The sequence below is a fragment of the Numenius arquata genome, chromosome 9, assembly GCF_964106895.1.
Source record: "Numenius arquata chromosome 9, bNumArq3.hap1.1, whole genome shotgun sequence".
NCBI lineage: Eukaryota > Metazoa > Chordata > Aves > Charadriiformes > Scolopacidae > Numenius > Numenius arquata.
In genome coordinates, this window is record NC_133584.1 from 42,758,313 (window position 1) to 43,046,670 (window position 288,358).

The window sequence follows — 288,358 nt, forward strand, 5'->3', positions numbered from 1 at the left end:
TTCTAATGGTCATATTGTTGGTGACAACATAAACTTGCAAACGCTATTGCAATTGTAGTCTGCAAAAGACTGAATACATGTCTTAAAGTTACGTATTTCATTAACGTACCCAGATGCAATGTCAATTTGCAAGCTGACTGAAAGTATATCTTCACAGACGTGTACATCGATATCCTGAATGAGGCATCTGAAGAGAAGGGAAGAGCAGCTGGAGGAAAGAACTGAGCTGCTGTCCAGCTCAAAGCGCACAGACTCACCACAAAGTTCTGAAAGCCTTCTTGTGGAGGTAATGTTCACAGGGCTTCTGAACGATCAGGACGTTTTCCAAGTAGAACAGTTTTCTTCCTTCCAGAAGTGAAAGAGTAAAGGGTGATTCGGTGGGCAGCAACCTCCTTTGGTACCTCTGACGCCTTAGCAACCTGTGTTCCACTGATCCTGGAAAACCTCAGGTTGCTGAAGGAGAGGAGTATCTGGAAAGTTTTGTCATAAATGTCCCTTTGCCCTCCAGAACAAGGAATTTGCTAGATCTCTAAGGCAAGCTATGGGTGAGCTAAAACGCTGGTGGGGGAACAAGAGGTAGGTTTTGGTTTGTGAAGTACTGAAAGGTCTATCATGATAGAGGGAGTTTTATGCTTCAGCTGACCCCATCTGTGTAAAATCTCACTCTCCAAAGTAATAAACAGAATTAGGTAGCCAGGAAGGCTTTTCATTCAATAGAATAATTATGGCACAAACACTGTTATGTAAGCTAGTCTCACAACAACATAAATCCAATTGCGCTGAACCTTTCAAAGAACATACTTTTAAAAAAAATTAAAAAGTGCCTATCAGTGAATACTATACCCTAAGTATACTATTACCTAAGTAACTGGTAGAGGAATTGAAGGTATCTATATACAGACGAAAAAACAGTACTGGAAATATTACTGAAACCAGTGTCATGGATCACAGTACTCAGACACTGAAACTGAAGTTCACCAGCAACATGGTACGTCACTGTGTCTACATCATCTTTCCAACAGACAATTTAGACTTTGGGGACTCTGACTCACAACACCAAAGATAGGATACTGGAGGGCATCCACTCCACTCTTTCCAAATAGTAAGTATCACCAGAAAACAGGCAAGATTTTCCTTTAATAGCTGTCCATGATGTGCAAGAGATGGAAAAAGTATTTGGAAATTGGAAAACATCTGGTACTTTTATATTTTTAAGAGTAGACAATGTGGTACACCAAACACTAAAGAATATAGTAAGAACTTTTAAAAGAGTCAGCTTCCCAAAACTCTAAGCAGCTATCACCATAACTGTATTTTGAAAGCACAGAAGTATTAGAGAGGTATTAATAAAAACTGGAAACAAATTACACATACATTACTAGATGCCCCAATATGAGTGACGAAACATAAAAGTCACTTATATACAAATAAAGAGAGAAAAGAAAAAATAATGACAGTGCAATTTATTACTTTTTTAAAGATTCAGAAATTTCCCAAATCTTATTAATTATTGATAAATCTTTTGAAAAAACAGATCATTTCTACATGATTACAAAAATGCAAATTTGATTCCATGGTTAGGAGATTTTTAAAAAGTAATGAAAAAAAAAAGAGGTGTTGATAAGGATTTAGAGTCTAAGTAACCTGATACGGCTTCTAAGATATCTAAATAGATCATTCAAAAATAGATACTATCAACAAAGAAATAGATGTTAAAAAAATAAAACCATTTCAGTCAACAAGTTCCATGGTAACTAGATCTTGTCAAATGAAATACTAGCCTTTTTCAATAGAGTATTTGTATTTTAAAAAAAATAATCTGACTTAGCACTATGTGATATCTTGATTTTAAAATCTGACCATTTTAAAAATGGCAGTATATGGAAGTAGCAACATCCACTAAAGGTATTAAAAATTACTTTACCAGCATATCTGAAAATAAAGTGACTGGGAAAAAAATAATGAATTGGGCAACCAAACAGTGAGGTTCCTCAAAGATCATTTTTGGTCTAATTCTCATCAATATATTTAATTGATAATCTGAGAATATTTTTTATGAATGAAAATAGAAAATCTTAGGCGGTTAAGTGTTGTAGTTGACAAAGATTCATGGAGCAGTGAGTAATCTGTGAGGGATTACTGTATTATCTGTAACCAGCACTGAGGGAGCTGGTTACTGCTACAAACAGTCTGAATCACTTGGATAAGTGGTCACAACACAGGACAATGCTTTAAATAGATCCTAACACCAAAAAAACTCAACAAACCACCTCTGTGAAAAACAGCACAGGTTACACCTACCAGACAGGATTTTCTCAGTTTGCTACTTTTGCTGAGAAGAAAACAGAGAGGATCTGTTTTTATAGGGTGTTTTTTTCCTCATTTTAAAAAAACAAGCTGCCTGTAAAGAGTTTACATTTAGACAGAGAAGGACAAAACAACCTTCAGTGACTTAAATCTGAAGGGAGAGGAAGATAACTTAATAGTCCCTGTTTTACAATGCAGTTGCATGAGCTTCCTACTTTCTTGAGTCTGACGATGTTCTGGGTATTAAGCCTTTTTTTCGAAGGGGCCTGAAGGGGGATTCCCCACCTTGGAGCCTTCCACTAAAACACAGGTTACGTATTCCCATATTTATGGCAACTGCAGAAGAACCAGGAGCTCTTTGGCTGAGAACGCAGCTCTGCACAGACTTGCTGTTCAACGACACACGTTCTAACTGGCTGGTCTCCAGCCTGAGACGGGAGTTCACAGCGGTTCACGCGTGAGCGCAAAAAGAGCCGAGCACCTCTAAAAGCACAGCACGGCGAGGACAGGATGGGGCACGTATGGAGGCCAAACACAAAAGCTCAATGTCAACCCTCAGCGCACTAGGCCCAGGTGCCTGTAGCACCAAGTGGTCGGGAAACGGAATGCTTAATATATTAACTTTGCTGCATTGTCTAGTTAATTGTAAAGACACAAAGTAATCATCCTGTGTATGCCAGCATCAGTACTGTTCTTATAACTACACCTGAAAACCAGAGAAGAAATTTAACCATGTTGAGATACTTAAGAAACTGGCTTCCTACACATTTTAGTGAGAAATTCCCATTCTAAGTCACTTTTCAAGGTCTCATCATCTCCCAAGACTTTTCCAGAAAAACATAAAAGCAGTTTCAACTGCAATAATATTTACCAACTTTTGTAAGCTGTCTCAACAGCTTGGAGACCTTCAAATGAGAAAGAAATAGACAGAAACCATATGGCAAGTTCACCAATAAAATTACTGGGAGGCGTGTCTGCAATGGGGGTGGATAGGGCTCAACCAACCGAGCAAGTGCCTGACCACACTTCACTCACTTCTCTGTTCAGCGCAGCACCACGCAGGTGAACTAACCCCAGTCCAAAAGCGTTCGTGCAGGACTTCACTGGAGCTAATAAACCCGCTCCGGCAGAGCTCAGTAGCTCAGGTGCAGAGCCACGCTGACGTGCCTGTTCCACTTCCATTTCTGGTACTAACTCAGACGTTGTTACCCTGGGCATCTCTGCACCGCAAGAGATTTATTGACTTGACCAAGAGGTGCCGTGACTTACAGGATTAAGCGCCGGCTGCCAAGCAGAAGGATGTGCTTCTAGCCCTCAGCCTGAAACCTAAATCTGCTTTCTGGTCCTTTCGTGAGCATTGCAGGAAAAAGCAGAGCTGCGTTACACCCACAACCCACTGGGGAACAGAATGTATGCACTGCTGGAAACCGCCATCGTTAGCTGAGCCTGAAGCATTCTCCTTTTGATTTAATGACAATATCCAATTTAATTCCTATATTTAAGTATTTCTTCATCCGCCTCAAAAAAAACCCAAACCAAACCAAAAAATCAGCGCAGATGTGAGAAGGTGGAGGAAATGTGGAAAATTCTAGTAATTCGTTCATTAAAAAGAACAGAATTTGCCAAATAGTTATGTTATACTACAAATTTCTCTACTCTGGATGAGAATCTGGATGAGAAATGTCATTGAGCCGGTGGAAGCTTTCTCCACGAACAACAGTGGGACCAAGGCTTAAATCAAAATGTCTGTTAATCACATGGACAGAGTAAGATTTATCACATCTTTAATTTCTCACTTTTTAAGACTTTGGGATTAGTTGTTGAGGAAGACACTCAATTGAGGGAAGACTGTTACTTAGCAACCATAATCGGTTTTAAAACAAAGCTTTATCCTGTTCTTTTTTTCAGGGAGGAAATAATAGATCCCTGTCCTTAAGTGTTTTAACCAAATTAATAGCTAGAGCAAATGTCTAGACTGAACATCAATGGAAAGCCGTAAGCAAGCTGCTTGTCAAACCAGCATCCTTACATAGTTTGACCCTTTCCTTGTTTTTGCATTCATGGCAAACAAAGTCTCAATTATTACAAAAAAATGGTATTTTTAAAAAACATTTCCTCCGGACACTAGCTGTGGGCTGATATAGAGCAGTCACATCCATGGATGTGAAAAGCGGTGCTTTTGTAAACAAATGAGAAAAATAAATACCTGGTGGGTTCCATTCTCTGCAATGAAAGTGCACAAGATAGCAAGAAAAATTAGGGAATATGGAGCAGTTCACTCTCAAAAATCAAATATCAGAGCAGAAAAGCTTTCTTGCTATGCCCATCTAAGATTCAAGCACAGACTCCACAGAGCTGCCAATTACACTGAAGCTAAGCTGGCCCCAATCGTGTGCTCTGAAAGATTTTGGTGCTCCTAATCATTGTACGTAACATGCTGAGCTACCCAAAGGTTTCAAGAAAAGGACAAGGCAACAACATATGGCCTAAACAGACTGTTCATGTCTTTCCCTAAACAAGGCACAGCTTCACCTTAGAGTGACCTTGCAATTACAGGCTACTGGGAGCAGTTATGCACTTGAAAACAGTCAGCACAACAAATGGCAGGGACAGGAAAAGACTCAGAAATACTGAAAGCAGAGAGCCCTCAATAGGCAAGCTACGTATCCTGGCCACACTGTCTGAGACAAACCTGCTCTGCTCAGGCCATTTGCTGTCTGCATCTTAAAATGCAACGTGGAAGCAGAAGAATCCTTTACACTATCACTTCCTATACAGAAGAAACAAAAGCTCCTCCAGAGCTGCGCTTTTAGCACTTTGAGGCCAACATTCTGAAAAAAATCCTCCCCAAAATAATAAATTTAAATACCTGCAAAGTAAGCAAAGTGGATTAACATGCCAGCTTCTTCCAGCAGCGAGAGCAGAATCTGAATAGTTTTTCCTGAGCAGGTAGGGAAGAATTGCAATGCCACCTCAAATAACTCATGCCTATATGACTCAGTTCAGGAATATTAATGAAATCCACATATCCAGAGCTTGTAGTCATTAGAGTTTAGGAGATACCAGATTCTGAGTAATAACCTACCAAATTTGCTGTAACTGTTCTGTACCTGGTATCATTTGTGTGCAGCAAAAATAGCTTGTCAATTCTTGACAAACCCCTAAATCTTAGAATTTTGCTGATTTTAACTGTGAAGTTGTTTTGTCTTTCTTAACTACTCAAGTACAAAAGCTTAAGGATAAGAATGTCCTTGTATCACTCTTACACCATAAATTGCAGTTGATGTATGATTTCTTTTAAAAACACATACATTAACATACATGCATTTGATGTGTGTGAAAGATAAACATAATAAATATTTGCAAATATGTCAAAAGCCAGACTGATCTTGTAATTTAGTGGAGGAATTTTATATACACTGACCAACCTACAAGACTACAACTAGCAACAAGTATTACAGGTAATTTGCATTTCTTGTCAGACAAACACGTAATTTCTCTCTCATAACTTTTCGCCCCTCTAAATCAAAAGTAGCTTTATATCAAGTGTGCAATCTCAGATGTCAATGATTTCCTTCTGAGAGGGCTACAGTAGATGACAACATAAAAGAACAGATTTCAGGTTTATTAAAAAAAAAAGGGAACACTAGAGCTTAGAAGAGCTAAAATATATATTCTTCTGTTTTATCCTTCTGTTTCATTGTGAAAGGGTTTTTCTCCTATAGCACAGTAATAGCTGCTGGCTCTTTTTCCTCCGTGATTTCACATGACACATTTCTCACTGGAGCTCTCAGCAATTTATTCTTCATGCCTTGCTGCTTTGAGTAAGTTCAGTGTTGTATACATAAAAATTAGAAATGGGGAGGGGAAAAAAAGATCCCTTTAGTTCAACAGGTGGCATGAAATGCTTCTATGCCAGAAGATGCTAAAGCCATGGCTGGGTTCTGGGTGCAGGAAGGGTATTTATTTATTTCATTTTTAAAGGCACAACATGTGCTAGACGCAGGGCTCACGTGGAGACTACCGATTTTAAAACTGCCGTTCAGTTTCTGCCTCCATCAGATCAGGTCAAGAATCTTGGAGAATTAATCTCAATGAGCCAGGAAAGAGGTCACCTCATGGGGGAGAGAAAGGCCTTAAGAAAGATTGCTACCAACCACACCGCTGTGTCAGCGCATGCTGCTGCTAACAACAGAGGTCATTAGCCAGGGATTTCCTACATTTGTACTGCTAAAAAACAAGGGGATAAAATTCCATCACTGAGACAGCACCCCAATTTAACTTTCATGAGTCGCTAACTTTAAAAAAATCAAGTGTTAGGGTTTTTACATCCTAAAATTAAAATTATGTCAATGAATTACAGCTTCTACTTTGAGGACTCTCAGCTGTCACAGCCAAAAATGAGAAAGAAGCCCCCAGGAGGCCACCAAACCCTTACTTATTCATTCAGAACGTGAACACTAAATCTCATTGATCTTCTGATCACTACAAATTATTGGTAAGCTCTGCATTAAACCAGACTGCTGTAAATTGGAGTTGACAGTATTATCACTGAAAGAAATGCATGAGCTCTGTGTTTGCCAAAGTGTGACCTCCTGGACTAGTGGTGTAGGACGGCAGCACTGCAAGGACTGAGATTTCTAATCCAACTACCATTCTCCAGCAAATGATTTCAATCACAAAGAATTAACTTTGCTTAAGAACATTTCTTCACAGTAGACGTGCTCCGTCACTTAACAAACAAAAAACCCAAAAGGATCTCAGTGTAACATTCCCATCTCCAGGTGCAAGCTCACAAGACTCAGCTGCATCAGGATGTTAATACCCTTCCAACCACCCTCCTTCAGTGAAACCATCTTCAACAGACATTCTGACACTAGCTTGTATGCAAGCAGGATAAAAATTCAAAAGAATGATCCCAGAAATTAAATATGGGTGTTAAGACCACAGGAGGAACCCTACTAACAAGGTTAGTGACAAGCATTTTTATACTACAGAAAGCAAAGACATTACAGAATGTAAGTGGCAACTGATTTCGGAAGCTGGCATGATTGCTAGGTTTGCTAATTGACTGGAACACAGACCTTTCTCTGGTTTTGTCTTTTCTTTTTCCTTTGTATACTTGAAGATGGCACAAATACTGTTCCTCAATGAGGAGGAACACCTCAATGGCATCACCTCAATGGTAAATTACTACTGAAGGAAAGCAAGCAACAAAGGAGACAGAAGGAAAGAGTCACTTAATCCTCTGAATGTGATTTGTTGACATGGGCCAATGGTGACATTCAACGTGAGGCAAATTATATGGTTAAAATGATAAGGAAAACTGCTTTGACAACCAAAGCTTTTACGGAAATTTGGAAGCTGGCATACCATGTCTGAAAGGTAGGCAGATACCTGGGAAGAAACTGAGGACACCTAGAGGAGTTCCAGCTGAAGAAGTCTGCAATTTTTGTACATTATTTTCCACTTCAAGCATCTAATGGAAATGATGTAGCATACGTACATACAAACATGTTCACGTGATTAGTGACACGTTTATGTTGTATTATCATCAAAATAGTTCACTTGAGTTTGAAAAGCCAGCATAAATTCTCTTGACAAGAAGCCTCAAGAAATATTTACAGATGAACTGAAGAATATTGTCTTTGGTTCATTATTGGCTCTGTCCCTTAATTAACCCCTTGGGGATCTGAAAGACTGGCATTGCAGTCCCTAGTTATTTGAGGCAGCTGTGTTACAAAGTGGAGTCAGGAATCCTGTTCTGGGCACACCTCTGTCCTTTCCTAAGGGGTACCCTGAGCAGAGCCTACCTATCATCCCAAATGACACCCAGTGGCACCCGTGCAAAAATTATTCAGCTCTTTGGGCCACAAACAGAGCAGACAAAAATAGTGCATGACTCTGCAAACATGGGGTAAGAGGTGAGGTCCTAACTTTTGGCTCCTGCTGCTTTGGGTCAGATTAATAAACCAGGTGGGTTTTCAGTCTATTTCCTGCAAGGTCCAGTAGACTGTAATCAGAGGAAAATATAAGAAATGGGATGAGAATAAAGTGATCTTTCCTGGACATGCAGCGTTGATTGCCCCATGTTGGAAGGGAAAGGGCTTTCCAAGTCAAAGATTGTAATTGCAGCAACTTTTAACAGCCAAAGTACTCTTCATGAATTCTTCACAAATCCCATTATTTTGCCTCTCAGATCATACTATGGCACCAAGTTCCACAGTAACGTTTTTTAAAATTTGATTGCCTCTCAGTTCTTTCCAGTGTGAGTAGCATTTCCTCCCTTCTGTGTTTTTTGTAGGACCTTCCGGAGCGCAGGAGCAGCTCCTTAATGCCTGATCATTTCTGTTACCCATCTCTAGTTTGTGTAACATTTCTTTTGAAGAAGGGAGACCAAACCTGCATATGCAGCATCCCACATACAATGCACCACAGATTTATACAGTAGAATAATGAGGTTCTTTGTTTTGCTCCTCACTGCTAGCCTAATATTTCCTAGCATTTGATTTGTCTCTTTAACCTTTTCTGATCAGTAAGCTGGTGTTTTCAGAGGTGGGAGGGGAAGCCTAAAATCTTCTTTTTCTTTCCTGTGCTCTCTTTTCCACATATACCCTTTATGTTTAAAAAAGCAGTGCTAGAAAGGAGAAAAAAAATATTATTTTCTTCATCCTTAAGTTCAGAAACTCACTACTCAAATAATTTGCCCCTACAGGCAGGAAAGCAAATAATTCTGATAATTTCTCTTTGTCGAAGCAAGGAGCACTTTATAGTAATAGTCAGATATTTTCTGATAGAGCACTTTTCTGTAGTAAAATGAGAATTCAACACTCCGTTTCCTGAAGAAAAAACAAAAAGGGGGGAGGTGACCCAGCTTCCTACTTCTTCTGCAGCTCCTCTGCAGCCCATCCAGCAAAAGACCCAAGGACAAGGCAGAGGTTACACCAGGTTTCCAGTGACACCAGGCCAAAAAGCTTCAGAAAATAAACAGTTTAGATTCTTCCCAAGCTGATTTAAAAATAATAATTAAAAAAACCCTCCTCCTTCCCATTAAAATTTTGCACATCATTCTTTGGCTTTCGGTTACGAGAAGTTTTTAGAAATACGAAGATGAGAGGGAGCTTGACTGATCCCTTTACAGCACTACAGAGGAAAGACAAGCCCAGACTAGACTCATGCTTGCATCTACAGTCAGGAAGCCACCTGGAGTATAACAACAACTTGATTGAGTTGGCACGTTTCCGGACAATGCCACTTACTTATTCTCCCCTTACACGTCAGTAGATGGCACTCTCTATATTTACTATATACATATTTTGCACACTTGCCAAAAAAATGCTTCTTCTCATGGAACTATAGCAGTAGATCACAGGTCCTTAAACAGCTTCCCTTAGTGGGGAGCTCTGTACTTTACCTGCTCTTCAGTGCAGATTTCAGTTTTCCCCAGGCACACAGGCTGGTCAAGTATGTTGCTCGGGGCCCATAAACCCATGGAAACATGAACTGTACATATGATCTGTGCTTCATGCAGCTAATAGATAATCCACTCTCCCATCCACAGTGTAATGAGCCTTCAAAATTTTGGCAAAGGTCAAAAAAAGGTTCAGCATTAACAAAACATCTGCATTTGATAACAAAACCAGGTCTGTTAAAGCCCTCTTCATTTACCTGGTCAGCTCACTATCCATTTAGAGTCGTATTGGTTTCATCTAGTTGTTTGTCCTTTGTATTTGTATAGCCAGGAGAGTCATAGGAAGGCAGACCGAATGCCTCTTCTGTGCACATCAGGTACAGGAAGCCCCTTTGAATTAAAATTATTAGTTAAAGCTTTATTTGCAAGAAGAACAATAACTAGTTTGGGGTAAAAGTAACAGTTCCACATGACACTACAACCCAAAAATAGTTCAGAAGAGAAAGTGTTATCTAGGGCTGACTGCTTCCCAGGGCATTTGGGAAACGAATTCCTTGCACGCCACCACCCTGCCGTGCAGAGCACTATTTTTACAACATGGTCACGACTGCAAGTTTCACACCTTTGAAAGAGTCTCACATGGTCTCACTTGGTTTCTACCAAAGCCTGCTTCATATAGCAAGCTAAGAGTTACAAACACCGAGCAAGTCTAAACCCTTGTTTACCCTGACAGATCAGATGAGATCGGAAACAAAGATGAGAAGAAATTAGATGTTTCTTCTTTATTGTGCACTATTACAGTAAGCGCCACCCCATCAGCCCAATGGTATGAAGACATAACATTGGTATAGTCCTTTAATACTTCCTTTTTTGAAAAAAAAAAAAAATCAAAACTATAATAATATGTTAAATTTGATAAATACAATTACTACCAACATTTAATTGATTCTTGATTACAATCAATTATATTCCTGAAACAATCAAACATCCTACAATTAAAAATAATTGATTCATTAGCACACCCCTAGTAGACAATTACACAAATGCATTATTTATGTAATTAGATACATTTACAGTTCATTATTCCATTTTTTATTCTATTGTTGTAAAGCTATAGAAGTAGCGCCTTACTTTTTAGTCTTCCTTTGCCTTCTATTGACATAGAGATCACATTTAGTTTATTTACCCAATTTCAAATTAGAAATCAAAACCTGAAAGAGACTCAATCCCTACAAAAACAGTAATTAAAACTCATTTATTTGTCATATGGGTGAAAAGTAAGGGCAACAAACTATTTTTCAAGGGAAATTTGCTTACTGAGTTGAAAAAAGCAGCTGTAAGCAACAGATTTTTGGAGGTTTCAAAAATATAAATTAAAATATCTACATGCCAGGCTCTTGCTTAAATGAGAATTTAAGGCTGAGCATGAAAGAGAAAGTAGTGAAAAACTCTTGTGATCAGAGCAGTTTCCAAGCCCAAAAGTAACTAATGGCCATGTACTTGTTATTCTATTGTGGCATCAAAACCACTTAAGAATTCTTGACAGTCATGACAACAGATTAAGGATCTGATTTTCAGATGTTCTAGTCTTCCACATATTTTACCAACTTGACTTACAACTGTGAGTGTCCAACCACAAGTCTGCAAGCTTTTATGCTTAAGTTGCAGCAGCCCTTGTTTTTCAGCAGCATTACACTTCTCTTCCACTTACTTCATACAAATGTTTGTAATAATTATATCACTGGATGCAAATGCATCCATGCGTTTGCATTTTTTTAAAAATAGAAAGATTAAAAGGTGAGTTTATCTATCTGTTGCTGGTTTTACCTTTCTTAATGAAACCTAGGTAATAAAGCTCCCAGGGTAAATGTAGAAAAAGATACAAAAATTACTTTTTTGGTAGAGTTCCCAGGCAAAACCCTTCTCCAGTCCAGTCTTCCATGGCCCTGGTGCATTTCTCAAAGGAGCTCACTAAGCTTCCACTTCTCTTTGCTGAAGAAATGAGGGCAAAGCAGGAGGATAAGACATTCAGTAATTGCTCATTCTTGCACTCTTTAAAAATTAGATAACGGGAATGGCAGAGTGCCAGAAAATAAATGGTTGTTGCTCCATCCACAGATACAGTTAAAGATGCAGCTCCCTTGCAGTTCCTCAGATGCCATCACAAATGCTTCTTTCCAACTTATCTTAAGATACTTCGATGATGGTAAACCTTCACTCATTCCTGCAAGCCTCATCATCTAGACCTTGGGTTTCCTGTGTGTTTCTCATTTTGTGACACCAACCATCCAGCCAGAGTCAGAAGCAGACACTCAGAGAAAAAAGCAGCAGTAACTCGAGGTGGAGAGGAGAAAACTATGATGATAATTTATCTCATTGCTCTCCAGCAGCCTTGGTTTGGAAAGATATGCCCCTACTCAATTTGACAGCCAAGCATGAAAAGGATCACGCTAAAGAGAATGCCACCAGCTGTATTTTTCATAACAATAAAGGATGCCCTCTCAGATCCTATGAAATGGATAAGCCACCTGAAAACGATCAAGGACTGACCAGCTACACACAGCAGAATCTGTCCATACATTACACCCACATCAGGCACTGCAACTCCCAAACAGTCAAGGTCAGGAAGGCAATCAAGAATACCCTCAAGCAAAACAGAAGATTTCTTGGAGAATCAGCTGATGACATTACAACAGCAAAAAAACAAACCAGAAATACTTTAAAACGATCATGCATTCAGCTCTGAGTCTTCCGGATTGAATTTAACAGAAATGGACAGAAGTTATATTGAGTTTAGGTTTATAAGTGTTCAGCTTTTTTGATTGATTTGTCTCTTCACTTTCCATGCGTTAAAAGCTTCTCTTTTCATATGTTTATTTCTCTATGCTTATTAAAGACTATACAGCAGAGGATGAAGAGTGTCTACCTCACTGCAACCTTTCTTTACATTTGGTGTTTAGACTGAACAAGAATTTCTAAGCCTTGTTGAGGTTCAGAGTTACACAGCTCCAAAGAAACTAAAATATCCTGATCTACCTTACAGTCCAATGTTATTCCTCATTTTGTCTGGGTGTCACTTACAAAATACTTCAAACTTCATCTGCAAAGAAGCAGGGCTGCTTCACAGTCATTATGCCTTAAAAATCAGAGGAAAGTTCTTCCAAGTGTGTTTATTTAATCCAAAACATTAACATGCTGACAGCTGTTGAGCTGCTTCATTTAGCTGTCACAACAGACCATAAAGCACCATAGCAAAATGGACACTTCTGCATGTGACATCTGCCACTCTCCTATTAACTGCTGCTTCACCACAAACACTTTACCGAATAAATAATTTGGCTAGGCGTATACAACAGAGTATTTTTTTATGCATTAAAACATCTGGGTTTTCGCACTGCAAGGTCTTGCCTAATGTAATGTTCAAATAGAAGATTTTAAACTGCTGGTTTTGGCTACGACACAAGAAGGATTCCCGCAGAGAGATAACATGCCTCATCTACTCAGGAAGGCACACCTTCTCTAATGTAAGTTGAAAAGCCTTACTAAAAATATTAACATCGTAAGCTTTAATAGAAATGAAAATTCTCAGGAAAGCTTCATCTCTACAGGGCTGTTCTTGAATCCAAAGCATCTGCACCTCAGTGGGAAACACGGGTTATATGAAAGCAATTTATAATGGTGCTGCAGCAGAGGCAGAATAGGATAGCCTTAATATCAAGGAAAAGAAAAAAAAAAATCACAGTAGATGCCTTTGCAAAATGTAATCTTGAGAAATGTGGAGTACTCAGGACTCTCAGAAGAGTCTGTAAGAATGCCTGAGAATCAGCAGTTCTCAAAACCAGGCTGAAAGTCAGGAATTCTCTCTCCTACTATCAAAAAAATCTAGAGTCTGAGTTTGGAACTGACTAAAGCTCATATGACAAAGTCTCCTTGAATCGAACTTGCTGAAACTGCAAGCTAAATCATAGAATGCCACCAAGATACTCACAGTAGTACCTGCAAACCATCAGACTGCATAGCAAGAAACAAGCACCCTCTTTCACCTGGAGATGACAAACAACCGATTCCAGAATGTATATTTTCTCAGTTTTATATAAATTATATTTGTCTCCCCAGATTTAGCTGAGTATCTGAAACTACAGTGTTGCCTTTTAAAGACAAAAGTAAAATAGGCTGAAGGAATAAGTTGAAAATCTAAGTTCTCTGTTATTGCCATTGGTCTTACCCAATGGACACACCTGAAGTATTGCTTTTGGCTTTTTCCAAATGCCTGTCATTGGTCTCCAAGATAACTACCTGGAAACAGAAACTAAACAGAGAAAAATCTACAGCTCTGCTCTGTACCTTTATACATTTTACAGAGATGTTTAAATCCAAAATGAAATTTAAAAAGTAATGAAAAGCATTCTTTCCCAAGAAAGCTAAACATGCTTGGCTGGCAATGCCTTTGGAGGGCATGCCTCAAACACTGCTACGTCATACCCGAGGGAGCACCTGATTTGACTACTGGAATTGTATCCTTTGGGAGTTTGCAACCAGCTCAGAGGGTAATTCTAAAATGTAAACTCAACAGAAGCTGATTTACTGTCATAGGATGGAAATAAATAAAAAAGACAAGAAAAAATGAAGACTGGGATTGCTGGCTTCTACATCCCCCACACAACAACTTTTCTGGCTCATTTTGGAGATGTTCAGCACCCCATTAAACCTCAGCAATCTCATCTAACTTTGAAGTCAGTCCTGCTCTGGGGGAAGGAGGTTAGGCTAGATGACCTCTAGAGCTCCCTTCCAGGGAACGTATCACAACAGGTACCAAAGATGGTGGTCTCCAAACAAGAAAGTTATTCTAGTTACAATAATATCTAAGCCTTATCAAAGTGCTGCTTTTAGATCAAGTCACACATCCTTTTGAATCATTTGAGAGAAATATGCAAAGCAATACTGAGATCAGTGCACTCCTGCATATAGGCAGATGGGACTAATTTCTTGATTACTAAGAGCTTCCCCTTACAAAAAGATTCTTTTCACCCATTTTTAATAGGCTAAGATTATTGCCTGACTTTCCTCTAGTATCACTGGAGAGGAACACGTACTTTCACAGGGGAATTAACATCCTAAGATAGATGGGATGACTTGCTTTTTCCAGCTGTCCGCTGCTCTCCGATGACTACGGAAGGTAGAAATGCCTACTTCAGTCGAGAAGTATGGCTTTTAGACAGACCAAATTCAATGACAGAAACCCCATTGTAGTTACTGGCCAGTGAGGAACCAGTAACTCCACACTGGAATAACGTTCTCCATCCCTCCTGCTTACATAGCTCCGAAGGTGGCAGAGAAACATAAACCCCATCTAAGAGCCCTATCTCGCCTTTTCATTATTCAGAGGTAGAAGGAAGAAACAGGGCTGGTTTGGGTTTCATTCCTGAAGTGTTAACAATGAGTACGTTACATGGCCAAACTCTTCATAACTACAATATGCACACCTTCCTTGTGTGCCCTGAAAATAATGCTCAAAGTTAAATTCACCAATGATACAAGTAGAGGCAACCCTAAGTGCAGCCTTAAAAGTTTCCTATTAGTCCTTGCTATTACTTCATTTCGGTTTTCCTCAGCAGAATTACAGCAGGGATGTTTGGTGCTATGCTAATACATGTTCCACTATGTTACCACTGAAATGTTTTAATCTTAACAATTTAATGGAAAACTGAATTACAATGACTTAGAATGGACTTTGAAACGGTTCCTAAGCAATTTCTAGGATGAAGCTCCACAAAAAAAAAAAAAAAATAAAAAAAAAATAATCTTTTAGTTTGGCTTCTTTCTTGATTTACTTTGCTGCTTTTGAAAACTAATGAAGACAGTGTGAAGACCTTCTTATTTTGGTGTAGTTACACCCTCTGCTTTACTGTAGTCTTGCTACACTGGTTACTGCCACTCAGGGACAGACACAGCCCCAATTTAAAGGGATTGTGCCAGGCTGGCTGATGCTAATTGGACAGCTTAGCCTTCTTAGCTCTTCCCTTCCCCATAAATCCATGCCTGTTTAAATGAACAAAACCACTATTACACTTGCATTGATGAAAACTGTTCAACAGTCATCACAGAAGTAATTCTAGGTTTATGCCGGCAGACATTAGAGTAGAACCTGCTCCAACGTTTTTCAAAGACGACCGAGAGAGCTGAAGCTCTGCATTCATACATTTTCAAGGCTCTTGCTAGAGCGGGGGTTTTCAGCAGCTGCACAGCGCTGCAAGTTGGCATAAGTTCTTGTTATATTGCCACAGGCTAAATTCAAAATCCTAGTTTAACACTGGTGGCAAACTACAATTAGTACTGTTCCTACAGTAAAGAAAATAATCCATGAAATCCATCATTTTCATAGCCACACAAAAAATTATCATGAAAACATTCAGCTTTACTGACTTCTGTTCACTCTTGTTAATTTCTTTCTTTGATTTCATATGAACAGTTATCTTTTATGAAAGGAAAAAAAAAAAACAGCTGAAAAGCAAATTTGTGCAAAATTTTAGATTGGGACAAAACTTCTGTCTACACATTTTTGGAAATATCAGCCAAAATATGCAGACTGTCATTCCAGATGACAACCAAGGTTCATCTAATTAAATATTTTGTCTTGGATATCAGCTGCTATAAGACATTCAGATAAGGACACAAGATACCTATACATTCTAAGTATATTTTATCTTAAGCCAAATCAATAGTTGTTTGTGTCCTGACACGAGAAAAGGAATTTATCCAATGAGAATGTTCCCATTATTCCTACAGCAACATAATATGCTTTTGACCTCTGTTTCAATGTCTTCCTTCAATAAATTACACTGCTAATATAAACTATAAATATACTTTTTAAAAACATCACAGAAGTAGAATATTTTATCTTCTTTTTCCAAATTTGCCACAGATTATCTTGAATATTTTCTAAATCCGTGGTAATTTAAGAAATAAATTAAATAGTTAGAAATGGCTTCACATCACAACAGTGAAGCCAAACTGTTCTTAACAAGTAAAGAGTTTGCACAATAAAAGCTTTTTAAGCGTCATTTGAGTGTCCTGTAAAAGATAATTGAGGTAAAGTTCCTTATCACATAATCCAGTTCTAGGTCTAAATATGTTCTTCTATGCTTGGCAGTTCTCTTCCAAGATTATACATGAACATTCAGAATATAGTAGTCTAATTATGCACCATATTAAATAGGAGTCTTCTCTTTTATGTCCTTCTTCACTGATACAGTCAGATCTTATCTTTTATTCCAGATTCTTCCTTCTTGAAAACACAGACAGGTAGGGTTCAGTACAAGAGGACTGCGTGTTTGGAGGTGGAGAAGAGGGGAAATCCATTAGTTGGCAACTAACACTAACTTATTACTACTTTTCATAGTAATGTTTGTGCAATAAACAGAAGAAATTCCTGAGGAGATATAAAGAACAGCGGGTAAACGTTGTAATACACAGAAGACCAATGAGGACAAACCACCATAGGAGGACGTACCACCATAGCCATCTGTATGTTCTGTGTCCACCTGCAGCTGTGAGCCATGCCCAGATAGGATTCTGAATAGTCCACTCAGCCATACTCCTGAACTGTACCTGACAGAAGAGATACCTACGTTCCTGCTCCAGTGAAGGCTGGGAAGGAGATGTCTGATTCAAGGCTGCCTGCTGGTATAAACTTTTAGGAAGCAAGAAGGAGAGCTAAAGGATACGATACATAGGATACATCTGCGATCACAAGGATGCTAAAGGATAAAAAGGCCATTATCACAAACAACACGGACAGCTATACCAAATGTGAGCCAGTAGTCAAGAATAATCTGGCAATCGCACAGGGAAGAAGCTGGTTGCTAGTATCACCCGAAGGCCAGACAATGTTACAATCGGAAGCCATGAGATTAGGAGCAAGTACTCTACCCTGGAGGAAGTTGGAACTGAACCCTATGGACGTGTCTGACCTTTTGTCCTTCAAATTAGGCTTTACTGCTGTTTTCAGTGTATGAAAAAAAAAAAAGTGAAATAGAGTTGGCAGCATGGTAGAGAATTAATACTGAGGACACAAATTCTGCCCTTGTCAATGTAAAAGGACAGAAGTGTTGTAAGAGACCCTGCAAAATCATGACTTCTTCATTGACCTCAAGCACAGGAAAGAAGCTTACCAACTAGGTCAGATCACTTAAGAAGAGCATAAAAGAACAGCACAAGCAGCTGGAGCACAAGCAAAAAGGTCAAGACACAAAACATGACCACAAGAAACAAAGGAATCCTACGATCACAGTTGAGCAGAGAGCAGGTCAGGCACGCTTCTGAAGTGGATCTGACCACAACCTGCCCTTGAAGTGGATGCTCCAAAACACCAAAATGCTTGCAATCTCTAAACATGAAGTAGAACAATGTAATTTTTTAAATAGCAAAAAGTCTCAGACTGGTCAAATAAGATGTAAAAAGCTTTGAAAATGAAGCTTCTTTCTTCTTACCATGTCCTTATAGACTCAGTTTATCCTCTTGCCTTGTTCTAATCCAGCAGCCACTATGTCCTTTCCAGGTACAGAAATACTCCAGCCTCCTCCTGGCCCCAGTCTGTTACCTGCCTGTCTCATAAGTCTCTCACTCTCATAATTTGCTGTTTCAAAACCTAGCTGCCATGGTCTACCTTCCAGAAACATGTCTCTCCTAAGCATGCTCTTCAGAAAGGAGCAGTCTCCCTCTCCAGAGATTTCCATATGATTCCAAACACAGGCAGCCACAAGAAGGGAACCATACGAGCTATGAAACGCAACATAAAGCATCCATGTAGTAAGCTGCAAACAAGTAAATAAAGCACATACCGGCCTTTACAACCAGAAAGACGACACTAGCCAACTCTTCAGAGAGAATGTAGAGATGATGCAAAGAAAGCCAGAGGGTTCCATGACTTTTTACGTTAGTCTTCATGAAGGAGGTCTATTGGTGTCAAGCAGAATTAATAGCAACAGCAGTCAGAGCTCAACTGAGAACAGAGATTACTAGATTAATTACACTTTTCAAATTTAGTTGGCCTGACAAACACCAGCTACAATATATAAAACAGAAGAGTTGAACAGACATAAGAAACGACAGCAACTCTGTGACGTCTCATGGAAGACAGGCGAAAGGGTAGATGTATTGCTCATGCTTCACAGAATCACAGAATCTTCTTGGTTGGAAGGGACCTTTGAGATCATCAAGTCCAACCACAAAAAAAAAACCAAAACCAACCACCAAACACCAAAAACAAAAGCAAAAACCACACAAAACAAACACCCACAACCCCACACCACACCCACCCACAAACAGACACAAACCAACAATCTCAGGCACTAGAGCATGCCCTGAAGTGCCATGTCTACATGTTTCTTAAATACCTCCAGGGATGGCCACTCCACCACCTCCCTGGGCAGGCTGTTCCAGTGCCTGACCACTCTCTGAGTAAAGTAATTCTTCCTAATATCTAATCTATATTATAACGGCTTATAACGGGAAGAAAGAGGAGCTGGGAAACCACAGACATCTCAAGCTGAACTTCAGATTGGAGAACATTTCTGGATAAAAGCAAACCATTGTGTGCAGCTATATGATGACACAGACATAAGTAGCAATCAATATAGATTTGTTAAGAACAAACTGACAGAAAAATCCAGTTTCTTCCTGTGTGTGGCTAATAGGCCTTTTTAGTGGAAGAGGAGTAATTGTCATACATCTTGACTTCAGTAAGTCGTGATGAAATTTGGAAACAGAAATTAGATAACTGTAACCACGGAGGACCAACGTTTGAGTGTCAAATACAAAGATGTATTGCATGGGGCTTCAAAGGGTCTGTCCAGGGTCCAGTCCTTTTCAGTGTTTCTCTTGACAATCTAGGTGACAGGTAGAAGAAAACATCCCTGACAGCAAGAGGCACTGCAAGTAGGTTGGAGGACTGTAGAAAGATTCAAATAGATTTTGATAAGCTAAAAAACCAGTGATTGCTTCTATCACAAATATAAGATAAGGAACAGTTACTTCATAACAGTTCTGTTAAAAAAGGGAAAAAAAAAAAAAAAGAAGGTGGAGTGTCACCTGAAGGGTATTTCCAACCTATGAATCAAAAGCATGACGCTGCACAATGGTTTTGGATATTTGGATATTCAAGAAAGATGTGAACAAACAGAAGACATTAAAAAACAGAGCAACAAGAACTAGCAGAGCCAGAAAACCTGAGCCACAAAATACCAAAAGAGAAGAAAATCATCTGTTCTCCATACTAGTGGTAGACAGAACAAGTAGCAATGGGCTCAAATGCCAACCAGAAAGATCCAGGACAGACTTTAGGAAAACCGGTCCACTGAGAATAATAATGAAGCACTGGAACAGAGCATCAAGGGAACCTATGGGTTTTCCATCTCTGATGATCTACAAAATAGAAATGACAATCTGATCCTACTTGGGGCACAACGATGGCTTCTCCAAGTCTCTTCCGAGACAGTTTTCTAAGACAATAAACTACTGCCTCCTCTCTTAAGGGAATCCTGTCACATACGTACATTTCCTCTGCATAAACACAATCTGTTGTACAATGATGTTGATTCAACATTTTTCATTCTAAAATAGTGGGTTTATGGATGTGGTAGTCCCAAATACTGGCAAACACCGTTTGCATCTTTGAAAACAGAAATAGGAAAAAAAACCCACCCCAAAACACAAATACAGAGAAGAGAGAGACATTTCAGTTTTGCTCTTTTAGCAGAATCAATGCCCCATCCATTTTTCTCTTTCTAATAATGTGTTTTCTAGTAAGGGTTCAGTTCTAACTGCTAAGTGTGAATCTCCAACATGATTCAGAGTTTCCAGCTGTAAAATGGGAATCATTAATAGACTTTACCCCAGAATTTTCTCTGATGATGACCTGTTGCTATGGAAGTCAACCTCCAGAGCAAAACTGGAAGGAAGAAGTACTATACCATTAATCACATCATTAATACAGCCCTAATAAGCTGAGGTTCATAACCTCTGGATGCTGATGAATTGGAGTCAGTAAACCTGCTCTGCCCAATGTTTTCATCAACTGCAGTGTTTGCTGAAGGCTATGGTAGCATATCTTATAAATATATAGATGCTTTATTCATTTTACAAGTAAAAACACAAACTAAGAACAGAACAGACTCAACAGAGAAACTGTTAACTTCAATCCTTGAAATGTACGAAAGCCAAAGGATTTTGTAGACAAAGATAAGATGCTCCAGCAAAGCTTCCTTATTTCATTAAAATGGTTCTGAAATAATTTCCAAGTATCAGGGAGATACAATACCATTCCTTGTTAAGCCTCAAGACTTCTCTCCCCAAAAATTTGTGGTAGAGGTGCAATTAATTTAATTTGGTTGAGGTTTAGCACACTGTTCTGTATTGTGGCATCCATACTGAGTACATCAAAGCAAGAAATACCACGGCAGCTCAAAATAATGTGAGATAAGACTAGAAAGGAAGGGGAAAATGACTTACAGAAAAGACAAAGACAGGTGGAATCTAACCTCCAGACAGATATTCCCAAAATAATTTCACTCAATTATTCACCCATCACCAAAAGTGCCTGCAGAAGAGCATGAGAGTCCTAAGGTAAAAGAATTGTTGCTTGACATTTTCCTTATGTACGAGACTAGAACGTGCTCTGTCACAAATGTGCAGATATTTTCACACCAGTTTTTCCTCCCACCACTGGCCTGAATAGCAAGCTGCCTTCTGGAAACCATATCATTAGGCACCAAGTTTTTTGGTTTCTGTTTTGCTGGTGACAACTGCATTCTTTCTGGTTAGTCTCCATTTTAGTTTAAAACAGAAGACAACTGGGCTTTTGCATGTAGTCAAAGTTACAATTAAAAAAATCTCTTATTCAACTTACATTTAACTAGAAAAGTGGTTACATCCATCTGGTCCCAAAATTCTTTTCATTCACAGTAACTGTCAACTTCAGTGAATGTTACGGATTATTGACAATCCTGAAAACTCTTAAGATACAGTTTTGCTCCAGCAAGTAAGTACCAGAAAACCTTCAAAAAACCTTATCCAACAAGCCACGTTTTCCTACTGCAAGCTTGCTTTCTCAATTATCCGTAGCTCCACAAAGTAATCTGGAAGTCAGCCTCTGATACAGATGTGTTAATAACAAAGATAATGTGGTCACAGAGTGGTTTACAAACAGTTAACAAATGATCAGGAAACTATTTCTCCTGGTCATTTTCCAGAGTATAATTTTCATTTAACTGCTACCAGAATTGTAACGAAACAAAAGCACACACTAGAAAGAGTCCAGCTCTTTCCCAGAGCTATAGAAATCTGGCACAATTAAAAATGGCAAAAACCCCCACCCTATTCAGCTGAACAAGTGTAAGCCTAAGTATATAACAAACAAAGGAACAAGTCTAGAAACGGTGCTGTAGGAGGCCTTTTTGAACAAGAAGTGTACTCTAAAATGTTGAGTAATTCCAAAATGTAGCTATACAGCTTTCCCATAATAATTTTTCTTTATTAAGCATGCCTGTTTACAGAACTAGAGATTTTCTTTTAAATCACTGTCTCCTACTTAAATCTATTTTTGGACTTAAATGTTGTTAATTGTAATTCCTAATACTGAAATCAATGGAGGTCTCCTCTGAGACCAAGGAATGGATGTCTTTAAGTTCAGTAGATTTACTGGATTCTGATCATAGGACAGAGGGTAACCTCAGTTCCTCAAACATCCTATATCTGGTGAAAAACGTGGCCAAGAGGGAAAGATGTTCCATATTCACACTGGGATAACAGGAGAGGAGCCAGCTTGCAAATCTCTCCACATCTACTCCTTCTAATATCCCTGGCTGCATTTACGGTCAGAAGGCAGAAGCAAACTAAAGATGTCAAGTGATGTAGCTCTCACTCCCAAGCACCTGAGGAGAATTTTGCTGGGCTGAATACGCTCTCTCCAGGTCTCACAGCAATACTAAACTGATCAGACAGCACAAGCAACAATTCAACTTATTTTGTATTCAGTGTGTACTCTCCTAATTGTTTCCAATTACTGTGCTTTTTTTCCTGGAAACAGATAGTGCTTGTCTGTGCTTGGAACCTATTAACATTGCTGCCTCAGTCACTGGAAAGATAGCAGCGACATTTCTGTGCATGTATCTGTGGATGCAAAACCTGATTGCACTGAAAATGGGCTTGACTTGCCTGAAACTTGCATTTTCACTCTCCTCAATGAATGGACCTGGCTCATTTTTCCAAACAATGAAGAATCACCCTCTCTCATTTTCTGATAGCATCATGGAGCTTTTCTCAAAAGAAGCTGGTGGATGTTTTGAGTTTGCTAATCAGGCCTTTTATGTCTAGCCAGTTATTTTTATGACAGTGGCATCTAAGTGCATTTTCCAGATGTTACTTACAAATTCATCATTCTCCTAATCTGTATGTTAAAACATATCTGTGGAATAAGGAAAGTAACTTAAACGGACCCCAAATCAAAAGAATACTGGTTCAATCTTCAAACTCCTGTCTGTAATCTCACTCAGCATCACTAAACAACATTTAGAGTTGTGATTAGGAGATGTGATACTATGTTTATGTTATCTATTTCATATTTATACAGTACTATAACTTCTCTCCCTTTCTTAGTTGGATATATTTGAATGAACTTTTGAGTACATTGTGCTGCTGAGTAAGTGCAAGTTTCTTTATTCAGTTTAGAAGATAATCTGACTGACGCGTTAACATGGATATTAGAGAGACCTGGTTATAAAAAGTCTCCCTCTCATTTTGTTCATTTTCTCTTGGATAAAATCAGTCATTAAGCTTGTTCTTATAAACAATACAAATTTGCTAAGAAAAAAAAAGCCTGTACAATTTAGACAAGAGATAATGGGTTTATTTTTACTACACTTTAATTCTCACAATATATTATGTCCTTGAAAGAACACTATTCCGACTGACAATGAGCATTTCCTCACTGGTAATTTTTTATATATTTGCATAAACAGGAGACCACCAATAAAGGATAACCTTTCAGGAGGGATGAAATGACTTTACAGAGTGCTTTAAGAACGTCTGTGATGAAAAGTATCACTTATATGAAGGTAACTACTAACTTAAATACATACATAATTTTGTACATAAGTACATTTATCAAAACCTTTCCTCTACTGTAAAAAGAGGAATCTACTGAATTCTTTTCTGACAGATTTCCCAAGGCTACTGTAACACACCACAGATAATTTACGTAGGAAAAAAGGATAATATGAGACATTTAAAAATGGTGACCACCTTCAAAGCAGGAGACAGGTACTTCAAATATACTGTTTTATTAGTTGTGAATACCACACATTTCTGTAAGACACCAGTATAGAACTACTTGTGTACAAGTAACTAAAATCCCTTTTTTTCCAAGAAAGAGCATCACATCCAGAGGACTGTCTTATAACTAGTCAGGTAACTGAATCTGACTTTTGATTAATACTACTCACTGTTAGTACAAAACACTGAGCTGTACTATTTTGTTCTACTTCCTCTGATTAGTACATTTTAAGAAATGAAAAGTTCTCTTTTTTAGTGTCCTCTGATGAGCTACAAAAAAATGCTGCCTGTAAACCACAAGACACTTGGCTTGCCATGCGCCGTCAGACATGCCAGGTAGCTTTCACATGCATATACTGCAGCAAGGTTGAAAAATAGATTACAGTGACAGAGCGGTACAAATCACCACAGAGCAGCATAGCCATCAGGGCAGTAACAAACATGCAATTGCTTTCACTGTAACTTTGATGGCCTAGAGAGCAGAGGTTGGGGAAGGAAAAGGGCAACAGTCTCTGGTGTCTAGCTGAAGACAGCCTCAGCTTGCTAATCAAGGAAACGTTACTCCTTTGTCTTGCTTTGCCCAGTGTGGTACCTCAAGATATTATTACACCTTCACTGAAAAAACAAATGAAACCAGAGTGCCTGCTCAGACTACTAGCATCAAGGGACATCATTCTGAATTCCCACACTTTCTAACGTAAATTCAGTATCTACTCATTTACCACTGAGAATTACAGATTGACAAATAAGCGAGCAGTGCTCTGCAGCCTGAGTGCTGTCTAACAGCAGCACGTGCCAATAAGCCATACAATCCACTCTTTAGCACCAATGTTATTTTTCACTGTCTCTGGAAAACAGTTGCACTTTAGCAGGAGCTACTGCCTCACACAGAGACAAGACAGAGCTGCTCAGCAGATTTCCAAAAAAAAAAACCAAAAACCAGCAGCTCTCACCTCACATCCCTGCACCGGAGGAGCAGCCACCTCATACAGGCGTGAGCTGGAACATTGCTTTTGCATGAGAAACTAACTCCTAGATGTGACGCCAGAGCTCCTCCTTTTCCACCTCTTTGCCACCGGTTCCATCTTTATCATGTACATTTGTGACTTTTTCCGGAGCAAAACCTAGATACTGAACAGAATATGAAGTTCCCATTCCAGTGAGTATCTGTTTATAAGCTTTTATTATTTAAAACGCGTGCCTTCCTGCTCATCTGAGTCCAGTTCACAATGAAAACATCTGCGGTCATCCATGGGTGGCTACTCTCCAGATTCTTCTCAGAATTTCTTCTTTACTCCTTACCTCCTATTTTCACTGCTGGATTGTTCATATCATAGAATCATAGAATCACAGAATCATAGAATCATCTGGGCTGGAAGGGACCTTCAAAGGTCATCTAGTCCAACCCCCCCCGCAGTCAGCGGGGACACCCCCAACTAGACCAGGTTGCCCAGGGCCTCGTCGAGCCTCACCTTGAATATCTCAAGGGAAGGGGCCTCAACCACCTCCCTTGGCAACCTATTCCAGTGCTCCACCACCCTCATGGTAAAGAACTTATTCCTAATGTCTAATCTAAATCTGCTTTTTTCCAGTTTAAAGCCATTACCCCTTCTTCTGTCATTGCCGGCCTTTGTAAACAGACTGTCTCCAGCCTTCCTGTAGGCTCCCCTCAGGTACTGGAAGGCTGCTATTATGTCTCCCCGGAGCCTCCTCTTCTCCAGGCTGAACAACCCCAGCTCCCTCAGCCTGTCCTCGTAGCAGAGGTGCTCCAACCCCCTGATCATTTTGGTGGCCCTCCTCTGGACCCTCTTTGTCCTTCTTATATTGAGGGCTCCAGACCTGCACACAGTACTCCAGGTGAGGTCTCACCAGAGCAGAGTAAAGTGGCAGAATCACTTCTCTGGATCTACTGGCAACACATTTCTTGATGCAGCCCAGGATGCGATTGGCCTTCTGGGCTGCAAGTGCACATTGCCTGCTCATGTCCAGCTTTTCATCCATCAGCACCCCCAAGTCCCTTTCCTCAGGGCTGCTTTCTAATACCTCATCCCCCAGTCTGTATTGATAGCGAGGATTGTTCCGGCCCAGGTGCATAACTCTGCACTTGCTCTTGTTGAACCTCATGAGGTTTACTTGAGCCCACCTCTCCAGCCTGTCCAGGTCCCTCTGGATGACATCCCATCCCTCTGGTGTATCGACAAGACCACACAGCTTGGTGTCGTCCACAAACTTGCTGATGGTGGACTCCATCCCTCTGTCTATATCGTTGATAAAAATGTTGAACAGTACCGGTCCCAGCACAGACCCTTGAGGGATATCCCAGGAAAGATCTTAGAAAAGTCCTTCACTTAAATACCATAGTTCCCTGGTGTTACATATTAAATACTTCTTTAAACACAGAGGTACTGGCAGTTTAAGTGAGGCAGAGTTTTATTTCCAACACACGGCCAACAGCTTCTATATTCCAAAGCAGAGTTTATCATATTTAGGTAATATTCTGTCTCTCCTGGGTTAACTGTTAGTTTTTTGTTTAGTATATACAACTGAAAGAAAACAACAGCTATTCCTCATTGCATGCACGTAACACTGTTACTGTACAATGACTGTCACATAACTTTATCTTCCTGATGTAATGCCAGCTGGGGAAAAAAATTAAAGAATATTAAAATACAATGGTAACTTTATCTAATCAAAGTAAGAAAGTTTTTATGGGCATCCAAAGAATAAGGGATTCTACTGATACATACATATTTTACAACACAACCTGGATTCCACATTGAACCAACTATTAAAAATGCATCTTCTCTTGAAATACAAACCCACTATCTACAGCATAAGTACCCCCTGTCAATTCTCCCTCGGTCCACAAAGATGTTTTTGTGGGTTCCAAAGAAACCGGAAAACCAATGATAGTCCCTGGAACTGGGAATCATACAAGGAGAAATCCTAACAGAAAAATTCAACCTCTTGACATGAGGAATGCATACAGAAGACTATGTAAGCTCTTAAATGAAGGTTTTATTTTTTAGTGGAGGAACAATATGCAGAAAGATATAAATCAGATTGTTTTCATATATTGACATAATAGAAATTGACCTGTATTTTTTTAACAAATTTAATTTTGATTTCAATTTTGATTTTCAAATTTTAATGTTTGATTTCAAATCTTTTGTTCAACTTTTAAAGTTCTAAATTTTAGGTTTTACAGAAAACCCTAAAAATCAAAAGTCTTGCTTTCATTAACTAAATTTTTTTAGTTCAGCACAGTAGTATGGAAAAAATATCAGAATGAAGATATGGATCAGAATTTCTCACACACTCTTTTTGCAAAGTAAAGGCAAGACTGAAACAAACTTACAGAGATATAAAATTTAAGCAACCCTTTCTTAAAAGAAAACTTCCCTATACATTGTCTATACAAGCAAATTCACAACCAGTGAGCAAACCTCTCCTTTAAGCCTGACAGCTGTTGGCTTGGTATATCCCAGTTTGACCTAGACGATTTGGTCTTCAGCTCGTTTGCTAGGTATTGGAACCAAAGTTTACTCACATCATTAAAAGTTCAGGCATGCCTCGTTCTCAACAGCTATAGTCTAACTCCTGCGTAAGGTGGGACACGTCAGCTTGTTTTGTATTTCCATCCCTAGTTGGTGTCCTTTTGAACCAGTTAGGTTCAAAGTTGTATTACCTCAAAGTAGTATTCCCTGCTGTAGACTCCCACAGGAACACCTTCAGAGCTGGAGTGGGACCAAACTGATACTGCAAACGCAGGGCAGTGGGTACATGGATCAGGGCAAACCAAGAATCTGCAGAGCTCAGCAACATAGGAAGAACTGAATTTTGCCTCACAAGCCTGAAGTAGTGGTTATTGACAGCTCTTGCTGTGAGAAGAGGAGGGAAGAACAAAGAGCTAACTGAAAAGAGTATCAAAAGCCCTAAAGAGTCAGGCTTGATGCTCTGCTCCCCCATGGAAGCATGAGGGGTACAGGCCAAGGACTCTGCTTTGGGCAACATCGGCCTTCCTCTTCTTAGTGACAACAGCCTCACCTCAACCCATCTTCTGCTACCAACAGGAGATGTAGCAAGCCTGGCTTTCTGGGCCCTGGACTACACAGAGCTGTCAGCCCCCGCTAAGCTGGTTTGCAACCCTCAGCAAACATCTGCCCCAGCCATTGCCTCAACACCCAATGTGCCGAGAGCCGAGCCTCGGGTCAGGGCCTCAGGGAAGCACCAGAGTTCAGGCTTCAGCACTCTTCCAAGCATGCTGGAAGAGCAAACAAAAGGATAACATCCAAAAGGATTACATCCCAGAATAGTCAGCTACAGCCTCCACAAACTTTTAAAGCTGGAACTGGAAGAGAGTCTAATGTGAGCTTGTGCGAATCCTTCATCCCAGCTAGGGTATAATTATATCATTCTGCTTGACAATGTGACATAGAGGGGGCAATAAAATATCCATTTCACAGTGAGGCTGGTATGACATGGCTACTATGGATGGTTAGGCTACTTAATTTATGTTTCAGAACTCATCTGAATTCATTAAGCATTTCCTACTATATTCAGCCTTGCTACAGATAGCTGCTTATAAAGGTTATAAGAAATAAACACTTTAGGCATGGGCAATTTATTTCTTCCTTCAACCTGACAGTCCTTTGTGAAATTGCGTGCTATAGAGCAATAACTACAGTATCTATAGAAAGCACAAAAACCCAAGACTTCAAACTGTTGCAGAATGGTAGAGTTGCAAATATGCTAGAGGAAGAATGAAAACAAACAAACAAACAAACAAAAAGAACACACTTAAGGCACTGACGGTGTGCCAAACAGTGACGATTAATGTTTTACATTGTTTATATATTTTTGAAGAACGCTTTCAAGAAAGCCACTTACCACTTTCTGTGCTTTTTGCATTTGAAAAATAATTAACCGTGGGGTGGGATTTTTAAAGAAGACAACAAGGCAAACATCTCCTGAATTCTTACAAAGTGAGAAGGCAAACGTGAAGACTTGACTGGAATGAAATAGAATCCCTCAACTCTGAGTGCATTGTTTGCTGTCCTTTAAAACCAGGCTAACCCAGTGTGCAGTTCATTAGTATTCTAATTGTCAAGTAGTGCTCAGTGGTTGTCTCAGGCTGTCTGATTAAAAATTAAACAAAATTAATTTTTTTCCATTGCCAGATGCACTGAAGTCTTTTTTTTTTTTTTTTTAATTAAACTCCCCTCCCAACACTTAAGATCACACGCCATCATAATGGAGCAGTAACTGACCATACTTTGCAAGAGTAGGTCGCGAAAGACTATTTAATTCTTAATTACAGTGCAGAGGTTTTATCCTTATAATGCATCGCCATTCTGTTCATCTGAGCTCATCTTTCTGTTCTCCAAGGCTGAAACAAAAACTGATGGGACTGTGACCACAGAGCATGGCAAACAGCTCCATGACCTACAACCAGCTATGGAGCACAAGAGACAGCTTGTTTCCTTTGCTAAACAGACATTTTGCTTTGGTAAGGACCTGCTTGCAGACATGATCTTGGCCACTGAACTGATTCAGACATTTAAAAGTTAACTAATCATCTAACTACTTTCTTCCAATTATGTGTTTATCTAAGACAAAACTGTACCTACAGGTGTTTCCCTGAATCGTGATGCTATTAATAAATATCAACAGAATGTAATGTTTCTATAACGCTAAAACCAATAACCTGAGTTTCTGGACAGAATCTCAAGACCCTGGGGTACATTTTCAGATACATCCAGACACCTTCTGTTCGATTTATCTAAGCAAAACCCTTAACCACCTTGTGCCTTTGTTTCCAGTTATTACAATGGGGATCCCTCCTTCTCTTACAATTGTATATTATGCAAATAAAATTAATCATGTTATGTGTACAGACACTGTAGTTGCAGAAGACAAAATGGATTCTGTATTCAGGATACCAAGATTAACAGGACCCAGAGCATTCTCAAGATACATGAAAAATATACAGTTATCATCTTAACCTACGGCCAATGAGAATAACATGCCAATCAGTTTGATCAAGGACAAGAGAAGAGTCATGTTAGACTCGGGGTTTGTGGAAGATTAGACCATGCCCTCTTGTTTCATTGGTGTTAAGTCTGTTGTCGGTGACACTAACTATGGCATTTGTAAAACCATCTTAAAAGATAGCAGCAAAAGGAAAAATAGTGAATATGCTAAAAAGCTGTAGTGAACATGCTGAGGTTGGATTAACAAATGTATCAAAAACTTCAGAAAAAGTACTGAATGAACCTATTCCATTCTCTAGGAAGACAGAATTACTTTTTCTTTTGCAACCAGGCTCTCTTACACTGGGGACAATGTACAAAGGCAAATACAGACTATGCCAATAATGTGATTGAGTTAGTTCTTTTTACATTTTGGAATTGTCATGGTTAAAAATTATTGGCAGCAACAAACCAGAGCTGAAGAATCACAGAATTTTTTTAATACAAATCAATTTATGCTCTCCTCCAGAAATTTTTGACTTATCGAGTACTGGTATGATATTCAGCTTTCCGTGTGAAAATTTTTCCATGTGGCTTTTTCACTCTCTTAAGCAGGTCTGTGGTAATAAAAGTTTCTCCCATTTTAGACTAGGAAAAAAAAATAACACTAATAATGCTGTTGCTGCTTAGTAAAAAAAGCTTCTTCCCTCTTTCCCTGCTCCCACACCAAGTGTGAATAACCTTAGCTGAGCTGGCTTTGAATACAGAGTAATGGAATCTCATGGCTCTGCACCAAAACAAGAATTTCTATCCCCCATGCTGCAGAAGTTTTTGCTTTATACTAAAAAAAAAAAAAATTAAAAAATATTTTTAAAAAATTTAAAACCAAGTTCAGATTTTTTTTTTTTTTTAAAACTGAAGTCAACAAGGAAATTGAATACTGAGAAAGATTGCCTTTTGGTGTACAGGATATTTAAGAATAATTTTCTAAGTTTTGGTGAGACACAACGTTAAGATTTTTGTTACGAAACGTTAAACTACAGGAAAAAATTAGTGCGCTCTCTCTTGGTATTAATATTTGGCTAAATATTTTTTCTATTTAAACAGACAATGTTAATGATGATTCTCCAAAGACTTAAACACAAATCTACCGAGTTTCATGGATTCATTGCCTACAAGTACAAACCTCAGCTTGTACACCTTGATAGAAGGCATGTAACTATTTTACAAATACACTAACCAAACAACCGCTGCAGCCACAGCAAAGTTTTCATCATCATCAATGAGCTTTGTATCAGGCTCCCCTGGTGGTGCTTATATGGCCCCAGACAGGGCTATATAGGTTCATGATCCAAATACACACATGCCCACACATTTAATAAGCCTCTCAAAAATTATTATTTAAAATGTGGAAAAGAGCATAGCTCTAAATAAGGAAACGGTTATTTATGGAGGCCAGATTGCACTCCTAGGGAAGACAGAGAATCGCTGCACTACATCACATCAAAGACATCTAAACCCATACCCTACCCCCACAACAGACCAGTAGAAATAATTCAATAAGTATGCAAGAACGTGGCCAGTTCAGCAGTATCACCTGTTCGGTTCCCAACACTCCACGGTAAAGACCTTGGAGGCAAAAGCCGTGCAGGGTCTAGTTGCTACTATAGCCACCCTTGAAACTAGTGTCCATGAACATGCCTACGCCTTTTTAAAATTCCTTTCTTCCTTTTGTTTTCACTCCATCAGTGGTGAGTTCCACCAAAAAAATTACCTGCCATGAGAAAAAGCATTTTTTGTTTTAAACTTGCTACCTTGTATTTTCACTGGACGCACTGTGAGAAACAGAGAGACTCCTTATTGCTCATTTCATTCCTCAGCATTTACTGCTCTTAACATAATTCTATTTTATGAGCTGCATCTCAGAGTTGCAGAGATAGTTAACATACATCTGGGGATATTGCTACGGTTGAAAAAGTTTTCTGTATGTGTGTAGAGAGGATTAAAGTTTGTCTTAGCTGTTCTTCCATTTATTCTACCTTCTCCCAAACATTTCAGATCAAATTCTTCTCAAAAATTACAATAATTTGGAAGCAAGAATTTACAAACACCACCAATCTGCAACCTAAATGACAATTTTTAGCAATTAAAAAAGGCTGATTTAAATGCTCTGCCTCCTTTTGAAGAGTGGATGCCTCAGGTGAGCCGTGACAGGAATATAAACCATGAAGGGTTTAACAGAGCAGCTGTGGATCCAGAAGTGATCCAGTGACCATGGATGCTGGCGGATCAGGTGCTTACAAAACCTGATGGGTAAGTGCCCACACATTTTTAAAGACTGCCACCTGAGATCCTTCAGTAGAGTTTAAATAGATGATATATCGGGCTCGAAGTCAGTATAGTATTGAAAGGTAATTGAAAGGGATTTTATTATGGAACTACTAACGGCAATTCGCACAGGATATTTAGTGGCAGTTAATACTTGTACTCTTACAAAATGCCTTATATATGAATAGCTGTACCAAGCCAAATGTCTTAGTGTTCGGAATTAAACTTAGCTCTACAAGCTCTCATGTCTAAATGTAAAGTATCTACTATGACCAAAATATTGCAGGTTTAAAACTAAAAGCACTCTTTTCTGCAATGAAATAGTGCTGTCACCCTAAAATTTCAGCAGCTTTAAAATTCCCCAATGTCACCTACTATGCTTAAACATTCTATAATCAACAGCTGAGTAATCCAAAAAAGCAGAATCCAACCATGCCAAAACTTAAGCTTCACCCAGCTGTGACTTCATTCCCCAGGCTGTGACTTTGCAAAATTCTTTTTCAGGAAGTGAACCAAAGCGAACGGTGCTGGATTTGTAGTAAAGGGCACCTCTCTAGCATTACCATTTTTCACCAGAAACACCTACAGCTTCCCATTCCACCTATAAAGGAAACTGCCTACACTGCGGAGGAAGAACCAAGAAATATTGGCCTGCCCTGATGTTAAATCATTATGGCTATGACAGGCATTCCTACACATGATGCATGTGCAGCTGCAAATAAGGTCACCGTGTTGTTCTCCTTGGCAGTTAACACTATGTGCTGAACATCTCTGCTTCCAGTTTAAATTTACGCTAGCTTCACTCCCTTAAAAATTAGATGAAAAATCTGCAAAGTAATTAGATTTCTATGTCTAATTAGCGAAGACTTAATTCACTACTGATATATTTCACCTTTCTGTGAGCTACTTTAGCAATGACTTTCACATATTCAGAGCTTTCCATGCCACTGAGCTCCAAACTAATTTACAAACTTTGGATATCACTACAAACTGCAACAGTAAATAATAGAATCCCCAGATTTAGAGGTATGTTAGATCCAGGCTCCTCTTAAAATATCCACATTTTTAGATAAAAATCAGAGCTGCTGGGCTCACCACAGTCACAGTGTATGCACAAACCAGATCAACACCGTGTGTGCAGTCAGCCCGGTGTCTCTAACAGCACAGGGGCTTCATCAACAGCCTGGCACAGATAATGTCCAAGTGCTTCCTAACCATTATAATTACTGTGAAAGCACAGAACACCTGGCAGTGTATACACACACATTTCTGTCATCAGTTAAGAGTAAATCAGCATGGCACTGATAAAAGTCAATGGCAATGAGCTTATTTAAAACAGAAAGGGACCTGGTCTTGAAGAACCTACCTCTGCCAATTATCTGAATTCATTTTAGCAAAGCAGTGCTGTACTTTATAAAAGAGTGTCGTTAGTACTAGCTTAGCATTAGCTTGGCTACATTTAGAAAATTAGGATTCAATTCACTTGTTTATTGTAGTAGTATGGCCTAGCAAAGACAGGATTCACTAAGAACTACTACTGAAGACAGCCTAGTGAGAATGTGCTGATAAAAAAAATATTATTTAAATAATCTCACTACAAGACAGCATCTCTCTCATCATGGATGCTGGCCAAGTGCCTCCAATATTTTGTGAGTTAGTGCAGCCAGAGGCAAAAACAAACCCAAGAGTCACCAGGAGGATTTGTGGGGCTTCCCCTGGTAGCTTCCCATCCAAGTACGATGCATGCTTTGTGAGATCTGATACTAAATGTGGCAGGGCTGCTGCTAAGAGGGTCACCATGGGATTATTTTAATGTTCACTGAAATGGAAGCAATTTATTACATACTGCAGTAGTATCGCTTTCATTCAAATTATAAGAGGTTGCAAGTAGTCTTTGAAATCTGCTTTGCTTTTCCCTCTGGTACCAGCCTACCTTCAAGCTTCTTGGAAAGATGATGCTCTGAGAAGCAGGTTTCAGAGGTTATACTAAGAACAGAGCATTCAGTTGACCCTCCCAGAGCATGCAGGGTTAGAAACGTACATCTGCATGCGTAAACTGGGTTTCCCCAATGGTCTAAGAATGGGATGCATCTGCAGAACAAGTTTTGCACTTACTTGAATATTATCATAAAACATTTACATGATTTAATTAGATTATGTAAATGCTTTACTCCAATTTGAAGCTTTGAAAATCATAATGTCATGCTCTAAATTATGCAAGTATTGAAAATGCTTTTCACAGCAGTAGAAGCAAAAACACAAGTGAGATAGTCCTGCCACATGCCCTTCTGCTGTTTTCTACTCACCAAAGACCACACCAAACGCATTACTGTAATCCTGACTTTTTCTATTAACATTTTCTGCACAGAGTGTAGTTATTTTATGCCCTGATTTTATGCTAAGCCTCAAATCCAAATTTGATTTGGAAAACATTCTGTGGTTTATATCTACATCCCAACTAAGCAGCAGATTTTTCACAATGTCCCCCCCACCATTCTCTGACACAGCGTGCACCTCATGGCAAAGAGACCTCAGCAAGGAGATTCAGTAATAGTTATTATTCATGGAAGCATCTTCCTCACTGCTGAGCAGTAAAAAAGGGAAGTAGGTAAAACCTTAGCAAACAGTTTTCTCTTAACTTCTACCGTACTCCTGGATAGGATAGTGTTGCCACAATACTGAGCACATGCACCTAAGAGATCCTGCACCTGCATAGAACATTCTTTAAACTATACAAAACAGGCATTTATATAATATCTACAGAAATAAATTACAGCAGGCAGGGATGGTACCAAATTATGTGGAAACAAAAGGAACCATCATTAGAGACAAAAGAACCATCATGAATTAATTCCAGGAGTTAACATGTACTCACAGAAAAGTCGTCAAACTTGGGTAGCTGAATTTTAGCAGGACTTTGTTACTCAGAATATCACATACTTTCCAATAAAAAAAAACAAAACAATAGTGCTCCAGCTGCTTCTTCAATACATCCGCTCAATGTGCCTGACATACCTAAGTCTGATCTACCCCACTACGCAGATTACCTTAATGGACTCTAAAGGATGTACTACTTTACATTAGGGTCACAAATCTCTTTCTATGTAGTCAGAATACTTCATACCCAAATCCTACTGGTTCCCCCATATTCTGACACACCCTCCCACCCCAAACTGAAGATCATGGACAGAATTAAAAAAAAAAAAAGAAAATAAACTTCAAGTTCATGAAAAATCCTAAAATGTTTTGAGTTCCAAGGCAAGGGAACTTTGAGAATAACAGCTCAGAGAGAGATTTATTTCCTCCTGTGGAGGTGTAGGGCTATTCTTCACCACATGGCAAAAGGACCTACCCCACAGCTCTTCAGCCATGGGTGACTAGAGAATAGCTCATATGCAGGCCAGGTTATGTCATATGATCGTTGGTATATCCATGCTGATACAAACCATCTGGGGTGACACATATCTCTAGCAGCCTACATTCCTGGCTCACCACAGAATAAACCTGCCCATTTTTATCTTACACAGATTAGGACCCCTGGGAAAGCTGTTCTCTCGGCAACCCTTTGCCATCTATGGCACGCTGCCCAGCTTTGGTCACGAGTTCCGAGAAAGCTGACGAGTTGTGAGAAAAGGCTGTATGAAAGCCTATGGGGAAAAGCCACACACAATAAACAGAAAATTGCAGACAGAGGAAATACTGTTGCGGTGGGAAACTTTAGCAGCTCAAGGATTCAATAGGGAAAAGACACCAAAACGCAAAGGTATAAAATCCAAATGGGATAAATGGAGCCGGAAGATGGCAACTCTACAACTCTGTTCCAAGCAGCATAGAAGACAACCCTTCCTCAGTCCACTGACACCTTCCCGGCCAGCAAAAGTCACTTCAGGTGTCTTACCAGACATGGAGAATACACTAATGCTAGACCCAGTAGCCTGTTAAATTTTTGCCTGTATCCTGCTTGCAGAATCTCTCTGTGCATTTCAAAAGACACCTGAACTAACAGCGACAGACACAAGCCACTGCCTTTTCCCACATACCCTCCCCTGCTTGCAGCTCTCAGATTATTATAAACATCTTGTTCATGACAACAGGAAGATATTTGTCTGCAACACACTTGCTCTCTAGCTCCGCTTGCTAGATTTTCCCATTCTATACTGACCTCAGCCAGTCATCCTAACACTGTAATCTGCTCGCCTTCCTGCTTCACAGTGCCCTTTACAAACAGTACTCTTTCTAGGACAATCCACCCGAATTGTAATTCTTTTTCAGGTATGAGGGAAAGTTACAGCAGACAAGTAATAAACTCATAGGGACAAATTCATGTTTATAATTTTCATATAACACTCTTTAGGGATGCATGGGCACTCCTTTCGCTGTAAGGACAGAACTGATGCTGATCACCACTCCAGAAAAATGTTCAGAACCCAGAAGTGAAATATTCATAAAACTTGTCATCTGAAAATAATCTGCTACAAACAAATGTAAAGAACAATGCCCTCCGAACTGAACAGTACAGTGGTTTTCAAACACTAAATAGTAAAACTCTCATTATTCTTCCTAGCAGACATGATCCCACAATGCATAAACCAGAACTTACTCAGCCTCTATCATGGGCAATACCAGAAGAGCTCAAGGTACTTACTCTCCAGTTCTGATGGGTCTTAAGTCAGCTTATAAGGCTGTCATACAGGCCTGGCAGCAAAATTAAGTTGCTCATATTCCAGGTTCCACAATGTCTTTTCTGTGACAGGAATCCTTGAGATGAAGCTCCCAATCCAAAATTGCACCCTCCTGTGGTTATGAAAGAAAATAAATTGAGCACAGCTGACTGAAATTATTCTGATTCAATTACTTCATGAACACTTCAACTAACCACATTTATCAGCCTCCTAAACTCATAAATCATAGCAATCTCTGTTGGGAAATTCGAAATTGATGTGGCCCCGCCTGAATCAGAGAAAGCAGTAGGCATCTGACAGCCTTGAGGAGCAGCCTTGTGTGAGTTGATTGGAATTTCTAGCAGTATTAATCTTAATAACCTCAGGTAGCTTCCTCCCCGCAGCCTATGTCTTTCTGCACAAGCAGCGAGGGAGGGAGCACTCCAACAATTACTCCCTCGTTCTCTCCAGCTGACTCTGTTTTCTGATGAATATGAACATGTCAGTCATGCTCAGCCTTCATCCACAGCTCTTCTCAGCCCTCAGCGATGACCAGTCTGAAACCTGTGGAATTTCAAGTGTGATTTGAGCCTTGAGGTACAGGACACAAGAACAGACACCAGAATACCTCCCGATACAGCAGCACGAAGAGACTTAAAAACAAAAGCAGCTTTTCCCTCTGTCTTACGAGTGCATATGAACTGCAACAGAAAATTGTACAGCATTTAGCCAAGTCATTCAAACTATAGATTGAAGATATTTAAACAGCATTAACACTGAAAATAGATGATTAAAACACAGATCAAAAATATGCCTCTATCTAAGAAACTGAATCCAAGTAACTGTCACTCACATCTGACAGGATGGTCAGAACAGTTGTTGAAGCTCTCTGGTATTTGCTTTGCAAAGGATTAAACAGCTCCCATTGTGATGAAGCTTTCATTTGTGCTTTTCCTAACAGATTTGCCAATAATAACATATCTACCAGATTTCCCCCATTTTACCCAGACTGACTTATAGAAAAAAAGCAACAGCATCAAAGCATCTGTGGCTCCATCTACCTTCCAGCTGCTACCAGCAGACACGTACGCACCCGTGCACCCAAGCCTACCTCTCTTGTCATTGCAAATAAATGTGTTACACAGCTACTCTCTCAAGAATAAGGAAATGTTCTTAATTTTAAGGAGATGCTTTCCTGTTTGTGCTGGTATATCATGATCCTGACTAGCATAATTCTTTTTGGAAGCAGTTTTAGATAGAGAACTTCTGCTTAAAATACTGATATGTATATACTGAGACACGCCTGAAAGTACTCAAATGAGTGTTTTATGATATGAGGGTTCAGATTATAATTCTGGTTATTCTGTGTAATACAATGGATAACCCATACTTTATTGCATGGATGCGATCACATAATTTCTGATATTTGCTAGTATTTTGACTGGTGTTTATAAATAGAAATCTAAGTAAAAAACCCCAACAAATAAAACATTCATAATTTGGCTAAAATTTCCTCGCTCTGAAACATGTTTCCTTATCCAGCTCCATGCAATGTTGTTCCACATAGCTCCAAATATCAATACCATTTCTGCCGTTTTCTAGTCTTTCTTTTCTTCTCAGTCCTCTGCAAATTTTTAGAAACTGGCAATGGTTCAGAGAATTTGTCTGCCAAGTGTGTTACCACCCCAGGATTCAGCTCATCTAGACTTGCCGATTACTATGTGGTATCTTTGGGTTTTCCTAGGTTTCCCATCCTCTTCCAAATCCATTCTGTTTAAAAGCTTTTCCCCAGTTTCTCCTGCCAAAATCCTGAACTCAGGGCAGCATCAGAATAAACGGACAATTTGCTGAGAAGGTACATTAGAGGTCCTCCCTGCTCAGCCCAGCTGCTTGGCAGCTGTTGCTATAGCTCCAGGGCAACAGCAACCCACATATTTGCCATGCATCTCCTCACAGGGAGCTTGACTCCTGGATTTAGTAAGACTCATTCGTCTCTTTCTGCCCAAAGCTATCTTCTTGTGCTGGAGCACTAAAAACCCTTTATGAAGCTGGGGCTGCTGTAGCACCAAAAACTGTCTCATCAAAACAGGGAGGATTTTCTCAAGAACAGCTCAAAATTCTTTTGCTATAAGGTAAGTCAGTGTGGAAGGGAGGATATGCCTCAGATACTTTATTAATCACATCTAATATCTTGAGTTGTTCTCATAGGACACTTCCCTGAAGTTATAAACAGGGAGATAAATAGTGTCTGTCATAAGCAGATGCTTTTGCAGATCTAACTAGTGTGACTCGAGAAACAGCCCACTTGAGATGTTCTCCCTGCCTCCCAGGGTACTGCTCCCTTGGGTTGACCACAACTGCTCACACGTGCAGTTGCAACCTGACCTCTGAAAAGAATAATGACCAGCTGAAAATCCTAATCCCTTCAAACCTATGAGTTAGGACTAATAACTTCTGGATCAACAAGAACACGTTTCTTTACGCCACACTTGACAGCAACTATCCTGCATGAACCATCTCCAATATCCAAACTAAAATGCTGCAAGGTAAACCAGCAATTCCCTAGCATTTACATCCATTAACACAGAAAAAATAACATGGAAGATTTTAAGGACCTGTAATATCATAGCTAAAACAAGAAAGCAAAAATTCTTCTCCATTTTTTCCCTGCTTATCCCTGTACCTTTCTCTTTACTTCATCTACTGCCAATTTCTTCCATCTTTCCTATTTCTGTTTTCCAAACCAATCTTTCCCTGATCTTGTCCTTTTCAATTCGCTTTCCACTCTGTATTTGTCAGTCCTCCTTTTACTTCTTCTTCTCCTTTGTCTTTTTCTCCAAATCTCTATGTGTCATTTTCTTCTCACTTCACTAGTTCCTCACTGACCAAAGTGGCAGGTGGAATGAGCAGGAGCAATGTGCAAACTGTTCTGGAGAGTATCCACAGCTTCACACCCAGCAGCTCCCTTTATGGGAAGGCCAGGCTTCTCTGAAAACTGATTCGCACTTTTGTCTCAGTCACTTCACTTGCTATTCCAGAAATCACAGGCTTTCTGCAGCCTTAGAAAGGCATTCAGTACCACAGGCTCCACAATGAATTTTTAAGCGCTTTCTTCATATTCCCTAGAAAAGGCAAAAAAACCCCAAACCCTCAACATCCCCTGTGAAGCCAAACAGCAGCTCTATAGCATTATGAGACTGTATGTAAATACTGACCTTAACAGTTATCAATTACCACTTTTCATTGCTTCAGTTATGTCAAAGGCGCATCTACCTTATGGTGTCTTACCATGTCAGACTACAGTCAGACGATACTGTTGAAGGCTGTCTTTAACAAGCTGCAGAATTTCAGTCTCAAATACTGCAAGAGGCACCAGGCTGTAAGATTGGGGAATTACAAATGAAGAGGCAAATACAGAACTAATGCTTTCTGTTGTTAGTTGGAAAATATGATGGTCAGGCAGCTTGATTCTTTACAAAGCGCTGTTTTCAGCTAATTGTAGTGTTGAGCATAATCCTGATCATATGGCTTCTTCTCTCCACTCACCTTTAAACAAAAAAGTATGAGGTAAGGAGAACTGGTCTGGAGCAAACATCAAGTCTACCCATGCCATCCAATACACGATTTTTATTAGTTCTAAAGTTGAGAAGTAGTTCATTAACTTCATGGGCTTCAGTACAGGTCAGGGTAATTTTAGCGCTAACACCACAGGCAAAGTCCAGGTCAGTACTGAGGGGTTTTGCTCTTCCAGTGTTTTGTGGTGGTTACTTTTTTTTTTTTCATTTTGAAGTTAGCACCATTTTTAGTTCAAGTGAAACAGATTGTTATTTCAAGCTTCTCATTAAACGGCCAAGACTTGTATTGACTTTGGTCAGTTTCATTTAGATCATGCTCAAAACCTTTTTATAAAAATTATCAGTTCCTTTCTCCTTCAACAACTCACTTTCTGTTGAATAAAAATATCACATCTCAAGCATTTTTGTAATTTCATACCAGACACTTATATTACATTGGTGACAAAGAAAAGATTTTCAGCACCAAACCTGGAACAAAACAAGTTTTTATATGACAACATTGACAATCTGACTTTCTTAAGGAATACCATAATTCAGTTTTTCAAAACCAAAACCTATTAAGGCTTCTTACCTGGATGCAGTCTGCAAAGAAAGAAAAAAATCATTTAAGAGGTGTTTGTTTGAAAACACAACAATTATGTGCTCACCGATGCTGATATGTGACTGTATAAACAGCATTCTCTATGAGACACTGAGACAACCCAGTGCTGTGAGATCAGTTAGACCATGACTTGAATTTCCGAAGCGGTGACGGACTCCTTGCTGTACAGAAATCAGCTTGTCTCCACAGCCTTACTGCCAAGGAGTTCGTTTCCAGAAACAACACTGAGATTCTGTAAGAAATTCATCTGAGACACCAGTGTTTTCTGAAATCCCTAAACACAACTTACGACCAAAGTAAACAGTTGTGAGAGAAACATGCAGGAGCAACATGCTGTCTCAGCAGTAGAGACAAAGCTTTAGAGAATACGTTATTATTTTAAACTTCTATTTTCTACCTTTACCAGCAAATAGCACGTGCCCAGAGAGGTAAGTAAAGACTGGACAAGCACAAAGGGATTCTCTGCCAGTACTCTTTGTAGTGTCCATCAATTCATGGTTCAAAAGGATTTTCTAAACCAGAGACGCTTATGAGGGGTTTTTCTTGTTTGTTTCTTTAGGTATTTCGGTCTTTTTTTGTGGGGGAGGGAATGGGTTGTTAAAGCAGAGTGCCATAGCTCACCTTCACGCCTGTGGAGACCACCTGATTTTGTATGCCTTGAGCCACCACCTGCAAATTCCATTTAATAACCTCTAGTCCTGGTATCAGGAGAGACAGTGAACAATCGCTCCCTATTCATCCTCTCCCTCTGCCACTTGTGATTTTATGGACTTTTATCATTCCTTCTCAAACGTCTGCCTTTCAGTCTACTTAGTTATCCTCATACAGGTGTTGCATGGTATCCACCATTCCTGTCACCCTCCTCTAAAATCTTTTTCAGTTTTACTACATTTGGTTTGAGATGAAAGAAACCAGAACGACACACAGTATTCAAGATGCACATACACTACACTATTTATTATTTAATGTATTAGCAATGCTTTATTTTGTTCTCTATTTGCTTTATAGTAATTCCAAACATTTTAATTAGAATTTGAATCTCTATTAAGCTGACATTTTAAAAGATCTATGAAAACCCTAAGATCTTAGTTCCAAGCAGTGACAGGCATACACTGGTGGTCCCCAGGAGTTATGTAAAATGACTGTTTTCTCCCATATCCGTTACTTCACATTTCCTGCACTGAATTTCATCTACCATTTTATCATCCAGTCACTCCACAGGGTAAGGCCCTTCCATAATTCTTTAGTCAGTCATCTTTACTACTCTGAACATCATCTGCAAACTCTGCCATATTTCTATGCAGCCCGTTTTCCAAAAAGGTCACGAGTATACTGTAAAGCACAGGCCTAGGCACAGATCCTTGCAAGACGTCATCGCTAATTTCCTTTTGCCATGAAATGTGACGATTTAGTTCTGCTTCCTATTTCCTATCTTTTAATCAGTTATTTAACCATCTTTGAACCCTTCCTCTTACCCTACACAGCAGCTTGCTTTCTCTAACAGCCTGGGACGAAACCTTGTCAAAAGCCTTCCCTTTCTGAAGGTCATTTCCATATTGCTGCCAGTGCTGTACATGGAGCTCAGATCCTGCTTTACAGACGGCTGAAAGTGAATAAAACTTGACCCTTCCTGCTCTCATGATTCTACTGTAATGCATTTCATTCAAATTCGACCTGCTACTCCCTTCCCAGTGTTCATTCCCTCTCCAATTGAGTGAAATTATACACATTCAACAAAACTAAACCAAAATATTTCCTGATATTATTTGTTTACAGAGCTTTCCAGCTTGTATAAGCTTGGAAATTTTTATTAATTTATATTAAAGGAAAGCTTTTAAATTAAAGCTTTATATTGAAGGAAATACAGCCACATCAAAATTAGTCTGAAATCTGTCCCACATTTATTACATGTTAAAAATGAAATCAAATCCCACACACTGTTACGTAATTTCCCATCACCTTCACGCTGCAAGCCATATACATTAACAGACAATAAAGCTTCATCAGACCTTTATTGCTAACGTGAAGAAAGTTTTAAAGAGTTCTGCTGCATACTAAAGATATACTGCAGGGTAGTGGGTTTTTTTCCGGGGGGGTGGGAGGGGGAGAACCAACAAGGTTTTCTGTCTGAAGACTGAAAGCTCCATATACAAAGCTGCAGCCCAACCAAGGATTTTGATATTCAGAGAACTGAAGCACTACTGATTTGGAAACGTAATTTTTCTTACAGCATACAGGTGAATAGCTCATGCCTAATTACAGATTGAGACAATGTGAAATAGCACAAGTTTAAAATCTTAATGCAGAAAATCAGACCATCAGAATTTCCAATGAAGCATTCATTCTGGAGCACACAGGCAGCACCGTAACACAAACACAAACAATAGTACAGATGTTTTAATTAGATTACTTTGCTCCTATGAATTCTTCCAAACAAGCTCTTTAAGAAAGCCAGAAATAAAATGCAGCTTTCATCTTTTCCAGATGCTTTGGCCTGTGGCAGTCAGTCATGCTCTCAAAGCGTGTTCTCACAGAAGCAGCTGTGTATACACAACAAATCACATTTGGACATGTTTCGATCCGAGAGGGGGTAAGGACAAGCAGAGGTGAGCAGCAGGCTGGCCCTCCACACTAACACCAATGGTTGCCATAGCAACGGGAGGCATCACGGAAAGAGGCTGGTATCGATCTTTCCATCCCGTGTTCTTGCCATTTCTTCAGAGTGGCCTTACACAAAGCTACCACAACCAACACCATCGCACAGACCCAGGTTCTGAAGTTAATAGTGATGAAAACGTAACAGGGAATAATTACTGCTGTGGTTAGGCTGAGTACACAAAGAACAGGCAGCAGAATTTTCATCTTAACAGCAAGGCAAGGGGAAGGGGGGTGTCAGTCCGTACAGGCATGCTTCACCATGCCTTCCATTCACATCTCGAGTTTTCTGTGCATTCTCCTGCAGGGCAGCATCTGCCTGTTCTCAGAGTTTGTAACAAGAGAGTCACCGATGCCTGGGTCAGGTATTGCAAAGAGTAAGATACAGCAAAGGATGTTCCGTGCTTAGTTGAAAGCCTGCTACATCATGTCAGCGTACTGCAGGATGGCACAGAGCCAAGAGGATAAGAAAGAGAGACTACTTACAAATACTAAAGAGATTTTTCAGGTTAACAATGGCATAGCTCCAGAGTCTCTCAAAAGATACTACAGCACAACTGAGTTCTATAAACATGGGATAATACATTACATAAGAGTATAAGAGATTTTGGTAAAGCCAAATATTGTTTCCATATAACACCACATAGCTCAAAATTGCATTTAGTTTGCAAATTACAGGATGGTGCTTTGTTGATACTACCATAAGGCTTAAATGAAAATACATTTTGAAGGTTTCACCTTCACAATTAATAGTTTTTCTCCAATTTTGCATATCCTAAGAAGAAATGTTTAAAATATTAGACTGAATTAAGAAACCCTTTTAAGACTGTTCCCAACTGTATCTATAAACATTGAAGAATTATCAGAATAGTTAGAAGAACATGGCCCTAGCTAAGAAAAAAAGGTTGCTTATATCAGAAAGATAAAATATCATTATTGTAAATGAGTAGATCACTTGCTACACACATCCTACGTTGTCCCAGATTTATATCAGCATAACAACACATCTGTAATCCACTATATTTGCAATAAAGCTGAAGTAATAAAGCAATAGTATGGGAAGTACCCAATATCCCTAGAAATAATTCACAAAGTGTTTAGCCCCTCCAAAAAAAAAAAAAAAAAGTCTAACACAGTCTTCAGAAAATGCATCATAGTTTTCCAAGGCAAATACAAAAGACAAAATAAAAGTGTCTATATTAGTACAGATATTCTTAACAAAATTTTAACATTTTAACTTAATAAAAATAGATCCTGAAAAAAACCTGAACAACATCTACCAATTGTGTACATCAAGATAACAACTTCCCATAATCCAAACAAATTATAACAGTATGTGATATTTAAGAGCTCTGGGAACCCTGTTAATAACAAGTCTGCCATCATAACTTAAAGAGGCAAATAGCCACGGGTCTGCTGAGGACCATTCAACTGCATATACACTGTCTTCATGTTCTTCATAGGTAGCTATTACACTGTCCTGAAGGGGCTCTTTAATCCTAAAATTGAAGAAAAAAAAGAAAATAAAAAAAAAAAGAAAATAATAAGAATCTGTGAACACACTTGGTTTAAAAGGCAATATTAAGTGTCACATCTAGATATGCAACCTCCCATTTAAAGTATAAGAACGCAGTAGTAGGCTCTAAGGAAATATTTTATATTGGATATCTGCATGTACCTATGTTTTAGATTAACACAGCAGAGTCAAGTCAACGTTACAGATCCCATTTGCAGGGGCAAAGTATCTGTTATTCTCAACTTCAGAGCATTTCCAAGTCTTTCAGAATCTACGATAAGCATCTCTCTCTCTCTAAAGCAAGTTAAACTAAAAGGTATGACCTAAATGCATTTAAACACGCATTTTTATCAACAACTTTTCTCTCATCATGCTCCGCCCATTCCTTTCCCCCTTTGCTGATAACTGAACTCTTAAAATAATATATAATCTTATTAGAGACATGTAGGTAGGTGAGAAGTTTCACTGAATTTCACTGAATTTTTAGAGTTGGAAGGGACCATAAAGATCATCTAGTCCAACTCCCCTGCTGAAGCAGCGTTGCCCAGAGCATGTCAGAGCATGTTACTCAGGACTGCATCCAGGCGGGTCTTGAAAATCTCCAAAGGAGGGGACTCCACAACCTCCCTGAGCAGCCTGTTCCAGTGCTCTGTCACCCTCACTGTGAAGAAGTTTTTTCTCATATTTTTCTCACAGTTGCAGTCCTTAACATCACAGTCTCTCCTGTGCTGCCATCTTGGACCCATTCTCTGCAGAGCAGTAGAAGAGAGATGGAGGCACCACTCCAAACACCTTAATTTTTTATCTCCCATTCCTGGAGTTATACTAACACCGGATTCTCATCTATTATTGTATACCTCACCTCTCACTGCAATACCCAAGGCTCCTGGTCACCTATGTCATGAGGGACAGACACATTCTCTTTTGCATTGCAAATATTCAAGAACAGATTCAGGCTACCAAAGTCCAAACCACTGAAGAGTCACCGATTGTTCTCTGCTAGCTGAGAATAGCCGTTCTTCCCTCTGCTCACAGACCCAAGCCCTCCTCTCACAGCAACACCACAGCACATTATTCTGTAGCTACAGGGTAGGTGAGTTTTCAGAAGATGATCTTAGAGCTCCTTCACCCACAGAGGATCACCTCTGTCTGACAGGAATCAGTCAGCCTTTCAGAAGCATCCCCCTGCCTCCCAGAAACAGCCTCGTGTTAAGGCGGCAATCCTCCTAACAGAAAGCAAAGCCAAAGAGCCTTGTGAATGTCACTCAATCATTTAAACAGACACCGCTGCTACAAAAATTAAGCGTTGTTATCGGCTGTCTTTGCCGCTGCTCTCTGAAAGCACGCGTCTCGACCATCACAAAGAGTACACGGTACCACATTTGAATAGCTTGCTCCACCTAGCCAGCCTAACCAGCTGTGAATCTAACGTCGCAGTTAAAACTCAATTGAATTTAATGAATAAACTAAAAGCAGTCTGATACTGCAAGAATAGCTTCAGGTATTTAGTCTCAAGGACTTTTATCATTTACTTATGCCACGTTTTAAGGTCAACTAACAAAAAAAGGTCATAGCACAAACACCACACAGCCCCTGGTTAATTGCAAAGAGCAAGCTTGTTTTGCAGTTCTCCTGAATATGTACTTTGATACAAACCATCTAACAGCAGAGAGCTAATAAACACACACAGAGACACTTCGTCTCCTGCAATGTGTTTTTCTAACTTCCTGCTAACCGACATGCCTGGTTAAGTGAAAGTTGGTCACATCCCCAGACAGCAATGTGCTTCACGCGGTGCTCACCCACTTACCCACAACTCTATTATTCTGAAGGTTTCAGATGTCTCTCCGGATAAGCAGGGGAGTAATGCACGGTGCACATGGCTGTCAGGGGACACGGCCGACTTTCAGTTAACCAGGAGTCTCAGTTAACCAAAGGTTCGATAAACAAGGACAAATAAGCTCCTAGATTATACTATTTTCTGTATGCTCAGAGTTGTTTCAGTGCTTCATTTAAATAACTCAGTTCATCTAATTTAATTTACAGAACTCATAGGGGAATGAGTGTTCAGGAAAGAAGCCTGCAGATGAACTTCTGTTTGGCATTTCCATTTATAACTACAATTTTTAACTGTCTTTTACTATTGTCTATACACTGAATTTCTTCTTAGGTATGAAAGTAATTTTGTGCCTTCCCAGAAAACGAAAGCATGATACTCCATGTGGTTCTTCAGGCCACAGGAGTTCAGTTTTCAGTAGGTTTTTGTGTTTGTTTTAAATGATCTATGATAATATTATGTATAGACTACTTGTGCATAAGAACGGCATAGCCTTGAGGCAGTTATTGAGAATCTGAGAAAATCCTTATGGAAGTGATCGCTTGGTATAAAACAGCTAGATACTACACAAGAAAATCAGGAAGGAAAAAAATCATCTCAGAATGACAATGTCTCAGGAACAATACAGAAGATCCAAAAGAAACTGTCCATGAGCATCCTTTACAAACACTATGAATGACAATAGGTTAGCCTTTAAATTATATAATGGGTAATAAGCCCAGAAGGATTCTGCCACTGGAATAAAGAGCAGAATTTATTTCATGTATGTGAAAGATGATTAAAAATAATTAACCAAAAAAAAGAAGGAGCAAGGTGGTTTGTGGTGGATTTTTTTTCCTCACAACAGGAACCTTTTGGAGACAGACCACCTTACCCCATGCTGAGAGACTTACAAGAAAACACCCCAGATTTGCCTGCAATTTGGCTATGTGCATGCTTTTTTGGTAATCCAAGAACAGGCTAAGGACAAAATTTGTGTGTCCTATATGAACATAGGATACTTAGAATCATTCAGTTTCCGAGTCCCTCAAAAAACTATTTACTCTCAATGAAATTTTACACAGCTTTTGCACATTTATTAAAGAATCAGCTCAGATTACATTAAATAATCTAGGGAGTTAGGAGAATTTGGTCAATGCAAGAAGTTATAGACTTAACAGCTATGACAACGACACATTTAAGCAAGATAACAAGTACCTTTTAAATATATATATATATATATATATATATATAAAAACAGAGTATACAGAAAAAGATTATTTTGGCCACAGCACATACTAGTGGAACATATACAAAACAACTTATATTTATCTTAAGATTTTTTTTGTCTATTTAGCTATTTTAACTATCCTTCTGTTTTTAACAGCTGCTACAATTTTAATTCTCCTTAACATACAGTACGTAATTTCAGAGCCTAACACCTCATATCACTGCCGAGTGTATTTTTTTTTCTAATACACTAGTCATAATGTAGCAATGAATAATATTGCTATACTTTCATGTGCATTATTCTTGTCTCAAACTTTCCATTTCACAGGTACCAGCTCCTGATGACAATGCCCAGGTCATTTGCTGCCTTAGGTTAGATGCGTAACACCGGACACAGAAGAGGAGAGCATGCAAAGTGGACTGGATACTGGGATGGTCAGCAGATCTTTGGCAGGTTTTGGAACAAGGAGGAGAGTTCAGGACCTTAAATTTCTTCCCAGTTAGAGAAGTTCAGAAAGAGGAAGAACACCTGTACAAAGGTGGATATGAAGGGAACTTTCTTCTATGCTACTTTAGTATGTACAATTCAGGTTGTTGCCAAAATACAGAGATTTCTAGTTTTACATAAAAGCTGCAGGTTACTGGTGTTGCTATGGTAGTTGCAACAAAAGGTTGCAAAAGGTAGTTGCTATGCTCTAGCTTGTTTAGTGTACCACAGGTGTAGGTGCTTAGCCTATTGAACCCTTCATAGAGCAGCCTGACTGGACTTTATTTGATAAGCACACCTGGTAATCACTTCTTATGCCTGGCAAGATTAGTAAATCTTCCTTGTCCTAAATCTCCCTGACCCTTAAAAAGTTCCTTTAGTTTCTCATTTTCCTGTACTATTTTAAAGACTTTTTCTGGCCAGACAAAAACACATTTTTCTCTCCTTACATATGTTCTTGCAATGCATCAACTGACAAGGCATAAACTCTGACGTCATCAAGAACTCATAGTAAGAAATGTAATCTCTACCTACATCCTGCATAAATTTAAGACCTGTGCCACACAGAGCTGAAACTGGACTACTTTCTCTTTGTAGTCTTATTCACACAGTACAACCCCTACCAGCTTCTGCTATGAAAGGAGAAGAGCTTTCATTTTACTAGATAACTTTGAGGTTAATTGTGTTACAGACTTGAGAGAGAAGCCTGTTAAGCCTTGGATAATTGTTTTCATGTAGAGAGCTGTTATTTCCAATTACTTCTCATGCTAACAACCACTTAAGTTTGCAGTGCTTGCGATTCTGTTTTGTCATCACGATGTTCAATAAAATATGCTTTTCAGAGTCACCAAAAAGCATTAATTCCTTATCACAGTCAAAATTAAATCCTCTTTAATCTAAAACTACTACGAAATAGATGTGATTCAATAGAGCAGCAACATGTACTGCAGTGTCCAAAATGAATCCTGAAATGCGTGCCAGTGGATTCCAGAATAAGCCCCGTCATTGCCCTTTCCCTTTAACTGCAGGAGAAAATGTAGCAACTCCAAGGTTTTGTTTCTGGTAAGCTTAGACAACACACTACTTCCCTTTTCACTCTCTTAAGGAAAACAGAATTCAAGAATGTTTATACTGGAACACAATTTTTATATATAATAACTGGCTATTCATACTATTGTAAGCACTATCTTCTTTTTTTTAACTCAAAAACATACGCGTTTAAAGCAAAATAGTCTAGGAATTGGAAAGTGCTGCTACACTAGATTTGGCTCAGCTTCTTATGCATCAACCAAGTCAAGTCCTGAATACTGGCATTCCCCAAAACAGAAGCTATTTAAGCCGTTTTAATTAATTGAGCCTCTTGGTTGATTCCATAGCATATCCCTATGATTTCTAGATTTTTCCAAGACATAAATACCACAAGAAAAATATAATCAAAGTTAACACTATTGGCAGCTGTGTGAAAAAACCCTGAAAGCCTGCCTTATCATGAAAGTTTAGAAAATACTTTCTAAAATACCAGCGCTGGCAATTCACTCTTCTGAAGTCATGATGTGTACACACAGGTATTATGTTAGATCACACTTTTTATGTATTATTGCAAAACCACATGATTTACTATTCAAAAGGCACCAAACCACATTTCTATCAGAAAAAACAGAAACCACCACCTCCTATAAATGGAATTTTGAATGAAATCTCTTTCTACAGAGAGGCCAGCCACTATTTTCTCTCTGGTCCATTCTGATTGCTGAAGATGTTCCTACACTTAAAATCTCATTAAAAGCTTCACTATCTCAATGAGATACTCTGTACTGGAAGGACCAATCCTTTCCATCTCTCAGCTTTAATTGCAAAATGGTAAGAAGTGCTTGATTTAGATCTTGTTCTGTTTCTAGACAGCATGGCTAAGATCTATGGTGAAGAAGATGGAAACATAAAGACTTCAGGGAAAAACACTAAAAAAAAAAAATTTATTTCCTAGTATGAATTTCTGGTAAAATCTTCAACAGATAACAAAGGTAAGAATAAGTTTAGAACATGTTGTCAAAAAATGCATCATAAGGGAGAAGGCAGCATAGTGACCTTAGTAGTCAGTTCTACCAGTGAAAACACAGCAGACAGCTTAAGTCTCTAAACGCCAAAGACACCGGGTAGCTCATTCTGCAAAATTAAAGTCTAACGATGGTTTCCTCTTCAGGACTGATCTATAAGCTCAAGATGCTATTGCCCATATAAATCTTTTCATTGTTATGGATACAGAAATGTGGGGTTTTTTTTCTTACAAACCAAGTAGCACATTATCAATTGAAAATTGTCATGACGTTCTGGCCATAGAAGTCACAAAGAATGAAAACACTGCTGTAGCTGCAGCATGTACCTTGCTGTTGGTACTCCCAAGATAGCGAATGGTGTTCTCATGCTGCGTATCATCGATATACCAGAGACCTACAGAGTTTAAAATTCAAGCCTATTCGGCAAATACATATATTGCAATAACTAAAGAAAAGGAATCCTGATTGGTGAATAACGATGGTCATGCTAAATCGCAAGAACCTAGTAGTTTTTGTTTATTGTTAGAAACAGCAATGTAGAATTAAATTGACAGACTAGTTTAACACAACCAAATGCAGACTCACTCAGTAACGTAAGGATTTTGGACGACCAAAGAACGAAGAAAGGATATAAGACAGTCACCACCCTGCTTGGAGGAAGACAGTTCTCAGTGCTCTGCAGATGTCTAAAAGGGAACTGACAGACACATTCAGGAGCTCTGGAATTAAGGCAAGTTCAATGTTGCAGGGAGGAAATCCTTGCAACACCAGAGTGCAAAGACATTAAAGCAGGAGAGGCCAAGGAGAAGCCTGCCTTAATCGGTTACATCCATAGATGTGGAATGACCACACTTTAAACATTTTTTTCAAACTGAGGCATCAAAAAGCACTCCCTATGTTCTTACCTAGGAACACTAGCTTTGGGGATAAAAGCTAAATGCACCCCAAATACTCACCTCATCTGTTCTATTTGCATTTGGTTTGTACACTTTTTTCCTACCTGTGGATCAAGGTGCTAAAAATTAAGCTAGGAGTAGAGCATTTCATTCCCCATTTCTCAGCTATTTTTTTTCCATATTTAAATTGTGTATTAAGTTATTAAGACTTGACCAGAACACACCACAGACCTCCTCTGTCCACATGCCTATACCTCCTCTCTGTGGACAGAGCTCAATCCTATTTAGACCACGTATTTACAACAGAGACTTTGGGCTTTCCAGGCAGAAAGCACTGAAGCCTTACCTTATTCAGTGCAACAAGACAAACGCAGTTGTTATATTTCTCCTAGGCACATTTCACAAAGGCAGTGCATGCACAGCTAGCGTGTTTTGGAACAAACAAAAACACAGTTAGTGAGGAGCGCTAAACTCAAGAATATGGCTGATGGCAAAAGAAAATCCTAAAGGGAAGAATCAGAAGTCCCCAAAGATGATTCAGAAGAGGCAGTAAAGGTACCTGAGCTGCAAATAGTCAGGGGCTAGGAGCATACCCAGAGGAAGTATCATCTCCTTTTCCTGTTTTTATAATATTTCCTCTTGGCCGGTATCAGAGACATGACACAGACTAGGGAGACCTTTGATATGATGCAGGGAGGCTCCTCTCACTTTTTCATGATTGATGAGAGAAACAACAACAACTCTAGCAGTTAAAAAGTAGGGAAGAGACACCAATCTAGTTGCTCTGATCTGAATCAGCAGTTAAGAGGAACCGAAGGTCACTCAATTACAACAAGAGACAGATCCTCATGCAATAGTTCTAGTTATATTGCTTATGCAAGCATGCTCTGGTCTCCAAGATGGGAGCATATAAAATCCCCAACTGTCAACACATATGTGGACAAACATCCAAAGGAGAAACCTCAAAGAATAATTTGTTAGTAAGAACAGAATACAGTAACTTTTGGTTTGTTGTGTATTCATTAGTCGGTGAACCTGTATTTTTTTCTTTAAAAAAAAAAACTTAACTCCCAATACTTATTTTTCTGTTGTGAAACTTAAAAACTAGGCAGTTATTACAGAAAATCTGGCAAGAATAAATGAGTGGGTAGACTCATGCATAGTTCTACGTGGTTGAACAATGACAGGTTAAGCTGATATATTACTTGTTTTTGTCTCCAGCCAAGAAATACAATAAAAATTAGAAAGTTTACTCCAAAATATATTAAAAATAAACATGAGTCCTAAAGACCTCAGAAGTCTTAGCTGTGTAGAACAGTATTACAAGTCAACATTTTTAAAATATGGAGATTTGCTAAGTAGAAAACTCTGAAAATATAACTGATACATACTCTTTATGTTTATATTTAATCCATTTTTTGCAAGGTATTTTATTCTGAACATGAAAAATAGGTATCCCATGAAGAAAAAAAACTTGCTATTTCAGCCTTCTTTTGAGAGAAGTTTAGTCTCTCAGTCTGAAGGTGACACACACCGGCTCTTCCTGGTGGATTTCGAGGAACACCCATAAAAGTAACTTTCTTTTCCAAGATTTGCAGCCTATTTAATAGCAAACCAGACGTCCTCCAAAACAGGATAAAAATGAACCCCATGAGAATATAACAGTTTCTTCAAAGTCTACAACATACCCAAGCAACAAAACAAACACACACACTCCCATCAAACCATACAATAAACCGCTGTGTTTTACAGAAGTGGCAGTATCCATGGAATGCTGCAACAGACTCTTCCAAGAGGTCTCCAGGAGGGAAAAGGGTACTAAAGCCTAAATATTTGGCACTAGTGGTTGACTAACAAGAGGTATTCCCAACAGATGTTATTCCCTGCTTCATTAGTGCACTCAGAACTAAACAGACATTCATCTGGCAACAGTTTAAGGTTGGTAAAGCACCTTGCAAATGTCCTTCCAGCCCAACTCACAATAAGGAAGGGGGAAAAAACAAAACAAAAAAAAAAAACCCAACCAAAACTCTCACAGTACCAAGCAAATATTAAAAAAAGCTAGTGTGCTTTCCCAGGTTCTATAGAAAACAGATTAGCAGCTAAAAAGCATATATTTAAAAAGCAAATGCAGTATTGATACCTTTGTAGCCTCTGGTAACAGGCAAGGGCTCTATATCGTTACTGTATAAGGCATTCATGATGTGGTTTACATCCATCACATCGCCAAAGGAAAAGATGTTTGTTTGTATTGCTTTGCATATTATTGGTTTCAAAAACTCCTATTCTAGAAACAATCATCTGTGTTTTAATGAGGCAAACTACACACTCTACAATCAACAGGAATTCAGAACTCCAGATAACCTACTATACAACATCTGTCAGAACACTAATTACTTATGAAGTTATTTCTATTTATATATTCTCACCATATTTAATAATAAAAAAAAAAGTGCAGTGTCTTTTTCACTTCCATTAATGTTATTTATCTTCTATCCACAATAGAACACATTGCAATCCCCAGCTAAAGCTTAGGAACCAAAAGGTACATCATATTTAAAATGCTGTAGTTTAGTTATGTTCTAGAAAGTAAGTATGCACTGTTGATGTGAGCAACTTTTTAGCAACTTAGTTTATACACCTTGATTTTCCAGGTACTTACATCCCCTATTTCTTCTAATCTTGTACATTTAAAATTAACGATTTCTATATATGGGGTAGCTTCCTTATTTAATATAAAGTCCTTTATGTGACGCCAAAATGTCAAAACTATTTGGACTAAAACTACATCTTTATCAATAAAATAAAGGTGCAAGAGCAACCTTAAAAACCCCCTAAACTTTATTTAGAATTGTAATTGAAACATCTAGCAAACAGCTGAGTAACTGGGGGATCTTTTTTTGTAATTTCCTTGTTTCTCATCCCATCTGACTCCTCTTCATTCTCCAGGAGGTAATCTGCCTATTTCATCGCAGACAGCTTTGCATATTAAAATAAATTAACAAAAGTACAAAAACAACTGCTCAGTGCAGACATGTAGAACATGGATATTCACAGTTGCAAGGAATAGAAAAATAGAGACTAAAGCCTGTTGGTCTCAAAATATTTTACATGAGTTTCAGTATCATTATCTTCAGCAAACTCTTCCTTTACAAAGTGAAGATCACCATGTAAGCTAGTTGAAAAATTAGAAAGCCTCAGCCCACACTAGATCTGCAAAACTCCCTATATACATACATATATATATTCATAAAGAAGTACATGGAGGAAAATAAGCATCATATATTACAAAATGAAAAAGTTGAAAGTGGACAAAAATGGAGAATGAAAAATGATTATTTCGGCATTTCCGTTAATTCTTTACTAAAAACCCCATCCCTCCAAAATTCACATGCAAAACACGTGCTTCCTCACACACCCAAGTGTATGGTGTTTACAAATGCTTGCAATAACATGCATCATTCTTGGTAGAGAGTGTCAAAACCAATTTTCTGTTTTGCTTGAAGTAGGTCTGATGAGTTATTGGTTTCTAGAGCAGTCAGCAATATTAACAGCAAACTTACAAAAATTACAGTATTTATACCTCCTTTCTTCTGCCTATGCAGAAACTCACCATTAGACTGGTAATGTTTCCTAAAGGTTAGAACATATACACAGAAAATGCAAAAAAAAGATTTTCAACTCCCGCTTAACCCAGATTATTGTATGTGCTTGACTTGATCCAGAGCTCCCTTGAAGTGAATCTTTTCCCTGATCCAGTCCACTTCAGGACTGGTCCTCAGCATCACCATCGACCCTTCCTACCAGTGAACATACAGTGACCGTGCTATTCAGATTTAAAGAGTGTATTCCTCCCAAGACTCTGAGTAAAGAAGAATGAAGCAGGAATTGGAACTACTTACCTGAAAGGTCTGTATACAAAAATCCTAGTCAGCAAAAACATAGCATGTTAACCATTACAATGAAAAGACAAACTATAAATATCTGCATAAAACTCAGGAAACTTCATACTTCTCTTCTTGATGCTGGTCCTCTTGGTCACTTAGTTCATCATCATCTACCATATGCCCAAATGGTTCAGAAGAAATTGATACCATATTAGACAGGATAACTCTGCTATCACTGCTTCCTGTAAGGATCAGCTGATCATGAGAATGATTGTATCTGACATTCCAGACCCTAAAAAATGAAATCAGAAAGAATAAGAGGCTATTCTTGGCAGGTAGTGCATCAACGTTAAATGATTATTTTTTTTTTAAACAGCACTAAAAATTTATCTTTGACTGAAATATTCTACGTACACATACTAGTGACATGCTTCATTTCAAAGACTGGTTTTTGCCATCTTCATTTGGCTTTTAAGCTGGCATGTCATCTGTTTCACATGAGGCATCTTTACAATTCAACAAATAAGTTTTTTAAAAAAATAAAAAAATCTAAAGAACAAAACACACTATTCAGTGGTATCATTCCTTGAGGGTACATGGCAATTAATTGGTTAGTAAATCAGATAAATATTTAAGTTCTAAATATAAAAATTTCCCCAAAGCAAAACATGGATTAGAAATAACCTTTTAAACAAAAATCTCACAACATTAAGTGAAGTTTAAAATAGACCCTGAAACAAAAGTAGGATTATATTTCTCTTCAATTTTTACATTTTACATATCAAGTTAATACCAAATGTCTTATGCTTCTTGTTTTATTCTTCTTCTTTTAATCTTCTGGAAAAAAGTACAAATGCTGCTTCTGTTAATTCACATCTTCATTCCCCTCAAAGTAGCTTCAGGGTCCAGATTTATTTTGCAAGAATTACTCCAACCCAAATTTTATAAAATATGAACCGCTCATCTTTTCTTAACCACTGAAGTCTGCAAACGTCAGACAAGATTCTTTCCTTGCTCCAGCCACGGGCCAGAGTGGTACTATACAAGCTCTAAATATTATCTCAGAGAATAAAATGACTCACTTGCATATTCTGGCTTAAGGGCTGTGAAGGGCATGAAAAAATTGGGGCTGAATTATTGAGCATTTCAACCATCCCACAAGAGCAGGATAGATCAGGTGCAGCCAATCAGGCTCTGTTTGGGAAGGCACACCTTGTCCCAGCTGGCCCCTATAAGCCATGTTCTGTGCCGTGCTTCTCAAAGGTGCACCCCTATCTCCCAACAATGTTAACAACAGTTTCTCGCCAATTAGACTAACAATGTCTAAACTCTTAATTTACAATCACACAAGTAATATTCACATGTTGAAACCTTTCCTCTGTGCAGAAAAATGATTATTCACAACAGCACAAACATAGTTAGTTTGCATTGTTCCTAAATAGTAAAATAATTAGCTGAATAAATTATATAAGCCATCCACCCGCAAAACAGCATGCAGATAATTTGTTCTACCAGTGGGAATGCTCCTCTAGTGTCTTCACTGGTTCAGTGACATTTCTTGTGTCCCAGAATTTCACCTTGCAGTCATCTCCACAGCTAGCCAGGTAGTACTGTTTATTGGGATTAAAGTCTAGGTCTCGTACCAGCTGTCCGTGTGCATTTTCTATGCAATATATCTGTCTGTAAAACACATTAAAAAAATTAAATGGTCTATAAAAAGCTAACTGCACTCCACTGACAGGAATCTGTTTCCCTGGAAACTTGCATAATCCCCTTAGCACCCGCAGACCTAGAGTTCCCACTGCTAGTGCACAGTTTAGGGAAATCCCAGCTGTTTACAACAGCGACTTGTATAGATTTCTCAGCTTGCTCTGAAGCTTTGCTCTTTCCTTGTTTGCATTAGGATCATCTGGAGCTAAAAGGAAACAGTAGCTCCAGATGATTCTAGCACAGCTCTCTAACAACTGTTACGAAATGTCTGTTACTAAACCACAATAGTTTCAGATAAGAGCTTCTCCACCCCTAAGCAGTTATACTAATTCTGTATTTATTACTTCTAGGTCTCCCTGTATGAAAAGCTGAGATGCAAGGCATGCAACAGATATGAACAAGTTTTTATTATTGCTCTATTTTTAACTTACCTTCTCGATCTCTGGCATTTATCATTAACTTACCTGTGGCCCTTAAACTACTCAGCCACGCGCATACTCATGCATCTGGACTACTTCAGAAAACATCTACAATACTGCTAACAACCTAGCATCCTTATTCAAAACATTGTGTTCCATCAGTTTGTCTCTCTACCTCACCTCTTAAACTTAGGTTTTGGGGATTTTATTTGTTTCCACTATTGCACTACCGCTTTTCTCAAAGCCACCATGTACCAAAGTTCTTCTTAGATTTGCTAGTCTCCTACAATCTTCACTAGAAACTGTCAACACTTTGTGAGCTTTTTTTCTTTCTTTAAATGAAAAATTTTTCTTTTTGGGAAACATAGACTTACTAAAACTTTGTATTTCTTGGACAGTACATATGATCTTCTGTCAAGACCAGAGAGAGAAGTCTCTTGCTGTTACTACCTGACTACTAATATAAAGCAAAGTAACTCCATAAGGAGAGATTCAAAGCATACCAGGCCCATACTAAGCCCTATCCTGACCGCTGTGGCAGTCTCTCAGGATAGTGACTCCACATGAAGTCCCGCAGCCCCGGAGTCCTCAACACAAAGACATGGACCTTTTGGAGTGGACCAGAGGAGGGCCACAAAAATGATCAGAGTGCTGGAGCACCTCTCCTTTGAAGACAGGCTGAGAGAGTTGGGGTGGTTGTTGTTGAAGAGAAGGCTCCAGGGAGACCTTACTGTGGCCTTTCACTATGTAAAGGGGGCCTACAAGAAACATGGGGACAAACCTTTTAGCAGGGCCTGTTGTGATAGGACAAGGGGCAATGGTTTTAAACTAAAAGACAGAAGATTTAGACTAGATATAAAGAATAATTTTTTTTATGATGAGGGTTGTGAAACACTGGAACAGGATGCCCAGAGAGGTGGTAGATGCCCCATCCCTGGAAACATTCCAAGTCGGTTTGGACAGGGCCCTGAGCAACCTGATCTAGTTGAAGATGTCCCTGCTCATTGCAGGGGGTTGGACTAGATGACCTCTAAAGGGCCATTCCAACCCAAACTATTCTATGATTCTATTCTATAGAGGATATTACTTAGATACCCAACATCAACGCTCTTCTCAGAGTTTGAGAGGTTAAGGATATCACTCGAGTATGCCCTTCTACCAGCTATTCTGAGAGCCGAATTTAACACTTCCTTTTAATTTCTTGAAACATCTTTATGGGAATTTTTTTAAATCTCAAGCATGCTTGCAGGAATAAAACACTTCTTTCTTCCTTTATTGCATCTTTCACTTCTTTCTTGTACTTCTTGCATTGCTCATGGAGATGTGTGTAAGGGCTTAAAAAGAAATACCACTGTCAACTGTATATTCAATAGTGCTTCCCATGAAAGCCTTTATTCCAACTTAACTATTATTCTGACCACGTGATCCCTTCCCAAATATGAATACTCTTTTCTTTCACTCTATCATCCTACCTACAGCAATAACACTTACACTGAATTTCCCACTTGCCTCATAAGACCACATGAACATTTTCTCAATCTACTGGATCCATCTTATCATATTCTCCTTCTTCCATATTTTTTAGAATTTATCCATAGTCTGAATTTTCCTGATACAATTCTCTCTCTAAATCCATTCAGCCTAGTGTCTGTCTCCTCTGCTTCACAAGCTCTTCTCTGATTAAGATTGCTTCCCAGTCTAGTCTAAGAGTTTTCCCACCAACCTCTTTTTTTCCTCCCTTTTGTTTGCTGTGTGAAAAATCATTTACCCCCCTCTATCTTATAGATATCATAATCGCACTCCACTGAAGTAGCTATTCCAGCTACTTCTTCAGTATCTCTCCTCTCCTATTGTTTGCTGGTATAGCAGTTTTCTGTCCTTGATTTTTTCCCTTCTCATTTTTTGCTTCTTACACTGCCACAGTTTATACTGCCCTGACTTGAAACTCCTTCTTCTAGCCTAACTAGTCATTATCAAATATTCACATCATTCTAGACATATTACAGTGTAATAGCAGATGAGACTTATTCTTGCACATATTTTTCAAGTACACTGCAAACAGCTCTTTGGCATAGCCTAGTACTCGTAAATTGGTTCAAGGACTATCTAACCTGAGCTTCACTTAAAGTAATTGGAATTGTGGGGTTTGCTTTTGTTAACCAAGCTACCCTTTCACTGAGGATCCTGTTAATATCTGGACTATCCTTCTTTCGTAAAAGTTACTCAGAGTATTCATTTAATGCAAGATAGAGAGGCTTTTTCTAATGAGACGGAGCATGAAATAGACTTCACAATATCTAACATTTCCTACTTAGAAACACAGGCTTTAATCTTAAGGTCTGCATGCTATACATTAAAAAAAGGTTTTTGCAAAAACAAAAAGGTTTTTTTACAAAAATATTTAAAAAAAGAACTTGAAACCCCACCCTTTTTTCTTTTACTGACCTTTCCTCTCCTGTACACTTCATTTAAAGGAGTCTTCATAAATGAAAAATATACAAATACATATCAAGTTAGATTTTTTTATATATCCTTTTACAAGGCAAAGAACCAGACTTTCAAACCTGATGACAAGCATACAGGAAGTGACTTTTAATTATTATATTTATATTTTCAGCTTTTGTTTCTTAAATTAAATAAACCTTTTTGGCAAAAACACATAAGGCTGGCAAACGGGATTTATTGCTACACCCCTGAGCTGGCAGGAACCATAGAACTAAATTTAAAGTCATCCCCCTTTAAGGCAACAAAAGTTATTACAAGACATCAGTCTTCTTGGTTTAGTGATAAATTACTATGTGCTAAGGGGATAAAGCGTATCTTAAAAAAGCTTGCACAGGCTTTAGTAGTCATGGCAACAGATGTGCACAACATCACTCCTTTGCTTACCAAAATCACAACTGAGGAGGGGGGTAAACACCTTATTAGGTATATTCAAAGCTTTAATTGATTTGGTTATGACTTTGACAGATTCAGTACTTTCATATAACTAGCATGCTACAATCTTTAATATAGTATAGTATGCTTTTTGTTAAAATCAGAAAAGATTGAACTTAAGCTGTGAATTACCTTCAGAGATTGAAGTTACCTTTAAATAGTATGCTATGAAGACAGTTCATAGCATAGTCAGGACTGCTGTTAAATCATTTTCAGGTTGAATTACAGAACACCTTCATTCAGGTAATACCTATGCATTGAGAAAATCATCTTGAGACTAGTACATACTTCAGTAAAGCCCAATATACAAGTTAGATTTGAAGGTGAAGGAGGAATAACAGAGAAAACCCTTTACTAACTTGTAAATGTATCAGCTATGCAAGCCCAAGCATTCCTTTTATAAGCGATAACTTTGCCACATTTCTAATCTTTAAAAAAAAAGAACAAAAAACCCAACAAACCAAAAAAAAAACCCCACACAAACGTTAGGAGCAATGAAAACAACAACAAAAAAAAACCAAACAAAAAAAAAAAAAAAATCATCTATCTCCAAAGGAGATTTGTCTCTTTTAGAGAACAAGACTGAAATTTCTCATTACCTCATGCTTCGTGTATCCCATCCTCGAACAGTGGTATCATTGGCTGTTGCAATCTGTGTGCAATTGTGATGTGGACTCCATCTTCCAGAAGTAAATTTTAATTGTCCTTTCCCTTCCAAGGCTGCAGAACTAGAGAGCTAAAATAACGAAACAAAGCTGGCAATGTTTCTAAATGTAATGCTAAAATGAAACTAATTCCACTGAAGACAAAATCTGCACAATAGCCTATTGTTCCAAGTGTAACAGACCACCAAAATCCTAGAATAAAAAATGGAAAAAATTAAAAGCTAGAGCTGATTTTGTATCTCACAAAGTAATTTTTTACAAAGGCTGATGCAATGTAATGTATTCACAAATATTAGAAGTACCGTACTACTTTATAAATGAAAATAAATAGTTTCAGATCATTTATTGAAACAGTAGATAAGCAATATGGGCACATTGCACAAATTGGTAGCTGCCTCAGACAAACACACACATTTAGTCTTATGAACAGTCTTACAAGACTGTTTTTCCATGTCAAAATGGCAAATTTTATCTGTAGAAACAGAATTAGAGTGTCAAAGACTCTTTGATAAATGTATAGCGGCTTTTAAAAATAAAAAATCTAGGCTCAGGTGCCCACGTTGTCACATACACGTCTATTAGAATAATAGTAGGTACTAGATCACAAATCTACAATCTGTGAGAATTAAGGACTTCAGTTCCAAAACCAGGTTTACCTGTCGTTGAGCAGCCACCTCTGCATCTCCACAGTTAATAAAAAGAAGGTACAAAGCAATCAACTTTCTCTTTGAAGTTGAACAGCAAGTTATACTCCAATTCCATGGGAACATGGGGAAAAAATGAAGCTGCAGACACTGCAAATTACTTTTACTTCTAATCACTTACCGAAACGGATTAATATCTAAAGGGGAGAAGAGGGGAAGGAAAACCAAAATACTTTCATTTTAGTCAGGTATAAAATTTATACGCATTTCAAGCGGCTAGGCAGACACCAGACTTATTTGGTCATCTTTCACACAATGGTCATATTTCAAAATGTTTCATTAAGATGTATTCCACAAAAGCAGATTACTGCACTGGATCTTGTTGGACCACTTCTCTCCTTTACCTAAATCCTAACACATCACCTAATATTCTATTAAACAGAAGATTTCTCAGCAGAAATATTACACTCTGATGGATGAAAAAGATGGAATCATATATAGTGCTTACATAAACTTTAGTGACATCAACAGAAAGATAGGCTGTCAATACAAGACTGCTTAAATCTGTTTGCATATGGTACCAATGTCCATTTCTGTATTTTGCTAACTTTTTACTGTTACAGTTTCACCAAGAATATCATATTTATTTAGCATTCAGATTAACAGTCTAGAAATTACAGCTCTTCTATCACTGAAGTCTATGCTACCTACGTGTGTTGTCTTCCAAAAATTTTTCAGATTTTTTCTTTAAAGAATGTAGAATTTCCAGCATGCAAGATCATATATGGCTCATGTGTTAATGAATGATATAACACTGTTTTAGATGTGGTGTTGGGGGATATGGTATAGGGGAGAACTTTGTAGAGTAGGGTAGATGGTTGGACTCGATGATCCCAAGGGTCTCTTCCAACCTAGACGATTCTATGATTCTGTGATAACACTGTGACCAAACCTACTCCCTTAGCACCATTCCTCAAGTACAAAAACTGTCTGAAAGCCTTTCTACCACTTGCAGGTTATTAACATATATAAAGAAAAATACTGCACAGGACACTGGATGCAGGATAATAAACTAAACTGCACTGTTTTTTCTGACACATACTAGATTCCAAGCAGAAGAGAATACCCAGAGCTTGAGTGGGTCATTTAAAAAATTAAACTGAGTTTCTTTAGTAATCAGTCTTGGCCGTACAAAGCTCAGAATTTCTCTAATAATTTTAGTTTCCTTACCCCTACAGCAGCAGCTGTTTTGTAAATGGAATAAATAAATAAATTTTAAAAAACAAAAACCCCACAAAAAAGCGAGCGCTAAGGAACTCTTACATCTTACCCAAGAGGTTGTAAGACTGATGGACATTCAAGTGCATTCTAGATAAGACCACTAAGTTATTATTCCATTTATGAAATATTCACAGGCTTATGTTGCACATGCTTATTTGATCTTGACTGCCTCCTCAGTGAAGACAGGGTAGTGAAGAAATCTTAATTAAGTCCATAAATATTTAGAATTTATAAAGAGTATCAACTGGAAGAAGTTAATTCCTGGTAGCGATTACTATACTCGTTGAGATAAATCAGACACGACGGTTTTTGGTTTTGTTTTTTTTTTTTTTTTTGCGCTGTTTAACCATATCCTCATCAACTGGAAATGGGTCACAATCCTGTTCATGCTGCAGACTGTGTGGAGATCTCAAGACAGCCTCAAGGAGACATCCTTGTAATAACCACAAAGTCATTGAAAGAGTAATTTGAGACCCACATTAAGAAGGGATGAGTGTTGTTCTGGCTTGCTATTGACAGAAATAGAAATATTGATGAGGACTTTAAATTCATTGAGTTAAACTCCTCCCACTGCAGGCAACCATGCCACATAGTCCTTTCATAACTGTTCTTGTCTCCTGAACCATCCCACAATCATTTGCCTTTTCAAATAGGCTCATCACACTGGCAGCTCAGAGTCATTCTCAGAATAGCTAACCAACAGAATCTACATGTTTTTAAGTGCAGAGTTTGTATGGCACAGCAAGAAAATATTTTTATTCCTAAAGACAAGTTTTTTGTTTTATACTACAAAAAATAAACTAAACATCAAGTTCATCATTCAAAATATATTTACTCCTATATACAGATCATGTGTTCCAAGTTTCTGTCATGAACAACTTTCATCATTTCACTCCTACTTCTATGCTCTCCTTAAGGAGACCATTAAACAAAACTGATAGCAACACCAAACTCTGCAAGAACTGGTCTTCTATTCTCTTTCTGACCCAGTAATTTCTCTTTCATTTTTCTTCAGACAGTTTTTTTGCCCTCCTATAATTAATATACGTCTATTCTAGTTGCAGTAATTACGGGGCACTCCACAAAGTTCTTCACTGAAGACCACAATGTATTTCCTGCCTTAAGAAACAGCAGCCATCTTGCCAAGAAAGCATCTCATGCTTATTCCTAACATCCTCCTACATTTGGATATGTTACTTTCCTCCACATAGACTGTGAAATCTTCACCACAAGATCTTCCATCTTGCCTGGAATGCCACTCTCAGATACTTTCTGTTGTTCTGAATTAAGATCACCTATAGGTTAAAAGCTACTAAAAAATCCAGAAGGGATAAGAACTCTAAAAGGAATCTAATTGATCATTTGGATAAAAATTATCAAAACCACACCTCTACTCTTCCCCTTTGTGAAAACATAAGGAAAACAGAAATATATCTATATTTTAACATCTCCAATTGCACTCATCTGCTGTTCCAAACCATATTGCATTTACCCAAGGAAGAGTTCTAGTGATTTGGTGACATCTGACCTAAAGACTGTATACAGAAACATTAACTGTCATCTTTTCAGTAGAATCTACCCAGACCTTGTGGATTGGTTGGGCTTCTCTTGGGTTCAGCTAATGATTATAAATGGCAAAGAATAGCTAATTTAATTGCAAAAGGTAATGATGCAGTGAGCATAAGATTAGTTTCACCGCAGAAGGTAATGTCCTCAAACAATAATAAAGGGAGTGATCAAAAGGAGAGGAGAAGTTTGTCTTAATGCAAATACAGGCAAATATTCCTGTATTAAGTACTGCAATGAAGAAACTAATTAGCAAAAAAACATTGAAAGGGGAAAAAGAAAAAACAAAAAACCAAACAAACCAACAAAAAACCCCCCAGAACTATATAGTAAGTTTAGAAAGATTTCAGAAATACACAGCAGTTAATTCTAGGCCTGAAAAAGCCTGTTACAGTGGGCTTCAGGTTGCCATCATTTTACTTACTAGAAAGTCTAAGGTAGGCATTTTAAATGATCAAGCTTTCCTCAGAGTCTTGTTCAGCTGGACTGTGGTTAACTCAGGTACCCAAAGACATGCTTGAGACAAATTTCTTACGGACAAAAATTCAACAGAAACGCAACAATACCAGTCATCTTAGAAGAGATTCACCTGGCTTAAGATTTAGATGCCTGGAGACATGTTTTCTGAGAATCAAGTTTTCATGGACTTTCGCTATTAATCTTGCCTTTAAAAGTGGTCACTGACTCAGTGATGAAGGAAGTACCATCTAAGGGCAACTCATAATTGCTAGAGCATAAGGTCTTAAAATTGCTAGAGCATAAGGTAAACAGTTATTTCCAGGCAAAATTTTAATTACAAGCAATACTAATTTACAGTGCACTCGCATGAGATACTAGATTATTTTAGATAGAAATCTAGAAAATCAGTCAAGTTCTGTATCAGGTCTCTTGAACGCCTGACTATAAAATCTAAATGACGCTCCTAACTTCTTCAAAGAAAGGTTTTTAACAGACCCTTCAAAATGCTCCTATCTGAAGATGTCAGTCAAGCATTGATATATATAATTTCATAGTCTTAGCTTCATTAGATGAAGCAGGTTGTTTGATGCAGAATTTCACTTTTGGTTTTTCTTGCTTCCTTTTATCAAATATAAGCATATAACAGATATCATGGATTAAATCCTCTTGGTTCCTTTATCGTTTTGCCTTCTGGAGTCCTTATTTTGCCATCAATATTTGATGCAGTATAGGCATATTTTAAAAGTAACAGAATAAAAGATACTCTAGGTAAGGAGTGCTAATTGAAATACTAAAGGGATCAGTAAGCTGAATATTGCTTTGAGGACAGAAATATTGATTTCCAAAATAATGCTGAAATTACAACGATTGGAGAGTCTAGTCCTCTCCAAAATTATGCAGATCCCAATTCTAGCAATGGAAGGAAAAGAAAATGGAAGTCATAATTAGACTCACAATTACTTGTGTGACAGAGCAAGGAGGTTAGTTTTGGGGAAAGGAATGGTAAAAGGAAGACACAACATGCAAAATTTTAGTAAATAATTCCCAAGCAAAATAAAATGAGGAAAAAAAAAAAAAGAATTGGGCATTCATTACAAGATTTCTACATGTACTTATAGAGAGACTAGTAACACACTAGAGAGCATCCTAAAGGAAATCACATTTCAGAGTATTAGGAAGCAATTTGAGGCAGTTATGAGAAAGTGGTTGGGACAATGAAAAAACTAATTAACATTCAAAAGAACTTTGGGCAGCTCTGTCCTCTCTTACTGAAGAGAGAAAGGAGGAGAAAGGGAAAGTGCTAAGTAGTCTAGCAGTCCCAGCACTTCAAAGAGACATGAAGAGCTGTAGCATGGAAGCAGCACCACTCCCAGAAATAGTTTTTCACCAGGTTTAAAGACGGCATTCCAAGAAGTCTGTGTGTTACGCAGGCATTAGAAAAGAAATACTGACTAATGCAGGAGCAATGCAAAATCAGTGGATACAATGCTACAGTCAAGCTCCTGGAGACCACCCTTCAGAAACTCTCAACATTAATTTGATAAAAAACAAACACTACTTTGAAGAAGCCTTGGAAAGTAACATAACACTGATTGAAGTTCCAGGTTGAAAAAAGCGCTAAAGTTTCCTCATCTAGTGAAGGAACCCAAAGGGCTTAATTATGAACATAAAAAATTAAACTATATTACATCACATTGACACTATGCAAAATCTAGCAAAATAGTAACAACTCAAGACTTCACACAGTCAGATGGTACAACAGGGAAGAGTTTATGGACACAATGTTTTGAGTCTTTAAGCAACTGCCAGTTAAAAAGTCTGGTTCTGCAGCACCCAAGAAAATAAATTAACCCTGTACAAGTCAAACTGGGGAATTAATTCAAGAAGTGACAACAGATCAGCTGAATAATAATATCCTTGGCATAATCAGTTTCCATTTTTAAGGACAGATACTGACCTAAATTACTCTATCTAGAAACATTCACATTTTTCTATACCCAATCTCTGTTGTTATACATAAAGAGGTAAGCTTTTTTGCTTGTCTATAAGAAGTGGCATAACAGAAATCTATGCTAATAACACCATCTTATATATGCTCCTGAATAAGAAGGTTTTAACAATGAGTGATATAACCTGAATAGACAGTATAGTACTAAATTAAATTAATACTAAGAATTCAAATCAATGCATAGTAAATAGAAAAACTTATATTATGCTTATACATACAACAAGGGTTGTAGAGGGCTGCATGGTATTAACCAACATGAGTTAATACACTGTTATCTGAATTCAATAACCTTTAGCATTATTGATCACCAATTTTTCCCTCATACACATTTATCAAATTAGCATTACTTTATTTTAGATTATTTACTGTAAAGTCAGTAGGAAAGTAAGGGAAACTCTAGAAAAAAGAAAATAATTAACCCCTAGCAACAAATACAAAATACTACCCTTAAACACTCACATTCAAGACACCTGATAGAGTACTCATTTCCCCCACACACATTAAAAGCAACAAAATATTTCTGAAGGTGTGAGTAAAAGATTAGCAAATTTTAGGCTAGTGAACATTGTTGTTTGTACTATGTTCAAGTATATCATGATTCGTTGAAAAAAAATTCTTACCACAGCTTTAGCTGAACTTTCCTGCAAATCCCACAATAATATGTTATTATCAGCCAGCGAAATAATCTTTTTACCGTCTCCCATTGGCTCCCACATAACACTGTAAAACAGAAAATGAAAAAAAAAAACAACCTAACATTAAAACCAATCAGAATTTGCACTAGAAAGGCATTTTAACTCTATGGATCTATCTATTCCAAAACATTTTAAACCAAACTCCTACGGTTTCTTTCAGCTGAAATCCATCCCATATTTTAAGTGCAAAATCTGCTCTTAACCAGCAATTTAGCAATTGTTTTTACACATAGTAGATGAACATTATTGCTGCATTAGTTACTTATTAGCCTAAACTTAGGCTTGCTTATGGAATATTTTAGTCAGTACTGGTGTACACATCCTTTTGTTTTACTTTTGATTGCCCTTGATATCCTGTCCAAATCTTTCAGAAAAAGGAATGCCATCCAACTTCCCTAGATACTAGCCTAACTAGTATCTAGGGATAGATACTCGATACTAACTAGCCTCACTAAAAGAGGGCTTCTTGAAATCCTTACTCCATTTGTCGTCCATTCTGCATATTGAATCATATAGCGATTGTGCAAAACAATGACTATGTCATTGTAACAGTCATTCTGCATACGTACACAGGAAAAAAAAAGAGACCTTGGTATACACTCACATTTAATTGCTTTAGATTGAAACCTCGGAGTTCTTCATATGTAACGTTGTGCAGCCTTTTTGAACACTCATCAAAAATCATAAGCCTCAGAACTTTGATGCAAACCTTTTCCATTTCAACAGCTGTCACCATGACTGAATCAACATATACTTCTTACCTGTGATTCACCAGTTTTGTGCTATATATGAAGGAATGAAAGAAATCAGTCCTCATCTCTAGTTCTGCCTATGAGAAGCAGTATATTCAAGCCAGTCAGTACTGGCATCACAGCGAAGTATATGCACTATAACCCTAATAAATTTGCTGGAGATAACAGTAAGGTTCAAGGAGTAATACTTGTCATTTTATGAGAATAGGCTTCCGTACACAAGACTTCTCAAAAAGTTGTGCAACCTCCCAATCCTCTTGTAGTGACACAATACAGCTGAAAGCAGAGATCACAACTTTAGTACCAATAGCTACATGGAGAAACATCTTTCCATCTCTAGAAAAAAACCCCTTAAGTTACTCAAGGGCATTTGATATGCTTTTCTCATCCTCAGTGCATATATGAAGGAGTATCTCTTGAAGTTTGTCAAGAGTCTGTCCCTAAACGTAAGTTTTCTAGTCTCTTTAGCTTTTTGCATGAATCAATTTAATATCTGGACTGAAGAGATGACAGAAGGTTGCATGAGTAGATGCAGCCTTGCGTCACTGGGCAAGTGAGCCCAACATTAGGCAGCCACGAGCTACTTTCCTAACTCGGTGCTGCATACAACGCATGGTCTTATTTTATCCCCAACTGTGCATTATACCTACCTCCCTAAGACAGTGGGTATGATCCAGCTGTCCCCAGATCTAAGTCAATGAACCGATCTAATCTTATGGTATAAAGCACAAGGACAAGAAAATAGGAAGTTGCAGGTAACAGAAAGAAATGACAGTGTCATTTTTTCACACCATAAGTGAAACACAACCTCAGTTATTCTCAGTTGATACCTTCCTCTCGCTTCTTCAATAAAGAGTTCCATTGCTTTTTATTCTACACTTTTAGTACAAGCATTAGCTATACAGACAGATGAGTGCACCTGTTTGCTTTTACAGAGAAGCCAGACTATGCAGAGAAAGGAAAACTATGCCAAAAAAAAAAAAAAAAAAAAAGAAAATTAACACTAAGTAGATGAAAAAGCTGGAACTATAACTAAAAGGGTGTGTTGGCTGACTCATCACCCACTGAACTTTTCTCTAAGGCAAGAGAGCAGATCAAAGGATGGACTAGCTTCTGCATTTATTTTCTCCTGGAACCATGACCTGCATCTTTATTATGTTGTCAAAATTAACTACTTATAAAAAGTTCATTTGTAATGAGGTCTCTTGTATTAGGAAAAAATCACTTCATTTAGCACATTAAGCTACCATCATGTTATTAAATGTGTTTTAACAAGGACTTGGAACTAGAATGATTCTACGATTTGCTTTAAATTGGGCTGGTTTATCTGTAGTATTGCCAATCTTATTTTCAAAAGTGTTTCTTGTTAAAGTTGCATGGCACAACTTGGAAAAAACTTATAAACAACTGAAAATGAGCGCTGATAATAAAGATGATGAAGCAGTTTCAATTAGACATTCAACTACCATTTTGCCCATGTTAATGAGAAGTAACCAACTAGCACTGGCATAGGTAATTCAGAATTTCATATAGTTCTGCTGCACAGATATACCAATTAAATCCTTCAAAGAGATGAAAAAATTTTATGAACACGTGTAACAGGATCAAAAAAAATTAACGTACTGTAACCTGCACATGATCACAGCTAACCTTCCACAAACCAGCTTTTTAAAGTGAAATTAAAAGACATCAGGATCATCACACCATTGAATAGGTAACTGAGAAATTTTCAAGTTGATTCTGATCGCATTTATTTAAGTCCATCATTTTTCTTACATACCGCTGAAAGTATAAGCGGCATTTTGCGTTAATATATGCAGATATATTTTTAATTACAGTCAACAAAATGTTTTGACCAATTAACTCTTTAAGAGTTCTTCCAGCCAGACATCAATATTCTTTATGCCTGTTGGTGTATTTGCACCTTTCCTGCACTGATCATTGAACTTTCAATTGTAAAGCCAGATTGGAAGCAGTTTCTTTGATGTTTTTGAAGGTAGGAAGAAATTTCCCATCTTTGAGTGTCACTGAGCTTCAAGGTAAAGAACTTTTTATAGCCAAACACTGTGTGCTAATTAGACCCAATTATAACCCAGGAGACATACCTTGGGATGAAAATGTCTCTCCACATTCACTCTGTCCTTGTGAGATACTCATTTTGCTTCTATTTAATTTGTCTTTTATGAAAGTTCATTGTTTCACGGGTGTGGGTTGTAGTGATCATTCAGACTTTACAGTCTAAGCAAACGCTACTCAAATCACTCTTTGTAACATGTTCAGCTGTATTCCGTAGTCATGCCTGAATGTGTCATGGTTTCGGCTGGGATGGAGTTAACTTTCTTGCTAGCAGCTGGTGTAGTGCTGTTATTTGGGATGAGAAACCATGTTGATAGAACACCAGTGGGTTTGGTTTGTTGCTAAGCTTTCTGCTCCTCACACGGCCCCACCAGTGACCAGGCTGGGAGGGCACAAGAAGTTGGGAGGGGACACAGCTGGGACAGCTGACCCCAGCTGACCAAAGGAATATTCCATACCATGTGACAACATCCTCAGTACATAAAGCTGGGGGAAGAAGGAAGCGGGGGGAACACATTTGGAGTGATGGTGTTTGCCTTCCCAAGTAACCATTATGCATGATGGAGTCCTGCTTTCCTGGAAGTGGCTTAACACCTGCCTGCCCATGGGAAACAGTGAATTAATTCCTTATTTTGCTTTGCTTGCGTGCGCAGCTTTTGCTCCACCTATTAAACTGTCTTTATCTCAACCCACAAGATTGTTTTCTTCCCCACTTTTACTCTTCTAATTCTCTCCCCCATTGCGAGTGAGTGGCAGTGTGGTCCTAGCTGCTGGCTGGGATTAAACAATGACAGAATATTAAACATGAAATACCATGGAGAAGGGAAAAAAAAAAAAAATACTGGTGACTGAAAAAAAAAACTGGCTTTCAAAGCAAGATACAAATTTTAGAAAAACTGAAGTTTTCATTTAGAACAATTTTCAGACACAGCAGAGGTGGTGATAATCTTTCAAAAGGAAAACAGATAAAACCAAGCAATACCATTTTCCTGAGCGTGCCAACAGTTGCTGATGCTTACAGTTTTCGGAAATGGACAAGATAATTGTCAAATTCACAGCTGCCACTCAGAAACTAAGTGTCAACTTCACGGCTGCTCTTTAGATAATCTATAAACAGCAGACAAGCAATTATATTTGTTGCCTTTTACCCTATTTTGTTATCATCTGACTCCTGATGCTTCAAATTAGCTTGTAGCTAGTAGTTTCTGGTTAAAAAATTAAATCCTACAGAGAACGTTTTCCTAGTAAAGTAAAAAGAGAATTTAAAATATTCGCTCAAATGCACACATGAAAGGACTCTATTATCTGTGTTTTATGCTGAAAAGATAGTTAACACCATCATTTATTAACGTACCGAGCTTTTACAAATGAACAATTCAAAGTTCTCCATTATAGACTAAAGAAGAATAAAGGAACATACAAACGCTTTCATAGATGTGAACTGCAGTCCAGCACAATGCAAGCATTAACTACTGCTTAACCATAATTATAGAAGTGACAACCATTTATTTCCCTAAGTGGAGAAATTTTGCTAGACTGAAAATTCTTATGCACTGCAAAAAGGAAAAATACACTCAAACATTTGGTAACTCAGCAGAACATCCTGCAGCCTCAACGCAGCCCATCAGAAAAATTCATGTGTTATGGACACAAATATCCTGCCTTCTTTGCCATACAATGATTCAAACTGAGAGGCGACTCTGCTAATCAGGTGATTAGAACATTATTCTAAGAGGAAGGAGATCAGACTGAGGATAACCTGGAACTCACAATTTACTCCTTACCCAAGTGCTCTGCAGAGCGGCCACATTTCTGAATGAAAACATCTCTAGCTAATTTGTAGTGTATTAAGTCCATGCTGCAGGAAGCACATGTAAGTTAAGCTTTGTCTCAAAGTTCTCAGAGATATATTTTGGTATCTTACTCCTCAAGACACAGTAAAACTAGAACCATAGCTTCCTAAGAAGAAACTTAAAGAAAAGGTGAATTTATTTTAGGTGCCTTTTTAGCGAAGAGGCTGCTGAGAAAAATGAAAAATGAAGTTAAAGATTATTTTGGACAAGAAGCCCAAAGGCAGCTGGGCTTTATTCTGGCTCTTAAATTATTTTTACATTCAGAAAGATAAAACTCCTGTACAAATGAATACAAAAGTATCCCAAAAAGAACGTGACACATAAAAAGCACTTGCCTCTAAATTTATGTTTTCCTTAAATTGTCATACTACAGCGTTGGCAACCCCATAAAGTCTTTTGGAAAAAAGAGACATAAAGCAGAAAGCAAAATCATAAAGGGTCATCCTTGATATTCACTGCATTTCCTTGTCTACTGCAGCTGCGATTAAACAAGTTTATAGTAAGAAAAATAATTATGATTCTTGCTTTATGGCCCAATTAATTTCAGCAGTGAAGAGGTATTTATGTACATGTAAACATAGTAACAACAGTCTGAATCCTAGGAGTTCACAATCTAATAGAAAGCATAGTAGTGAATTTGTTACAAGAAAGCAACATATAGGACTCATTGATTTTAAGTAGGAGCTCCTTACTTGTAGAAACATTAAACTCCTGTTGAGCTACTCATGATTTAAAGTAAAACCAACAGGTGACTACCTTCATAGTTCATTAACAGTCTCAGATTTCTGTCAGGTTGGCCATGGGTTTGCATACTAGTAACACTTAAAAGAGCAAAGCAAAATCATAAAAATTGATTATACCAGCTCTCCATGTGAGCTAAACTGACAAGTATTGTCACTGGTAACATTTGAAGTCATGAAACATTGGGATTGGAATTAACATCTCTAATCTGTAGTTCAACCAATTTACCTACATTCTGTAGATACCTGCAGCACAGTAAGAGCAAAGCATGAACAAGCTACACAGCCAAATGTGTGAAACAGCAAGACCTACATTATAGGAAGGAAGCCGTGACTAACCATTTTCCGACTTAAGACATCAGTCAACCATATTCTACTGCGTTTATTTTTGAAAAAATAAAATACACAAGTTCTATACACAGTTCTTGTAGAGTGTGTCATGACAGTTCTTACAAGTGTGACCTGCAGTTCTTCAGATTGCAGTAACCTAATAAATCCTAAATTCTTTCCCATTGACTTGTGGGTGAAGCCGACTCTTTCTTCTGTGTTCATATAAAAACTCCACACAGTAAGAAACCCATGAATAGCACTAATTGGAATCCATGCTACAAAGTAGTTTTGTAGCATGGTCTTATCAAGGTCATGAGGGTTCTCCATGTTTGTTTGGTATTGCAGACAAGTCCTTACAGTTGATTAACGATATCGTGAGGCTAATTTTGCCTGTTTGTTGTCACATGTATTTATTCCAGATAGATGATGAATATTCATTCAACCTTCCAGATTTTTTAGGACACTGCCTTCTCCTTTAAGGTCTGCCTTTTATTAGCATATCCAACCTAGATATCCTGGATTTTTGCTCTATTCCATGCTTGTTGGTATAGACTGCTCTTGACCTTGGAGGAGGTAGTCCTTGAATATTAAACAGCTTCCTTGGAACTCTCTTCCCTCTAGGGCCCTATCACATGGGACTTATTCAAGCAGATCCCTGAAGAGGCCAAAGTCTATTCTCCTGAAGTCAAGGGCTGTGAGCTTGGCTTTTGCCCTGCTCCCTCTTCTCAGGACCCTGAACTCCACCATTGCATGGTCACTGCAGCCAAGGCTGCCTTTGACCTTCTCATCCACAACCAGATCTTCCTTCTTTGAGGTCCAGCAGAGTATCTCTCCTCATTGGCTCCACTGTCACTCTGGTCAGGAAGTTATCACTGCTCTGCAGGAACATCCTGGATTGCTTCTGCCCTTCTGTGTTGTCCCACCAGCAGATTCTGGCATGGTTGAAGCCCCCCACGAGGACCAGGCCCTGTAAATATAAGGCTACTTATAGCTATCTGTAGAAGGCCTCATCTAATTGTTCTTCCTGATGAGGTAGCCTACAGCAGTCGCCCAGTAATGTGTCACCCGTAGACGTCTGCTCTCTAATCCTTACTCAGCAGCTCTCATTTGGCTCATAATCTTTGAGTTTGTTTTGTTTTTTAAATGAAACCTGTTTTATTCTCCTTATTCTCTTTTAGAGAAGAGAGAATAGCTGGGGGGGGGGGGGGAGGGGTTAATTAAAAAAGTTATGCATTGTTTCTGACATTCTATGAAATATCAAATACAGTCTAAAGAATACAATAGATTAAGAAAATATTTCCTCGAAGTCACTTATAATGGATTATTTACAGCAAGAATACCTAAATATTACAGCAGAAACGCTCACAAATAATATTCTAAGGCAAATATGCAAAACCCTTTTAACTTCATGGGAAGGCATGGATGAAACATAATATTGCTCGATTGCTAAATACATGTCTACATATACAACAGCTCTTCCAAAAGTTTTATTAAGGTTGTCACATTACCACAATTAATATTTTACAGTAGTATTTTAGTTATCCTACTGTTACCGATGGCTGAAATATTTGAGGATTCAATGGCTATTTTGAAACATTTTAGAAGTTCTTTTTTCTTTCTGCAAGTATTTTAGAAGTCCATGTGAGACACATGTGCTGAGACAGCAGAATGCGTTATAGCTGCAGGCTTTTTTTGGTGAGATATCTACAATAGCAAAAGGTCTAGAGTATACGCAGTTAAATTACTGTAGGAATGCAGTGTTTTGGCAGCATAGTTTATGGTACCTGTTGAAATCTATATCCCATGCCAGAAAAAGCACATTACTAAGCATAACGCTTGTATCTGCTTGGTGGATTTGCAGATATTATTACACAGACAAATCTTTTTAACAGTCTTAAGAACAACTCACTGAGGAGCTGAAACCTATTTATTAATATGAAAAAGAATCAATTGACAACATGCTTTGGACAAGAAACATGACCAAAGAGTCAAATAAGAACTGTCTGAAATAGTATGTACAGTTTAAAGATCTACATAAGTATTAAAAGTTGTTTTCACCTTCTTTCTTAACACCAATGGAAAGAAAGCTTTTAAATACGGAGCAACACATTTCACATAAGCAGACACGTATGATAAACTACTACCACCCAGAGTTAACCGCTATATACAATGAACAGCACATGTAGAAGAACCGAACCCCTCAGCACATATATGAGTTTCTTCATTTAAACTGGAGGGAGGTGGGGAAACTGCGTGTAAAACTAGGATTCGTTTCCAAAGCAGATGGACAGAAGTCACATAACCTCTATCATTCTACAACATACTGCTCGTGGAGCAGCTGCTGCCATGGACAGCATTTCCATTCTGTTGCTTGAACAGGGCTTAAAAAACCCCAAAGTGAGTATTATGGATATGTGACATGTCATGAAAGAAACATACAACCAACTCATCTGTCAAAGATCAGTAAGGTGGTCAACCTAGGAAAAAACTTTTTAGTAGTATGAATGTCTGGCAGGAAAGCACACAGGGAGCTGTCAGGTAAATGTCCTGCCCAGCCTCTGGACGTCACACTTCACTAATGTAAAGATTAAGAGCTGAAATAAGCTTATTTGCGGAAGAGCTGAAGTGGGCAAACCCAATCTCAGCAGACTCATTTTAGAGGAAACATGTATCTGCTTTTGGGGGGACAATTTGAGTATTTTCCTACGTGATTTTTCAAAAGATGGCAACATGGATAAAGCATATTCTTCCTAAACTATTGCTCTTTGAAACAAACAGGACATCTGCATGGTTGGATGGGGGGGAAAAAAGCCCCAACTTCACAGAGTATTCTTCAGAGTCCATTTCTCCAATGATTTGACACATGCCTAAGAAGAAAATTATGATTGCCCAGGATCTGCATTGACAGCTGAGGAAAATCACCACTCCTGTTCAAAAGAACAGCCAAACTAGGAAAAGTTTACACACACCTGGCACAGATGTACCCTTTAACACCCCTAATCCAGTAACTCTGGATACTGGGGGAATTTGAGGTGAATGGACTGCAAGAAGTGACTGGGACTCTAGCTAGTGTGGTCTCAATAAATAACCTCTCCATCACCGCTGCCTGAGACTGAACACTGGGCTGGATGGACTGTCTGAGGCTGCAGGGCACCCCTTCAGCCCTCACGTACATTTTACCAAATGGATGTACTTAATTACAAATGTAAAAAAAAAAAAATCCTTTTCTTCATCCAACAGACACCCAAAAGACATTTCAAAGCCCTGAATTTTTAACTACCGTGTAAGGAAGTGTCAGCAATATTACTTCATCTATAATCATTCCAGAATATTACACTAAGAAAGAATTCTACTCCAAGGAGAAAATACTCTAAATAGTAAATGCTTAATGGGGTTTTGGAGAGCAAACTGGAGTCTGAGACCAAGAAAACAGGGACACCTGTTCAAAGCTAGTTCCACATGAACATTTAAAATTTTCCTGCATAATTAATTTTTTCCTGTTCTGCAACATCTTTTTTTTTTTTAAGATTTCCCACAACCTTTTAAGCAATTCAATAAAAACTAAAAATAAAAACAGTTGGTATCTATTTAACCTGCAAAATCAGTTGAGGCAGACTGCAAGCCTCTTTTTCTTTAGTGCTAAGAATAGCTAAAGAGGCATTATAAACAGGAAAAAAAAACCAACCTTTTAAAAATAGCTCAGTTTCTTTCAGTGTGCAGAAATTACAATTAATTTGGCAGTAAAACTAGGGAATATGACAGCACAGTGAGAGTTAAAGCAAAAAACTACTTTCATGTTGGGAAGAAGTAGTGAAATAGTACCCTACAAACCCTTTGTTTTTTACTTGTAGGGTAACAATTTCTGTACTACTTTCTGTATTGTGATTTACAAATCCAAGGTAAACACAAACTGCAGACTTCAACAAAACTAATTTTCATTTGAAGCATATGAAATCTATTGGAATTATCAGAAGTGGTCATAAGTTAATATTGAATACATACAGCAAGTTCACATACATGAAATACAGCATATTTTTCCCTTATTATTTGCTTCAATGTCAGATTTTACTCTCATTAAGTTTCCCCTTGGCCATACAAGACTAGAGTCAAATTCTGATCAAAAATTAACACCATAAACTCAGCACATAACACAACATTTTATTATTTCACTATTCAATTATTGAATCAAAATTATTCCTTAGTATATGCAATTACATTGAATAGCCTGAAGTTTTAAACTCGCACAATACTAACCACTCAAAATTACCAAAAACATTCAAGGGAATGAAAAAGAGACATGAGTGTTATAAATTACTCCTCTGGTTCCGGACACATTTTAAAGGATAAAAAAAAGGGAGAAATGAGAGAGAAAACTTAAGAAAGAGATAACAAATGGTTGAAGATTTGGATTTAGATATAATACGTGGATTTATTTACAACACAGGATGATTTACTTACAATGAAGGATAATCTAAGATTCAAGACAGTGAAATCCTGTAAAGAATTCAGGACATCACACAGAATTAAGAAGGGAGAGAGAAGTAGAACATAAGATACAATTAAAATTTTTACCATTTTATAAAGGATCAGAATATAAAGGGGAGAGTGATAGTACTGCTAAGCAGCTGCAAGTTACACTCCCACTGAAAACGCTTGTCATACAGTAAGTTTTTCCAAAAAACTTTCTCTACACTTCATTTATGTAATATCAGAGATGGCTATTAATGCCAGTAAACAATTGAGGAAAACCAAAACCTCAGACACAAGACCAGGGAAAAGAATCACCCCTTGCATTCCCTAATACATGATACTAGAAATAGAAAAATCTGTGAGGTAATTTTTCAACTATCAGGCTTTACAACGGAAGAGAAAAAGAATGCAAAAAGATAAGTCCTAAAGAAAAGAAGTTAAGAAATACAGCAGAGCAGGGAAAACGAAGAAAAGTACAAGCAAATAAAGCTCTGAGACATGCAGTGGATGCCTGTGTACATAGCCAGTTGCATTTTCAAGATAGGTTTGCTTTTTTACCTTTAATTACAGTCAAATATCAGTTACTTATGATCTGCAACCCAGATCCATGAATATTGTGAAGCATCTATGCTCTAGATGCCAAGACACACAAAATACCTTCCCATGTGCCACTGTCTGGAACCACAGAAGTTCACACTAAGTGTGCCACAAAGGCTCACATCAATGTTACACCCTGCATCTCTCAACTGTACTGTCAATGCCAGCACTCTTCCCTGCCCAGCCTATGAAGATGTGATGGAAGCCTAGAATATGGGTTTTGTCTTGGTGGTTTTTTTTTTTGGCATGCATTCTGACTCATCATGTTAAAAATTAACTTTAAAAAAAATAAGCCTTTATCAAATCTGAGGTGTATGATTAAAAAGCTATCATGACTTAAAAAACTTTTCCACCCTTACCGAGGCTAGCGGTTGTGGTACATTGTTCTACTGCGCTCTGTGGATTATACAGCCTCCTTAAAGCATGTGTGATCATATCGAACCCCTGGGTTCAGTGTCCAGCCTGTATTTTGTAATAAGTATGAGATTATGCTCTAATTGCAAGGCAAATGACAGAGCCAGAGTAAGTGCCGCAACTATACGATGCCAGAGCACCACTGATCTCAAAGTGATTGCATAGGCTAGAATGTTGGTCTTACATTGAAGTTTGAAAAGTATTTACACTTTGCATTGTTTGATTTACACATTGCTTGTTTGATTTACAGTTGGTTCTAACAAAAATTGCACCATAAGTGTCTAAAGTAGATTCATATTTTTGAATCATCTGAAATGCGTAATGTAAAAAAATATCTGAGTTGCTATTTGGGGACATGGCCTGTTAAGTGATACACATTTGGCACAAAACATTTATTTCACTGAGTTATGTGAGCTGTTTCTGCTATGACTGAGGCAGGAATAGAAAAGCCTGCTCTAGAACAAGATCCTTTAACTCAGCTGTGCTTGCCTGAGATGATGTGAGGGGTACTAATGCCAAGTATTCCGCTTATACCTTTTATCTTTCTGTAACACAGGACATTTTCAAGTCTTTATGCATATATATATATACACACACATATAGATAAAAAGTATTAAATGGTAGCAGATATTTGTAAGTGCTAGTACTGAACAAAGTCAGACAACAAGAGACAGAAAATTGCACATGAACTTGCTACAAGCTATATTAGAGGAAAAACCTGATTTTTGGCATTCACATCCTGGTATGTTCCCTTATTCCTTGTCTGGTGATCACGCTACCACACAGAGTCCTGGCATCCCAGCATCAGATAGAAGCAGATTATAGAAGATTCAAAGACAAAAAGTACAGATCTTAAGGAGAAAAAGGTGAAGATTAAAAAAAAACAAAAAATAATATTCCCAACTATATGGAATCTAATTATCAAAAGGTTTTAACAATAAAACGGGAATTGTTTAATATAATCAAAGCATTATAAAGAGAAGTATTCATATGAAAATGAGTAGCAAAGAGTTAAAAGGTACTACCACAAAGAAATTTAACATTCAGGAAGCTGAGATTTTAGAAAAAAGCAGCTTAGACACTCTTTTGATTACACTGATATGTCCAGTGTTGTCCAAGAACCACGTAACAAATATTACCTGCTAGTTACCTTTTTCATTTCAGTTGAAATTTAACCTACAAGGCTCAAACTAGAAATCAGTAGCTAGAAATAGATGCTTAAAGCTTACAGTACAATGTATGATGTAATTAAAAATCAACTGAATTAACTATCACTTCTAAATTCCTTTTTTTTTTTACTAGTTAGTTAATGAATAGAAATTTTTATGCACCCAGATTTTTAAAAGGAACTGAGTCTGATTTTCAGTATTGTTCTCTTTTGATATAATCTAAAATCACTCCTACTAGAATATATTTAAGTATAATGACAGCATGATGGATACCTTACAGAGCAGCTATCTGAATACAGAAACCAAAGACACCCTTTCCACTCTCATGTAAGACACTCACAGCAATATCTGACATTGATGTTGCATTATCTTTATTCAGTTTCAGTTCAGGGTTGTCACATTTCATTTACAAAAACCTGCTGAGTTATTCCATGTTTTTTTCTTAAAATTCTTTGATAATTGTGAACTTGCACTTGGACTGTACAACTTGCATGATCACCTCCTACTCTGTATTCTTGCTGCCAGACAAGGTGTTCCTAGGACTATAGCAGACCATGTTCTTACGGTTTCAACCTTTTCTGCAAGTGGAAAGTGGTCAAGTGGTCCCCAAATTATCTCAAACAACATTGTAGTTGTTAAATATGGACTGAGTGTATTAACATTTCTTCACCCTGCATCTGTTCAGGAAGCACTGGGAACATTATATATATCCGTAAAGCAAAGAACTTTCAAATACACAACAGACAAATTTAACTCTTTTAAATAACTGAAAGGAAAAGGAAACAAACCTCTGTAATACCCTCTGCAGTATTGCAGCTCTCCTTGTCTTTTCTTAGGCAACAGTGAGGAGTAGTTAAACAGGCACCATATAATATAATGAATTCTTATCCTTAACAAACAATAAATTACTTGCACTTATGGCAAATCAGTCAAGTGAAGACTGAAAAACAAAGACCAAAGTGCAACATCAAATTTATATTCCATAAAAAGATTGAAATGCTAAGTATTATACCTTTGTGCAACAAAGGTTTTAGATGGGGGCAGGTGGGGAGAAACACATTAAAACAGTACACAGGCTGTTACTCCATATGTGTTTGCAGGACTATAATAAATGTTTTTAATCTATGAAACATCTGGGACTAAAAATCCAATTTGTACCTTTTTTTAAAAAAAAAAGATGGAATAGTTTTAAAGTGTATAGCATAGCTTCTACAATATAAATCTGCACAAAACTAACAGCACAGGTCTATCCTTTAGGCTTTTTCTAGGAATATAAAATATGCAGAATCCTACCAGGCCATATTGCCATGGACTGTGTTGTCAAGGTGACAGAGTAGCTCCAGGGTTTGAGTGTTGCTTGATGAATCATCAGGGGATTCATGACTGCCTGATTCCAATTCCTTCGGCATCCTCCAAACAGCAGCACATGTCATGACTTTACTGTCTGAAGCTAACCAACAGAGAATAATGTCAACAGATCATTGTATGGGAGACATATTTTGTATACAGTGCATCAACATTTACACAAATCTATAAGCAATGCACATCTGCTGTTTAAAATATTTAAAAATATTATACCAAGATGAATTCAAAGAATGCAAAATGCAGATACAGACACAGACCTCAAGTTAGCGGCCGAGTTGCTGCAAAACTCATAATTAGCACACATTCAATGCGCTTCTCCCTGTTTAAAGGCAACGGTCAGTGCTCGTGAAAACATAACTCTTTGGGAGGCAAGTTTTCCAAGCTTCATTCCTCATACTGATGTTAATGAAAACAACTCACAAGTTATATTGCTCAACTCCTTAACAGTAAGGATTTAGACATCATTTTAACATTTTCCTTTTGATAGCTATCTTCAGTTGAATCTATAGCATTGCATAGTACCCTTTACTACTGTTTATTACACAACCAAGTATTCCATGTAAGTACACTCCTCTAACAAATAAAAGCTGCTTCCAAAAGACAAACTGAACTTATACGCTTATAGCAAAATATTACAGTGTATGATGAACAAGCCAATGGCAGATTAAGGAGAAAATACCATATGGTCTACGCACATACGGCATTGCCCATCACCCAATATAGCAATTTTTAGCAGTGCAGAATGGGAGGAGACCAGAGCAGCATTGCATATGTTCACGGTGTTGCAGCCACTGGTCCAGGGTTCACAGAAGACAGATACGTCAGTATGATCCACTACAGCAGGAACAAAGAAACCAGCCACAGCGGTGTGAGGCGAAGGCAGGGGGAGCAGCTACCTGCTGGAGGATGTGTCAAATGAGAAGTCCAGAGGATAAGCAGCAACGAACGACATGTTTTCTGTTCTGAGGTCATTTCGCATGCCTCTTTCTTAACACTTCTGTCTCCAAGTACATTTTAGCTGATTCTAGTGCAGAGTGCCTGATTAGAGCCATGAGCAGACGTGACCAACTTACATGAGTGGAATGGAAAACAGGAACAATTCTAATGAGAGTGTTTTTATAGAGGAAGGATGGTAAATCTGAAAAAAGCCGTTTTTAGGCTAAAATGACACTAACGTGGGAAAAAGTCTGTTATAAAGGTTGTTAATCTAGATATTCTCTATGCAAAAATGCACTCAACAGAGAATTGGACAAAAATCAATTGATATGTAATGATATAAAGTAAATAAGCCCAAAATGCAAGAATGCAGACATGTTTTAAAAGTAGACATATGACATAAAAACCATAGGTAGTTAGGTCAAACCAGTAAGACCATTTGTTTGAGAAGGAAACAGGGGTAGGAGGAGGACTTCAAATTCAAGCACAGAATTCAGAACAGACAAGCACTGGGTATTTGATAGATTGTACTAAATATAGAATATATGTATGATGCATATAACTGTTCTATAGCAATCTGGTGTATACAAGTTGCATACGGTATCAGGAGACAGTACATCTAAAGATGATGGATAATCCCTTATTTATTAACACTTAATTTTACTGATTGTAGTGCATGCTAACTAAACAGCTATTTCCAAATCATGAGGCAAATCCTTTATTCTGAATCCACGTGCCACTGAACGAAGAGGAGGAAGCAGCAGCAGATGGCTACCTTTCTTTAGCAAAGGGCAAATCAACGCACAGCATGCATTGTACACCACACAAATAATAAATAACCTAAACTGAAAGTGCAATAGAGTTCAAGAAGTCGAGATTTATTGAATGTTTCACCTCAGTACTCAATGTGTGACAAAACATTAAAGAACATCACAAAGAAGTTTCTGATAGATTATAATTACTACAAGGTCTGTACCATGCATACAAAGCGTTAGCTTTTCCATCAAGATCTACGCAGAGAAACACAAAAGCAAATAATGGAAAAGAAACTACACGTTTCTCAAACCATCTTTCCTCTCAGCACAGCACCATGAATCTTAAGACAGCCTTAAAATGTCATTTTAACTTCTTAAAATGGGAACATTTTGCATTTGTGATGGTGTGCTCCTATCAATAACTCTTTAAGAAATATTTAGTTTCTTCTACAATCAGATTTCCAGATTGAAAACTCTAAGATAACTAAACAAGCACTGGCTTGAAGACTGAGGGAGGCTGAAGAAAATATATAAATATATTGAAAACTCCCTGGAACTTCTTGTGGGTCACAATTCCTCTTAATCAATAACCACAAGCAACAAACCTACAGGAACCCATAGCCACGAGATAATTCTCATTGCATAGTAATCCAAGTCCCACAACAAGCCTCTCATGGCTGTATGACAAGATCGTTAGCAGTATACAGTATTTGTGGAATTACCCATATAGCCTTATTTCCCAAGTGATCACATGAAAATTTAAAAACCCACTATTACTAAGTAATTTCACTACCACCTCTGTAGTGCTACTGCTTACCTAGAATCCCTCCAGGCAAAGAGAAACTCCAGATTTTCCCTTCTTTTACTATCTTCACATCACCCTACTGCACATATACATACAAAATGACAATGTTTTTATCTACCACCTCTGGTATTATTTCTTAAGAGACCAATATCAGTGTAATGTTTAAATGACAACGCCAGTTATTCTGTAAAAGAAAGACAGACAAGCAAAATACACAGTGTCTATTTAAGTCATGCTTCTACACCTTCCTCAAAGCTATTTACATAGTTGGAAACCACTTTTCCATCCCTACTTCACAATGAAACCAGAATTTTTATTTATGTCACAGCACCAACGCAGAAGACAATGGATAAGGTTAAGCTAGTTTCTGTTGTAGTCTTATTACTGAGTGTATTAAGAAAAATGTTGGTAGGTTTAGCTAAGCACTATTGAACCTGTCTTGTGAACCTGAACGTTACACTTTCATAGAAAACAAGTGAAAGGTTTGCAGAAGGGAGGCTCACTGTATTCCTAAAGCATTGTTTACATAAAAATGATCCAGAAATGAGACAATGAACTATTTAATCTTTGTCACATTTTTTACTCCTCATTCAAGAGAATTCACCTCTCTAATTCATCGTGCATCTTCATTCTACCTTTTGCTAGGCATAGGTAAGGATGGAGCTAGATGTACTGTTCCAACTGCAACAACCCCCCGTTTCCCCACATTCATTAATCCTATCTCCTGGGCAGAGGATACCATCTGCTCGAGTGACTATATAGACAGTTTCATCTACCTGCTTCTGTTGAAACAATCCAGGCTTACAAACAAGCAAACCAGAATTCAAGGAATAAGCAAATAATCCCACATTTTGACAGCACTGAGTTAGGAAACAACCATACATGATGCTGGCAGCAATGAGGTTGCAGTAACCAAGCACAGGAAACAAACTTTGGCAAGTTCAGCCAAAGCCTAAGAGAGATAACCACGGCTACAGAACACGAGGCCCTCTTTAGATGTCTACTTTACAAGTCGAGCAAGTGAGAAAACTCTCTGCATGCAGAGCGTGCAATTTGCAGAGGGTCACAACTTCGCCAAATCGATACCAATTTTCACTGCAGCACTCAAAAGGACTTCTCAATGAGGGCTATTTCCATGACAATTTTCAGCTTTCCACTACCAGCTGTTCCAACATAGAAAAAAAAAAATAGAAGTTGTAGACAGGTGAAGCATCCCGTTTATCTTCCTCCAAACACTGTTCCCCTTGGAGAGTTGCTCCAACTTATAGTAATAGCCTCTGAGAAAGAAATAAGCCTGGGAAAAAAGTCTGCCTGAAAGCTAAACATAACTGGAAGTTATTAATGAAAGTTTGAGAAAAAACCACGTATGTAACATTAACTAGAAGTACCTGTTACTCCTTTATAGAGTTATGTCACACACAACAGATAAAGTCACTGTGCTGTTGCTGCTGGAATACAATAGCCAACAAACATTCCTTAATAATTCAGTCATTTTGGAACTAGATGCAAAAAGAAAAATGTGGATATAAGAACACAGACTGCTGATTCCAGATGCAAGACATTTGCTCAGGACACTGAAAGTCATTCCTGCCTTTGTGGAAAATTATAGCTTTTAATGAATTTGCAGATTTTTAAGCTAGAAGGGCTTATCTATGCACTTCACACAACCCTTGATACTGCTTCAGCATTTCTCACAGTTAAAGACTTACATAATGAAAGAAGTGAGCTCTGTCGTGTCTCCAGATTCAGAGAGAAGAACCTAAAATTTTAAGTAATTCAGAATTATTATAAAGATTCCTTCAGAAAATGCCATGGACTCCAAATCTACAAAAAAATCAACTGAACATCAATTGCCATAAAAATCTGTTTATACACACTTCTTGAAAGATACAGTTTACTCTCTTTAATAAGTAACAACTCTAAAAAGGACATAACTCGCAACCCTAGTGACCATACTAAGAAACCAATTGATACCTGGACAACTGATGCAATAAGTCAGAATAGATGAACAAGAAAGATGCAGTCTAGTTTGTCACTGTAGAGAGTAAGTGTTCTCACTTAGACCTCTATTTGCTTTTATATTATTGAGAACAAAAAGCCATACTTATGTTGGAGCTGTAAGTAATTTTCCAATTGAAAACAACCCAGCAATTTCATTGTTTTCTCACAATGAATCCCTTTACTGAAATTCTCCCTCCATAAATATGGCGAGTTTTAACAAGAAAAACCCAAACCGAAAACCACAAACAAAAAACACAGCCCAAAACCAGAAAAAATTGCCACCTGAAACAATTTTGGAGATGCCTCCATCAGTCAAATATTACCAAAACAAATATGAAATAGAAAAACAAAAAGGAATATATGGAATACAAAAAACAAATCCTCAGAGGTGTGGACGCTAGTCAGTACTCTGCACTATCAGCAAAGAAGGGGTCTGTGTACATGGAGAAACCCACCAGCTCCATTTGCCTTCCTCTTTCAGGTGTCTCAGGGTTGAGGCACACCCAGAACTTGACAAAAGTCAGTAAGTGCTATTGCTTACCCATGTTCTGCCTGCCACCGGTTCACCCACCGGAATAGTTTTTCCAAAAGTGAAGTTAGTATCTTTTACAGGCAGTAAATAGAGACATTAGAAAAAATAAAATATAAACTTATTTTAAGAGTGATTAAAACCAATATCAATCTTTAGTATTTGATAACAAAGTTTAAAACAGGATTTTAAGAAGTTAACCCCCCTCTTAAGCAAAGTGTTAAGTAGGTGTTGACATAATATAAAGGGAAAAGTGTAAGAATAGATGTAAATGGGAACACAAAAAAATACTACCACCTGCCCTTCTCTCCCTTCCTCCCTCCCCCCATCCAACAGACTCAAGTGGATTTTGATCCAAATTATACAGGTCCATATCAGCCAACATTATAGTTCACTGCTGTTCAATAATCTACCTTTTATTCTTCTGGTGCCACATGCTGAATAAAACCTACCATGCCACTGAAGTATGTTCTGACATATATAACAACTGCAGTCTTGACCTGTCAGAAGCTTACAGCAATCACCCAAAGCAGACCAGATCCAGCTCTGCTCAGTCCTCCCTAATTATATCATTTTACAAGGCATTTTAATCTTTGTGTTCAATCACTCTTTATGGTCTTCCTTAACTAAACACATATCATAAATCACCCTTGATTGTTTTTTTCTCCCCAAATAATGTATTCAAGCCGGTTCTGCTAGTCTCCTGTTCTCTTTTTGAATCGTTTCAAAACACATTTTGTATGTCTGTTAGTAAGTCGGTATTTAGAAATTAATTCTATATGATCAATAGCTATACAAATCAGATGGTAATATCTACAGGAACGATGTTTTCATTTTACTTTCTGCTGTTATTCTACTTCATTCCCCTGTGTTTAACCTTGAAACCCAAATGACAATGCTTCCTACATCACTGCCTGCAAACATTCAGGCTGAAGCTGGAGGAGCTGAAGTATCAGTGCCTGACAGGGTTTGCTCTTTGATCAGCTCAGGTGGTGCAAAGCCAGCTGGTTGCAGTTATTCTGTTGCCCAGGGAACAACAACTGAAGTGTATACTTCCTAAATCCACACAGGAGGCCCTTCTGCAGCATTGCCACAGCCGCTCTTGCTGTGTGAGGCTGAAGTGGTGAAGCTGCTATAGCCACAGCCCAGCTGGTGCCCATTAATGCTCTCAGTATGACAGGAACAAGCAGCGAGTGTTCAGAAGCCTCCTTCTTAACATTGACAAACAGAGTTATCGCTCTTCCTTATTAATGAATGTAAACATCCTTCTCCTAGTTTAATAAAATGAAGAAATAAAAACCAAAATTATTCAAGCACACATCTCTTTTTAAAAGAATGACCTTGTAGCCTTTTTAGTCAATTCATAAAAAGATAAACCATATTCCATTTATTAGACAACGTGTCCTTCACAGGCAAAAGAAGAGGGGAAAAACAACATACAATTCTTTTTCTGGGTTAAGAATTTCATCTTTTATGCTAAAAGCCTGAGTAGTCTTTCATTTTACTTTTTTCTGAAACACATGGGGCGAGATATACGCAGGAATAACGAGTTGTAGGCAGTTTAATTTTTCTTTCCATCACGTAGATGCACTTTTTAGCTATCAAAAGACAGCCTTTGATTTTTGAAAAATATAAACACGGAAACAGAGCAGAAACAGAATCACAGAATTTTTTTGGTTGGAGGGGACCTTTGAGATCGAGTCCGAACAACAACAACAAAAAAACCCACCAAAAACAAAACAAAAAAAACAACCACACAAAATATCCCAGAACACCAAACACCAAACCAAAACAAACACCCACAACCACACCCCACCCACCCACAAACAGACACAAACCAACAATCTCGGGCACTAGAGCATGCCCTGAAGAGCCACGTCTACACGTTTCTTAAATACCTTCAGGGATGGCGACTCCACCACCTCCCTGGGCAGGCTGTTCCAGGGCCTGACACGTAACACAGCAGCTCACCGTATCCTAATACAAGTATGTTTTCAAGTGGAACTGAAAGTAGAAATCATTAGTAGAAAAACAGTAACACGCAATAGTCCAGACGTATTCATACCCAGGACATCTTCCATACTTAGCTGTTGTCTCATTACTCCAGCCTCTGGAAAGCACTGAGTAACAGCAGCCTTCTCATCAGCATGCAGCTCACAGGTGATCACAAATTCCCGTTTACTGCACACCAATACAACACAGATATGGCTTAGGCCTCTTAGACAGCAGACTGCCATGTTTGCATTGTATATACAGATGTCTGTCGAGGTTTTAAGAAACCTCACACGCTGGACAGTGTGTGAAGGCGTAGGGCATGACATGGAGAGACGGGCAAACCCATCGTGTCATACAAAAATGGGAGACAGAACCCACGGCAAGCAGGAGGTCAGGAGGCTAAAAAACTGGAGAAGCCACAAAATGCCCATTTTTTATAGTCTAATGCTTCTTACGCTATCTAGAGGTAATTTGAGACAATGTTGCAGCAACATACATTTTTTGGGGGAATATGCTCTGCAGATATACATCTATTTGAGGGAGCTCAAGGTTTACTGACTGCACTTCTGGAACTCTGCCATATGGGGACAGCCCAAGTGAAGAACTGCAACCATCGCTATGTTGATGAGCTGAACTTTGCTCTTCAGGCAGAATTTGGCTGCAACATCGTGAAAGCTGCTCAACAGCACAAATAGGCATGCTGTCTTTCTGACACTTCACGTGGCCAGATCTCATATGTCACAACGATGACTTACGGCTTGTTTGGCATCTCAGATATATCTCTCTAGGTATTTCAACAGAGTAGAAAAAAACCAGAGAAATTAGCACTAACTACATGCTTTTGTTTGAGATAATCTTCCTGCTGCTATTACCACCGGTACACCATAACTGCAACACTGGGAGCCCTACAAGAAGCAACGTATCAGCTGGCCATCCAAAAAGCATTGTGAGATTTAACCCTGTGCCGAAGAGAGCTGCACAATACACCAATAAAAGCCAATGAACCATATTTACATGTTGGCTTCCATCATCACTAAGGCTAGTGAAGCTGAACACCATTATCAACATTGATATTTTTACACACTCACAAAAAAGGGCAAAGAAGAAGCTTGAGTCTCATGGAGGCACTCACTTTCATCACCAGCAAAGCCACTGCAGCTGTCAGTGGAGCTAGATGACAGCGATGCACTAAGGTTCCCACTTGATGTTTCATGAAGTATTAAAACACTATACTCCTTAGAAAGTTGATGGGAACCGCAAACCACTTATCCCCATCGAACCAGGCACTTTACTAGATAGTTGCATAGTCAATGGTCTATCTAAATAACCTTTAGCATTCCCATTCTATTCCATAGGAGTTCCAAAGACAAATATAATTACTTGACAGTTCATGGAAATCTATTTCAAACAGGACAAATGTCACTATATCCAACATCAGCAATTTATGCGGCTGTCTCAGGCTTGGTGGATGAAGTTCTAACTACTACCTTGATTTGAAAAGGCAGGTCCACTACCCCTTAATACCAGCCTTTCACAGTCTCCATTTCCTACTTTCCCTCAACTGAAACCCAGATGTGTGGCCACTATAGACACACGAACTTTCTTTCAGCAATAACTTGTGATTCAGCATTTAGATCTCAGAGTCATAATCTGCTTATATCTTTACATTATCTGGCCAATTTGGGCAGCTTTCAGATGTGCTCATACATCAAGCACAAGTAATTCATGAAAGAAAATAGTTATGAACAATTACTAGCAAGATACAGTATAATTTGATTTTCTGTTCATGAAGTCAGTTACAAATGCTACAGTAGACTACTTTTACTAATACAAGAAAAATAAGTTACTTGTGTTTGGGTTTTCTTAGGCGAGTTCCACTTACCTGATTTCTCAACACACCAACAGCTAGCACACCCAGAAAGTCCAGAGAAAAAAAAAAAAAAAGAATATTACCCTATGCTAGTCAGCAGTTTTCTCAACTTGAGGCTTCAAACAATACATGTTGTTGCTAGTCGGCCGCTAACAACTACCTTGTTTGTTTATAGATCCGAATTACTCATAGCAGAGAAACCCCACCATAGGATTTTTTATTGAACTCAAGTGGAGAAAGCAAGCTTATAATCTAAGAAGAAAAATCATGAAGATATAGCCAAACAAAAACAAACCCAGAAAAGCCTTGGTGGGTTTTTTTAAGCCCTAAACCATCCCACAGTCAAATCTTCAGCTCAGAGACTGGATATAATTTCTTTGGTAGTGCTGACCAAATACGCCTTATGTTTATTCCAAATTTGGAATCTTACTGGGATGTACAGTCACACTGGGATCAGAGAGGGATGGCTCTTTAGGAGGGGCAGATCAGGAAAGTCAGAAGGCATAATCACCCTTCATGGACAACAGCAACTAGAGTGCATGGAGCTCTGTGGAGAGATGAGGGCCTGCTGAGAGCTTATTGTTTAGCATTAGAAGGTAGACCAATGTCGCAACATTGCGGCACGTGTCTGCTACAGGAACAATGAAGCAAAGGATAACAAACTTCAGACAACAAGAAGGAGCTTCATATTCATAGGCCCTGGTCCTTGTGTGGGACTTTAACCATCTCAGTGTCTACTGAAAAGGAAATGCAGCAGGATACAACTACCTGAAAGGAGGTCGTAGAGAGTTGGGAGTTGGTCTCTTCTCCCAAGTAACAAATGATAGAACAAGACAAAAGGACCTCACGATGTGCCAGGGGAGGTTTAGATTAGATATTAGGAAAAATTTCTACACCAAGAGGGTTATCAAAGACTGGAACAGGCTGCCCAGGGAAGTGGCTGAGTCACCATCCCTGGCGGTATTTAAAAGACATGTAGACATGGAGCTTAGCAACATAGCTTAGTGATGTTTTTTGTCAGTGTTAGGATGATGGTTAGACTGAATGACCTTGAAGGTGCCTTCAAACCTAGACAATTCTATGATTCTATGATACAGGAGGGTTTCTGGTGATAACTAACAGCAGTGATCAATGAGACAACGAAGTGTTCTGCTGGACCACACAGTTACAAATATCAAAGAACTGTTCAGAGATGTGAAGGTTGGGGGAAGCCTGAGCTACAAATATCATGAGGTGGAGGAGTTCATCTTGTTCCTTGACATGAAAGAGCAAGGCAGATAGCAGAATCACACATCACCCTGGGTTTCACGAGAGCAGACTTTGGCCTAGTCAAGGATTAGCTTCAAAGAATCCCATGGAAGACAGTCCTGGAGAGAAAAGGGATCCAGGAGAATGGGTTGATTTTCAAGGTTTACCTCCTCCAAGCTCAAGAAGGATCCATCCAGACAAGTAGGAAGTGGAATGGAAGTGACAGGAGGCTTGCACAGGTGAACAAGGAGTTCCTGACTAAACTAAAAAATAAACAGAAAGCATACAAGAGGTGGAAGAAGCAACAGGTGACCTGAGAAGAATCTAGAAACAGTATCTCATCATGCAAGAATGTGGTGAGAAGGCCAAAGCTCATCTGGAAATGAACTTGGCAAGAGACAAAAGTCAACAAGAAAGGCTTCTACAGATACACCAGCAGCAAATGGAAGACTTGAGAAAATGTGGGCCCACTGCTGCACAGAGCAAGGACCTGATGACAGAGAACACAAAAGTCCAAAGCATGGATGTTTTCTTCATCCTAGTTTTTACCACCCTCAGGATTCAGGGATCTCAGGCCCCCAGGACCAGTGGGAAAGTGTGGAGCAATAAAAAGTCAAACTCCATAAAGGAGCATCAAGTTAGGGAATACTTAAACAAATAGGACCTGAGTGGATGCATCCACAACAGCTGAGGAAGCTGGCCAATGCAATTATTAGGCCACTTTATCTTTGAAAGGGATACAGGTTCCTGATGACTTTAAGAAAGTAAATGTCATTCCTATCTTTAAGATGGGCAAAAAGGAGAATCTACATGCTAATCAGCCACACCTTCAGTCCCGAAGAAGGTGATAGATTAGGTCAACGTGAAAACATTTCCAAATATAAGGTGACTGCGAGTAGTCAGTACAGATTTATGAAAGGGACATCATACACGATGAATATGATTGCATTCTGCAATGAAAATTAAATTGAAAATACAGTCTCAGTAAACATGAGGAGAGTAGTTGATGTTGTTTACTTTAATGAGCCTTTGGTACAGTCTCCCATAACATCCTCACAGACGAGCTGATGAGGTACAGGCGGATAATGTGGTGTGTTGAAAGTGGCTCAACTGCCATTATCAAAGGATTGTGACAAGTGGCATGAAATCCATCTGGAGGCCAGTCACTACTGGTGTATCCCAGGGGCTGACAGTGCAGCCACTACTATTTGTCATCTTCATTAATGACCTCAGGGAACCTCAAAGGGACTGCAACAGGCAACTCATGAAGTTCAACAAAGCAAAACAGAAGGCCTTGCACCTGGGGAGGAATAACTCCATGCTCCAGTACACACAGGGAATTGACCAGCTAGAGAACAGCTCTGCAGAAAAGGCCCTGGGGGTCCTGGTGGCAACAATCTGAGCATGAGCGAGCCGTGTGCTGATGGCAAAGAAAGCCAAGAGCCTCCTGCACTTCATTAAACAGATCATCACAAGCAGGTCAGGGCATTTGATCCTTCCCCTCTACTCAGTCCTGGGCAGACCACCTATGGAGTACTGCATCCAGTTCTGGGCTCCCGAGTACAAAACAAATGTGGACATACTGAAGCAAGTGCAGGTAAAGGCCACAGAGATGATGACGGGATTGGAGACTCAAAAAGAGAAGGCACAGGGTGAGTTTTACTATGTGAATAAATAATGATGTTAGGAACTAAAGAAGACTGAGTCAAACTCTCTCAGTAGCAGCCAATGACAGGGTAAAGAGGCAATAGGCACAAGTTGAAATATAGAAAATTCCACTTAAGCATAAGAAAAGAACCATATAAGGCCCCAAAAAACCTGGTTTGGTATCATTGCTGATTCTGCTTCAGGTAGGAGGCTGAACTCGAGTTCAACATCCCTTACAACCCTCTGGCATTCCTTACAACCTGAATTACCCTGTGATTCTTAAACAGTGGAGAAGTGCTGTTAGTATGCTAGATGGCACATGCAACCACAACAGACATCATAAAACTATTCTGAACTCCAAAATAGGCTTCATAATGCCAGAAAATTCTCATACTCTCCAATTCTTATACTCCCTGTAGCTATCTATCACTCCAGTAGCTACAACAGCAGAAACATCTGCAATGGTTCTTAAGTTTTATGGCTAGCGGTCAGAAATGTTGATGCTTGTTTGATGACACATGAAGTCAATACAATCACAGTTTCCTTTTAAAAAACTCACACAATATAATTAAGATTGCAAACTATCACCTAAAAATTAGGAGAAACCCCTTGAATCATAATAGTCTTCAAAATATTTTAACATGTTTTCACATAAGCACCGTAGAGAAGAGTCCACAGATTTAGTCTGTCAGATGACTAAATCGAGCTCTAGATCTGCTACTTTATCAAAAAAATATCAATTCACTAAATATTTAAGATATAGCTAGGACTTGAATTGTGGTGTTGATACAAATCAGCAGAAGAAAAAAGTAAAAAAACCAACCAAACAAAAAACTTTAGTATTCTCTTAAGAGAGTGACTTAAGTATCAAGCAAGTGACTCTCCTTCAGCCTCTCCAGCTTTCCAAGAAAGATGGGATATGGGGAAGCTAAAGCAGGCTATCATTCCATGGTAGAAAAGAGCCATAGAAGATGTAATGCAAAAAAGGTGAAATCACAAAGTGTCTTAACGTTTACTGGAAGGAACTTGCACAGTATACTTGGTTTCATTTGCATGTTTCGGGAGTAACTCTGAAATTTAATACAAGCCAGAGAAAAACAAGGTTCTAAGTTTCACTTATTTAACAAAGCTAGTTGGACAAGAATGCCTAAATGCATACTGTAAGGCCTTATGTGTATCTGCAAAATGTTATTTATTAAAACAATAGCATTAACCAGAGATGAAAAAACAACACATTTTCTTTCAGTTTATTATACTAGTTCAGTTCAATGTTTGAATTTTTTGAATTAAAAAGCTATCTGAAATTGGAGAAGGAAAAACATTTTTCTTGTTCTACACAAAAAAAAAGGGGGGGAGGAGAATGAAACCTTCTAATGCTGAAGGATAGAACAGCCTGATAATGGAACAGATTCTCTCCCAGTGACAGTTCTAATTCAGAAGCATTTTATCTACTTTCTGTATTTTAGAAGCACTCTTTTCAGTATCATGACCATCCTGTAATACTTCAATTTCAGTCATTTTTTTCTCCTCCCTCTTCTTTCTGACATTAGTTCTATTTTGCTTCATAGCACAAACGTTACAATTATCCTGATGATGGTTGTCAAATAAAGATGAAATCTTAAATCAAGGGATAACAAGTATCTATGCTTCAAATTAATTATATTATATACGCTCCCCCAGTTCTTACACTTTTCCCTATGTATCTGCTCTTGCGCATCAGCTGAGACACTGCTGAGCTCAACTCCTACAGCAACATTACATATGAATATGTATACAGCACACAGTAAGATTTATATTATGCTTATGTTACCTGTCCTATGAACTGACCTCAATATGCACAGAGGCCTTCAAACTTGAATAGCAATTAACATGGAACAATTTCTCAAGCTATACACTACTTCTGTAGTGGCTTTCCATCATATGATCAGATGAGTACTTTGAAAAGAACACTACAATGACATATAACAGCTAGAATTCCTAGAAAAACAACAGGTACAAGCTACAAATAATATTAGGAGGACACCAAGCACATTTATTTCTTCCCTCAAACTATGGGAATAAACTTTCTTCTGTACATCTCACCACTACTGCTGAGGAGAGCACTGGGGAATATTTAGAGACATGCGTTCAACTTCCCTCCCCATTTTAACGACTGTAGCATATCACATGGCTGTAACAATGATTTCCCTACATTGACTTTTTTCAGTACAGCAAAGGAAAGTGAAACTAGTGAAGTCAGTGTCACCTGCTGTCTTCAATACCAAGCAGCTGAAAGCATCACCAGCAGCATTATTTCCAATACCCTCACTGATGAATCTTCTCTGCAGGAAGTTTTTTTAATACATAAGTTTACTGTGCGATAACTGCAATGCATCAGAGAGCCATAACTTATGACAGATTTAATGTTTTAAATTAATGGATTTTAAATACAAACTTTTTCCTTTCAATCAAAATTAAACAGCAGTTTTGTGTTTGTATGTCTGTATGTTCTGGATCTACAAACCCAAGCTATTCATATTGAATCTTCATAACCGCTGCACAGTGGCACCTATCTTGTTTGGAAAAAGGGAAGAAAGAAGCAAGACGTGCGTTTGTACCCGTGCCTGCTCACACGTGTAAAGCTGCTGCTAACAGCCTACTCCATTCCCACTTTCTTTTGCCCTCTGGCGGCTCTGCCTGTCCCTACACGTAATGGAAGTGCAGAACCTATTTTTGAAGGAGCTGAGAAACACAGTGGCACTGGGAAAATAAATCAGTTTCCATGTATGTTTCAATGGATTTAAATAAGAAATTGAATTCTTAAGAGGAAATGAGGGAAACACAAACACAGAAGATGAAAAATAATTTTCTACATTCCTGTCAAGTATTTCATTTCAAAATGGTCTGGCAAAGGTTTTTGAACAACTTTAAGAGTCCTGCTTTTGTTAGCCACTCACTTTTCACATAGAATTTATTTTTGTTGCAGTGGTAGCAACCTGAATTTAAAAAAAACAAACCAACCTCAATACTACTATGCTTGATTGAGATTTTGCTTTTCAATTTCACTTTTCCTAGTGAGAGGAATTCATCTAGCTTTATCCCATGGATTTAAAACAAGGATTTATCTGAAAGGCTAAAGTTAAAAAGAGAAGAGACATCCCACCGTGAGCTCCCTAAATAGTGTTATTAGTGTCACAGTCAGTACAACCCGTAAGACTAGGAGTTGACACTTTCAGGTAATTCCAAGCCAAAGGTGAGAACAACTGAAGGACTCCAGAAAACTTGGTGGTCAAAAGCATGACACATGAGCTCCTCTGTATACAAAAGTTAGTTAATGCATGTAGAAAAAAAATAAATTTAAGCTATCCTGACATGATGCTGCACTCAGAACTGGTAGTTACAACTCAGAAAAAAGCTCTTAGTGTCAACACTGACAGTTCTCTGGACCTAATGTGCAGCGGTAGCTACAGAAGCCAGCAAAACATTGGGCATCCTTACAAAGGACACTGAGAATAAGACAGAAAGGACTGTTTCACAGCCCCATAAAAACTTGATATGCCCATATCTCCAATGGAGAGCGCAATTCTGGTGTTTGCATTTAGGATCGCATAGCAGAGTTGGAGAAGGGCAACATAAATGAAGATACAACAACTGTCACCTTAAGTGTTCAATGGGGTAGGACTATTTCATTTGGAAGGAAAACACCTTGGGAAGAACATGACCTAAGTTTACAGAAAGAGAAAAGCAGTGGCAAAGTGAAAGAATTGCTATTACAGGCTAAAGTTTGCAATCTTAGAACTAAGTGCACTCACTGAAATTGTACAAGGTAAGTTTATAAAGGAAGCGTGGGGAGTTTGACCAGTGAGTGACAAACTGAAAACTGATGTTACAAAAGTTTGTGGCTGAAGGCAGTTCCAACCGGTTCAAAAAGGGATTAGAGACCTGTCTATAAATCTGCCTATGTTGTTCTACATAGGATCCCCTGTTGCTGCTGTAGGAGTCGCAGTACTGGTACAGATGAGCCAGTCATTGCTCTGATCAACAGGCTGGCACTATTTTATTTGGAAGGAAAAGGTAAAGGTAGTTCTCACACACTTAAGGTTAACTCTCACAGAAACGTCAGCATGAAGGTAAAATGCCTTCCTGCATCTCACCCATCCACTCCATACTAAAAATAGTTCACGCTGACAAGCAAGAAATCATTGTGTCACTCTTTATTTTGCCCACCTCTCTAGGTTTTCCATTAGAACTGATAGTTATGTCCTAGAAAATTTTTAATTCTATATAGGCAAAGGTTACCCTGATAATCAATCAAGATAATTAGGTTCTCTGTCCTCCTGATCTATTTTGGAGATAAATAGGAATGATATCTCAGCAGCTCTTCCTCTGTTCCCCTTAACCCCCAAAGTAGAAATGGACAGGAAGTTGTACCAGGCTTTGTGATAATCAATTCTTAAACAAGGTATTTTTCAAAACAAAAGGAAAGCACAGGAAGGGAATTAAACACACACAGATTAATTTACAGCACTGAAGACATTCTGACTTTTCCCAACAGTATTTAAAATTCCTCCAAGTTTTTCTTAATCAATGAAGCGAAGTAGCTGCTCAATAAAATGAAAGTCTGAAAACAGATTGATCAATAGCCCTTCCTTCATCAGCACACACGTCCTGGGATGCCAGTTTCCCTGGTCAGCAAGACAAGTTTCTGAAGGAGAAGAATGTTGAAAGGAGATGAGCAGAAAACCAGGATTTGGTTTGCTTGGTTTTATGAAGGGAATGGAAGAAAAAAAAAATGACCACCCTCCTCTTCCTTTCACAAAATGATTTTCAAATCTTTTTGCATTTATAAATAAAGAAGAGACACCTTCACTGATAGCTGGTTTAGATTTTAAGCAGCTCTGCAATTGATAGACTACAATCACATTTCCCTCCTTTGAAAGAAATCTCTAGTTTCATTAGCAACAAATACGAGGCAGAACAGATACAATGGCATATACTGATGCCATCAGTACAATAGATGTTTATTAATGTAACCAGTCTGCCTAAGAATCTGCAATAGAATGAAATAAATTTTCATTTCCATAAGCATGCAAGTATACCGCTCAAAGTACAATTGAATTAAAAATGATCATATGGCTTGCCTACTTCATATTTTTTTAAAATTTCAAAATAGCTGAAGTGATTTGCTTCACATCTGTGAAACTGGGATATAATAAAGATGCAGTAAGTTCCACAGAACTCTTATTCATAGTGTTGAATGTATCAAAACCCTGGGCCTTAGAACATCAGAGGTTATGCCTTCTTGGAGAGACATTTTCTTGGTTGTAAGCAATTTTACTTCACAAGTCAGAAAATAGAATTTAAAATCACTTGTCATGGTTTGGGCAAATCTGCTGTGGTTTGGGCTGAGCTGGCCACTAAAACGAATGGCAAATGCTCTCCCCAACCACTCTTTTCAGGGGGAGAAGGATGAGAGAGACACTTATGAGTTAAAAAGAAACTATAGTACTATAATGAAATATTAATACTATAAAGAAAAGATAATAAAATCAAAAAAGAAAATAATTAAATATATACAAGATACACAACCCATATCAAGTTCCCAGGATGACAATCATGTCACCGGCAGGCACCGGGAAAGTCCCAGACTGCATTCAGCAACAGACAGGAACTGGATTCCGGATCTGGATTCAGGAACACACGGACTGGGATCAAAGGCACATGAACAGACAGAGTCCTCCTCAGACACTGGCCATTGAAGAAAGAGATGACCCTTTGATCCCTCAGCTTTTATACTGAGCATGATGCAGATGGTATGGAATACCCTGTTGGTCAGTTTCGGGTCACCTGCCCTGTCCGCTCCTTCCCGCAGGTACGACCCCTCTACACTTTTCTGCTTCCGACCCTCCAATGGGGCAAATAAAATTAACTGACCTTGGTTGTTTTGGGAATAAGTATAAGCAAGAGCCTCTCTGCCTACCATTCCCTGGTATTCACTATAAACATCATGCCTTATCTCTGCTAGAAGCCGACAGTGTCTGAAAGTATGTCATTAATTTCAGAGACCTCAGTTAGAAGAGGCTTAGCTGAAAAGTAAAATACTGAAAAGCACACTCGTTCTTTTTGGTTGCTTAAACTGCTGAAATTGGTAATAGGAGTTTAACCAAAAAATTTTAATGCATTTCTAGAGCTCCACAGGAATAAACTTATGCAAATTAATAAGTAAAAATGTCTCAAAGGTATTATATTTTATCAATAAATTGTAAAAAATACAGCTAGAGCACATATTACAAATGGAGGGTGGAGAATGCTACAAATAGAAGTCCTAAGTCAAATGCTTGGTAAGGTATGCTGATATACCACTAGGATAAAATAATTTTAAATTTGTCTGTACACTGCCATCAGGTAGTTATATTAGTTATGTTAATACAGCAAGTGTAGTTTCAGGTAAAGCATACAAGTTAAACTAATCATTTTTGCCTTCACCTGATAGTGCATTTCCAGTAACAGTTAAGAGTAACCTCGTATCAATGAGCATTTAAACATTTTAGGGCTGATTTTCCTGCTAAAACTTTTCTTTATACATTCTTTAAGTATTTCCTTCATGAACCACTACACAAGGCATCCAAAGAACAAGGTGACAAGTATTCTTCCTAATGTTTTTAAGATCTGTGACTGTCAGCTTAAAATAAATAACTAATTCTAGCAAAAACACACATTCACATCTTTCTTTTCGGCCCTGCGTTTCCATGTGTAGTTGTACATAACATGTCTTTCATCCTCTGTTCCCACAGGAATTTTTAAGAAGAAAACCCTAAGAGAAATAACCGATGAGCATTCCTCTCCAAGCAGTACAGGATAAAGCATTCTGGGAAAAACTGCCTTCCTTCAAAATAGCTGTCATTTTTTAATTGTACTTGATGAGAGTGAATTCACACATTTCAAGGATGACAGAAGTACCAGACAGCTCATGACACCAGCAACTTTGCTCAGGACTGCCTATGGTCTCAGTGCCATCAAGAACAAGACATCAGCTTTTTTCTGCTGAAGATCATTCAGTGATGAAAAGTACAGGTGAAAGAATCACAAGCAACTCCTAAAACCATTCTTCAGTATACTCTATGTAAGTTATTGATATTATTTAAGAGTTTGAATTATTCTCTTTTAATTACTCAAGGCACGAACATCTGTTAAACCTCAGGTTACTCAGAACCTTTCTGTAAACTCAGAAATTACCACGCTGGCAAAGAGCTCTGGTCCACCATTTAATTCAGAATTTAGTATCTGAAAGCAGCTAGGAAAAAAAAAAATTATCCTCTTCATAAGCAAGAGGTAGGATAAATTATAGAGTTATCATCGTTAGACACATATTTTGCCTCAATGAATGTGTGCACTGCACACGTTACTGCATTAATGCAGTAACTAAACATTCGCTTCAAATTGAGAAGTGTGAAACTTTCTCTTTAATTCATCAGCATTCTTGAAGACATACCTGCACAATACTCAGCAATCCTAATCACAACATGACCATCCCATAGCACCAGACACTGTGTAAATACTATTCAAAAAGAATAACTGTTCCAAATCATCCTCTTCTCTAGAAGGACCAAAGTGTCTCTACAGTTTTCTCTAAGTTTTGTGGTTCTGCACAACAGAACCATCCTACCACTGAGATCAGCAAACAGAAATTCTTGACCATATCTTCACACCTTAATTTATTTCCTGTGTATCTTTATCATGTCTGTTGTCTAACATTCTGAAATGTTGTCTAATTTCTACTTGCATCTTTCCCTGCAATACATTCTTCAAAACAAAGAATCTGTGTATTTTATAACAATCTGCAATGGAGAACCATGACAGAAACTTTATTTTTTGCCAACTCACTTAAAATAAAGACAGGTACAGTTCTTCAGCCCTAAGGCCAGCTAACACAGTTAAGCCCAAATTTTTTACAGGGTAAGCTGAAAGAAGAGGGCTATACTCCAACTACTCATGATATTGTTGGACCACCTCTGGGCATCATTGCCTCAAAGCACTAGGTGGCTCCCAGCAAAACTGCTCAGGAAGCATCCTAAGAGTTTAACAGTAGGCACTACTGCAAGGCAGCCCCTAGGTCAATGCCATGGCCCTGTTCAAGCCACTGGAACACACATATAACCGTAAAATATTAGTCTAATATCCTGAGATTATTTATTTTACTCTACAAGTTATAATTTCAAGGAAAAATTATCATTATAGCAATACTGATGCAAAAAACCAAGAGCAGCCAGCTGTCTGATACCAAAAACTGATTACTCGATGTTAAGAGTTTTAGTCAGTAGGCTTCACCCCTCACAAGTTAACAGGTAAGGGCTGTTTTCCTCTTAAATAATTTTCAGTGTTGATATAGCTCAAACAAACCTTCCACACCTGAGCATTTAATAATGCTTGACATTATTGAAGTAAATCATTCCAAATATCAGACTTCAATGCTGTTATTTTTTTGTTGCCTGTTATGCCATGTTTTAATTTTCAAGTTTTCAATTACACAAAGGTACCCTTGTGACTGTGGAAATACCCTTTCAACCCAGTTCACAATTGCAAAACCAATCAGCATAAATATCTTTAGTTTGTCAGCAGAGTTTGAAACAGTAAAAAGAGAAGTTGAAGTCTCCAGACTGCTGTTCCATCTTCTAGCAGCATCAAAACTAAAATTTAGACTCAACAATTTAATAATCAACAAATTATTTTACTGATCATTTCAGTAAATGGCATGGAAAGGAAGAACAACATCGGCTTTCAGGAAAGTAGGGGGAGTTGCCACAGATGAAGAAACAAAATGCAAAATAGAAACCACTAATCAAAAACCAGAACGTGCAGACACTTAGTCACAATAATACATTTTTCTACTCACAGACACTCAATTGTACAGAAAACACCTACAAAATTCTAACACCTAAAGGGCCATATCTTATCACTTAAACATTCCTACAGCCTTCCACAGAACTGATTGTCCAAAGGTTACATACCACCTCTTGCCTTCTTGCTTTCTCACAAGTGGTTGCATCTGTATGCTCGTCCTTTAAGTCACATATGCCTTATTTGTCTTTGAGATCTCCTTCCTTCAGGATCTCCTTATTTCTCCAATTATACTATTTCCTTCATTTCTTCACTTTGTCTTTCAGTAAGCATTTCCCCTATCAGATCTCTGACAGTTAACAGTACATCGGCATTGCCTACGAACATGCTCTTGAGATGTGGTTATTTACTTTTGCCCCCACCAAGCACATCCTTCACCTGCATGCAGGAGATGCGCCGAAGTAGCTGCTTACAACCACTCCCTGAAGACTCACCTTTACAGTAACAGAGATAGCTACCTAGATCCAGTTAGAGGTTCAGCAGGCAAAACGCATTTTCCATCAATGCAGAATTTTTAGTCTGGATCATTTCTTTTTTTCCTCCCCTGTATCTCCCCATCACTTCATGTAAACCCACCAGTTCACCTGATACTTTGACTTCTCAAACAATTTTACCATCTCTTCTAAGCACCCGGAGAACATGTACCAGCACGCAGTAACTACCTAAGTAGCTAGCCATTACATAATGTCAAAATTAAACAAAATCACTACCTTCTCAATGACATTCTAAATAGATTCATTGGTATCTCAGAGCAATGCATAAATCTGAGGTTTTACTCTAGCTTATAGGATATAATGAAAGCTATATTCAGGTTCTGCAAAGAATAAAGTAGAAACTATTGCTTAAAGGTTCCTTTCATGTTTATAAAAGGTTATTTTAGAATTATAGTTTTCCCCAAACACATCATGAGTATTCACCCTCTTTACCAAATATTTTGCTTTACCATACCCAAATCATTCAGAAAGAAGCCATCCATTGCTGGCAGACTGGCATGGCTGCAAAGGTCTCCAAATGGCCTACCAAAAAATCCCTCTGCATTCCCTATTCCTTTAATGACGTAGCTGAAATTTATGTTCTACAGCACTAAGTCCTTAGAAAATAGTCCGCCTCCATTTTAACAGCATCCTAAAATGACAGGTGAGAGAAGGGGAGGGATGTATAAACAGGAGAGCGGATTAAAATGAAGCTCTACATGAAACAAAGCACAAGCAAGACCCAAACGCGCACTCACAAAAGCCACATACAACCTGTACCTATCACTGAGCATCCACCTAACTGCTAAATTTTTCAAGCACCCTGTGAGAGTGTATTATAAACTGGACTGATAAAGAGGGCATCATTCAGAAATCAACGTATTTCCAAGTATTCCCTAACCTCATCTTAACCCAGGGATCCCACTTTTTTCAGTAAACACTAGAGCTCAGGCTTCCATCCCCTACTTTACATACAAAAGTGATATTAGATACAATCCAGTTTGTTGGTATTTTTCCCTGCCTCAGAACACTACTAAAATTCCGTTCAAAAGGCTTTCCTATTTCCCCTCCTGTAGCCTGAAACTTCAGCAATACCGAGACCACATACAGATCATATTCCAACAGGGTCTGGAGCTTTGTAAGGATTTCATGGTTCTAGTTGCCAAGTGTGTCCTGAGTTAGGCTGCATTGGTCTATGATGGCGACAGATGCTCTCCCCGAGTCTTCAGGGGATAATATAAGTGACTCCACTCTAGTGTCTTGGTACTCTAGGGTACACTCTAGGGTTTTGGTATTTCACCTCATCACAATGAAGAATTTATCCGACTGTAGGCTGGATGTTCTTTTGAATAGTGAAACAAGGCTTCTTTCAAACTTTGAGCAGTAATACACATGTGAAATTATTTTCCCTGTAGCAGGTGAATAAAGCCCTTGGATAGCTACCAACTACTTGCACATTTGAAGACTAATTTATCTCCATTTTTAAACTACTTATTATATTTAGTGTGACATTATTCTCATTGGTTTATATCATTATTTGGAGGGTACATTCTTGACCCTCACCCCACCCCATCATTATTCTTTTCTGATATTTAAAAGTGCATTTCTACTAAGATGCTATAATCTCCTTAATTACTTTGTCACCTTTCTTATTCCCTTTTTAAAAAGTGTCACTCCTGTCACATTTTAATTTAAAGAAAGTAAAAAATGAACCATCAACTGACTACAGCTAGTCAGAATAGCAAAAAAGAAGGAAGGTGTAAAGTTCCTAGAATTGTTCTGACAGGGATTTTCCACTAAATACAGCATCTTCCATTTAATTTCTGGGCCACTGTGAAGCAAATAATTTGATTTCTGCTTCATTGAACAGCACTTTAAGATATTCATAAATATCAGAGGCAAATAAGTGCATGGAAATTTTCAGAGACTAAGCATTAACCAAATAAAAGGTAACTGTAGCACTCTACCTTATTGCCACCTTTATTATCATCACTCAAAACCCTCTGTACGTTGTTCCCTTCTCACAACAATCCATCCTTTTACCTTCTTTGTTTTAAAAAAAAACCAAAACCACCCTAATCCATATCACACTGAACTTCAAAAATCTAATTTAACTTTTAAAGCTAGAAGACTACCAAACTCATTTTCCCTCTTAATTCTTACCTACTTTAAAGCACTCATTAACAATCTTACCCTGTTCAAGAAAAAAAAACCCAAACACCCCTTATTTTAGTTCAGCTGACCTGCCGCACTAGAGGGGAAAAATGATGCATCAATGTGTCACAAAACTGACTAACAGTGCATAAATTCATCTAGATGTCTCAAGTGCATAAGTTCATCTAGATATCTCAAGTATTAATTTTACAAAGCCTTCTTCCCCCATCCCCTAGATACTCAGATTTTAATCCTTCTTTTCCCTTTTATACCTAGCTTCTTTCAAATATTTATGTGCTTTTTTCCCTTTAGTTAGGGAATCTGGGGTAAAATACAGCATTCCTAATTCTTATAATGCTGACAATACCAAATAGCTGCTAAACATTTTTGCATAAAAAAAAAGTTACTTCTCTGTGTAATGATGGCCTAAAATAGGTAATTCTTATTTGACATGTCTGCAAAAAATAAGAATGGAGAGTCTGTTTCCAATTGTTGAAATGTGCTGTATTTGGCACTGTCATGGTTTCAGCTGGCTGGGATGGAATTAACCTTCTTGCTGGCAGCTGGTATAGTGCTATGTCTTGGATTTGGGACAGTAGATGGTGTTGACAGCACACTGGTGGGTTTGCTTGTTCTTAAGCGGTCAAGGCCTCTTCTGCTCCTCACACGGCCCCACCAGTGACCAGGCTGGGAGGGCACAAGAAGATGGGAGGGGACACAGCTGGGACAGCTGACCCCAGCTGACCAAAGGAATATTCCATACCATGTGACAACATCCTCAGTACATAAAGCTGGGGGAAGAAGGAAGCGGGGGGGGGGACACATTTGGAGTGATGGTGTTTGCCTTCCCAAGTAACCATTATGCATGATGGAGTCCTGCTTTCCTGGAGATGGCTTAACACCCGCCTGTCCATGGGAAACAGTGAATGAATTCCTTGCTTTGCTTTACTTAAGCTTTTTCTCAACCCATGAGTTTTTTTCCCCTCACTTTTTTACTCTTCTGATTTTCTCCCCTATCCCAACTGGGAGCTGCTGGGGAGCAGCTACATGGTCCTAGTTGCCAGCTGAGGTTAAACCACGACAGGCACTTTTTAGATCTCTTGCTTAGAGTTTCTCAAAAATAAAAGCCTATCTCAAAATTATAACTGGATTGTGGTCACTTGCACGTCTAGCTGTTTATGGGGGAAAAAACCCTAAATTTATCAGAAGTCAGCATTTTAAAAAAAACTCAAGTGGGCAACAGCAAAATTAATTTTCACTGACACGGAAGCCTTGCCATTTTATGACTCACAAGCACATAACTTTGCTCTTCAGTTGGTATACCTATAATAATAACAATCTACATTTGAAGTTTTACCTCCTTATGCCTCTTTCACTTCTATGTGTCAAGGACAAATAAAAAGATTTCACATATCCATGAAGCAGGAAAAAAATAATTTGTAAATCCCCAGGAGAGTGATAGGGGCAGACTGCTTCTACGTAAGTATTACTCCTTTTGAAGGAGGTTTCCTACTTGTATGATTCAGGAAAAAAAGCCTCATAACTATGACTTTGCAAGCAGACGCGGTATATACATCAAGGGGAAAAAACCCCATACATATATACATCTCCATGCACACAAAAAAAAGCTTCAGATATGTTAAATCCCACACCATCATGCACAGGAGTAGCTAAAATGCTTTATTGGAAGAAAAGAAAAACGTAGGAACTTCCTCATCCATGAAGATCTTTCAGCTTTTAAGAGTGCCTACATCTATTCAAGGCCTCTATTAAGCAGAACTGTAAAACATTCCAAACATAATTACATCAGCAGCCTTCTCAAATACACACAGAGGGCTTACAACTTTCCATTTGATTCCTGACCCCACAAATAACCTACTGTTACCAGCTGAATCCGAGTATCATTTTCCCTCATACAATTCTTAGCGCTCAGCAGAAATTAACAAAAAGCTTTGCTTACTACTTTATTTTGCTAACTTTTATCCCTAGAAGAGAAAAGAGAAACAAATAACATCAGATCCCTTGTATTTCAAAATATATAGCAAAACTGCTAGCATCATCTTTGAGTTTTTGAGGCACTAGTATTAACTATCAAATAATTAAGTAAAAAAGAGTTTGAATGTCTCAATAATATTACAGGGGATGATAACAACAAGATACTCCAGGAAGATTTTTCACTGCATTTTAAAATACGGCATGGTTAAAAAAAAAAGGAAGAGTAGCTAAAATCTGGGGAAATTATGTTTAAAAAGAAATCTTGTATCTTGCATAAGTCAGATCTAGAAAAAAGATTAATCTGTGATCTGAAGAACAGCAAGTCCAGATGACTGAAGCACTAAAACAAACAAATTATTCAGGAATCAATATTTTTTTCTGTCACTAGCTGCAGAATGCTTTTAAAGAGTTTATCAAGACTCAAAAATCCCTCTTCAAAGTAGATACACAGTATTACTCTTTCAATTCAACCATTAGTACATTCCCCAGCTTTCTATATGAAAGGCGTACGGGAGAGCTGTGAAAAGCGCTCTTTTGTTTGCATCTACTACACTTTGTCTTCATTACGTAATGTACGACCTTATTCATACCTTGGCTATGCTAACTAGCTGTAAGTGTGAGAAAGTAAAAGACAACTCAGTATCTCCCCCAATATAAAAGAGAATAAAAGAGAAAATTTCAAAGTTTTGGGTTTTGGTTGGTTTTCTTTTGTTGTTGTTGTTCTTGGTTTTTTTTTTTTTTTTTTGAAGAGTGCTTCACCCTGTTTCATTAGCATATTTGAATGAGCTATGAAATGCAAAATGTACATGACTCCACTTTTCTTAAATGCCATATTTCACTGCCTATTAAAGCAACTTTAAAAATAGCTATTAATAACTGACACACATCACATTTCTTCAATCTCCCAGTTTCAACAACAGTCAAGATTTGCCAGAAGTACTCAGCTAAGACACAAGAGACGGTCACAATACCTACGAATTCCTGACAGCATCAGCTCATTTGACTAGTACTTCAATGAGGAAAATAGTTAAAAGTCTTTTTAAAACAACTAAACAAACACAATACATAAGAATTTTAAAGGTTTCGATTGCTTAATTTTGTTGCATTGCTACTTGAAACAAGTTGTCTGCTAAACTCAGTATTCCTTGTTATTAAAATCCCATGCTGCATGCTCTCTGCTCTATACATTGCTATTTAGAGCCATCAATAATCATTTAAGAATCAGATCTTGTTTTCTGCAGAAAGTTTATGGCTGATGATTGTGAATGAAGATGCATGAAGTACAAACAATAAAGCTTAATCTTCAGAAACAGGGTTAAGTAAACTAAATCTAGTACAAAAAGAAGCTAGAAAAGTAAACATGCATATGAATTAGTAGGTCCAATAATGCAAATCAGAAAGTTAGAGTGTTTGGATAGAAGCTCAGTTCTAGCAATCTCAGCAAGCTCTTTCCCAAATAGGATTTTCAATTCATACACATATTGCTATAAGGAATTGCTATAACATGCTGTAAGAAACTTAAAACTTAAATAGAGGCCTTTTTGAGAAGAGTATAAAATTATTTGTTTTCATCCTACTTTCTAGAACAACACTTCAAAAATATATACAAATTGAATGAATTTAGACTGGTTAGCATTAAATGGTACATTACGCACATGAAATACTGGACTTGGTAAGTTCTCCTATCACCTTGCTGTTCAGTTATGTAGGGAAAAAGAGGTAAATTCTTTAAAGTGTTTCACACTATTCCATGCAGTACGACATTTTTTAAGAAAAAAAAATGCAGTCAACTCAGAAACGCTAGAGAAAGAAACTTGTCTTGGTTTTCTTTAAAAGAGACTTCAAACAACTTTCTCAGTCTCCTCTGAAACTAGCCAGAAAATTATTAAGACGACTTCAGAATTTCAGGCCCGATTACTGCTTTCTCATTTTTCTCCACAGATCACTGGCAAGGTGAGGAAGTTGCATCCAGCAAGTCAACCAGAGAGTAAGTAGTAGTCAAAAAACAGGCCAATGCAATTTCAGTGCTCTCTCAGTCAAAATAACCACAATAATTTTCAGTTTAGAAAAAAGGAAAAGCTCTTTATTACTTATCTTCATAATTGTCTTTAAAAGATTCACTTAAGATTTGTAAAAGAAAGTCAAATTTTATCACTTTTATTTCAACCCAGAAGAATCCTGGAGCCTTCTCTCTAACACAGCCACAAGGTTGAGCAGCAGGAATTCACATCTCTACAGCTGTCCACAGATGCAAAGAAGCCTGAAACTCACTGCCCTATTTTTTTATTCTTGGATTGTATTTCCATGAAAGAATGGACTAATATTTACTAGAAGAAATAATATTTATTCCAATTGACAGCAGAGATTACTTGCTTGTCAGGAGAGAAAAAGTACTCCCTTCCCCAAATGATGCCAGTGGATTTTTCAAGCCTCATGACAGAAAGTCTTCACACCTGCCCCACCAAGGAAATGCAGCAATCTCTAATCTCAACAACAGCTGCACTTAGTGTTAGGTTACATCAGGAGCATTTCTACTGTTTCTGATGAGATATTTAGGTAAGGATTTCTAGATCTCTGTGGTCGCACTTGCATTAAACTTCTGAAAAATAACATTATATACAAACTTCAGCTACAATTTTTAAGAGAGTCTGATAGTGACATGATGTTGTTTTGAAAGACATTTACTTCCACTTTCAAAAGCAAACATATAAAACAATAAAAAGAATGAAGGCTAAAACGTCAGGCATATATTTTATTTCCCAGGCTTTGCATGAATCAGGCAAGTAATACTTTTATTTTCTGCTTTTCTTGACATCAATGCAAAAGTAGACTTCTAAACAAGATGACGTAAGGATATGAGACAAATAAGTTATAGGTAAAGGCACAGAACATTTTTTTTTTGAAAAATGCCTGTGCTGATAATTCCAATTTAATGTCTTAATACATAGCTAGATGTTCAATCTTTGCACATTCAGAAATATCAAAACATTTAAACAAGTTTAACATGGTTAGAAAGGACTTACTTTTATTGTAGCAGGTTGCTAGCACACCTTTATCTGCAGGACTGGTACTAATGTGCCAAATTTCACCCACTTGATGAAGGAGAACATTTTTGTTTATAATGTTGTTTTCATCATCAAAATCTATGATGTGAATCTGCAAACACAATAAAAGAGAACATTAGGGTTTCAAATGTTTTCCTGTGTGTCTTAATTATACACGAAGACTGCACAGGACAATTTAATGAGAATTTTATAACCAATATCTACTTTAATTAATTGTTAGCATAACAATTTAGTACATCATTGATTTCATGCAGGATATGCTTCTCTAGAAAAACACAAGCAATTTCCCCGTTTTGAGGAAATACCATGTTTATTCTTCTCAGTTTTGCAACTTAAGTCTTGAAGGTGATTTTTCATTTTATAGCTAATAGTAAATAAGTCACTTGTATTGCTGTAAGAAGTGTTGAATTACAATAAACAGAAATAATAACGTTACAATCCTTAGTCTAAATATCTGCACTAATTCTGTATCCAAGTCATTGAATCCAAACATCCTACGAAGAAAGAAGGGGAGAGAGGAAAAGGACTGTCATTTGAAACAAATACTACAAATGTCAGTAAGAAACTTTGAGAGTTCACTTCAGCAGTCACATATCTGTACCAATTATAAATTTGTAATACTTTTTAAATTATGTGGAAAAAAAAAGTTGAACTGAATGATTAAGAAAAGCAATAATGTTTAAATGCATAGAAAAGATTTTAAAGACATAGAGCTAGTTTTGCTTTTTGTTTGTTGCGGGTTTGTTTTTAAATAGCTCTACATTACTCTCCTTTTTCCTCCCTTTTTTTCCTTAGTTGTTTTTCTATAGTTGCCTCAGAAATAGAAGAAATTGAGAAAGATCCTAGCCTGGCACAACATACACAAGTAACTTTACTCATGGGATTAATTCCACGAAGCTCAACAGAAAACAAATTCTAGAAGATCCACAATTTTTAGAGAACTGTATCCTCATTAAAAAATCATTAGCAAAGTTGGGTGAACAATGAAGAGAAAAAAAGCTAAAGATATCCTATCATAATGACTGAATTAAGTCTACTGAACTAACTACTGAATTACTGCAAACACCTTTGCTACACAGTATTAGAGAAAATTAGTTAGTGCAGCATATGGACCCCATAGATGAGGCTATAGAAAACAGCATCTGTAAGTAAGCTAAGCCCGCACAGAGAACTTTCTCAACACGGCTGTAGTGTGATGGTTAATGATACGTGTCATCATAACTCTTGTGGAACCCACCCCTTAGAAGTGACTAGTTTTATTACTGGTAACTAAACAAATGAGTTACTAATCTGCTTTAATTACACTGGGAAAGATTCCCACTGAACACAAGTCTTTGAGGAAAAAGTAGTGAGATTTGAATGAGAACAAATAACTATTTAGTTCTCCTCAAAATCTGGAGGAATTGCTAATTGCAAAGGAAATTACTAAGGAAGGGAGACTCAAACTAACCCATTTCAACAGGAAATATATCTTTTTCTTCAATTATGCAGTCTCCATAATTAATTTTCTTTTATCAGGCATTCATGGGCAGCAGAGACAAGAGAACTGGTTTAGTTCAGCCAATGCCCTGCTTTGTGCCCATACAATGCTATGCATTAAGGTAAACCATGACAATAAGTATTTTAGGTTCTAAAACACAAGACTGAAAATAACTTGAAGAGTTCTGAGAATGAGAGAGATGAGAAAAAAAGTGACTGCTGCATCAAACTAAGAACAGTATAAAAAGTCCCAGTTTAGCAACAATGTGAGCACTGAGGACAAAAGTTCCAAAACTATACTGTGCATCAAAGAGAAACTACTTAATTTCCAGCAAGTTACGAGGACTAAATACCAAGTACCATACACTGTCAACATCTCAAATATTGACAAAATATAAAATCTTACAAACATTTCCCTTTGCTTTGAAATACCAGTGTTAATGGCAAAATATTTTCACCAGATCTCCTACAAATGCCTGAATTGCTTCACACAGCAATGAACCTTAATGAGGCAGCAGTTCCCACGTCACCTGCACAACTACTGCTCTTTCATTTGCACCGCACCTGCCCGTGACCAGAAGGGAAGAAATGATGGTGCTGCGTAAGAAACCTCACACTGTGCAGTGCTCTGTCAAGCACTAGAGGTTGCAAGCCAGCTCCGAAGTTAGGTTAAGTAACTAAAAAAGTTTTTAAGCAAATCTAGAGAACCTAGTGCTGAATTAAGCAATAATGAGTTGAGGCCTAGAGCACTTCTTGGGGATTAGCGACTAGCTGAGAGGAGCCGATGGCCTGAGGCACAGCTACAGGCCAATAACCCCCAAACGTTTGTTAATGCCCTAGGAAGTGTCCTGCATTTCTATTATTAATGGTATACATCAGAAAAAGAGAAGCATACTCAAAGCTGAAATATGTGTAAATATTTCTAAAATTTGTAGTACATGACCAATCAACTTACTAAAACAGAACATTTAAATTATTGAAGATCTGCTGGATATCAACTGATAAGTGACAATCATTATCCAACTCCTTTTGTATCAGGATTTAATTAGTTGAACCAAGACATAAAAAAAAAAATGTGCAGAAATCACAGTAGGAAAATACACTATAACGAAATGTCTGAAGAACATCCGTGACAGCACAATGAAAAATATAATTGTGTGTATTTATTCTTAACTAAGTTTGTCTGCCCCTTCTTTTGTTACTGCTCTCACAAGTATTACCTGAAATGTAAAGAAACTGAATACATCATCTCCCTTATGCCTTTGAATATATTTTTCCTTCAGCCTCATCCAGTATTGCCATTGAGTAACAAACTCAAAACTTCACTGGAAATTGACAGCTCACATCTCCCAGATCTATGGTTCCGAGTTTATTTTGTGCAGTTGATTGCAGACCAGTTTCAGAAGAGTCTATGACTATCCTGTGGTGGGTGTTAGCCTTGGTTAACAGCCAGATTCCCACCCAGCCACTTGCTCTCCCCAAGCAGGACAGGGGGAGGAAACAGAAAGAATAAGAATGAGAAAGCTCATGGGCCGAGCTAAAGACAGGGAGATCACTTAGTAATTACTGTTGCAGGCAAACTTGTTGCAGACTTGACTCAGGTAAAATTAATTTATTGCAAATTGAAATAAAAATGTAATTACTCATTTGGGTAGTGGGAAAGAAAAAGTCAAACCTTAAACCAGCACCTTCTCTCCCCACTTTCCCAGGCTTCACTTTACTCCAGACTTGTCTAGGCCCCTTCAAGGGGCGTTTTCTCTCTGACTTCTCACTCTTTTCCTCTGCTTCAGTGTGGGGTCTTCATGAGCCACAGATCCTTCAGGAACATTCATCTGCTCTGTTGCAGGTGTTCCACAGGGTACAGTGGATACCTGCTCCACCATGGAGCATCTTCTGTTCCTCCTGACCCTGGTCTTGCCTCCGTCATTTCCTCTGCTGTTTCTCAGTCTTCACTCCTCCTCTTTCCATCCAGCATTTTCCCCCATTTCTTAAATGTTTTCACAGAGGTGCCACCAGGCCGACTGGCTCAGCTGTGTCCTGCGGCAGGCTCACTGGAACCAGTCATGTCTGGGACAGGGAACCCCTGGCCTCTTCTCACAGAGGCCACCACTGCAACCCTCTGGCTACCAAAGCCTTACCACCTGCACCCAGTACAGCTTTGCAGTTCTTCTGGCCTCAAGATCATCTTTCAGTATGAAGGTATTTACTGAAATTTAGTCACAAAAAATAAAATTGCTGCACAATTAGAAGTACTGCACTTTTAACTGCAGAAGAAACAGCCCAATAGGAATTGAGACACAAGTCACCCAAGTTTTAGTTTAAATTGTTGTTAAACTTATTATCAGAAATGACATAGCTGATTGTCAACAACTAATAATGAAAAATCCAGTTTATGAAGCTTCACATAGACAGAACTGTGCATGAAGCAGGAGTCCCATCAGAGGCAAACAAGGGTTGAAGACTTTTGTTTTACTTTACATCTCTTCTGTGGTTTAAAGATAGCTCCAGAGAATCTATAGATTTAAATTAACAAAAATACTTCAGTTCCTTTACTAAACCAATCCGATTTAGTAATACAATTTAGAAGAGTAATTTAATTTTCAGAGAACACACACAGCTTTCATTCACCTACAGTTCTTACCAACATCTTTACATTCTAGTCATAAAAGTTCAGATTCAACAGGGAGGAGAAAGGAGGAGGAAAGATATCGGAACAATGTTAAAAAAAGAAGAAAAAAATTACAACTGACATTTGACAGAAAAATTACCTGATTATCATATCTAAGAGACTGTGTTCCAACCAAAAATCTTATTGCATCCGTTTCTGCTGTCTGAGGTGTTAAAGCTCTTGCCTAGGGAAGAAGAAAGCCATTAGAAAAGTCCAATTAATACAATCCATTAATTTCAGCAAAAATCTTGAAGCTTATGTATCAATTATTATGGTAAGCATTACATTCTTACAACCTGCAGACTTTCCTGCCCTTTATGTTTTTTTGGTTACTACATTTTTTGTGCAGTTTTTCATATTTGTGAGATGCGTGGAACATACAGGTGCTAAATACATTATCTGCCTTCATTATAGCACTGATAACATCCAATATTATAGCAGCTCTTCCAAACTGATTCTCCTTTATCAACTGAAAAAACTCCAAAGAACAGTGGACAATTCTTAAATACGTTACCTACAATATCCAAGAAAGAGGCTGTTTTTACTGAAGTTTTCAGACTAAAGTTGCCTGTATAAAAATGAATTCTTCTTCTCACCACTAACCACCAAGTTGAGAAGAAAGCTAAAAACCAAACCCCTTCTCTTCCGCTCCAGGTCACTAGAGATAAGAATGACAGGAGAAATAATGACAGGAGAATCTGATGTCTGAATGACAGGAGAAATAATTTGTTATTTACCTATCAAAATCTTGTCATGATCTTATTATTTTGTTGTATTATCGTTAATGAGAATGCTAGACTGTCTTTCTCCTTCAGCTTGCAACAACCACAGTCTTGGAAGAAGCAAAACAAAACGGTTAAGGGCCATGGGAGACATTGAGGAATCAAGTACAGCTTGAACTAAAACCACAATTGCTAGTTTGCACTAGTCATTAGTAAAGACTCCCTTGGCTAATTTTGAATAAATGGAAGGTAAACTAACACTCAAAGGCACTTTTAGCAACTCTAAGCTAGCTGTGAGGAATATTCACTACTTCCCATTCAAAAGATACTCTAATAATATTGTTCCATATGAATTTTTTGTCAATACAGAAAAACAAACCTTTAAAATTCACATCCTATTTGTCATAAAATAGTTCCAATCTCTTCAGACACTAAAGCCTGTAGTGCAAGCAAATACTTCAGAAGGATTACATGTAACTGTTGAATGGCCCTTCCCACTGCTATCCTGGTGTGCAAATAGCTAATGGTTACATTCTGGATTCAGGAACATTTCACTTCAATATAGTCCTGTTTCAAACTTACATTTTAAAATTAGTATCAGAAAGATGACTAGAAGCTTGGAAGGGAATATTTGAAATACATTATATCACAATACATGAATTTAGAACAACTTAATTCTAGAATAGCAACTTGAACTGATTTGATTTTTCTTAAGTAAGGGAAAGCAATCCAAGCTCTTGTCTGGAAGTAAAAATAAGAACCAACTAATTTTTCAGAATAAGCTCTGAACTCCTACAGAGCAGATACTTCTTATCTTGCATCTGAAATGTGTGATTTAGACAATGTAATATTTTGCTTAAGATTTAGCATAAAAAGTTAAAAAAATGCAATGAGCTTGGTAAGTACAGCCTAGCAGCGTAACATTTATATAGAAAAAAGCACTAGAGAACATGATTCAATGAGTAGATTGTGTTCCAAACATACTCAAATGCAGATCAGAGATCAGTGTGAATCCATACTGATTTGTTTGTACTCTCCTATTTATGCAGCACTTACCTACAACAAGCCTAGACAGTGTTTCTGATTGACAGAAACAACTAGAGTTCACCGAGAAGACTGCAGAAAAGCTTTTCTTTTGTCTTGAACAGAATTTACATTTGCAGATCTTTGGCAAGAGCTCCTTTTCATTTCAGATCTGCTTTCAATTATTTTGAAGAAAACACGAGAAATAAGCCAACAGCTATGTATCTCTTTCAATCAAGCAAGCTTCTGTTGTTTCTATAAGGCAAACAGAAGAAGAGACCTCCAGGATCTTCAATACAACAAAGAAATAACGGGGGTTTTCACCCCTTTTAAAGCCTTTCAAGTAGGTCTTATCATGCTGCTTTCAAAAATGCATCAGGTTAGACACAAAGTGCCCAAAACAAGATTATATCAATACATGGTAATGTTTGTCAACAGCTTCTCTATCCCTTCTTTAAAATATTAAAAAAATTATTTACCCTTTTGCCGGGGGGGGGGGGGGGGGGGGGGGGGGGGGGAATCAAAGGCCTGAGGAAAATATTTAAACACATTTCACTACAAGAAACACACTACTGTTTATTCTTTGTCATAAAAAAACCCTACAATATACATAGAGTAAAAGGTCCAAACTCATCAAGCGTTCACAAATCGGGAAAATCCGATTCATGATAGAAATAACAGTGCAATGGACTTTCAGTTGTCTCCTACACAGATATATGTCTAATTTTGTCTACTTTGAGTCGCTTTTAGAGAAACAGAAGTTATTTTAACAGATGATTAAGACACTGAGTAACCCTTGTGATGAACAACAACTGAATTTGGAGTGCTGTCAAGATCAAGAAGAGTGCCTTAAGTTTGTCATGTTGTACTGTAACCTGTCAGAGCAGGTTGCAAATAACATCCTTCACAAAAGCCTCCTGCCTCATGATTGCAGCTACCAGATAGAAAATAAAAGAGAAGCAGTTATAATGAATATCAATTAATCTAAACCAATAGAGCATATTGTTTTTAGAGTCAGCGTCCACAGAACACTAAATTGCATATAGTCCCCAAAAGAGTTTACGACCTAACATATTAAAATATTATTTACTAAGAAAATTGCCGTGATGCATAGAAAATATCAAGAACACAAGATGTGAACAGTGAGAACACAAATTGTCCTTACACACACCATCACAGCAAAGCCCCACTGAACTGATGCTTCCACACAACGCAACAACACATGTAATTAGATAACTCCACTTTTAAAGAAGGCCTGAGACTAGCAAAAAAACTACAAGCAGGCAGAGATTAAAACATTGTGAATCACAAAGAACCTTTTGGTTACATGTCCAAATTTCACATTCAGCAACAGCTCTATGAGGAAACGTGCATGGTTTAAAGCAGGTAAAGATCTATAAAACAGGGGTGATACAGGGGCAACTTCATTGTGATTGATGCTCTAATCAAATATTTTAACAGTCTAGAAGGAAGTTTATAAATATGCAATCAAAATTCCACTCAGCTAACACAAAGGAATTCCTGCCTTTGGAAAGCAAATACTAAAGACTTCTCAATGCCATACAAGTCTGCCAAGGAATCTGAATGAACCATCCCTCCTTAGAGGCTTTTCCAAGTCTATGTATTTATTCTGCATAGTAGTCTGTAGCACCCCAGTTCTCATTTATTCCACTAAATTAGGGGTTGCACACAATCACAAAACAGAGGACCAAAGGAATGCAACAATTCATTCCTGTGTTTTCAGAAAAACAAAAAAAAAAAAAAAGAAAAAAATCTCTGTGGGTGACAAGAGTTGCTGAGCAACTGTTGCAGAGATGCCGGAAAACAGCATCACCATGCTCCAAAGGCATTCCTGACTAGTGCTCTGGACATCATAGGGCTGGACACTCTTATCCACATTGCATCTTTCAAGGTGACCAAATCAATTTGGAAAAAAGTTAAGGCTGAGGTAGAAAGGAGAGGAAAACAAAATATCTTGAGACTCCAGTGTAAAGAACATTGCACGTGCCTTAATACATTTAATGTGTTAATGAGAAATACTAGTTTCCACATGCCATGTTCAAAAGAGACTGAGGCTTTTTTTTTTTTTTTAAGAGCATGGTGGCCTGCTATAGTACAGTTAAAACTCATATACTCTTTTTTTAAAGCTTTCTAAAACAAGGTGTGAATTCATATGTAGAAATACAAAACTGAATAACCTATAGCAATGGTCACACTGAAGTTCAATATGAGTCAGGGAGACAGAATCTAGTTAAGCACACATAACAAGCTGACACTTTGATTTACTGCATCCTGAAGTACTTTACAGACCCATAAATTACACACCTAGAGAAGAAAAACCTTATGCATGCATGCAAAAATAAACATTTTAAAAGCGCTCACAACACATCATCTGTTCCCAAGATAGTACAGCTGCCATGCTTTCAGTAGCAGAACCACAAATTCTGCATGAACTTTGAACACGCAACACTTCTACCAAAGAATAAAGAAAGTAAAACTAATCCCATAGTGAAGACCACCACCTTGGAAGAACACAGATCAAAAAGAAAGGGGTGGGGTTGGTAACGACTCACTTAAGCTGAGTGTAGGAAGTTTTACTGGAAAACAAAACCTTAAATAATTTATTAGTTTCACACAAAATCAAAATCCTGTGTTCGCACTTCCCACTGGAGATGGAGCATCTCAGATTTAAGATTTCACACCACCTCTCCATATGCAAAGACATAAGTAATGAATGATATAGAAAACTTTTACCCTGCTACTATTGCTACCATGGAAACTGTAGCTAGTGCATATTGAACTAGAAAGCAAACATACATCACCTACCCCATTACCGGAAGCCAAGTCCCTCCTTTACTATGTGCGGTGAGGGATTAATTAGAGACACAGAAACATGACTATGCACTGCTGCACTACTGTCCACGCTCACTCTTAGACTGTATCGCTTCTTTGGTTTGACATTCTGGGCTTAAATTTTCTTTGCCGATCTGAAATGTAAGGGTATTTATTTTTGCCTAGAAGTTGGATCTTTGCAGTCAGACTACTTTAACTGCTTCAGCAGCAGCAGTTACTGCCCTTTCCCAATTATTTATCATTTAACTCTACCATTAAAGTGAAACATGGAGAACTCTTGTTTCACTGGAAGAAAGAAGTAAGAACAAGCAACAACAACAACCACCAGTGGATTAGTTTAAACTATCTATAGGGAGGGTATAGAAAAGACAGACTCTTCTTTGAGGTGCAGAGCAACACGATGAGATGCAAGGAACATATACTGCAACATGGGAGAATTCAGAGTAGACATTGAGGAAAAAATTCACCGTGAGGGCAAACACTGGAGCAGGATGCTCACATGCGTTGTGGAAGTCATCAACCATGAAAACACTCAAAACTCAGTTGGACAAGGCCCCTAAACAACCTCATCTATTGAATCTGCTTTAAGCAACATGTTGGCATAGGTGATCTCCAAAGTGCCCTTGAAACCTATGTTAGTCTGCGATCCTGTGAAACCCTTGCAAAGGAAACTGAGCTGGTCACGGAATTTGCACCATTACCATCAGCAGAGCTGTACAGACTGTAGCGGCAGCTTCTTTCGATGGGAGCTGACATAATAGATTTCCATCCATATCTCCAACACCCACTGGATGAGCACACCTTATTACTACAGTGCACTTAGGTTTGAATACAGCGAGTTGAGCAGAAACACAGTGCTGATGTATCCCTGATACCGTTCACTTCAGAGAGGTGACTCCACTATTGAAAGTTTAACATCGCCTCATGCTCTTGGTTAATCTGTGCCACAGAATTGAGTAATTTGCTAATCCACAACAGAAAAAAAAAAAAAAAAAAAGAGTACCAGATCCCAGAATTACTAGATATCAGAATCTCCAGCAAGTCTACAACTAAAATAGGCAATTAGCAGACTCATGCTAGACTCCATTGCCCTTAACAAAGATGTTGTCTTGCCCTGACAAGATGTAGAAAAGATACTCATCTGGGAATAGAAAAAGGAATATAAAATGGGTTAAAAAAATTGAAAAGGATTGAATATTGATATCATTAAGACTCCAGAGACTTATTCCAATATATTTTTAGAAGACCAAGTTTATACCAAATGAAGAAAGCCTTGCTACATCCATCTGAAATAGAACCAGATTAATATTGCTTGTTTATGGGCAAATGAAAGGAATAGCATATCACCTACCATGAACTGGCTACCAGTTTATAACAACACCTGTGAAAATGATTCACTGAAGAAAGGACTGAAAGTTTGGAACTTTATCATGCGCTTTTTTGAATCAGATTTTGTTGAGTGCATTGTGGGCAAGGGACAGAGATCCTGTTAATATGCAAGAGGCTGTCAAATTGCCTAATGAAGATACAGCAAAACATGCCTGAGAGGGAAATAAAAAAGCTGAGACGTATTAATCGAAAGAAATTCTGCCTGTTTCCTAGAGTAAACTTGAACTTCCAGGGAAAGCCATTCAGTCTAAAGCTACAAAGATCCAATCTCAACAAGAAAGTTTAAGATCAATCTAAGGCAAACTAGAAGGAAAAAAAAAAAAAAAAAAGAGTTGTCCTAAAATGTGGAAAGAATAATATTTTAAGTTAATGTAGAATTTAAATTATCTTCAAATGGCAGGCAAAGAAAACAAAACAAACCAAAACCAACAAAGGACTCATAGGAAGCTCGTAGGATGTTGCCAGAAGTTCATAGGATAGGTAATTAAATATGTAGTCTGATGTCCATGAGACAAGAAAGAAAACTAACAAGGAACACAACCAAATATTTTTACCCAGTGATGGTGATGAGGAACAGGTGTAGCTACACCTCAGGGACAAGCTAACCCAAGGAAAAAAACCTACCATAAACCATAAGGAAACAAAGGCAGGCTTGAGCAAAGACTTGAGCAAACTCCTACTAAAAAAAAAAAAAAACCAAACCCAACCCAAAAACTACAGGTGCACTCATCAGGAGAAACTCAGTCCCTGAAAAGCTATTCCTATCCAGCACACATGCTTAACAGATCCTACTGCATACATGATAATTATGGCCAAAAGAATAACAGGCTCACACTGAATTAAGACACAGCTTTGACACCACGTAAGCTAGTTGCTCCCTTGTCTTAGAAACAGGTCCTGAAACGCATCACATGTAAAGGCAAAGGACAACAAAGACTTAACTGCAAATCCACTGCAAAAAGACATTTATTTATGTAATGCAAAGGGCACGCAAAAACCTCGAATACAAGCGTGACAAACAGTAATATAAAGATAAAGCAGAAGAAACAAGAATCATTGTGGCACAATGCAGGAACGACTAACTGGAGACCTGGCACCATGTCCATGCCTACACCAAGGTCAGTGTGATGTTGGGCAAAGACCATCTTCTATCTTACCGTGACAATTTATACCACCTGCAGAATAATAAAAACCTCTCAGAGAAAGCAAAAGAACAGAGCCTGCAGAGAGAAGGGACCTTGACAACAGCAAGAGATGATCCAGAGGAACAAAATGACAAACCTCAAAAAGATAAAGAAGGTTGGTCTGAAGTAAGTGCTTCATGCAACCATAATACACTGAATCTCTACACTTTGTTCATAAGCTCTCCTGAAACTTTCCTTTCTCCATGTCTTTTGAAATACCACCCAAATACAAAAAAAACCAAACACTTTTCTAATTACACTGTTACTACTTAGGGCATCAATGGGCAAAGAAAAAAGCATCAGTACTTCAACATATATTTTGTCTTGCTCGTGCATTATGCTGGTTTGGTATCAGCAAACAAAAAAATATACACTGACCCAAACATTTGAATATTTGCATTAAGTGTAACATAATCAAAAGAATTTCTGCAACCCATGTATCATTTGAAATTCATACAATCAATCTGTAGTAACAAGCAGTGAACTTGCAATACAAAATGTAAAGGACACAGTATTTGGCTTGCAGTCCCCAAATCTGAATTTAAAGTTATTTGGCCATCTGCTTATGCTGAAACCCAGAAACAGTATACTGCTACTTGGGAGGGTGGGAGCAGAGAAGGGAATGGAAAGGGGGCTGGCTTTGCTGATGCCTCATTCTGGAGGCAAAATACAAGGTTTCCCCCTCACCCTCCTCTAGGGAAGCCGTAGGCTGATAACATCATGAATGTTATTTTTGCCTTCTGGCATAATTTCAATTTTCAAGTAGGTACACTTTGATCTTTACTTAGGCAGGACAGCCTAGTTCCTCCCATCACAGCAGGAGACCCTCTATCATCGACTGTAATAAGCTGCAGTGACTCTGAGTGAAGAGGCTGGCAGCACACATGCCCAGGCGACCTTTAGTGCTCTCAGACAGATGCGTTCTCCAAGCCTTTCACAGCACAAGAATTCCCACCACTACTGTATTTAGTGCACTGACCCTATTCCAAAGGCTGACAGATTCTGTAAACCCTCACAGCAACAAAAGCAACCCTCACAGAAAACCTTGCATAGCACAATCATCCTTAGAAATCCCATGTTCACCCTGTCACTGTTCATTTATCATGAACCATAATGTTAACAATCATCTTTTAAAAGTTTCCTTCAAGTTCATGTAACTATGTCTTCATTTTGTCATTAGCCTGTACCATAGCAAGATCCATCTGTACCAACATTACCAAGATCCTGCTAATTCTTTGAGGGTCCTAAAAGAAAGAAATAGTTTCAACCCAATCTACTTGTTTTATTATGAAGATCTGTGGGAGATTAGTTAAGAGAGTTTAAGAGAGTTTCGCCACTTAGCTATTTCCCTGCCCCCTCCCCCCACAGTAGAGCTTTAAAGCTAACAATATGTTAGACTGAATTTCCACAAGAAGTCCTTCCAACCATAACACTGCTCTCAAGAAAGTCTCAAGAGGCAAATAGGAAAACAAGCGAGAGAACAGACACTCAGCCTGGATTAAAGTATACAGGATTGGCACTCACAGGGCAAGTAATCTTAGAAAAAAAAGAGGACCGAGACAAAAACTAGAAATTTCACTAAGACATTATCATGCAGTTTCTTGAACCAATTCAATTTTCAAAATAAATCCTCCACAGCCATCTCTAAAGCTGTATCAAAATTATATCCTTCATTCTGTTTAGATCATTCTCTCTCATTCCACAGAAGACCAGAAAAGCTCTCCCAGGGAAGAGAACTCCATGGCCAGCAGGAGTCTCTGCACTTGCTCCACTCCCATACTGGCAGCACAGGTTTCCCAGATTACTGCACAAGCAACACACATCAACTTATGAAGTCTCCTTTCCCCCTCCTTCCAAGAAATCTTCACCTGCCTTTTACTTGATCAAAGGTAGGTCAAATGAGCTATTCTCAATACATACTGATATTATACATATATACACATTGTATGAGACCTGCAACCCATCTATTTCAGTTGACATTTTGCACTGTTTTAAGCTTTTTGGAATAAGAAATTACATTTGGCTTTACAGAAATTGTTTCACCTTACTCTTGCAAACATGCAATGAAGTCCTAAAAATGAACAGTCGCTGTTCGGATCCATAAAACCTGTTAACAACTAACTGATAATACAATGTGGGCCAAGTACTGCTTATTCAATAAGCACAACAGGACCACAGTGCAGTACACACACTAATGCTTTTTCAGAGTGTGCTTTTTCTGAGCCGTCTTCAGCCAGACTCCATCTCAGGGTGCAGGTGTAGTTGCCCTTGTGTAGTATGGCCCTGTGGTCAGCCAGCAGGCTCTCTCTTGTCCTTCCCTCCTGCTCCTTATGCTTCTCCCTTGCGAGTCTGTGTATTTTTGACATGTAACATGCAGTAGGAGTATCTGGCATTCAGGACTATCTGGCTGAAAGTCAGCTCAGTATTGCGGTATCCCCAAAATCCCTTGAATGTGCCAAATGCATGTTCCATAATTATCACTCTCTGGAACAAGCAATGTTCCTCCTCCCTCCCCCCATGATGCTGGCTAGCTTCTGCATGCTTTTAAACAAGTGAGATGTAGGCCGTCCCCCCAAGAATCACAGCTGGCGTTGCAACTGAGCCAAACACCTCTCCTGGAAAACACCTCTCCACACAGCTTATTTCCAGAGGTGTAAGCATCAGCCAGTCCACCAGTACAGTATCTCCAGACATTAAGTAGTGCTTACACGCCTGCCCAAAACATCACTGTTTAAACACTCAAAGAATAGGCTGGGGAAAATTGTGAATAATTGAAAATGAAGCTTATTCAACACAGTAGAAACATACTGTGTCCTTCAGGTTAGCTAGCAAACATAGGTCAACTCTGCACTGGACAAGCAAGAAGAACATAATTTCACTGACAAAGAATAGTACTTAGCAATACCCCTGGGGTCCCACTTACCACATTTTCGTAATTCAGGATATTGGTGAAGTCTACCAAGGTTCCTTTTAGAAGGACAACCTTTCAGTACTGAAATATTCTGCAGATACTGCTGTTTCCTCGTATTCATCATCATGATGTCTAGTAAAACAGGGGGAACTAATCTGGTCAAAAACTTAACTAATCATGCAGAAAACTGAATTCATCACTAGTTTTAATCTTGTTTTGCTGTTAGATGTTTAACTTCCTTCCCCCGATAAAAAAAAAAAAAAAACAAAACTATTTCTCACTGTTATGAGGTAAAACTTTTTGCACAGTAGCTACACATGCTAAGTAATTATACATGGATGAATAAGGGTTCAAGATTTGTATCTTTAATTTCCATTCTCGTGGCCAAACTGTGAGCAATGTCGTGGTTCTAAGCAAGACTTACCTGTTACACTAAGCCTTTTTTTTGAAGAAAATTGAATTGAAAAAGGAGCAATATGTATTTGTTCATTATTATAAGTTACCTTACTTATGCCAATACATCAAAACACATTTTGCACATAAAAATGAATAGAAATTGTGCAGAAATAGTTTTCATTTAGCTGGTAGATAGTACCCTAGGAGGAATCAGCTTTATGTTCTTACAAACCAGGCCACATTAGATAAATGAAAGGCATATCTATACAACTACGTTTTCTCTGGCAGTGGCCAAAGACACATTCTTATTGACTGCTGGAGCCACATGTAGCTTCTTAGTCTGCAATCCCTCATGTAGCTTCTAGGTGTCATGGTTTTGTGACATATAATTTGTATGTGTAAGAAGAGTAAGAAGATCCCTCCCTCTTTTTAAATACTTCATCGTTTCAAATCTCAACTTGGAATAATCTTGTCATAAAGCTGAAGTAATGATTAGAAATAACCAAAAAAACAACCCCAAACCACTCCAAACTTAAGAAACAACAACATTCTTTAAGCCAGCCCAAAAAAAATTGTCTCATTCTTTTAGCCACAGTGCTTCTGACACATACTGGAAAAAAACAGTTGTGATGATGCAGCTAGCCATTATTATCTAGCAACATAGAAGAAACCAGGCTTAAAAAGAATAATAATCTTTCTTATTAGACTTGGACATGCAAGTTGGAAAAAGCATACGAGTTTTAGGCTTAAATCCGTCCATCAGAGCCTTCTTCAGGAAGCACAGAGATGCAACTTGTTTTAAAGCCACACTGGGAGTTAATGGAGATCAGAAATAGAACCTTCATCTCTGCGCTCCTTTTCCAACTTAGCCATAAACTTTTCTTTCCCTACCTTCTCCCTAATGACCTGTATTAACTGTAATTCCCTTTGATTACAGCCACTTTCTTAGCCCTTTTGCTTTATCCTCCCAGCAGACAGCCCTATTACATACTTTGTAGGAAAAGAGGTCTGTAGAAGATGTATGATTGGGGGGAGGCACAAATCCATGGGAGTCCCAGACAACATAAAGGTTAGCTTTCCAAAATCCCTGGAACACTTATTATGTATGACCTGCTAGAAAGAAGCTATAAGTTTTATCAAGTACAGGATATATATTCTATTCTGCAAAAGAGATTTAAGTATAATTTTTATTAATTTTGAAGTTCAAGTTACAGCCATCTCTAGCCAATCACAAAACGATAGTATATTATCTGACTTATATAGGTTTAACATTTAAAGACAAGTGGATATTACACACTAGCTCCTACACAAGAGGAAAACCAAACAAATACACAATTTGCTAAGGAGATCTATCAGTATAGTTAGGATTATGAAGCACACAACTCTATAGCCAGGACACCCAAACCTGTTAGAAAGAACCTTCATATATTACTTTCCGCGAGCACTTTGGTAAAGGTGACTAAAAAAAAAGTGAATGTATAAATATTTATATTAACACATCTAATCAAAACATTGTTCTGTGAGCTGCAGAGGAAACACAGCGCCTCCTATTACTGCTATAATGGCAATGATGATAATCCAGCAGTTGCAAAAGAAAATACTTAACAGCTGCATAAAACCCTTATTGTGGGAGCAAACCATAAATTAGGGTCTCTGCCACCCATCCAGCTACCCAGCCATTTATTTTTCCAGAACTTACAGAAACTTTATTAAACGCAAGACATGTTTTGCTCTATGAAGATGATCAATAAGTTCCTAAATTAGACAGTCCAACAACAGTCCCACCTCCTTATAGCCATGAACACCAACCAATATGATGGACAGATTTGTCCCACAGAACGACTGCACACACATGGAACCCAAGAACATCAAGTAGCTTTACAGTCGGGTATAACCAACTGAAATTAGCAACTTATCAGAAACTATTTCATACACTCTCCTCACAGAAGCTTTTTTTTTTAAAAATTTCTGAAAAGGAACAAACAACTACAGTAATCTCTTTAAGACCGCCAGTATTCTTCTGCCACCCCAGAGCAAGAGGAAGACCTCTCCAGGGGTGAGCCAGGGACGGTGACACAGCAGGACCCCACCGGCCGGGCTGCCCACGGCCATGCGGGGAAGGACCCCCGCCCTCAGCCCAGCACCCGCGCACCCGCCCTGGAAACAGCAAGTTTTGCAACAAGGACCAACTCCTGCCACCCGCTCAGCCACCTTTAAAAACCACAACGCGACCGGACAGGTGCCAAGAACCACCAAGAGCCAACAGTACCACCGGTACCGGCTGAGGGGGGCTGGGAGACCGCCGGTCTCCCCGCCAGCGGGCCCCACAGCCCTCCCCGGCACTCCCCTGCCCCACCACAACCCCAGCCCCGCGGACACCACCTTCCCGGAGGTAGGACCGACACCCACCAGCCCTCCTCCTTCAGTCTCCCCCTCCGCACCCACCTGGAACTCCAGCCCGTAGATCACCGGCGCGTCGTCCTCCATGGCGGCCCCCACACACGTCCCGACACACCCCGCTGCCCCACCGGCCTTTCTGGCCCTCGGCGCTGCCCGTCGTGCGCCGCTTCCGGGAGGTGCGTCTGCGCAGGCGCGCTGCCGCCCGCCCCGGCCCGCAGCGCAGGCGCGGTGGGGAGCGGCGCTCGACGGGGCGGCGGAGAGGAGGTGTCGCCGCCGGGCGCGGAGGTAAGGGGAGGGGAGGTGAGGTGAGGTGAGGTGAGGTGAGGTGAGGTGAGGAGCGGGGGGCTGGCGGGCCGGCGCGGCTCCAGTGCTAAGGGGCGGCCGGGTGCTGAAGCAGCCTCGGGGCCCCGGCCCTGAGGGAGAGGGGGCGGCGGGCCCCGCCCCGGGCTGCGCCGGGCGGAGGCTGTGGGGGAGGCCGCGCCCGCCCCCTCCGCGGGGCGGCCAGGGTGGCGGGGACCCCGCGGTGGCGCAGGAGACAGGGCCGCTCCCCGGGGTCGCTGGGCGTGTGGCGGCCGGGGCCGCGGCGGGGACGGAAGCGGCGGTGGCGGTGCGCACCCTGCGCGGGCGGCCCTGGGCTGGGCAGCCCGCAGTGGTGACAGCAGTGAACCCCTCTTCCTTGCCCTTAAATGGGGACCGAGCTGGTCTTTGCGAGCGGAACAGCAAATACAGTTTTGTCTGTGTTTGGTGGGAGGCATTTGCTCTTCAATCCCAGTATTTTTGCGACTTGAAAAAAAGGATGAAAAGAAGACCGTTTTCGGAATTAATTTATTCTCTGGGTAGATGTTAAATGAAAGATGTCAAATAGTGAAACTACTGTGTTTTTAAAGCAAGATTTTCAGTATTTAAGTATTAAATTATGTATTAAGTGTTATACGTATGATACTTAAGGTTTTCAGGGTGGTACCTCAGCAATACCTGAGTAGTAAAATTAATACTTGTTTTGGTGGGGATTTTTCCCTCTTCAGCTACCATGGAGAATAATGAAAGTAATCCTAAGGATGCGAAGAGCACCTCGGGTGAAGATGACAGCGGAGACATAGTTCAACAGAAAGCTCAGGAAGAAATTCTCTTTCATGAGGAAACCATTGATCTTGGTGGAGATGAATTTGAGTCTGAAGGGAATGAAACTGTGTCAGAAGATTCAAATAACTTTGTAGATAAACTTAATGAACAAATGATGGAGAGTGTCATTATTTCAGATTCTCCAAACAACAGTGAAGATGACACAGGTGAACTTGGTTGTCTCCAGGAGATTGTAGAACAAATGGAAGCTAAAGATAATCAAAATGCACAAGCAAAAGTGGATAAAGAAGAGTTTTTAAGTAATGAGAGTGAAACTGAACACGAAGAAACACCCAAAGACATTTCTGAGATTGGAACAGATGATCAGGCATCTTTAAAGGAAGAATTAATTCAGGAAGCAGTGAAGGAGGAGCCAAAGTTGGGAAACAACGTTCCTGTTGAAACAAAACCAAATCAGATTGATGAAAACAAACCCGAGGACCAAATATCGTCACCCAGTACTAGCAAGGAGGCTGAGCCTATTCCTGTGTGTACCATCTTCAGCCAAGCAAACAATGTTAATGCCCAGCCACAGTTGTTCCTACCTGACGGTTTTGAGCCTCAGATGGTAAAATCTCCCAGTTTTAGTAGTATAATTGAGACTCCAGTGAAGTCTAATCCTCAGGTGGTTCAGCCAAGTCCTAGTCTAAGCAAGTTCTTCGGTGATACCGTTAGCACTAATACTTTAGCTTCTGATTTTTTTGATTCATTTACCACATCCAATTTTATTTCTGTTAGTAATCCCAATGCAAGCTCATCAGTTCCAGAACAAATGTCCTCTCTTTCTAATGGTGGAGACAGTTCTTGTGCTTCATCCAACCCTACTTTCTCTGTACGAAATGGGAGGCCTGAAGCAGGTGATCCTCCATCGTCTCTAGAAATAACTCAATCCCCTAAGCCATTCTCACAAATCCAAGCTGTTTTTGCTGGAAGCGATGACCCCTTCGCCACAGCCTTAAATATGAGTGAACTAGATAGAAGAAATGATGCTTGGCTTCCTAGTGAGGAAACCAGAAATGTTCTAATTTCAGTTGCTACACAACAATACAGCACCGTGTTTATAGATAAAGAGAATCTCACCATGCCTGGATTAAAATTTGATAATATCCAGGTAAGAGTCTATTACTGTATCTCAGTGCATTAATATATTTTAGAAATACTGTGCAAGAACTGTCCAATAATCTGTATATCACAGTGCTTCATATTGTTGCTGATGGTCACCTTGTATGTATTACTTCAATCCTTATTAGAAAATATAGTGTTGCTGCCTACTCAAATATGAAGGAGCTAAAACCAGATCTGTTTTGTTCATTGTGAAATTTGTTGGGTACATTAAAAAACAGAGTTGACAGTTTCCACGGAATCCAAATCTGGTTGTATTTTTAAGTAGCTTGTTTCTGGTCCTCCTAGTTAGTAAGATAATGCTCGCATTTGGAATATATGCAAAATCAGTATGCTGTACTACAAAGTCTGAAAGCTTTGTTTGCTTGTGGAATACAGTGTTGCAACCAAGTGGGAAGTAACATTTTTCACTGATGTTCACAGTGCTCTCAGTATTACTGAGCCAACGCTGACTGAAATTGCATTGGTTTTAATCTTCCCTAAGCAGTGGAAAGGTATAACCTGTAGGAAAAATTGAGTGCTGGAGCAAGCTACTGGGAAGGGATAACCCCAAAATTAAAGGGAAAACGCCAGATGGGTTTCCACTACTGTTTTTCCCTTAAGGTTCTCATTTCCTTCTCTTCTATCAGAGTTCCCAACTAGTGAGAAGGCATAAAGTGTTTTTTCAGAATTTGAGAAATTTCACTTAGATCTATTCAGTATTTCTCGGGAAGCTGTTTGATCCTGGCAGAGCAGCAAAGGCTAAGTATCATATGGAATTTTTTTCTTGAAATAGGCTAATCCTACTCTTTCATATCTATGTCTCTGGGTAGTAGAATTGTTGTCTAGAGAGATAGTGCTGGTGTTTTTGATACTTTAATCCTTAATTTTAGCATAACGAAGACTATCAGTCAATAGTCAAATACAAGCAGAGAGCAGTCTGCAATAATTTCCCAACCTGCAGGAACTATCGGAAAAGTTTCTGGAATGAATCAGGTGTAGATTTGTTGCTGAGTTATCTGATAAATCTTAGGTTTCCATCACAAGCAACAGATGATACCAGTTTTAGACATGCCATCCTGCTGCTACTTGATGGGTTAGCTTTATCTTAAAACATTTGTTTGTCATCACAAAGCCCAATAGTTAGGGTGAAAGAAAACATGCTAATAGGAAGATACTCCTCCTCTGCTCCTTCTTAAAAAAAAAAAAAAAGGGTCCTTCCTACCTTTCCCAAAAATCCCTTAAACCTTGATGAGTAATTCAAGAGTGTGTGGTATTTCTTTCCTGACAGCTAATGGGATGGACAAAAGGAATGGTCCACAGGCCTCATAAGGATGAGAGCCTCCTTATTACAGGCCTCCTTTTTCACAATAGTTCTCTCTCGCCTTCCTCAATTTAGTCAAGGGTTAAAGGCTATTGTGTGCTGGTGATTCCCTGAATCTGGGCACGTGCATATATGCAGATCTACCATTCAGTACGTAATTGAAAAGAAAATGTAATGGCATCGTCCATGTGATGTATTTCTACGTGTACCTGCTGTAAAATCAGTGGAATTAAAAGGGTTTCCTGCTGCTTTCTTCATTGATTGTAATGTATAAACAGTCGCACAGGCATGTCATCAGGGACAAGTTTTGAAGTGCTTTATGTTTATACAACTTTACTCACTTCCAGTTACTGCTTTTCAGTGGGCTGAATGTGTGCCTTGACTGACCTGACATCCCCTAGTTTGGTATCATTGTTCTGTATGCTTCTAGTACTGCAAATTGTGTATTTAACTGAAACTATAATTGTAGAGTACTTGAAATGCCAACCAAAACATTGTGGGAGGCATGTTTTCAATGTTAAATCAGCTTCCAACAATGGTCATTAAACTCTTGGCATGAGTAGTTTGCTAATGCTAAATGTTAATGCAAGATGTTAAACCAAACTGCATGCAGTTGACAAAGAACTTAGTTGAAAAGTGCATTTACAGTGAACTTAAGTGTGCTTCAGGGAAGGACTGAAATTTTGTATGATGTATATTGAAGAGCTTGGTACTTTTTTTTTCTCTGCTCACTCAGAAGGTTTTTGTTCTTATTACAAGTGTGTTGTCTTAAAAATTAAGCAGATAAATCACACCTAGAAAAATACTAAATGTTCTTGATTTCAGCTCTCTGGTACTTTTTGCTGATCATGCAAGAAACATTGTTTTTTAAACTGTCTTGGATTGTGTATGGTACAGATTATCTGTACCTGTGCTCTCTGAGTGTGGGAACAAACACTGCTTTTTATGCTCTTTCCGTTATGCCTGCCTTCATCAGTTACTGTCTGCTGTCACTATGTCCTTTGTTTCATTACATTCATTTGTAATGTTTCCCTTCTCCAAAGTACTGTTGGGGGGGGAATTAAAAATTCTTTTGTATTTATGTTATTTTGCACACACTGTCTTTTCTTAATCCTTCAGACTCTTCTGTCCGAAAGATGGAAATCTGGTTTATTTGTAGGATAGGTGACAGCATTAGAGGTAAAAAATTTCTATCTAGTGAAACAGTAGTTGCAGTCTCATTCTTCGAGAAACTAGACAGAGAACACAAGCATATTTCCCATAACTGTCCATATGGAAAGTGCAAACAGCTAATATCAGTTATCTTTATCATAGCTAAGCTTTACAGTGTTTTATGCAGCTCACCTTTTTTTAGGCAAAAGGCTTAGGGGCTTGCTTTCTGTGCTAGCAGCTTCCTGCCTCAGTTCTTCAAGTGAATATTTTTATATTCCTATAGAGGGGTTTTTGCAAATATTCCGTGGTATGCTTACGTTTTTGCATAGTCACTTTCTGGTTTAACATCTTAAATATTGCATACCGTTCTAGTTAACACAGATCTGAAAAGATAAAGTGGAATTAAAACAAATTGGAGAGAGAGGACGGATGGTGAGGAGTGCAGACGTTCTCTATTGTGAGCGGTAGCTAAAAGGAAGAGCACCTTTTGGCTTATAACAGCAATAATGATCTAAAATTCATAAAATAATTAAGATAAATAGTTTTATGGCGAAAGGTTTTATGGCAAAGGAACTGTTGAGTAATAAGGATAACAAATGGAGTTACTGTTCGGCAGCCCATGTAGCTGTTTGTAAGTTGTAGAATTCATTGCCCTTGGATGTACTTTTGAGAAAAGCAGACTGAAAAATGAACAAGACAAATGTCATAGGAGGTGTGTCTATTAGTGGGTGTTTAAAAATGGTAGGCAAATATGTCTCCTGGCACAGGTTGACCATAACGTTCTGGCTGCTTTAAGTTGTGAAAGACCAGTATGGTCTTTCCCAACTTAAGGTAAGTATGTTGTTAATATATTGCTGATAATTTTCCTTCTTTTCAGATATTTGCTTTTCTAGATTAAAATGCATAAAAACATAAGATTGGCCAAAAATTTACAGAAATAATTTCTGTACCTGCTTTTGACATGTGGTATTCTCCTATTTACAGTAATGTGTACCGTCCCAGCAAGAGTAGGACTCCCCCGCACCCTGTCCTACACTCAGCATTGGCAGACATGGTACCTGAAGAGCCTGTAGGCAGTAGTACCACAGTTGTAAACATCTGCCAGCATGTGGTCCACAGTTTTTCAGTAGCTGCTTCACGTTAAGCTTGGAATTTCCTGATTACCTGTTGAAAATCTCTAGTACACAGAACCAGAAGGATGTCGGCCAACAGACGGGAAGGCAAAAATATCGATAGTTGAACAAAGACTAGAAGGGGGAATTGAGGCACAGAGGGTGCCATATACAGAGTTATTCAGTTTATTGCTGGCAAAGCTGGAAATAGAACCTGGATTTGAACACTCGTCCTCTTAGCTGCTCCATGGCGTAAAATGTAGAAGTAATCTTGTCTAACTTCAGAAATCTCTTTCAAATGTCTGTCTCAACTAGTCTCAAGTCTTCAAATTACTGAGCTCAGATAACCCAATTTCTCTGATTTAATCCTGCAGTTAATTCTTTTGAGATTAAGAATACACGTTGAAGGGTCGCTGTTTACTTGGTTTTGTGATCTCACAAAGTTTATTTTCTGTGGACACTTAGGGCTAGCCAATCATGTGCATGTTTGTCTTCGGTGAGTAGATTGCACCTTTCAACATTAATATCCGTTATAAAAAACCTGTAAAACTTCCTGCGTTTTCCAAGATCTTTGAAGAGTGTTTTGTAAGATCTTTGAAGGATAATAATATGAGAAGCAAATAAGCCTGAATATTTCTATGCTAACTGAAATGTAAACATTGAAAAAAAAGAATATAGCAAATAAAGTGGAGTAAATCGAGACATTTCATTAAAATGCTGTAAATATATATGCATTTATATTCATTTCACACAAAAAGTACTGGAAAACAAGCATTTCTTAAAGGGAAAAAAACTATGTTGCTCAGCTTAAATTCAACATTTTATGTTGCTAAAATAATGTTTAAAAGTGTCTTGTTATGTTTCTTCTTTTTCTGTTTTGTGAACACCAAGGGGGATGCAGTAAAAGACTTAATGCTTCGCTTCCTGGGGGAGCAAGCTGCAGTGAAGAGACAAGTTTTAAACGCCAACTCTGTAGAACAATCATTTGTAGGCTTGAAACAGCTAATTGTAAGTAACAATCTTCATAATTCAATATATATTAAATACCATGCTTTCCTCAAGATAATTGGGAGCTACTGACTGTGAAGAGAAACTAAAAAAAAAACCTTGTATATCAGTCTATTCGTGATCCTGCAAAAGTGCTAGCCAAATTTTCGTGGGAATGACACTGGGTTTTAAATACTGAGTTTTAAATGACATAGCAAACTTTTTTTTTGTTAATAAGCAAAAGTTAGAAAAAAGTTAATTTGAAGTTACTGTGAATTTTCTCAGCTGATAATTTTTATGTAAGATAGATGATTGCAAAACAGATTTTACCGTCTTTTTTGTTTATCTGCATATGTATTTATGTTTTCTCCTTAGTGTTTTACAAAAGTTAAGACATGCTGATGTAATAGTTTCAACTGCTTTAATTTTTTATTTCAATACAGGAAAACTCAACTAAATTACTTCCAAATGAAAGCTTAATTTTCTCTGAGTTCAAATCCTTTCCTTAATGCAAATATTTCGGACCTGGAAATAGTTGCAGCCTTGTGAATCTTGCCTTGTTCTTTCAGCCATTGTGTTCTTGTATGAAACTCATTACTGTTACATGACTGAGCCTTACTTAATCTGTTTAAAAGTGAAAATATTTTAGGCTTTAAAAAAAAAAATTATGAAAAATTACTGAGGAAAAGCAGTGAGGAATTCTAAGTGTTAGGGCAGTCTGTATTTAGCATTTAACATCTTTTAATTATTAAGTTACCTTCCATGTAAAGCTCCAGAAGAGACTTTTTGTCATGTTAGGAAAACTCTAGCTGGTCTCCTCAAGCTTTGTTAAAGCAATTCAGAGGTAATTTTTGAAACTAAAACTGAAAAAACAGATTGTGATCTCCATCCAGCAGGCAAAGCCTTTTTCCGCACTTCCTTTCCTTCTTCCAGAAGAGGAGTTTTGTCGTATGGGAAATCTTTTTTCATTTGGCCTGGTAGCTGTGTACGTGCAAAATACTCTTCTATGCTGCAGACCATCTTGTATCTTTAATACGGTGCTGCCACTGATGCTGTTTTAGCTTTGAGTGTTCTCTTAAGCTGCAGAAGAGCAGTGTTAAGGCTTTTAGGATCAAAGAAGAGAATAAGGAGGCAATCTGCAGCTGTCAAATTTTTTGCTACCTGTAGCAATTTTTTTAAAAACTTCTCTTATTAGAAGGATTTTTTTTGGTAAAATTGCAGCCATTCAGCCAGAAATCAGGATGTTCTTCAGTTTTCGAGGCTTTCAATCACTAGCTGTTGGTTGTTGAGTATGCAATATAATTATTTTTCAGTTTTGTTTGCGGAGCTCTTTTTATGATAGGAATTAGTTTTTTGGTGGGTTTTTTTCCTTGCAAACATTGCTCTTTTTTCTGAAATTCTTATTATGGAAAATTTATTTCTTATGAGAACAGTCTTAAAGGTAAAAGGTCTTTCAGACTTAGAAACATTAAAATCCCATGCTAGATTATATTAATTAAAAAGATGCGTGGTTTTTACATACACAGTAGGCCAGAATATAGTAAGTGCTCTGTTACCAACCACAAATTTTACTTTCTCTAGGAGTGAATTTCTGACCACATATGTTCAGTGAATGTGTCTTTTAATGCAAAGAGCCACTTACGGGGATATTTTCATTAACATCTGGATAAAAACTGGTGAGAGTTGGAAATATTGCTACGGAGTTTCCATAAAGTTAAGATATTTTTTTTTGTCCTTAGCTGTTTGTTTGGTATCCATGTGAACCACACATGAACATGAGAATTAATGACATCATTTCAGTCACCCAGTTCAATCCCTTGCAGCAACTGACAGACGCTTAAAAGAGACTGTTTCAAAGAGGTCCACAGTACGGAAGAGAAATGCGTAGAATTAGGATAGACTTCAGCTTCAGACTGATACCTGTTATTTAGTTGTCTATGTGTGAGCTGATGTCTGAACTCTTAAGTCAAAAGAGATGTGATCAGTACAGTTACTGATCACATCTAAATTTAGATGCGTAATTCTGGGATCCCATCTAAAAGTCTCAAAAACTATCACATGCTGTAGGATGGCACCAGTGGCAGCTGAAATCAGAAGTGAATGTTAAGTCCTGTTATAAGGAAATTTGTTAGGTTAAAAATCTCACATGATCTTGGATGAACTCCATCTTACTATGTGAAGGAAAGAAAAGAAAAAAAAAAAAACCAAAAGCAAACAGTATTCTAAGCTTGTCCGCTCCAGAGGAAAATGCTTCATTTGTATCTGGCTACTGTTTAATCCTGTGTGTGAATCGGAAAAGCACGCTAAATGGTTCATCAGTATCCCAAATCTTCATATCACAGGCCTTCAGCTGCAACTCTGGAGCTCCTCTATTCTACGATACAATTGCTTCTGTTGGCTTATTTTACTGTTTTAACAAATACAGATTGCTACTACTTTCAAGGCTATTCCAGAACTTAATTCCTTTGGTGATTAATCAAAGGAATTCTAATCAATCCTCTCTCAAAATCTTTTTTCTAATCAAAGATAGAGTTGTTTACAACAATTTAAGTGTTTTGATCTTATGTTGCTTTTTAAGTCGTTTTCTCTTCTCAATGTTTGCTTCCAGCCCCCTGCTACTTTGTATGGGTAGACAGCAGTGACATTTCTACTTCTCAGATTTTCTTTTTAAAGGTAAAAGTAATTCTTCTAGTCCTCTCATCATGGATGTCTTCATAATTATCCTAGGAGCTCTTCTCACCATCTCTTCCAATTGATGCTAACATCTTTTTATTATCACTGTCTAGAACTCAGACACATTATATTGTAAGTTACATAACTTTCCATGTTAATAATTGTGTTTTGCCTTTTCTATTATTCTGGTATTGTAAATCATCTGATCCCTGTTTAGCTACGTGGTCCTTACATATATTGGCAATACTTCCTAGATTACATCTGCAAATGCAGATACCAGCTCTGTTCACCAGGGTCACGAAAGAATATCTTAAATTGGATTGATTGCAGTGTACATACTTGAGTAGTAGCTTCTCACCTTCCTTATAAAAGTCCCAGTAAAATACATTTACTTGTACAAGTTAAAAGACGATTCTGTGAGTAAGATGAGGTTAGTTCTCACAGTAAAGAATATTGGAGACAAGTCCTTTTTGGTGGTTCATCGTGCAAACAGTTCGCAAAAGTTTCCTCAAGTACAATTAATTGTCAGAAGGCAAATGTTATCAAGAAGGTAGTAAGATGAACTTCCAAAGGTGCACTTTTCTGATGAGACCACCAACAGCCGTGTCATTTCTAAGACAAATAGTCGTTCACCAGGAACTGAACTCAGGTTGTTAAACTCTGCTAACAAAATTATTTGTTCACCATGAATTTGATCTCTGTTTTATTTGAGTAAGATTTGTACCAGTAACCCAAAGATGGATAGTTGGTTTATTGAACAACTGTACTTTCACATTTTAAATTTCTGCCATGGAATGTGTAACAGTGAATTGGAAATTCTGGTAGACTAATGGTGGGGAGGTTGTGCAGCTGAACTAGTTTTACAACTTTGAGGCTTTTAAGAGACACAGGAGTGCTGGAGCAGTCCAGCAAAGCAATTCTGTAAATCTATGTGCTTATCATTGAGGTGATAACTTGTAAATAGTTACACATCTGTAAAGGCTAAGTGTTTATATTATTCAACTGAAAGCAGAAAACCTGTGTTTTCATTTTCTGAAAAGTTTTATTAATCTGGTATAGGAACATGCATTTACCTTGAGCAAATAAATGTAAGCAAGAGCTTGTCTTCACAGTGTTACTTTGGTTTACAGCAGCAAAAAAAATAATTATACATACAAGGCGCAAGCTGCAATTATATTAGTTCCTGTTATTCCATATTTTAGGTTAATTGTTTACCCTCATTTGAACAAATAGCACAGTATTTCTTACTAGAGATCTTTCTGATATTTTGAGTTTTAAAGTGTTTGCAGCCATAGGAGAATCATGTCTTTGATATTTGTCACACCTAAAAACCAACTACTGTATCTTGCTACTATAAAGATGGCCCACTTGGGCCCGGAGAGTGGTGGTGAATGGAATTAAGTCCAGTTGGAGGCCGGTCACGATTGGTGTTCCCCAGGACTCAGTATTGGGGCCAGTTCTCTTTAATATCTTTATCAATGATCTGGACAAGGAGATTAAGTGCACCCTCAATAAGTTTGCAGATGACACCAAACTAGGTGGGAGTGTTGATCTGCTTGAGGGTAGGAAGGCCTACAGAGGGATCTGGACAGGCTAGATCGATGGGCCAAGGTCAATGGGATGAGTTTCAACAAGGCCAAGTGCCAGGTCCTGCACTTGGGTCACAACAACCCCATGCAGCACTACAGGCCTGCAGAGGAGTGGCTGGAAAGCTGCCCAACAGAAAAGGACCTGGGGGTGTTGGTCGACAGCCAGCTGAATATAAACCAGCGGTGTGCCCAGGTGGCTTGCTGATACAAGCATCCTGGCTTGTATCAGAAATAATGTGGCCAGCAGGACTACCCCTGGTTACTCAGCACTGGTGAGACTACGTCTCGAGTACTGTGTCCAGTTTTGGGCCCCTCACTACAAGAAGGACATTGAGGTGCTGGAGCGTGTCCAGAGAAGGGCAACGAAGCCGGTGAAGGGTCTAGAGAACAAGTTTTATGAGGGAACTGGGATTGTTCAGCCTGGAGAAAAGGAGGCTGAGGGGAGACCTTATCGCTTTCTACAACTACCTGAAAGGAGGTTGTAGAGAGGTGGGGGTCAGTCTCTTCTCCCACGTAACAAGGGATAGGACAAGAGGAAATGGCCTCAAGTTGCTCCAGGGAAGGTTTAGATTGGATATTAGGAAAAATTTCTACACGGAAAGGGTTATTGGACATCAGACCAGGCTGCCCAGGGAAGTGGTTGAGGCACCATCCCTGGAGGTATTTAAAAGACGGGTAGACATGGTGCTTAGCGGCATAGTTTAGTGATGGTTTTTGTCATTGTGACGTTGATGGTTGACCTGAAAGGCCCCTTCCAACGTAGACAATTCTATGATTCTAAGTACTCAAAGTTTGCTCTAAATACGCAATTTTTTCTTCAAGCTACTAGACCAGGGAAGGGTTACTAACTACATTTTCTTAACTGATGTGAAAGTGCTCTACCAATGTAATTTAGAGGGGAGAAGAATGTCATAGCTAGTGGAGGAGGACACTTTAATCACTTTAATGGTGTTACATGTAGAGTTAATGACTCCCTTTGAGTCTATTTAAAAAAAAAAAATCATATACTGTTACTTTTGCACATGATTAATGTTGTGCTCCTACATATATTTGCAGATATAACAAACTTGGATACAGTCGTATGGCATTCATACTCACTTTAATAAGTTAGAAATTATCCATAAAAATATGGGGGAGGGGTGGCTGTGTTCCTTTATTTCTAAATCAGTGAGCAATTTCCAAGATTTTTGTAGATGATTTGAGAGAATATGAGAGACTCAAGTCGTGCAAACAGTAACTCGGGGCTTGTGGGGGATGTTTGCATTTCTACACTAAAAAGCATCAATTTATTGGATAAAATTTCAGTGGCTTAATTCTGGGTCAAAATTGTTTTCCTGAGAGACTGAACAGTGTTATAAATTCTCTTCGTGTGTCAGATGATTTCCCTTTCCATTGAACACGTTTTCTGTAGGTGTCCAATCTGCATGACTCTCTTTGCTTGACAGAAGAATTCTACCTGAGTATTAGCCATGTTTGTTCCTTCACTGCTTTCATTCAGGGCGACAATGTACAGTATTGTATATGAGAGAGAAATATGAACACTTTCGCAATATGTCAATGATTTTTATTCAACTGTAATTAAAAGATCAAGCAAAATTGACCTGCACAAGGAGACTTCCAAGAAACAGTTATGCATGTGAGACAGTGGTACTTAGCTATTCGGTAGCATTTTTTTCAGTCCAAATCACTGAATGACTTCATCATTGAATGAAAACACATTCTTTCCGATATAGTGAAAACTCTGATAATTAAAGTTCTTATGACACTTTGTTAGAAAAGGAAGAAATGTAAAAAATGTTTTTTTCCGGAGAGACTACAGCTTTGGCTTCTATTGAGTCATTTTACTCAGTTGGAAGTTTTCTTCATTTCTGAATCTAAAAAATAGAGCATCATTAGTGCTGTTCTTGTATTTGAACTAATAACATTCTAGTTTTAGTCACTGGAAATCTTTTCTACCCTACATCCCATTCCTTCATCCCTCTTTGTAGAAAATAAGCTTATAGAAGGCATTGGGATGTACAGAATATCTCGGTTACTTTTAACTTAGACAGAATGGACTAGAAACATTACCAGATCTTTAGATGTAGATTTATCAGAATTTATAACTCAGGTTCTTTACTCCGTTTCAGATAGTTTTTAGACTGTTTCCTTTTATTGTTTTTCATAAATGGGGATCATGATTGCCTTAGTTGGGTTCTTATTTTGAAAATCACAGAATCACCTAGGTTGGAAGGGACCTTTTAAGATCATCTAGTCCAACCGATTAAACAAACAAACAAACAAACAAAAAAAACCACACAAAAAAAACAAACAAAAAAACCCACCAAACCCAACAAAAAAACCAAACAAAAAAACACACACAAAACACCACCCAACACTAATCCATATCCCTGAGCACCATGTCAACTCCTCTCTTGAATACCTCCAGGGATGGTGCCTCAACCACTTTCCTGGGCAGCCCATTCCAATGTCTGACAACCCTTTCAGTAAAGAAATATTTCCTAATATCTAACCTGAACCTCCCCTGGCGTAACTTGAAGCCATTGCCCCTTGTCCTATCATCTGTAACTTGGGAGAAGAGACCGACCCCCGCCTCTCTACAGCCTCCCTTCAGGTACTTGTAGAGAGCGATAAGGTCTCCCCTCAGTCTCCTCTTCCCCAGACTGAACAACCCCAGCTCCCTCAGCCTCTCCTCGTAAGACTTGTGCTCCAGACCCCTCACCAGCTTCGTTGCCCTTCTCTGGACCTGCTCCAGCACCTCAATGTCCTTCTTGTGGTAGGGGGCCCAAAACTGGACACAGTACTCGAGGTGGGGTCTCACCAGTGCCAAGTACAGGGGGACAATCACTTCTCGGGTCCTACTCACCACGCTATTCCTGATACAGGCCAGGATGCTGTTGGCCTTTTGGCCACCTGGGCACACTGCTGGCTCATGTTCAGCCGACAGTCGACCAACACCCCCAGGTCCTTTTCTGCCAGGCAGCTCTCCAGCCACTCTGCCCCCAGCCTGTAGCACTGCCTGGGGTTGTTGTGACCCAAGTGCAGGACCTGGCACTTGGCCTTGTTGAACCTCATCCCGTTGGTCTCAGCCCATCCATCCAGCCTGCCCAGATCCCTCTGCAAAGCCTCTCTACCCTCCAGCAGATCAACACTGCCACCCAACTTAGTGTCATCTGCAAATTTGCTGAGGGTGCATTCAATCCCCTCGTCCAGATCATTGATAAAGATGTTGAAGAGAACCGGCCCCAGTACCGAGCCCTGTGGGACACCACTCGTGACTGGTCGCCAACTGGACTTCACCCCATTCACCACAACTCTCTGGGCCCGGCCCTCCAGCCAGTTTTTAACCCAGCGGAGAGTATACCCATCTAAGCCATGGGCAGCCAGTTTCTCCAGGAGGATACTGTGGGAGACTGTATCAAAGGCCTTGCTAAAGTCCAGGTAAACAACATCCACAGCCTTTCCTTCATCCAGCAAGTGAGTCACTTTGTCATAGAAGGAGATCAAGTTTGTCAAGCAGGACCTGCCCCTCATGAACCCGTGCTGGCTGGGCCTGATCACCTGGGCATCCTTCATGCGTTGCATAATGGCACTCAGGATGATCTGTTCCATCACCTTCCCAGGCACCGAGGTCAGGCTGACAGGCCTGTAGTTCCCCGGATCATCCTTCCGACCCTTCTTGTGGATGGGCGTCACATTTGCTAGACGCCAGTGGAATGTGGAATTTTATCAAAATGGTGGAATGTAAGTCAGTAAAATGAGAAGTTGAGAGTTGATCACATTACACTGTCATTTGTATCTCTTAAAGCTGCAGATACAGTATTTGGTTAGGTTGGAGGTGCGATCAAAAAAAGCAATAAGATAATAAACATACTGTATTTGTTCCAAAAAAGGCACGTCAGATTTGTATGCAAGGTAAGCTCTCATTCAAGAAAGAGGAAAAAGAAAAAAAAAGAAAAAAAAAAAAAAAAAAGATGAGTGAGGGGTCTCTGTAACACACAAGTCTATCACCTCAAGTGACATAAAACTTTTCATTCCTACCTCTACAGGGTAATAGTCTGACAAAATCCTGGCACTATGTCTACTTTTTTTTAAACTAGAGTCATTGTATTCAAACATCAGACACCTTTGAAAGTTCAATGAAAAGATAAAAAATTATTGAGCTGGTTCTATCTGTCTTAAAGAAAAAAAAATAGAGTCCTTTTTATTTGAAACCTGTTTTCCTATGCATTTTCCCCATCTGTTTGTAAACCTCCCCCAGGACCTTCTCTGATTTTGCGAAGACAGAAGTTCTGCAAGGAATAATGCAATCTTATTGTCTGTTGGGTGGCTGATCTGCTTGTCCTAGCTTTGGTGTGTGTATAGCAGTCAGTACCAAAATGTTTTGGTTTGTTTTTCTTTTTTTAATGTTTGGTTATGTTTTATAGACCCAAAGAAATCCCTTCAGAAGTTAAACATCTGGACTAGTAGTGTGTAAAAAGCACAGAAATCATACAAACTGGTGCCTTTCATTAAAAAAGCAATAGCTCTGTATTTTTTGTGGAAAAAAAGATTTGCCTATGTCTGGTGTGGAACGAAGTTCTGCCAGGCTGATACGGTGTTAGTGAACTGTTTGGCAATAATATTTGGTTGACAGTATTTTCTCTAGGAGCAAATCATGTTTTCACACAATTGCTGCTGGAGGACCATGTCCTGATTCTCACAGAATAATTATTTTATTCTTAGAGAATATTTTTCAGTATTTTTGATGCTGTATCTGAAGCTGTAGTATCCATATTTGCTTTGAGCTTCTACTTATGACTTACAAACAAAATTCACCCCTATTACTTTCATGAACAAGCGACCTGAGTTGTAAGGACTGCGTGGCTGTAGGCCAAAGCAAATGTGAAAGGGACCTGCAAGGTTTTGATGAGTGTTTCAAATAATTGGATAAAGATTTCTGGTGGGCTGGCAACTGTAAGTCTGGTACAATTTGCCAGAGACAATAATGTGTCCTACTGATTGCAAACTAAGTTATACTTCCAGCAGCCTTCTATTAAGCTTCCACAGAGAATTATGCTCCATAACCAGCAGGCAGCTCTAGTTTTGAAATCATGATGAATGTAATGTTTTATTTTCCAGCAAAGATTGTTTGTACAATGGTCATCAGACTTGCTTCTCCTGACTGTCTTGTTCTATAAAGAAAAAGTACTTTTTGTCCATCCTGAAATAGAATTTTAAAAATTGTAGCTGCTAAGATTGTCATAAATGTTTCATTATTATTTTTGGGTCCTAACTGTCACTTGGGAAGAAAAGCTGAACAGTTTTAGAGTCTGTCTGCTTCTGTTCTAAGGATAATAAGAAATTAATTTTTTTCTGCAGAAGAGGAATAAATTTCAGGTAATCCGTGTCAGTGTCTTTCAGCTTTTCTAAGTTGATACAGATAAATGTTGAAGGATGTTACACATGCATTATCAATTCCAGCTCTTCATAAGAGCGTAGATGTCTCAGAAACTGCTATGCTGCTTTGTGGTCTTGCTGTCAGCCAACTTCTGTATTTCCAGTGGAAATCAAATTTTTATCTGGGATTTGACAAGGCAGAGGAGAGAGATGAGGTGGTCAGTGCTCAGTGATCTCTGTAGTGGCCCCTTGAACTATATAGCTGCAAAATGGGGACCAGAGTGTATGAAAACTCTTCATCTTTACTACTAGTTTTTATGTTTGCTCTATTGACATGTTTCCTAAACTCTAAACATTGGAGAGAATTTAATAAAATACCAATTCAAGGTGAGTACCTGAACTTTCCAAGCACCAACATGAACATATTCTATTCCTTTACCTTTCACGAGACAACATATCAGTTTTCTATTACTTTTTTTTTTATTTTTTTTTTTTTAACATATTTAAGAAGGTGTTTGGGAAAAGACTACTTTCAGGAACAAGACAAATTTGTTTTATAATGACCTGCTGGATACATCTGTTGAAAAACTCTTCTGTATGACAGAAAAGCATGATAGCTTAAAACCTGTAAAGCATTAGCCTGTGTTTTAAGTTTTTGGTAGTGTTAGCTATTTACACGGCTGCATTACCATATACAAGGCAGAAGCATTAATAGGATTGCAGTGTGACAAGACAGTTTGACTTATCTAACTCATAATGATTTTGTTTTATTAATGAAAATATATATATAAGAATATTTTTAAGCTAGCCATGCCATGGAAATTCAAATATTTACATTGTATAGGTGAAACAATTGTTACTGTTCTTAATCATTTTATGTATTGTATTGTTTCTTGTCCTTTGTTCTTAATTGATGGGAATTCTGTGCTCTGGGCAACGTTAGGAAAGTGTTTTCATTAAACGAACTGCACTGGGGGGTTATAATCTGATATACTGAAGTCAGTGGGGCAGGAATAGCTGTTAAATGCTTTATAACAGTAGAGTAACTTGAATGTGATTATTGAAATATGGCTGGCAATTTTTTTCTCCTTTTGGAGAGAAAACGAAATTATGAATATTATATTCATGTATATTAGCAAACGTGATATAGCTTTACGTTTAGAATCCCATATGATGTTGCATATTCCTTTGTTTTAATGGTCTGATAATATTAACTCTCTCTCATGCTTGATTTCACTTTTTGCCTAATTAGACATGCAGCTTTGACAAATGACATTCTGCTTCTCACCGGCCAGCTCTCCTGACCTTGTCATTATTACTGATGGGTACATGTAGCTGCTTCAGGCAAAATAAGCAGTTGGGCATTTTAGGGACTTTATGATTTTGCTATTTACTCTTTCCTTCTTCCCAGAGCAGTAAAAACTGGAGGGCAGCAGTTGACTTGTGTGGGCGGCTTCTAGGTGCACATGGTCAAGGCTATAAAAAAAGTGGACTGCCTACTAACCATACAACAGATTCTTTACAGGTATGTTTAAAGATACAACCTTGTCACTTTTTTCCAGCAATATTCACAGTGGCATGTTTTTTTAACATGATCTAACTTCTTTTCCTAACTGATACCTAGAAACTGAGCTTATTAAAGCATTGTAGCAAATTACTTTTTCTGTTTGCTTATGTAAAGTAGGTCTTCATTTAAAACAAAATATCTTTTTTAAAGTAAAATTCTATCTTGATTGTATGTTTTTAAAGGGAACCACACTAGTCAAAAGGAATGTTTTGCTAACTTTGAAGACTCACTGTGCTAAAGTTCATGGACACTATCTAGATTGTGAACTTTGTAGTAAGATTTCAAATGTTACAAGAATGTTTAGTGATTGTAAGAACCCAAATTAATAAAGGTTCGTGAAACGTTACAAGGGTTTTACTGACCAAAATGTGACCAGATGACAAGTTGTGGTTCTGGCCCTAGTAACTATTAAGCTAATGGAATTTCACCGAAATCATAACAGATTTTAAGAATTGCATAAAATGAGAAAAACAATTAAAAATAAGATTTATAATCCTTAACATTCTAACTCAATTCAGAGAGGTGTTCTAATTTTGAAGCAGGCTAGTTTCTAAACTTCATCTTCAAAATCTCAGTATCTTTACGAACAATTAAAACGTCGGTCCTCTGGGTTTTGTTTTAATGATCTTATGAAAAGTATTCTGTGAAAGAGCATGTAAATAGAAATCCCAGTTCTTATCAGTAAGTAACAGAAACTCTTTACTCAACTTTATCAGAAAAACTTAAAAAGTTGAAATTGTATTTGGATGTGGCTTGAGATTGAAGCTAATAACAGACCTTGTCTTTTCCTCTTTTTTTGTGTATATGAATTTTTAGCTGTGGTTTGTGAGGCTAGCATTGCTGGTAAAACTGAATCTATTCCAAAATGCAGAAATGGAATTTGAACCATTTGGAAATTTAGACCAACCTGATCTTTATTATGAATATTACCCTCATGTATACCCCGGACGAAAAGGTAAGATACTTGATTTATAAAATGCTTTTTATTTTTGCCATTTTTACTAGTCATTGTAAAACAATGGATTCAGCTTTTTTTTTTTTTTTAATTCTAAAGCATTGGTGAATTTTGGATTCTTTTTCTTTTTTTTTTTTCCCCAGAAGAACATGATTAACTATATTATTTTCTTACATTCATCCAGGTACTATCAATATGCTATTTTAACACTTGCATGTCCATGCACTTGTGCTGATACAGGTATTATTTTCTTAGGTTTCCTGGTTTCTACGATTACAAGTAAAAAATTAGAGCTAATTTTCCTTAATAAACAAATGCTGGTTAAATTTCCTATTATTTGCTTAGTAATTGAAACTAAATAAAAATCAGTAATATACTATGTATCCCATTGTTGAAGAGGAAAACAAACACCACAGGCCTCATTTCTTCATGAGCGGTTTCTCTCTAGTTATAAATGCACTACTTCCCACTGCTCCCAATAGCCAATAGGTTAACCAGATAGTTCCACTACCCAGGATATTTTAGTCCTTCAGGAGTCTGAATTTGAAAAATTACTATTTTTAAGAGCTATTTCACTCCTGTTCAGACTGGTTTGAAATCTTATTTTTCCTAAATCTGTTATTTAGAAATAAATAACTCTGATGCAAGTACATTATTGAGTGATCCTACAGTCCATTGGCTTTCATATTTGAACCACAATGTATAATAAAATGCTTGTAACAGTTGTAATAGGCAGTGTCACTCTGAAAAAAATATAGTCTATTTACACAGGTGCTTGTAGTCTCAATGAGGAAAGCTAGAAAGACACCGAGGTTTTGAGGTTGCTGAGGAAGGGGAGTTGGCGTCAAGAAAGTTAAGGATCTTTTGCAGAAGATTGTTTCATCTGTTCAGTGATGCAAGAATCAATTGTAGCCCAGCAAGGCCAGCGTGGACTGCCTAGAACAAGTCCGTCTGACCTTACTCAGCATCTTTCAGTCAATCACAGGCAAAGATTCCATGTTTTGCTTTGAATGTATTCAGTGCACTGAGAAGGAACTGTTATTTTTGAGAGAGAGGTTTTGATCATCAGGTGGACAGCTCTATGGATCTGGTTATATTTTGGCAGCTTTGCATATGACGAAGTGCTGCACAGAAGTAGTTGTCCCCCAGCTATATGTATGTTTCCACATCTTTTTTCACTATTAAAGTTAAGTTATTTTGCCTAAGAAAAGAATCCTTGCAGGTCATGTCAGTATTTGAGGCATTTCAGTCCTCTTGCCACGGAGCATAAAGGTAACAACAGTTCTGGACAGTTTGGCCAGCTGTTGCAGCCACCCATTGTGCGACTGAACTTTGGATCCAAACTGTCTTTGCACCACAGTGTCTTAACCACCACAGTTATTTTATACAAATGAAGGTGTCTATGGTAAAAAGGTGAGCATAAAGAAAATATTCTATTTCATGATTATATGCCTCAGTTCATTTTTTTACGGTTGAACATACCAACCGGGAGCATAATCTGATCCTCTGTAAGGAAAATAAGATCAAGGTTGGATGTAACTGAGCTACTGGTTGTAGATACCTCATATAAATATAATGTGATTAAGATGTAGGAAGATCTATCAAACCTTCCTTATGTAGTTTTGAGGAGACGGAGAGATGCCATTTGCAGGGATGTAGAAGAAAGCAAGCAGTTCTCATCTGGCCAGCATTCAAATATGCGGTGCTGGATTATGGATAAAGAAATTTTGTATACATGCATCATTAACCAGCTAATTTGAATAATAAAATGGATATAAATCATTCACATATTTTGGTTGATATAGACTAGTATGGATCCACAATCCACTGGTGTTTGGTAATTTTGCATATCATTTTGTGGTGTAACAAGCATAAAAGGAAGAGTTTTGTTTCAACATTTTAATTTTGATTCATGGTATATAAACGGAGTAAGCACTTTAAAATCAATTTAAGAAATGAGAGTATAGATATAAATGATATACACATTAATTGTAATACATACAATATTTTGCATCATTTCTTTGTATTCAAATTATTCATAATAAGAAATTAACAAATTAGAAAGTTTTATGTGTTTTCTCTGCTTGAGGTAAGGAAAGTTTATATACCTGAGCTTCTTACAGCAGTGAGAATAGTCCCTCATCCATTAATCTCTGAGAAATATACCTCCAAGAATTTAAATTCCAAGTAAATGTATGAGGAGTGGAAGATGTTTTTTCCATTAATTTAACTTGCTGTGCCCAGTACATCCTCTTAATTTTCCTCTGAAGCTCTCCCAAGGTTCTTACCCTTTCGGCAACGCTACTAATATCTGTTTTGTCTTGAGACTTTTTGTGGCATTTGCAGCCGTGCTGTGTGTTGATCCCATTACTGTTGTCTTCATCATGGCTGTAAGATTTAATCTTTCTGAAGTCTTCCTTTCCTCGTTTCTACCAGCCAAGTCTCTTTGTTCAGTCGTCTCCGATCCTGTAGGTGTGCGCCATCATGGGGAGTAGGATCTGGTGGGATCCTTGTATCAGTCAGTGAAATTAGTTAAGTCACTCTTTGATCATTCCTGTTTGATACGGGGCAGAGAGCACACCACTCTCATTTTCTAGTAATATCTCTTATAGATTTATTTCTTCTAAATTCATCTGTGGAGAGAAGCCAAAAAGTCCGATTACATATAAAATGTTTTTGTTTTGCAATAGGTAGGTACTTAGTTTAGGAACTCTGTTCCAAATTGCTTCCTGTACTCTGTGCGGTATATAAGGCTGAATTTTTGTCATCACTCTTGTGAGTAATGGATTTCAGGATTTATTTTTTTTTAGGGTTTTGTCTTTATATTTACGCAGTCTGACCCACTTCTTATTCGTATCGTTTGTTCCTGTGTTCCTCGTGATACTTCATAAAGTCTCTCGTATGATGGATGGGCTAACCTGAGCTATCCTTTCCATTAGTAATGCCTGTGTGTTTCTAAAGAGCGAGAGCCAACAATTAAAACGGAACATTAAAATGCTGTCTCATTCTTTTATGAGATAATTTGGTCTTGTTTCTGCTAAATAGACCAGTAAGTTACAGAAAAGTTAATGCTACCAAAATCAGTGTTCTAAAGCTACAATAATTGAGAATAATTTATTTTGAATTGCAAAGGAAAAAAATAACCCCAGTGCACAAGTGAAAAAAGGACTTTTATTCCCCTGACCAGAGGTTTTTATGTGTAGGGGTGGGTTTTTCCCTTTCCCCTTTTCGTTCTCCTTGTGATGGTACGGCATCATCTGTATTCCTCTAACATGAAATCATTCTTCCGTTGTCTGGTGGAAAGTGCCTAAATAAGGAGCATATTCTTAAAAATTTAGTTGTATGTGCTCTAGAAACTTACTTCATATTGTACACCTTCCCATCAACTCTCTTACTAATTCTAACACAAGGGTCTTTTAAGGTGTGGTTGTGTTCTGACTAGTGTGTGCTGCAGTAGTTTGATACTTTCAGATAGATAGCGACAGTTAAAAAAAATAATATTTATGTTTTGTATTTATAAAATATATATATTTCTCTCAAAGTAGTGGGAGTCTAGACATCACTGCTATTTTTTTAGCATATTTCACTAGGTCTATATTACTTTTCTGACTTTACTAATATCCACTGAGTTAGAAGTTTTAGCAGAAATACATCAAAAAGTTGATAGAAAAAATAGTTGGCTGTATGAGATTTTGTTTTTTATATGTCCTTATTTGCTCAGGCAGGGCTCTTAATTTGTTTCTTTTATTCAGTTTTGAAATTCAGATCTCCCGAAAGGAATCCTATTGCATGTGGTCTAGAACTGTCATTCAAGCCGATGTTGTAAACAAGGTTTCAGTGCTGATGTCTAAAGTGAAATGTAATAAATTATTATCATTACATTTAATAAGCTTATAAAATAGCAAAAGATGTAATATGAAACTTGTCATATGTCTGTTGACTCAGAGACATTGCACTTACTATGAAAACACTCACTCAGAATTTTTCTCTAATACCCACAGAAGGCATTTGAGGCTGTAAAATGGCCTCTGTGTAGGGCAGAGGACTCAAGGTGAAAACAGGGAAGAGAAAAAATGCACAGACTAAAGAAACTGCAGCATATAAAGCACTCCTATTTGTTAATAAATTTGTCAGGAAAACGGAAGGAAAAAAAAAAAAGACTCCAGTCATTGTTATATGCAGTGTTTGTTTTCTCATGTTACCACAAATACTGCTATGCCTGAACTTGCAGTTGCTTCAGTCTTGGCAGTTGCTTGGAAGAGTTCTTCATTCAAGCTCATGTTGACAGTAAAAAAAATATTAAAACCTCTAAATTGGTTTGCCAATTACTTTATTTACAGTACTGTGTACATCTCTCTATTGTTTCTTTAAATTTGCTATCTGTTCTGTTGCTTCAGAGCTACCTTCTACCTATGAGATCAGCTATATGATTTGAATAAATACCACTCAAGTGTTGTGGTTCCAGTTGGCTTTTCAGAGTAGACAGACTTGCAAATAGAAATTATTCTGCAATAATATAGATATTTTAGTTAAGAAATGTATACATAATTTTAAGGGGGTAGAGTGCTGCACTTAATTGTGCTTTCTTTCCCAAAGCTATGTAGTCTCATTGTAGACAGTACAAACTTTTAATAGTATTTTTTAAGTGAGCGAGTAACTCTAAATTCTGCCTCACTACAGTTATCAGTAGGTAAGATTTATGGTGATCCCTTTGGGGTAGCGCAATTGTTGCAGGGGTTTTCTGCATTCTTTCTATTGTGTTTTTCTTGCTTCAGTGCAAATAACTCTACATTACTGACAAAGTATTTTTGAAACCTTTCAAAACCAGATCTTAATTCAGAATATCTGTGTTCTTAGGTCATGTGCACTTAAATTGTGACATATATGAAAACATGCGATTTCAGATAAAATTTTCAAAACATTTTCTTTCCATGGTTGCAAACATCTAGGCTCCTATTTCTTCTTCAGTCTGGAATGAAAGTAATAAACAAAACCTTGGTAACTAGTCTGTTGAATCTGGATTTCTAAGTGTGGTTTTAATTGACAGCCAGTGAGACTAGGGTTCAAAGTTACTACATCATCATTCTTGAAAATCCCCTTATAAATTATGCTGTTGTAGAATTACATAAAAGTGTTTGTGTGCATATAAATGCAAGGATATACATCTTTGTGTGTATACGTATGTATGAAGCAGAATGTCTTTCTGAAACTGGATTTTCTGTATTTCTCTTTTACCCAATGAAGGAAGGGTTTGTTTTGTTGGCTTTTTACTATCATAAGATTCCGCTTTATCCTTTCAGTAAATGATAATTTGCCCTACTGCTGCTTTTTGGTATTTAAGATTTGTTGAATAAGCTGTAGAAGGCAGATCAGAAAGCATTTCTGGTTACTGATTCTGCAGAAGGAATACACGAAGATAAAACGAGTAGCCATTGGAATCCTCGATTTTCTACTCTAAAGGGGCTGCAGATGAGGGCTGCAGTTTAAATTTGATTGGCATGAGGTGATGTTTATGTTATGACAGTTATGAAAATGTGCAGCTGTTCCTAAAGAAATAGAAATTGAAATCTGCGGTCGTAGAAAATTCTACCTGATCTTACTATTTATTCCATCTGTTCCCATGCTTTTGGTATATCCGTTTTCCTTTCAGCTGACCTTTTTTCACTTTTTAGCTTTGTTCTTTTATATGCTGATAATGTATATATGAATTAAATTAATTCATGCCAATGTGACAATCAAAAATAATATTCTTTGAAAAAAAATCTCTATTTAAAAGCAATAGCTAAGAAAAGAATTGTCTTAAAATTAAACCATTTTTCCATTATGAATTTTTTATAGATAAAATTATTATGAAACCCCTAAAGGGGAGCAACAGAGGTCAACTGTAAAACATCAAGCTAGAAGAAGACTTAGTTAAAATAAAATCTCAATACAGTAACTGTAGGGTATTGCCTTTTGTTGAAATCATCTAGGCTTAGTTGACGTGGTTGTGCTGTATAAGGTGGCATTACTTCTTTAGAAATCCAAAGCATGAAGTAGAGAGCAAAATCCATTCTCCTGTGCTCTTAAGTAAACATTTTAATTACAAGATATGCTGCTTATTTTAAATATTTCCTTGACATGTTGCCTTCTTAAATTCAGTGCTGAGTGAAATATAATGGAGGACATGGGTTTCGTTCCAAGTAGTTTTGCAAAAGGCAGCACGTGCCAAAATCCATTTTATTTTATATAAAATTCTCTTATCCCTAGTGAGATAACACAGGAATATATATATGCCCACTTGTAGAGGAACCTATTACAAAGAAATGTGTTACACTGTGTGCCTTAAATATGTGGCCTCACAGTAAGCAAGTAGGTGAAACCTTTCAGAAAATATAATGTCATTCTTAATCTAACAAGTACATGTATTTCTGTTACAGCTTAGTGTTAATATAGTCAATCTTTCTTGTTTTGTTTTTCCCCCAATGTAACTATGTTTATCCAGGCAAGTGTAGGGTTTTTTCCCCTAATGTTGATCTGCTTTTTAATTAAATTTTGTACACTGAATTCTACAACTTGCCTTTCAGACCATCCTAACACTATTATTACTGATCTATTAGAGTCATCAACAAATCATCACTTACCTCTTCCCAACTGTTTTCTTATTAACCTAGACAATGTGAAATGAAAATTACGATGTTTTCTAAAGTCGCAGACACACCTTTTTTAGATCTCATTTCTTTTTCATTTGTCACCATCTTCACCTTAAAATATTAGGGAATACTTTTTTGATCAGGAGGCTCAATTTCTGCATCTTGCAAAAAAGAATGAAAGTTGTGGTTTTGTAGATTTGTGTGCATTTTCTTTTTCTCTCATATTTTTTTATCAACAGGAATGAGCTCTTCCACGCTGTTGTTCTTGCAGCAGGAAACAGCCGAATGATGAGCCTTTGATGCAACATGATATGGTGATGTCATAGGAGAACAGAGCCGTGTCCTGTTGTTTAGACCAAAATTCTTCATGAGCTCAGAGTTAACTCATTTAAATGTTCAAAGTCAGCACTTTCTGTGATTCTCTTATTTTTTGCTTTTTCACCTTTTTATCAGTGAACTGATGTGGCTTTGATGAAGATTCACAGAAGTCATATTATGGTTTGCCTTTGCCTTTTTCATCTCCTGTTCACCCCATGAAGCTGTGCTGGGCTGCATTTCAAGCCCATTATGCTCACAAAGTTCTCATCACCGTGGTGCGCACACAGCTCCTTTGGTAACAACGGTTCATAACCATCCACCCTCTGAAAAGATTTTTAGTAACTTCCTGTTGCTTCTCTCAGGCTCTTTCTTGACATCTTTGTTTCAGACAAATTCAAAGATGTTTGTTCCATTTTCTTAGATAGATTCAGATTTTGGATGCTGGAGACAATGCAGAAATAGGGTACTCTGGGGTGGAGGGGTGTTGTCAGTTTTTACACACCTGTTAACGAGGAATTACAGGATTATTTTGGTGAAGGGTTCTTTTCACATGCATTTTTTTTTTTATTACTGCCACGTATTCCTTCCTGAGACGTGTATGTAAATCGTATGGGCGCTTACTATATAAGTAGCACTCATTGAAAGTTTTATCAAATCTAAAGTAAATTTATGGTCGTTCCTTTTAACCAGAAAATCAGTTTATTAATGTGGGAACTGATTTAGATATTTTATCCATACCTCATATCATCTAACTAAAAAGAAGCGTACTTGGAGACAGGAACATATCTGGGAAAATACACTTAACCAAAAATCTCAGAGTTTCTCTTTTTTAAACAGAGTATTTAAGGAGTGTGTCTGGATGAGTGGCTTGGATAAGTGCTGCAGATTTTTTATGAACAATTTGCTCATCTGATTTGACTTGAAGTTACAAAACACTGTTTACATGGAGTGGTAAGACAGGCTTACCAATGGTAGAAGCTTGTTTCTTTTCTCTTTTGTTTTCCCCAGTTCCCACACCTGTGTGAGAGCGCACATAGTTTTGTGCTTTCTTCCAAAAAAAAAAAAAATCATCTGCTATTCAGAAGGATTACAGGGTAACTGAGGAAGAGGACAGAAACAGTTGGTGTTGCTGACATTTTAAATAAAGTTAGCAGCCTGTTTAATAGCAGTAAGTAACAGAGGTTCACTGGATGGATTTGCTGGATACTTGCAGTTAAGTTTCTTGCAGGACACGAGTTATGCCATGAGTTTCACAAAGAAACAGATGCTAGAGTTTTAGATCTTCCTGCATGAAATACTAATATAAACTAAGGTTCGAAAAGTCATTACACTGACTACCCCTACACCATGGGCCAGCTTCCTCCTGCTTATGTTTGAGACACCCGTCATCACACTTGACGTTTGCTAAGGATCACAGTGGAATGCCTTTTGGTCACATGCTCTGAAGGAAATACGAAGTGGTTGAGAAATAAAACATTAATAAAGTACATTTTGAAGTAATATAGTTCTGAATGCCTATTACAACTGAGGTCTTAGTTGGGATAGGAAATAAATCAGATTCTTATGGAATCTAAGTTGGCCTGGAGTAGCATTCGTCACTCTGACATCCTCTGACACCACTTCTGATGATGAAGATTGGTAATGGGTTTCTCCTTCCCCTTTCATGGATCATAATAGTGTGGCTTCATTCAGCAATATGTAAGATCAATCCTTTACAAAATATGCAATCCCAAGAAATGTTTTACAAAACATTATAAAAATTTTATAAAAATAGATAACGTGAGACATTTCATCTGTGCTCCGTTAAATACTCGTCTATCTGTACGTTAAGCTGTTCTGTTACCAATTCAGATTTTCAGTAAGAGTATTTATTGAGTTGACCTTTTGCTGCATTTTACAAGAGAATGTAATGATACAAACTCTTCAGAGTTGAAAATGCTAGAACACAGTCATTAACCAAAAATGTTGCTAAAACTTTAGATTCCTTTTGTTTTATATCTGAGATTTTCCAAAGCTTTGCTGATGAACAAAAGTTTTCCTCTTTTTACCTTTGCCTCAGAAATCCTGTTGAGCGCAGCGGCAGGTGCATGGTTCATGTATTTACAGTAAATTAAGACTATTCTTAATTCTTTCTCTTCTTTCTCTTTGGAGAAAAGTCTTTTTATCCAAAAGAGCAGTACCAAACTAACTGGTTTTAGGCACTGCTGCTTTTGGCAGGATTGCCGTTGGATGATGGAGTTATAACTTGGCCAGCAGAGGGGTTGTAGAGATGGAACCAGCCACAGGTGACGTTTGCTTCCATAGCTTTGCAGTGCAGGTTCTTAAGTTCATGGTGTGTTTACAAAGGATTTTTTTCTGTGGTGTTCTGGCGCGGAATTTACTCTTAAATTATTTTCGCCTTCTTTTTCATTGTAGTTCACCCCACACACTCTGACTGTGTCTTTACTTGTGTCATGCTAGGTACTAGTCAGGATACAGACATGAAATATTTCCTATCTTTTGTTAGTGATTGAATAACTTTTCACTCTTCTCTTAAGACTTTCAAAGGCAGTTTTGTTTTCTTAGTCTCTATTCCATGTATGATGATGCATGAAACTTGTGTGTACATCTGTTACAGTTAGCATTGGCAAAAGAGTGTTTATGTAGATGTAAGTGGCTTACTCTGAGGCTCATAATTAGTGAGTTTTGTGATTAAAATTTTGTCAACTTTTAAAAAAATGTCTAGAGGCAGTGACTCATTGTATATAGCATTTACCTCTTTGAAATACAGGCCTGTTAAGAACAGTTGCAAAAATCTTTATGAAGAAGCTCTTGAGTCCTGTTTTGGAGAAAAGATGAGGCAAGAGGTGACTTGAGAGGAAAATCCCCTTAGAATATGTCTGAAGTAAGCAAATAAGTTATGTTAAAATATTAGAACTGTGGCACAGTATTTTGCAAGGCCTGTTTCCCTGTTACGTTAGTTCTGATTTGTTTTTAATAGTAGCATTTAGCTTGTGTTCAGAATTATTGTCTGTGTAACAGGGTAGGCAGTTACTTTTTCAGGTAATTTTTCAAGATGTTCAGGTAACCTTTTCAATATGTTGCACACATTACGAGTCCCTACAGCTCCTGAAACTGCCCTTGAAGTCATCCAGGATGCTCATAAACTTAGAGGATTGGGTCATTGGTAAATGTGTGTTTATCTATTTAAAAAATTTTACAATATTACGTGTTATAGCTGAGAAAATGTTTGCTTTTTTCTCATCTTTCACATCGAAGAAAAAGATACGAAGGTAAAATGGACTTTGTGTCATATACACTAGTGAGAAATAGTTTGTCTAATGTAGGCAAATCACAAACTGATCATTATACCGAATACATTTAATAAAATTAATTCTCTTTCTAGGTTCCATGGTTCCTTTCTCTATGCGGATTTTACATGCTGAACTTCCTCAGTACCTAGGTAATCCTCAGGAATCACTTGACAGACTGCATAGTATGAAGATAATCTGCGCCAAGGTAACAGCTTCTCTATGCACTAACATTTCTTAATGTTTAAGAAATACATTTTATTGTACTTAGACCATTGAGTTTCAATGATGATATTTTTTTACTCCATCTTGATACAAGTAAGGAACTCAATAACAGAAGAAATTAAGTGCTTCCATTTTAGGATACATCCTTCTCTCCTCTGTTGTAGCTCTGACCAAAATGAGTAGAACAGAGGGCACCGTGGTTCTGCATAGTTCTTGCTTTTGTACTTTTACCAGACAAGACTCGGAGAACAGTGAGCAGATGTGTTTAAGGGCAAGTAGGAGAGCTTTCTTCCCTCACTCAGCTGTGTCCAGCTATCTCAAAACGCAGTTGTTAGTGATCTTGATCCTTCAAAAATAGTCTTGATCCTTCAGAAATAGTCTGAGTAGCTGCTTTTGGAAACAACAGTCATTTGGGAATATAAATACAACCTGCTGAGTTTGGGTGGTTTTGTTTTGTTCTGTCAAGTGCTATAATACAAAATTATGGCCTAAATTGTAACATGAGATTTGTGGGTGCTGAAATTGGAGTGATGGTGTTGTGACCACTAACCTTATTCACTAAACCCAATAATCATTCATCCTTAAAGGTTTTTACAGAAATCTTTCCTGGGTAGTCTAATGCAACAGTGCCTATGAATGTTACAGTGTGGTAAATTCTAGAAGAAATGCAGCATTATTGTTTTATCTGCGACACTTGAAATTTCAAAACTGTATGTAAGATAAATACATGTGATTAACTTTTATTTTCAGTATTACATGGAAGGTTCCTGTATTTACTCCTAAAAATAATGTGGATAACAGAAGTGAAGGCATTTGATAATTGCCAGTTGTGTACTATAATGGCCTTATGTATATAAAATCAGCTTGCTTCTAGCACAGTACTGACTAGGATGACCAAATCTTTACAGTAAAAAAACCCTAGGTTTTGTATTATGAGGGAAACAGGTGAAAGGTTTAGGTAATAAAAGATGAATGTGGCATTTCTTACAGAGTTGGAAAGAATTGATTTGGAAGCAGTTGAGAGATCTATCCAATTTGGCCAAGAAGTGCTACTTTTTAGCACTTCATGAATGCTGTTACCTGTTCATGACCATCTCATCTAATAGTATTGCTGGCAGGCTGTTCTCTCCAGCCTTTTCCTTCATAAACAGTCATCTTCAATTTGAAGTAATTTTTTTCTTCTTGGAAATGTCATACCCCTCTGTTGCAGGATTTCACAGTGCTTCTACTGATATTTGCCTACCCCAGTCTACAGCAGAACAGCTGTTTCACATCTTGTTTTTATGCGATCTGATATTAAGTGCTGCGTTGTCTCCACTCAGTCATGAAGGTGTCACTAGATTCCAAAAACTTAACTGGCTTCTAAGTTCCTTTATCTTGTAACAGAGGGAGAAAATGGTATGAATGTGAGCAAGGAAGTGACTGCTGAGCGGGCTGTTCATCAGTCATCTGGCTTGATTTTTGAAAAGACCGTATCTCAGTTACAGTGTGACCAGCCATGATTCTCCACAAGATTATCAGTCAATAGAGGAATGAAAGAAAAGGAAGTTTACTCCCCTCCTCTTTCTTTACAAGACCTTAAAGTCTTCTGCAACCTTGAGGTGGCTCTGCCGGTGCTCTTTTCCTTGAAGTGCATATCCTTAGAGCATACCCCAGTGTACCAAGGAAGCTTTCAAACTATAATACAAGATTTTGTTTGAACATGAACTAGGCTGATTATTTGTTTAAATAAGGGAAACTCGATATGCTGGAGAAGCTGAAGTAGAAATAAAGGAGATTTACAAATTAATATATACATATTTCCCTGCCTGTTAAGTTCTTCAAGAACAGATCTGCTTACTCATGTTTTCATTCATCAACTTATGGTGGCCTAGGTCACTATGAATTCTGTGTGATCCCTCGTGCCCTTGGGGAAAGCTTCTTTGAGGCTGGCTCTACAGCTTCCACATGCTCTTTTGAGGAGTCCCCTGTTCTCCGCACTTGCTGTTGGTTGCAGATTGCCTCTCTTTCTCTCTGCCTTCCTGTGTCTGAGCTTGCAAAGTTTCTCCTGGGTTGGCGTGTTCAGTTGTGGGCAGAAAGAGAACGATCTCCCTTTGCCTCTGACAGCTTCCACTAGAGCCAGGATACAGTAGCCAGGACAAGCCATTGTCTGTGCTGCTGGATGCTCCTTTTAAAATACAGTACACAGAAAACTACAAACGAGAAAATAAAACATTCCATCCTTCACAAGGGACTATTTCTGATTAGTTATTCCAGACACCTCATTGCAGATTACTTCATTTGTTTGCATTCAATGAAGTACCTTGTCTTTTGGAGCAATTCAAAGACAACTGTAGAAACAAGATTGTGTGGAAAAGGACAGCTTGTAAAGATAAATATGTTTTTAAAAGACAGTTGTAAATTGGTGATAATTTAACTATTTGAAGTCAGGGTTGGCTGACAATTGTTTATATATGTGTTTTGATTTCTGTATAGAATGCTGTTAGTTGAATAATCTCGATCTCACCTGGAATGTTCAAGAATAAAGTGCATAATACTTATGAAAACCCATGGCATAACCAAGAAAATAACATAAAGGATGTATGCTCATTAGTCTTAATAGTTGTATATGACACTTGGGAACCATTTGGGTTATAACAGAATTAATTGGGGAGCTTTCAACGAAAAGCCTCTAGTGTTTTATTTCCCTGTTTTAAAAAGTGGAAAAATAATCTTTGGTCATCCGTATTTACAGAAGGGCGTACGAATAGTCATTATGTAAATGAGATGATCTTGGAGTCATAAAAGCTAGAAGAGAGAAAAGACCTATTAGCTCACCTAGTCTGTCTCTGCAATGCAAGGTTGTTTTCTAGTTTTTAATGAGGCAGCCTATGGAGCTGAGGCCACATCCCCTGGGAGGCTATTCCAGGCTAATGCTAATGCATTCTTACCATAAGAAAATTTGTCTTCCTATTTTGTTTCTCTTCCTTAATGTAATTGTGTTATTTCTATCTGATACCTCTTTTTAACCTGCTAAATTCCCTCTTGCTTTTTGTTGTACACGTTCTACAGGCACTTGTCAACTGTGGATTAGCCATTCGGCTTCAAGATCTAACCATATTTACTTTGTCACTGTTTTGGTAACTTGGTCTCTTCAGTCCCCATCTGCTTCCATATTTCTGGTACCTGAAGCAGGATTGGAGGTTGAGTGCAAAAGCATAGTTTTTATTTTCCTTGTATTGACAGTAAAGTTTTTACGTTTTCCAGTATTCCTGCAAATTTGTCCTGAAGATTTGGTCGGATGTTTTACATCTCTGCCTATAGGTGCAACATTGGGGAAAGAAATAATCTGTAATGCCAAATGCCTATTACAGCTTGGGGGAGGAATCCAGTGAAATTATTACTGTTTCTGTGTTACTGGTCTTCCCAGCCAGCCTCAATGACTTCCCATTAATTACTTCAAGAAGTTGTTGCCTTTATAGGTCTGCCTTAAAATAAATGCTCACCAAACAGCCAAGCAGTAAGAATAACAATAGGAATTTAAATCACAAAAGAGTTTGTTCTTTTCAAGTATTCCTTTAAAAATATAGGTGTGATCACTTTAGTGCTAATGCCACTGAGAACAAGCTGATTAAACTCCTCCCTTGTTTGTACCCAAGCTTCTGGGAGAGCTCCTGGAAATACACACATCTCAGAGCGTAGCCTATTTTACGTTTTAACCCTAATCTTCCAAGTGGCAGAGCTGCACTGGGCTCTTCTACCAGGTGGATGAAGCAGTGGCAAGTGGGTTAACAGTCTCGCTTCCTAAACTAGCCTCTGCGAAACTTTTCAAAAATACTTTGTGCTGTTTGTCCATCAGCTTCTCCCTCTGTAGTTCCACCGCTCTCCTTCATGAGTAGTTCTGCTCCTCCTTGGCCCTTCCAAACACACTTTTCATATCTCCTGGTCTTCTGTTTTCCTTCCAAATTGATGACCTTTTCAGTTTCTTTGCTACTGATTGTTTTTGCTTTGGTGATGCACATAGGTTAGTAGTTAACAGTATACAAGCAATTGATAGGGAATGAAATGGAAGAATCAGTGAAATAATACTAGCCAGTAAAACTAATGAGTGTGTATTTATCATTACTCAAAACAAGAAAAAGCATAGGTAATACATAAAACTGATGTTCATTGTAGATGGTAGAAGTGTTCAATCATATTTCTCTTTGTATTGCAAACCAGAATGTTTAGAGCTATCCCACGTGATAGTGCTAGAATAAGCTTTTTACCATCTGTTGAAAAGTGGGATGAAGGGATTTCCTAAAATTAAGTATTTCATGTCAGCTAACCCAGATGGCTTACACTGAAGAACTACCTGAATCATTATTAAATTATTAATTATTATTAAACAAGTCTCGGAAAACTGAGGAAATACCCAAATATTGAAGGATGCGGATGATTTTCCTACACTTAAGAAGGGCAAAAGGAGATAGACCTAGGGAATAAACCAATTAGCCTCAAATCAGCACTAAGTTTGTTTTAGTTACGTTGAGCTTGAGGTGGTGGCTAGGTATCTCCAAGTAATGTCACAGAACAGTTAATATAGTACTCTAATATCTATTTTTTTTCCTTTTTGATAATGTTAGTGGGCACGTTTTCAGAGAAGGGCCATTGTCTTTTTGAAAAAGACAGCATGTCTCGTTGATGAAGGCACCTTGTTACGTTTAGACCATTTCAAGAGTAAGACCTTGGAGCCTTATTGAGGATGAGAAGTGGTCACTAGATGTTTTTCAGGAGAAGAGGAAGATTGTGGGTTTTAGACTGGACAGAAAATAGACCATAAAGTGGATTGTGGGAGATGAGTGGAATCTTTTTTTCTCTGACGGGGTGCCTCGTTATACACTAGGCATTTAACGCTTAAATGTGGTGCTTTGATTTCTAAGTGATTTCTAAGTGGCTACACTGCTTTTGACAGTGGGACTGAGATTCAGTCTCACAGACGTGCCACTGCGACCTCATAAACTGCTGCCTATCAGCTAAGCTGCAGCATCTACTGACGTATGCTCCTAGACTCTCAGAATTTGAGGTAAGGCAACTTAGCCTAGTCCTCTGTGAACAAGGTTTACTCTAAATCATATTACCTTGTATTTGTCACAGGCTAACACTTCGTATCGGGAAAACTACTCTGGCTCAGCTGGCATGCAGTAACTGCTGTCGTTTCATCATATGTCTCTCCTTGCTCTGAAGTTCCTTGCAGCAAAATTTATGGCACCTAACTTCAAGCTTTCACTCTAGTCTGTGAAAAGAGCTTGGCATCTCTTAAGACAATTCCTTCCACCTTATGATGTCTAAAATAGGTGGCATGAACTTGCTCCCTGGAGGTACTGATTGGCTGTAGGAGGCACCAACACGCTGCCTGAGGCCACATTAATTCTACCTGTCTTTGCTTTGGAGGTTTTCCTGTGTTGTTTTTAAGGGTTTTCTTACAAAGCACTGAGCACAACTGGAACACTTTGCTGGTGTAGGAAAAAAGAAACCTACTACTTAACAGTGAGAGAAGCTGAGAGCTCTGTGTTCGGAAGTGCACTTGGTCCTCGGAAGAGGAAGCACCTTGTGTTTCCCTAATTGGCTAACCACAGAGGCTGATTAAAGAGCAAGTGGCCTTAATGGTTTTTTGAAGGAAATCTCAAGCTTTGTTCTACAACCAAAGTTATAAATCTCTAATGGCAAAAATGGGGTGATCTGTGGGATGGGAATCGGAAAACAAGTTCAGAGAAACTGTAATGGGATCAGAAAAAGGAAAGTTGACTTGCATTTCAAATGGGATCCTGCATATATATTGTAAAAGTGCTTAAGATACAAGCTTCATTAAGTATACATTTTCATTCTTCTAATAATACAACGTTTCATTCACATAACAGTTAACATGATTTGAAAATCTATAATAAATAGAAGGAAGCAATAAAACCCAAACTTTGACAAGGAAATTGCAGGAACAACTAAGAGGAATATTTCATTAAGGACAAAAGGCTGAAACCAGAGCCCATGCTTGGGGAGGAGGAGGGAGTTAGGAGGCAGTGGCTTTTTATGAAAAATCAGTTTGACTTTCTTCATGATCATCAACATTCATTCTCTGGTGAAACATATTTCATGTTTTGCTTAACAAAATGTGCATGTCCCTAGAGTGTGCTGACATTTAATGTTCTGTAAGTATCATAAACCTGAACTCTAACATCCTTCTACCATACAATGGCTTTATTCCTTTGTGCAATTGATCTAGCTATAGTAATAATCAGTAATTTTGAACTGTACCTCGGTGAAACATTCCTGCCTGAATTGGTTTACGTGTAGACTGTCAATTGTAGATAACTTGCATTTATTATACAGCGCTGTTTAAACTCATGTTGGTTACTTTAAAAAATTTACTACAGATATTAGAAAATTTGGAGCAAGGCTTAGCTGAAGATGGAAGTATGACTAACATTACACAGGAGAACAGACAAGGTAGGTATTCTTTAAACATTTTTTTCACAGGCAGTGTGTTTTTATCGCTTGCCTAAGTATGCCAGAAGTTTTCACAAGAGTGCCCCTGAGTTGTTAAAACAGTATTTTTGTAATCTCATAGCCTGCTCAGCCTCCAAAATGATACACCTTGTACTTCTATTTGCTGGAATTAATTTCACAGTTTTGCCCTTGATCAAACTGATGTACTAAATCAATTTTTTTTCCTGCTTAGAAGAAACAAAGAACATGGCTGCTGTCCTTCAGTGATGAATATATGTGTGTCATGGCTAGATGGATGTTTCATCTTAAGCCTTGGGTGACTTGCTCCTCTCTGTCCTCGTGTCTGAAATCCACTGAAATTCTTTAGATTGAACTGCCATCATACAAGGGCTACACTGGCCTAGGATGTGGCTACACAGATGGCTGATTCTCACTGTAGCTGCGTGGTACTTAGACTCCTGAAATACCTAAGTCACTTTGTAGAATAAGATTTAGATTATATTAATCTACATCGTCATTTTCACGATTTTATATGCAGTTATGTTTTTTCCTGTTGCTTCCCTCTTAGTTGTTTAACTTCAATAGTATAAGATAGATTACTGCATAAAGAAGGGTCATCAGGACAAGTCAGTTGTCCAAGCATTTTTTTGGGTGTTTTTTTTGACAGAATTTATACTAATGAGGTCATTTGAGTGCACTTAAGAGTTGGACAAGAGGTGGCATTTGGGGCATTGTTATGGATTATATGAACCACTCGTGGTGCCAAGCAAGTTAAAAACATCATACTGAGAAAACAAAAACCTTTCAGATTCAGCTAATAGTTTAAGGAAATCTTAGCAGCTTCCTTCTAGGATGGTAACATTCACCTAGAGCCTGTGGGAAGTAAAAGTCTGCCTCTGAGACAGGAAGAGGCCGAGTAGAGTTAAAACATTATTATAAACAATTCCCTAAAACAATGTCTGCATGGAAAGATGAAGATCTGTCTGAATTCTTCTGCCTGATATTCAAATTGAGTGGAGGTAAAGCAATGTGTTACTGTACTGTACCATCTAGATACGTCCTGAAACAGTGAACGCACATGTAAGTGGCGTATATCATAGAGGCATTTGCAAATATAGTGGAATACATTTACTCCTCTTCTCAAAAGGGTTAAGAAAAAGAGAAATCATCTGATACTGATGATTTGTCCACAGCGCTCCAGGAGTTTCTGTTCTTCTCTCCTTGTAACTACTGTTCTTCTTGCCTCTGTTCTCCTACCTACTTTTCCCTGTTAGCCCCTTTCTACCTTCATTTTTGTCCTTATTATCCTCACATTCTTTTCCTTTTTACCCCTTTAAAACCAAGGCACTGATCCTCCTTTAAGGTACAAGGACTTGTTCCTAGCTGTGTCATAATCCTGCGTCCTGCAGTCTGTTTCACTCCTGAGTTTCTGGCTTCTTGCTTTTCCTCTCTGCTGCTGCTGCTTTAGAGCTGAGATGAGCTCAGGAGGAGGCGTAGTTAGAAAAGCAGCAGCTACTAGTTACCAAGGGACAAGGCTGCTGAAAATTTGGAGAGATCTTCGTATGGCTGCTGTGCAGCTGCCTGTAGGCTTAAGACTGCCAAAAAGCCCGTGGGACCTTTGCAGAGAGTGTTGACTGCTATTGTCGGTGGAGGTCAGCCAGGTCTGCTCCCTGTCTGCTTCTTCCCTGCATTTGGAGCTCCAGGAGGCTGATAATGGCTTTGGTTTTTTTCATGTGAGACTCGCTGAAGCAAACCTTATTAACTTTATGTGAAGACAGCTTTAATTCATTATAGGGATTATGCTTAGCATGTAATTTCCTTATTGCTGGTGTAAGAAGGTGCCACACCAATCGATTTATTGTGTACATCTCCTCTAGTCTGGAACATAGCGCCAGGTTTTTCAACAGGCAGAGAGAGTTAGCATTGCAGCACTTGCCTGGTAACGCATTCTGTAAGATCCCAATTTTGTGACTTCTCAGTGCACAGAGCTGCTATTGAAATGAATGGCAGTGTGGAGTATGGAGCCCTTGATAAATAACAAGGAAAAACAAATGCTTGGAGCGGAAGCATGGCTGTGTGGACCTGCAGAGCGGGTGTCAGGCATTTCAGTAGCATACAATGATCAACTGTTGGGTTTTCAGTTTTGTTTACTGCTTTGCAGGTTTTCTTTAACCCTAACCCTTTTCTGTCAATGCTAAGAAGCCTCATCCCACGGGGCTACGGCATTTCCAGATCAGGTTGCTGTTCAGTTCATAGCACAGACTGGAGACACCGGGTCTGTCTGCTTTGCAGTCCTTTTTGAGAACCGTGGCTGGTGCTATTGCACTGTTAACAGGAAACCTAGATACCTCCACTGCAGGAATCAGCATCTAATTTGTCACCTAAGTCCTAAAAAGCTGAATGTGGTTACCAAACTATGAGGACATGCAAAAAGGAAAGATTGACATAACTGAAATAATGAAGGAGAGTTACTTAATTATGTCGAGGTTTTACAGACACCCACAAGGAGAGAAGAATAGAAATGTAGCATAAAATACTTGCTCATGGTTTACAGCATCCTCTCCATTAATAGCAGTAGGGATATGCAGTCAAGGGGGAATTTCTAAAACAAAAGGTAGGAGTAATGAATGGTTTTAAGGTACAGTGGGTTCAGTCCTGGGTCCCACATTACGCTCCTCTTGACAAAGATAATTTGGAGATATTCATAGGTTGGGTTTTTTTGTTTTGTTGTTGGAGAGGATTGAAGGAGTTTTTTCTTTTTTAGGAAGGGGAGTAGACAATTCACCAAGCTCTCTTCTTGTTTGTAATGGCATTTATGTGTGCTGAAAGAATTATCTGTGTGACCTGCCATGCTTTCATCAGAGACTTCATTATTGATACAAATGAGTGGTCTCAGTTATCACAATCTCACTGAAATAGCCTCTTCTCCCTTTCCTCCCCCCCTTTCAAATCATTACAGTGACCTTGACAGCTGATTGACTGAGATACATTTATTTTCCCAATGTACTAAATTAATACTCCTAATGTTTATTTTTGAGGATTAGAGGAATATTTCTAGCATTGATCTATGGTACTGTAACACAGGAGAAAATAAGGATGTATGTGAACCATTCTCTTACAACATCAGGAGCCTGTCTGCAAAGCAAGAGAGAGAAATCTGCTGCTGCAGCTTTTAATGCCTGCAAGCTCCCGGAGCATGGGGAAAGCAGACAGGCTTGGCAGATTTTTTCCAGCATATCTCCAAGCCAGAGGCAAGCATGAACAGTCTCAGACTCAAGCAGTTCTCACCCTGCATGTTTTGGCTCTGAAATGACATTTTAGCTATGTTTGAGTTTATCACATTTAATGCTGTAGATTACATGTTTTTAAACTGATGCTCGTTATCACTTGAATCTTTTTATGCACCTTTTGTTCTGATAATGGAAAAATGTGTGGCTTCTTTTAAGGTTTAATATTTGGCCTGAGCTCCAAGCTGAGCGGCTGTCAATTGCTCTGCCTCGTGCATCATGTATGGTCCCCAGAGCCGCTTGAGCGATTCCCTCAGAGAGATGCAGAATTTTCCATCTGACAATGCCGCGTGGCTGAGAATTAAAAATTCTAGGCTAAAACCCAGTGGTGTTAATGAGGGGGATCTTTCAAAATCGTAATTCATAGAACCAATAATTGATGGCAAGAAAGAACCTCTAATTTATTTGTGCGAATTCACAAGCTGCTCTTTCTTTGCAGCCTCTGTTCAGCTGTGGAGGTCACGTCTGGGCCGGGTGATGTACTCCATGGCAAACTGTCTGCTAATGATGAAGGTACGTGGGTGGCAGCAACTGCAGAGGTACCGTATATTCCAGAATAGAATGTCAGAGAAAGTGCAAGAGAATTACTGGTGCATAGATAAGGGAAGACTACCTGACTGTACACGGAGGTTTTGCTTAGTGAAGAATTAATTAGACTTAATAACGTCTTATTTAATAGATAACCATTTGCAGTAATGTTCTTTGGGAACATATCTGTACTTACTTCTTCCCAAATCATCCTGGAGAACATGCAATAACAATACAGAATTTGCATTTTTAAATTGAATTTTTCAAACACTTAACTAAATGCTGTAATTAAAAGCAATTATGTGCTCTGTCTTTTTCAAACTGTGCGCTAGGAATGTTGCTCTGTTTGTGAGCAGTAATAATGCTGTAGCCTTTGTATACGATGAAGATCCAGAACATCTAAATACATCCTCCCTTGTCAACTTACCTCAATTGTAAGATACCTTCTTTCAAGTTTAAATCCTCACTAGTAGGTAGGGGCGGAAGAGAAAGGAATAAAAGCAAAAGTAACTAGTTTCCACTGTTGCGATTTTTCCCCTTGATTCCTCCTAACTTTTTTACCAATCCTACTCCATTTGGTGCAACAACTCTCAGCTTCTCCTTGTATTCAGGAAGTAGAAATAAAGGTGCTTCTGCCGTTCACCTCACGGTCAGGGGACTGGGGATATCGCCATTCTTGCAGCAAACTGCTGTTATCCTGAGCTTAACTGCACTTCACAAATCAATTAGCAGCAACAGCCTCGGAGCAGAGCTGTCAGCAGTATAATCTTCAGGGGCCAAGATTTTCACTCCTTGCTCCCTGCTCTTTGGTTGCCCAAGGACATGCCAAACCTGACCCTCTGATATTTACTAAGCTACTTCCCAAACGGGGCTTCATTATTCATATTACAATACCTCAAAAAGCATGCATTTTTTAGATAAGATGGTTATCCAAATACTGCTTGATGTGAATTGGAATATCCTTTTTAAGAGAATTATGGAAAACAGAAATTTCTATTCAAGATGATACTGTGATCAGAGCTTTTCTGTCTTGAATAGAAATAATTGTCCATTAAGCTACGAGGTATTTTTAAGAATTACTAATCATTTGTGTTTGAAGTAGTTACTTGACATGGGTTCACTTTTTAAGGAACTTTCTTTTTCAAAAAGCGAGTGGAGGAAAGCACAAGTTGCCATCCCAAAAAAAGTACAATATAGAAATAGGAAAATGCTGGTAATGTATTTTTTCAGGAAGTTAACTCACAGTCAAAAGTGAAGTTGTTTTTAACACTCTCAGTGTTTTTCTTCTCATGTACACACAAATCCATGTGTATGCACGGTTCTCACCTTTCTTCTGCTTTGGTCCTTATAGTGCTATTTTCTTCTAGTAATAGAAATATATTTGTGAATACCAAGTATCACCTTTTTGGAAACGGTACTGCAGAAATGCTGCAGCTCAGATTCTTCTTAAGACCAATTGTATTTAGGGCCTGTCTCACAGCTGTTAAATTAAAAATTTATGGTTCCACGATAACTTCCAGATTACCCACAACTGCATGTTCATGCATAATTGCTTCCATCTCAAATTTGCATTTCAGTGCATTTTTTCAAACATAGTCGTGCTGCAGTTAAAATCAGAGTAGTAAATGAAGTTAATTTTTCTGCTTATGTGACAGATCCTCTGTGAGAGAATTATATTGGTTATTTATAAATTTAATAATTTTTAAGACCATTCTAACAGGCAGCAATGCTAGAATCATCATCTCCACCTTCTAGAGTATTCAGTATGAAACTATATCTTCCAATAATTTTAAACACACTTTTGTTAATTCTCTTATGAACAAATATATGAATTGAAAAGAGTTCCACATATTTATAATTTTTTTGCTGTTGTGTAATACACATTAAAAACTGCACTTGTTTTTATTCAAGTATTTCAAGTGTATGTAATTTTTAAAAAAAAACACAACTGATTTCATTCTCCAAGTCAGTGCCATCTATTGCCATCTAGTGAACATCTACGATATTGCAATATGGTCATGTTTCATTCCCAAGTACTATTAAGTGAATGGAATAGCTTATGCTATTAGTAGATTAATAATAATCATTTATTAAAGTAAAATTATATGACATTGGTAAAAAAAGAAAAATTTATTATCATATTCTTACTAACCTCTTTCTATGGCCAAAAAACTTCAGTAGTATTTAATAGGGAACAATCTTGTCACGATTGACTCTTGAAAATAAGAAAAAAGACTTTGATTACATGTTGGACCTATAACTATTTAAATCTATTTCAGTTATTCTCACCTCTAATTAGGTTTATTTCATGTCATCTCTCTTCTGCATTACTTATCTTACTCAAGGAATTCTGTTTACGTAGTAGAATGATTTTTGTCTTTTTAAATATGGCCTCAGTTGCACAGCTAAACATCTCATTAAATTCTTCAGATGGAGGGATATATTATTTTGGTGCAAAATAGTGAGTGAGGTGCAAAGAAGTGATTTGCCCAGACGTGTGCAGGAAACCTACAGTGGAACAGGAGATGAACCACACGTCCCCTTTACCATGGGACCATCTTCCCTGGGTACTGAACTCGACCTGCTGTTTCCCTTTATCCATGTGACCGATGATCCTGTTCAGTAGCACTCTAAGGCAGTCTTACTATATGGTCTTCTCCTGTTCATCCCCTCTTCTTTGTACAGCCTTTCTTAAATGTATTCTGGCTTCCTTCCGTGCACCACTATTGGACTTAAGCAAGTGAAAAAAACCAAAGAAATGCCGGATCTCAGTCATACCAACTGAATCGGCTTTTCCCGTTTCATGTGAACAAGGGGCAACGTAAGGGAGGAGGTGGAAATACAGCAGGAAGGGAAGGGGAGACAGCGTAACATGTCACTACAGACTTCCATTTACAAGAGCTGTGGGTGTAAGTCACTATGAAAGCATACCCTGAATATAGCAGCATGAGGAAATATCAATTTAAAATGCAACTGATGGTGTGCGTTGCTTCATTTCAACAATCTAATTGCAAAACATCAGTCATTTTACTAAATCACCATGGAAGTGCCTTGAAAACTTTCTAAGTTCTTTTCATCTGAGCTAAAATTGTTTTTGACGTTCTCTTACCAGACTTTTACCTCTCTGAGGAATAAACACTTAAGTGGTTTCCATATATATTATAAATGCACTCTAATTAAAGGCACATTTTGCACTTTTTAGATTTCTTTCAGTGTTGTCTTAGCTTTTGTAGAACTCGCCCTTCATAAAAACAAAAGCATTAGAATTTATTTTAATTTGGGTCTAGTACAATTAAAACTGTACAAAGGAGGAGGTAACAGCTTGTACTAATGACGCAAGGGACTGATGCCTAAGGACTTTGATTCCTTGATGATTTAAAGGAGAAAGGCTGCGTGAATCATTGTCTTTTGCCCAACTGTGCTGCAGTGCTGCTCTTCGGGTTCCTGACACTGTGAATCTCTGCTTTTGTGACCCTTCCACAGGTGCACTAGATAGAGAGGAAAGATGAGTTATCCCTGTCCTCTCTTCCCAAAATACAGTATTTATGAACTATGCACTTTTATATAACTAAAGCTGATTTTTAGTCTAGGGTTTATTGAACCTACTCTCAGCATTCTACACATCATGGTCTTATATGCTTATTTCTAATAGTTCATAATAAAGATTTTAAGTACTTAAAATATTATCGGTGGTGAGGGAAACATGAAGATGTATAATGCATATAATGCAAGGGAAATGCAGTTATACTGCAGTGCATCAAAGGAAAAACAAATCCCACTTGCCATTTTTGTGCAGGTAGATCCGACGGCTTACTAGAACTATTTTGGATGAGTATGTTAATGTTGGCTCCAAATTTTCATAATAAAAGAGATACTGAATTATAAAACAACAGGCCAACTCTCACTCATATCCTGAATTGTGTAACTTCAGTCCTCCTTTGGGGATTTTTTTATGAAGGTGTGGAAAATCTGAAGGCTCACAATCTTTCGAAGTTAAAGACCATGACAATACATCAGCCCCACCTTTTAGTCTTAAGATTACAAGCTGTAGTTATTGGGTTTTTTACTGGCAGTACCGAATATGTCTTACTCCGCGCAACCACAGTTTGTATCAACCACAACTTCGCTCCTTTGGGAGGGTGTCTATTTATTATTCTCATAATTTTTGATGTCAGATTAGCAAAGCTGCAAATGAAAACAAAGTCTTTAGTAAATGAGAGCAAATCTCATCTACTTCACAATATGCTCTTTCAGAAGGAACTGTCAGACAGGATGCTTTTATAACTTACCGTGGAATAGTATCATTCTGTATCACATGTTAGGATACTCTAGAAATCTACTGCTGCTTCCATCATAGCATGGGGGAAGAGTAAATGCAAATAAAACTCACTGTGGGATCCTGGAGTAACTACAAAATGAGATTGTATTTAGAAGTGAGCCTGGATACTGTGATAATGTTTTACAGTTTCATCCTGGGGCCATCCTTGCCTGTGCTTAGAGGTTGCTTTGGACATATATAACCTAGTGTCCTGTCATCTCCTGCAAGAAATGGGTCCCATTCCTGTGATCGGTACTGCAAGGCATGGGGTAGATAAGCACAGGTGCTCTGTGCTGTGCTGTTGTATGGAAACAGGGTGCCATATCCACCAATACGGTGCATAGACTCCTAATGCTTCACCTCTACTCTCACGTTTTGGGAGGTGTGAATGTTGACGTACTCCTAGTTATAATGCATATGCTGATGTACAGTGACTTGATCACAGAATCACAGAATGGAAGGACTGGAAGGGACCTCTGGAGATCATCTCATCCAGCCCCCCCTGCCAAAGCAGGTTCACCCAGAGCAGGTTGGACAGGAACGCATCCAGGAGGGTTTTGAATATCTCCAGAGAAGGAGACTCTACAGCCTCTCTGGGCAGCCTGTTTCAGTGCTCTGTCACCCTCGAAGTAAAGTTTTTCCTCATGTTGGGATGGAATTTCCCGTGTTCCAGCTTGTGCCCACTGCCCCTTGTCCTGTCGCTGGGCACCACTGAAAATAGTCTGGCCCCATCCTTTTGACATATGCCCTTTAGATATTTATAATTGATAGGGAATGCAAAAGGAGAAGAGGGCTTGTTTGCCTGACGCGGTCAAGACCATGAAGCCACTGCAGCATGGGCCTCCAAGACTTGGCTGCTTGTTCCTACCAAGGCTGGCTGGTGCCTACACTCGGGAGCCTGTGGTGTCATAGTTGTGCAAACAGTGCCCCCTCGTGCAGCTGCTTCTGGCCGAGACGAAATTTCCTGCAGTCAGTTCGTGGTAAGCTGTAACCTAAGCTGACAGAAGCACTTTTCTATCAGCTTAACTGCAGGATCTCCTGGGATTTGTTTCTACATCAGTTTGGGGATGTGACTGTAAAGCCCCCATCCCTCGTGGTGTAGTCTAAGCCTGAGAGCGTGCGTGAGCCTGAGAGCGTGCGTGAGCCTGAGCGCTGGGTAAGGGGCAGCTTCACACCACAGAATGGAAGACACAGAACACAAAAGCTAAAATTTGATGTAATAAAATTATTTCTCCAGTGAGCACATTTTAGGCTCAAAGGGATATATTTTTGTGTATATGGCCTATTGTCTTTGCTCTGAACTCTTTCCATTACAACTAATAAGCATGAACATGGCATGGCACACTAGATTTTGAATAAACTCTAAATGTTAATAATTAACTATTCAGAATTAATTCTTATACCCACAATATACAAGTATACCAGGTCCTGCAGAGTGCCTCCTGGGCTGTTTAAGTCAGTCTCTACTGTTACAGGACGTGTAATTTCTCTCATATACAGATCAGACTCCACAGACTTCTCTTGATTTTTTTTGTGTGTATGAAACAATTAGTACGTTCCAAATGGTGACCTGGTGCATGGGTCAAGTAGGGTTCAATCCTTTTAAGTGTGACCTCGGGAAAATAAATTCATTACACCTGGGGCACATTGCTGCCTCAGATGAAGCAGCAGATGAAGAATAAGTGCCTTTACCAGTAGCTGTGATCACATTAGAGACAAGTTAAATGAGCGCTATAATTTGACCAAGAAAAATGGTAGGGTAGAGAGTATCCCAAGACGTCTGTGCAGTTTTGAAAGATTATTCTTTGATGTCTTTTGCTTCCTAACACCCACTACAAATTCTTGTATTAAGTTGAAGGGCAGTTCTGTCAGGAAGCACCGAATCAGTAGAGCACAGGGAGACCTCTGTCTTTGCATATGCCTGGCTTTTATAACCAAATGCAGGTTTTCTCTGCTTTTGCTCTGGATTGCTCCAAGATGCTGTAGCTGGGGCTCGTGCAGTCCTGTGCCCCGTGTCCTCCAGTCATCGTGGAGCACCTGCAGAGTTTCTCATGTACCCCTGCCAAAGACCAAGTAGCCAGGCTCTAAAAGTCATTTACTGCCCAGATCATTGAATTACTGCAGTTTAACCATGAAACAGCTGGGCTGCGGTAACCGGTCACACGGGCATTTCTTTCCTGGGGGAAACTGGACCATGGTGGTGTTTTATCCGTTACTGATCATTATCTGGAGGGTAAGGTGGCACTGCATCTTGAGCAGGCAGATCTCAGAGCTGCCACTTGCCAGCACAGTCTTTCTGCAGGCGTGTGTGGGGGTGTCACTTGCAAAGCTTCCTGGAGTTCCAAACCAGCCCACCCCTCACTTAGTTTTAGCCCAAATCAGTTTTCTATTTAGATTACCTGCTCATTTTCCTTTTACACGGTATGGTAGAAGGGAACAAGAGTTTGAGTGCAGGGATAGAAAAGGTCTTATTTCCCTTGGCAGCAGTGCCAGTCATCTGAAAATGTGCATGAATTGCAGCTTCTGTCACATTCTACTGTTCCCAAGAGCGCATGCACAAGCAGTTCCCAAAGCTTTGGAACAGTTTGTTAAACCATGCAAATCACACATATATGTGAAACAGGAGACGCTTCTCAAGTGTGTATACCCAGTCACCCCAGTCTGATGATTGACTTTCATCCTAAATCATAATCTAAGATGAAGAATAAATATTTAGATTTTTTTATTCTTAGCATTTAGCTATGAAAAGGATATGATCCAGTTGGGAAAAAAAAAGGAAAAAAAAAAAAGGAAGATCCCCTGTGTTTGCAGTTCCAGTATAATTGAGAAAAGACCAATGGAGTCCAGTTACTTGTGCCTACGGTGATAGACAAATTCTGTCCCACTGACAAGTTGCAATTACTTTAATTCGGTTTGACTATGCCTATAAAAAGAAGGCAACATAAGACTGAAGAATGCTGAGCTTAAGTATCTGATCATGTGCTTTTCACCCCTTAGGACTATGTGCTTGCTGTAGATGCGTATCGCACCGTCATCAAGTACTACCCCCAGCAAGAGCCTCAGCTGTTGAGTGGAATTGGAAGGATTTTCCTTCAGGTATGCATTTTATTCTATACCCTCTAGGTAATACTGCTGTTGACAGCTACGTGGCGAATAATTGTTGCATTTGAAAATTGTTGTAGTGATGCAGTGGTCAAAACAAAAAAAAAAACCTTCTACCACGTGATATTCAGTAAAGTTAGGAAACATAAAGCACCTCTAATTAAGAGTACATTCACGTGCATTAGTGAACAAAGAACACGCCGTAGAAAATTATGACAGTAATTTAATCCAAGAGCAACATTCTGCGTTCCCTACAACTAATGGTAAAGCTCCCATTGACTTCAGTGAGCCAGAATTTCATTAAAAATCTCATTTCTCACTGCCTCAAACTGCATGGAGCTCTCAGTCACACTGTATAACTGCTGCCTTCATCAAGAAAGCATTTGAGAGTTTCCCTCTTTTCTCCAGGTTCTGTCCCTGAGAAGACAGGTAGCTTGGTTTCCAGACAAACACCAAACTTAAGGTTGTTGTATATTGGAAGGTCCTTAGAGAATATGATTATTTGAGATTAACAGAGGAATTTTCATTTTTATTCAAAGTGCTAATAATTATTATTGGATATCAAAGTCATGTTTTCTGAACTAAGTTAAATAAATTAAGTGATGAAGATTACTTTAAAAATGTAACATTTTAATGACTAATTAGAGCTAATTCTTTCTTTTAAATATTCTGCAAAAAAAAAAAAAAGTAAACTGTTTCCCCTCTGTGGAAAAAAATGAGAATTAAAAGTTTGTCAGGTTTACTAAGAAGATACAAGATGCTGCTAAGAAATGAGAACTCTAAAAAATCACAAATATGGTGTGATTAGTCTCAAAGCATATTAGATTTGAACTCATCAAGCTCCCAGTGGAGCAAAATGGTAGTTTGCTTTAGAAATTGATTATCCTCATGGTTAAGGGCTTCCTTCTAATTTCCAGGCTAAAAATACTCAAGGATGGATTCATTTACACTTGTGCCAGCATTATCCTTTAGTTAAATGTAGTTATTTACCTGGTGGTTTGCAACTTTAGTGGTACCTATAGAAAGAAATTGTATCCTTTGTCATTATAACTGAATGTATAAGTTTTTAGAATGAATAATGTTTGTTTTGTTTGAGTCCAGTTATGTAACATCTGGGAGAAATGCATCTGTCTCATTAGATAGAGTATTAATGGGAATTCCATAAACGCTTTGGTAGATGGACAGTTGCATCTTTGAGTGCAATGTTCAATTGGATCATCCCCTAAACGTGAAGAATAATAATTTCTTTCAGTTGTCAAGGAAGAGGTCTTGTGGCTAGAGGTAAAGCAGCATCTGTTATATTAGTGATGTCGGTAGGGCTTTGGATACTGCCGCTATGATACTCCCATAAGCAAACTGGGAAGAAATCTAGGTGAAACCTGAAGATGCATGTTTGCTGTGTCTGAAAAGTTTACTTGGAAAGTCATTCGCTGGTAGACTAGAAGGACTTACTAGATGAGCTTTTCCACAAGGATCTCTAGGGTTTGCAGCCTCCATATTTTTTGGTTAGGTGCTTATTATGATGAAATTAGAAGCGTGCTTGTAAAACGTACAGATGATACCAAGCTGGGAGTGGCACAGGCACTATGAAGGGCAGGATCAGAATGCAAAATAATCTTGACAAGTTGAGAAACTGAAATGTTAAATTGGCTGCAATTCAAACAGCAAAGGCAAAATACTACCAAAGACTGGGAGTAATACACAAATACACAAAATGGGAAACAGCTGACAAGACACTGTTCTGTAGAAAGGAATTAGGCTAAGGGTAATCAAACTACACATGGGTAAACAAATCAGACTTCCAAAATACTGTAGCATAAAAGCAAGCTTCATATTTGCATGTTTATGCATGCAAAGTAATGTAAGTAATTCTGCTATTTTTACTCTTTTTGATAGATATATTTTACCCAGTACTACGTTTTCTTCTTCTTCCATCTCTAATTTTATAACCTCTGGAGTCAGTTACAACAAAAGAGCCAAATGAGGACATGAGCCACCCCTGCCATACAGTCTATGAATGCTCCACAACCCACAGAAACGCAGCTTTAGATAAACCTGCACAAGCTTTTGGGGTTCTTTTCATGATCTTAACATGGCTTTTTGAATACCTCGTTTGATAACAGACGTTACCCAGTCAGCGTGGTACCAAACAATTAGATGATGGACTTTAATATGTTTTCATGTTCCTATCGTTTGTAACAGATATAATCCCTTTTCTTCTTGTTGTGGTAACTTTCTTATGATTTTACTGTCTAGATTGGAGACATAAAAACTGCCGAAAAATATTTTCAAGATGTTGAGAAAGTGACTCACAAATTGGATGGACTACAGAGCCAAATCATGGTTTTAATGAACAGGTAGATAATTTAATCGCTAAATGAAACTTTAAAATACAGTTTTGCAAAGTATGCATTGTGAGCATTAAACTACCCTTGAGACAATCCCATTCTCTTTCTTTTATGTAACTACATCTGTCATAAGTGGGACTGAATGGCATATAGACCCAGGAGATCCATGTTACTCGGCACAGTCATATTATCCTGGATTGAAATTGTGATCCTTCGGTTGATTTTACAAAGCTTTTTCTCATTCTTCCAGGCATTGCGTATTTTCACTCTGCTTTTTCAGTATACATTTGCATAAATAACTCTTAGGAGAGGAGAAGCTATTTTGGGCCCTGACCCTACAGTCAGATCTCCTGGTAAAGTTACCACCTGGTAGTTCCAAAGAATGCTGGAATATGCTGTAGTAAATCGAGCTGCATGATGGGGGGTGACTCAGTTTGTAGTGGTTAGCACACTGGCTTAATATATTTAGAAAATACTATTCAAAAGTGCTCTGAAAATTATATAGCATAGCTAATTTCACGAAGAGAAATAATTCCAGGAAGAGAGTACTTGCATTTAAATTAATAAGAACACAATGAAGACTGTTGCTTTGGTAGGCAGAATATATAATAGCCAAATGATCCAAGTTGTCATCCCATTTGTCTGTAAATCAGTGTCTCCTTGCTGGTTGTAATTACACCGTGAAGAGCAAATGTCAGAAACTCTCACATCTATAACAGGGAAAATAAAAAATGGTGTCCATTCTTTTTAAAATGTATTATCACCTTGGGTTTTTGAGGAGAACTCATTCATATGTCACTTACTTTCTAGAGCATTTCTCCACCTCGGTCAGAATAATTTTGCAGAAGCTCATCGATTTTTCACAGAAATTTTAAGGATCGACTCATCCAACGCTGTGGTAAATCTCCAAATTGCTACATTTATAATGAGCACCTAAATTATTCTCATAATGCTTCATGCGTGGATTTAATTAGTACCCAGAGTACGCTCAGAGCTTTATAGAAAAATTGGATGTGGCATGTGTGCCAAAGGGGTTTAGTATACATAAGGATAAGATACAAAATGGGATGGGAAATGAAGAACCAGTCTATATGAAGGGCATGAGTGCTTAGGCGTGCATGTGAAAATTCCAAAACATTATGTTTTACGGGATCTTTGCAAAAGCACTTTTTTTTTTTTGCGTTCACTGTTTTTAGCGTAGACATGCGTGGCAGAAAAAGAAACGGCAGCTGCCAACATATATAAGATTAACTTGATTTCACACAACATTGAAGGAATATTGTAATTTTAAACATGACATTTTTAACACGTTGCATATCAGAGCCTTGGATTCCCATCACAAGAGGAGATCAAAGAAGAGCTGTTTATTTACTTTTGGGTTTTCTACACTTGGCAGCTTTCAGTGCGTGGTCGTATGAGGGTGTTGCTAAGAACTGGGAGAGCTCACCCCCAGTAGCCTGATCCAAGGCCATTTAAAGACTAAGGGCGACCGAGTTTAAGAAGCACATTGATTGCATCGTTTCGCAGGTTGTAAAATAGCACGTATTATAAATCACACGGGATCAGTAAGGGAGAAAAAAAGAATTTTTTTAAAAAGGCTGTGCTCTTCCTTTATCTGAAGCTTTCACAATGTGTGAAAGTTTCTGCTGCTAAACATGTTGTATGACTTTGTGCTGTTGGAATCTTTGGGTAACTCATAAAACCTGTTTTGTGTAGAAAAGAAAACAGAACCCGACTTGACCATTTCTGATGTATTTAGGCTGCTCTCTCTGCTGAATTTACTTGAAGTCAGTTGTAAATGCCTTTGTGATAATTTCTTCCTGTTGCTTATGTGGATCTTCCATATGTAAACAAGAGAGAACACTTCTGAAGATATAGTGAAGTCATTTAAAAAAAAAACTATGAGAACAACAGCATGCAGAGTCATATGGAGTTTCTGAAATCTGTTTCACTTGACTTTCAAAATTAACTGACTAATGTCCTATACTATTTATATTTTGGTTTAGACTGTCTTTTAGAGTTTCAGCTCTTAGAAGTCAGCAGGTCCTACTGGCACAGGATAAATCTTGAGAATAACAAGAAGAAAAGGACTGGATTGTATGGTTGATAATGTATGTTAGTTATTCGCACACACACACAAAATAGTAATTCTTAGCACACAGTACATCTGTTGTAACTCCAGATGCTAGACTTCTTTTTTTCCTTCTCTCTTGTAAGTTGTAAATAAATATACATATATATACACACACTTACTTATATATTTGCAATATATTTTTCTCTAGGCTAACAACAATGCTGCTGTTTGTCTTCTTTATCTGGGAAAACTGAAGGATTCCCTCCGGCAACTGGAAGGAATGGTTCAGCAGGACCCTAAACACTACCTACACGAGAGTGTTCTCTTCAACTTGACAACTATGTATGAACTGGAGTCATCCCGCAGTATGCAGAAGAAGCAGGCACTTTTAGAGGCTGTAGCTATCAAAGAGGGCGATAGCTTTAATACTCAGTGTCTCAAGTTAGGATAGACCATTTCCAACTAATTTTTTTCCAGCGAGGCTGATTTTTTAAATTGTATATACTATTGCTAATGTGTAAATGTGAAATAAAATCCATTCAATTATGAATATTCAGTGGCATCACTACAGAATCTGTTGTCTGTAACAGTCCTATCATTGTGAAGACTTTGGGCTGACCTAGAGCCAGCTTCATCCCTACAAGTCTATTACCATTTAGTAATTCTTCATTACAGTGTACTATATATATATACAGTCAATTACTCAGATTCTTTTTACAAGAAAAACTGAATTTGACCTTATATTGTTTTGATGATTGTTACAGTTTTTCAGCAATTAGTGAGCAAATCACATGAGCTGATTTCACCAGCTAAGAGTTGTTGACAGTATCAGTATGTGAATTATAGAAACAAAACGCTGAATGCATTTCTCTTCACGTGCTTCTACTCTGTGTGTCTCGTTTTGCCCCCATCAGACTATTGAGTATTATCCCTTTGTGTGTCCACTGCTCTCAGAGGAGGTTGCTTGATAACCACCGTACAGAATCACAGCATGGTTGAGGTTGGAAGGGACATCTGGAGGTCAACTGTGGTCCAACCCCCCAGTCAAGCAGGGCCACCTAAGGCAGGTTGCCCAGATGGTGTTTGAGGGAGTCATGGAGTCCCCCACAGTATGAATTTCCCACAGTATGAAGGACTGTATCATCTGAATAATACTAATCCCTATACTTTCTTCATTTTGTGACACCATTTAATCTTTCAGATTAAAGCATTTGGATTCAGGAAAGCTGTGGGTAGGAGTGGAGTATTCCTCTATTCCCAAACTAATGCTTGCTTCAATACGTCTAATACTACTAGCGCTCGCTTCCTCTCCCACTCTCTGGCCAGCGTCTCTACTTGGATGTCACCAGCAGATGCCACAAGGTTGTTACAGGAACTGCTTAACTTTTGCATGTGTATTTATTTCAGCTCTTATGCTACAGCAGTCTTCCTCATGCCCACCCTAGAGCCTGTGGATTTAGGCTCCACTGCTGGGCAGAGAAAGGAGCACTGCCAGTTAGGCAGAGCAGAAACGCGACCCAGTTCAGCTCAGTTCCTCTCCTTTCCTGTTACACAAGTGAAAAAGTGCAGAAAGTATTTCCCAGGGAGAAGGACGGAGAGAGAGTCCGAGGTATCCAAGGGCTAGGCCAAACGGAGTGGAAGCGAATGGGGTGATGCAGAGCAGGACACGAGGCAGTTATCCCTGATGTGGTAATACCGGCATAGAGTGATTCTGGCATCCCCTGGAACACAGATTTTTGGAATCACAGTACCACTGTGGTATCATTTCATATCTCATATATTTCCTATCTCTGCCCGCATTTCTCCCTTCATCCGTATTGTAAAGATTCAATCCAGATATTCTCGTTCCTTGTACATGAATACAATACGTGCATCTGTTCGTCGGTTTTTTTACTGTTTTGAGATTTAATGTTTAGCAATTGGAGGAGCTTCTTGTCATAAATCACTGCCTTGGGACAATTCTGTAACTGTATTTGTTATGGTTTTTTATACAACATCCATCAATTAATTCTCACCGTCTTAAAATACCCCCACCTGTATTTTTAATTAACTAATAACTCATTTTTATGCTTGTCCAACTGGAGAAACTGTACAGGGGCCAAACAGTTGTCCTGAAAGATCAGGTTGGTTGAAAACTGCTGCAAGCTGGACATGCAAAAAACATGAGGATGCCTAAAAATCACCAGTCACCTCAAAAGATGTAAACCTGCAGCTTTTCTCGTACAGAGAGAGCATTTGTTCCATTTTTACAGGATGGATGTGTTTTACGGGTCATATTTGTACGCTGAAACAATGGCTAGTTATGTACCAATCCACTGAAAAAAATTAAATCAGCTGGTATTTCCGTTTCTGGCTTGGCCTCTAGGTCCCACAGCTGGACCTGAATTAAACTTGTGCAGCACCTGGGTAGAGACTTGTCCTAAGGTCCCACTACTAAACTCAATAATGAAAGCACCACCTGCTTCAGTTGGGTTTAAACACCAGTTACCTCTCTTTAGTGAGTATTAAAATGGAGTGAAATCAAAGTGGTTACTTTTGCATTACTCTTTATGAGGTTTTACATTTGTTTTAAATATTCCTATGATTTTAGACAACGTTTAACAGTAATTCTCAGTTTATGTTGTCGTAACTCAGTTGAAATCGTTGTAGTTTTCAGTTCATCACAACTACTAACCTGATCCGGTGTGTTACTCAGTGTACTCATTGTAGGTAATTTTAGTAGTACGGTTTCTCTGGCATAGGTCACTTTTCTTGGGCACGGGGTTTCTTGGGAGATAGGAAGCAATCCTGGTATGCAACCCCCATCATTCTACAGACTTTGAGAGCACTGAATAATTTACCAGGGCACGTAGTCACAGGACAAGGCACAATGGTTTTAAACTGAAAGAGGGTGGATTTTGATTGGACACAAGGAAATTTTTCACTACGAGGGTGGTGAGGCACTGGCACAGGTTTCCCAGAGAAGCTGTGGATGCCCCATCCCTGGAAGTGTTCAAGGCCAGGCTGGATGGGGCTTTGAGCAACCTGCTCTAGTGGAGGTGTCCCTGCCCATGGCAGGGGGCTTGAAACTTGATCTTCAAGGGTCCCTCCCAACCCAAACTATTCTGTGATTCTAGTTAAAAATTTTTACAATTATATATAAATTAATATTTTATAACAGAGATTCTTATGCATTTAGCTGAAGGTCAGGTGTCATGTTATATTGTTACACTATCGTCTATGCTTGCAGGAAGCTTGATTTGTCTTTTCCAATTGTAAGTGAAAGTGGCATGACCCGCCATCATCCAGCATGCTGAAGCCACTTGCCTTTTTACAGTCGAGGAGTAAAATGCTTCCTTTTTTGATGCAGTACTGCCTTATTCTCACTGCGCGTGTAAATGACAGCCTGTGTTCTGATCGGCAGAGAATAAAAATTTATGATCCCAGTCAGAGTCAAATAACTATTAAAAAAGAAACACTCTGAAAACATAATCCCCTTCTCCAAGTTTCTCTAAATTCTAATTCATATGTATTACTACATAGGGCTCACTTCAGGATGTTTGCTGTGCTCCTATTAGTAGAAGCTTTTAGTCGGATAAAAATGCCAATAAAGGAGACTTGGACTGGGTGACCTCTAAGCTCAGTGAGCCATTAAACAACTGACGTCCTGATAGACCTGCAGAATAATTAAAATTTAAATGCAAAGGCATAGTATCACTGCTGAATGTATGCAAATTGTTAACTGTTTATAAAATGCAAGGAAGAGTGTCAATGTCACTTTATGGTTTGGATTTAACATATATACAAGTGTTTGACTCTATCCTATATTCAGCCAGTTCCACATCTGAATGCTGTATATGGTGTTAAAGCATTAAAGCTAAGGACAAAATTTGTCCTCAAAACATTAATTACACCAGGCAATCCTGTTAAATTCAATGAATTCAGCTGAATTTAATGAGGGTTCCTGGTGTAAATGAGGGCAGAGCTCAGTTCTAAAACACAGCATGCGTGTGTCATCTGGCTAAGTGAGAAAAGCTGTGGAAAGCGTAGCCCGAATGAGCTGATTGTTGCATTCAAGTCTTAAAGCTTAATGTGCCTTAACAGAAGTTTTGCATTTAAATTTCCTCTTTTATTAAAAGAGGAGCAAGGAAGCTGTACTTCAGACATTCAGATAATTACATTACGCACAGAGACCCTGATCCTCAAAAGGACTTAAGCATCTATCTGCCATTTCCAGTACCTGCCTGCAGTTCAGGTGATAATGGTGTCCCCTAACCAGCTGGTCATTTACATTTTCCTGGTGCTTCTGGTTTTGGGCTGGACCCATTAAATGTTCCCCAAAAGGCACGTGCAGACATGCCTGAGACAATGGGCTTCAGCCAGTGTAGTGGTAAGGATGATGGCTCCTCCACCTACCCCATCCTTCATGGCAGCACGAGCACTCGTGCAGCCTGGATGAGCTCACTGACCCGGTGGAAAAACTCACCACGCCAGCAAACACCACCTTCAGACTCATCTTCATCCTGAGCCTTTCAGCACGAGGATGTGCTGGGAATAACCTGGAGGCTGCCGGGTTTTTCGCACTGCAGCGGTGTAAGAAGTGGCAAACAGACAATCCTTTCCTGAAGCCTTTGCTGCAGGTGTCTTGCAAATCAAACTGGAGGGGGGAACTAGTGAGGTGTAGTCTGCGTGCATAGCTAACTCTGTCTGTCTGTCTGTCTGTCTTACACGTCAGCTGATGTGCTTCATCAACCGCACGCACTGTAGCCCTCCAAAAGAGGATTGTAAGATGTGTGGTACCCCCATCTCCGGTCGTACTTAGCTGTAGTGAGAAACATACGTTCCCTCTCCGCTTCAACTTGCAATCAAGAAATGTGTGAATATAGGACTGAGGCATCAAATACAGATTTAAATTGATTCCAAATAGATAGAACCACAGCAGCCAGAGCCAACCTCTCTGAGGTTGCTCAGGTAGCAACCCAGATTGCTGCTGTCCTGATCAAAGGCCGGGGAAAATGAAGATGTTAGAACAAGGTGGATTCTCATACCTATAACACGAGCTCAAAGAAAGATGCCATACATCCCTTCCACCCTGCTTTCTACCTGCTTAATAAAACATTGGGGGAAAAAAAAAACGTGTTTTACCAGTGAGATACCTTACATTGTAGGAATCTGCACAGAGTTTTCAGTGTTTGAACAGCAGTTCAGTAGCACCGAACGCAAATGTGCTCCAGCGCTAACTTTCAGGCAATGTTAGTGGAACGCTGCTTTCCTGCTTAGTTCTCCTGGTCAGCTCGGGAATTACAAATTTAGAGATTCTCCTCTTCAAGGGGTGTGTGAGATGATAGTCACAATCCTGGTGTTAGGGAGGAACAGAAAAGTGCGGGTGGGGAGCAGGACCCAGGTGCCACCTTTCCAAGCTGTTCTGGATCAACACCTGATCCTGTCCTAGCTTTGGGCAGCTATTTGCAGATGTTTATTATGTACGAGAATCATTAAAAGGAATCCACCTGAAAGCCAGCAAAAATGGCTTGTAATTTGCCCACAAAGAGGGAAGAAATTGGATGTTACTTGCTTGAGGCAGGGAAGGAAGGAGGGAGAAGGTTCCTCTCCAGCTTTGAAAAATTGTCAAAACTGTCAGTGCTAAATTGAAAATGCTGAAGTTAAAAGCTGTGGAATAGAATTAGTAGAGCTCTTCATAAAAAAAAAATCCACTATTTGCAGAGCAGGGTGTGAGCAAGTACTTCAGCTGCTGGTGCACACTCCAGTGGCAGGCAGCAGGATTGGGCCTCAGCCCAGCCCAGGACTGCAGCAAAACCCAGGCACCGCTTTGTGTCCCCGTCCTACAGCATCACCAGGAACAGCTTCCCTCTTTCCACCAGTACCGGCTCAGCTTTAAGTTGCCTGAATCCTTTGGAAAAAAAGAAAAAAATAAGCCTGAGGGTGGACCCAAATCAAATTCTCCAGGCTGAAATGCCTGTGATGACAGGGAACACCAGAGCCAGGAGCACGGCTTGGCTCCTCAGGGTTGTGTCAAGGACCAAAGGCGATCCCAGACCACCAGAGGAACGGAGCGCACCCAGCCCAATTTTCTACCAGCCAAAGCTGCTCGCTGACAGGCAGAGCCATGATTTACTGGTACCCTGACAAGCAGCACAGAAGGCAATGAAACGGAGGGGCACTTTTCAAAACTAGCGCGGGTATCTCAGAGGGAAAGGCAGTGGGGGGAGCCAGCACTGAAAGAGCTCCACAGCCTTTTTAATTGCTGAATTTTTTTCCCCAAGCATTTTGGTTTTCAAAGTTTTGCTTCTTGTCTTGTCTGCGTAATTATACAGTTAATAAAAAAATGAGAGCTAGTGGCTCAGCTGCATAAAAACCAGGGTTTTCAAATTGCAGGTATAGATAGCAGAGTACCTTTTTGCTAACACAGAAAATGTAAAGTCACAATGAGTGCAGCAGATCAGATCCAATCTGGATCTTTGAGCCAGGAATATTTAAGTTGTAACACTAATTCATCCCCCAGTGAGTTGATATGTTTATTTAGCTTCAGGAAATAGAAGACAACTGGCAGTGACCCTGTTTTGGGGAGAGCAGAAGGAATCTGAAAATTGCTATCATTTTCACAGGGAAGACTCCCAAAAAGATGATGTAATTTTTGAGCATTAGCACAGGTCAGGTCCACAGCCTCAGCCAGACATCTAAATCCATGATTTGGCTGCTAGAGATATTCTTCAAAGCAGTGCTCAGCTGCCACCTCAGTCTTTTATGTGCGGTGGCGTCTGCTGGCTGATATTAAACAATTGCCTTTGTCAGGAAACGGTTCTTTCTCATAAACTCCTCGTTCAAGCTAAATCCTGGAGTCAGAAACCAGGCAGGAGAGTGCCTGTTCTGCCAGTGGGACCTGATGCTCTGAGTGCATCATTTTATACTTGTCAAGTTCAGCAACCAGGACAGGCAGCTACCGGCAGCACAGCCCCTGCTCTCCGCAGCCCAGGGCGAGACACCCCCTGCCGACAGCAATTCCCTTTTGTAACATCACCCATTTGTAGGCATCCCCAAGTGCCTGGCGTGGATGTTACTAGATCATTGCCAACTGGCCGTGAAATGTCTTTGCAATTAAGAAACTCAGCCAAAGACACTTGGCCCAGGACATAAAAGAAGGGAGGCAGCATCACAGATTTTGCAGACACCTGTTTTGCCCACCAAATTTATTAAAAATCCCACTGACCATCCACAGTTTGCTTTGAGTCCACTCGCAGAACAGCGCTCTCAAGGTGGTAATAACTGAGAGACTGAGCTATATGCCACTTGGGAAAAGTTTGAATTAAAGCAGAAAATAACACATAGGTACCAAAAAAGCTACCTTCAAACCCCTCAATTCAGTACCATTTCTCCTACCTTTGTTTTTTTTAAATTCTAATCCTTGAGGAGTTGAAATATTCCCCTTGCCTGAATTAATGCTGCCAACGTGATGCTGCTGGAACCACTTACATAAATTTTCATACTACATCAATGCACTGAGATTTTCCACTAGATGCAGTAAAACAGACTCATGTTTTTGGACCAAAAATCGATTTCACTTTGCACTTTTAGGTATGTGGTATATGGGGAAAAAAAAAATAAAAGAAAAAAACAAACACTAAAAAAATTGCCATGAAAATAAACCATGTTTTTGATCTGAAGGAACGGCATGTTCTGCCTCCCTTCTCTCCATTCTCCGGAGTGTTTTCTATTAATATTAATAATTTTTTCTACCCAGCTGTTTCCTCTCAGTGTAATCTCCCATGTAATCTCTTCACAGGTGTAGAATTTTTATACCCGATCCAAATTTTCCTGGCTGGCAAAAAAAACACTTTCAGAAAGCAAAGCTTTCACCCTTTCAAAGACACCTATAGCACTAAAGGGCACGGACTCAAAAGCGTTGACAGTAAGACCCCCGCAGCCCCCGCCACCTCTCAGCGGCAGAATGCATTGTGCCATCAAAATGATGAACGATCTTCAGCGGGGCGATCGTGTGTTATTCTTGACAGCTGGGAGATAGGAGCTGTTCCGGGTGTATATGTTCCTCCAGAGAGGCAACAAAACAAGTGGGTTCAGTCCCGCTTCCCAGGTCACATCCTACATCAGCAAGCTGTTGAAAGCAAGCGCTGCGGGCAGCCGCTTTCCTGTCCACCCCTCGTCACTGCCTCCAAACTGTAAATCTCTCCCGAAGAGTGCGGTACCTGCTCTCTCTTCCCAGCCGCTCCCCAGGTCTGTTATAGGTTGGCCGTGCTGTAATGGGGTTCCCGAGAGCCCACGCCGCTGCCTCCGCTTCTCCTTTTGCAGGGAGAGATATCAAAATGGAGAGGCCCATAGGAGGAATGAGCAGTCTCACGTTGACTTCTGTTCAAAAAAAAAAAAAGAAAACAAAAGCAGAGAGAAGATGTATTCGATTGGATACTCGGGACTGATACCAGCACCAGGAGAAAACAGTGATTTCACTTTACATTTGGAAACACAATTTTCTGTGGCGTCACAGAAATAGTCAAAAGTCAAAGGAATAAAACTTGCCACAGGCAGTAACTGTCATTTATTCCTGTAGCTGAACCTTGAGAAATCCCCTATGTTTATTCTGGGACCAGTATGCCCCCGTGTGCTGTACAAGAGGACACCGGAGTGCTCCTTCCAGGCAAGTGGCACAGAAATCCCTGAACCGATGAGGCAAACGACGCGGCACAGCACCCGTGCAAGCCTGCCCGATGCGCCTCTGGCTATCGCTAAACTTCCTGTTTGTGAGTAACACTGATCTTCCAGCCAGGCGTATGAACCACTGCACAAAAGCCAGTATAGGCTTAACGGAGCACTGGGTGGGCTTGCATTTCGCAAGCGGGGCTTGTGCCTGCACCCCTTGCCACAAACTGAGCCCCCAGTGGCAGAAAGAAAGGGTCAGCTGTCCTCCTGCGTCTCATCCAGCTTGCAACCCAAGACTGCAAAGCAGGAAACACGTGCCTTTCTTATTCATCCTTTCCAACCGTTAAGACAAAAGTTAGTACAATTTCACTTCAATATTGCGACTTTGTTTTCAGAAACCCTTAATGAAATAAAGCACCTAGATGTTGTTAAACGTAACGCGGCTACAAAGTGAGGAAAACATTGTTGCCTGCTGAAGAAGGGCACATCCATAGGGAAGAAGAGCGGGAAAGTTCAATTATCTACTGTCTGTCTGCTACATTAGGAAAATTCACATAAGCCCGGGCTTCAGCTTCTTTCTAGAGTCATGTTTTATTCAGGAAACTGCAAGGCAGCAACTGCGATGCAATACTTGCATTGTGTTGGGCTGAAACGGGCACACAGGCGGCAGCCAGCACAGAGCCTGTGCTGTCACCATCCACTGAGAGCTGGAGCAAGCTGCGCATCTGCCCGGCTGACATCATTCCTCACTGTAAAGGGCAAATTCATGCCAAAATGCTTCAGTGCCCACTGCTGAGGAGCTGCGTGTCCTGCGTAACCACAAGGCATTTACTGAAAACTGGACCAGCGTGTCCAAGTCTACTCTCCTCCACCTCACAGCTCAAGAAACCGAGGCACGCAGTCAGGGATTTCTCCTGTGTTACAGAACAAGTCAGCAGCAGCCCAAGGAATAAAAGCTGATTAACAATTACAGAAACACTGTTGTTCAATGCGTCCTTAATGTCAGCACAAGAAAAAAAAAAATCCCACACCCAAGTCAAAGTAATTTTATTAGTAACTCACAAGAGCAAATTGCTGCGTTTTACTGAGAGAAAACCACAGCTTTATGTACCAGGGCAGAACCAGGGAAGTTGCATACTAAAATGCCGATTATGCAAATTTATCTTACGAACATTTTTAGACAAGAATGAAGCAAGGTTTATTTTCTTTAATTAAAAACAGAATCCTACGTAGTTCATTAGCATGGATTCAGAGCAGAATGAATATTAATGTAGCCCACCTCTCCCAATTCTACCTGCCAGAAATATCAGGGAAAAAAAGGTTAGAAAATGGATTCCTCAGCAACTGTAAATGCAACTGGCTGAAGTCACTGCAAGGCTGCTGGCATCTTTGAAAGGTCACAGTGACCAGGGAAATCTTTTTGACCAGAAAAAAGGCAAATGATACTGTCACCTTCAAAAAGGTGAGAAAAGAGGATGTGGGGAAATACAGGCTGGCCAGCCTGACTCCAGTCCCCACGGAAATTATGGAATAAGCTATTATGAAAGCTGTTCCAGGCACATGAAACACCAGGTGATGAAGAACAACCAGTTAACACCAATTTCCTAAGGGAGCATTCTGCCCAACCATCCTGCCTGCCACCGAGGAGGCAATGACAGGCTCCACAGTGGAGGGGAAACAGCAGATGTCATTCCCCTCGACCAGAGCAAGGCTTTCAGGAGCCTTGTATCCAGGCTGTGTATGAACTACAAGGCAGTTGGAAAAACTTCTGGATGATCGGGCTCAGAACAGTCAGTGGTTCAAGTCCGTCAGGTGGTTACAAGTGACATTCCTCAGTAGTCAAAACTGGGGCAAATCATGCTGAACATCTTCCTTAACAACGTGGGGTGCAGACAGCCCAGATAAGGACACTGCCTTGTCTATTCTGGAGAAGAGACAGCTGAGAAGAGACCTAACTGCAGTTTCCCACTACAGAAGGGACTGTAGAGAAGGCAGAGCAAGACTCTTCTCAGGCATTCAGTGAAAGGGCAAGAGACAACAATGGCAAGCTGCAATCAGGGAGATGGCCATGAAGAAGAAACGTTTGCCCATGAGAGCAGCTAAGTGCTGGAATGGGCACCCAGACAGGTTATGAAACCTCCACCACTGGAAGTTTCCAGACTTCAAGGTTTTGAGCAGCTTTGTCTAACTTTGAAGTTGGCCTGGTACTTCACAGAAGGTTGGACTAGATGACCTCCAAATGACTTTTCAACCTAAATTTTTCTATGATTCTGTGATTCTAAAGTGTATATGCAAACAAAAGTCTAATCAGTGAAGAGCCACCAGTCACATTTATTCTGGCAGGGCTTCAGGTTGTTCCACCTCTCAGGTCTCAGATACCATTACTGTGCTTCTTCAGCCAAAAACTTCATATACTGTTTCCGAGCAGGAAAATCATCAGCCGGCCTGTTGTATGGTGTCCAGACGGGTTCTCCAACAAATAGCCTCATTGCCTTCACGTAATTCTGTCAAAGAATAAGAAGTCACAAGTAATTTAAGATTAGTTCCTTTCCATTAGATCTTAATTCTGATGTTAACGGTTTCATTTGCACATCTGCGAAACCATTTCAAGATGGACTGAAAGCTTCACATGTTCCAAAAAACTGTACCACTACACTGTCGTTCCTGCTCTCTGCTACTGCAGTGGAAGATTTTGCACCTATGCAGTGATACATTTTGTCACAACCAGCGTCTCCAGGTCAGGCAGAGACAGTACTTCTCCCCCTTTCAAAGAAAACAAAAAATATCCTGTCTTATACAAATTATTTTGCGCTGGATCTGCAATACTGAGCAATGCAGCAAAGTGGGTGTCAGGAGGATGGGGCCAGTCTTTTTTCAGTGGTGCCCGGTTACAGGACAAGAGGTAATGGACACAAACTTGAACATAAAAAGTTCCATCTAAACATGAGGAGAAACTTCTTCACTTTGAGGGTGGCAGAGCTCTGGAACAGGCTGCCCAGAGAGGTGGTGGAGTGTCCATCTCTGGAGACATTCAAAACCCACCTGGACACATTCCTGTGCAACCTGCTCTAGGTGGACCTGCTTTGGCAGGGGGGTTGGACAAGATGATTTCCAGAGGTCCCTTCCAACCCCATATGATTCTGTGATCTAATTCCTACTTGCTTAGTTAAACAAGAGTAATCAGAATACTCAAGATGGCTATACAGCGCTTTTGAGGAATACCAGAGGCTTCAAAGTGAGAGCCATAAAAGCCTGAATGGGGACTGCAAGCACCAGCCAAAAAATAACGCTATGGGAAGTGAAAAGTCTCCAGATTCCGACAGGAAAAGCCCCTGCCACCAGTTAACCAAAAGTATGCCAAGTGCAAAGGTCCAGCTGTGACAGCAGAAAATGGGATTTTACATCCTGCAGAAGTACCCAAACCACTGAGTTATGGGGAACTCTCCTCTTCTGTCAACTATGCTACAGCTTTAGACCCTACCTATTTTGTAAACACTGCTAAGTGCTTATCTTGCACCCAGGTGCTCAGCAAATGTCAAGAATAAAGTTAGGTACATAAAGAGCTGAGCTGCAAAATACAAGGGTCTAGAAGCACCCAAAGACTTGACTTTGAAGATGGCACTTCTGTACTAAAGCTCCTGAAGTGGACAAACATTTAAGACTTCTTGTGGATTCAACCCCTGACATTTTGTCTATGTAAAGTAAAAGCCTTAAACGAGCAATTGTAGCTGATTCACTGTGGATTATCTCAAAATGAAAATACCACAAGTCAAGTTTTTCACCAAAGCAGCAGATATCTCTTTCACATGTACGGTAACTGCTATCTGGACAGCTAAATCAAAATTACACCGTTCTTAAGCCTACGCCAGAGATGGGATTTTGCCACACAGCAGACGGCAGTCATTTCCCCATTTTCCAGGGGTAACGCTGAGGTTACAAACATATTTATAAAAGCCCACAAGGACAGACACACAGGTCAGGACTCTGTGTGCCAATCTCACGATCCCACTGCCAAAAATACCCTCCAAAAGCAGGTCACCTCCTGTGGAGCCAGCATCCAGTCTAGCACACACTAGCTGCAAGTAGTGGCTCTGGACCCTTAAATCCTTCTTTCCCTTGAAGGTGAACTTAGCACTCACAAAAAATGCCACTGCTAAACACAGATATGCTGCGTCTATGCCCGTGAAGGTACACGACAAGGCAGTACAGAAGGATCCATCTCCACCACCTCTACCTCAACCGACAGTGGGGGCAATTGTGTGAGGGACAGCCGCAGGGCCTGGCTCTCACGGTGCTGTCACATAAGATATGCTACAGATATCACGTGGCAATGACTTGCAGTTACAGCTGAGGAGAGGAAGCTGGATTTGTGACCTGGAGATGAAAGGTTCAGATGCTGTGAATTATTTAGTATTTTTCATATTCCTACTTCATATTTAATATGTTTTGCTAATGAACTGCAAGTCTCAGGGCATGTAGTTACTAATGTGATATATATATACTTGCATGGATTTGTCATCAAAATTTACGCGAATCTACAGCAACATACGTTCTCATCCAGTGTAAATCGGTGATATATGCCGGCAGGGAGGGTTATCATGTCTCCTTTTTCCATGGAAATCCGGATCCATTTGTCATCCTTGTCTCGAACATCAAAATAGCCAGATCCATCTAAGATGTAGCGAATTTCATCGTCTAGGTGTAAATGCTCTTCGTAAAATGTTTTTATCTAGGAACAGCAAGTATCTCTTAAAACTACTGATCACAGAAAAACTGCAAGGAAATCTGGTAGAAACCTGTGGCAAAGCAGACAAAGTCTTTCAAAGGGTAACTGCACAATGATTTAACTAACAGATGAGACCAACAAGGTTAAAATAGCCAATCCAGCCAGCCAGACCCTGTCTCAGCACACTTCTAAGCAGGCTGCTACATTTCCTTTGGAAGACATGAATTTCTCTGGCAAGAAACAGCAGCTATAGCTGCACATAACCAGTCTCTCAACAACAATAAAGCTTACACCCATTTGAGAGAGAGACAGGTAAAACTTCCCACTGCAGGATTTAGTCCTCACAGTTGTTCAGTTTGGTCATTTTGTGCCTTTTTTTTCCCTGACATGCAAAAATAAACACAGCTACAGATTATCCCCCTCCCTCCCTCTTTTACACTAGTATAGGGTTGAATTAGCCCCACAGGCTAATATAATTCCATGTGAAAATGCAGTTATTGCCAAACATGGCCCATCTATGGCAATCTGATGTAAAAAGCATGTCACACCTGCCCCCACACAGTGAGCTGCAGCTCCACGCTCCCTCCTCCCGGGCAGCAGCAGCAACGTTCTATTTTTTTCCAGAATGGTGAATTCTTTGTACATTTCAGAGCACAGAACAAAACAAACAAATGTTTTAAAGGTTCAATTAACAGAGACTGAGCAGGTTAGTGCACAGAGAGCAGTGCAATGCCAGGTACCATCACGTGCTGAGATCTGGATGCTGTTTAGCCACGCTACTGCAGGTGTCCCTGAGCAGGTACTGATCCAGCGTGGCAAGGGGAGCAAAAGTCCACACGCCCTGCCAATAACAGCCCATCTTTGTGTCAGACAGAACCCACGCAGGCAACCTCAGTTACTACCTCATTCATCTTCTCATCAATTTAGCAGCAGTATAACATAATGGGCTTAAAACAAACTGGTAAATGGAAATTTAATGAAAATATGGAAGTGCCACTGGGTTGCTGTCCTCAGGCCGGAGCAGCACACCAGCACCCTGAAGCCAGGAGGAAGAAGCTCCTTCTAGGAGTCTCATCTGAGAGCCTGTTTCAGCTGTTTTGAAATAGCCAAGGCACCAGCTTTCCAAGTTAAAAAAAAAAAAAAAAAAAAAATCTTCTTGTATGGGGAATGTATCCCTCCAATTCCATGAGGTTAACATTCACTTTGAAAAGACTTATTTTGCCAGCAGCTGTGAGGATGTTCCAGCCTTCAAAGCCCATGCCCAGCTGGCAACCGCCTGCCTTCATCCCAGGGAGGCTCTCTGAGGACAGGGCAGCATTGGTGGGGCTCTGCTGGTAGGAATCCTAGTTTCGAAACGACAGAGTGATGAGAACTATCCTTAAACCCTTTGAAGGCGCCTACAGAAGCAGGCGGCTTCTGCTATTTTTAAAAGTAATATCAAAACTGATTTTTTTAACGTTAAGGACTTCAGCACAGGATGTGTTTTACACCTGGAAATCTCACCTCTGCTCAGGGTGTGCGGGGCTGGGAAGCCGGCTGCACACTCTAGCGGCAGACAAGACTTCAGCCTGCAGATCCTCAGCCAAAGCAAAGGCTCACATACCTTCTCCTCATAGTTTGGGAGCTTGTCTTTGTGTATGGTTATGATATCCATCCAAGAATAATTTTCAGCTCTCCGAATCTCTTTCAGACACGGATCAGTCTCATAGTTATCAGCATCCAACTGAAAAAAAAAAAAAAAAAAAAAAAATAGGCGAGGGAGAGGGGGGGAATGCACTCAGACTCAATTGCTTAAGTTCAGAACACTCAGGTAGAAAAGCCTGAGCTGTGGGAGTGTGGTTGGAGAGAGGGTGGTTCCGGGGGTAGCTCAGGTAGCTGCCACGGCTACACAAGGTGTGCCAGCTCCGCGGCAGGAACCTGCACCCAGCCCACCGCCCACAGACCCGCCTGGGGCCCCTTCCGCCTCCCCCTTCGCAGGCCGGGGAGCCCGGGCCGCACGGACATGGCGGGGACCTGCCGCCAAGCTCCTCGGGCGAGCACCGCCCCGCTTCTGCCCGCCTCCCTCCGGCCTCTCCCCGCCCCGGCGGGTGTCGGGGCCGCCCTGAGGCGCTGCCGCGGCCGGGCCCTGCTGAGGGCTGCGGCCTGCCCTGGTGTTCCCCCCGACCCCGGCCCCGCCGCCATTTACTTTTCGGTAGGCCACGCCGAGGCTGCGCAGCTGCTCCAGGCTGACGGGGCGGTTGGGCCGCAGGCGGTGTGGCGTCCGCTGGTCCTCTTGGGACTCGTCCATGTACCAGGCCTCCACCATGTCGCCGCCGGGCGCTGCGCTCCACTGGGCCGGGCCGGGGCGGGCTGGGCGGCAGCGTCCCGCCCCGGCGGGGCTGGAGGGGCCGGGGCGGGCAGTGGGAGCGGCCCCGCACAGCCAGCCTGTGGGGGGAGCCTGCAGCGGCCGCCATTTGCAGATGGACGCATGCCGAGCTGTGGAGCCGAGGGAACTGTTAATTTAACCTATGGCTTTAGGTTAGCGGTTGGACTTGATCTTGGGAGTCTAAAGCACAAGTCTTATGAGGGGCAGCTGCAGGAGCTGGGTGGGGTTGTTCAGCCTGGAGACAAGGAGGCTGAGGGGAGACGTTGCTGCTCTTTACAGCTACCTGAAAGGAGGCTGCAGAGAGGCGGGGATAAGTCTCTTCTCCCAAGTAACAAGCAATAGGACAAAAAGAAACAGCCTCAGGTTGCACCAGGGGAGGTTTAGATTAGATATGAGAAAAAAAATTCTTCACCCATAAAATTACAGCTAATCTGGCCTAATGCTGGTATTGTCCATATTTTTAGAAGCACGTACAAACCCACATCTGCTAAACAAGTACTCTCCTATAGCTACAGATACCTGAAAAGAATGACTCGAACAACCAGCGTCCTCTGTGGGTCCTTGAGCCCCTGGGAAGTCCTGTTGAGCTGTTGGAAGTATTGCTCACTTTCCATCCTTTAATCAGCCTTAATCTTGTAACTTTCTTCTCAGCTTTCTTTTGTCCTGAATTTTAAGAGTAAGAATGATAAACATTGGCATCAAACTAACAACCTCTTTCCTATTAGATTTCCTATTACAGAATTGCATAGGTTGGAAGGGACCTTTCAGATCATCTAGTCCAACCATCAACCTAACTGATAAAAAACATCACTGAAGCATGTCTCTAAGCTCTATGTCAACCTTTCGAATACCTCCAAGGATGGTGCCTCAACTGCTTCCCTGGGCAGCCCATTCCAATGCTTAATAACCCTTTTAGTGAAAAAATTTTCCTAATATTCATTCAATCTGATAACCTACCTGTTAGATTCAGGTAGTAATGAATTTGCCCACCATTATCTACGCTTTTTTTCCCCAAAGCTGCTGCTTCAAAAAATACATATACCCATACAGGAAATAGGATCTACATGTTTAACTGGAGATCTGAGTGGCAGATTATTAGATGCTACCTCTTTAGCACATTGTCACATTGTTCTGCCTCAACTAGAGATCTGATCAGGGCTGATGAGATGGTTTCCTTCAAGCCAAACTTCTATTAGGATAAATAGATGGATAATTGTGTGCATATATACAAAGAAAGCAGAGGGAAAAATCTCATAAGTGCACTACCTTACTCCTAGGTGAGCTTCACTGTGCAGTTTTTGATGAGAAAACAAATTAAAAAATCCTCACTCGTCTATTAACTACTGCCTAGCCAGTTTCCTCATTCTGTCACAATTCATGTGATTCAAAAGACATAAGAGCTCATACTTGGCCTCAGCAAGGATATTATAATGCATGAGAACTATTACGAAATCAAGCTGCAGCAGCTCTGCCATTCTGTAGAGCAATTAGCAAATACCAAAATATCGGTGACTTCCAGCTTAAGCCCTACTATTCAATGGTATGAAGGTACCGCACAAAGAAGTTGACAAAGATTAACATACCAAACCTGCTTTGTCTTCCCATATAGATGCATAGAAAATAGAACTATGTTGATTACTGGTAATTACAGTCTAATTCAAGTGCACATTAGCCATTCCATTAATCTCATCATCGACTGGAAAAAAAAGAAGAAGTCAAACACTTGACATCCAGAAGATCTGAAGAAGCTGATCATCTTCTAGTTCCATTTCAGATAAAATGGCCAATTACTACCTTTGGGACAACACTGAAGAGGAACTAACAATGCTAACGAGAACCAGTATGCAGAAAAAAATTACTTAATGGAAACAGGAAGCCAGAAACCAAGAGCTTGGACATTAAGCAGAGAGATGAGAACAGTAAAAATTCATGGTTCAGGTTTTCCTGTGACCTGGCTTTTTAGTTTGTTCACACTGCCTTGCAAAGTAAGTAACATTATAAAGAAATCTACAGATGGTGTAACTGATGAGACTGTGCGTGTTACAAGCCCATCTGCAGGGAGGTTAGTGCTAGTGCCAGAGCACATTAATGGACACCTCTGTGTTATGTCACTGACCTCTTACCAAACCGAACCACCCCAAAGTGTCCTTGTCCTCAACTATTTTGGGCTGTTAATATATTCCTCTGTACAAAAAAAAAATTTAATTTATTTCACTAAAAGGAAAATACAGAACACTTAGGATAAAGATTTAATATTACTTCTTCAGAAGTCTGTCTTCACGGTGAATTCAGAAGTCTACATGACAGCTAAAAACACTGACCATGGCCCTTCAGTAAGATGGAGAAAAACCAAACATTCTGCATCATCAACTAAATATTGCCTCGATTGTAAAAAAAAAAAAAAAACCAAAAAAAACCCAACAAAACCACACTATAGAAGAGAACTTGGTTGGTTTTTTCTCTCCTCAGAAGTTGGTATATGTTTAACACCTCAGGCCAGAAGTACAGTTCAAAGTTCAACTCCGAAACGATTACAGCAGTTCAAGTTGTCACTCTGATGTTAGTCCTTTTCCCTCCTACTGCAACAGTCTCTGGTCCCAGTACATCAGGACATTTGTTTACTAGCTCCTTCTCTTGCTAGTCTATCAGCCTCTTCATTTCCTTGGAAGCCAGCATGACCCGGAATATGCATCTGTTCAGACAAAAGTATAGGAGCGTTAGATATGCAAGAAATAAAGAAAAAAAGCACATACATGAAATTCGATCATGCAATACCCTTTCATTCATAGTAGGATAGCACCTGCTCAGAGGCTCTCTCCTTACACTTAATCCTTGTGTGTTCTTCCCAGGAATGTCCATAGCCTGCCTTCCTCTAGAAGTCTTGCTAAATTGTAAAAAATCATCTTTACAAGAACTAGCAAACTGGGTAAGGACCACCTAAACTAGCCTTTCAGAAATGCAGCATCTTAAAAAGTTCTGAAAAGCAAAACCAGAAATTGAGCTAAAACAGTTACGTTTTAAGCATAGACTTCCACAAACAAGTTTCCTCTACTAACAATACTGACAAAATAAAAATAATTATTGCAGGCATTTTTTAAGTAGTAACAAGAGACAGCAAACAAGTAAATAATACATTGGTTCCAAGAGCCTAGGTTATATTACTTGCTTTAACTAAAACAAGTGGATTCTCTGTATTTATGCTTTTACAGAGTGACCTTTTTGGAGATGTACAGATTTTTAACGTATAAACCATTTATTTCATTTTTTAATAATAAGCAATGAAACAAATGTTTGTACATTTTAACATACAATAATATTATTCTTTATAAAAATCTTAGTTATGGTGGAAGTTTTTACAAGAAGAGCAGTTAAGGTATCATTAAGAATAAGAAACGAGGTGCTTACCCACTGAATTTCTATGCCTTTTGATAGATTATCAAGTCTTTCAAAATCTTCTTTATTTATTACACTTGCTCCTGAACTTGTTCTCCAGCCATTTGTTTTCCAGTTGTCAACCCAACTCGTAATACCTATGCAAATACCATAACAATGCTATTAAAGAAGCGAGCAAGGATCAAGATGGAACAAACAGCCTTTTAATAAGACATTAACTCTGTACAAAGTCTCAGGAAAAGACACTGGAGACAGAAGATGCTCTCGTTTGGTTCTTTACAACTACCTTTCAGGATTGTATTTTTCCATTATTACTTGAATTACCTGACCATGTTTTCCTGAATAGATATTTAAAGACTACAATCTTGTATACACATTACACACAAGATTACACCATGAACTTCAAATAAACTGAAGCTAAGGATTTGCTTGATAGTACAGTCAGCCAGAGCAATTCTACAGCTTTATTTGAGAAATTGAGAAGACACACATGCACAGAGGAAAAACTGATGGCCTTATGGGTTCTGCAAACTAATCAGAATCCTTCAGAGAAGGACCACGTAAGAAGATTTCTACAGAACAAGGTCTAACGTTCTGGCCATCCCTTGCTGGCCAGAAAATTTACCATATTACTCCTTAAATAAGGATTTAAAATTTTATTATTTTTTAAGTACCTTTGCTGGTGTTGACAATGTAAGACATCCTTACTACTTTCATGACAAACAGACACGAACCAGAGAATCGCCAACCCTGCATGCAAGACCTTCTACAAAGCAAACCAAACCACATCCATTTCTACTTAATCACAAGCCTCGTTCTCTGGTATTTTAAAAAATAACCCCTAGACACATTTACAAAATAGCTTTGATTAAACAAGAGTGGAACCTGCACCTCAGTGACCCACAAAGCAAGAGCAAACTGCAAGCAAAACCAGAGACTAAGATATTGAACCTGAAGATTCTTCTTCTCCTCCCTCATACTTATGTGTCATACCTAAGCTTAACAGGAATTTTATCCAACTTCTGGATGGAACCTCTTTCATGCACATGCAAGCTAACAGAATTTGAAACAAGCAGCAAGCGAGAGCTCTAACAACTCCTTCCTTGACTAGCAGTCACTTGTGCCTACTCAGTAGCTTTCTGTCCTTTCTAGGGTATTGCTAGTTAAGGCAATGCTGGAAATTTTTCAAGGTAAGTTTTGTTTCACTTCCAAACATGAGCCACCTGAAAAAAGAAAAAAAGTGATACTCTTCCTTCATATTCCCCCACTTTCAGGAATCAGGAAGAGGTTCTGGAAAGCAGAGTGAGTTTTTTGGAGGAACAGATATAAAGATTTTTAACATATAAACCATTTATTTGCTTTTTTAGTAACAAGCAATGAAACAAATAATTATTTGCAAGGTTAGCATTCAAGAATAGGAAGTCATCCTAAGAACAGGATAAACACACCCACCCACCCCAAAACAAAACAAACAAACAAACCACTGAAGTGTGAAAGAGCAACATTTAATTTTTCTGTCAAAAGTTCAAAAAGTTTTGCTTAGAGTTATTTCAAAGAAAAACAAAAAACCAAACCCCAAAGTGATTTGGAAACAGGTAACACGTACTCTTTCTGTAAAAGTCAGAAATACAAAGAAGAAATATTTAGGCAGTTCAGAATTCTCACAGGAAGAAGATCTGAAGATCTGGGGGAAAGGGGAAGAAGGATTCAGAAATTAAGTCTTACTGGCTGCTTCATGTGGTATTTGTAGGAAATAAAGTATTTTCCAGATCTTTGGATGAAGGTGAAACCTCAAATACACAAATGTGGAGCATATTCGTTTCCTTACTTTTTTACTTCCAAACTCTCAGGCTAGAATAGAAGACTAGCCAGAGATTATATATGCTCAGAGTGTGTATTAGTACAGGCTCTCCAATCCAAACAAAACCAAACCAAACCCTACAGGATCACTACAACTCCTGAGTACTTTCCCGAGCACATCCTTAACAGAGTACATACGAACAACGTTTATCCTAGACTGATTAGTGAATGCCTTAAGATAAAAATCCTTTAGTTACTCCTGTCATTCTTTACTGTAACAGGCACTTTCTCTCTACTTGTATTTCATGTGGTTAGCAACTGATCCCTGCAATATTCTTAAGTGTTTCTCCAAGCAGTCATGACTATTGGAATCATGCATTTTCTTCCTTATACTCCTCCCCTCAGGCCACAGTACGTTCTGCGGGCCTTATGTAGTGAAATCTTGTGTCTTTAAGAATCAGGGAAACTAAAATCATTAACTTACCGTTAATAGTGAACTTGCTATCAGTGTAGATAATTAGTTTCTTGATGTTTTGACTCTTTGCTTGCTCTATTGCTTTGCAGGCTGCCTTAAGAACATTTCAACAGAATCACAGTTCAGAACAGTATTTTGAACACATGCAACTAAATAACCCAAGTACCTGATGCTAACAGAACTACAAAGACTATTACTGTAATCTCTCTATCGATGAGTATCAACATGCTTTGGAACAAAGGTTTGCAAAATTATGCATGCAGATGACTGCTTAATGCATCAAGGAAGCCACTTATGTTTCATTGGCAAAAAAAACCCACAAACATTCTGATGCTCAATCCTGTACTGTAGGACCAGCTCTGCCCAATTTACTATCAAAGCCTCTACCAACTGCACATCAAGTTTCAGGCATTTTCTCCATAACTTTGGGAAGCAAAGATTCATACCAGTTCCAACAGTCTGGAAACCCTAAAAGGTGGTTTTTCGGGTTTTTTTGTTGGGTTTTTTTTGGCACTATGAAATTAGTAACAGGGAGAAGTGGTTGAGTCTGGATATAGAGCTGAAAAGCTGTTAGTGACAAGTTTGACCCTGGCACACCACCATCATCTCTGCTTGTCCCTCACTACAGTGAACTTGCTGTACTTTTTAAGCAGATGAATTCCCCATTTCAGCTCATCTCCAAACACACAGGGCAGGATAGCAGCAGTACCAGAATTAAGAATGAGGTGAGAAGGGAAGACTAAATCTGCTGTTGCCAACAGAAGTTTACCTCAGAAGTAACAGAAGTTACTCCTGAGAGCCTAGAATTGTTTGTTATATTTATCTAAGAATATGATACTCTGATCCTATCAAAATAAGAAGTCAATTCTCCTCTTAACCACTTCTCAGCAGCCCTCATCCCGAGGTCTGAGACATACACATTAAAAATGCAAAGGATACTATACAGATTCAGGCTTTCCTAATGCAAGGCTGTTATAAATATCTCTACTTGGCCAAATGATATTTGGGAACTCAAAAAGTGAATTACTCCTTGTTCAAAAACAATAAAGATCAATAGAAGTTGAAGAGAACGATTCATTTTAAGTCATAACTCCTGGTATTTTGTGCACTTCCCCCACAGCTCCGTAACTGGTTTCTGAAGGCCAGAGTTGAAATAGTCATACGTAGCACATACCACAGTCTAACATGCAGAAGCATTTTAGGACGTTTACTACTTACATGTATTTCAGCTCTTTGATTCGTCTGCCGTCCAGGAAGTCTTTCACTGGTATTTCTGTGTTCAAAGAATAAATAGTAGATTAGTTACCCAAAATATTCAGTGCTGTACAATGACTACATATTAGAAAAATAAATACAAGGCGGCTAATTTTGTTTCTATAAAAGATGATGAAGACTCTACTTCTAACTTGACCTGCATAGTGCAAGCTGCATATATAGACCTGCCAACAATATGCAGTTTCTTTTGTTGTCTTCTGTGCACATCTATTTTAAAACTTTCTATATCACTTTAATTATAGCTTCAGCCCCTAAAAGTATTATTTCCAAGCTGATTTTCCCCACATTCTTACCTCCTAGAGAAGCTGATTTCTCTTTTCCCTTCAGTAACTCCCTAGTCTCATAGCACTGTCATTAAGAGTCTCTATAGCAGGGTTTCATGTTCAAAAGGAGACTGGTATTGTAAAATACACCGAAACAAACACTGCCTATTAAAAAAAGAATCCACCCAGCTACTTACAAAGGGTGGCCTGGTCCCCAGTAGACACCTATTCCAGCACGTGCCCTATTACGTCCGTTACCTGAGCAACAACCATCTGTATAAACGACTGCAAAGTCACCTACAAAAGAATCACCAAAAGCAGAAGTTCAAGCTCTCCTTCAAGGATGTAGTCTCTCCAAGCAGGAAGAAATGTCTGCCAGCAGATTAATCCCCCAAAATTCCATCCCCAGAGAGCCCTTCAAAATGTTAACTAGAGGAGCCATGAAAATTAGTAATGCAGAACACCAGAAGTCCAACTGCAGCTTCACACCCTCACTGCTCCCAAATCAGTCAGCCTCAAGAAGCATCTCCGCCTCACGTTCCATATTCTTACTACTAACTTTAAAACTTCCCAGCTACATCTGTATTTACATAGTCTGTAATCTAGCCACACATAAAATCACACTTATAATGACCAGATTAAGCTATACATTGACACCAGTTGAAGGCAATTAATACTACACTGAAAGACAATGTGAACAAATTTATCACAGCACATGGTTCAGTTTTAAAAAGAAACAACATTACATGGGGCCTGGTGCTGCCATACACAAACATCCCTAAAGCTTTCTCATAATTACACTGGTTATTTATGAAAGAATACAAAGAACTCAAAAAGAAATACATGAATAATGAAAGAGCTTACCCATATATGAAAATTTATCTTCACTGACTGTTGGTGCTGAGTATACTTCATCATGTTTTACACGCTTTGTAATGTGTTCTTCGTTTGTAGACTGTTCATATGGCCTTTTGCACGTGTTGCAACACAAGACATTTATTTCTGGTTCCTCTCCCCGGCTGCTGTTTTCCTGTGTTACAGCTGGAGGAACATGTGCCCCTTTCAAAAAAAAAGAAAAAAAAAAAGAAAAATAAGGAGTTCAACTATATACAAGAACAAATCTCCTTTGAAACAACTCCTTCTAAAGACAACAGTTGTTATCACCTATCAGCAATGATAGCCTGTTAAACTGACACCACCCCAAGCTATTAGGCAAAACACGTTACAGCATACGCCGGTCGTTCTTGATCAAACGGCAGCGGAGACACACAGGTTAACGGCCCTCACCACGGACACGGTACAGGCGATGTTCTCCAAGCGCCTACGGAAACACTCCCACCGCGCAGACACATCCATGGCAGCGCCCGGCGTTCCCGGGTTACCAGACCTCCGCCGGAGGAGGAGGAGGAAAACAACAAACCCAAGGCGCTACCCACCGTTAGGCCAGAAGCCGCACTGTTTACACAGACGCCAGGCAGCGGGCGGGCTGTGTCACAGCGCGGCCTCCCTCTACTCCTCCCCTGGCGAGCCGCCCTCCCTTCCCGCCCGGGCAGAGGTGAGGCGGGGGGAGGACGAGCTACCTGCCGCTTCAGGCTGCTGCTGCTGCTGCCGCACGAAGGCCCAGGCGTCCTTCTCGGTGGCGAACTTCTTGAAGCTGGCGGAGGGGAACTTATTCACTTGCTCCTGACACTCCGCCCTGCAACACAGGGGGCGGGGGGTGAGGCTGGCCCGGGGCCGGCTGCCCCCCCCACCGCCGCCCCGGCCGCGGCCCTTACCAGGTGCGGTAGACACCCGCCCGCCGGCCCTTGCGCACCGCGTAGAACATGCTGCCGCCCTTGGAGACAAAACAGGAGTGACTGAGCACCGCCACCAGCCACCGCAACATGGCGCAGCCCCGCCGCCATCCGCGCCCCCACCCCGCCGTCACCCCCTCCCTCCCCGGCCGCCACACCCCGCTCCCGCCGCCGGGCCGCCGCCGCCGCGCGTGCGCCGCGCCCCGCCCCTTCCCGCGCGTGCGCGGCGGGGGCTGCCCTACGAGCCGCGAGAGGGGCCGAAATGGCTGGAAAAAGCTGAGGGTGTGGGGGTTTTTGTTTTGCCCCACTGGTACCTCAGGCAGATTTTATGTAGTTTATAAATGGTTAAACTGTAGAGAATCTTCGTTTAGGGAAGAGACGTAGCTATTTTAGTAACGGTCCCAAATGGTTTCAAGGATTGAGTAAGGTAAGAAGGGATGTATGTGGCCCTGAGAACATGGTGACCCAAGAATAAATGTGGACGTTGTCTGACACACAGGTGGTAGCAGGGAGATCATTAGTTTTAATGAGCAATTGAGCAGTCAGAATGTTTTGCCAACATGAAAAGTGAGCCAAAGGACAGGTGAAGAAGATGAAGATTGAGGAAGAAACGACTCAAAATGAGGACCACCAGAAGGCACAACTACGAATGCCCAAAAGCTTATTATAATGCGTAAATGAATTCTTCGGAATGTGATGAATATAGAATCATAGAAAGGTTAGAGTTGGAAGGGACTTTAAAGATCATCTAGTTCCAACCCCCCTGCCCTGGGCAGGGACACCTCCCACTAGAGCAGGTTGCTCAAAGCCCCATCCAGCCTGGCCTTGAACACTTCCAGGGATGGGGCAGCCACAGCTTCTCTGGGCAACCTGTTCCAGTGCCTCACCACCCTCACAGTAAAGAATTTCCTCCTAATATCTAATCTAAATCTCCCCTCTTCCAATTTAAAACCATTACCCCTTGCCCTGTCACTACATCTCCTGACAAAGAGTCCCTCTCCGGCTCTCCTGTAGGCTCCCTTCAGATATTGGAAGGCTGCTATGAGGTCTCCCCGGAGCCTTCTCTTCTCCAGGCTGAACAACCCCAGCTCCCTCAGCCTGTCTTCATAGGGGAGGTGCTCCAGCCCTCCGATACGCTAATGTTTTATTGGAATTAAATTGACTATGTCTACCTGTTGTGTATAAATTTAATTTGACAACAGTATTCGGTGCACACAATAGGCGGAGCTATGCCCTGTGCACCCGGCGCCGCAATAAAGCATGTCTGCTTTCTAAACTTTAAATTGAGTCTTAGAAAGTTTTATCTGGCGGTTTGCGGTAACACCACAATAGCTGTATTTTAAAAGCCATCCAAGTCAGGTGGGAGGGGGGCACGGGATGTGTGAGGCCACGGCGGTTCACACAAACTCCTCACGCTGAAGGCCCCTGGGGTGAAGTCTCTCCAGTGCCCTCAGCTGAGGTTCTCCCCTGGCAGCCCTCATGGCTGTCTCTCTCCTGCCATCACCACCGGCGGCCTCTTGGCCCCCAAGAAGTTGTTAAAACGCATGGGAATAGCAAAATGTGGAATTACAAGCTGAAGTTGGCTGCTCTTAGGGTTGCTCGGGGAACGTGAGCACAGCTCTGCACAGCTCTCCTGCAGCCAGCCAAGAGCTGCACACCTGCCCCAGAGCAGGACTCGCCCCAGAGCAGGGAACTTCTCTGCATTGGCCAACGGGGAGACCTTGAGGCGGGGATCTCGCCTGGGATACCAGCAGGGCAAGGCTTTAGCTCCACTGCAGATGCACAGCCAGCCGCTTTCACCCAGATCAACAGGCAGGTCACTTCTTTCAAAACCAGAGCACAGCTTGTTCTTTTCAGCAGGGTGCAAATGGAAGCGTTAACCGTGCCATTTTTGTTATAGAATAACACAGTACATAATAACAAGTGATGAGAGAATACACGGAGCCCAGGACTCTTGTATCTCGAGTTAGTACCTTGAACACCGCTAAAGACTTGTGTGTTATTTCTAGTCTAATGGCAATTTAGTAACTGATTGCTGTGACATTTGTCTCAGCAGAAGCGACCGAGAGGTCCTGTTCACAGAAGCGCAGAAAGCAAAGCCCAGGCAGGGACCTGAGCTGGCAGGCCATTGCCCACCCTCTCTGGTTGTCAGCAGGCTCCCTAGCATGGCTTTTGGCATAACAGAGCGGAGCAGGCTCTTCCTTCTCCTTCCGCCCTCGCTGTCACCGGGGCAGCATCCCTGGGAAAGGGAAAGTGGTGTGATGGCGGCCCGCTCTTGCAGGCCCCGGCTGAGGGCGGCTCTCCCCGGGCCACTGCGCATGCGCTCCGCCGCGGCTTCTGTGCCCCCATCAGCTGCTGATGACGCCACTCGCGGGCGCCGTGCCAGGACTCCCAGCGTCCGCTCGGGCTTCGTGCTGGCGGAAGCCGCCGTCGACCCGCGGCACTGCTAGGGATCCGCGCTGCCCTTCTTCCGGGTCCGGCTTCACCCCCGCTTGGGCGGGGCCAGCGCCTTTCCCGGGCCGCGATCTCCGCCGCTCTCGCGAGAGCTCTCCCTTTTCCTAGGCCGGCGCCGAGAGAGGTGGGTGCCCGGGCCCGGTGCGGGCCCCGGGGGCGCCGCCGCCTTTTTCTTCTGCCGCCGCCGCAATACGGAGCCGGGCGCCGAATGGCGCTCCCCGCTGCGGCCCGGGGGCGTGGATGCCCCCGATTATCGCCCGCCCGAGGCCCGATGGTCGCCGGGGCGCCCGGTGTTGGGGGAGGGGAGCCGGTGGGGTTTTCCTTCGCCCTCCTCCGGAGGAAGGCCGCGGCGGCGGGGCCGTGGGCCGCCGGGCGGGAGAAGGGGGCCCGGGCCGGGCGTGAAGCCCCGCCGGGCGGGAAGGGCTGCTCGCCCGGCTGCACGTGGGGCTCGGCGAGCGGCCGGGCGGCCTCCTGCGGCTGCTGGGGCCTGGCAGCGGCCGGGGCTCCCCGGTGGGCGGGCAGGCTGTTAGGTCCCAGTCGGTTTCTCACACAGGCCTTTCGTTCCCCGGGACGGGTTTCCCTTGTTGTGGTCGGTATCCCCCGGAGCGACGTGCTGGGGCTTGAGTGGCCTGTGGGATCTCTCTGTCTGGTTTCACTCTGAAGCATGTGGCCGAGTCGCCGGATTGCAGAGTCTTGTCTGCGTTTGTGGCAGGACACCACGTTGATGGTGACAGCCGGGATGTTCTTTTGCCTTGCAGAACGGCCATGTTCAGCTCTAGCGCGAAGATTGTGAAGCCTAATGGCGAGAAGCCAGATGAGTTCGAGTCTGGTATATCCCAGGTACGCGTCTCTTCCTGCTGTTTGGTAACTAACTGCAGATTACGAAGACGGTGTTGTGACGGTTGTCTAGAGCTTAAACTTTGAGGGTGATGCTGTCTAAATGTGTAGTCTTTCCAAGTTTTACTTAAGGCAGTCAGCCTGTGTTCCCACCAGTTGAACTTGTTGTGTCGGACAGTATGACTTAGAGGAAGTTAAATCTTTGCTATTGATTGTGGTAAAAAGCATATAGCTGCTTTCCGGCACCGTGTATGGGCTTCAGTCTCAAGGGTTCTTATGAGTTCAACTGTATGTGATGGATTCTGCAACTTTACTTTCCTAGGCTCTGCTGGAGTTGGAAATGAACTCTGACTTAAAAGCTCAGCTGCGGGAGTTGAACATCACAGCAGCTAAGGTAGGCTAGACCTTCTCAACGAAGAATGGCTCGGTGACTTGCTTTCTGTGTGGGTTTAATTTTTGTGAACGTTAACGTGGTAGTCGAATGGTGTCTTTAACTGTATCTTACAGCCTGTGATTGTTTTCCTACGTGCTGTTGTGGTTTATTTTTTGGTATTTGCTGTTAATGCGTAGGATCTTGTAATGTTTTTTTTTTTTAGGAACTGGTCTGAAAAGTCAATGGCAGTTTGGTGTTTTAAATAAACATTGAAAAACAGTAGCGCTACTTTCGGTGTCTGCAAATTGGGCTTGAGATCTGAAACTGGCTTTTTGTGTGTGGATACTGGCTGGCAATGCAGGCATTGCGGGATCTTGGTCAGGAACATGAACTGTAATACTCCCTGTAAAATCAGTTTGTTGTAAATTCTCTTTTACGTACTAAGTAATAGATAGGAGATGGATTGAGGTAATAGACTTGATCACGTAGGTTAGCATACTTGGAAATTTTAGTTTTAATTTATAAAGGCAACTGAAACTTTAAGGAAGAAAATGAAGAAAATAAGTGGAAAAGGAGGAAAAAAGTCAGTGTTAGAATTTGTTAGCCTTGAAGGCTGGTTGGAGCTTCTGAAGCTGGTTGCTGTAACCAAAAACTTCAGTAGGTTGCTTCTTGGTTCTTGCCCAAGCCCACCAATATGCACAGACACAGACGCTCAGCTGCTTAGAGTTAAAGAATCTGGGAATGCAGAAGTTGGCTTCGTATATGAGTTTGGAGGCCTTCAGAAGAAGTGCTTCACTACTGAAGTGCAGCAATGTGTACTGTCCTCAATGAGGAGTTTTTAAAAAGTCTTTGTTATTTACTTTGCTACTTAGTTTTATTCATGAGGAGTCTGCTGTGGGAATCTGAGTTAGCTCATGTGGAACTGGTGAAAACAATTCAGCTTTCTGTTCTGTTGGAGAATGAGGATGTCTGCAGTTGGGGTTATGGGAGAAGTGCTTTGTAAGCCTATACAAACTCCTTTGGTTTTGATCAACTGTTCGAGAACAAAACCAGGGGAGAAGTCATCCGTGTTGGTGTGATGTGAACCTGTAGGCATTTGGAGGGGAAGGAAGAGTTTTGTTTGAATAGCGATGCAGGCCTTGGCAAGTGGTGGACAGAAGATGATTTCCATGAAGTAGCAGCTCAAAAATAAGGGATTTCCTGCTGTAAACTTTAAGTCTAGAGTCTGTGTTAGAGGCAAATAATTTTTGAAACTTCATATCAGCATGTAAGTAGAGCTGCAGATATGATAAGCATTTAGTGTAGTTAGGGTTCTATCACCTGAGCCCCATCCTGCAGAAAGAGTGAGCTCTGTTATTGAGGGTATGTGACTGGAAGGAGTGGTGGGGTTGATTGCCCAATCACTCATTTACAGAAAAAGCAGGTGCTCTGATGGAGGCTTTTCTGTTTAATGCTTGATCTTAAATGCATTAAAACAGGGACTGCTCTCTGATGCTCCTTTTGCCCCCCATGCTCCCCAAAGTTGCAAGCAAGACTACCAAATATCTGCGTTCAGAGGATTCACCATCAAACCAAACATTGCTTTGAGACCCCTAAATAATCTTTACTTCCTGCTTCTGTTTCAGGAAATTGAAGTGGGTGGTGGCAGAAAAGCCATCATTATCTTTGTACCAGTTCCTCAGCTGAAATCTTTCCAGAAGATTCAGGTGCGGCTAGTTCGTGAGCTGGAGAAGAAATTCAGCGGAAAGCATGTGGTGTTCATTGCTCAGGTAAAACACTTAAAAGCTTAAAAAAGTTGGTTTGAAGGGATCCCTGAGGTCTTCTAGTCTAGCCTCATGCATGAAGCAGGACTATTGCCAACAGGACTACTGATCAGGTCAGCCATGGTTTTGTCTAGCTGAGTCTTGAGAACATCCAATCTCTGGATAACCTGTGCTGGGGCTGCACTACCCTTCATGTCTTGTCTGTTCAAGATAACAATGATACAAAGCATATAACTGTACCAGCAGGAAATGTAACGAATGTCCTTCTGTGGATGTCAGCTAAAATGATTTCAACTAGCAGCCAAGGCTGTGTAAGCTTGGTGAGATGTGCAGCTTTTTGGAGGAGGATACATGTTACGGCCTCAGTTACTTTTCAAGTAGTTTGAGAAGCAAAGCTTGAAAGTAAAAGGGAGCAAATATTAATAGGAGTTTTTCTACACTTACATAATCTAAGCACTTAAAATTCAAGTTAATAGGAGAGGAAGGAGAAACCTGACTCAAGCATTTATGGAAGGAGCTAAACCATGAAAAGGTGATAGAGTGCTCTCCAGGCAGTACTAAGGGGTGGACAAATTCTGGAGATCTGTCTGCAGAGTGGATGGTTAGTTGTTAGATTGAAGCTCTTTTTAACAAAAATTCATCATAACCTAATTTTAAGAGCCAGAGCACCTTACCCTGAATCTTTATGTGGCCGGGGCGACTTCTTTTAATGAAGTGTGTCTGGCTCACTTGAACTTCCAAGTGCTTGAGAATTCCCTGTCAGTTTAGTACTCCCTATTTTAGAAGGGAGTGTGTGCAGTTGTTCTTCTGTAGGTGAAACATTGTTGCTTTTGAATGTGACAGGAGGTTCATGATGTAACCTCATCACGGAGAAGCTGTGATGTGTTGGTAGGAAATACTGCAGGTGGCTACAACTGCCTCTAAAACTCAAATGTTTTAAAACATCTACCGTTGCAGATAGATCAGTAAGACTTATTTTCTGCTTCCCTAAGCTGGTATAAATAACTGTAGATGCTGCTTTTGGAACAGATGGCACTTAAGCCAGGGTTTGACTTGCTTGTGGAATACATCTCATTCTTCACACTAGTCTTTCAATCTCAGATGTCACCTAGCTGTCTGTGGGACTGACAGAGCTTCTCGTGTGAAGAGTAGTAAACTTAATCTAACAAATTCTTTGAAATTGAATTTTCCCAAAGAAGGGTCTTTAGATTACTAATACAACACAGTAAACTACCCTGGTTGTGTTCATGGGGGAAGGGGATGAAATACAAATCTTTTATTTCAGTGCGCTGAATGCAGGATCAGTAGATAAGAAATAAATCAATACCAGTACTTCAGCTTCTGCAAGTAATACTGGGTTCTAATGCTGATGTAGCTTTAGGCAAACTTAAACCTCCCTTGTAGGTGTTTCATGCATCTGTTTCTGGTGTGTGTGTGGAAAAAGTGTGTGTGTTTTGGTTGTGGTTTCTTTGTAGTTGATTGTAAATGCTAGATACTGAGAAATGTCTTTTTTTTTTTTTTTTTAACTTAACAGAGAAGGATTCTGCCCAAGCCAACAAGAAAAAGCCGCACAAAAAACAAGCAAAAGCGTCCCAGGAGGTAAGTAAATAATATGGATTATTATAAGGCAGCCTTCTGTTGGGACTTGGGTAATTTAGTCAAGTAATGTTTAGTTGAGTTTTTGAGAAGTCATTCCAGTGATTGCATGGTCTTGTCCTTTCTCTTACTCCTTGAAGTAGTATCTGTCACTTGAATGCTAAAGGGTGCAGTAATAAGCTTGTCTTTGGACGCTGTGTTGCGTTTCTTAAAACTGTATCTGTATTTCTAGCTACAACTGTAGCCAATTTTTAGTCAGTGATACTGGCTTAAGAAACCCCAACCTGCTGTCTCTCATACCACAGTGCGCTGACAAGAAATTACTAATTTTTTTTTTAAGTTTTAGGAAGACCCACATCACATGTTAGACTGTACAGAAGGCAGGGCTGGCACACTGAAGGGATGCAGTGAGGGAGAGAATGGCTGAGGAGGGTTGTAGGTATGAGTAGTCTAGCTGGGCATGATTTAACAGCAGTAGTATAGTCAATTGTGTTAGATGGCCTTCCTGCTCTCATCTAGTGCCCTTATTGCTAGACATGCAACACTACCATGTCTATGTGGATATCAGTGCCTCTTCTAGACTGCTCTTTATCTTACTGTATCATTATGTAGTCCATGTCTTAAAAGTTTGTATTCTATGGCATTTAGCATGTTCCTGTAACTTGTAGCCCCTAGTGTTACACCTGTGTCATATCTATTATTGAATTTTGAATCCCTTAGGCATGGTTTCTAGAAGTGCAGTTTTATAGTACTTTAGCTGCAGTCCTGCCTTTGTAGGGCTCTGTCTGTTATATTAAAACTACTGTTGTGCAGTGGCTAGGGAAGTTGGCATCTGTGTACATGGTTAGCATGCTGCCACTTACAGCAGCAGGGAAAAAGTGTGTGCAGGACTGTCCCTTTCTCAGCCTGAGACTACATCAGGCTAGTGGTGACAAAATAACTTGGATTAATTTTTCTCATTTTGGCTCACTTCTGGACAGTTCAAGAACACAACTGTAGACATCAAACAGTCTTCTAAGCATGATTCAAACTTGGCTAGCTAGACTTTTCCCGTAATACATTGGTGTTTTAAGCCACTTGGGTTTAGGCAGATGAAGAAACCAGTGTTTTCAGAACTGGGTCTCCTATGAGCATATGCTGTGTAGTTGAAGATACTTGCACGTTTAAACTCTTTCAATTGAGTGTCTTTGGTAAAATTGCAGATAGGACAGCTTGGTTATGATTTAAATAAAATCTTCCTTAAATGTGTAGAAATAAAATAATGTTTCAGGGCTGTTGCTGCAAAGCAACATGTGATCTAAAAGGTCAGAAACTTGGCTACTGGCTTTTTCCCCCCCCTGCACTCATTAAGTTTCTGCACTCAGTAGAATTCAGCTTTTATTTTTGCATGAGCTGTGAAAAGGTATTGTCACACTGCAGCATTAAAAAAAAAAACCAAACCACAACACAACTGAATTTTCAGCTAAAGCATGCTGTGGAAGGTTTGAACCTTAGCAGACTGGAAAATGTGGCGAGAGGATGTGTTTTAATGATACAATTGTGTCATTTCAGCCGTACGCTTACTGCAGTGCACGATGCCATTCTTGAAGACTTGGTCTTCCCAAGTGAAATCGTGGGCAAGAGAATCCGTGTAAAACTGGACGGCAGCAGGCTCATAAAAGTCCATTTGGACAAAGCACAACAGAACAATGTTGAACACAAGGTAAATGAAAAAACTGTACTTTCTCACGCGTGGTGGGGTGGCATTCTGACATAGCGAAGAGGATGCTCATGTGATAGAGCAAAAGGCTGGCTTTTGGCTTGTGGCGGGGGAGATGCTTCTGTTTGTGTTTGGAGTAAGGTGCTGAAGATGAGGTGGGTCAGTTTTGGACTAAATCTTTAGTTTAACTTGCCAAAACCCTTGGACTGTAAAGTAGCTATATTGGTTCCCTCATGGGGAGAGACAGTGTGTTGTTGTGGTTATTTTGTTTGGGTGTCGTGTTTGTGTGTGTGTGTTTTAAGTGAAGTGCTTAGTTTTGACCTTAAAGAGATGGGCTTGGTGCGGCCTCAAGTCCCCCATCACTTTGCTTAGGCTTTTTCTGTGGGGATGTGTTTGGGACAGCCAGCTCACTGGGTCTCCTATGGTTGCAAATGAAAAAGGTTCCAAATATTCTCCAGAAAACCTGTCTTTTGTGTAAATGCTCAGCTACCATAATCTAGAAGAAAATAATTAGCCTGAGTTCATTTCAGAGTGAAGATGCAGTGGGAAATAGCGTAGTACCTGATGTATGTTAACATAGATTTTGCTTCCTTATACCATGTGTATAAACAATATTGTTTGTCTTCACAGGTGGAAACATTTTCTGGTGTCTACAAGAAGCTCACAGGCAAAGATGTGGTGTTTGAATTTCCAGAATTCCAGCTGTAAAGTGCAAAAAATGGCTGAATAAACAACTGTTCATATAACAGAGTAATTTCATTTAAATCTTGAATTCCATAAAAATAGGTGGGGATTACCTGGTTCATGAGACTTCTCTACTATCTGGATGAGTGACGTTTGTGTATCAACGTGTTAAGTCACCAGCATTTTAATGGTAGCCCTCATAGGTTGTTCTTGGCACCATCACAACACAACTCTGGACAAAAAAAAAGTCCAGAGTCTGCAAAAAGAATTGTCATTGACAAACGAACTGAAATATGTTGAGATTCACCTTTTGGGGAGAATGTGGAGAATTACTGTAGGGCAGTGGAACTCCCAAGTTTTGCACACAAGAATACCAGTTGGAGACCTACTTGTTCCTGACACTGGAAGGAGTCTACATAGCAGCAGGTGGTGTGACTTCTGAAACACGGAGTGATGGCATCTGAAAAAGGGGGTTGAATTTTTGGGAAATATGTTGGGAGGAGGTATAGTTTGAATTTGAGGTAACCTTCTCGCTCTTTATCTGGCAAAATTACTTACCGGTTCTTACCTAAAAGCTGGTCCTGCAGCTTCTCACCTTTATCAGCATGAAATGGGGAGACATTTTCACTTCTGCGTGCTTGTCTACCTTGCTGGACGCAAACTGCAGTTTTTTAGGCATTGGCCTTGCATCTCCATATATTAGCAGTATGTATGTCTCTATATCACTGCTGGGGTGACCTTCCTCATGGCTAGTACCTGAAGGCAGGGATAGATATGCCGGGGTGAGGCAATGACTGCTGGAATACTTGGGTTTCTTTGGATGGTATTTTAACATAGGACCTGCTTTGGGTTTTGGGAGAGGCAGGGAAGGACGAGCTATATCGTGACAGTTGAAGGCTGCACAATAGCATCCCGAAAACACTATGCTTTTGATATAGGTATCTATGTTTAGAGACACTTTCAGCAAGTAATTTTCTTTTCCCAGCTTGGGAGAGTGTGGATTTTGGCATGTAAATGTTCTCAGCAATTTATATGAATTTAGTACTTCACTGGATGAACAGGCTATTCTGTTGCTTAGGAGTAAGTGCTTAATACAGTAAAAGGTACCTGATTATGGAGACGGCCTGTGAGGGGGAGAGCTTACTTAGTAGGTAGCAGCCTCTGTACCAGGAGCCTTTAATAATTTGGATCTTCCTACCTGAGAGTAGATGGAGAATGTTGTCACTTATTGAGGATCTTTGGGCCTTTATTTCCTTTTCCTATTTGCTGTGGTTTTGTTTGCTTCCCGTTTGATACCTCTCTTTCTTCAGTTGTGAAGACCTAAGAGGTTAAAACAATTGTCACATTGCAAAAAGTGAATCTTTTTAAGTCATGCCATAACTTCTGCCTAGTAGGGCAGGACAGATAGCAGTGTGCTGCAGACGATGCAAAGAGAACAAGGAAACACACGTGCCCTTTTGCAATTAGTAGTTATTTTTCTGCGACTTACTGATGAGGCTTGAATGTTTGCCTGAAAGAGCAGGCTGTATCTTTGAAGAAGTTGGCTTACCTTAAGGGCTTTTTCCTTTTCAAGCTTCTGCCTCTGGGGTATAACTTTATGCCTTACTTATTCCTGGACTGTTTATTCATCTTGGGATGATTCAGCAGAAGCGAATGCATCGACTTTCCTTAGAATTGGGTGAGGGGAGTTGTAGGTATATAACCCTGAATCCTGGCTGCTTGTGTGGAGAGTAATCACAAAAGATCTCATAGCAGAAGGAGTGCCAGAACTTTAGAATTCAAATTTTCATCATTAAATTGGGTATTATTCGGGTTGGAAATGCCACCCCCCCCGGACCCCAAAATAATTCCAGTCTCAAGTCAGACGTGTTATTAAGCCTGCTGCAACAGTCACAGATGGTAGCCTGTGCAAATAAGTAGTTGCGGGGTGTGTGTTGGAAGGAGGAGTCTGGGGAGTATTTGGAGACTCACCAGATGTTAACTACCTCTAGTCAGAGGTTGGTGAGTCTGCTGGGGCTGTGTAACATCTGCAGGAAGAGGTGATGCTCAGACAGCAGGCTTCAGCAGACCGCGTTTCCCGTTTCATGGTGAAATGTAACTCAGGTTTGATCTCTTCATAGTAATAAAAATGTCAGTGGTGTTTCTCGTCTGGAAGCGTTTGGGGGGGGTGGGCGGGGGAGGAGCAGTCTAGTAAACTGAATGTGAAGATTGCAAATGTTCCCAGGCGTTGCCAGCTGGCTATAGATTTTTCTTGGCTCTTGTTGCAAGCCCTTTGAACGATATGAAATGCAAAGGCCCACAATGGCCCCATAAGCAAATTCTTTGAGTGAAAGGATAACGCTGTCAAAGCCATTTATGTTTCTTACATCAGCTAAGCTGCAAGTCAAGGTGGATTTTTGTGGCATAAAATTACCAGGCTGTGAGCTTTGCAAAAGACTTTAGTCCTAGTTTACCTTTGTTCCCCGGGCTCCCTTGTGTGTGACTGTCAGTGATACAGTCAGACAACTCCCTCTGTCCCTTGACAAGCCTATCAAGTGAATGCCTGCAATCTGGAAAGTCAGTTGATACCATCTGGTCAAGTGCTAATGAGGCCGCAGGATTACTGGTGTCAAATGTTACCTTAACCTAAGCAGACTCCATATGAGATGATGTTAGACTCTTCCTGTACCTTTCATACACCGGCGCAGTTGAACTCTGAACGTATGATTCCTCGGGAGTTTTATCATAGAATCATAGAATGGTTAGAGTTGGAAGGGACCTTAAAGATCATCGAGTTCCAACCCCCTGCCATGGGCAGGGACACCTCCACTAGAGCAGGTTGCTCAAAGCCCCATCCAGCCTGGCCTTAAACACTTCCAGGGATGGGGCATCCACAACTTCTCTGGGCAACCTGTTCCAGTGCCTCACCACCCTCACAGTAAAGAATTTCCTCCTAATAGCTAATCTAAATCTCCCCTCTTCCAATTTAAAACCATTACCCCTTGCCCTGTCACTACATCTCCTGACAAAGAGTCCCTCTCCGGCTCTCCTGTAGGCTCCTTTCAGATATTGGAAGGCTGCTATGAGGTCTCCCCGGAGCCTTCTCTTCTCCAGGCTGAACAACCCCAGCTCCCTCAGCCTGTCTTCATAGGGGAGGTGCTCCATCCCTCTGATCATCTTCGTGGCCCTCTGCTGGACCCCTTCCAACAGGTCCATGTCCTACCTGTGCTGAGGACTCCAGAGCTGGACACAGTATTGCAGGTGGGGTCTCACGAGCGCAGAGTAGAGGGGTACCTTATCAGCTGGCCTGCAAAAAAGCCATGGGGCACTCTGTACCAAGACCCCGTGCAGGAGCGCTGCGTGGGTAGTGTCAGTGTGAAGAGACAATCACATACTGAAGAGTATAGGAAGACCTATTCTTTCCTGTAGTAGCGCAAAATGAAAAGCAGGGGCTTTACATCTGTTGGGTGCTCTTGAGACTTGCACCTGATATTAGAGCTTTCATCGTTCATTCCTTATGAATCCTTTCACAAATGTCTTCAAATATTTTTGTCTGTGAGGAAAGCTGCTCCCTGATGATTTCCCTTTGAAAAGGTGTGTAAATGTGTTACAGTTCTCGTGTGGCAGAACTTGCTTGAAGTTTTGGGTTGTAAGTGCTTGACCTTTCTTGTATTAATATGATAATTTGATGCATGATAACATCATGTCTGATTAGTCCCTCTTGAGTGGAAGTGGGAGCATTTGGCTGAGCGGTGTTAAAAGGAAATCCTATCACCCCTGCGTTATAGACTGAAAGAACCTATTTCCTCTGTCTTCTCTTTTCCTAAATTTTCTAAGTGGGAGGCCTGAGTTTGATTCTCTGTTGTATCTAAAAGCTAGAGCAGTGCCAAAAAAGCTAGACCTTTTCCTCTTTGTGGGATGTGCTTTCCAGGTCTCTCGAGGTGTATCAGAATGACAGGAAAAAAAAAAAAAAATATTGATTAGAGGAAGTCATGAAGTCTCATAAAAAGAAGCCTTGGGTTGGGCTGGGGGAGTGCGAGTTTTCCTGTCCCCCGTACGGGCCCGACTGCGACATTGATCAGTGCCAGTGGGTGACCCCGTTGTAACGAAGTGCTTTGCTGTGCCTCTTGCTGCCCGCCTTAAGAGCGCTCGTGTGAAAAACCTGCGTTCTGCTGGGAGCGAGGGAAAGAGGTGACACGAGCATCTCTTTGTAGTGGCGCTCTGTTCCCCGCAGAGAGCGGCGTGTAAAGGCTCTTACTTATGTCTTGTGATTAGGAAGAGAAAGTTTGTTGGATTTGTTACAGTTTGCAAGTTCAGGTGTCCCCTCCTCTACCCTCCAGTTACTGTTACTCTTTCTTTTTTTCCAGGAAAATAATTCTTAAGCTTAGCAAGGAGCAGTCGCTGCTAGGTGTTGCTAAATGATTAATAGCTAATGTTTTTCATATTGGATATTCTGCTGACATGTCTGGCTCGGTTTTGATCTGCCTCTGGAGCAGCAAAGATAGAATTAAAGCCAGGCACTGAAGAGATTATGCCAGTCCTAGAGATGACGAGGTACAGAAGAAGCAGCAGTTTCTGTACTACTGCTGCAGTGAATGCTGCTCAGAAATTTTACACAAAAAGATAAAGGTTAGTGCAACACCACTAATGAAGCCGATGGCCGGATTTCACACAGCTGCAAACAAAGTTAAACCTGCGTTGCTGTTTCTGCACTCACCTTTCCCACCAGACAGCCCGTGTATTGCTCAGGAGAGGTGGTAAGGTAGCTTAGATACAGGCTGTATCTTGGTGTTTAATAAAGTTGTTTCTTATTTTCTTGGCTAAACAATTACTTACAGTTACTACTAGGTGAAGCCAAAGGGAATGGGACAAATCATTAGGTTGTCTCGGGAGCAGAGGAGGGGATGCACTTGGCGTGCCGGAGTGCAGGTCCGTACCACGGAGGAGCTGTGCATCTGCTGCATCTCCTTGCCTCTTTCGGGAGTTTGCCTTGGGAGGCTTACTAAGGGCTGGTTAGCAAGGCAGCCATTAACTTGCAAGAACTGGAACAGCGTTTGTGATGGCCTGTGATAAGCTGAGCTCCAGCAATTGAGCTCAGATACTGATTTATTGAGGAGTTTGGGTATTGCCAATTTTCACCCCGTGGGAAAATCTGCTTGGGAATGTTGCTGATACCATTGGAGATTTTTGCAAACCAAGGGGAGAATTAGAGTCTTGTCATCTTCTCGTAACAGCAACATTTTAAAATAGCCGTTGTGCTTTAAAACAGGTATTATGCTTAATCCTCTCACAGACACAAAGATAATGCCAACTGACCATGGAAAGAGTAGAAGAATTTGCCTGAAGGCTCCTGAAATGTATAAACATAATTTTTCCTTTTCTTCCAAGAAGACTTGTTCTTGCCCTTTTGCAACCAATTTGCTTTTGTCTATGTGGTTTTGGTTGGTTTCAATCCAAGATTTCTACCTGTAGTTGTTTCAATATGGTGTTTAACCTGAGCTTAAAGGCTGGGTGAATGTTGGGTTGTGGGTCAAGACGAGGTAGCTGGTCTGGCTGGTGTTTCTTGCTGAATACCCTTACCCTCTGAAGGCTGCCCTGCTCCATCCAGCAAGGGTGGCTGAAAGACTTGGGAATCATCTCTTCACATATTGACATAAGGAAAAGCTTTAGCTTAATAGCCAACAGCTGCTGTGACCTGGTGATGGCTTAAGCTGCTCCTGTGCAGTCCATGTATCAGTACCCCAGTTTGCAGATAGCAGCCTGATTTAGATGATGCACCAATGTGACTACGCAGCTTCCAGTTGGCTTTCTGGGTGGGTGAAGGATGCTCATGCCTTTCTGTAAGGGGGCTGCACCCTTTTATCTCTCTTAGGTGAAAAAAACCTACGTATTTGCTTATTTTCCCCTTTCCTAGAGAAAACACTTTTACTGCATTTATAGTGTTTGCCCTTTTCTTTTGAACTTTGGTCATTTATGTTTATTTTTCGCTCCTGTTTCCCCAGTGTTTAATCCTACCTTTTCTACTAACTTTCCCTGAAATGGCTGTATTTCTCCCTTGAATTCTGTTTCTGGCCTCAAAGTTATTTGCCTGTGTTTACAGGGAGAGTAGATATGTATGTAAATGGACATTGCCCTTGCCATCGTAATATGATCTTCAAAGGCTTGGACTGCAGTCACTTTGCTGCATTCTTTACATCAAACATTTCTCTTGGCAAGTTGCTGCCGACAGAGTGGTTCAATGGCCCAATCCTGCTGGTTGCCTTCTGCTCCCACTGAACTAACAGGGCTTGTGTATGCATAAAACCGAGCTTTCAAATGAGAGCCGAGTGGTCCTTACACAGTTATGTTCATGTTCTGCAATTTTGTCCTTGCTTTACTGATGTAATCTGGAAGTGATCATCAGGTCTTTTCACGACCGCTTAGTGTGTGTTAAAATAGAGGAGTTGATAGCGGCGGAGGAGGGTAGTTAAGTTCCAGCCCAACATGGAAAGGGTGGTTTAGGAGAGGTCTGCCTTTATGAAGGTAGCCCACAGCGAGTCCTGAGTATGAGGCACCGCTACCTCTGCAGTGCTGTGGCATCTGCAGTGCCCGTTTTTGTCGTTTCCACGAGCGAGGCAGCTCAGTACGTGCGGTGCTGTGGGCTGGGCAGAGGTTTGCTGGGGGAGAGAATACGACAGGTCATGAGTAGAGCAGGGAAAGCGTGTCAGGACTGTGTGTCATCAGCTTGTATTGCAGTCCCCACCACAGCATGGCATCCTCAGTGGAGTGGACCTGCACCTCATGTGAGGGTGAATCAGAACGATGGGAAAGGTCCCCTTACAGCTTTCTCTAGTCCCCCAGTCTAAAAGCTATTTGGTGTTCTGATACTTTTCTGGTCTTGGGACTGTAGAAGATGGAAAGAGAACTTCCCGTTACTTCCCATCCTGGTCTTCCAGTAAGAGGTCACACACTGGGAGTGACCCAGGTTCCCATCCTGCTGGGTGCTCGCTTACAGCATGACTCCTCAAACCCTAGCTGGGGAAACTGGGAGGGGGGGAGCAGTGGCACGAGCAGAGGTGGGGCCAGATGTTTTTCAAGACTCTTTCTGTTGAAGAAATTTATCAGAGCTACAGCCTTACAAATGTAGCATCTGTTTATTAGAGAGTATTAATTGGCGTAGTCATAAGCGGTATTCTGTATTTGCCCTGGAAATTGAGAGTGAAGCCGGCAATATTTGTTGAAGTATAAACTGCTGTAACAAAGAAAGGGAAGTGTTCTCAAAATCCTGCAATTGGATGGACCCAATTTTTCCTGCCCAAATGTGTGTGGAGTGCTGCAGTTTACCCAGGGCTCAAACTAGTCTAGCTGTCGAAGATGAAACTCGGAATTGTACAACTATTGGGAAGCTACAGGGAAGGATTTCTGTTTCCTTTTTTCCCCCTGCCCATTGACAAAGAAAGTCATATAAAAAAGTGTGTGTTTGTTTGTTTGTTTTAAAAAAAAAAAACAACAAAAAACCCAACCCAAACCCAAAACCAAACCCTTTTTTTATAAACAAAGAACGCCCCCCCAAAAAAAAGAAACCCCAAAATTTTCTGAATAAGTTTTATTTTCAATAATTTAGCATTTCTGTTACTGTGGAGTGTTGAGACTCAGCTCTGAAATAGTTGCACGTTTTACTCAATGAGCCAAGAATGCTACAGCCAATTGCAAAAATGGAGAGAATTTCAGTAAGGGGAGAGTGTGTTAATTATCTACAGAAGATGCTCACATTAAGTGCTGCATTTCATGTGTTTTCATATCTGCTGAAGCACAGCAAGAAAAGTGCTGTGCTGGGGCAGTGTGTGTGCATGGCTGAGAGCTGAATAGATGTAAATGGTTAAAAAGGGGTTCTCTGCTAGAGAGGAGGAGGGGAGAGTAAGAGTGCATTCCCAAAAAAGTACATTCCCAAAATAAAAAGCTTACATCATGGACCTCTTCAGCTTTCCCACACTTCTTTCCTAATTATTGTCCTGCAGGACAGCTGATCTATTTCAAACAGGAAGCTGTTTACAGATAACACTTGCAACTGTTTTGTCTGATTTGTTGAACTGTCGAAAAGCAAAAGACAACCTCTTTTCAAATTAAAAACTGTCAGACTTCTGTAAACAGCAGCAATGAGGTTCATCTGTGCAGTGTCCCTGCAGGCACAGAGCGTTCGGCAGTTCCCATTTTCTCAGCAACCCTAAGGTAAGAGACTTTTATACTTTCACTCTTTAGAAGAACGTAAGGAAAAGCCCGGGTGTTTATTAGGGGGCTGCCTTGTAAGTGGCAGAATATGATTGATGATCCCCACATAGTAGGGAAAGGTAAGGGAAGTAAGAACTTGCTCGATTCTATCAGATAACGTTGGTCCTTTCTGTTGAGAAGCTCCCATGTGGATTAGATCACTGAATTCCAGTTTAGTGTGGGGTTTGTATTTAAAATGTACAAATACCATTGAAAGAGCTCACTTTCCTTTGAGTAGGGCAGGACAAAACAGTACATGAATTTTTAATTTTTCCTACAATAGGAGCTTATTGCAGTTCACTAGCGGGTTGTGATTCCTGGTAGCAGATAATCAACACGTCATTTTACTTTTGGAAATACTAAGTGCTTTTCTCCATCCTTCTACTTTTCTTCCTAAGCGGCTGGCTATTTTCTACTTTAAAAAGTGAGTTTTTAATACAGCTGCAAAGCAGGGAATGAAGATTGGCATTGCAGAAATGAAGCAGATGACAGAACCACCAGTAAGAGCTAAAATTACATCACTGGGTAATGAAGAGTAAACTCAGTGAAAACCAAATAAAGTTGCAAGTAGGAATGCTTAATGAAATTTAAGGATGTAAAATCTTGGTCTAAATGAGCTGGAATATGAGAGTAAGCCACACTTCAGTAACCAGAAGGCCACACGCCTGCTTTTCAGGCATGAGATAGGATTCATAAAGGGAGCTCTGAGTTTCCATTCTGACCTCTGTGCATACATACATATATGCTCAATAGAGGCAGTGACATTTAGGAGGGGGATTGTTTTCTAGCAAAATGAAATCGCTGTGGAGAACTGAAATACCCAACTTCACGTGCCATACGGTAAAACAGAGAGAGCCTCTGGACTGGAAATACTACAGCTTTGATCCTTGGGTATTGAAAGACTTGAAAAATGTAGCAGGAAACTATTGCCATTTCCTTCTCTGTAGCTGAGATCTTCTCCATTTCGTATTTACATGATCATTTACATGATCATTTAAGACATTACAGTGATCAGATAATATAAAGCAAACACTGATTTAAAGGTCTCACTTATAGAAATGATATTAGGATCTTTCAATCTCTGAAACTTGCTGGACATCCCTAAAATTTTATTATTCTACTGATGCATCGTAAATAAAGCATGGGGATGTTGTAGACAAGAAGTAATGTTTCCAAGTTGAGTATTCCTTTTAAAAATGTTTGGACCGTCTTTCAGAAAATTCTTGGATGTATCTGTTAAAATGGAATTATTGTTTTAATTAATACATGAAAGAGAATATGTAACTTGAATTCATAGTCAAAAAGGCATTTTAAACATGGTGTAGTCATGCAGTCTGCAGTGAATTGCACTGTGGAAGCAGGAGACATCTACTGTGTAACTTATAAATTGTACGTTAAGTTGAAGGCTATTTTTTCTAATTACTTTTGAGTGATTTTACAGTGTTTCTAAAGCTCTGTTTAGTTATCTCTAGGGCTGTCCAAAAACTCTTGAACCAGAATTCTTTTGAAGTAGATAGGCTTTTGGCAAAGTAGCTTTTTAAAGAAAAGTGTCAGTTTTCTGGGGTAGTTTAGTTCTTTTGTCAAAGTATTTTGGCTGAAAACCAGAAGAGTTTAGCCAAAAATATTCTCATGGTGTCTCCTGGGAAGTGTAGTTTGTGCTTTGCATTTCATTTCACTACTGGCTGGATTTCACAGCTGAACCATGTTTCCCATAAGACTGTGTGGTCAGGGTCCTGCTATTTTCATTTCCCTTAATGAGAGGAGCGTTAGGATGTATTTTGGGAAAGGCAGTCCGGTGGAAGAGGTCACAGGCTGGGTTTGTGAGGTGTCAACTGTCGGAAAAGCCCCTTGGATTCCTGGTTGATAACTAGCTGCCAGCTTCTTAAAGTTCAAGCACTTCCTTCTAGTTTGCATGTGAGCTACAGACCATCCTCTCTGTGGGCCTTGAGAGACCCTTCAAGAGGGTTTGATGTGTCAGTAAAAGGCTTAAAGCCTTTTGAAGTTCTTAGCCATGCAAACACCTGTGCAAGGGAGAGGATGTTTAAAAAAGTTTCTAAGACTTTGTTAGTGCTTCTGCCAACTTTTCTGTAAGAAACGCTCCATTTTATACATTGGGAGCTGAAAGCTGCGAGGGAGTATGGATGGCTTTTGAGAGCTAGGTAAACTCTTAATCAAGCTGAAAACAACCTGCTCAGAGCCTGAAGCTTTAGAAAGAGGTAGTTTTGAAAATCAAACAAGGTCTCACCTCACCCATCTAAGTGCCTCTTCAAAAAAAAAACAACAACAAAACAAACAAACAAAAAAAACCAAACAAAAAAACCCCCAAAAAACAAAAATAACCCAAAAAACAAAAAACAAACCCCCCCCAAAAACCAAAACCAACCCTAGTCCTGTTTGGTTTTCCTGTAGTCGTGCAAGATGTCTGTAGGCAAGAAGAGAATTGAAGTTGGTCTGCTTGAGTTCTTCATCGCTGGACCGGTCTCTTACTTGTTTATTAGGATCCAAGGATCCTTAGCTGCTGTGATTTGTTTGAATGCTGCTTCCTCAAAACTGTATCAGAAGACTGGTTAGGAGGTTCCTAAGGTGTCCCAGAGGCCAGAACAGAGCAATAAGACAGATGGTGAGGAGTTTTAGGGTCTACATTGCTGTCCTTCTACACTGAATCATAGAATGGTTTGGGTTGGAAGGGACTTCTAAAAATCATAGAATCGTAGAATGGTTAGAGTTGGAAGGGACCTTAAAGATCATCGAGTTCCAGCCCCCCTGCCGTGGGCAGGGACACCTCCACTAGAGCAGGTTGCCCAAAGCCCCATCCAGCCTGGCCTTCATCTAGTCCAACAATAAAGTACCTGAATGAAACATGGACAAGAATAAATCATTTCACAATGCTGCAAGTTAATGTCTGGCTCCAGAACAAGACTCCACAGTGTTTACATGCTCCATGGAGTGAAGGGAAGAGAGCTAAATGCTGAAGAAACTGACTCACCACAGCCGGCAAAGTGTGTGAAGGCTACAACAGCCAGCTGGAGAATACTTGTGAGAGATGCTCTGGGATTCCCTCTGCTGGATGTGGGAATGGATAAATTCACCACCTTTAGTGCCAAATGCCTGCAGGAACTTGAGTTCTGGAAGCTGGAACCTCGCCTTGAATGTGTGTCCAGTTGTCCTTCAGGCATAGAGACTTTGAAAACTGGCTCTGAAAAAACAGTTTTCTATGGTTCTCTTTGAAGAATGGACTGTTGTTACCCACCTGCCATGTAGCCTACTGACCAGGAGCACTTACCTGGGAAGGAGGAGATCTGCATGCAGCTCATTGCACTGCTTCAAAACCCCACCTCCCATCTGCTGGAAGGGTGCCACTGGACCGGCACAGTAATTTGGGATTGGGACCACTGAATGTCCAAGACTGTGTCCACAGCTCCTAAAATTGTTTCTGATGTTGATGCTGCTTTGATTTTAGAAAAGAAAAAAGAGAAAGTCCAGGGAAGTCTATTCCTTTGGCATGAGCATTCCCGTAAGAAGATAGTCTGCAAGAGAGGCCCCACTGTTTTTTGGAAGGGAATGTCCTGGTTTTCTGTTAAGCTTCCTGCTTACAGCGTGCTTAGAGGAGACTGAAGGAATTTGGATGCGCTTCTTGAATGGGCATAAAAGGTCTATGTGGAAGACTAGTGTCTTGTCACTCTCTTTGGGCAAGTCGCTGGCCTTCTCTGCAGTAAGAAACGCTTAGGCACCCAAGTATTCCAACAAAACCACAGTGACCTCCTGCCTCTTAAGGTGGCTGAATTGTTGGGATGCTTTGTTTGGACTTGGGAAGAGGCCACAGACACAGATTGGTGGTAGCGTTGCCAGTGTTGACTTAAGCAGCTCTCATCTGGAGGTTTAGGGGTGAAGAATGGGGTAAAAGGAATGAGAGTGGAAAGAGACACTGCTTCAACTCCGGATGGTTTTTGAGTAGGGACCTTGAAGGATGAAGCTGTGTCCATAGTTGTGCTCAGGTTCCTGGTGCCTGTCTTTGTCTGGTCTTAAGCATGGCTCAGTCTGTGATTATTTTATTTTATTTTTGTCCTGTTAGTATGATTCACTAACTGTGGAATAAACATAAATGATAACAACAAGACATCCTACAGATAGCACTCTAAGAGTTTCAGTTTAATTTGAGTGATTTTTCAGGCTTAGTTGTGGATCCCTCCAAATTCTTCTGTGATGGTGCTGATGACTTTAGCAGATATCAAAACTTGCTGATAATAGAAATGCATTTATTCATCTTTAGTGGACTCCTCAGAAATAGCCTGTGGGCCTCCAAGAGACTACGGATCAGGGGTTGTTTTGATCTCCATCTGATCTGAGTGCTGGGGGCAGTCTGCTTGTTTCCGTGCTGCGAGGGCTGGACAATGAAGCTTACATGAAGTAGTGCTTGGCTGACTAAAGAATGCACTGCGCAGAGACCGAAGGGCTCATAAATCATTCACCTTCACTAAGTCAGGCACCAAAATAACTCGCATCCATTTAAAAAGGCTTCACAAGCACTTCTTTCTTCAAATGAATCTTGTACAGCAAAGGCTGCTGATTATATCAGAGTTAAGGGGAATCAGGAAAGCATGGAAGTTTTTGTAAGAGTATTACTTAATGTAAGTAGAATTTTATGATTATTGTCAGAGAAGGATTTATGAGAGATCATCTAATGTTTGGGTATTAAAACAAAGAGCTTTAAAAAAATATGTAAAGGAACTGGCAATGTCAGATGGCACAATAATTATGGCCAATCAAAATAAAAACCTCAGATAAGAATGTAATGAAGGCCTAGCACAGGAAACACCAAAAAATGTCTTATTACATAGGAAAAGAAAAAGGTCTCTCAATGAGCTCTCTCATCAGAAGGGTGTTAATAGGAAAGCAGGTCTCTGATGGCTGACTGGTTAGTGGAGTTTTGCACAAGAAATGTTAAGGAAACAGACACTGAACACGTGGCAGAGCAAGAGAAGTGCTGTTTGTGCATGCTGCAGAGACTCCAGGCTGGTGGGTCTGTCAGGAGCATCCACAGGTGTGTTTGCAATGTTTCTCTGTAGTTATGTAATGAACTTGCAGTTTAAAGCCAATGCAGAGATGAGGTGAGATAAAATCTTCATGAATGTGTGAACACATAACAGTAATTTAGAATTAAATAGTTCAAAATTAGTTTAAAATCCTTAGACAACATACATAGCTATTTCTTTATATCCGCTCCATTTAAATAATTCTGAACATAATTCTAGAGGTTAAATCTTCAAGGGAGAATTATAGATTTTTCAGTATCATCTTTCTTTTGAAATTTCCAGGGCAGTCCTTGAAAGGACAAGGCATGTTTCTCCACAGAGCACTTACAGATAATCTTTGCTTGTTTTGTTGAGGATATAGTGAAGAGGAACCTGATTTGTCTAGAGAAGTCCTTGTGAGGTTCTTCTTAGGTAGAATGTGAGAATTTCTGCCAGTTTCCAAATCTCTTCATGTCTTGAGTATCATGTCTCCAAAATTATTTAGGTTGGACTATTTAAGTTTAAACTGTCTGTGTGTCATATGTAGAAGTAACTGTATTATCTCCACAGAACTTGTGAAGATAGGTAAATAGATTATGTACCAGAAGTGCTTTAATGCAGACCATGTCCACTGCTACATCTGCTTCTACGGTGCTATGGGTGTAATGAGGACTTACTACACCATTGAAAAACAGTGTGCTCTATAGATGCTGGGAAAGTTTTACTGTCAACTCGAAATCCTCCCACCTGAAGAGACTAGTTGGGCATCTCATGTCTTGCAAATCCTGAGTGTAGTTTCTGGATGGCCTGTGTCAAGCTTGTGTAAGCAACGCCAACATGATACACCCTGGGAAGTTGCTCTATCAGCTATAACAATGCGTGTGCCTCCTTTCTTGTAGAACAAATCTGTTAGCACTTTATGCCAGGGTCTGTCAGGTGCTTTGTTAATGGTTTTGCTCATAATAGTTTTCACCCTGTCTTCTAAGCAGATCTCTATTGAAATGTGCATTTGCCCATTTTTGTTAGAGAATTTGCTGCGTATCGAAGCAGGTGGAGATGCCAGTAGTTATCCCTTAATTAACATAGCTTATTATGTTCCTCCCTAGAAACATACATTATTAAAATAAAGAAATGTCTCAGGGAAGTTGGTTAGATGGAAGGACTTTAATAAAAAAGTCCCAAAGGGAGTTGTCATCCTCAAGAATCTTTTGGTAGTAGAAGCATCTTGGCATACAGACAAGGGAACTAACACCTTCAGTTTATATGAATTCAGATAGACACCCTTCTTTGCAAATCGTGTTCTACACATTCTATCTGTTTCTGAATTCACATTTCTTTTTCAAAATGAGACAAGTTTGTCAAAAGCATTCAAACCTGCGTGTAATCACATAATTTTTCTCAATAACTTACGATCTTTGTAGACCAGTGCATTGTACATGGCAAAGGATTTTGGATGCACGTGTAACGGTAGAAGAGCTTCTCAGGGAGATGTTTTACCGCTGAAAGATATTCTTTCAGCTGGCTTCCATTTGGCATACCCTCTAAGTAGGATCATGACTGTTGCCAATGATATAGACTGATTAGTGAAGGTCCACTGTAGCATACTGGTGTAAGAATGCTTTGACTTCTGAGAACTTCATTAATGTCTAGTCATCTGCAGGAATCGTATATCTTTGCATGTGCTTTTACTTGGTCACACCAGATCCATACAAACCTGTGGGTTTTATCCCCACTATGTTTTGCTTTTACAGCCATCTTTATATACAAACCATGTATTTTTTTCTTAATCTGGGAAGCTGCTTTGGTAGGTTCCCATTACTTTTATCTTCTTTCCCTTATCTGCACTTGGTAAGGTGTTTCATGGCCCTAAGGAGTGAAGGGACATTGAATAGCACTATTGCTGTCAAGTTCACCCTTCGCTTGTCCAGTGAAGATACGTGGCTGTATTTCCTGTGAGGCTTGCTTTTTGCTCTGATGCTCTTAAGTTTTTTCTCTTGCATTGAGGCTTGGCCGTTTTACTGAAGGTGTTGTTGGTCTTTGCATCACCAATATAATTTATTTCCCTCCCTTTCCCAGGCTCTTGGGAGCTGATATGAAAGGTTCAGCATGGGATCATATGTAGAGTGTCATTTGCTCTCTGCACATCCCCAGCTTGAGAATAAAAATAACCTTTTAGTGAAATTGCATTGACACTGCCACAGTTCAAATGCAAGATTTTGATCATACATGCTTATGTACCATGGTGTTTTGTTATATTGAGGATATAATTCTGAGAAGTATGTCCTTGTCATTTGAGGATAACACTCTTGGATCATTTCCATGACTCTTGGTGGCTTGCATGCTATTGCAAAATGCCTCATGTTGTTGTATCTCCTATGCTCTGTATCTTTTGCTGGATATTATTTTCCATCGCAGCCTGGTATGTTGCCATATCTTTCCTCTTTTAAAATGTTCCCACTCTAATTATGTGCTGGTTTGGGTTTTTTTGTTTTGGTTTTTTTTTTGTTTTCTTTTTTTTCCTGGTGAATTCAGTCACTTTAATTCTTTCCCTTAGGCATCTTTCTGTTTTCTGTATGCTGCTGGCATGCCAGTGCACAGTTTTGTAACACACTGAAGGCCATCTCAGCTGCTGCCAAGGGCATTTCTTTCCCTGGCTGGCAACATTTTTCACTGGAATAATGGCCATTTTACTCTCACCAGGAACCAAGGAACTAAATCAACTGCAAAATAATGTTACAAAAAGAAGAATAGCTTTCTGCTGGTGTGGCAGTCTGTGCCTGTGATGATGGGATCAGCTGGCGGTCAGTGACCATACAGAGAAGGGGAAGGTAATGTGTGATTGCGGAGGGGGAGCCACGCTGCCGTTAGCCCTCCCGTAGATTGGCTTAGCTAATTAGCAATGGTGGGACTCCCCTCACCTAACTTTACCTACCTACAAGGATGAGCTAGTCATATGCGCAATGGGTAGGTACCTCCAGAGTCAATTATCTGTCCTGTTTTAGTATGAAATGTATCTCCGCACCAAGGTGCCTTTCTCTGACTTGATTACACAGGCACCTCAGGGTGTTTTTTCTCAGACTAAGCACCTAGGCCAGAATGGATGAATCTCTCCCAAGGGTCTGCTTATAACTTCTGCTAGCTTGAGATCTGGATCTAAGCAAAGTTGTCCTGATAAACAGGTATCTCCTAATGCCACCTGTGCTCTGTCTTGTGGCTCACTTTGTGAGGTGCCATACTTGCAGCGCTGGGAAGGACTGAGCAGCAGTCAAGTGGCTTCCCTTTATTCTTAGAACCTCCTTTAAATTTATCTGTCACATATCTAATGTGTGAGAAAATGGGTGCAAAAACTGTTTCTGCTGTTGTGTTTGTTCTCCTCCTCAGTGAGGAGTAGGATGTTGGGGCAACCAAACCTTTCTCCCATCCACTTGCGCTCTGGGGTGGTGCCATCTCTCCCTCTGTCCTTTCTCTGATGCTTTCCCCTGGTCAGGCCTCTCTGGTTTTTCACTTTTGCGTTGCGTTTCTCTCACTAGAAGTCTACATCCTATGTCTTACCTCTTGTCTGTACTCTTCCTCTAGCCTCAAACTACTTTGCTTAGATTTTTGTTTTCTGTCTGGTCATTCCTGACCTGTCCATGTGTTTATGCATGAGTCAATTGTGGGCCACAAACCCAGAAAGCAGGGAAGGGAGAACACTCATTTTGTAGTACTCATCTTTAGTCTAGTGTACTACCACTAGGCTTGAGCTGGCATCTTCACCAGGCTTCTCCCCTGCTTGCCTTCCATCCTTTAATGTGGCATGCCTGAGTGTAGTCTATTTTCACCTGCTGTGTCCATCCAACGGGAACGATTGCTCTCCTGGGGAACTGGAGCTGTGGGTTCCTGTGTCAGGTTCTCATGTGGATGCTTTATAGGAGCAGGGCTGAACCAAGACAATTTAGACACAGGTTTTAGAAGACCTGACACCTATATTTGAACCCTGTCTTTTTGGATTTTGGGGTGGTTAAGAATACTGAAAACTTGATCTTCTGTATATCAAGGATGGCACCCAAAATCACAAACTGTTTCTCTAAACTATAGCTGCAAACAAGGCAATGGCAGAGATCTTATCATCTAATAGGAACTTTGATTAAAACACTGGGAGAAATTTTGTTTAGCATTTTTAGTTACCTCTGACAGATACATGGACGTACTTGAGTGTTACTCTCTACCATCTAAAAAACTACACAGAGCTATTGTGAGAAAATTGGCACTCAGGCAAGAAAGCGTGTGTGTCCCGTCTCTCCCTCTAGTTACAGGTTTTGAAAACATATTTACCCTCTTCTGGCACTATTTTCATTGCATCCTTGCTGCAGCTCTGATTTTATATTTCCAGCATAGATGACAGTAAGTTAATTCTGACAAACTCATTGACTTCAGCAAAACTGCATCTGGAAGAAATTTGTCTCAATTTTTAAAAACATTTTTCTCAATGAAAAGTGAGGCTACTTACTCCTATGTGTGACAAGGGCACCTACGTTGTACAGTCAGAACTAATAGTCCCTTACACCTCACAAACATGGGCTGAGGAAATAGCTCTATTGAGCCAGAATTAAGTATACTTTGGGGAGTAACCAATGACTTCCTATCAGTTAGGCTTTTAGGTAACGTTAGCTTCCCATCAGCTTAGACTCACTCTTTTGTCCTCTGCAGCAAACTTTGCTGTTCTTCAGCATCATCAGGACCTGAAATGTGTTATGTCTCTGCTTTATGCTGCTCCATGCTCCATAGATTTCACAGAGACTTCGTAGCCGTGGCAGTTATGGTCCTCATTTTTGAATTTTTCATAGTATTAACATTTAGGGATTTTAATCTTTCTAGCCCGTTGCTTTAACCTTTAAATCAACACATAGAATTTAACTTCAGAGCGTCACAATGTTACAAAAATGATCACCCATTGTTTAGCAGCTTTATAATGGATTCTGATTTTTATATTCTGGCTAAATGGTGAACTCTTGATTACCCAAGGTAATGCATGAAGGAGCTGGGAGGACAAATGAGAAAACACTTAGATAAAGTAAAAGTATAACTACACAGAACATTTGTAGGTTAGGATGATCAGCAAGGCTGTAATGGAGAAAGAATAGGTCAGTGACACGAGTTTCATGTCCAGTATGAAAGACATCTTCTCCAGGGAATGATCCACAGCCCTTAGGCCAAGGGGTGAAAAGCAGCTTGGATGCACAGGGCTGGAGGTTTGTCTCTTCTGCCTCTCCTCACTTCCCCCAGAAATGTATCCCTGATCTGCACTGGCCCCTGGTGTTACCCTTGTAGCCCTGGGACTTAATTCTTAATTACTTTTTTTTTTTTCTTTTGGGTTTTATCTGTTCAAAATGTCTGAAATAGCGTGAGATCTGTGTCCCAGCCTGACAGCCTGGCATTTCACTGGCATCACTTTGTGGGCATGTGTTGCATCTGTAAGGATGCAGCTTAGGGCCAGACGGGGCGTTTGAGGATACACAGGCTGCCAGATAGTTCTAGGAGGTGTTGGGATGTGGGTGACAAGGACTTGAAAAGTCACGGGAGTGAAAACTGTTGAAAGCTGTTGATGTGTCTGTAGCGCTGACTCAAACCGGCTTGGGAAAATCACCCACCAAATGTGGCTGTGGCTCTGCGGACTTGTGTGTCTGTCTGTACTAGGGGCATACTCAATTCACAATATACATCATTCAGCTCACATTCCTGAGAATGAAGAATAGTTTTTAAAATAATAATAAAATCATAATAAGAGTGAAAACAACTAGTAATAGTGAAATAAAAACAGCTCAAAGAGGAGTCCTATGGGATTATACAGAGGATTGCAGACACTCTGTAGCTGTTTGCTGGCTGAGCATTAATGCCAGTGAGCATCATTTCTCTTCTGCATTTCTCAGCCGTTTGGATTTCACTGGGTAGATCATCTGTGTTGTTGATTGTAGGTCCAAAATGACTGCGTACAATAAGCCACCGGTCTTTGTGCAGGAGCCACTGGCAGATGCAGGGTCTTCATGCAGGAGGCATTTGCTGGCTGAAGTGATCTCCAAGCTTTCCCCCCACAGCTGGGGGGAAGTGGGGGAGCTCAAGGAGTGCTGGGTGCCAGCTGGCCTGGCCGGTCCTGCAGCGGTTTTGAGTGAGCCATTCTCTGATGACCTCTCAAGAGCTTGTCACTTGAAGCCTGGCTTAATAAACCTCTTCTCTCTTGGCAACTGAAGCAGATTCTCTAAAGCTGACAGGTCTGAAAAGTTGTTTTGAAATTATTGTGCTGGTTGCATTGGTACGTTTCCATTCCTAATGGGAAGAGAGGTGTTTTGCTTTTTTTTTTTTTTAAAAAAGGAAAGACCATGTAAATGTTGCATTTTCCTCCTCCTCATCTCACTTTTTTTTCCCAAAGCTTATGCTGATTTAATGGCCACCATTGTAAGTGCTGCAAATTTGACTCCTGACCCCTCCTGACAGTGAGAAAATAGTCATATTTTCACAAGTGCTGAACATCTCTAGCTTTCTCTCTGGCATTGGTTTTACTAATGTTGAAGATACTCCAGATACCAGGGGTATAGAGGTTGAGAAAATAGGCTGGCACCTTTTTCTGAGGACCAGTTTCAGTGGGATTCAGTTTTCTAAATGCCTTTATGAATCTGGATCTGGAAGGACTTGAAGGTAAGTCAGAAAGGCAAGTAATTTTCCAGGATTTTAAAATGAAAGGTACTGCTCTGGCACATACCTAAAGATCAAACTCTTATTTCAATCACATAAAGCAATTTTAGCTGCAGAAGAGAAGGTTTCTTTTTAAAGCAGAAAAAGGTGGAGAAAGTGATATCCAAAGTGCTTTTGGTTTGATTTCTAGTACTAATGTGTTCCTTTACTGCAGCTGCAGATTTGATAGAGTATTTAATCTGCAACCTATTCAGAGATTCCTCTGTTAGTGGGTCTTTTCAGACCAAGGTAATTTCCCAGGTATTCATGCGGGTCCAGGTGTTGTGACCTGACAGACACTAAGAAGCTCCATTTTTTAGACCGAGTCCATTTTCTGTGCGAGTCGAGCGATCATGAGGTAGGATGAGATGTATCCCCTGTGTCTCTGTGGCTTGTAAGCCCTGCAGCAGGCAGTGGGGAATGTGATGGAGCTTCATTGGAGGTTTTGTTTTCCCTAGAAAATCCTTCATATCTGGCTGCTGAGCAGCCCTGACAGTTCTCTGCTGCTTGATGCCTGTCTCATCTCTGAGCTGTGTAGGAGTTTGCAAAGGCGGATTAATATTTAACATACCTGGAGGCTTTTATCTTTTAGTTGTAGTCTGGATACATCTAAAACCTCATAAAATGCAACCAGAGGAGGTGATGCTGCCTTAGTATTTACTAATGCAGGGACTGGAGCACCCTCCTAATTTCAATTCCTCCTTCTGTCTCAGGCCATTTCATTCCCCTCTCTGACTTGTTTGTCAAGAATCCTTATCACCAGCCTGCTGGGTGCTCATGCTGAAACCACCTCATTTCCAGGCTTTCAACTGTGTATCTAAACCACTTGGCTCGAAAGCCTCTTTGTCTGATCTTTTTCTGGATCCTGAAGTGCCCTGGCTACAAAGAAAAGGTGGGATGCCCTGCCTAGGATGTCCTGCAGGCTGGTGGCCAGGTGCTTTCCTGGGCTGTGGGGTGGGAGCTGCAGGCTGAGGCAAACCCACGTCCTCTGTTTGCTCTGCCCACGGAGCATCAGTGTGGCTGTTGTCCAGGATGGTCCCACTTCCTGTCCCTCAAAGGTGGCTGCTGCTGTGGGTTAAACACCTGCATTCAGTTGTTGGAAGAGAATTCCAGGTATGAGTCTCTGCCGTGTCCTCCTGGCTGGCTGAGGCAATGAGAACTCACTGCATTCCCATGTAGGGAGTGTTGGTTCCTAACTTGACATTGCAAAGCCTGTTTTTTGCCATGGACCCCCCTCACTTTCCAGTCTACCAGCACTGGCTATTCGAGTGCCAAGTCTGGTCCTAGAAGCCTTTGAAGGGAAGATCTGGAGAAACACCCTTCTCTTCAACCTTTCCTTTTAGCTAGTTTTTGCTGCTCCCTCTTGCTTGCTGACTGTTGTGAATCACGGACTTGGTAAAAGGAGACAGGACAGTCCACTGTGGATACTGTGAGCTTCTCTAGGCCACAAAGTGCACCAAGACACAGGGCTTTGTACCCTGGGGTTAGGAATCTCCTTCTGGGGAGATGTGGCCCAGTTTAAGATTCCTGTGTGTGATGGTATTTGGAAGAAAAATGCTATCACAGATATCTGATACTTCAAAACTCTATCAAGACTATGTTCAAATAGTTTGTATCACCTTAGAAGATAACTGTAAAGGGGCCAGTGGCCCAACCTGGTTTCTGGTAGTCTAGGTTGGCTCACTGCATAGGCAAGGGGGGCAGCAGCCCAAGACAGTGGAGGACAGCGACACAGCAAACATTTTCCTGATGGTTTTGTCTGTCAGAGTCCTGGGGAGCTGAGCTGGTCACTGTTTTTCCATGGCAATAGAAGCTTTACATCCAAATTTCCATGACTCTTCTCTTTTCCTCCCCCAGCTATTGCTGTTTTTTATGTCTACCTTTATGATGTGCCACTTTCTCCAGCTCTGGTTCTTAATCCTTGGGTGCCAAAATTCAATTTTGCTTGTACTCTTGAGGAGCCTTAGGTGATGTTGCTGCAATTGTGGAAAAAAACCCTTAATTTGGCCTAAATATTTGAGCAGCCAAGGTTTGTACTTCAGGTTTCTGTGCTCCAAGCAATATCTGAGCTAGGTATTTTAAAACTGATTCAGACGTATATATGAGCTGCAGTCATCTTAGCTGTGGTAACATAAGGAAAATTTTGGGAACTGAACACTCTTGAAAGGGGAAAAAAATATTGTAAGCTTCTATATGACTGAGTGTTGTCCCTCCAGAATCTGCAACCTAAGTTATGGGACGAGACTTTGTAAATGATATTATTACTCCGTAGTCTGGCAGGAGTGTTGTTGAGGGTACAAAATGTGTCTCTATTGCCATCAGCTTGACTAAAAGGCAATAGGAAATTGATACAGAGGCCTTGAAAATAAAATTAAGTTACAGCTTAATGTAAACTTCCTTTTTTGGTCCATGCTCTTCTGGGTCTTCTTGCGGGTTGGCAAAGCTTGTCTATGAAATAGTTCATGCCTGTCCTGTTACAGGAGCTGTGAAAATCCCCACATAGTCCCTGTTCCTCCCTTTTTCCAGGGGAGGAATACCCAGCATCATTGATTTTTCCCTAGGGTTTCCCACCCCACTGCAGTAGTCCATTAGACTATGACTGTATCAAGATCCCTTGACCCAGGAGCTCTTCCCAGGCCCAAGCACAGATCCCACCTCTTCCAGTCGTGGTCCTCCTGCTGCACCTCACTCTCCTTTGGAAGGAAAGATGGGGAAGAGATTTGAGTCAAAAGGGGCTCACAGCATACACCGTTCTGTGCCCCAAATCTGGATGATCAGTGAGAACTTGGGGGAGTGGTGTGAGCACCCCTGCCCTGCAGTGTGATGTAGCATCAGATGATGTAGTAAGGATGTTGTGTGGCAGAGCAACCTCTCCTGTAACTCATGCCTTGCCCTCCCCACGTGAGGAGGGAGACAAAATCTGTTCCCATCTGACCCCCCTGATGCAGTCTATGCATTTTATCTCCTAGAAGATAATAGAAGCACAAACTGGACAGCAATACAGAGGGATAATTTATTCCCTCAACTCCAAAGTCATCTACTTAGTCTTGCTTCTAAGACATCTATTAAATGTGTCAGAGTTGATGGTGGAATTTAAAATTAGAGAAAGGCTTTTTAATAGCACAGGCAAAATGGAATTTTGCTGCATGTGGGGAGGGCAGTCTGCCTTCCTCTTACTCCATCCCTTAAGTTTTGGTATCTGCTTCACGAGCTCATTCTCACCCTGAAGCTCCTTATTACCCTGTCCCTGCTGAAGGGCAGTTGTGCCTTCAGGCCATCCCCAAAATAACAGACCGACCCTCCTAGACCCCCCAACATGTTGAGGCACACAGGCCCATGTGCTGGCCCCACCTGTGCCTGATACTGCTTGGCTTATTTTTGAAGAGAATCAGGGAGTAATATAGCCCAGTCTCCTTGCTCTAGGTGTAAAATGCACATGTCTGTATTGTGGCTGTAAAAGGTGATATACAGGTACTTTCTCTTGAAACCCCGGTATGACTTTCAGCTTGTTTGTGTAGTACAGAGCTTTGGTGAAGGAAGGACTGGAAAAACATATCAGAAGTACATTAATAACACTTTTGTCAAAGGGTATTTCTACAGACCCCCCAAATGCCATCTTTTCATGGTCCTTTCACACAAACTCCATTTCTGTACTGTTGCTTTCTGAGAGATCTCTTCATAGCCTAATATTAGGCAAGCCATTTCACTTGCAGGCTTAGACAAGGGTAGTTTCAGAGGTGAACTTTTTCAGGATTTATTGAAGGCTCTGATGTAACTTCATTGGATGATATAGTGAAATACTATCTCCCTTCCACCCTCAATGAGTTACAAGAGGGCTATTGTATCAGACAATTTGCTGGGCACAATTTCGGTGCTCAGATAGATGGGAAGTGAAATTTCAGGCCTTTAGGTTCATCTTATTGTCCACTGAATTGCCTCTTTAGAGCAGTGCGCGCTCTTTCTAAGTGGCAACTTAGTACTAACATCTTTCAGTGCAAACCCATGCACTACATTTTCTCCTTTCACCTTTCCAGATCCCTGGCTCTAATAAGAAATCATGAACACAGAATTGCCTATTATTAGTGTTGCTTATTCTCCTATTTCTTAAATAAATTTCTCCTGAGCTTTATCTTACCCGGTCTAACACCAAAACAAACTGCTGAATGTGCTGCTGCATGTTTCATGTGTGTCTGTGGAAAATACAACCTGCTTGGAGAACTGGCACGTGTCCTCCTCATGCTGTGTGGGTTACGGCACACCAAAATATATTGTATTTGTAGTAGGATACTGCATATGTTCAGAAACTGTTGAAAGTCTTTTGAATTCTTATAACTGTTTATTCATTCTTTTGTTTAGGAGTCAGTGACCTGCAAGTGCTCATTATGAAGAGAGATCTGGTTTTCTTGGTGACTCTAATTAGCCTTGCCTTCCTGTCACTGCTAGGGTCTGGATATACTCAACATATTGCAGAGGAGTCCTGCTCTGTTCAAATTCTTGTTCCAGGCCTCAAAGGTAATGTGGAAGTCTACTCTATCATTCAAATACTAATCCTTCCTTTCTAACAGGCTTATTTGCACCACTGACTGTTTCTAACAGAGACAAAGAAGGTGCCTTTCAGTTGTCCTCTTATTTGTTCAATTTTAACCTCCTTAAAATGGAGTTTTAAGGTTCATGAGATGAACTTTAAGTCTGTTAAAATGAAAAAAGTTTGGAGAATGCATGCCAAAGTTTCCTGGACTTGCTCCTGATCAGTAGTGCTTGGTGCTCTGATATGCTGCCTGGTTGCTTTCTCTGTGTTTATACTCATGAGTGGTGCACATACCCAAAGACTGTAAAATCAGGCCCTACTTTATATCTGGAGAGGTTTTCATTGCCATTTTGTGATGTACTAATGGGAAGTATTTTGTATTTTCTAGTCTTCAGCTTGTCTTCCCTTGGTTTTTAAATGCTCAAGTGCCTTTCAGAAGAAATAAAAATGGATTGGATTTTTGGCATTTCTATAGTTTCTGTTGACAAAAGCAACATTTTTACAAAATATACCCCCAGACTATTGCCCAGAAAAATTGGTATAATAAGTTGCTGATCTTTTCATAGCAAAAATGTGTTAAAGTACTTTAGATAGGAAATCAACAACTGGGAAGAATTAGCATTTTAAAGCAACAGCATTCATTATGGTGTGAAATCCTAGCTCTGTTTAGTCAATAACAGTAATTCTCATTATGGAGGCTATGGTATTTTTTTGGAGTGTGACACCTGTGAGCATGGGGAAATACCTGTTAACTAAGGACAACCCCCCCCACGAAAACCACCAGTTTATCATTAATGCCAAAAAAAATTGCATAGTTTAAGAACTTCAAGTTTTCCTGGTAGTTATGCATTGTAGTATCACAAAACTCACTTAACAATATTGATGCCAGTAACATTATCTAGCATGAACATGGGCTTTACCCAGTTGCCTGGGGGGCCATAGTATTGACTGCAGGCACTGTCTGTGCTGGTTAATGGATTGGTGAGGGCAAGGCTCGGTTTTGTCCTGCAGTTGTTTATAGAGTTAAATTGCAAGCACAGCCTGGCCACAGGTTTGGCTGTGGTGTAAACTGTCCTCTCCAGACATTGCCCAGTCTGGACGTGGCTGCTCTGTGCTGGAAGCAAGAGAATTGGGCTGTAGGGATGTGGGTTGTGCTTGGCCAGTTGGCTTCAGGACCGAAAAAGCTCTCCTGTTTTGTTTATTATTATTATTATAGATGCAGCTTTGGATGCCTGAACTGAACCAAAATCTATATTTTTAAAATTTTACTTCAATAAGTAGCCTTTGATGTCTTAATAATATTTACACCTTCCGCAGATGTTCTAGTTCTCATTTGTTGTGAAATAAGCATAAGATAGCACTGTTGATGTGAGTCACAGAGGACAACACACTCAAGTTAAATAAAAGTTTTCTAAAGTTACACAGATCAGTCAAAGGTCAGACCCCACAGCAATGGGGACAGAAGCTTTGAAATGATTTTTTCATTTCAAACAAGTTGACAAGCTTTGATAAATTTTGTAACTTCTTTGCCTTAGTTTCCTTATTTGTGTGATCAGTCAAAATTAACACTTGTGATTTACCATTTTTATGAAAGGACCTCTATTATTATTATATGCAGCAGAGTTTTTAAAAATGTGTATAAACAGTGCAGGACCCTGGCCCTTTGTCAGAAGGCAATCGTGAGCCAGGAAACAACAGAGGCCTGAAAACCGTCATGTGTTAATGATTTCACTTTGCTTCATGAGATATAAGCCTTGAAAAGTGAGAGAGATTGATGTACTAATTCAGTGAAGCACAAAATGGCCTGATACAGCCCTAGTTAATGTGAAATCCCTAAAAAGCTATCAATGCTCCAGCTACGCTGTCAGGGGGACTGGCTTAGAGAATTGGTAATGAGATACTGCTGTCCCCCGCTGGCACAACTCCAACCCTTTTCGGTGGCCAAGGCTTCCTTTAAACTGAGCATGTATGTGGCTGCGTGCCCAAATTTCAGCTCCCACGCAGTGGGATTTGCTCCCTGCAGCTTTTAGGACCTGCCCCATCTTCTCCTCTGCTGGGCTGCCAGCAACATCTCCGATGCTGCAGGAGCAGAGCCCCGCACCACTGCTGGGCATGAGCCTGTTTGGGATTTGGGAAAAACAGGCCCAGGGAAGAAGTGGAAGAAATAAGGGAGATCATGGGATGTGTGAAAGGGAAAAAGGAGGAGGAGAGGGTTAAGCCTAAGAGGTGGTGCAGGAAGTGGAGCCCAAATGGGGTGGTGAAGGAGAAAGACACCACGGAAAAGTACCCAAAAGTGGGGGAGCACAATGGAGAAATTTTAGAACAGGAAGAGATAAAGAGAAAAGAGGGGCACAAAGAATGAGACTAAGCGGAGAGACTGGAAACTGAAGGAAAAAAAAAAAAAAAAAAGACACAAAGCCAATTAGACCCCACAGAATAAAAGGGGGAATCGGAAAGGGGATGAGATGAGAATGGAGGTGGAAATAGAAGAACAGAAGATAAAGCCAGTAAAGACACCAAGAATAGAAAAAGGCACAAATGAGTCTAAGGTCAGCAGCTTAGGTCTTCGGGACTGATTTTTTTATTTATTTATTTTTTTATAACCTCAACAGTATAAAGGAGTAAGATGAAATGCAGAAGGGAAAAATACCGTGGCTCTAAGAATCCAGACAGCAGACTGATCCGTGTTTCAGAAAGCCAACAATATTAATAATGGGAAAAGTGTGTTGTGTGTGAAGAAGGGATGGATGATGAAGTCTCACTACATTGCTCACTCACATTCTTCCTAAAGTCCGGTTCCTTTTGAGAGGCACATGAGATTGAAGTTACTACTATTGTGGAGAAAAAAAAGATAACATGGAACAATCCTTCAAAGCTGAAATTCTCTGTTTGCCAACTTATTTTGTCTCCCTTCTAGAATCTAAAGCAGGAATTGTCTTGATAGTCTCAATGGCATAAAATACATAAAAAAAGTTGATGCTACATAAATAAAACAAAACCAATTTTTTTACACCCACACTTGATGTGTCTACTCACACAGGGAATATGAGTAATGGAAGAAAGTTACCACCATATCTGGTGTGCTATTTTCATTATAGTAGATGTTACAGCTCAAGGTAGGCAGGATGCAAACGTAATCGGAGACAATTCCTGTCCCAAAGAATTCACAAAAGGAGGCAAATTGACAGCAATGGTAAGATATATCATCTGAGTTATGAAAGATCTCTCTCAGAGATGACGGGCAAAGAAGCTTCTAGTAGTGTCAGGGCTGAGCCTGATACCTGTGATTCTGCTGCAGCTGTTTGTCACCAGGGCTAAATTTCTTTTGGGGGTGTGAGGCATCACAAGAGTGTGGAGCACTGCGGGGCACATCTCACCCTGTCTCAGCTGCGTGGGAAAGCACTGCATTGCGCTGTGAAGAAGGTACTCTCTCTAACAATAGGGCTGGAGCAAAGAGCCACCTCGTAAGGGATGGAAAGGAGACTGAGCAGGAGGTACGACTCCAAAGGGACTGTGGCTGGTGGAGGAGGCCACGGCAGAGCAACAGGGTAGGGGCCACGATGCACTGTACCCAACGTCCTGCTCCAAAGGGACTAGCTGTAATGTGTGGCACAGGGGCTGGAAACCAGAAAAGGGGGTACAGAGGTGTCTTTCTCTAATTTCATTTGCTTTTTTTTTCCCTAATTCAGGAATCAAAAGTTAAAAGTTAGTGTTAACTGGTGATAAATTAAATTGATTGAAATTCCTTGACAGAAAACTGTTTTGTTGCCCATGCCACCTGCACAGGCTTTGCTTCCTCAGGGTACATACAGCAAAAATAGGGACTTAAACACAACAAAGCTGAACTGGACAACTGGTCGATCCCTCTTGGCCAAGGTCTTGTTGCTTAGACCAGCTGATAAGAAAAAATGCAGAATGGCCTGTAGCTGGCCCTGTAATGGGGTAATCTCCTCCCAGGGAAAGTTTCTTGAATACCCACACTAAGGAATGCAGTGTCATCTTATTATAGGAATAAACGCAGGCAAGTGTAATGGCCTGAAGCAAGAGTGATCTATTTTATTGATCCCTAATGCACAGCTTTCACTCTGAAGAACGTGTAAAGCAATAGGCTGTAATAGCCTGCTCTCAGCCTCCAGAGAGCAGGGAAAAGCCATTGTCAGGATTTATCTTTGGGAAGCAAAGAACTCATAACCAGCCCTGAGGGGGGGAAAGGCAATCATACAAAGCCTATTGGTTACCTGATAATAAAAAAAGTGACATTCCCAAATGTGCCAAATAATAGCCTGTTTCATACTAACAATATTATTCACTGGGGATTATGTGAAGTTTGTCCTCATTAAGGTCAGAGAATGGCCTATTTTTGCATGTCTGAAGGCAGGGAAGATCGTCTGGAGCCTGCTGGCAGCCTGAAGAAGGAAAATATAACAGATGGAGGGCTGAGTTCAGCTCATAGCCACCTATCTCTACAATAAGGGGAGAGAGAGAGAGCTGGAGGCTGCGTAATTGAAACGGGCCATGTTGTGGCTTGTTTTTACATGTCATGTCTATGGTCCTTTTCCGAACCACAGCCGCCAGCTATGTGAGAGAGCAGAGCCTGAGGTGTGCATGATGAGCATTGACTTTCCTGCTGTGGTGCTCCCTTCAGTTTCCAGGAGAGCAGTTAATGTTCACTCTTCTCTGTAGAAACACAGCGCTGGGGCAGCAGGTGTGTTGTGCTAGCTGTGGCTTTTAGATTCTGGCATGTTCTTTTCTGTGGAAGCCATAGAACTTCTCCTTCATAAAAATCTTTTTTTTGTAAAGGTGGCTATGTAAATCATTATTTAAACTTCTGTTTGTTTAAGAGATTTCAATTTTATGCCAATGGCAAACTACAATAGTACTACAATCTTAGGGGGCGAAACAAGCTAAGCATCCCCAAATTTCCAATCAAAGGCACAAGGGAGGCGAATATTTACATAAACTGATGTTTATATAAGCTGAATATAATAATGCACCATGAGCCATGTGCATGTAAGTACAATGCACAGTGGTTTGTACCATGGAATTAAAAGGCACAGTATATTACTGAGAATATGGATTAGGAGATACTCTTTCATGCTGAAAAATTATCCTGTAAATGACAGATGCAGCAATGCCTTGCAATAGGCCTGATCCATCCTTACTGCATAAATGACATAAACTTAGGGGTTTTTTTTGTTTTTTTTTTTTTTTTTTTTTTTGTTTGTTTTTTGTGTTTTTTTGTTTGTTTGTTTGTTTTTTGTTTTTTTTAATTTGAGGTTATAGTTAAGCCATTTTCACTTGAGACTTAAGCATGTCTTTAGGAGGTACTCAGGAAGTCTTTGGTGAACACAGACCCAGAAGTTTCTGTGCTAAGTTGGGGCCTAGTTCTGAAGCTTCTACTTAAGTGAATTGTGCTGTTGGGCTTTTTGGAGGTTGATGATATGAGTAACATCCACAAAACTAGACCCATCTATGAGACTTCAGTAACGTATTTACTTTGGTTTCGTCAGCGTCTATGCCAGTTGTAGGAGACTCTCTTCTCCGTGCACCAAGTAAAGCTGTTCAGTCATATTGGATCTGCTTGTATTTCCCCCCCCTTATAGTCGGTTTTTATTTTCAGTGGGGAGAATGGCACTCTTGTCACTGCCACCAACAGAAAATAGTCCTGGTTTAATATGACTGTTCTTTTTATTTGCTGTTGTATCAACAGGGGAGGCTGGAGAAAAGGGGGAGAAAGGTGCTCCGGGTCGTCCAGGCAGAGTTGGGCCTCCAGGAGAAAAAGGTAACTTTGTTAAAGAAGATGTTTTGGAAGTCCTTCCTGACCAAATGCTGTGATGATGGGGGTCCTCTCTCCCTTTGCTGGGTGACTAAATCATCCTTGGGTGCTTTCCTGTAGCATCGTTGTGGTTTAAACCTGGTAGGCAGCTCAGTGCCGTGCAGCTGCTCGCCCTCCTCCCGGTGAGATGGGGGAGAGAATCAGAAGGGTAAAAGTGAGAAAACTCGTGGGTTGAGACAAAAACAGTTTAATAGGCAAAACAAAAGCTTTTGTGCAAGCAAAGCAAAACAAGGAATTCATTCATTGCTTCCCATCACAGGCAGGTGCCATCCCCAGGAAAGCAGGGCTCCATCACGTGTAACAGTTACTTGGGAAGACAAACACCATCACTCTGAATGTCTCCCCTTCCTCCTCCTTCCCCCAGCTTTTATTGCTGAGCATGACATCGTGTGGTATGGCATATCCCTTTGGTCAGCTGGGGTCAGCTGTCCCGGCTGTGTCTCTTCCCAACCTCTTGTGCACCCACAGCCTACTCGCTGGTGGAGTGGGGTTAGACATAGAAAAGAAAAGGCTTTGGCGCTGAATAAGCGCCGCTCAGCAGTAACTAAAGCATCCCTGCGTTACTAACACTGTTTTGGTCACAAGTCCAAAACATAATACCGTATCAGCTACTATAACTCTATTCTAGCCAAAACCAGTACAGCTGTATGCACTTACTTGTAGACTCACCACTGATTTCTGGTCAAAAAGAACCATTTCGGAAAAAAAAAAGTCTTGATTTTTTTAGAAAGGTCTTTATGAAGAAAGTTATAATAATGTCTTCTTCCTAATTTGCCTTCTGCAAATGAAAGCCTCATATTAGATCAGAGGGAAAAAATAATGAGGCTCAGTTTTCTTCTTTCCTTTTGTTTGTAAATGTGAACACTCACATTACCTTAACTAAAACCATTGAGGGAAGGCAATAAGCCATAGTAGGCAGAGATGGCCATGAGTGATTCCACATTTTTTGGATCACAGTTCAGAAATATTTATGGAAAGATGGTGGTAACGATGTTTGCATTGTAGTTCAAAAATATTTGGACCTCTTGCAAGGAATGGTGCTCAATTGTATTCGGTCATACAGCTGAGAGAAACATGGCATTTCTGGCTTGCAGGAAATTCTGTTTTTTCACATTTGTTTTTCTCCTGAAGAAAGGAGGAATTTTGACCTTCATAAATTTTACAGGAGATGCACATCCTGAAAAATTCACATTAAGAGTAGTCAAAACTTTTTATTTCAATATTGAAATTAAACATTTGACATTCCTGTCACCAGAACTATGGAGTTAGTTAGTTTTTACTGAACTGAATTTACAAGCTTTCAAAGCAATTGCAGGGTAATTTATACATCCTTGTTGATGATGCATGATCCATTATGTATTTCTGTAGGGCAATTACAGGAGTCTGATACCTGCAGTTTTCCCTGGGACCAAAATCCATAGCTAGAGCTCTTCGCCCTACAGTGCATTGAAAAATTTATAACTCCCATGAGGGGTGAGTGTGTTCAGTCAGTGTATTTCCCTTATGGAGATGTACTCTTCAAGGACGACTCTTATAAAAAATATTGGAAACTAAAATTTCAACTTTCACAAGGTAATGCAGCATGAAGAGAAGTTAAAGTATCACAGAATAATTTAGGTTAAAAGGTCATAAAGAGCTCATCTAGTCCAATCTCCTGCTTAAATCAGGGCAGACTTCAAATTTGGATCAGGTTGCTCAGGCTCTTGTCTAGTAGACTTTAGAAAATCTCCAAGGCTGGAGATTCCACCTCGTTTTTGATCATTCTGTTCACCGGTATCATCGTGAAAGATCTTTTCCTTAGGACCAACTGAAATTTTTCTTGTTGTAACATGATTGTTGCCTCTTCTCCTTTTGTTGTGTGTCTCAGAAAAGAGGGCTGCATGTTCTCTACAAACCACTTATAGATAGACTACAATTACGTCACCCCTTACCTCTCAGAATCACAGAATCACATGGGGTTGGAAGGGATCTCTGGAGATCACCTAGTCCAACCCCCCTGCCGAAGCAGGTCCACCTAGAGCAGGTTCCACAGGAACATATCCAGGTGGGTTTTGAATGTCTCCAGAGAAGGAGACTCCACCACCTCCCTGGGCAGCCTATAAGGGCAGCCTTTCTCTGCTTTAGGCTAAATAAAACCATCTTCCTCAGCTGGACTCCCGTTTGCTTCTCTTGTATGAGGGCCTAAAAATCTCTGGGTCCTTTTATGCAAAGGGACTTTTTAGTCAGCCATTGACCAGCCTTCATCAATGCATGGCAGGTGAGTACCTTAGTGTTTAGCTGAACTCATGATATTCCTGTCAAGACATTCGCACAGCTTGTCAATCTCCTCCTGACTTCTCGCCTGTGCACCAGCTACTCCTGCCAGCATGGGGTGTCTTGCAGACTCACAGAGAGCAACACACCCCTTGCCTGTTATGAAGCAAAGCTCCATGCATTCACGGTGCCCACTGTGCAGAGCAAAACCCTTGCCTTGTCTTCCCTGCCTGTCCTTCCTAAAGAGCCAATACCCATCCACTGCAGCACTCCTGATGTTCTGCCTGTCCCATCATACCTGGGTGATTGATGTCATTAAATGGACTCTCAGTTCCTTCTGTTTGTTTCTCAGGCTGTGGTCATTTTCATACAAGTGCTTGAGATGGGCACCTGGTCATACTCTTTCTCATGAGGAGCTTGAGAGCCTCTCTCATCGTGCTGTCTTGCATGTTTCCCTAGCTTGGCATTTTGTCAGATCAATTCAAAAATTTTTGGGCCACCTGAGAAGTAGAAGTACTCTTTTTCAGTCAGGCTAATCCATGACATAACATTTAATTTATATATTTTATACTGCAAAATCGCATTTATTTGGAAAATCATTCTCATAAGGAATGCTTGATTAACTCTAATAATAATGATAATTTCCCAGTTTTATATGCCTCCAAAAGTCCAAAATTCTGAGGAGACTGAAAGAAATACTGAAGTGAAAATTCACTACAAGAAAACATACTTGAAACAGAAAAGAGATGAAAGAAAATTGAATATTAATGCATACTATATCAGTATTTTTCCAGGCAGTGCTTACAGGTTAGACACAGGCAAAATTTCTTACTGCTTCTGTAGTAACATATTTTTTCCACTTTCATTTGTGCATTCAGATTTGACTTGACGTGTATGTTCTTGGAATATTTGGTAAACAGTTTTATTTTAACATAGTAAGAAATTTCTACAAACAAGCTCCTGTTCAAAATGAATTCTGATGAACTAATCTTTTAATTAATGCTGTCTTCATCTACTTCTTTCCACAAATGTGTCTTCAAAGAAAAATAAATTATCTTAAAATGAATTTGGACTATATGGTGCCAAATTTCATCATGATACTATATCTAGTGTCACAGTGTTCACTGGATAAGCAAACGAACTTCACAGATGTGATTTCTACCATATGGAAAGGACACAGAAGGATATCCAGCCTTGACCCAGAAAGCCCTTTCAGTCACGTTATCCTCCACAGACATTTTGTAGTACCCAGACCTGAAGTTAAGCTCATGCATACTTTTCTAGACTCTCAAGCTGCATGAGAGTGACTCAACTGTATATTCTCTTCCAGCAGTCCAAGGGTTTTCCCATTTGTTATCCAGAAGCTGGAAATTTGAGGCAAAAATAAAATATAACAATTTTCTTGGGAAAAATCATGTGAGCCAATAACACTGAAATATCCAACACACCGACATGTTTTTCATAGAATCATAGAATAGTTAGAGTTGAAAGGGACCTCAAAGATCATCGAGTCCCACCCCCTCTGCCATGGGCAGGGACACCTCCCACTACACCAGGTTGCTCAAAGCCTCATCCAGCCTGGCCTTGAACACCTCCAGGGATGGGGCATCCACAACTTCCCTGGGCAACCCGTTCCAGCATCTCACCACCCTCACAGTAAAGAATTTCTTCCTAATATCTAATCTAAATCTCCCCTCTTTCAGTTTAAGACTGTTATCCCTTGTCCTATAGCTACACTCCCTCATAAAGAGTCCCTCCCCATCTCTCCAGTAGTCCCCCTTTAGGTACTGGAAGGCCGTTACAAGGTCTCCCTGGAGCCCCCTCTTCTCCAGGCTGAACACCACCAACTTTCTCAGCCTGTCTTCACAGGAGAGGTGCTCCAACCCTCTGATTATCTTTGTGGCACTCTTCTGGACCCACTCCAACAGGTCCATGTCCTTCCTGTGTTGAGGACTCCACAGCTGGAAGCAGTACTCTAGGTGGGTTTTCACGAGAACAGAGGAGCAGAATCACCTCCCTTGACCTGCTGGCCATGCTTCTTTTGATGCAGCCCAGGATGGTTAGCTTTCATATTTGGTTGTTCATCTTATGGAGGGGTAAGAACTGAGCATCATCTGGAGGTTGATAACATGTCCACAGTTTTGGTCTCAGAAATAACCCGTTCATCACTTTTTCCTGGACAAATTACCAAATATCCACTCATGACCTGCTATTGGCTTTGCTTTTTTGCTCTGTTTTTGATCTCTTGATGGGCAATAGACCACTGATGTCTTTTGAAGTGCTGGCCGAGTATTTTAAAAATCTCAGATGGTGTAAAGCTTAGACCTGTGATCCAGGTGCATAACACATAGCTTAGTGGGTAAGGAAAAATGGATAAAATTGTGGCCTTATTTTGCCTTTGTCCCTTTCTAAGAGCACACGTGGATGATTACAGCAGCCCTCTTTCTGTGCAGTAGCCTATTAAACTGCAGTCACTGTGTTAAGATTAGGTTGACCCCATGTATTTCTACTGAAGCTTGATAATTGTTGTCTTGGGCTACTATTTGGCTCCTTCTGTTGATGGAAACTGCTGAATTTCATTATATTTTTCTGCAACTGGAGTAAGTGATGGTTTATATGAGGAGAAACTCTAATTCTTCTGCAACATTAGTAGAGTTTTCAACTTCTGGTGTTAATCTACATTACCTGAATCATGGTAGTCTTTTTTTTTTTTTTCATTTCTCAAGCAAATTCATCCTAAGAAAATGTGCTTAGTTTCTTTGAACTCCTTAGGTATATAATAACCACTGAATAAATAACTTACAAGCTAAATGGTTTTCTTATGGTATATTTGACCTGAAGTGAACACCTTAAGATTAGAAAGGGCTGCAAATGTTTTTGTCATATCCTTTCTTCATTGTATTTTCACATTTTGGTAGTTCAGAAGCTGATAAACATTAAAATGTTCTGGTGCTTACCTGAAATAAATCTGGTTCTGAGTGTCCTGATATTTCAGGGTGACATCAGACATCCTGATGTCTTTGGGCACTGATTAAGGTTAAATTCCACTTACTTTCCTCATTGCTTTTAATTAGTTGTATAGGTCAATTATGATGAATAGCATGTCAGCAGAATATAAAACTGTGTAGGCCTTACGTAAAGCATAGAGCACTGGATCAAGTGCAGTGGCTGATTCAGATGAAAGCAGCGTGTACTGCAGCGCGTGTTTTGGGATGTGCAGTTCATAGATGTAACTTTCCTCAGTTATTTAACTGAGTCATGATCCAGTCTATACAAAACTTCCCTGTATACAAAGTCCAGACAGATATTTCAATAACAATACACGTAGCATGGATTCTGGAGTAGCATGGGTTCTGCTTATGGCAATCAAAATAAGGAGAAGAGGGTGAATTTGCTGTTGGAATGCATAATCAAAGGAATAGCACATTAAAAATGTCTTCTTCAAGACATTTTGATTTTTTTAGAGCCATAACCATTTGAAAATATGTTATTTTAGTATTTTAATTTCAGCCTCTATAAATTGTACTTCGTTTATACTTAATTATAATGGTATGTGAAGCAGAGTCACATTCTAATCTTAGGTTTGGAACTCAACTGTCTCTACCTTTGCAGTGTTAGCACAGTGATGTTGGCTTTTGCCAGCTAACACTTTCCCAGGCAATTCTTGGGGATGTTTTGGGAGCTAACACAATGAGCAGCTTGCAAGTGATTATCCTGGCTTGAAGAGTAAGACAATTTAATATCGTGGATTGTACCATTCTCAGCCACCTGGTTCCCACTGCCAGGGAACAGTCCCAGGCATTTAGTTTACTAGTACAGGCATAGCCTTTTAAGTAGGAGAGAAGACTCATTAATTTAATTGGATTGGAGCCAGAGTGCTCAGTCATTTGTATAATCAAATTCTAAAGAGAGGTAATAATATCTTAATTTATATTTTAGTATTACTGATTGTTCATTAATATGTAATCAATCAATCCTTTACATTCCTGAGTCAACTTTTACATGAATTTATTGCTCGCTAAGGAGTGCTGCAGGCAGGATTCCATATAAAAGTCCTGACATTGACAGTTGTGGATTCACAAAGTGAGTATCTGGTTCAAAACTGTCTTTCAGTTCCACCTGAACTCAATAGGATTTTGAAAAAATCCATACTAGACTGAGTGGACAAAAAGATGGCAGATGGGCTTCAGTGTAAATAAATATACTGCCTAGGGACATTAGGGGTGCATAATTTAATCCATACTTACATGATGCCAAAAACCAGAACTGTCACTTAAAACTCAAGAACTGCTCTGAAGTCATTAGCAGCAGCCCAAAGCCAACAAAACACTGCCCATCATCAGAAAAGATACCAAGGACAAAAATGGAAGCTCATTTTTGCAGCTGATTTTGCTCTGTATAAAAGCCTGACATTTGCTGTCTCAAGCAATGAGTGTGATTCTGGCCTCTGTCTCTCAAGAAGGACATGAAAGTTTAGAGAGAGGCAGCAGAAACATGAAGAATATGGAAGAGCTACCTCATAAGGAGAAACTGGACAAGTTGAGACTCTTGCATCTGTACAGAGTAGTCTGAGGAGGATACGATGGAGGTTACAGAATCACCAGATCCCATCGTAGCCAAACTAGGAGGCACTCATTGAAACTGCTGGGAACTGATTCAGGAACTCCACCTGCAGTGGACTGCAGACAGTGGCTAGGATTGTGTGATCTCCCTGTATGGCACCTTCTGCTGCCACTGTGGGAATCAAAGCCATGGGCTAGAGGGACCATTGGTCTCAAAAACTTGATATTATGTTGTTAACATAATTCTGGCAAGATATGTGTTTCATAAGGGCAGTGATTTATGTTTGTGTGCATCTGAATATAAACTCCTCCATTCAGGAATGGACCATACTATCTCAATTTCTTTTGTTTTGAATGTACTTTAAAATCCTTTAAACTTTTCTTCCTAGTTTGGCTTCCTAGATTGGCTTTTTTCTTACTTCTTTACTTACTTACTTCTTTATCTTTGATTTCCCTTGCAAATTTTCTAGCCTTTCTGATTTCTAGTCAATATGGATTGATAATAGTTTCCTCTTTTATTTCTCCAGCTTGTTATGCAAAGTTTTAAAGTTTCACTTTGTCAAACTGTCTTTGTTTGTATTAATATGCCTATCTAACATGAGTGGTATGGATCACTGCTGAGAGGGGTTTATTTCTCCATTGTCTACCAAGGGAGCTTAGATAGATAGCTTAGACTAAACCCCTAACTTTCAGGTGGCTAATGTTGGGTGAAATTAATTTGCCCCAACTACATAAAATGCCACCTGGGATTATCCACTCTTAGTTCATATAAAATGTAACTGTGTTGTAATGACTGTTCCCTAGCCAATCACCAACCTTCAGTGGTGTGGATAATTTGGATTATCTACCATAAAGCAGTACCACAGTCTATTGGTGTATTCAGAATTTTCCGATTTCCAGTTGCCAATAGTTTTAAAAAGTTAAGTGTCCTGAATGTAGATTACTACCATAACATAACATCATTATATCCTTTGTATCTCATTTAAGTCAAGGTAAATATTTGCGTTGGGAATACTGACTGCTGCAAGGTTAAGGAGGTACACTGGGGGAAAGACACTGTATGCTTGGTCTGTACCTTACGTTCTTTTTCTAAGTATCCTCTGCAGATTGATGTCAAAGATGGCACTACAGTCAAGAGGCCTTTGGTCTGGTTTGGTACACTTCTACTTTTGTTGTTAGGTAGGTGTCCGTGATGTCCGCTATATGAAATCAAAAAATTTCTATCCATCTGATTTGTCTTCAAATCCTGAAGTTTGGGAAGTAAACTGCTGCTCTCTTCCCCTTTACATGATTCAATTCGTCTGTGACATGGTGAATTTGTGTTTCTGCTGGATTTGTCTTTTGAAGACCTTTTTCTTTTTTTAAGTATTTTTATACCTTCTTGTCTGTTCCAATTAATCCCATCTGAAGAGACTGGCCATACTGTATGAAGGCCCCCATTTATAGTGTTGCACAGAGCCAAAGCCCTCGTTTTTTCACTGGTTGTGCATTCATCTCTGGTGTTTTATTTCTGCTCTTGTTTGTGGGCCTGAAAAGGCCACCAAGAAGATCACTTAGAGTTTCCTTCTCTTCAGTTCCTTCCAAAATCCTTTAAGTTTTCTATAATTGGTTCCAGCATATAGCACCTTCATCTGAGAGATGACAGATGACTTGCTTCATATTCTCCATTCAAACTTTCTGTTAGATTTCCTACTTTTGGTCTATGGAGACTTAATTTCTTTCATTGTCCTCATTTCTTTCCAGCTCTCACTTCCTGATTTCATTAAGACTCTTTAGACCGCATTTTTGGCAATCACAAGACCACTAAAAAGGACTTTACAAAAGGACTTAAAACTTTTGAAACCCTCAAGGCAGACAGGTTTCTCTTGAAACCTTGTGATTTATTCTGCAGAAGAAGCGGAATAATCAAGCCCCCGGAGTAGAAGCAGGGGTTAGTCACTGTAAGAGAAAACCAAATCCAAACAGTTCTTTTAATGAGCACAGGAGACTTAATGTATGGCTTCATTGTTTGAGATAACACACTTTTACTTCTGACCAGATCACGTAGCTTTTAGTGGCTATTGCTGAGATGTAGTTCACTTTCTGGGCAGTATTTATGAGAAAGGCAGTGAAGTGATGTTATATATTTTATTTTATTTATGCATTAGATCGATGTGTTTATTTAATTTCAGGTGTAGCAGTATGAAAAGAGAAAGCGTTCAAATATCTGACAATCTGTTACAATAATCCAAATTCATAAATACCCAAAGGAAGAAAGGTCACTTTTAGAGCACTTGATAAACTCATTACAAGCTGATACTTTAGAGATTTTCAAGGAAATACCCTTTCAATGTACTGTCTGTATTGGATAAATATCCAATGGTAGCATCAATACCTTTACAACCCACATAGCCCAATGGATTGCATCTTTAAGGCAAGCCATGAATCTGTTCTGAAAGTGAAGCTGTATTCCAGAAAGCAGATCTCCAGCTGCCTGAGTGGATCCATTCTTCCAGTAGGAATATGTAGCATAAGAGAAAAATATTTTTGGCTTCTGGTAAAATTTCCTACTTGAGTCCATGTCCAGTAGTGACTGAATTTGATCCTTATTGGAAACAAAGGAAAATGATTGATTGTAGGTTTTGCCACTAATTAATTAGACCAACAAGTCATACACATTCAGATTCCCTCAGTTCAGAGGAAATTATTTCTGCCTGCCTCATGGCATCAAGTGGCAGTTGCTTGAGACTTCATGTAGTAATACAGAGGACATCTCTTAGCCTGGTGGTCATCAGTTTATATTCTGAAACTTGTTACTGATTACACTTTTAAGTTAAAAGTGATTGTGAAATGCATCATAAAATTATCCAGCAATAGATGAAATATGTGACTGTCTGTTCAGTTGCAGTAACAGAGGCTAACAGATCTTCAGTTGTCATAGAAGCACAAGCAGGCCTGAGCTGTCACAACTTACACAAGTTCAATTGCTGGGTCCCTTTGGTAGATTTTCCTCCTAACTTGTCACATTGATTCCTTACTCCCTTGTAGCTGAACAGTGCATAACAGATGTTGTTTTGAGCCAAGAAACAATATTTTCAACAAACATTGAAAAAACTGCATTGATATTTCCTAAAACAGTCTGGACCTTGGGTTTCTGCAGGATGGGAGCCTTCAAAGGCATTTGGCTTCTCATCCTTGTAGTCCCTCCATTAACCACTCTCCATTAAAACTATGTGGTACAGTGGAAACCTATCTCATATGACGTGGCTGTACAGCTGTGCTGCCTCCAGACCACGTTTCTCCTTGAAATCATGATACAAAGAGGCCTAAATCTGATGGCATTGATTCACTTGGGTGTTGTACCCAGGAAAGGGTATTACCAATGTACACTGAGATGTGCTGTTATATCCTGAGGCTCCTCTGGCTGTAGGAACTGCAGCATCAGGCAAACTCTCCCACATTCACTACATAGTGAGTGTAACAAAAAACAGGTCTCATTTGATAGGTCTCAGAAAGTCTACCTAAAACAAATCAGGGAATCCTCTCTAAACCCATGCTAGAACCAAAATATCATTTAGAAATAATAATCTGACAAGCTTAGACTATGTAGAGTTTATTGACTGTAAATGGCGTGGTTTAAGCCAAAAAATTTAGTTATATGTAAACCTGTTGTATTTATTCTATTAGGTACCTAATGCTTATTAATATCAACTTCTGATCCCCTAATCTTGTAGATGGGCACTGTAGATATGGGGTTGAATAAGGCTTTGCTATTACAGGCTAAAGTTCTTCTCTCAGATTCCCACTGTTAAGATAATTATTTTCATAATGTTTGAGAAATGCCATCCAGAAAAAATGTATGATGTAACAAGCATGTTGTATCTGTTTTATTATTTGAGCTCTGGAGGAGCTCAGATCAATGACATCAATACTTGGACTGTGGCACACATTTTATTACTAACAGTGCTTCAGCATGGTTTGTGAAGACAGTGATGGCAAAGAAACTGCCTGTTCCGGCGCAAATTCTGTTTCCCCTGGAGCCATTTTAATATTCACTTTACATCAGACAGGAAAGTACGGCTAATAGAAAAGAGGTCAAAGTCAGACAAAGTAAGCGAATCAAGCTGTCTTGCATTAGATTTCTGGGTATGCCTCATGGACACAGGTAGGTGACAGTGGCTGGTTCATGCAGATTTGTTGACAATTTCAATTGATCCTAGGAGGTGGATAGATGCCTTTTATTTGTAAAAACACAGCCTCGGAAAATTATTTTTTAGCAGCTCCTTTGCTACAACTGCACTTTGAAGTATTCTGTGGAACTGTCTTTAAAATCAGTAAGATTCAACATTGCTGGTTTGAGTCAGACCTTGTATGATCACGTGTATGTGTCTGTATATATATGTATATATGCCTATATAAGATTTCTCTTAATTTCCGTTTTTCATTAATGTAATCTTCAAATGCAAGCACAAAGAATGAGTATGTGACTGCTTCCACAGTGTTTATATTGTGTAAATGAACCATTAAACCCAAATTTAGCCCTCAGTTACAGTGAAGATACTGTATAAGATGAAACTATCAGTTGTGCTTGAATCCTGTAAGTCTTCTCAACTCTGTGGTAGTTTTAAGCCACTGAACCCTGTTTGAATGCAATCCCCCCTCATTTTGAACATAGTTCTGGCATGATCATCTGGGAGAAGTTTGCAAAAGCTTTTCCAGTGGCTCTCGGCCAAGATCCGTTTTCATTTACACCTGTGTGCCTCGTTAATGTCAATTGCTTTGCAAAGATTAAATCACTGTCTATGTTGTTATAAATAAGTTCCTCACAAGGAGTGAGCTGCAATGCTCAATGAATAGGTTATAGCATGGTTTTGCTCGTTGTAAAAACTGATATTGCAAACATCTGAATGAATCAGACTACATTGCTACCTCGTGTCTTTCATCTTTCTGTGATGTATAGGAGAAATGGGGGACAAAGGACAGAAAGGCAGCATGGGACGGCATGGAAAAATTGGTCCAATTGGTTCAAAAGGTAAGCTTCACTCATTTGTTTCTCTGTTAGTGTTTCAGATGAAAAATCTGTGATCATTTATGTTTGAGGAAAGGTTAGTGGCTTGAGAAGCACTTAGCAAGCCTCAGAGTTTACCATAATAGAGTTTCTCACACTCTTGTCAGCCAGATGACTGAGATCTCTCAGCCAGTTACCTTTCTCTCTCACAGCTGTATATTTAGCCTTAAAGCAGGGTGAGAATCCTGGTTTAAGCCTAAATAAAGAACTTTGTGCACCGTCAAACAAGTGTGAGTGTGGACAGTTAAGAAGCAGATGGGAAGGTGCACTGTGTTTTGGCAGACATTTAAGAGCCAGAAGACTTGAATTCTAATTTTGCCTACCCCATAGGCTTTCTATTAAGTCATTAGGACTAATGTTTACTTAAGCATCTAGATTATGAATCTAGATTTAGGCACCAGCATAGCATATCCAGCCCTTTTCTCTCCACAGCATCTGAACCTATTGGTTCTGTGAAGTTCATGAATGTCAATAAAGGGATATTGGTACACATTCTTTGAGTTCAACTTTCATGGTATTGGCTGGCCTTTGTTGTGGAATGACAAGGATAGAAAAATCTATTTTTGCTTGGGCATATTTCTACTTTCCACATTTGAATGTTACTAGAGAAAAAGAAATGATTTCCAAATGAACTGTTGACCAGAAAAGCTGCATTAAATTTATATTCTTTTTCATATTTTTAGGTGAAAAAGGAGATAACGGTGACATAGGACCACCAGGTCCTAATGGTGACCCAGGTAATCCATGACACACCTTGTGTATGTGAAAGATTTTACAAGACGCATGCATCATCACCAAAAATACATGTCTTACATACTGGGGGAAATAATGGAAAATTAAATATTTGTATAGGCACTGTAATATTTTCAACATTTTCGAAGTGCAACTGTCTGCATCGTTCATCACCAGTGCAAAGAGGCATCTCCGCATATCCCACTCTGGCTTCCAGCCGCAAAGGAGCAGGTTGGAAACTTCTGCCCCTCTATGGATCATTGTTGTAGAGCAGGAGATTACCAGGAATACAGATATTCCAGAGAAAAAGGTGAAAGCCTGGCATAAGAAGTGTGAGCCTTACAAAAGTAGCAGATTCAGATTTTGCCCAATTCGTTCCTTCCTGGCAGGGTGCACTAAAGGTGCACCAATTAGTTTTGTCATGAGAACTTCATTTGTCACTCTAATTCTTGAGCCAGAGTACCATATACCTTGTCCTCTAACACAGTTCTGCAGTGTAAGTACCCTGTGCTTAGACTGAACTAGACACCTAAGCTGAGTAATTGAGTAGTCAAATACAGATTTGAATAATTGCAAACAGAACTGGAAACTCTAATTGATCCTCGTTTGGAGATTTGAGCTCATGGATGTAACAATTATCCTTTTAGTATTCTCATTCAGATTATCCTTGTTGAACTAATATCAATGTGGGATAATAGACGGTTTTTTATTGTCTTATTTTATTGGAAGAGGTACGATAAATTCTATACTTTCAAAAGTACAGAACTATATTTTGCAGGTAATTATGTGCATTACATGATTGGAACATTAGCCTTTTGAATCTGCTGTGTTATATTACTTGTGAGGAACAGGCGAACAGTGTGCTGTGCTGATTTTTGCTGTGGAAAAAGTGCTCTTTGGAGAAGACTGAAGAGAACAATTTTACTCAAAATGGGAAATTTTGACAAATATTAGTAAAAAAAAAAATCTGTATTTTTTTTTTCCAGAGAATATCTGTCAGTGTTTAGGTTAACACCAATCATGCAGGGCTGAAGCTTCATGGGAAGTGAACTGAGCTGTTCTGGATAGGCCCAGGCATCCGTGAGAACCATATGATGATGTGGGGTAGCAAAGGCTATGGGTTTCTGACCATTATTTGCAGGGCAAGTGTCCTTCTCCAGGGCTGCCAGGCTTTTTTATTTTGTTGTATGTGTATCATTTCACAGGCATCCCCTGTGAGTGCAGCCAGCTAAGGAAGGCTATTGGTGAAATGGATATCCAAGTTGCCCATCTGACAACAGAACTCAAATTCATAAAAAATGGTAGGTTAATTTTGTATAAATATTTTTCCTTTCTCGTTACTTCATTTTACTGGTGGAATTGCTTGTAGAGAGCATCACCGTCCTGCATCTGATTTGTGAAGCTATTTTGGGGTGTACAGTAAGTTGGTTTATAGAAATGCGAGTGCTCACTTTTCAGCACTGCCCTCCCCCGCAGCTGTTGCTGGTGTGCGTGAGACGGATAATAAGATATATCTGCTGGTGAAGGAAGAGAAGAGATACAAGGAAGCCCAGCTCTACTGCCACGGAAGAGGAGGGACGCTGAGCATGCCCAAGGACGAGACTGCCAACAATCTGATTGCCTCGTACATCAACCAAGCCGGGCTCACTAGAGTTTTCATTGGGATTAACGACCTAGAGAAAGAGGGAAATTTTGTCTATTCTGACCGATCACCCATGCAGACCTTCAACAAATGGCGCAGTGGGGAGCCCAACAACGCCTATGACGAAGAGGACTGTGTGGAGATGGTGGCGTCTGGAGGGTGGAATGATGTTGCGTGTCATATCACCATGTATTTTGTGTGTGAATTTGACAAGGAAAATGTCTAAGTCTGCTCATTCATTATTTTAAGAAAAGGTTTTAAGCCGATTGTATAAGTTACCCTATGTTTATAGAGTACAAGTGATATTTTGCAAGTATGTGGCATCGGTGTTGTACAGCTGTAAATACAATTTAGGTATTTCAAATATCAGTATTTACCCTTCAGAAGGGAAGAGCAGTGATAAGACATAGCTTGGTTTTTTTCTGTAGGAAAAAATATATATATTTAGATAAAAATGTGGTTTGGGGCTAAATTCTGCCCTCAGAACAGTTAACAAATGCAATTGCATGACTGCAATGGAAGGCAGAATTTGGCTTCTAGTTGTTAGAATTATTATTTCTGAAGAAGTCAATTCCTGATATTCTTTTATCTTAGCAAAATTTGTAGTTATAGATGTTAATTGCTTGTAGTGCTGCAGGGATATTTCAGCAACAAGGCAAATATTTTGTATACTCCAGTTAATAAGTACAAGCATTACTGCAAGTTTTTTGGATGTGGAAGGCATTACAACTCTTTTTTTGAAAAATAGCCAAAGCAAACCAACAAAGCAGGAGTCCTACCAATTTTGTAATGTTTCTTTATTAAACTCTCCGCAGATGTATGACAAGGAGGCACTTAAGTAAACTGAGTTTTAGTGCTGAGGGAGAACAAAGTTCTTTTAGTTTAGTCCTGAAAGAGGGATCCCAGCCAGATGCGTGTTTTGTGCTTGGCTAAAGGTAAAGTAAGATTTTAGTTTCCTGCATTCTTTAGTTGAGAATGATTCAGTGCATGAACTATTTCAGGCCCCAATAATTTCTTAAAGTAAACATATTTCACTTTTGTATAAGATGATCTTGGTGCATTTTGTTACAAAAGAAACAAAAGACCAGTACTCCACAATTTAAGGCAGATTTCATAAATAGACAACAAATCTCATAAAAACAGTTTAGCTACTAGTTCTTTTTGGTAGGAAAACATCTTACATGTTTACTCAGGTTCCAGGGGTGACCTCCTGAAAAGCAGCAAAAGTTTCCAAAATTTTTATGATTATGTATATTGCAGTAATAAGTAATTTTGCAAAAATAATTTATGTACCCAATTTATAATTGCATGTGATAAAAAATGTGATGTATATTTAAAAAAACCCAACAACATAATTTCACAAAAGAAATGGTGAATTACTTTGGATCTTCGTAGGAGCCAGTTGCATGACATCTTATCTTGCTGCTAGGCATAGAAAGATGACTGCAAAGTCTCTGACTGTGTATTTTCAGAACAGTGTTTTAAGATGATTTTTAAGCAGAAATGAGCCTTTGTGTATAACATTGTAATCAAAACACATATCTGATCATTAGGGGAGATTGGTCTACAGGATATCCACAGAGGATCGGGCATGTCATCCCAGATGTTTCCCTACAGCACGGCAAGACCAAATCATATCAACTCTGCAGTGCCGTGGTATATGAACAATCAATGACCATACAATTCTGTTCATATCCACAGAGCCTGACAATATTTTATGTGATACTATTATTATATACCTTAGAAAACAAACCATTTTGCTTGCTATATTTACTCTGTGAATTTGAATCCATTATATATATGTTTGCTATTAATTTTGAAGATCAGTAGCAAATTCCTATAGTATTTGAATATCAGCCCAGCTCCAGAGCAATCACTCTAAGAAATGAATGGTACTTTGATTGCTTTACTTTCTTTCTAATAAAGGTAGGTATGATTCCTATATGTTAGGTGTTCTTCCAACTATATATATAAATCTATTAGATAATGTGAATATGGTTCTACACTAGTATTCAAAGACTCTTTACAGAATTTTCAGGGAGCTAACAATTCCAGGGGAGCAATTTTTTTGGATAGAATAGCACCTTTTGAATATCATGATTCGTTCCTGCCTGCTAAAGAAACCCTTAGTTTAACTCTCCAACATACTTTTGTCAAATCATTGTAGCTATGTTAAAACAGTCCAAACCTGAGTTACAGGTTTGCTCCCTCATTGTGTATGTGCTAAAGTTGCTGTTTATTTTTCACCCAGGTTTTGAAAGTCTCTGTTGTAAAGTTTGGTTTCCTCAGAAACACAAAAAGAGACCTTTTGAGGAAGTGGGAAGCTTTTTCAACTGTTATTTTATCTGGAAGTCACACCACATTTATAAAGATTGCCTTGATGTGTAGAGCATTTAAGCAGTCTCAATTTCTATTAAAATTTAAGATGAAAAATAAAGGCAATGGAAAAAGCATATATTTCCTCCAGTTCTGTGTTCTTCAGGACGTATTTTTGTAGCTCTTGATACACAAGATAGAAAGGAAATTAATTGTACTGTCAGAGCCCTGTACATTGTCTGCAACAGTCCTTATTTCACCATTTGGTCAAGGGGAACAAGGCTGGTGTGTAAGGTCTCCAGCTGTCCAGCAAAGAGCAAAGACTGTGTATCTGATATTTACCCCCTGCGAGGAACTGGGCAAGAAATGATGGAGGGACTGGAAATGAATGAGCACTTCACAATTTCTTTCACCCTGCAGTTTCTGACCCCCATAGGTGGACCCTTGCTGGAGGCAGAAATCAATGTTGCATGCAGCACTCAGCCTGCACAAAGCTTGCTGATGTGCATGGTAAGATTTTGTATTGTGTTTGCATGGCAAGGTTTTGGTAGCAGGGGAGCTACAGGGCGGCTTCTGTAAGAAGATTCTGGAAGCTTCCCCTATGTTCGACAGAGGCAATGCCAGCCAGCTCCAAGACAGACCCACTGCTGGCCAAGGCTGAGCCCTTGAGCCCTGAGCACTGATGAACTACCATCAGTGATGGTGGTAGCACCTCTGGGATAACATATTTAAGAAGGGGAAAAAGAACTGTGCAAGAGAAAACTGCACCCAGAGAGAGGAGTGAGAAGAAACAGCTCTGCAGACACCAAGGACAGTGAAGAAGGAGAGGGAAGAGGTACTCAAGGAGCCGTAACAGAGATTCCCCTGCAGCCCGTGGTGAGGCAGGTTGTCCCCCTGCAGCCCATGGAGGTCCATGGTGGAGCAGATATCCACCTGCAACCCATGGAGGACCCCATGCAGGAACAAGTGGATGTGTCTGAAGGAGGCTGTGACCCCATGGGAAGCCTGTGCTGGAGCAGGCTCCTGGAAGGACCTGTGGACCCATGGAGAAGAGCCCGTGATGGAGCAGGTTTGCTGGCAGGACTTGTGACACTGTGGGGGACCCATGCTGGAGCAGTCTGTTCCTGAAGGACTGCACCACATGGAAGCAACCCACACTGGAGCAGTTCATGAAGAACTGCAGCCTGTGGGAAGGACTCACGTTGGAGAAGTTCATGGAGGACTGTTTCCCATGTGAGGGACCACACACTGGAGCAGAGGAAGAGTGTGAGGAGTCCTCCCCCTGAGGAGGAGGAGCAGCAGAGATAACGTGTGATGAACTGACGACAACCCCCATTCCATCTCCCTGCACTGCTCAGGGAGAGGAGGTAGAGAAATTGGGAGTGAACTTGAGCCTAAGAGGAAGGGAGGGGAAGAGAGAAAGTGTTTTAAGATTTAGTTTTTATTTCTCATTATCCTGCTCTGAGTTGATTGGTAATAAATTAAACTAATTTCCCCAAGCTGAGTCTGTTTTGCCCGTGATGGTAATTGCTGAGTGATCTCTCCCTGTCCTTGTCTCGACCCACAAGCCTTTCGTTATATTTTCTCTGCCCTGTTCAGCTGAGGAGGAGAGTGACAGAGCAGCTTTGGTGGGTACCTGACACCCAGCCAGGGTCAACCCCCCCCAGATTTCAATTACTCCCAGTGAAATTTGGAGCTATTGTTTCAGGAAAAAAAATCAAATGGTAAGTTAGTTTTATTTGGGGTATTTTCCATGTGCATTAAAACCTGCATTGCAATATCATTACTCATTTTGTGCGGCACTGTGGAAGTCTTTGGAACATGTCTGTCTGGCAAGCATGCACTGAGGCTTCCCAGACTATTCTCATGTGCTTTACTTTTGATGGATGATTTTTTTCCTCATAAATATTTCCCCATAGCCCTTATTCATTTTATTCTCAATTAAGGGGCATGTTGGTGCATTTTAAGAAGGCAACAATAACAGCTCTTTTTTTATGTAGTCACCCATTCGTCCTCTTGAGTGACTTCTTCACATAAAATGCATATTTCTTTCAACTATATTCCGCACCTTTAGATGCTAAGGCTGTGTTGTTGCATTACTGATGTCAGGCCCAGATGTGCATTGCCTGTTCTAGGAGATGACTTGGCAAAGGTAGAGCATTTGGCTGGCTGAATCCAAGGGGAGCTCCTCTGCTGGTGAGAGCCCTGTGTCACTGTGGGCTTCCCAGGAGATCACTGACCCTGATCGCCACCTGGATTTACCACTGCATCCTGGCTCCTTGGTAGAAGGTTCTGCTCTCACCTGCCTTGTTATCCTGCTCGGCTCCTGGTTCACCATTCCTCGTGGACCAGCTTGTTCTTGCTGTGCCCTGACAGCTGATGCGATTATCCCTGGAAATATGGTTTCATGACAGGTTGCAGGTTAGGAGCAGAAATTCTCCCTGGCTGTGAGTTTTAAACTATCTTAAGTCACAGAACAGATCTGTAAAAATTAATATTTATAAATGGGCTGTAGACCGTCCTTATTCATATAAGAAAAATGGAGAGCTTTGTTTTTCATAAGCTCAGGAAATGCCAGTTCTAATATGCATTACAAAATAGCGGCTGGTAGGACATTTTTGTTATGTTTTTTGATGAAAAGTGAAATGAGATGAAATTAAAACAATTTTTATTGTAAAATATGATCAAGGTTCAGAATGGGCAAAGAAGTTCTGAAGTAGACATTTTTCAAGATGTTTCCTTTCAGAATTTTTCAGAATTTCACTTCAGAATTCTGAAGATTCACTTTGACCTATAAAGGGATTTGATTTTTATATTACTGTTAATGTATTTTACACCATGTCAGTAACAGCATTCAGTATAATGCTTGAAATATTTTACTTTATTCTTTATGTCCTAATTTCCAATTGGAACATGTTATCTTTTTGAGAGTTCTCGTTTGCCCTACTCAAGAGTTTGACACTTGAATTGGTTTCTTCTTCTGGGATTGCTATGACACTGTAAACACTCTAAATACAAAGCAATAGATAGTTCAACCAACATTAAGCAGAAAATATTATTACTGATTATGAAAATGACTCATTTAAGTATTATCCCATAAAGCTAGCAGTTTATGCACTATTATGACTCCAATCATTAAATAATATAAAACAAATGCAAGCATTTTAAATATGAAACTCTTACAAATTTAATTCCATCCTGAATCAAAACAAAAAGATGTCAATGTAACCAAATTTCCAGCACAGCTGAAATTCCAGGTTTCCCCGAGGTCCATATCCAGTTCCAGGTTTGATGGGAAGCTAAGTGACTTGTGCTGCTTGTGGCTGAGTCAAATGCCAGAGCAGATAGATTAGTCTACAATGTAAACACTGATTATATATATGACTCTACCTTTTACACTTTTTGGACTGCTTCCCCTTAGCCTTTATTTCCAAGCATTCTGCTCACTTAGCTCTCTATGTAAATGTGTGCATGAATTTTTCCCAAGGGTCCATTAATTTTCACTGGAGACTCCGTTTTTCAATTTTTGGCTTGCCCTGTGGTGCCAACAGGTCCATATCACTCAACCTGTCTGCCACAGAGACCAAGCGATGGGTTTTTTGTCCACTGGCGGAGCTGGAAATGCTCTGTGAAATGAAAGTGTGTCCGTGAAACCACCTGTGATGTGAGAGGTATTGTGCTGGACTGGATCCGGCCACTCACCCATTCCCGGGGTGCATATTCCTGGTTGGGGAGAGGCAGTCCAGCCTACTGAGAGGAGAACTGACCTTGTTATTGTGGGTAAAAAGAAACCAGAGTCTTAAGATTTACTTAGGGGAAAAACTGTGCAGTGAAGGGTTTTGACTATTTACTCTACAGAGGAGCTGACAGAAGGAACAGTTTGTTTTTAATTTTGCTGTGTTAGGAGAGTACAAACTATGTGAATTGGGATAGAAGGGGTTTGCGGAGAGGACGACAGCTGTGTGCTCAAGGTGTTCTTCTGGATGTGTGTCTCCTCCTAGCCATGAGCTTTTCAATTGGATGAGGAGGGGAGTCCTCTCAAAAGGGGGAGCATGAAACAGAAAAGGTGGGAGAAGCTGTGAGTGGATGTGCAGAACCGGCAGCGAGTGGGATGCCCATGAGGCGGAATGTAAATGTTACCTCCAGCCATTCTCCTGCTTCCTGCTAGGGAAATATAATTATCCTGCCCTGTCTGTCAAAACGTCTCACTATAGCTCTGGATGGGTAGCTACAAAAATAGAGGTGACCGATTTAGCATAGTGGCTGTGTCTAAATAAAGCCCAGTTTGGGTCCATGGCCAAATAATAGCATCCACTACTCTGTGGGTATATTAATGTATGAAACCACTGGGGATATAATTAAGCACTGCTATTCAAAGGCTAGCTGTGTAGTATGGATGCCTTTCTGTATATTCTTTACATATGAAAGTGTGAATACTGCCAAGAATTCAGCAGCGGAAGGTCTGGCGTGCAGCTGAACGATACATGCGTTACCACACTATCATCTAGTGGCAGTAAGAGGCAAAATGACGGAGCTGAGCAGTAGTTTGCTTCTGCTTGCATCAGAGTTACCACGATATTGAGTGCAACCACTGATGTGGTATTGAACGACTGATTTCCAAGCACTGAAGTCTTTAGTCAGCTTTCTTCTTTTCTTTGGGAAAAGATTATTTTGATTTATAACAAAGAGACATGCACTGATTTTCAGTCCAATGCCCAGGTGGGAGTTTTGACTTAGAAGTGAGAATTATGAGTTCAATTATCATGCCTTGGAGTTAAGAATAAGAAAACAAGTCAAGCTGTGCTCTGCAGGCCAGCATTGAAATTGCAGGTGCAGATCTTCACCTGGCATCAATCAACTTCAGTGAAGCCAAATTGATTTATACCTGCTGAGACTTCAGCACAGTATCTTCAGAAATTCTAGATTTATGCTTTTTTCAGAAAGGAAGAGAGAGGTATTTTGGTGTTTTTAATTTATTCTGACCTCTGTTATTCAAAGTCTGATCCGGTGTAATGCATACATGTCATGCAAATTTCTGGGTTATAGTCTGTTGTTACACAAATATCAGACATAAAAGAGTTGAAGTAGATTTATGTTGTGAAACTTTACCCTTGCAAGTACACAAGGGGTATGATGCAGAACACAAGCAAGCAGTAAAAGCATTCAACATAAAGAATAAATCCTCTATCATTTTATATTCTTCTATGAAATTTAAACCTTAGCTTTTTGCCACACTCAACATTAATTCATAGGAGTAGACGGGTGCCATCTAGTGAAGAAAAGATTTATTGCATATCTAAAGAGCCACAAATCCAGCTTAGTTCCTGTGTCGTTCTTTCGTATGATCAGAATGATAAGGACAGAGAAATGTTCTGCAAGAGAAACACTAAGCAATATGTTCAGCTCACTGAAATAAACGTATAACAAAGTGCCCTGCACATATACATAACAGCTTCCCCAGCATCACTTCCCTTCTCCTCTAGACAAAAGAAAATCTAATATGTTAACTTATGAGTTATTTAGGGAAAATTCAGTGTCTCTTCTAAACATTCCCAGCTGGATTAGCAGAAAAGTTTATAGCTGACCTTGATGTAGGCAATTCCTTTTTCGTGCTGATTTTTGGCTACGTCTTACCATTCAGAAGCTTCAGAAAGTGGAAGATAAATTCTGGATCCTTTAACCTTGCACTGCAAAAGCATAAATATATTATAGCTGATGTGTTGACACCATGCCTAACAGTGATAACAACTCTTTTTGAAAAATACTCTTTGAGACTACTGTCCTGGTCTCCACAATGTCCTCAGTTTTCTTCTTAAAGCTTCTCTTCCTTTTGCATTTTGTCAGACCCACAAGGGAAGTTAATCATATACTTTTATTATATATTTCATACTGTATTATCTTGGAAATTGATTTGCCTGTGTGGTTATTCTGAATCATAAGCAGTTTAAAATGGTGTCTTTGAAAATATGGTTTATGCTATTAACTAAGATGGATGTCCTTTAAGTCTATACAGTTTTTGCTTTAGAGCAAATAGAAGATCAACAAATCTAACCCACGAGACAAATCTGCTTCATGATTTTAAATTAAACCGAAAGGGGCTGGTTGGTAACAGATGAGAAGTCAGTGTCCATTGACCTTATAGTTCAGATAAAGCAGGGCCTGAGTTTGCTGACACCAGGCTGTACTGTGGCATGGCCACTATTAGCTGACTATAGGGGATACCTGCTCTGACTATTGTGCTTTGTGACTGCTCTCGTGCTTTGAGGGCCTTACATTTGGCCAGTTTTACATGGGCCCAAATCGCTGTTCCTGGTGCCACTTGGAGTTCATTATCTAGCAGCGCCGTCCCTCAGGCACTGGCTGCTCCTTCTATCATCAGCGTTAGCCCGGTTTGTGAAGAACAAGGCTAATGTGATTGCGTGCCATATTTCCTTCTAATAACTTTTGAACCTTTTAGCCATTTTCAACCAGGCATGTCAGAAGGTCTCAGGGATCTGAAGTTTTAAAACATTTTGTATAAAAATATAAGTGGGTGATGAACAAAGAATTCCCTCAGGCCCTCCTCAGGAAATGCCTGCAGCGTGAACTCATCTGTTGTTAAACACCAAAGAGCCATCTTGGAGTCAGACTATACAAAATCCTAATCGCAGGAAAAGATTTGATTAGAAATTGTCCTTTTTAGGCACTGAAGACTTGAGATAATAGTGTCAGATACTATAGGAAACCAGCGTTCCTTAGTCCCGTTGCTCACAGATCAACTCATCTGTTCTATGAAGTCCAGTTGATGCTATGCTGACTGCAGTGAAAAGGGACCATTACATCACCTCTTACCCTGGAACACTTTGCATATGTGTCTTTGTGAATCAGCTTCACTGTGATTTGATTATAAATGATATTTGATCTTTTTTTTACTTAATCCCACACTTATCCCATGGCTTTTTTCCCCCTTGTTGAGATCGCTAACCAGGGATGAAGACAGAATTGTTAAAACCAGTCAGCGTTGTCCTGGCTTTCCTGGGAGCAAGATAGGGCATTGATAGAGCCAGGCAATATAGAGTCCTGTGCATCCTACCTTTACTGCTGGTTGCATGCTGCATATTTTATATTTGAATTTACACAATGTTTTATGCCGTTTCCCACCGGCTGTATTTTGCCTCCCTTACTCTTTACCTTGTTTATGCTGAGATAGGAGACAGGCAAAAAAAAATGGCCTTCTCTGCTGTTTAAAGAAATAATGTACATGTGTGATTGGAGGCTACAGATAAGTGCCTTTACAGAAATCCATTTTTAATAGTGAGCAGACAGGGAAAAATCATTTGTAATAAGATTACAGAGAGGAATATTTAAATCTGTTATGAAATTTTTAAAGATCTTAAGGAGCATGATAATGATTATGCAGACTAGGTTTATTGCTAGGTATGTAATGAAAATGAAAAGAAATCAAAGACAAACACACAGCAGAAATCAATATTAACTAAGGTATTATGTATGAAATTAGTCTAGAGAAGAAGAAAGTAATACTTCATGTAAAAAGGATTGAGGGAAAGCAATCATGGGGCATAATTAACTGGGCAGTTCCTTACTTTTGTGGCTTTTGGTGAGCCTATTTTACCCCTAATTACCCTGAGCTGATTTTTAAAAAAGGTTTCTTCAAATTAGGTACTTTTTTTTTAGCTTATTCTTACAGGTTGCGTTACATGTTCTCAGTCTCTGACTTCATTGCCAATCTCCTAATAGAGGATGGTTTACTTGCTGTAAGTGGCAGTGTATGGGGAGCTCCACCACAGTAGATAACCTAGCCTGGTAGATGCTTTGCCTAGCTAAGATCTAATTTTTGCATCCCTTGAACAGAAGACAGTGGATAAATTTGCTGAAAGTCTTGGAGTGCCTCAAAGGGCACTAGGTGTCTCTGTATGAAACAGCTGAATTGAGTCCATCATGATGATCAGTTTACCCTCCTGCTAATTATCACTGACAGCTTTGACAGGAGATTTCTGCTGGCTGTGAGAGCTTATGCTCCACACACAGAGGCCAACACCTAAATGGAGACTTTTAAGTGGAGGTGTGCAGGTCCCCTTGCTCTCCTGACTGCTCCTGGTTTCCCAAAACCCTTGGCTCAGGTTTGCTGGGTGAGGGTTCTCTCTAGTTTTAAACATAAGCACTGTAGGTATCTGCACCTAAGCTAGTCACACGGTCTCTCTTTATAGTCTGTGGGGAGAAATAAGTGCATTCAGGGTATGATTCATCTGTCCTATTTTAGATGTCTAAATTGGGATGGGAATGTTCCTTGTTCTGACTGCTCGTTTCTTTCCCTTACCCTAAGGTGAGACCAAGGTGAAAAGCTAAAATGCAGACATTTCTGTCTGATGAGATGAATCCCACCCTTCAAATCACAGGATCTTCCACCCCAAAATCCCCATTGTACAGAGCTGCCACTCATTGGTTTCCCTTGTTGACCAGCTGTGCTTGTCATGTAAGGTTATGAAGATAAGGCTATATGAGGTTGTGAAGGAGATGTGACCTCCACTAGAAGAGCACGACCTGCCACGAGTGACTTTTTGTCACACGGTGGATCCAGATGCCCCTTCTATCATGCAGCCCAGTGTGGTACTGACTCATGAGTCACACTCAGGAGAAAAATCAGTGCTCTGCCTGCAGAAAATATCTCTCCTTTCTCACCTTCCCAAACTGACAGTTATGATCACTATGTTAGAGGCAAACTGAATTTTTTCTTACCTCTCTTTCTTGCATGAGAGAGAGAGAATAATGGTTGCCTGGCGTTGTTTCTTCCTTCCTTGCCACCTGTGATGTGTGCCTTTCCTAGTCTGTGCTGCGAAGCAATAAATAGCACCTCCAGGAGAGACAATGGGCAACAGAAAGAAGAAACCACAAGCACAGCCATGGCAGAGAACACTTCAGTTACTTCCATGCACGAAGTGTCTTGCTTGACTAGTTTCAGCAGCAGAAGCTTGTCAGAGAAGCCCTGTGAGTGTGCTCCGTAAACCCAGATGAGAGCATACTGCACTGAACGTGTTCAAAAGGTTGCAGACTTCTTGCTTGTAAATGTAAAATAAAACAGCTTCCAGTAATCCAGCTCTATCTATAACTGTACTGGGTTTTTATAAGCTAGTCCTTAACCCCTCATCTAAATCTGTGAGCTAGGAGACAGAGGAAAAAGAAAAAGGTTCCTTTTGCACAGAGAGTACAAGAATTCAGATGGGGAGACAGGAAGATCTGAGGGCAAGCCTGAAGCTCTCAGGACAAGATGGCTGATGGGGGTGAAAAGAAAAGGAGAAGACTGCCCAAAAGGTCTCTGGAAGAGTTACAACGTGCTCATGGCTCTTGCGAGCGTAGTGCTGTGTCTCTTTTGGACAGGAAGACCCCAAGGAGCCTTTCCCTGGTGAAAGGTATGTTCAAAGCATAAATGTGTTTATAATTTAAACAACTTTTTAATACAAAATAGATTTTTTTTTTTTTTAAACAAAATCTGGGTTTGGTGGCCTTTCTGAAAGGGTTTAGGCTGCCAGGGGAGGCTATATGCTGCAAAGAATCTCCTACATCACACTGTATGTGTGGTATCTATGCCTTTTTAAATGACTGCTGGGGAAAAATACCATTGTGGAGGGATGTGGAGGCATCATGTGGTCCTGGAACAACAGTCAGTGCTAATCAGCAGCATCACTGCATTCGGACTACCCAGAGGACAAATGCCAGGTGGTGCATCATGAAAATGCTTTACTGAGGTACCAGTACTATATAGACAACGTATTTCTTTTTAATTTGATGGGAAAAGCTTTTGTTGGCTATGATGAAACAGGAGAGGCTGAAAGATTTACTGTCTCAAGGTTAATTGCAATCAGATCTTTGGTGCAATTAATTTTAACAGGGGAAGAGAATCACAGGCCAGAAGAGAGAAAGGGCAGGCTAAAGAATATTTAGATGAGTTAGAAATGTTCTAGTCAGCAGGGTCAGGTGAAATTTGGTACAGAATACTTAAGAAACTTGCCAAAGCAATTGCTGAACTATTAGTGATTGACTCCAGATGCTTATGGAGGATCAAGAGGTCTCAGAGCCTTAGAGAAGCTTTCACATAGTACCTGTATTTAAAGGAAAAGAAAAATAAAGTAACACATTGGGCAGCTTAACTAGGATACTAGAGCAAATGGTTAAACAATTAAGTAAAGGCACCAAGTAGATAATAAGGTGATGGAGACAGTCATTGTGGATATGTCAAGAATGAATCATGACAAATCCACCTTTATATTTTTGACTTCTTTACTGGTCTCGTACATGTAGAAAACCAGTAAATGTGGTATTTCTTGATTTCTTGATACTCACATGCCAAATAGGATATAGCTTTTGTTGGTTCCCAGAAAGTGAGTGCACTGCTTAAAAACCTGCTGTCAAAGAAACATTATCAGTGCTTTGGGGTAAAAATGAGTGGGCATTTCAAGTCAGAGTTCTGTGAGGTCTGTCCTGAACACAATTCTACTCAGTATTTCTACTGATGTTTTGAATAATATAATGAAAGAGTTAGGAGGATTTCAAGAACTGTGGGAGATAGGATCAGGTTTAAAATTGATTTTTACTCAATAGAAAAATGTCTGATATCAACCAATGAAATACAATAAGAGAAAGCGAAAAGTATTGTACATAAGAAAAAGTGACCAAATACCCCAAAATATGTGAAAGGCAGAAAAGATTGGGAAGTTTCAGGGTTAATGTCAGTCCTAAACTGCAGAAGATTTGAAGATTTGATGGTTTATCAGGTAATTTCATTCTGGGATGTACTCATATATAAACACATGGAAGGGAGTTATTTTCTTTTCCCTTGTGTAAGTGGGGTCTCAGCTGGAACACTGGGTTCATTTCTGAGCAGTGGATACAGACATTGTTGGGAATCCAAAGGTGAAGCAACAAAACTGATCAACAGTTGGAAAATGTAACCTGTGAAGCACGACTAAGAGCTCTATTTAATCTAGAAAAGAGTTAAGTAAGGAAGTGTATGGTGCAAGATGTAAAGGCTCTTTATAAAGAAGATCATAACTGATCATTTCCAACGCCTGCTGATGACATGACATGAAAAAAATAGGCTGTGAAGCCAACAAGTTTTTGTTTGGATACCAGGAAAAATCTAATAAAAAGGACAATTGAGCTCTAAAACAGATTTTCTACTGAAGCAGTGATATCTTTATTAATATTAGTATTTCCATGTTGCTCACTGAAAATATTTCCACATTAAATGCAAAAATTCCTTTGGGCTTGTTTTAAAAGCAAGATAAACTGGATTTGGCCCCTGTGCAGAGGGATGGACTAAACCAGTGATTCCTAATACTGCTGTAGCTAAACCTTCCCGCTGCTGCCGTTGCCTCTTCCATGTCCTACTGCTTCTGACTCCTGCTACCCACCTGCCTGCCTCCCAGCCCCTCACCTTTCCTTTTTGCTGCCGTCCTGCCCTCCCCACATCAGCCTATGCTGCTGCTGTTTTCTGCTTGCCTTTTAATTGCCACTTCCAGCAATGGTGACTGGGAACACCAAAGGCCCTTAAGAGAGTGTTGTGACTATCACACCTCGGCCCTTGGAAGACACCGGGCTATATAGTTTTGTCTGGTCCCTTCCAGGCCTGTATTTCTGTGCTGCCATGATGCTATGACTTCCTTTCCTGGCAGAGTGTAGCGTGACATAGACAGCACTTGATAACGAGAGTGAAGCAGAACTGTGCAAAAAGGATTTTGAGTCTTCTTCCCAGTCAGCTGCATGCTGATCTGGCCGCCTACCTGCATCAAGGATGCACAATTATGCTGACTTTCAGTAGCTGTGAGAAATTTGTTGATTTTCCTATCCAAATCCCTTGCAGCTTTTGTTTGTAGCTCAGGCACTTTTGGGCTGGCTCAGCACCAAGGGCAAATCAAGTAATAACAGGGTGAGTCTCCCGTGGCTGGTAATGCAAGCGCTAGCGCTGTGCTGTGCTCCTGGCACGGTGCAGCACAGGCCAACCCCAGCCAGGAATATGTGCCCCGAATGAAATCTCACTGTGAGCATGTGAGGCTAACTGCTGCAATATTAAGATATAAATAGCCATATGTGTTTACACTGCAAAAAGAATTACACCCACGCACATACAATATCACTCCAAAATGAGGAAACATATTTTGGCCTTTTAGAATCAATATTAAGTCCAGTGATTGCTTGCTGCTCAGATGTACAATCCCCTTGCTTTGGGATCTCCATAATATTTTCCCCACTTTGATCTCTTAACAGACTCTCTAGTGAATTCTGGAGTGGAAACAGGCATAAGGTATTTTTTTTTTTTAAATGTTTCTTTTTTGAGAGGCTGAATTATATTTCACAGAAATATAAGGGCATTTCCACCAGAATTAATTGTTCCCACTTAAAAATTTGTTTTCTAGAATAATTTCAAAGAAATCTTGTAAATGTTTCAAGTAGTGTTTCACAGCGTTTGCTTGTATTGAGCGTTACTGCAACTAGCTTTATCCTATAGCTACCGGTACTTGTACGGGAGTAGTCAGTCCTTTCCGTACTGCACGTGCTCCTCACAAATCCACAGACCTGCTGTAACTCCTCCCTCTTCCTAGTCTGTTCAGACATTGCTCCCCTGTTTGAGGACTGTGAATATGACCCTATCATTTCTTCTTCCTATGTCGCTGCCCTACTCCTTTTCTCGCACTACCATATGTCCTTCTGCTTAGGAAGTAAGTGATGGATGGCATCAACTGTTGGACTCAACCAAAGGAATAGACAGAGGTAAGACAGAATGTTTTTTTTCTTAGAAGTCTTCAGTGGGCTCCACAAACCTCCACATGGACCTCCCCATGCTCATCACTTTAGCTTTATGTTGTCCTCCAAAACGGTGCTCTGACAACTGACACTCAAAAGCATGGAAGTAAATTACTCGATCTCTGACTGAAGAAAGATCACAGCCATTCCCTCTAGCTATTGCTTGTGCCTCTGACACAGACAATGATGTCCTACCCAAGCACAAAAACGTTTTCTAGAGTAAACCTGGGCCATCTTAGAGTCTAAATCATGCAAGACATGGATCAAGCCCCCCTGTTTGCCCTTCAGCCCTAGCTCTTTGCTTCCTATCCCGTCAAGGCCTCTGGAAATCACCTTACAAGTAAAAATTATGATTGTGGTAAGAGTATATTTTAAAAATATGACTCAGCAATAAAAGCATAAGTATATATCAGCCTTACATCCCTAGGGGAAATATAACTTTTTAAAAAAATTAAATTCTACAATTCTGTGTCACAAAATACATGCCTTTATGTTTTTCAATATGTGCATATTGTAAAGCATGTAGATAGTAAAAGAGTAATTATGTAAATTCTTTTTTAGGAACTAATAACTAATTCCAGGTATATTAGTTTTCTTGGCTGCTGAAAAGGCAGAGAAAAAATTGTGGACATGCTAAATCAATGATTTTTAACCATCAGTAATCTCAAAGCAGAAAAACCTCAGTATTTATCTGACTTTCTATATCTGAATGACTTAGCATATGAAGGTACAGGAAAAAAAGTAAACATGTTTCTTGGTGAAGATCAAGAAGTGTTTTACAGACTAAAAATTAAGGTTCTTAACAACCCTGTGCATTAGGCAGTGATCTAATTTTACATGTGGGAGGAACTAAGGCACAAAGAAATCTTCAGATTTATGAACGATATCATTGCAAGCCTGTGATAAAGATCAGAATAAACCCTGATGCTCTTCAGCATAGTCTTTTGCTTTAATTAGAGTTCTTTCCTAAGAGTTCTCAGGAGTTTTAGCAGACATAAGGTTGAAATTCTGCTAATATATTTTGCATCTTTTGAAAACTTGGAAATGAGGTTCCTATCTTCTGAGGGCAGGCAGGGACAGTCTACAGCAGAGCTCATAGAAAGGAAGTTACTTTTTGTTTGGCAAAACGCTCTCCTCTCCTCCCTAAGCTTCACCATAAATTGCTATAGGTCAGTAGCACAATCTGGTTTTTGGATGCCTTTGGAGTAAATGGAGTTATGTGCTAGAAGTGAGAGAGATTATGAATGAAAATATGAAAAAATATCCTGCTGAATTGCTTTGTGTTATGAAACCTCACAATTACATCCATTTGCATGAAAGAAGAGAGAGTGTGTTCTTTAAAATCAGTTGTAATTAAAAGATTGTTTTAATGATGCATTACTGAATCACTTATAAATTAAAAGGGGGAGAACTCAAACTAGCTGGTATCTGCCAGAGAAAGTGCAGGTGGCTGCTGTTGTAGGCAGAAGTATATCTTGGAAATGAAATGCTTGCAAATGTCATGTGAAATAACTGAAAGTATTAGAAGTAGGAATTACACATACAGAAATTGATGACCATGAGAAAACACGCATGCAACTTTGGGACCGCAGGCTAGAAATTACCCTTCCTATCTATATTTAAAAACTGGTGAAAAGGCTCTGACAGATTCAGCTGCAGCAATCTCCAATGTTGATTCTCCTGCCTGCCCTATTTTCCTGACAGAGGTTGCCACCAGTTAGCAGAAGAGGTAAAATGGGACAGGTTGCTGCACTTCACCCACTCCTGGTCACACCTTGGATATTAACACAATTCTCTCATCACAGTGGATGGGGTTAATACACTGAAATGGGGTGACTGAAGTGTGGACACGCATCCAGCTCTCCTGCTGCTGGGATAATGACAGCAGTTTCTGACTGAGAAGCAAGGGGAAGAGCCTGACTGGTAATGTTCTTACCAGCCCATCATTCAGTCTGGAGATCAGAGGCCACTTCAACCCCTGTTCCTGCAATGGCCCCATTACACAAGCTATCAGGCAGGATGTTTTTGTGATGTCAGACATTCTATGTGCTCAGTGGCCTTGGCAATAAGTTGCAGAACTGCAGAGGAGGTTGGACTGACCGTTGGAGGTCACCTGGTCCAAGCCCCTGTTCAAAGCAAGGCTAACTTCACACATGGCTATGCACATGCACTGGCAGACATTAACATTTCCTCTGTAAACTGATTTCATGGAGCTTTTCTTTTTCACCTGCTCTTCAGGAGTTCACTTTTATAGTTCAAGAACACAAGGGACAAAAATGTGATTTTTTTTTTTAAAGGAAAAAGTGTTTAGCTGTAAATGGAAGCTGACGTGTAGAAGCCTTTTTATTATTTTTTTTTTGACATACAAGTTTTAAAATTCTGGTTTGTTCTTTTTAATAGATATCATTTACAACAGATGAGCTTTTTGCTCCATCAGAAAATCTATTAAAGGTACAGTAGGCTGATGCTCAGCTTGCCCGAGATCGGAGTGTTTGCATGTTATAAAAACCAAAAAAACCCAATGGGGTCAGTGAGAGAGGAAAAGTAATCATGACATGCATAAACAAACAAGTAGTTCATGTTGGTATTACACAGAAGTTGGCTATCGTACCATAAATTTTAGGGTTTTGTACTCATGTTCCTTTATCTCTTGTGCTTATTTTGCTTGGATCTCAACTCCCCAGGTGAGATGGGTTGAACTCTGCGTATTGTCTGTAAGCAGGGGTAGGATAAGCTGCCTCCCTCTCCTGAAGATTATGTGTCATCTTGGAGCTTCACTGCAAGCTTGGAACCTCTAGTTGTCATCCAATATGGCAAGAAACAAAAGTTCCCCAAAGAAAATCAAACCATTGAGTGTGTACAGGAATAATGAACAGCTCTAGAGGGTGGACAATTAAGATACAGAAATGATGACCAATGTCACAGTGAAGTCTTTGAAATGGTAGATGGTCTGAAGTTTTATGAGCATTTAACCTCCGTTCCTTCACTGCTCACTTTGACTGCCAAACTAAGTAGACTGTGGGGAGCAAACTTCAGTAGAGGATGTGCTAATTATTTAAACCATATTTGTATTCTTGCTCCTACATCCCCCCTTTGTTTTTCATAATGATAACGTTTCAGCAGCATTATTATTCTTCGGTCAGGGAATACAGCTAAATATATTTTGAAGTGTAGGCACATCCTTTGAGAATTGTGAGGTGAAAATGAGAGAAACAATGAAATTTGACAATTATCAAGATCAAAGCTAAACTCCAGTTGGCCAGAGGAATGGGAAACCCTTGCAAGGAACTTTTTTGCATTGAAAAAACAAACTCAACACTAGGACAAAATTTCAGAAGCACAACAATTAGTATAAGGTAAAATTTCTAGGAAAAAAAAAAGGTAAAATTAAAATGCATTTTTCAGACTTTTGTCCATCTCATGAACCCCTGGCTTTACCAGCTCCCTAGTAAAACTGCTTCTGGGAAGCAGCGTTACCAAGAAGATGAAGAGCTGACAAAGGAAGCTACTGGGAATGTCCAGAGAGCTCAGTTGTTAAGGAACTAGTTACCCATGGAGCTCAGACAGCTTGGGAGGCACGTTTGGTGCTGTCTATGGCATGCTGGAGCCACCTGGCTGCAGAGTGAGGCAGGAGCTCCAGAGAGTTCACCTTTGTTGTTGCATTATCATGATTTCCAGCTGCCCAGGGAACTGGTAAGCCCTACCAGCTCCTTTATGAGCTCGGGCGGTGGCTGAAAACTCTGCCAACCAGACTGGCTATAAAACCCCCAAAGAGCTCAAGAGATTAAGCAAAGAAGGAGTTGGCTAGATAAAGGGCTTTAGCAGCCAAGCACCCAGGAGTTGGGCAGGCAGCAGAGTGGCCAAAAATGAGCAGGTTTTCTTCAAAGGCTGCAACATAACTGGCATATCCCTGCAGAATGCTTTGAGCCTGTCAAAGCCATTATATTCTGACTGCTGCTGGGAAATTTCTGATAAGCTCCAAATCTAAGAACAAGTCAAAATCTTTGCATTTGTGTTTCTGTTTTTCACATAATGAAGCGATAAAGTATGTAGGCCTCATGTTACACCAAGTACAGTTACATGTAATATAGGTCTGAAAACAAAGGACCTTATTTAGCAACATCTTTTCTCTCATTTACACTTGTGAAAGTGACTGTAAAGTAGGTTTTGCAGTGAACACACTAGTGAAAATGCTCAGATGCCTTCTAAGACATATTTCTTCTGGCCTGTGGCTGTTCTTCCAGTGGAGCAAGAATTTGTACGAGCTTGATTATGATTACAAAACTTTCTGATTTTTGATTACAGATGTAATTCATTGCTGGCTCATTACTGCCATGATAACAACTTCTAAAGGTACTAATCTGTAATCAGAACTCAGGCGTAACAATATGGCTGAAAATTATTTCTGTGAATCAAATGAGATGTTTCATCCCTTAATTACGATTTTCCTTCATCACAGAGTAAATAACAGTGCACAACCTTTTTTGGACACTTACTTCTTTGGATGGTCTCTCTTGAGTAAGCAATTGAAAATTTCACCTTATCTCTGATAGGCTTCATTGTTTAAGTAAACTATTCCTATAACATTTAGATATATAAAACTATCATCAAAGTCAGCAAGGTTATGGTGAAATTATAATACTTTGGAATTGAAAGCAAAATTTAACATATTGAAATGAACATCCCCAGCTTCTTTTAATGTAAAGCAACATAAATCCTTTGATGCAATTTACAATTAGCTATGACATTAAACATTGGGGGAAAAGTTGTTCTGTTTATTACAGTATAAATAGCTGCCTGCATTTAACTGAGAGAAGAACATAGACGCGCAGTCCAGAATTTAAACCAGATCAGGTTGCTCATTATGGAAAATGGACAGATAGGAGACAGGGAAAAGGATTTCAGGTGATACACTCAATACCATTCTTATTATAAGTAACAGTGTCTTTAAATGACATTCAAAAGATGGAAAGAAGCAATAAAATTGGGTAATTTTCCAGTTCTTATATGATAATTGTAATAATTTGCCTTACACTGGAAATAACTACTTTATAGTATGAAGCACCCCTGAAACTACTGATTTTTTTTCATCCACTGAGAATGCAGAGCTTCAGCTTTCCTGTTTAATCAGTAGGTAAAATTAATCTGTGCTGGGCTGTGAAGAGCTTCATGCATATCTGAGTACTTTTTGTGGTGCCACAAGTCCATTCTGCAATGGCCCTTATAGCCAGGAAATATTCTTTTTTTCCTACTTTGCACTGATATTTATTAATTCTGAAAATGTTCCTGAACTTGACAGTAGTTATCTCAAAATACAGATGCATCCAGGCTGAAGTCCTGAGACTGAATGATTTTATTAGCCAAATTTAGATTTTGGTGTGAATGGTCAAAACGGTCCTTTTAATAAAATGGACTGGACCAAAAGTCCAGATAAAACCAACCAAATATTTTAAGTCTTTCCTTCACAGCTCAGGATCCCAATGAACACATTTCTCATTTTTTATGCTTACTATGGATACTCAGCTATGTTTTAAGCCATACATATCTATGTTTTAAGCTAGACATACACTTTTTCAATTAAACTTTTCCTTTCACATCTAAAGGTGGAGAAAATTTTCCCTGTCCTCCCTCCCCTAGTCTAGTGGTTTTCTGGAAGCGAAATTAGTAAGTGAATGACATCCCTAAACACCAGATAAATCTAATATAAATACTTTCACAAAGTTTTGATTGCTTGTGAATTGTTTGAAAATGAATTGGGATGTGTTATGAGTTTTTTGATTGCTTTGCAGCCATAGATTGATTTTTATTTCACAACTTGCATTTGCACATAGCTCTCAATGTTGCCACAGTTTCATGTGCTAAAAATAGTATTTGCATTTGAAGTTTACGGATTGTGCATATCTCTTTACCTTAGTTACAAACAAAAGAAAAGTCATATTCTCTATAAGTCTTTTTTGTTCAACAGGCATGATCGGTCCATTACCCAGCTGTGAACACCTGGCATTATCTGTTAATGTGAGGTAAACCTTTCTTTGCTGGAAACTGTGTTCCTCATATATCAATTCAAGCAGCGTATTTGAGCAATATAAAAGACTAATTTCGAAACAAGGTAAAAGGCTAATTTCTGAAAAGTTCCTAGATTTCATAGAGAAAGAGCTATTGGATCATTACATTGTGTAGTTAAGGCTGCAGGTACGTTATTTTAGGAGGAAGTGGATTTCAGAATTTGTAACTGGCGCAAGTAATTTCTTAAAACATGACATTTGGAAAACAATATTGTTGCAACAGCTACATCGTATCAAGGACAAGATGGCAGCAGGAATGAGTGAAGGAAGAAACAGCTGTTAATTTCATTGCTTTTTACCACATAACACAAATCTTTTACACAGGGTTTGACATAAATAAGTGTTTTAAAAAGGATCATATCTTTTGACTACAGGAAGAAAAATCCTTCGTCTAGGATATAAGGCCAGCAACCATCCAGAGCACCATTTTCCTTACAGGACTCCTGAGTTGCTTACATAGGGACAAATGAAATACCAGCCTCATAAGAAGTCTAGAGTATCAGTGCAGGGCAAATCTGCCTATCTGCCCCCTTCCCTTTTCTTTCCTGACAGCAGAGATGCTAACAGCTTGAACAAAGTCCTTGCCACATGACATAGGTGTCATGTACCACTGTGATTTTTTCTTCAACAATTTTTTCCACATATCCTTCTGAGATCTTCCTCTTGCCTGGCAGATCTACTTGGCTTCACTTCCAAGGAGTCTTTTGTGCCTGGAGAAGGGAACTGGGTTTATCAGCAAAGATAAAAACAAAGAACTAAGCTGCTTTAGAAGAATTAGCCAAGATAAATATTTTTTTTTTTTCCAAAAGAGGTAATACCTCAGACAGACCTTCATATGAAATGTGTAATTTTCTGTTTTAACCATTCAGCTGTGATACAGTGTGACTTCTTTAGTCTTGTGATAACTACAGAATACAAGTTCTTTATTGTGTTTACACTATTTTGAATCAGCACCTCTTTTAGAAATGACACTCACTGACTTTACTGTAAAATGAAACATAAAATGCAATGTTGTGTTTTCCAAACTTGCATTTTAAATAGCACTAGGCTATGAAGATTGTCACTACTGAAGGTGTATTTTGAATTGTCTATTACCTGGAGATTTTTTTAAAAAGTAACTATCACTGAAGAATTGGCCATTTCATACATTTACAAATTAATACTGAATAACACTGTTTGGTTACCTCGTTTGATTTGTTCTATGTATCTATATGGCAACATAAATTGTGATATTAAGTATGACTTTATACCAGAAAAAGTTTATATAAAAATTAGTAATGTTTATAAAAATCTACTAACTTGAGAAATAATAATGTAACTGTGTAACTAAAACCTATGTAGTATTAAAGTAGTGAAATAGCTCTAATCTTTAACATATTTCTGCTCAGAATAACTCATGTGACAAGCAAGTGCTAGGTTATCTATTTTGTCCAGAGAAATAAAGAAGAAATGAGGTGATTTATAGCAGGTAAATAAGAAGTGCGTAGGAAATACGAGTTTTGATTCCACATCTCCAGAGCCAGATCAGCATTTTAACCAGGACTTTTCTTCCTTAACAGTCATCAGCTATATCTAGTATCTCATGTTAGAAATGATCTGGTTTTCATAGCTGGTCTTCTTTTCCTTTCTGGTTCACTCCAGTTCATGGCTATAATGTGGTGTGTTTATGCTATTATAAAAAGTTGGGTTTTAGTTTATTTGCATTTCCATTTTCTGTGTTTCTATTTAACCAGACACTTTTTGACTTATTATAAAACAAGAATCACTTTTTTTGTCTCTGTCAGGACAAACTTTGCTAGTCACTGGTTGTTTTTTTTTAGTAGTCCAAACAACCTTTTTTAGTGATTGTCTTTCACGTAAGGACTTTTGGTGCTTAGTACTCCTTTCTGTGATGTCTTTCCTACTGGAAAGGAGTAAAACTGTTGAGAAAACCTAGATAAAATAAGGACCCCATCAAGAGTGACATTCTAAACTTGTGGCAAATGTCCAGGAAGGGAAAGTCTCCACCGCACAAGCCCCAGCTGAGTCCCTCCGTTCTTCGCTCTCTCTGCAGCTCCAGGAAGCCAGCTGCCCTCCTCAGCGCTCGATAAACACCTCAGCATCTATCAGAGAAAAAACACGAAACAAAAACATGAAACAGGAGAAAGGAATGACTCGTGCAAAGAAACAAAAGCCTCGTATTTCGGGTAGGTCTTGCTCATTTTAAAAGATTTAATTACTGTTAGCTGGGAAGCAGTCAATGACATCCACCCCAAAACCACGGTCTCCCCATCTCCGTGTTACTCAGGACATTTAACATCAAACATTTAACCCCAGGAGGTGCTAACACTCCCACCGCCTTTGCAAATCTCACCCTGGCAGAGCCCACATGCATGCAACCCCAAATGACTGAGTCACGCAAATGACATTTCACACTGAAATGACTCACTCACAAAGTCTGCCACGATTTTTACTTTGATTGTTTTTCCTTTCCCCTCCTCCTGTCGCCTCTTTTACTGCCTTGGGGCAGGCCAGGCCCCGCCTTGGCTGAGCAGGCAGGCTCCGCGGCCAGGCAGGGGCAGGTTGGAAGCCATTTTCTGGCTGCTGGCTGCCCCACTGCACCTTGAGGGGAGGCCGCGGGGCTGCGTGCTCCCCACCCTGGGCTTGCTGGGATGGTGAAGGACCATCATAGTGGTAGGTGAGGAAGGAGAGAAAACCTTTATGAAACTTGCTAGCCACTGCACTTTCCAGGCCTTTGTCTTTGTCCCAAAGAGCTTCCTCTGCAGTTTAACCCATCTCAGGTGGTGGGGCCTAAATGTTGCCTGCAGAGAGAAATGGCTGCCCGTGGTGCCTGCTGCCCGTGTGGTAATAAGCTCCCTTAGCATTACTAGGATTTTATCATTGCGAGTGACTGTCGTTCACTAATCATTAGTAGCCAAACGTGGTTGAAAATGCAAAAGGAAGAGTGAAAAGAAAGAGGTATGAAAATACACTTCCCTACCACACTTTGCAGTGAAAAGGCAAACTGGCTACTGAAGAAGACGCCTAAGCTTTATGCAGCCAGGTTGCTCCTCTGGAAAATAGTGCCTTACAGAACGAAAAAAGATTTTTTTCTTTCTTTCATACTGTAAGTAATTTGTCACCCTGCAAAGCTTTCCAGTGCTGATCTAAAAATTGTCTGCTCTTATAAGGAGTGCTGTAACAAAGTTTAGCTGTTCCTGCTCTGAGAAGGCAACATTGGGACTGTCAGTAGCAGCAAAATAAAATTTTGATTTTTTTTACCAGTGAGAGTGATGGTGCTCATAGTGAACAATAAATTTTAGCAAGAGAGATCATTCAGCTTTTAGGATATTATGGTTTTTATCTTGAAATTCTGTGCAAGTAATGAATAATCTTCCCAAATGTATAGACAACTCTGTTATGTTTCTGTTTTGTCAAGAAAGAAGCTAATCAAAACCATTAACATTTATTCATTTTTACTGTTGCTTTGAAGAACCTTGGAGTACAGTAGAAACAGTCCAGAGCCTCCTCAGCCTCATGCATGCATTGCTGTTACTGCCCTTTAGGGAAACTGGAACAACAATAACACCCCATGGCATTTTTTTCCTTTTCTTTGGACAGTCTCAGACATAATGGACTGCTGAAAACAGGATTCAGTCATTTGAATTCAAATCCTGAATGACTGATAAACCACATTTGTGCTTTCTATTGTGTATTTTTTATCAAGATTTGTGAGATTTTTTTTTTTTTTTTTTTTCTTACATAGTTTATAAAGTATTTAGAAAAGAGATGATTTTTCTATCTTACTTCTATCAAAGTACCCACAGGAATAGCCAGGAATGAGAAGTTTTGTGTGATTGTATCAAAATGACTGAGGGGAGATAGTTGAAAACTATTACTCCCCTGTATTTTGAGTGTGACTTAGATTCATATGTTGTTGTTCTTAATGGAAGTTGATGCACATAGTTTCTTGAAAATTCTGAAGGCCTCTTCAAACACCAGTATAGCCAGAAGCAGCACAGATGCACAGGTGTAGAGAAGGGAGGACGTAGACAAATAAGCCTCAGCTTTAAACACCAGAGGCTGGTGTCTCTGGCTTTTGGGCTCTAAGGAATCCTTAACCATGGGCCTCCCTCAGAGTTAGTAGCTGCTTTGATAACCCCACATGTTAGCAACCAAGATAGTGGTTTTTTTTTTTTTTTCTCTGTCTCCTCATGCTCCATCTCATTTTTGTGCTTGTCATATTTTTGCTGACACAAGTTTTGGTAGTACTTTGCTAGTTTTTGGCATTTCCAGCGGATCTGAAAGTGGCAAAATTTTAACCTACAGTTAAGCTCTATTGATGAATCAATCGCTTCTCTGTGAAATTAAGGAATTCCTTGTTTGCATGAACAAGATTAGCTAGTTGGCAGATCTCGACTTGAACAAAATTAGTTTAACTATTTTAGATATCCAGCATGAGCAGTTGCTTAGCTGCGTTGAAGCAGAAGACTTGTTGATGTCTGAACTGTAGATTTAAAAATGTCACTGCCAGTTTCGTAATGGTGTCTGTTTACTGTGATACGTACAGTATCATAGATGGGATTTTGGATTCTGTGTTGGTGGCAGGCCATAACGTTTAGTTTCCAGTTCTGGTAAGTTGAAGTGATGGTACCCATGTCCTTTTTTGTGTCTCTCAGAATCATAGAATTGTTTAGGTTGGAAGGGACCTCTCGGGTCATTGAGTCCAACCATCAACCTAATATTGACAAACCCACCACTAAACCACGTCCCTCAGCACCACGTCTGCCTGTCTTTTAAATACCTCCAGGGATGGCAATTCCACCACTTCCCTTGGCAGCCTATTCCAGTGTTTGATAACCCTTTCAGTGAAGAAAATTGTTCCTAATATCCAATCTAAACTTCCCCTGGCACAACTTGAGGCCATTTATTCTTGTCCTATCACTTGTTACTTGGGCGAAGAGACTGACCCCCACCTCGCTACAGCCTCCTTTCAGGTATTTGTAGACAGTGATAAGGTCTCCCCTCAGCCTCCTTTTCTCCAAACTAAACAACCCCAGTTCCCTCAGCTGCTCCTCATAAGACTTGTGCTGTAGCTTGCTCACTGGCTTTGTTGCACTTCTCTGGACTCCCTCCAGCACGTCAGTGTCTTCTTTGTAGTGAGGTACCCAAAACTGGACACAGTGTTCGAGGTAATCCTGAGTTAAGGAATTCACAGTGAGGCCAAAGTATTTTTAGATTGTCTATTCCATTTTGATACAAATGAACAAGTTTTATCTACTGTATCTTTTTTCCTCTACAGTTACATTGAAATAGGAATTAAACAGCCTGAAGGGAAAAGGAAAGAAATGACAGTAAGTGTTTAATTATGAATACTGCCTGTTTAAATTACTATGAAAAAATACCCATTCATTACTTTATGCTTGTATAATTTATGGTTAACAGTTAAAATACGCTATTTCAGGGAAGAATATGATATAAGATCAATTTACCTGAGATTCATTATGTAAAAGTTTGGATACAAAGATAGTGTTACTCTTGAAGTTTGTCTTTCCTTTGTCCATTCTTTGTAACTATTTAAACATCATTTGACTGGCAATAAATTATTTTCCATATTTCTTAGGAATTAAGAGTAATTATTACTCTTCTGCATTCTTTGGTGTAGACTGTACAAGTAGAAGTTCAGACAGTGTAACCTACAGATGCCATTTAGTGATTAATCACAGAGTGACAGAATTGTTGAGCCTAGAGGGGACCTCTGGAGGTCATCCAGTCCAAACCCCTACTCACAGTGGGGTCAACTAAAGCAGGTTGCTTGGTGCCATACCCAGTCAGGTTCTGAATGTCTCCAGGGATGGAGACTCCACAGTCTGTCTGGGCAACCAGTTCCAGTGTTTGACCACCCTCACTGCAAAAAAAAATATATTTTTTTTTCTTATCTGATCTCTGATTCTTTTCATCTCTCAGGTGAAACTGATGCCAGGTAAGTAAAGCCTTCCCATTTTTGTACCCCACAGTGAAGTCAAAGAGGCTGACAGATCACACAGGTGTTAAGTTAGCTTATTTGAATTTGAACTGCTGCAGAGGATGAGAAACGTTCAAAATTAAAATGTAAATACCATAGATCATACACCTAAATCTATTAAGGCTTAGTCACAGAGAATATGTATAGCCCGTTTTTCTAACTGTTTATTTTGCAAACAGAATGAGTTTTAGTTGCATGTAATCCATTTAACATAAGGAGTTTTTGAGGCAGCATTGGTACAGATAAAGTGATGTTAAACTGTATATCCTTTCTTAGTCATTTTTTGGCAGTTTGACCTGCAACATGTACATTTGCATTGCCACATCTCTGCTGTATTTATTGTTATGAGAGCCTATTACTGCCTGAGACATAACAGACAAAATGGAAGTCTGAGACCTACTGAAGTGCCATTTGAATACTCCAAATAGGTCCTAAGTGGTTCAAATAGCTTTTGTTGGAATTTAAGCAAACCAGATGGTGGGCTATTTTAAGACTACAGGAAGCCCTAATACTGTGTGCATGTGCAGAGTAAGCCTTTTTAACACATGCAATAAGTCCAATCTCTACTTTGTCCAGTCTTCTCCCTCTGCAGAGAAGGCAGAGTCCAAATGACTGGCTATATGTGCTGTCTCACTGAATATTTGATTTTGAGTCCAGTCTTGCTACACATATGCTGTATAGTGTAGTCTTACTCAAAATGATATAGATTGCATACTATACAGAATTCCTTTGGGCATGCTTAGCCAGCCAGAGCCGTCATTATCATTCTGAACAGTATCTTTGCATTCTCTCATATGGCACTGAAGACATACAGGATTGGATTTGTAACAGTTAAATGGGAAAGGCCTTTGATAAATTTCTGCATTTTGAATTATAATTGGACTTTTATTTGAAAATAACAGTTGTTATTTTCTGCCCCTGCCATTGCTTTCACAGTAAAATGTAGTGAAAATGAACTGCTGGCTTCACTGATTCTCTGCCATTCTTACTGAGAATAAACAAACAAACAAACAAACAAAGTTAATCCCAAGCAACTTTTATACAAGAAATATGTGTCTTGGAATCTTTGTTATTGCCTTGTTACATAATGGATAACAATTGTGAAACTACAAGTTTGCAAAATGCCACAGTAAAACCTGTTTAAATTAACATTTTAATTACTCTGGATAAAAAAATACTAATAAACTTATGTTCTTGGATTTACATTATCATAATTATTTTAATGAAACAAATCCCTGAACAGCAGCGTTTCTCTTTGTACAGCTGTTTGTGACGTACTTTGTAAGAGTGCTTTCGCAGTAGAGAGGATTTGCAAAATACCACTCTGTAAGTGACACTTTTGCTATATTTTATTATTTTCTCTCTATCAAATTGTATTTAGAGCCAAATTATGTTTGTTCATGCACATAGGCTGAAAGGCAGAGACCAGGTCTAAGCAGATGACTTAAGTATCTGGGAACATCAGTTCTTGGGCTGGGGTGGTCACTCTGTCTGTATGTCCTGATGAGACCTAGGTGTTTATTATTCTCCCCTTCTTGTACTTTCTCTTCCATCGAAATGATACCAGGAATATAGGCAGAAAGAGATCTCTAGGTAATAGCTATACTACATAGTGCCAGAGCATGTTTTCCTCTGGCTGTGTCTTTATTAATACATTAAACAGTGTCCTAGAATATGTTTGTGTACTGGAACTCAATTATCTGTTCTGTGACATATTTTTGGCTTGTGCCAGCTCACACCTCGATTACCAGTCACAATCTGGAAATTGGAATGGACCAGAGACCATTCTCAATAGGCATGAACCCCATTTTGGAGACTAAGAAAGCTTAATATTATGAAGTAGGCAGATGATACTACGTGGTTTTGGGGTTGGAGAATAGGTATTGTTACGGTTTTGTGCACTAGTGTAAATCATAGAATCATAGAATGGTTAGAGTTGGAAGGGACCTTAAAGATCACCTAGTTCCACCCCCCCTGCCATGGGCAGCGACACCTTCTACTAGGCTAGATTGGTCTCGAAACTGGTCTTCTCCCACAGTGAGTGGTTCCTCATTCTCCAGTCTCTGCCTTTGCCTTCTGCGACTTAATGTGAGCAGTGTGGCTGGAGCTCTTGCTAGTGAAGATCAAGGTAAAAAAGTCATTGAGTAGCTCAGCCTTGTCCATGTCCCGAGTGACCAGGTCTCTCATTTCCTTTTCGAAAGGGCCCACATCTTTCATAGTCTTCCTGTTGTCCAGTGTGGCAGGTCCCTGTGTGGACGCCTGTAGGACCATGACTCTGTGATAAATTGTCCTGCAGTATTTGTCCAATTTAAGAGCTTTGTTGTACTCCACAAATATTCTTTAAAGCTAGAAAAATGGTAGCTATAAGGAAAATTAGAGGACTAAAATGAAAAGTAAAATTGCATCATTGCCAAGAGTAGCTAATATATACTCCACCTAGAATTGTAACTATCACATGCCAGTATGGACAGGGCCAGGACATGGTCCTGAGGACTGGCAAATGACAGAATAAAATTTTCAATTTGGTCGTGTAGTCCCTGACACATTTTTGGCGAATGTCAGTTGGCACTCTTTCAGACAGAGTCCTTGTTTTGAGGATAACATTCCCTACGGGGAGGATGGAAAATGCTGTGAAGAATGTTCAGGCATGGATACGAGCCATTCTGTGCTTGGTGCTGTCCAGTCCCTGGACCTTTTTATCTGCTTGGTATAGATACAGCTAGTGAGGCTGGCTCAAGGCTAAATGCAACATGAATATTGAAAGACTGAAGATTTTTATGTCTAACTAATTCTTTGCCTTATACATTTGCTGGTAGAATGCCATCAGTGAAGATCTCCGTCTCACTGATTCTTCACACCTTTTTCTCATGGAGCGCTTGCAGCTTTTGCATCTAAGGACAGGCTTTATGCTGGAGAGAAGATTTATGCTTTCCTACCTTTGCCATTACACTAGCAGCAAATCTGTGTTCCTACTGGGTCCTCATCAGCAAACATAAATTCATTTGGAAAAATAGCTTGAAGTTACAGAAAAGTTTACAGATCACTGCAGTATCATTGATGATAACACGGCTCTGTAAAGCATAAACTAAAGCAAAAAGTTGCAGCAATGTCTTTTTCAGTAGGTGAGGAAAGCAGGTTTTTGAGTTGCTGGCCTGCTTACTATGAATATTTAGCTGCTTATTCTGGCCTGAACTCCTGTGTGGGAAATCCTTTTTGACTCCAAGTCTCAATTTTTCACTTCTTGGCTTAGCAAGTATTGGAAATGTTGTGGTGGCAGCTTATTTTCTCAGGGGAGAAAGCTTATCAGGCCATTTGACAGCGACTTCTCTGGTTGATTAAATTGTGTCAGCCACTTCAGAACAGAAAAGTCTTTTGGGCAAATGGTGAATGAACATGACACAGGTTTTTGAGGATAGAAGACACGAAACAGTGAAAAACTTGGGATTCCTCAAGTATGACAGATTTTCCAAAATACTGACAAGTAACATATTGCACTGAACAAAGACAGTATTTGAAACTGGGACTAGTGTTTATATTTAAGGAATGCTTCTGAGAAGAAACTATTTTAAACATCTTGCATCAGCTAATGATGTATGATTTATTTTTTCTGCAGATTAAACCAATAATTCATAGTACTATCTGTGTGCCTTCCAGATGGCAATTTGTCTATAATAAGCCATGTAATATCAA

The 288,358-nt window shown here is 39.7% G+C and overlaps 6 protein-coding genes across 11 annotated transcripts; 3 read left to right on the forward strand and 3 right to left on the reverse strand.

Annotated features, from left to right (window-relative positions):
- Window positions 1-43,386: 43,386 nt before the first annotated feature.
- EIPR1 (EARP complex and GARP complex interacting protein 1) lies at window positions 43,387-127,351 on the reverse strand. The gene is made up of 9 exons (XM_074153388.1): window positions 127,295-127,351; window positions 114,472-114,555; window positions 110,183-110,315; window positions 81,803-81,959; window positions 68,034-68,133; window positions 61,390-61,526; window positions 57,237-57,404; window positions 55,849-56,016; window positions 43,387-45,337 (listed from the first exon to the last, which is right to left on the reverse strand). The coding sequence occupies exons 1-9, from the start codon at window positions 127,334-127,336 to the stop codon at window positions 45,163-45,165; spliced, it is 1,164 nt and encodes a 387-aa protein (XP_074009489.1). The 5' UTR covers window positions 127,337-127,351; the 3' UTR covers window positions 43,387-45,162.
- A 123-nt stretch (window positions 127,352-127,474) lies between these two features.
- Window positions 127,475-179,640, forward strand: TRAPPC12 (trafficking protein particle complex subunit 12). Its single transcript, XM_074153312.1, has 12 exons — window positions 127,475-127,534; window positions 128,275-129,482; window positions 133,952-134,068; window positions 145,100-145,213; window positions 146,072-146,210; window positions 156,546-156,658; window positions 163,065-163,137; window positions 166,864-166,937; window positions 174,268-174,366; window positions 176,629-176,729; window positions 177,531-177,618; window positions 179,003-179,640. The coding sequence occupies exons 2-12, from the start codon at window positions 128,280-128,282 to the stop codon at window positions 179,243-179,245; spliced, it is 2,364 nt and encodes a 787-aa protein (XP_074009413.1). The 5' UTR covers window positions 127,475-127,534; window positions 128,275-128,279; the 3' UTR covers window positions 179,246-179,640.
- A 6,330-nt stretch (window positions 179,641-185,970) lies between these two features.
- Window positions 185,971-194,543, reverse strand: ADI1 (acireductone dioxygenase 1). The gene is made up of 5 exons (XM_074153417.1): window positions 194,355-194,543; window positions 193,773-193,892; window positions 191,993-192,172; window positions 189,823-189,947; window positions 185,971-187,155 (listed from the first exon to the last, which is right to left on the reverse strand). Exons 1-4 carry the CDS (start codon window positions 194,472-194,474, stop codon window positions 189,825-189,827), a joined length of 543 nt encoding a protein of 180 aa, XP_074009518.1. The 5' UTR covers window positions 194,475-194,543; the 3' UTR covers window positions 185,971-187,155; window positions 189,823-189,824.
- A 1,628-nt stretch (window positions 194,544-196,171) lies between these two features.
- On the reverse strand, window positions 196,172-203,722 carry RNASEH1 (ribonuclease H1). Of its 2 annotated transcripts, XM_074153412.1 has the most exons (9): window positions 203,692-203,722; window positions 203,516-203,574; window positions 203,321-203,436; window positions 202,605-202,799; window positions 201,938-202,037; window positions 201,421-201,475; window positions 200,212-200,296; window positions 197,940-198,064; window positions 196,172-197,226 (listed from the first exon to the last, which is right to left on the reverse strand). In XM_074153412.1, exons 2-9 carry the CDS (start codon window positions 203,563-203,565, stop codon window positions 197,140-197,142), a joined length of 813 nt encoding a protein of 270 aa, XP_074009513.1. In that variant the 5' UTR covers window positions 203,566-203,574; window positions 203,692-203,722; the 3' UTR covers window positions 196,172-197,139. The 2 variants fall into 2 exon arrangements, with proteins under 2 accessions (XP_074009513.1, XP_074009514.1); XM_074153413.1 differs by having other exon boundaries at window positions 203,516-203,697.
- A 2,362-nt stretch (window positions 203,723-206,084) lies between these two features.
- RPS7 (ribosomal protein S7) lies at window positions 206,085-215,079 on the forward strand. Of its 2 annotated transcripts, none has more exons than XM_074153415.1 (7): window positions 206,085-206,111; window positions 206,746-206,827; window positions 207,147-207,218; window positions 208,823-208,966; window positions 210,495-210,559; window positions 212,108-212,258; window positions 212,886-215,079. In XM_074153415.1, the coding sequence occupies exons 2-7, from the start codon at window positions 206,753-206,755 to the stop codon at window positions 212,961-212,963; spliced, it is 585 nt and encodes a 194-aa protein (XP_074009516.1). In that variant the 5' UTR covers window positions 206,085-206,111; window positions 206,746-206,752; the 3' UTR covers window positions 212,964-215,079. The 2 variants fall into 2 exon arrangements, with proteins under 2 accessions (XP_074009516.1, XP_074009517.1); XM_074153416.1 differs by lacking the exon at window positions 206,085-206,111 and adding an exon at window positions 206,124-206,297.
- Window positions 215,080-237,247: 22,168 nt separating this feature from the next.
- On the forward strand, window positions 237,248-259,930 carry COLEC11 (collectin subfamily member 11). 4 transcript variants are annotated; one of them, XM_074153405.1, is made up of 6 exons: window positions 237,248-237,397; window positions 243,124-243,195; window positions 255,004-255,075; window positions 255,795-255,848; window positions 257,049-257,144; window positions 257,320-259,930. In XM_074153405.1, exons 1-6 carry the CDS (start codon window positions 237,268-237,270, stop codon window positions 257,709-257,711), a joined length of 816 nt encoding a protein of 271 aa, XP_074009506.1. In that variant the 5' UTR covers window positions 237,248-237,267; the 3' UTR covers window positions 257,712-259,930. The 4 variants fall into 4 exon arrangements, with proteins under 4 accessions (XP_074009506.1, XP_074009508.1, XP_074009507.1 ...); XM_074153407.1 differs by lacking the exon at window positions 255,004-255,075 and having other exon boundaries at window positions 237,268-237,397; window positions 257,320-259,924; XM_074153406.1 differs by lacking the exon at window positions 243,124-243,195 and having other exon boundaries at window positions 237,268-237,397; window positions 257,320-259,924.
- The last annotated feature ends 28,428 nt before the right edge of the window (window positions 259,931-288,358 follow it).

Excerpts from the sequence above, each read along its gene's own strand:
- ADI1 (XM_074153417.1), bottom strand. The coding sequence starts at position 194,474 with ATGGTGGAGGCCTGGTACATGGACGAGTCCCAAGAGGACCAGCGGACG. Across the intron at positions 192,173-193,772 it reads TCCCAAACTATGAGGAGAAG|ATAAAAACATTTTACGAAGA; the intron begins GTATGTGAGCCT and ends TGCTGTTCCTAG. Across the intron at positions 189,948-191,992 it reads GATTTACACTGGATGAGAAC|AATTACGTGAAGGCAATGAG; the intron begins GTATGTTGCTGT and ends ATTCTTTGACAG.
- RPS7 (XM_074153415.1), top strand. The coding sequence starts at position 206,753 with ATGTTCAGCTCTAGCGCGAAGATTGTGAAGCCTAATGGCGAGAAGCCA. Across the intron at positions 210,560-212,107 it reads AAGCAAAAGCGTCCCAGGAG|CCGTACGCTTACTGCAGTGC; the intron begins GTAAGTAAATAA and ends GTGTCATTTCAG. Across the intron at positions 212,259-212,885 it reads AGAACAATGTTGAACACAAG|GTGGAAACATTTTCTGGTGT; the intron begins GTAAATGAAAAA and ends TTGTCTTCACAG.
- RNASEH1 (XM_074153413.1), bottom strand. The coding sequence starts at position 203,625 with ATGTTGCGGTGGCTGGTGGCGGTGCTCAGTCACTCCTGTTTTGTCTCC. Across the intron at positions 202,800-203,320 it reads GCAGCAGCCTGAAGCGGCAG|GGGCACATGTTCCTCCAGCT; the intron begins GTAGCTCGTCCT and ends TTTTTTTGAAAG. Across the intron at positions 198,065-200,211 it reads TAGCAAGTTCACTATTAACG|GTATTACGAGTTGGGTTGAC; the intron begins GTAAGTTAATGA and ends GTATTTGCATAG.
- TRAPPC12 (XM_074153312.1), top strand. The coding sequence starts at position 128,280 with ATGGAGAATAATGAAAGTAATCCTAAGGATGCGAAGAGCACCTCGGGT. Across the intron at positions 134,069-145,099 it reads TAGGCTTGAAACAGCTAATT|AGCAGTAAAAACTGGAGGGC; the intron begins GTAAGTAACAAT and ends CCTTCTTCCCAG. Across the intron at positions 174,367-176,628 it reads TTGGAAGGATTTTCCTTCAG|ATTGGAGACATAAAAACTGC; the intron begins GTATGCATTTTA and ends TTTACTGTCTAG.
- EIPR1 (XM_074153388.1), bottom strand. The coding sequence starts at position 127,336 with ATGGAGGACGACGCGCCGGTGATCTACGGGCTGGAGTTCCAG. Across the intron at positions 110,316-114,471 it reads CTCTTAGATATGATAATCAG|ATTCACATCATAGATTTTGA; the intron begins GTAATTTTTCTG and ends TTGTGTTTGCAG. Across the intron at positions 61,527-68,033 it reads AAAGTTCAGCTAAAGCTGTG|CTCTCTAGTTCTGCAGCCTT; the intron begins GTAAGAATTTTT and ends TCGTTATTTTAG.
- COLEC11 (XM_074153405.1), top strand. The coding sequence starts at position 237,268 with ATGAAGAGAGATCTGGTTTTCTTGGTGACTCTAATTAGCCTTGCCTTC. Across the intron at positions 255,076-255,794 it reads TGGTCCAATTGGTTCAAAAG|GTGAAAAAGGAGATAACGGT; the intron begins GTAAGCTTCACT and ends TCATATTTTTAG. Across the intron at positions 257,145-257,319 it reads ACTCAAATTCATAAAAAATG|CTGTTGCTGGTGTGCGTGAG; the intron begins GTAGGTTAATTT and ends CCTCCCCCGCAG.